Source organism: Schistocerca serialis, chromosome 5 (assembly GCF_023864345.2).
Source record: "Schistocerca serialis cubense isolate TAMUIC-IGC-003099 chromosome 5, iqSchSeri2.2, whole genome shotgun sequence".
Taxonomy (NCBI): Eukaryota; Metazoa; Arthropoda; class Insecta; order Orthoptera; family Acrididae; genus Schistocerca; species Schistocerca serialis.
This window is the reverse complement of record NC_064642.1, coordinates 515,203,767-515,492,124: the sequence shown is the minus strand read 5'-3', so window position 1 is coordinate 515,492,124 and position 288,358 is coordinate 515,203,767. Positions and strand designations below refer to the sequence as shown.

Here is a 288,358-nt window from a genome sequence, read left to right as displayed (position 1 = left end):
TGCATCCGGCAAATTTGAGCGTGGCCTTCAGCCGATCTGAAGTTAAAGGAGGTCGATTAATGTTTATAGTGTTTTGCATTCTTGTATATTATGATGTGTGGTCAAATGAAGTTTGTATGTTGAGTGCAACTGACAGCTATCTATTTTGGCCCTTTCCACAACCTAACCAGCTCTGGCCTGCTATACGAGGCATTTCAATAGTGTTCCCGCCACAAGGGCTGGCTACCGCACTAGCTATGTACCCTAACATCAGACAACGACATGGAGGGAAAGACGGAAGGAGCTATGAGGGCATACGCTGGAGACACTAGGTAAGGTGCTCTTCCCCAAATGGCTCACATTATGGAATAGAAATTTAGTAATGGAGTTCAAACCACAGAAAATGCCTATAGGATCAAGTAATTAACGAAACCAAATCGCAAAGCCAATGTAAGCAAGGACACCAAGAGAGGTAGAGGAGAGGGCAGAAAAGGAGGAGAAGGGAAAGGAAATGCAGGGGCTGCATGCTTGGCATGCACGTACTCTAAAGGACAGAGCCCCCTGGGGGGACGAATAGATGAGAATGTGGAAGCTCAAAGCAGTCTTGAGGGCGCAATTTCGTTTCCTGAAGGCAGAATACAAGGGGACACTGCGGTGCTAGAAGCAGCCTTAAATCCTAATTTTGGGACCGAAAGCTGCGAACGTTCCATTGGAGGACAGTCATGAGGAGGAAGAGATGGAGTATCAACTCTGGCCGCCAAGGGACAGCCAGAGAAGTGTCGCTACTAAATAGCACAGGAGCAGGAGAATCCTCCTCCATAGGGTCCACAGAAGCATCGGCGTGCTTGTGCAGTTGGTCGGTGGAAGCCAACGCTGAAAAACGGTTGGTAGTGTGACTGGCGAGACAGAGGCCGACCAGGCTAAGTGACCACGTGGCGACACCGTCTAGCAATATCTTCGAGTTGAAGGAGAAGACCATTTGTCTTTAGCAGACTACTTCGAGCCTTTCTGGTTAGAGAAGACAGGTGTTTGGCTGGAGGGACCAAGGAAGTCTTCTCTGTAGTACTACTACTGCCCTTTCCTGTCGTCTGCCAGATGTGTAGTGGGTAGCTTCGCTCCTTTAGGTGAGAGTTTGACAGTTTGTTGCACAGTGGGATTTGGGGGGGGGGGGGAGAGAGAGCGATGCTACCTTGACACTGGGCGACTTCACAACCTCAGAGCCTAATTTGAGGTCGCATGTCTGCATAGCAATGTCCTCCGTCGAGCAAGGGTTAATAAGAACTGAACTGTGCCAGATGGGAGAACACTGTTAGCGACTAGCCAGTAACTTGCGAATTACTAGGTAAGGCCCTATCTCCTTTACCAAAATCCCTCCAACAGCCTGCTCATCTAGATACAGGGGACAATCCTGGGAGGAGGCGGCGTGGCCTTCATTGCAGTTGATACAGTGGGGAGAAGCAGGCGGACATTTGCCCTCGTGTACATCCCTGTCACAGATTATGCATTTATCTGGGTGTCAACTAGACGTTCTAGCGTGATTGAACCCATGACACTGGTAGTAGTGCATCGGATTCAGAATGTACGACCTGACTGATGGTTTCGTGACCTGCTTTCATCTTTGACAGCAGCACCACCCTATCAAAGGTGAGGGAAAGAGTGCAGGTGGGCAGTAAGGAGGAGTCTACCCAGCCTGGTGTAAATTAGACCACGGGAAGAATCAAAGTTCTACGTGCCTCGTTATGAACAGGGTAACTGTGGAGAAGCGAGCCAGCAAGGAGTTGTTGTGCTTGAGAATCAGAATCCGTCTCCAAAAGCAAAGTGCCATTCCGTAAACGAGAGCAGGATTTCACAAGGCCAGCAGAGTCATCAACACCTTTCTGAATAATAAACGGATTTACTGTGGTGAAGGTGTGACTGTCTTCAGTACATGACACAAGGAACTGGCGCAGCAGGAAGGGTCTTCCAATCAATGGCCTCATTACGTTTACATTTCGGCGACGTCGATGGAGAAAAATTGTTGGTTCCTCATTGCGAGGAAATCCGCAATCACTGCGAGCATCTCTGATGGCCCACTCCATCCAACTGGGGGCCCCTTCACAAGGTGGCGCACCAACCATTTGTGATTGTTCACACCTCAGATCAGACCTCCTGAACATCTGATGGAGGGACCAATGGGCTATCTGGGAACTTTACAGCTCAGGCAATCACCCCTCCCTGGTCCTGGCCTGTACTATGGGGTACGTGCAACCCCTACCCATCGACCAGGGGCTGGGAATTACGCGTTACCCATTCACCTTTTACATGTCAGACGCGTGGGCCGGCCTTCAGGAGCACACAGGGAGAAAGAAGAAGGATTCTCAAATGCTGAAGTGGAGGAACGAGAGGAGAAGGGCAAACAAAGGCGGGGGGGGGGGGAAACAAAGGCGGGGGGGGGGGGGGAAACAAAGGCGGGGGGGGGGGGAAACAAAGGGGGGGAAAACAAAGGGGGGGGAAACAAAGGCGGGGGGGGGAAACAAAGGCGGGGGGGGGAAACAAAGGCGGGGGGGGGAAACAAAGGCGGGGGGGGGAAACAAAGGCGGGGGGGGGAAACAAAGGCGCGGGGGGGGGGGGGAAACAAAGGCGCGGGGGGGGGGGAAACAAAGGCGCGGGGGGGGGGGAAACAAAGGCGCGGGGGGGGGGAAACAAAGGCGCGGGGGGGGGGGGAAACAAAGGCGCGGGGGGGGGGGGGAAACAAAGGCGCGGGGGGGGGGGGAAACAAAGGCGCGGGGGGGGGGGAAACAAAGGCGCGGGGGGGGGGGAAACAAAGGCGCGGGGGGGGGGGGAAACAAAGGCGCGGGGGGGGGGAAACAAAGGCGCGGGGGGGGGGGAAACAAAGGCGCGGGGGGGGGGAAACAAAGGCGCGGGGGGGGGGGGAAACAAAGGCGCGGGGGGGGGGAAACAAAGGCGCGGGGGGGGGGGAAACAAAGGCGCGGGGGGGGGGGAAACAAAGGCGCGGGGGGGGGGGGAAACAAAGGCGCGGGGGGGGGGGGAAACAAAGGCGCGGGGGGGGGGGAAACAAAGGCGCGGGGGGGGGGGGAAACAAAGGCGCGGGGGGGGGGAAACAAAGGCGCGGGGGGGGGAAACAAAGGGGGGGAAAACAAATGAATTTGTTGGCCTACAATAAGAACAAATTTGAACAGAAGGTGGCTGCTAGGGAGTCTGACAAACTACAGAGACTGCCGTGCTCTCACAAACAAATGGGATTAGCAGCCCTCTTAAAATGGATATTATGCTAGACGTGCCTCCAATACACCTGTGGCTTAAAATGGAGGCAGCGGCAGGGACATAAAGCCTAAAAATCGGAAATAACTGGATATAGTTAGAATATACGGAATCCCAAATCATTATTGCTATGGCTTGGGAAATGACTAAGTACACAATAGCTTATAGCTGTTTCAATAAATCTTGCCATGTAATAGTTGGAAGCAGGGAGCAGTGGAAGAACGAACCACGACACTGTGCAGGAGACATAATATAGTGGTTTACCGACAGGTCGAAAACAGATGAAAGTACTGGATCTGGTGTACTGCCTATAATCTCTTTAGGGATGATGGCCACAGTACTACACGATATCTTCTATCAGCATGTGCACGGAGGAGAATTGGAGTAGACCCTACAAAAATCGTAACATCTACTTTTATTCAGTCAGACAAGAAGCTCTGAAATATCTATCAGCCCCTGCAACTAGATCGAAGGTCGTTGCAGAATGCCATGAAGCATTTTCTTTCGGACATGTCCGAAAGAACAGACACCACACACACACACACACATATATATCCATATACAGGGTGTTTCAGGAGGAACAGTAGCAGGTGGTAGTGCAGACGAATTGCATAAAAAATTCCATATAAATGCGTCCACTTTTTATTGAGTAAGCCGGCCGCGGTGATCTCGCGGTTCTAGGCGCGCAGTCCGGAACCGTGCGACTGCTACGGTCGCAGGTTCGAATCCTGCCTCGGGCATGGATGTGTATGCTGTCCTTAGCTTAGTTAGGTTTAAGTAGTTTTAAGCTCTAGGGGACTAATACCACAGCAGTTGAGTCCCATAGTGCTCAGAGCCATTTGAACCATTTTTTTATTGAGTACAGAGATACAGCTGTTAGTACGTAACCCTAACAAACTCAAAGCAAAGGCAAATGAGGACGTTAAGAGTTGATTTTCAAAACTTCCCACACCAACTTCAATGCACATTTGAGTTCTCTTGATAACACCACGCGTAGCTCTTCTGAGGTCGTCTTTGCGTTCTTTTATGAGGGCTGCACTATTCATCATCCGTACGATGAAATCGGCTCTTGGGTTTACTTTTTCTGTGTAGACTTCGCCTTTAACCATCCCCACAAGCAAAAATCCAAAGAGATAAGATCCGGGGACCTTGAAGGCCAAGAAAAGTGCCCATATCTACTGATCCATCTTCCGGGAAATGTTAGGTTTGGATACTGTCACCTGACGACTAGAATGTGCAGGAGCCCCGTCATGCTGGAGGAACATACGCATCCTTGTAGCCAAATGAAACCCTTCCAATAACGCTGGAAGCTCATTTTCAAGGAAGTGTAGACAACAGGGTGCCGTAAGGACCAACATACGAAACGAAAATGCGTTGAACCCAGCTATATGTACGCAATAAAAATTGGTCACATGTTATAGGGCTTTTTTCTGCAGTTTGTCAAGACTACCACCTCCTGCAATATTTACTATTCCTCCTGAAACATCCTGTATGATTATTTGGGTCTCGACGGGTAATCTAAAGTTTTCAGTGCTAGACGCCCGTCATAGTCCGAACCATCGCGGGAATACAATGTATCCGCGAGCGAGTGGAGACTCGAACTCTGATTGTGGTTAAGGGCGAATCCCAAGCGCATGGTTACGAACAATTGGAAGTGCAAACCTAATGTCATCGGAACCTTGTTGAAGGACAACGACATGCGATCGTTAGACCGACTGCAGAAAGTTGAGTTTATAAATACATACCTACTTAGCAAAATATATCATGTCGCAGCAGTCTTACCGATACCGCAGGTCACTACTGCACATAAATTATTAGCTGTAGACTCTTGGTATGTGTGGAAACAAAATATCTTCAAAGCATCCTTCCACACGGCGACATTGCAGAGGCAATGACTTGCAGAGGCAGAGGACTTGGAATTGAAGATGTGCTTTTAAACTAATACATGCTACTAAGACAGGCGTCACGAAACTTCTGTTCCTCTCGTTAGATCCTGGGGATAGGAAAGCTCCTGTTAATGTAGCGTGCCAGCCTAGATTACGTCCGAAAGTACTATGGTGATTGGAGCTGTATAAGACTTCCGCCAGCACAAACCAACACTAGAACCGTCAATGATTATTATATTACCAGACATCGTCTTCACAAACTAATTACGGTAAATTAACCTACAAAAGACTGGAGGAACGTCAGGAAAAATATCAACAATAAAATTCTACCAACTAGAGTCAATGCCGTATGGTGCGACGTTGTAAAGTAAACCATACCCACAGCGGAACGATTATGGATAATCAAATTGAGACCATCTCCATACTGCCACAAATGTCAGCTGGTAGAAACTGTAGCGCACATCTTCTTGTGCAAAAATAGAATCAGAATTTGGAACTGGACTAGGAAGAAATTAGCACTATCAACAGAACCGCAGAATGTCATGCCGGTAACGGAAGCCTTACAACCCGACTAGAAATGTTAAGAATAGCAGTTATTCGTGGTATCTGGGATCGTTTAGGTTTTACGTCGTAACAAGCAAAACTTAGAAGAGTACATGTTTTATGTCGAAGAAGAACATTTTGAGCTGAAGAAGAATAGCAAATATAAGGAATGGTATCAAATTTTTTTATCTATTGCTTTATGTGGGCTACAAAAAGGGGGACAGTTTTTTTATTAGAAGCAGAATACTATTCTTTCACTTTTTTATTTCTGGAATATTCTTTTACGTTGGTTCTAAGATCAGAACTGTTCTAATTTGGCAAAATCTAACCGGCGCCGAAATTTATTTGTTGAAAATTATATGACTTCCTTACAGATCTCATATGCATCCAGTGCATAATAACCTAAATTGTGAATATATTGTTGAATGACACGTTTGTTACGTGTTTTTCCGTCACCCTTTTCACTGTGATAGTTATGTTCTACAAGGAACGCACGCCATTGGAGGCGGCAACTGTAATTTATTTTGCCTTAAGTGCTACTTCAATTTAAAGGAATATATGAGTGCAAACATGGAATACATGGGATTAATGCAGCTGCTCAGTGACAGGTACGGGGGAAGCATTGCGGCGAGGCCTCGGATCTGCGACACCTGCCTTCTTTGCCTCCGCCTACCTGTTGCTGAAAGTCTTAGGAGGTCCAGGTTCGAAGCCCAGTCGGTCACAAATTTTCATCTGCCATCGTTGCTGTATTTCAACGCGCTGTGACAGTGTGGACGTCGGTCCTTCGATATTTAAGATGCAATTGCTTTTTGAGGCAGCACAGGAGATTTGCGAACATTTGTCTTTTCTGTAACGGGACTTCAACGGCAACCAACCCTTAGTCATTACTTTGTGCCGGCGATAACCCATGTCATATATATGCGAATCAGATTGTAGTCAAATAACGGATGGTCAGCATACAAGTATGCCGGCCGGGGTGGCCGAGTGTTTATAGGCGCTACAGTCTGGAACCGCGTGACCGCTACGGTCGCAGGTTCGAATCCTGTCTCGGGCATGGGTGTGTCTGATGTCCTTAGGTTAGTTAGGTTTAAGTAGTTCTAAGTTCTAGAGGACTGACAACCTCAGAAGTTAAGTCCCATAGTGCTCAGAGCCATTTGAACCATTTTTTAAGTATATAGTAGTATTTACGAACAGTAGAAGCAGGATTGCAGCGAACTGGTCACTTAACCAAATGCAACAGAGTACCTGTGTAATGAGTCATTCCAGCTGCATAGCTGAGGGTAATATTTGCTAAGCAATTCATTGCAGAATTAATGTAATACCCGCACGATGACCTCTGTAGTCATACTGTATCATTAGCAGCTCGCGAATGGTGTAGTATGTTCGTAAAATTGTATTACTCAAGCTGAGGATAAATAAAGAGAAGCGACGACGCTACAACACTATCTTTACTTAAGTAGGTAGTCAGCGCTAAATTATGTGCGCCAACATTAACGTTACTGTAAGCAGTTTGACAGCATAACACCACCACAACTACTGACAACCTGAACCATTATCATCACGCAGTTGTAACTCGCAGTGATTACAAGTTGCTGACGTTTGTCAAGAATAGCGGAAAGCGCCTCTGAAGTTCCATTTGCATTACGACTAGGACACAGAGAACCCCAAATAACAGTAATAGGTCACCCAGCGAAGAAAAGAGTCTACGTATTGCCTCAAGTTCTTGCAGTTTGCTATTAATGCAGTTCCAGATTGTTTCACACTAACGGGTTCTTTTGGCTGTCGGGATACTCATATTGGAATTATGAAAGTGTAATTGCTAGAACGCTCAACTACCTTAATAACACCTCATTCTGGATTGAGTACGACTCGGAAAGCGACGTTAATTTGACGTTTCCATCCATCTCCTGACGGCTTACTGAATGGAGTCTGAAGCGCACGCACAGTTGTTGCCTGCCTCATGGTTTCTGTGAAGTGTTGTGGAAGCTGGCAGTCATTGCTGAATACAGACATGTGCAAATATCCTCACTGCTTTGTTGCATTTTTTTCCGTACCGTAATTAGCACAATAAGATAAGGCTTATTCTGCTGAAGAACTTTATGCCCACAAGTCCTCAAATAAGAATCTCCTAGCGAGAGTAAGGCATGAAAGGAAACAGCCTGTTGGACAAAAGGATGGACAGCTCCCTGTTTTTGCGTTTCCGATAGCGCCTACGATAAGAATCTGGTGTCATACTATGCTTCAGAGCCCTAAGCTATTTATTTTTTACTTCATACTAAAACAAACGTTGTGATATGAGAAGAGATAATGACATAAATACTTCTCAGGAACTTTAGTTTTTCGTGTTTATTTTCTCACTTCGTACTAAAACAAGGGCGTTAATATGAGAAGAGGAAATGAAATATACTCTTCCAAGACATGTTTCCTTGTGTGCTACTATTGCATACATGAAAACCCTGCAGTTAATTTTTGTATGTTGGATAAATTTTAATACCACCTCACATTCCTTTCTGATAAGGTTCCTGTTTTCGTGGGATTCAAATAGAGTGGACATTTCATCACTGGTTGATATTCTGATGACTAATGACATGATACCCGTTGCAATTGCTCCATGGCACCTGTGAGTAGAGTCTCACGTTGGTTACTATAAGAACACGCAGGCAGTGATATCCGCTCACTGCTGTCAGAGCCCAGGTGATTTCCTTGTGTTTATGGCGAAGCGTCTGCTGCAGTGTCCACCTCAGCCAGCATAAACAAAGCGCGGCGGCATTGGGCACTGCTAATCGCTGTACTTGTCGCGAGCCTCGACAACAAGAGCGCACTGTCTCTGCTAACGATACTGTGGAGTTAATACATCTTACTTAACGTAATACGCAGGACGTGGGTTGGGTAAAAACTCAGTTTCATCGCATTAAAATAATTCAGTCATATTTGATGCAATATTTATTGTTGGTTGTCTCTCTAATGTTAGTAGTATTGATTCAAATTGTGCGTGAACACGAAAACGAAAACACACACACACACACACACACACACACACACACACACTCATTGATTCCGGTGAGGGTGACAACTACTGTGTGTTGAACAACACATGCACCAGTCAATTCCTCAGTTGGCGTCGAGTGGATGAGATTTTTCAATTACCTTGCATTGCAAGAATTGTAAGGAGAAGACTGAAAGTAAATGGACTTTTATGCTAAAGAGCTGCGACAAAGCAAAGTTTGACCGATTATCAGAAAATTGTCCACATGGGTTTTGTGGACTATACTTTTAGTAACCAACCGACCAACGGCCATTACGTAAGATTTCTCGCAGGCGTAGGGGCATTGATTTCATTAAGTTGTCGACAGTGTAGCGTGATGGTTTACTTCCCACCATACGATTTCTATATTCGTCCAAAGGTCGCTTGCATTTGTAGGTCCACATGGCAGTGACCTTGTTACTTCTACCCACATATTCTCTATCTGGCTGATTTTCGGCGATCGTGCAACAAACGGCAAAACAGCTTTATCCTCTCTTGGCCCTGAAACCAATCTCGCACTGCTCTGCTATGATGGATGGGGCTCTGCTCCTGTAAATAAAATGTTATCTCGTTAGTTCGTGTATTTATATTTAAATAACGTGTTTTTAATAAGCACATTGGATTATTTTCCACAGTGTTTAAGAATTCAGACCCTGTCATAGGTAAGTGATCTAGATTCAACAGTCCGATTAAGAATGTGGTTTACCCAGCCTATCATATGATGAGGGTCGTAGTCGAATATCCACATTAAGAGTGACTGACTGAATCCGATTAGAACGATCTGGTATCGAAATGAAACTACAGAAATCGTATAATTTGAACGACTGTATTGCAACAATGCTGCGCACATAAATTCCTATGATGGAGTAACAGGTAGCAACTGTCTAAGATAAAGTGAGAAATATGTCTACTAGCAGCAATGTAACGTAATTATAACCCATATTTATGTGATGGAAATACTGAATCGAACAATACACATCTATTTCAGTGGTTCGAAGATACACCATATCGGATTTGCTGATTACATAATGACAATAATAATAATCCAGTGTGGCGGATAGGGGAAACCCTCCCCCATATGGGTGGTACCGAGGAAATCAAATACTTGGGGTGAACCAAATACTAACACAATCCTCAACGGCTACTCAATCCGTTGAACCCAAAATCTAGACACGTCTGAGTGAAAATCACCGCTACTCTGGTCACCGTCTGTCAGCTCAATGAGCTCAGCTGAAAATATTTCGTTGCAAAGGCTTCAACACCCTATGGTCCTGTCCGGTCCTGGAATCACCCAGGCCAAACCAGTGAGACACAAACAAACATGAACTATGCAAGCAAAGTCAACATTACCCCAGGTGGTACACAACCCGCCTGTCGACAGGCGGCAGTCGGATTTTCGGATTCTGGGGAGTCCAGGTTAGCACGGCAGAGAATATCGAAGATCTCTGGTAAATTTCCCTACCAGCAGAAAACATGCACGTGAAAACTAAACATCGATACATTGATCAAAACACGAAAACTAAATAATCTCACATAAGAAATCGACCGACAAAAAATTCTCACCCTTGCTCTTCAAGAACCACGACTCACAATGAATCCTTGCATTACGGAAACCATTGAATCTTCAAGAGCAAAATACAACAAAAGGTAGCGAAAGGCGTACCAATCTTTGGCATTGAACTTCTCGAACACAGATCTATCATCAACTCTGTCAAAGAAATCACACCCATCAACAATGAAATGCTTCAAATGGCTCTGAGCACTATGGGACTTAACAGTGGAGGTCATCAGTCCCCTAGAACTTAAACCTAACTACCCTAAGACATCACGCACATCCATGCCCGAAGCAGGATTCGAACCTGCGACCGTAGCAGTCGCGCGGTTCCGGACTGAAGCGTGTAGAACCGCTCGGCCACCGCGGCCTGCCCATCAACAACCGACTTACGACTATGCCCATTAAGAGCCCCAGTAAAAAATATAAACTCATCAATGCACATGTCCCCACCAACATCGAAAATAAGAAAAACACCGAAAATGTCGAAAAATTTAAGAACACACTCAAAATACTATGAGCAAAATTCACCAAGATGACGTGAAAATACTAATGGGAGACTTCAACTCTCTATTTGGGACAGAAAAAACCTGTAGAAAAATCATTGGTACAAATTCAACACACCGAAACGTTTAGACCAACGGCACATGTCTGACATTTGTCAACAATTGAACCTCAAAAGGATGTCTTCCCACTTTAGGAAAGAACCAGTTCTGAGGTAACATGCTTGGCTACCAGGTGCAAGCTGCTTTCGTTCGCCTTTCGAGACTCGCTGTAAGCCAGATTTTTAATTCTTTTGTAGCAGAGCTACAAGCAGGCAGATAAAAACGCAATAAGGGAATCTTAAGACAACGCTCGAGCAAAATTGGTCTTGCTACTTTCAGGAACCCTTACAAGGGGAGGCCGCCAATTGTGAAATTCAGATTCGATTCATATTGCACATAATAAAAGCTCATAGCCAGAGGTGTAATGTGGCAAAGCACCAAGATGGACTTCTCAGCCGTTGTCGAGAAAATCTACAGTTAAAAGAAACCGTTGAGGTGAAATACTCTCTACGATTTGTAACTTCCTACAGCGTCGTGGCGCAGCGGTAAGCGCTCGGGTTCGTAATCCGAAAGTCGCCCCATCGAATCTGGCGCCATGCAATTTTTTTTAGTATTTGTTGTCTGTAATTTTATATATATATATATATATATATATATATATATATATATATATTAATTACAAAAACAAATACTAAAAAAAATTGTATGGCGCGAGATTCGATCCGGCGACCTTTGACTTACTAACCCAAGCACTTACCGCTGCGCCACGACGCTATAGGAAGTTATACATCGTAGAGTGTCTTTCCCCGCAACGGTTTCTATTAACTGTCGATTTTCTCGACAACGGCTGAGAAGTTCATCTTGGTGCTTTGCCACATTACACCTCTGGCCATGAGCTTTTATTATGCGCAGTATGAATAGAGTCTGAATTTCACAATTGGCGGCCTCCCCTTGTTAGTGTCAGAACGAAAACCTTACGGTACTGCCAAATTCATAATGCCACTTTTGTTTTCTACCTACATATTTTTTGTTGTTGTGAATACATAATTTTATCTATGAAATGACACATTTTCATAATACTTGCGAATGATACACGAAATGAAGTAAATACAGATCTTTTCGATGTCAAAAGTCGGTAATATCCTACTAATTCGCGTTAAAATAGGATCAATCGTCTTATAGACACTTGATGTTTTATTAAGATAGACTGCCGTCGTGTTGTTACTGTAGCAAGCTGAATTTAATTTGTATTAGTACAGTGAACATTTTCATTAAATTTTCCATTAGTTTACTAAACGCATTAGTAACCGCCAAAGAGAAATTAATCAGGAGCACAATTTTCTTTCGCGATATCTAAAAGAATCTGACAATGCTAATGTTGTTTACAAACTCTACGCCCGTAGAAACCCACTAGTTCTAACGATGTCATTAAACCAGTGTAGTTTTAAGAGTATTTTCGTCTAGAAATGAATTGCCTTGACGGTTGATCGATCAAGAGCGGGAAAGGTAAATTTTTACGAATATATGACGAGAGGGACATGCGCTTGAGAGAGGACTTCCCTGTCGATACAAATGCCTGAGAGACGACTTTACCATCAATCACCTGGACAGTTTTGTTTCTCAAATCAACAGAGTGCGTCATCATGCAGTAGCACAGGTGATGTAGTTTTGTTGCTCGATTTCCTTACACTGCCACCAAAAGGTGTCTTAGTTGTTGGCAACAAATTCCAGCTGTGTTGCACACACCCCGTGGGGCAGAATTCGTAGCCCAAAACACACTTTTGGAGCCATCAGATGTAAAATATGTTCACACTACTCTTTGCTCGAGTTTACGTCTTTTGGTGGGGCTCAGCCTTTCATTTCTTCTTAGGAAGTTAACAATAAAGGCATCATAACACGTCACCAACAACAATACTGCATACGAATGCTCAATGAGCGACCTGATGACGTTCAATAATTTTCACTCCATGATTTTTGTTGTTTCGAATTAGAGCATGCAATACTCCTACGCCAGACTTCTGAACTTTGCCTGTTGATTGCAAATGTCGCATGATGGTGAAATGGTAATCTATCACATGTATCAGTAGTCGAGGCTTCCTTAATGTGGAAAAATCATTCATGCCAGAACGATCTTTGTTGAAACAAGAATAGCACTCGCTCCACACACAGTTCAAATCTTTCTAGTTGCCTCCTCTGCATTCACCCCTCTGTTATACCAAAAGTAAACGTTGTGTTGCAGATGTTACACCTTCAACTTGCGACTCAATTTTACAATGCTTAACCGTAGTTCATGATTTTCAAGTATGCAAAATGCAATGCTTAACTGCAAGATGATAACTAGAACTTCAAATTCGAAAATGACAGTTAAAACATATACTGACAGCGTCGCGCCGCGTTCATATGGGCGGCGCCGGATTTCAGGCGGCGGGTGGCGTCTGGCCGGTGGCCGGTAGCCGCTGCAGCGCGAGGAAACGCTCGAGCGTAAGCTGTTATGATCGCGACGCAGCCACGAGCTGTCCTGCGGAATTGTTTCTGGAATACTTGTTATTGCTGGTGGGTAGAATGTCAAGCGAATTATCTTCGATGTTCAATCAGCCTCATAACTTTATACGAGGGCCGAAATGTAGTAAAAAAAAAAAATATATACATATAGGTGGACGCGAACAGGCGACTATCAGTTTAGAATGCGCGACTATTACCGCTAGACCACGGGCTCACACATTGCGAGCTCACATCGGAAGTAGACAACACTTGCTCCTAACACTTCCGCATCTTACGGTGTTGCCAGATTGTGCAGATGGCCGGACTTAGAGTTGTCAGGGGCGGCCAGTTTTATTGGCCACCTTAAGTGAACGACTCGGACTTAGTCTCTGTGGCGGACAGCCGGCGGCCAGTTTTTATGTCTAAGACTGTACATCTTAACAGGGCATGGGCCTTTGGTCCCAGTGAAGCGTCCAATTAGTAATCAAAGCGTCCTTTGTCCTAGGTTCGAACTGCGCCACTGCTTATATTTTGAGTAAAAAAATCAGCAGCAATGGCAGCTTCAGCCTTAAGGAGTGACTCACTATGTAAACAGCTTTGTAAAATAAGGTGAAGGAGTGGACACAGGTTCAGGTATTCTTGTGGTTGGGACGAGAAACTGCACCTAGAAGGCAGAAGAATCAGCAATGATAAACGGCGTAAGGATGCAGAAGGCAATGTGAACTGCTGCAATATACAGACACCCGGAATGTAATTGAAGAAAATTTAATGGTCATCTCCGTGTTTCCCGAAGATAAGAGACTAGTTCCCATGCGAATCACTGGGTGTGGACTGACAAGGAAGTGGTGACCATGAGAAAAAGATTTAGTATCCACCGAAAGGATAACCGAAACGAGGAATCACAGATGTCTTAACGTGGTAGCGAAGATAGAAAATATGAAAAAGGAAATGCTAAGGTTCAATCTAGATACAGTTTGCGGCAGTAAATTGAAAAAAGTTTTTCTGGTCAGACTAGCGTAGTATCAACAGCAGCGGGACGTGGTGTAACAGTTGTAGGACTAGTTATGAATATGAATTTGATTTGGTTTTGTTTCATAAACTTCCAAGTCGGAACCTCAGAACACGAATCGATGGGCACAAAGGCTGAGGAACAAATACATACTCTTTTAGGAAGGTCCACAAAATACGTATTAGAGAACATATGTCCTGAACTAAAGACTACATATTTTTCGCTGTATTTCTACAACAGGTAAGAAGAAAAACGCGATCGACAGCCCGTGCGTCGTTCGCTAAAACGGCCGTTAACTGAAACGACTTCCATACTATAGAACTTAACTGGTTAAAGGAGGACATTCGGTCAGTAAAAGTTGAACCACCAAAGGTTGATGACAATGACCACCACTTAAAAATCGATGGCTGGAAAGAGTGACCAAACGCTGAAACGATGTCGCGGCGAGAGATCGTTAATTCCCTGAAGCTTGTTTCCGTGAAGAGAAGACCATTATTGATGTCAGAGTGATACCACCTGCCGACAGAACCTATCACCCGAAGGGATGGAAGAGCTTGCGGATGGAAGGAGGGCTACCTCAGCCTTGGCAGCAGCGCCAACAGCCTTATTTCCAGTCAGACTCACGTGACCAGGAACAACGTGATCACGGCGGCTCCTCAACAGCGAGCAAATGGAAGCTTTCTTGGGCCTGTTCAATCAAGGGATGGACTGTGTATAGCACACACAAGCTCGGAGAGGGCTCAGAGCCTGAGCAGATGACATTTGAAAAGCCTATGTCGCCTGATGTACTGCGTGGCCTGATACAGGGCGAAGAGCGCGGCTGTAAATACTGAGCAGTGTTCCGGAAGCCTATACCGAAAATCTTCGGTGTCAAATCACGGAGACATACCGAACACCAGTCAGTACAAGAGTCATCACTGTACACAAAGGTACTATCGCTAAGTTGCATGCAAAGCTCGAGAAACTTCCAGCGATAGACGGACTGTATAATTTCCTCGTGAAGTCCTAGGTGAACACGGGCCGCCGCACGAAACCTAGGTGGTGAAGGGTGTACACTCCTCAGGAAAGAGGCAAGCAGCTAGTTAATAGCCGAAAACTAACTCAGAGGTAGCAGGGAAGAGGAACACGTCCCATCCTGACAGTCAAAGGAGTCGTCAGAGGAGGTGGCACAGGATTAGTGGCCAGGCATGTCTGACGAACGGCATGCCTATCCACTGAGGAGAGCATCACGCCGTTATGACAGAGGTAGTTAGGCAGCTTCTGCATAGAGACTCAATTGGGCTAGCATAAAAGGTCTCAGTGGCCAACTGGATTTCACGATGGATTGTATTTAGGCTGCTCAAGATGGACAGATGTGCAGCCACATAAACGAAACATCCATAGTCTGGTTTGAACCATACGAGGGATCAGTACAAATGGAGGAAGGTTGTCCGATCCGATTTTCAGAAGTACCATTTAGGATGCGCAGGACACTGAGGGACGGGGTGCAGTGAGCAGTCAGGTAACATTTATCAAGCATGATCGCAGGAATTTCGTAGTTTCAGCGAAGGGAAGAGCAACAGGCCCAAGATGTTAAGATGGTGAAAGAAATCCATTGTCCCGGCAGAAATTGATGCATACTGTTTTGTCAGCGAAAAAACGAAAGGAATTGCCGAGACATCGACAAAGACGCCACTCAAGGAGGCAAGTTCGTGGAGAACTGCAATAGGTCGAAAGTCGCCAACGAAAAAGGAAGCCTAAAATATCTGGCTGCAGAAAGACCATAATGGAGTTAATGGCTATATCAAATAGGACAAAGCTCAGGACAGGGCCTTGAGGTACCCTATTTTCATGATTATAGGTGTCTGGCAAGCCAGAACCCACACAGGCCTTGAGAACAGTCTTAAAAATTCCTGAAGGAAACTGGGGAGACGGCCTCCAAAGCCCCATGTGTAGGTAGTCTGGAGGATACCAATCCTCTGGCAGTTGTCTTAGGCCTTCCTATCAAAAAACACGGCCAGTCTGGCATTTCCACAGAAAACCGTTCATGATGTGGGTTGGCGAAATGACAAGTCCGTAAACTGCAGAACGGCGCGCTCGGAACCCACGTTATGCAGTGGTTATTACATTGAGAGACTCGAGCCACCATAAGAGCCAGCCACGAATTGTATGTTCCATCACCTTGCAAACAAAGGTGGTGAGAGAAATTGGGCGGTAGCTATAATCCAGGTGTTTGTCCTTACTGGGCTTAGGTACAGGTATGACAGTGGCTTCATGACAGCTTCTAGGAAACGTGCCATCTGCCCAGTTATTCTATGCATGAAGGCGAAAGTGCCTGCCCGAAAGAGAAAGGTGCTGCAACATCTGAAAGTTAGTATCGTCCGACCCTCGGGCGCAAGATCGATATGAAGTGATAGCATGATCTAGCTCCCTCATAGTAAAGATGGCATTGTAACATTCAGGCTTCTGAGAGAAGGGTATCACCCAAACCACTTCCACCTCTTTCCGATGGATGGACAGTGGGTGGAGCTCGATGTCTCCACAAAGTGTCGGCCTAAGGTGTTGGAGAGACATGGGGTCCACATTAACATCTGCTACGGCCAGGCCGGAAATTTAGGAATGGACCTCGGTCCCAGAGAACCAGCTGAGATTGATACACACTATGGAAGAGGGAGTGGACAAGTCGAAAGAAGAAATAAATTGAATCCAGTTAGCTCTTTTGCTATCCCGAAGAATGCGACTGGACTACGCACGCAACTTTTTATAACCAGTACAGTTAGTCATCGTAATATAACAAAGACGCTGAGAGCACGTGCCCGCGCGCGAATCGCGTCATGGCACACCTTAGTCCAACAAGGGGCAACTAGACGGTGCAGTGAAGTCATGCAACGTATGGAACGTTCTGTGATGGCCAGGATAATGTCAGTAAGGTACTCTACCTTATCACATGGGGAAATGTCCGTAGGTCGCCAGTGAGGAGTAAAGCCTCTAGTTTGCCTTAGGAAGTTGTCAACTTTGTTTACATGTAGGTGGGTTAGGAGTCAGCAAGCTGATAGCACATGGTTAACAGTTGCTCGAGTTCATGTCACAATGGACCACTCAAGATGACGTGCAAGCTGGGCAGTGCAGAACGACAGGTCCAAATGTGAACAGGTCTGTGGAATCTGAAAGGAATGTGAGAGCTCCAGCGTTCAGTCAGATGTTGAGCTGAGAATGTTAGCCTAGAGGCCACCTTTCTGACAGGTTCTGGAACAGCCCTAAAGCGGATGGTGTGCAGTGAAGTCTCAGTACAGCAGAAGACTAGAAGAAGTCTGCCCTATTGGCAACGAATGACCACTGAAGGGTAGACGTTACAAAAAGAAAAGGGGAAGCGAGGAAGGAAAATGTGCACTGGAACAGCTTGCAGCCAGGTGTTCAAGGAGATGGTTTGACTATAAACGTCATGTCAGATTAGCAGCGTGATTCCATAAGATGGAATGCCATCCTTGTGGGAAAGGTCGAAGAGGACCGGAATACGGGAGATCGAAGCAGTTGCAAGAACGCAATTTTGTTTCCTGGAGGTAGGAAGCCAGGGGATGTGATTCCAAGAGCTGTCATAATTCCTCTTTGTTGGATAGAGTGGCACAAATTTCCATTGGAAGGAGGTCATGAAGGGAAAGGTGAGGAGGGGGGGAAGGAAGGTTTTTACCTCTGTGACTTGTGAGTGACAACCTTCGTAAAATCACTGGTAAGCGGCGCAGAGGCTGGAAATACCTGTTTCATGAGGTCTACAGAGGCGTCAGCATTCTTTCTGGGTCGGACTACAGATTCCAAGGTAGAAAAAGGTTGGCCGGTGAGCACCAGCGAAACGGAGGTCTATTGCGCGAGAGTCTGAGGTGGCGACACCATCGAAAATCGTCCGAGTCAGCGAAGATGAAGACCATTTGTCTGTCTTTGATTTCTTAGAGCCTTTATGGTGGTAGATGAATACTGATGTTTGTTAGCTGGCTGTTAACAGTCCTCATAGGGATATTGCTTCTGTCCTTTCCAGCCCGCCAGTTGTGAAGCAGGTGACTTCACCAACAGAGGCGAAGATTTGTTAACTTGTTGCAGAGCTGGAGGAGTCTGGGATGCTGCTATGACACTAGGCGATTTGAGAACTGCGGTACTGAATTTGAAGTCTCAATTCTGCATGGCCACGTCCTTCAAGAAGCGAGGCATAAAGAATGGTGCTGTAAGTGCCAGTAGGTAATAGACAAGGCTTTAGACTAGCGAACATTTGCAAGCAGTAGTGCAAGGCTCTTTTCCTTCACCTGGGTCTGCTGAAGATTGAGATAAAGTCGTCATTCTCGGGTTGAGGCTGCATGGTCGCAATGGGAATTGATACAACAGGGAGGAGGAGGAGGCGGGCATTCGGCCTTTTAAGCATCCCCACTGCAAGTAACTCATTTCGCCATGTTTCGACAGGACATTCGTTTGGGATTGTAATATTGACAGTGGCAACAGCAAACCAGCTTTTGAATGTACAGTGTGAACGTGATGACTTCACAGCTGGTTTTCATCTTTGCTGCAAGCAGTACTCTATCAAACATGGGGGAAAGTGTGTTAAGGCAGTATGGTTGCATCAGAATTTTTCATTACCAATTTACTGCAGTGACATTCCTGATCAGATAGCAAGTTTGGACTTCGCTCTGTCAGATAATCGAACAGCCTAGTGAAAATAACACCACACAAAGAATTCAGCATCCAATGGGCTTAGACACCAACAGGATAGCCGTGGAAGAGCGAAGCTGCGAGCAGTCTTTGCACTTTAAAATTTTAATTGGCCTCCAAAAGCAAAGTACCATTACGTAAACGAGATCAGGATTTCACAGGGCCTGCAATTGCATCAACACTTTGCCGAACAACAAAAGCATGAAGTGTAACAAAGGACCGACCTTCAGTATGTGATAGCAGAAGCAACTGGGAGATCCTTGGAATCTTTAGCCTCATTCCGTTTATGTTTAGTAGACGTTGTTAGAGGGTGATTGGCTCATTGTGAGAAAATCCCCACGATTACCAGTGTCCGATGGCGCGCTCCTTCCAACGGGGGCGCACCCGCCTTACGTGCGTGTTCATACATCAGATCACACCTCCCGAACACCTGACAGAGGGACCAATCAGCAGTTTGGATAGCTCAGGCAATCACCCCTCCGTGGGCCTGGCTTGCACCGGGAAATATATGTGAACCCTACCTGTCGACCTGGGGCTGGGACTTAAGCGTTACCTCAGCATATGTGAACCCTACCTGTCGACCTGGGGCTGGGACTTAAGCGTTACCTCAGCAGCTATGACGCGTCAGACGCATAGTCCAGCCTTCAGGAGTGCACAGGAAGGAGGAAGAACAGAGGAACCTCAAATGTCAAAGCGGAGGAAGGATTGGAGATGCAGAACGAAGAAAAAGAAAAGTGGAAGGGTGTTCTCGTGTCAGGCTACTGAAAATTCAGAACACTCCCAAAAATATCCCAGACGTTCTCCAAGGGGATGGAAAAAGAATAGGATGATAGACATGCACGGAAAGGGGAAGGTTGTAAGACTGGGGTCCCAAGGTAGTGAAGTATGAACTGACCAACGCGTGGTTAGCCCCCTGAGGGTATGAAGACGCTAGAACAGTTCAGTATTAGCCTTATCAGAATCGACACGAAACTAGCACTGGCAACAACAGTGCAGGTGTGCATTAGGTCGCAAGCAGGAGACGAAAAAGCTCTGTACGGATACTGAACGGGTAATTCAGTATGTAAAGGGAGATGGAAATCTAAGTCATGGAGGACTAATCTGGTAGTAGGTAAATGAGTAAAAAAGGATTACGGAAAAATACGGATTTGGTAGTAGGCACGAGAGAGGATAAAGGCTAATTGAGCTCTGCTATGATTATCAGTTACTAATAGTGAAAACTGGGTTTAAGACTTCAAGACGGGGTATATGTGAAAAAGAAAGATACGAGAAGTTCAGATTACATGTTACTCAGGGAGAAATACCATTAACAGATTATAGATAAGACGCACCCAGGGGGCAGATATAGACTCAAATCGCAGTTTGATAATGAGGAATATGCTGAAGTCCAGGGGAATAGTTACGAAGAATCAGTACAGATAGAAACGGGATACGAAAATAAGACATGAAGATACATGCTGCAAGTTCTCTGAGGCTATTGATATTGCTGTAAGGAACGCCTTATTAGGCAGCTCAATTGGTGAGGAATGGACATCTGGGTTATCACAGAAGTTTGATAGAAAAGTGTAGGTATAAGGAAGACAGCTGCGAAAGAACAGATGAAATACTACACGTGACCGACGATAGAAGTAGAAAAACATTCAGGGAAATCCAGGAACACAAAAATAGAAGTTACTTAGAAAAAAAGTAAAAGTGCAGCGTAGATAAGGCAAAATGGCTACATGAAAAATGAAAAAATCTGAGCAAAAATGATTGAAGGGCTGACCCAGCATATGGGAAAGTCAAAACAACCTTCTGTGAAATTGAAAGCATGGGCGGTAACGGTAAGAGTGCAATGAGAATTCTTCTGTTAAACGCAGAGGAAGAAGCCGATAGGTGGAAAAAAGTGCAGTGAGGGCATCTTTGAGGGGAAGGACGTCCCTGATGATGCAGGAAGAAGTAAGAGTATAGGGAAAATAGTATTAGAATCAGAATCTACAAGAGCTTTGGAAGACTAAATCAAATAAGGCATAAAGGATACATAACATTCCACCGAAATTTCTAGAATCATTGGGGGAAGTAGCAACAAAATTTAGAATTTGTGAGGTTGGCAGTATACTATCAGTCTTTCAGAGGAACTTCCACACTATTACTAAGGGTGCAAACGCCTCAAGTGTGGACTTTCGCACCATCAGTTTAACTCTTGCATTCAAGTTGCCGACAAGAGTATACAGAAGAACGGAGAGGAAAATTTGGCATCTGTTAGATGATCAGTTTGGCTTAAGGAAAGAAAGGAAGTTCTGACGCTGCAGTTGATAATGGAAGCAAGACGAAGAAAAATCACAGCACTTTCTTCGGCTTTGTCGACCTGGATAAAGCGTTAGACAACTTAAAAAGGTGCAAGATGTTCGAAAGAGAAAAATAGGGTAACCTATAGAGAAAAGCTGGTAATATAAGTACAACACATACAGTAACTAAATGAACGGACTGAAGAGTAAGACAGGGATATAGTCTTCCGACGCTGCTACTGTTCAGTCTATACATCAAATAATGAATGACAAAAATGAAAAAGGTTCGAAAGTGGGATTTAAATTCAAGGTGAAAATGTAAGTTATCAGATTTGCTGTGACATTTCTATCTTCAGCGGAAATGAAAATAGGTGTCGAATGGAATGAAAATCTAATGAGGACAGAATATGGATTGAGAGTAAATCGAAGAAAGCCTTCATTGGAAGCAGCAAAATTGGAAACAGCGACTAATTTTACTTGAGGATTGAGGATCACGAGTTTATTCGAGTTAGCGAACTGTGCTACCTCGGCAGAAAAATTTCCATGGACAGAGCAAGAAGGATATAAGAAGCAGTGTAGCACTGGCAGAAAGGGCACTCCTGACCGTGAGAAGTCTATTATCAAACATAAGACTTAATTTGAGAAAGTACGCTTGGAGCACACCACTATGTTAGTGAAACCGACTATCGGAAAACCGGAACAATTGAATCGAAGCATTTGAGATTTAGTGCTACAGAGAAATGTTGAAAATTAGGTGAACTGATAAGGAATGAGTAGGTTCTGCGATGAATCAGAGAGGAAAGGAATATGTGGAACACACTGACAAGAAGGGCCAGGATGATACTATGCACCACAGAGTAATTTCCATGGTACTAGAGAGAACCGTAGATGGTTAGATAGTAACAACTGTAGTGGTGGTCAGATTTATATACCTGGATTTTCTTTTTTCTTGAAGAAGAGACAAACGTGATCGTGTAGGATGGTGTTCCATGCAGTTGAGATTAGGTGATTGTTTGCAAGGGTTACGTCCCTGTAATCATCGTGCACACTTACCCAATTTTGGGTTTACCATGCAGTGGGATGACCTGCGATCGAAGCTGAAGCATCTGAAGGAACTCGTGGATGCAGCAGACAAAATGTACGCCTCACTGCTCAGGATTAACCTGTAGCTCCTAATCTGTCTGGCGGCTAAGGTCTTGATGGAAGATGATTCCTTGCACCGTTTTCAAAGTCTGGTATGAGGCAATGATCACCAGCATGTAGGGATTCACATGCCTGAAGAGCCATGGGATGTGCAGAAGAAGCGGCTTTAATCAATAGCGAGCCACTGCACATTTTTCCCGATGCCTCAACTTCTAGTTTACGTTCAATACATTCCACAGAAAATAATTGCTTTGTCGCAGTAGAAATATCGCAGTCAGCTTGAGTGCATACTGAGTGATAAATTGTTTTTCTCTTTTATGTCTAGCTTTTCCTTGTTCTCATAGCATTGCCAGGAAAGGAAAAGCAGTAGGGTAGTAACTATCCGCATTGAAATTTCTGTATGTCATGACAGTCATGCTACAACAGCCATTTTTTGTTGTGATTTGAAGCGTCTTATGTAAATGAAAATATTCCAAAAGAGGAAGGCAGAACCTAAGCAATAGCCGAGTCGACAAGCAAGGCTGCCACCGTGAGGGTGTCTGCAAGAGAAATGACAGACTGGGCATTTCGGCACAGGGCTGGTAGGATGTACTTAAGTAGCAGGGGTCTTGTGGTCGCCACATGCTCACTCATGAGATCTCAGAAGGTCATGTTGCCTGCAAATTGCAATGGCTTGTTCCACTTTCTAATAAGAAACTGGATCTGTTTTCGTGTACATTGGCGTGACATCTAATGAGAGTTCAACACGCAGCACAGAGAGGTAGAGAAGTTCTGCGCGAACACATTCTATACCAGCACAACAGAGTGAGCTAAAGCGCTTAACTAACGTTGCTATTCCCACTGGCCTCAGCAGTGGGTTCGTATCGCCTGCGTTTTAGACGCAGGCGGTAGCAGTCAATGAAACAGCTGGTGGATTAACGTCCACCTAGGAACTGTTTACGTTCAGTGATTAATTTCGAAGTGAGACTATGCAGTATGTGGAAGCTACACACACACACACACACACACACACACACACACACACACACACACACACACACACACACACCAGGATGCCTTGCTTCAATCCGTTTTGTGTTCAGATTGTGAGAATTTGGGTGTCTAAATGCTATAGGAAACACGCTGTAAATATTGAAAGCGCTGGAATATGCCCTCATTTCGAAGAAAGTACTACATACTTGTCCAGCACTGCTGAAATTTCGTTTCTTCAAACTCCTAGGAAATTCGAATTAATTTTTGGCTATATAAACTGACGTGCGAAACGTATACACGAGGTAAAGTAACAATTACTCGGCGGACTTTAAAGAAAATGGGGGAGAACATTGTCAGCGGTCTCCCAGTTGTGCACAGAGTGTTGGCGTCATATGACGTGTGAGCAGCGTGACTAGCACCAGGAGACATTAGAACGAACAGTAGGGGGGGAGTGCGTGAATTAGCTATCAGTTATGGTGCACTTGTGGCAGTACGTTACAACACGCCCCGGATTCAACACAGTACTACTTAAGACTGGGAAGTTTTATCGAGATACTTTGACAAATGTAGCCCAGGGATTTGTTATTGTTGCTTAAGGGCACTGCTGCCTGAAGCAGAGGTGGTGGTCGCCCACTCAACTACAGCAGCAACGACCGCTACATCGTGCAACAGCCAAGAAGGAACCCAGATCAAACAGTGGGTATAGTTGCAGTAATATATAACAGCACTGCAAGGTGCACAATCTCTCTCGCGGATCAGTGCGTTCTGCTCCGTTGACGCCCGCACATCGGCGGTACTATTTGCGACGCTGCTACGGGAGCAGAGACTGAAGTAAGGAGGAATTGGGTCCCCGAGCTCTTCCCAGCTGAGAGCGTATTCAGTCTAAGTAGTGATTCCGGATTCATCCTCTCATCGCCAGACGTGGGGACACGCAATGCAACGAGTTTTGTTGGTCCATGTGTTGCGGAGGCGTAACGTTGCCTGGGTGTACCGACCAAATCTTCGGAAACGGTACACTCACCAGCCAATGTTATTACAATACTGTACTCCTACCCCATATCCGTCTTTGCATGATTTCGTTCGGTCCTAGTTTCATTGTTGTGGATTACGATGCGTGACCGCATCAGAAGTTAACTGATGAAGGCAAAAAAAGAAAAAGAAAAAAGACAACGGTAGCTACCTATAGCATAGCAAGGAAATGGGATTTATCATCGTTTTAGTACAATGACGTCTGAACTTGACGACTTAAGCGTAACTGAGTGTAGCAATAATTGAAGTCTAACAGACTTCCAATATTGATGGTGCAATGGTTTGATTCTTTTCGACACAACATCCGAGCTTTGCTGAACGGAAAACGTAAGTCGTTTATGTTTCCTATAAATCGCATTTAGATCGTCGATAAGTTCATATGGCTGGATTTCACTAACTTTAGTCAAAATTCTCTTCTCATTTCGATAAAAAATTAGGACAACGGCGTGAAGAACTAAGTTTGTGAGGCAGTTAGATCAGGTAACTGCAATACTTTCTGGAATTAACTGAACTGCATTCTGTGGTGTCAGAGCTCAGCTATCGGTTAAAGTTTTTTGAAATTTTGTATAAAACGAAAATCGTGCTTTGTTCTCCCATTAAAACTATTCTCAGGATTAATTCAGAAAACTGTTTAACATTAACAGAGGAACTTTGCTTTCTTAGGTTTTTTGTTCCTATGTGAAAGTCGCTGAAGTTATTTTGAAGTTACCAATGTGTGTAAAAGTTGTGAAAATTCCAAAACGCAGCATTAACGTTCTTGCTGTTTCACAATAGCAATTTACGTTCCATAATGTCATTAGAAACACATTCCATAAATACATCCTGTGTCTGTGCGACCATTATGTTCTAGCGCTGTTCGCGAGGTTGAGGCTGTTCCCAGTGACGTCACGCCAACCGAAAAAGAAGAACATTTGCCTCCCAACCCAATTTTTTCTACGGATATTGTGTCAGTAGACGTTGGCGAGCTGTGGTAGTTAGTGGTGGTACGGACCTAACGCGAGACAAAAATTATTCATCTGCAGATATCGTTTCCCGAGAAAGTAGCTGGTCGTGCGGAATGGTTCACAGTTTAATATTACTGTGCTGATCAGAACGTTTGGTTTGAGACAGTGGCTAACTGATGTCTAGACCATAAGCCTAACAAGAACAGTAGATGGTTTTCAATCTTAACCTTCCTTAAGAGGTTTAATTTCCTCAGTGACACCGCATCCCGCTTTAGGATAAGACGAAGATACCTACGTGGTTGTGATCAATGAGAGCATAATAGCTGTTATGTTAATATATCATTCAAATCCCGCGGACTTTTTTCTGATATTCAGTAAATTTCCCGCACACCTGTAAGTATAAGGAAACAACTAATTCCTCTCCCACAACCACCCAAATTTTCCTTGTTCGGCACTAGCTTGTGCTTTCACGCTAACTTCGTTTTCACTTGTGTGTTGAAGCTAATAAAATTCCAACTATCTCCATGGAGTGCCTATTGAAAGGAATGAACTATATTTCCATCCGACAAACACAGACGTCCACGACCTTACCGAACTTCGTAAAATTCTGCAGTAAAGTGACGTATCCTAAATCTCTCTCATAATTCGGCGATCGTCTACCATACAACCCCAGTGCCGACCAAAAAAAATTTTAACAGACTTCCGAACAGTTTTCTGCCTGTCAAGTGCAATAGCACAGAACTCTCAATATCCGGACGTGTAACTACACGTACTTCTGCTAGCAACGTTTGAGTTACTGTGTCCACTGCTATTAAGCGACATCTCAGTTCACCCCAGGCTTTTTGAAGAGGAGACGGACTGAGTTTTTCACAAATTATTTATATAAATAAGGAAATCTGGTAGAAGCCGACCTCGGGGAATATAAGACGAGATCCCGGAGAAGCGTAAGAACACCCGAAACAATAACTGGCCTCGTGACTTACCTTAGAAGACAGGTTTAGGAAAGGCAAACATGTCCACAGCTTTCGTAGATTTGGAGCAACCTTTGGACAACAGACTCCAAAATTATGACGGTAGTGGGGATGAAATACAGGGAGCAAAATTATATTTACAAGTTGTCCAGAAACCAGACAGTATTCTTAGGTGTCTAGAGGCGCAGAACTGAAGCAGTGGCTGAGAAGGGAATGAGATTATATATATGCTATCCACAATGTTATTCAGTGTGTACATTGAACAAGTAGTAAAACAAACCGAAGAGAAGTTTGGGAAAGGAATTAAAGTTCACAGGAAAGAATTAAGGTTGCGGTTTGCTTACGACTTTATTTTTTCAGACACACCAAAGGCCTTGAAAAAAAACTGTTTAAAGAAATGAACAGCGTTTTTAAAGAAATGTATAAGCTGGACGTTAACAAAAGCAGAACTAGTGCAATTGAATACAGTGGAACTGAATCAGGCGGTGCTGAAAAAATTAGATTAGGAATAGGTACATTAGAAGCAGGTGAGTTTTGCTATTTGGGCATTATAGTAACTTATGGTGGCAGAAGTAGAAAGGATACAATAAATATATTGGCAACGAAGAGTAAACCTATACTGAAGATTTGTTAACATCGAATATACACTGAAGGGCCAAAAAACATATAGGCATGGGTATTCAAATACAGAGATCAGGCAGAATACGGCGCTGCGGTCGGCAACGCCTGCTATGTATGACAAGTGTCTGGCGCAGTTGTTAGACCGGTTACTGCTGCTACAATGGCAGCTTATCAAGATTTAAGTGAGTTTGAACGCGATGTTATGGTCGGTGCACGAGCGCTGGGACACAGCATCTCCGAGGTAGCGATGAAGTGGAAATTTTACCCTACCACCATTTCACGAGTACCTTGAAAATCAGGAATCCGGTAAAACATCGAATCTCCGACATTGCTGCGGCTGGAGATAGATTCTGCAAGAAAGGGACCAACGACGATCGAAGAGAATCGTGTTCAACCCTTCCACAAATGGCTAGAGATTTCAATGCTGGACCATCAAGTGTCAGCGTGCGAACCATTGAACGAAACAACATCGATGTGGGCTTTCGGAGCCGAAGGCCGACTCGTGTACCCTTGACTGCAAGAAAAAGCTTTACGCCTCGTCTGGGCCCGTCAATACCGACGTTGGACTTAACTGGAAACCTGATGCCTGGTCGGACGAGTCTCGTTTCAAATTGTATCGAGCGGATGGACGTGTACGGGTATGGAGCAACCTCATGAATCCATGGACCCCGCACGTCAGTAGGGGCTGTTCATTCTGGTGTAGGCTCTATGATGATGTGCGTCTGCAGTGAGTGGTATGGGACCCTAATACTTTTAGATATGACCGACAAGTGACACGTATGTAACCATCCTGTCTGATCACCTGCATCCATTCAGGTTCATTTTGTGTTTCGACAGACTTGGGAAATTCCAGCAGAACAATGCGACACGCCACATTTGCAGAATTGCTACAGAGTGGCTCCAGGAACACTCAGAAGAGTTAACACTTCCCCAGCCACCTCTGTGTGCTAGGGGGCTACACGATATTAAATGTGTCTGTTTCTTTGACTCTTCAGTGTAGATTTAAGTATTAGGAAGGCTTTTCTGATGGTTTTTATCTTTAGTGCAGCCTTGTATGGAAATTAAAGGTGGACAGCAAGCAGGTGAGACGAAAAGACAATAGAAGGTATTTGAATGTGATGCTACAGAAAAATGCTGAAGATCAGTCTATCACCTAACTAATGATGATTACTGAGTTGACTTGGGGTGAAAAAATTTTAGCACAAACTTACAGAAAGGATCGATGGTCAAAGTCTGAGACAAAGGTATCACCAATTTAGTACTGGAGGGAAGTGTGCGCATGGAAGTTTTTAGGAGAGGACCAAGAGCTGAAGACAGAGGGTTCCGCAGAACTTACGTTGCAGTAGTTATTCAGATAAGAGTAGGCTTTTACAGTATAGCACGGGAAGTTGCGTCAGACAATTCTGACTTAATATCAAGAATCGAAGTTATGCCATGGTCCAAAGCATATTTTTCTGCCTGATGTTTCATCTCCTAATGCTGAAGACGTCAAGGGCTACAAAACACACAAATTTTCTAGTTTTAACCAGCCCAGGAAGCCGTATTGTTTATACGTACTCTAATGTCGCATCGTGACATCAGACCACAGCTTGAGACAACTGATTGGGGCCGGCCGTTGTAGCCGAGCGGTTCTAGGCGCTTCTGTCTGGAACCGCGTGACTGCTACGGTCGCAGGTTCGAATCCTGCCTCGGGCATGGATGTGTGTTATGTCCTTAGGTTAGTGAGGTTTAAGTAGTTCTAAGTTCTAGGGGACTTATGACCTCGGATGTTAAGTACCATAGTGCTCAATGCCATTTTTGAGCTGATTCGGGCAAACAGGTCTACGGAGACTGAAGGGGATCAGCAGCTATATTTTATCTAGCATTACGACCAACAACACACAGCTTTAGTCTTACTCTCCTAATGATGTTTTTATATTCCGACGTGATTGTAAGGTGACCAAAATATAAGTTAAATGTTTGACACTTCACTAGTGAAGCCAGTCAATACATAATTATTTTTAAAAAATGGGTTTCACTATGTAAAATTATGTGCTGTGTTCCATATGGAAGCTTGCTGTCTTTTAAGGAAATATTTTTTGTATTGTGGCTATGGCTTCACTATTTTAGTGTCAAATGAACATTAGGCTGTTTTTTCACTTTTGAATTTGTATGACCTCTGTACGTGGAAGTATAGAAATGATTGGATCTTGCTAAATGACTAATATTTCAAATGACTTTGGTGGTTCCTTGATCACAGAGCTCGATCTGATATTACATATTTAGCTGTGGTTTTATCAAGACCCCAATCATTGCTATGCAATGATGTACAGATTACGCGGTTTCAAATGAAAAATGGAAATGTGATGAGGTGGTGTGGCCCTCTACTACGTACCCTCCAACTCAACGTTTAAATATTAAAAGTTTTGACTGGTTTCGTTGTCTAGGAGCTGGGATACGTAGTTGCCGCATTACAAGCCAAATACTGCTGAGTCTACAGTATACGATAATAATACACACATGAATCGAGTAGTCGAAGGTTTCTATCACTCGGCAGTTGCGAATTATGAATGAAACAAATTTTATAAATGAAAGATTGCAATTAAAATCTGCAGGTTCTATATTAACGACTTTAAACGATGAGTACGATAGTAGAAGTACTTTTGAGAATGCGGTATACTTCTGCAAAACACTTATTGGTGTCTATGGTCCAGCAATTAAATAAAATACAAGTTGAATAACAGGGAAACAATAGATTCTTACTTCGTGTAATTAGGCCTAGTTATGAACAACATAGCTCGCGCGATGTTCACTTCCGAACGTGTAGTACGTCTTCACTGCAGAAGCCACGGAAATTCCACAAGTACGCAAGTCCACAAGTCGGCACTACGAAATATTTCCATCTCTCGCGGCCACGCGCAAATTGCTCCATTCTAAGTCTTTCCCGCCACTGTGCGTCCGCCGCGCCGTCCAGCACCTGCCGTATCCTGTGCGACTGTCCAGCACTACCCTGTTCCGAACTGCTACGTGTCCTCTCCGGACACGGTGCTCCTCCCCAACCTCCATGCGTATCTCCAAGTAATGAGAGCGCTGTGATTGGCTAGAGCGCTCCCTCCATGTCTTCAAGCCAACATGCACTCACAAACAAATTTAAACACATACCGAAGACTGGATTTACGTTTAAATAACTTGAAATTAAATAAATATTCCTACAGCTGGACCATAAACATGTTCCAACACATTAGATACATAAACATATCAAAGGAATAGAACGAAATGTAGGCCAGCAGCCCAGTCTCTGTGCTTTCTAAAACACAGCAAATATTTAACCAATTTCTTCATGAGTAGTATATATCGGATATAAACAAAGACATAGATGAATAAATGTCTTCATAAGCATGCTGCTATCGTTTTTTTCGTGTAACTGGAGTACTTGTGGCCTGACGCGATCGATAGCAATCTGCCACTTTGACCTCCAATAACTTACTATTCAAGTTACATGCCTGTAATTCGTACCAATTTAGGTTCGCACTAATAGCTTTCTAAAGACACGTCGATCGACGAAATGGGATAAAGCATTTAAATTTTGAAAACTCGTTTCTAGGTGTTACTTGTATAATCTACTGTCAGATACTAAATTTTAAACTAGTAAAGATATTGAAAATCTGATTACACCATCAGAATCGTCGTGACAATAGTGGTAACGTACATGTTTCTTTTTGAGTTACCATCATTTATCTGGCTACTAGTAATTTCTGTACGAACAGAGGAGTTAGAAAACGACTACAGGTCAGTCCCAATTGACGTAAAAGTAGCTAAAAATGCACGTGCAAAAGGGATAAAAAGACCATACAGAGGTCCAAAACTAAAAATTAAATGGTCTTCGCCATATTGCTTTGGTGAATAAGAAGTAAAACTCAGTCGACAGCCCGTGCGTCATTTGCTAAAAATGGCCGATAAATGAGACGGCAAACCCAAGCGGGAACGTAAACAGTTAAAAATGGGCATTCCATCGGGTAGTGGCGGACAGTTAAAACCTGGGCGCAATGTGTACAAAGAGGTGGGAGGTCTGCTGTGAACACACTGCATGATCGCGACAATAAATGAAGCCAGTAGGAGATGAAATATAACCCGCCTTGTCGATTGTTTTAGAACCGTGTAAAAGATGGTGGCACCCTGGAACTCTGCAAGGTGGCACACAGAAGACGCTGGAAAACCATAGCAGTGACAGACTTTAGGACGCTGGAATAGATCGGTCCCAATCTGTGATCTAGGCACCATCAGAAGGGGGTGGGGGGGGGGGGGGGTATGGGAGGAAAGACATGCTGTGCATACCAGTGAGTGGAGATGGAGATTCGGACAGAGGGAAGAGACATGCCAACTGGCAATCCCACCTGTTGGCAGGCGTTTTGAGGGAGACACCACTTATTGGCAAGGAGCACAGATGGTCAGGGAATTTGCGAATGGCGATTGCATAAGAAACAACAAGTTTACTCTGTCGGATGTGTAGAGCGGGAATCCCTACTTCTGTGAAGAGACTATCAGCAAGACTACTGCGAAAGGCACCAATAGCCAGATGCACTCAACAATGATGGACTGGGTCAAGGTGTTTTAAAGTGGCAGAAGCTGCTGAGCCACACATGACTACCATAATCTAGTCTGGACAAGACCAGAGCACAGTGAAGGTAAGTGGAACGGTCTGCACCTCAAGATGTGTGGGCCAGGAGGCAGAGAGCATTAAGCTTCCACATACATGTGGTCTTCAGGTGGCGAATGTGAGGCAGCCATGGCAACTTTGTCGTAAGCAAGGCTCAAGAAACGGGACCGTGTTACAACAGAGGAGCTGGTGGCCTGAAAGTTCTGGATCTGGGTGTACAGTTGGTAAACGACAAAAATGCGTAACCCGCGTTTTGGAGGGAGAGAACTGGAAGCCATGAGCTGTGGATCACGCAGAGGCCCGTCGGATGGCGCCTTGAGCTGGCGCTCAGCAGATTTTACTGAGTGGGACCTGCAGCAGATGCAAACACCGTCTATGTACAATGCTGGGGTAACCAGAAGCCCAACAGGGGTCACAAGCCCATTGATGGCAATGAGGAAGTGTGGGACACTTAGCACAGAACCCTGTGGGATACCATTCTCCTGAACATGAGGGGCGCTGAGTGAAGTGCCAACTAAACCAATAAGAGCCAGTAAGGTAAAAACTCGCCGATAAACATCTGAAGGGCACCACAGAAGCCACAGTCATGGAGGGTAACTAAAATGTTATGACGCCAAACCATGTAATACGCCGTATGTCAGACGACCGCGACAAGGTGCTGGCAGTGAGAAAGCCTGTCGGTTGGCTGATTCCAATCGGAGTAAACGATCAGTTGGAGATCGTCCTACCTGGGAGCGACACTGATACAGGACAGAAGGACCCAAGATTCGAGTACCCAACATAGTGTGAAGCTGACCATCCTTTCGAGCGGTTCACAAAGTACATTCGTCAGGCTCATTTGGCAGTAGCTGTCGAGAGACGTTGGTTTTTTCCGGGCTTAAGGACGGGGATAACTATACTGTCTTGCCATTGTGACGGAAAAGCACCCATGCGCCAAATGTGGTTGAAGACCTCTAACTGCTGTTGCCACTGGGTAACGTCGAACTGCTGGATCACGTGGTTGTGCCAAAATTCTTATTATCAAACCAAGTTGTCTTAAAGTAGAAAGAGCAACAAACTTCTTCAAATCACATTCAAAATTATCAACTAATCCTGGCCTAGGGCTGTCTCTCGTGAGGAGCTAAGAGCCTGCACCAATTCCCATTCAGTGAAGGGTGCATTACAGGGCAGGATGAATTAGAAGGGGGTCTGTTCAACTGTTTCTGCTGGAGAAAGGTAGTAGGGTAGGAAGAGGACGACGATGCCATCGCAATGTGTCACGAGGTGTTCTGCGAGGACCAGTCGATCAGTGCACAGACCCTGGGCAGTTGACTGTCGCTGGCGGCCCAGAAGGCTACAGAGCCTAGACCAAATCTACAATGAAGATGTATACGTCCCCAGGGAGGAAACAGCGCTCACAGCATTCCTTGTTACTCTACTCAATAAGATAACGAGCTGTAGCACGGAGACAACAGTGAGGAGATTGGTCTGAAGGATTCGCTTAAATTGCTGCAGCATCCGTCAGTGGTCCTGGACAGCGACTACAACATCCTTGGTCCATCACAGTGCCGGTCGACGACTAGGGGTACCTGTGGATATGGCGACAGCAGTGCCAGCAGCATGAAGAATGGCGGCAGAGTTGGCTTGCACAACTACAACGGAATTCAAGCGGGAGGTGTCAAACTGCACAGCAGACATATAAAGGCCACCTGGCCCTGCATAGTGCCCAATGTAGGGGCCTGTCTGCCTGGCGGCAGCAGGGGGACGATAGAACCACCAGAAAGTTATCAGTCACAAAAGTCGTCATGGGATGACCAATGTATGGAAGCCACGAGGGCAGGGTAGGAGATTGTGAGATTGTAAGAGAAGGTGCCATGACTGGCACTGAAGTGGGTTGGGGAACCATCATTTAGGAGAGACAAATCGAGGTCCATGAGAAGTTGTTCAATTAGGACACCCCTACCCATTGAAGTGACACTCCCCACAGTGGATGGTGGGCGCTGAAGTCCCCAACGGGGACAGGGAGTTGCTGCATCAAGGCAGACTGTGCAAAGTAAGGAAGTGGCCTACCTGGATGGAGGTGGACATTGCTAATGGTGATTGCTTGAGTCGTTTGCATTCTAACCACTATCGTTTCTAAGTTGGTATGTAGGGGGATATAGTCACTGATGACATTGGAGTGAACTGAAGAGCAGGCCTTATCAGATGCTACCATGCTACCCCAGGCCCAGAATGGTTCCGACAATGCCTGATGACCACTCTCCAAAATTTAGTGGTTATCACTGAAATGCGTTTCTTGAAGAACAAGACAGACTGCAGAATAGGGAACAAGACGTTGCATTTCCCGTAGATTACGATAGTAATCCGTTGCATTTCCATTGGATGACCGTGTGGCGAGAGTACCAAATAGTCAATTAAGCCAAGGAGGTCAGGTCACTGTCAGCAGTCTTCAACTAGGATGGCGTGACGTCCATAAGAAAGATGTCAGACTCAGGTTGTGGGGGCACCTTGTCTTGCGATTTATGTTCTCCTCCTCCTCGTATTTCTGAGGTGGAGGAGAGCAGGACACAGGTGGAGTACAGGCTACTGTAAGATCTGGAACCGGAAGACAGGTGTCCTTGAGGCACACACATGGTGCACCTCTCGGCCGAGTGGTTGTGAGTCATCTGGCCTGAGAGATGCTGGGGAGATGGGTCCCAGGAGGGAATCTGATCGCCAGCAGATGCTGAAGAAGGGGGGGGGGGGCACTTCTTCGGACAGGGATGGGAGTTGCTACCTGACAGGAGGTTGTGTAAACTGCAGGGGAGGGGGAGTCGAGGGACAGGGCTGGGGTAAGGACAAGGGAGGACTAGTAATTGAAGTAACAGAGGCAAAGGATATACTGGAGGGAGTGTGTCAATTTTGGCGAGCCTCAGCATAATACAGGCTATCATTTGCGTTTTATTCTTTGATCTTTTCTCTTTTGTAAAGCCGAGCAATCCGGCGAGGGCGGGGAGTGGCGGTCAGCACAATTGACACACATATGGCTCCACACAGTGGGCTCCCCTGGCCAGTCACCACACAAAGGGTCGACCGAACAGCTTGAAGACGTATGCCCAAATCCCAAGCACCGCATAGGTGGAGGGACATACGGCTTCACATCACATCACATCTGTAGCACATAAACTTTACATTCTCTGGGAGGGTATCTCCCTCGAAAGCCTGAAGCGAGCCGCCAGTATTGGTGCAGTTGTCTTTGCGACCCTTCTGCACACGTCTAACAAAATGAACGTCACGCTGCTCCAGATTAGCCTGGAGTTTGCAACATGAGATCCCTATGAAATATTACTCCCTCATCAATATTCAGAGATTGGTGAAGACTGATAGACACCAGGACATTGCCAAGACAATCAGAGGCAAAAGAAGCTATGATCGACAGGGAGCCCGACCACATCTTACTAACAAGGGAACCTCCCCATCGCACACCCCTCAGATTTAGTTATAAGTTGGCACAGTGGATAGGCATTAAACTGAACACAAATCAATCGAGAAAACAGGAAGAAGTTATGTGGAACTATGAAAAAAATAAGCAAAATATACAAAGTTCATGTGTGATGTAGGTAACATTAAGGAGAGCGTAAGCTGAGGAGCTCCGTGGTCCCGTGGTCAGCATGAGCAGCTGCGAAATGAGAGGTCCTTGGTTCAAATCTTCCCTCGAGTGAAAAATTTATTTTCTTTATTTTCGCAAAGTTATGATGTGTCCATTCGTTCATTGACGTCTCTGTTCACTGTAATAAGTTTAGTGTGTGTTTTGCGACCGCACTGCAAAACTGTGCAATTAGTAGACGAAAGGACGTGCCTCTCTAATGGGAACCGAAAACATTTGATCGCAAGGTCACAGGTCAACCGATTCCTCCACAGGAAAACACGTCTGATATATTCTATACGACACTAGTGACAATTGTCTGAAAATAAAAAATTAAACTCGAGGGAAGACTTGAACCCAGGACCTCTTGTTCCACAGCTACTCACACTAACCACGGGACCACGGCGTTCCTGAGCTCGCACTTCCCTTTATGTTGCATATCTTGCACATGAACTACTCAGCTTGTATATTTTGCTTATTTTTTCATAGTTCCACACAACTTCTTCCTGTTTTCTCGATAGATCTGTGTTTAGTTTTTCAAGGCCTATCCACTGTGCCAACTTATAACTAAATCTGATGGGGGTGCGATGGGGAGGTTCCCTTGTAAGAGACTCCACTTCATCCAACCTTTTCCTCGGTATTTTCCACGGAAAACAACGGCTTTGTGGCGGTGAATGTTTCCCCATCCGTCCTAGTGCAGAGAAAGTAATGGGGAAAGGGTTTCATCCGAAGATGGCGAGCCTGGCCCTCTCCCAATGGTGTAGACAGGTCATACAAAGCAGCATTCAAGGATCTTTCACCATTCGAAGAGACGGTCGTTTGAGAATGGCCAGATTTTTGCTGCTTGATACGCTTCATGCACCAAGCATCCGCCTTGATACCACCCACTGACCAGGGCTCTCCCCATGGGCACCACCCAGCCACAGCAAGGGCCATCTGGCACAGCTGCCATTGCTGGGAGTTCCAATGCTCCAAGAAGATGAACAACCACTCGCTGGCATACATGGGGAGAGAACAGCTCAGGTATCAGTGTGATCCTGTCTTGTCAGAGGGCTCAGCAATATGTGTATCTAACAGCCTCACCACAGCGACTGGGTACATGTGCTGGTGACTTAGCAGGGTCAAGGTGGCTACAATGTGGAAGGAAGAGGACGGTAGGAGAGGAATCCACACTGTAGATGCTAGGAAGGGAGTTCTTTCCCATATGACACACTAAAAACAGGAAATTTTGAAATGGAGGTCAAACCAAAAGTGGGGACCTGAACGCCAAAAAGGATGAAAGAACAGGCAAAAGGAAGAGAATTGCAACCAATACAGGAAACCAGGTGGATAGCCAGGTCGACATAAATCAGAATACGGGAGATGATGAGGTGGCACCGGGGAAGAAGCGAAGTTAAGGAGGGAAGGGGCAGGGTAAAAGAAATGCAGCCAGGGAAATAAGAATTGGCTGCAATAGCTCTGGGCTCAGTGTGCGCCATGCACGAACTCACGAAATAACCGTGGGCCCCGGGGAGGGGAGGGGGGAAAACGACGACTTTGCTGACCTTGTTTGAGTTCGAAACTGCTTTCCGATCGTTTATAGCCTCTGTTTATGTCTCCAGCATTAAGAGACTAAACGTTAGGCAGAGAAATATACCTTGTATCACGACCCGACGTCCACAGAACGAAAGACCGCCAGGGGCGCAAATATTGGATAAGTAAGCCTTAACTTTGTTTTTTGTCTTATCTCTTTAGTTGGTGCAGTTGTTTGGTTTGTCGTGGAGCATTTCGTTGTCCGTATTGAGAAGAAGGCTGGACAACGCAGAACGGATAAGCGCTGCAGGTCTATGGATCACCATTTTGGAAAGTGCCGAAGCAGAACGCAACCCCTGTTCATTCCGGCGATGCTTCATTACGCGCATTAGCGACATTTGATGCAAATTCCGTGCTTCTTAACTTTTCACTTCGGACGTTGTTGTGAGTAGAGCTCGTTCAAGTTCTGTTTGCAGATGGGGTACTTCACCCTCTGCAGCAGCCACTTCGCACCTTACACACTGCGCATACTTCGTGTTCCGCACGCAGCTTTGACAGTTTACGGTGATGGCGCTGCAGGGGTAGACTCCATCAGACTTCTGGGTAAGACCTTGTCCGAGGGCGGCGGGCCCACACAGCCGAACTTCGTGAGCCACCCGCAGCCAGCGCATTCACACTCAAACTGAGGTACACTCCGCAATGAATTTAATAACCGTCAATATTTTCACCATTTCGAGTCTGTCTGGCCACTACGAACGCCACAGTTGAATTTGATTCGAGGTATGAACGCAATCACTTATCGAGTTGCGGTTTTGAGTCAGTTAAAATTTGAAGGCTTATAGAGCTCTACCTCCCCCCATGAACCATGGACCTTGCCGTTGGTGGGGAGATTGCGTGCCTCAGCGATACAGATGGCCGTACCGTAGGTGCAACCACAACGGAGGGGTATCTGTTGAGAGGCCAGACAAACATATGGTTCCTGAAGAGGGGCAGCAGCCTTTTCAGTAGTTGCAGGGGCAACAGTCTGGATGATTGACTGATCTGGCCTTGTAACATTAACCAAAACGGCCTTGCTGTGCTGGTACTGCGAACGGCTGAAAGCAAGGGGAAACTTCAGCCGTAATTTTTTCCGAGTGCATGCAGCTTTACTGTATGGTTAGATGATGGCGTCCTCTTGGGTAAAATATTCCGGAGGTAAAATAGTCCCCCATTCGGATCTCCGGGCGGGGACTACTCAAGAGGACGTCGTTATCAGGAGAAAGAAAACTGGCATTCTACTGATCGGAGCGTGGAATGTCAGATCCCTTAATCGGGCAGGTAGGTTAGAAAATTCAAAAAGGGAAATGGATAGGTTAAAGTTAGATATAGTGGGAATTAGTGAAGTTCGGTGGCAGGAGGAACAAGACTTTTGGTCAGGTGATTACAGGGTTATAAATACAAAATCAAATAGGGGTAATGCAGGAGTAGGTTTAATAATGAATAAAAAAATAGGAGTGCCGGTTAGCTACTACGAACAGCATAGTGAACGCACTGTTGTGGCCAAGATAGACACAAAGCCCATGCCTACTACAGTAGTACAAGTTTATATGCCAACTAGCTCTGCAGATGAAGAAATAGATGAAATGTATGACGAGATAAAAGAAATTATTCAGGTAGTGAAGGGAGACGAAAATTTAATAGTCGTGGGTGACTGGAATTAGAGAGTAGGAAAAGGGAGAGAAGGAAACATAGCAGGTGAATATGGACTGGGGGTAAGAAATGAAAGAGGAAGCCGCCTGGTAGAATTTTGCACAGAGCATAACTTAATCATAGCTAACACTTGGTTCAAGAATCATGAAAGAAGGTTGTATACCTGGAAGAATCCTGGAGATACTAAAAGGTATCAGATTATATAATGGTAAGAGATTTAAGAACCAGGTTTTAAATTTTAAGACATTTCCAGGGGCAGATGTGGATTCTGATCACAATCTATTGGTTATTAACTGTAGATTGAAACTGCAGAAAGTGCAAAAAGGCGGGAATTTAAGGAAATGGGACCTAGATAAACTGAAAGAACCAGAGGTTGTAGAGAGTTTCAGGGAGAGCATAAGGGAACAATTGACAGGAATGGGGAAAGAAATACAGTAGAAGAAGAATGGGTAGCTCTGAGGGATGAAGTAGTGAAGGCAGCAGAGGATGAAGTAGGTAAAAAGACGAGGGCTAATAGAAATCCTTGGGTAACAGAAGAAATATTGAATTTAATTGATGAAAGGAGAAAATATAAAAATGCAGTAAATGAAGCAGGCAAAACGGAATACAAACGTCTCAAAAATGAGATCGACAGGAAGTGCAAAATGGCTAAGCAGGGATGGCTAGAGGACAAATGTAAGGATGTAAAGGCTTATGTCACTAGGGGTAAGATAGATACTGCCTACAGGAAAATTAAAGAGACCTTTGGAGAGAAGAGAACCACTTGTATGAATATCAAGAGCTCAGATGGCAACCCAGTTCTAAGCAAAGAAGGGAAGGCAGAAAGATGGAAGCAGTATATAGAGGGTTTATACAAGGGCGATGCACTTGAGGACAATATTTTGGAAATGGAAGAGGATGTAGATGAAGATGAAATGGGAGATAAGATACTGCGTGAAGAGTTTGACGGAGCACTGAAAGACCTGAGTCGAAACAAGGCCCAGGGAGTAGACAACATTCCATTAGAACTACTGATGGCCTTGGGAGAGCCAGTCATGACAAAACTCTACCATCTGGTGAGCAAGATGTACGAGACAGGCGAAATACCCACAGACTTCAAGAAGAATATAATAATTCCAGTCCCAAAGAAAGCAGGTGTTGACAGATGTGAAAATTACCGAACTATCAGTTTAATAAGTCACAGATGCAAAATACTAACGCGAATTCTTTACAGACGAATGGAGAAACTGGTAGAAGCGGACCTCGGGGAAGATCAGTTTGGATTCCGTAGGAATGTTTGAACACGTGAGGCAATACTAATCTTACGACTTACCTTAGAATGAAAATTAAGAAAAGGCAAACCTACGTTTCTAGCATTTGTAGACTTAGAGAAAGATTTTGACAATGATAACTGGAATACTCTTTCGAATTCTGAAGGTGGCAGGGGTAAAGTACAGGGAGCGAAAGGCTATTTACAATTTGTACAGAAACCAGATGGCAGTTATAAGAGTCGAGGTGCATGAAAGGGAAGCAGTGGTTGGGAAAGGAGTGAGACAGGGTTGTAGCCTCTCCACGATGTTATTCAATCTGTATATTGAGCAAGCAGTAAAGGAAACAAAAGAAAAATTCGGAGTAGGTATTAAAATCCATGGAGAAGAAATAAAAACTTTGAGGTTCGCCGATGACATTGTAATTCTGTCTGAGACAGCAAAGGACTTGGAAGAGCAGTTGAACAGAATGGACAGTGTCTTGAAAGGAGGATATACGATGAACATCAACAAAAGCAAAACGAGGATAATGGAATGTAGTCAAATTAAATCGGGTGATGCTGAGGGGATTAGATTAGGGAATGAGACACTTAAAGTAGTAAAGGAGTTTTGCTATTTAGGGAGTAAAATAACTGATGATGGTCGAAGTAGAGAGGATATAAAATGTAGACTGGCAATGGCAAGGAAATCGTTTCTGAAGAAGAGAAATTTGTTAACATCTAGTATAGATTTAAGTGTCGGGAAGTCGTTTCTGCAAGTATTTGTATGGAGTGTAGCCATGTATGGAAGTGAAACATGGACGACAAATAGTTTGGACAAGAAGAGAATAGAAGCTTTCGAAATGTGGTGCTACAGAAGAATGCTGAAGATAAGGTGGGTTGATCACGTAACTAATGAGGAGGTATTGAATAGGATTGGGGAGAAGAGAAGTTTGTGGCACAACTTGACTAGAAGAAGGGATCGGTTGGTAGGACATGTTTTGAGGCATCAAGGGATCACAAATTTAGCATTGGAGGGCAGCGTGGAGGGTAAAAATCGTAGAGGGAGACCAAGAGATCAATACACTAAGCAGATTCAGAAGGATGTAGGTTTCAGTAGGTACTGGGAGATGAAGAAGCTTGCACAGGATAGAGTAGCATGGAGAGCTGCATCAAACCAGTCTCAGGACTGAAGACCACAACCACAACAACAACAACAACAACAACAACAACAACAACAACAACATAGAGCTCTACTTACATCACCTGCTTCCCGTTCCTGAACTTTTGTCAGCCGTAAGTCACTTCAGATTTTTCTTGCCTTATGTTTTTGTTGTTGTATATGGAATAACTTTTACTAAATTACTTGGCAACTTGTGAACGGAATCCACTTGCGCTAACAAACTCAGGAATTTATCGTACCTTCGAAATCCCTTTCATAGCCAGTCATATCCGTGTACAAGAACGAAGGAAACAGTGATTACCCCTGCCAACTGCTGGGTCGAAAATTAGCGTTCATTAACTCCGCTGCGCACAGTTGAATTAGTACAGTTCACTGGGAGGAGATAACCAGCGTCATTCTCACTGATAGCGAGAAAGATTATTCGAAACCTAACGATAAGGTTTCACAGTCCGTTACGGTGAGTCACTAACACAGTGAACAGTCATCCTCACTCGGCATCCATCCGTTTGGCTTCTGTCCATCTGTCTATTGGAAGAAGCGTATCCAGATGGAACAAGACCTAAGAAAGATACTGAACTCTTGAGTGAACAGGCTACAACAGGAGTTTAGTGGAATACGTTGGCAGCGTAATAGGACCATCCACTTTACATGAAATTCATTCCACGGAACTAGCAGCATATGGCTACCGTAAACCGCTGGATAGTGTGCCCGTGGTGATTACAAACGAACATTCCGGGATGAAGGATTCATCTGAAATTGGAGGTAGGGAACCCTTGGGTCTGGAAATGGTCATTCTCAAAAATACAAGTGATAATTATCAAATTTTGCGTTCGTCTGGTATCGGTAATGAAAGCCAAACAGCCTTTTCTCAAATTTGTTCAGTTCCACATCTTGCTCGAGGTGCCAGATTTACGATTGTTTAAAATGGTGTCGTATCAACTTGTATGCAGGTACATGTCGCACAAAGTTCTGTACTCGTGTAAACGTATTTCACAGGCAGAGAGGATTTTTCACTATCACGAGAATAAGAAAGTGGGGGTTAAATATCAGTCCACGAAACATCGCCTCCCACGCTTTGTCGGGTTACCGTATAGTAGAATTTCAGCAGCTGCGTACATAAATTTATCGCAGTTTGCGACGAATTATTCGGAGGTTTTCGAATTCCAGTAGAACAGATATGCATCATCAATCTGCCTCCGTAAATTTCACTCTGTGTGTCCTGGATTTGGGCACTTCAGTAACACTATTTCCTTATGCTTACAAGCTACTGCAGACACCACGCACGTAACCCTTTTTTCCCGCTGCAGAGCAGGGTAGGCCTACACTTCGACACTGTCTCAGTGTAGGTGCAACTACGATCTCAGTGCTTGGAAGCGATTGCTCTGAGGGGTGCTTACTTCTGATCCCGTACCGACTGCAAGTAGAAGAAGCTGAAGATCTTCGTGTACGGTACCAGGTTCCATGCCTGAGTCGCTTGGATGTCAGGAGCACCAAAGTCCACGGTAATGTAGCCCACGTTATGGAAAGGAAATCTTGCTACGCACTCAGCAACCATCTCGGGTCGCCCGTCGCCTGCGACGGTGAAAACATCTTGCGGCAGTCGCGGCAACAGGTCGAGACACATGGTCTCTCCAGTGGCACAACCAATAACCAGCACGTTCCTGGACTGCGCGGTCCAGCTCAGACGCGGCCACACCTCATCCAGCAGCGTCTGAACTAGCTGCCTCTCCAGAATGCTGGACTGCTGATGCTGGAGACCTTCCATGACTATCTGAAAAAACATCATTTATGGCAATAATTCGAACATTTCATTTATATATCTTATGCTCTAGAACCTATATTAATGAGTAATCCTGTGTTGTGAGACACTACGTTTGGTTGGTTTAAAAGAGGGGCGAGGGACCAAACTGCTAGGTCATCGGTCTCTCGTTCCGATTAAAAAACTCCACAAGGGTGGAGTAGAATAGTCGAGACACACAAAACATGTGGAAGAAAGGAGGAAACCACTAAAATATACCAAATCTGACAAGAAAACCACACAGACACGTGAGAAACATGTAGAAGAGATCAAAACAAGGGGGCAGATTACCATGGCTGGCTGACAAGAATAAAAAGGATAAAAATAAGACAGCCACTCTGCAACACATTAATCCTCCACCCTAAAGCACTAGGGCGGAGGACACGGAGGAACCAAGGAAGTGTGATAAAGATCAAACGATAAAACCCAACCTCACGAATGAAAGGCACAACTAACGGTGTTCTTGAGGCATTGTCGCCCATCGTCGAAGGTAGGGTGCTGGGAAAGTTGAAAGTCTGCCTCAGAGTGGCTGAAAGTGGTCAGTCCAGCAAGAGGTTGACGACCATCATTGGTGAGCCACATCGAAACTGAGGTGGGCCCTCTGACTGGAGGAGGTAACTATGTATTAGCCACGGAGGGCCAACGCAGAGCTGGCAGAGTACAACCGATTCCCTGCGAGAGGACGACATAGAAGACTTCCTCACATCCCTAGTCTTCTTAATCACAGTTTGTTGTGCGCACTGTTATGCCATTCCGTCTCCCAAAGTCTAAAATCCCTGGAGCGCAAGACAGAACACAGGTCAGTTTCGGAGATGCCCATCTCCAGAAGCGGTTTCCGAGTAGCCTGTTTGGCCAGCCTGTCATCAAGTTCGTTGCCTGGGATTCAGACATGACCTGGGGTGCAGAAAAACACCACTGAACGACGGGACCGTTCCAGGGCATAGATGGACTCTTGGATGGACGCCACCAAGGGAAGACGAAGGGGAGCCCTGGTCGATAGCTTGTAGGCTGATCAAGGAGTCAGCACACACAAGAAACGACTCCCAGGGCATGAACGGATGTGTTCAAAAGCACGATATATGGCCGCCAGCTCTGCAATGAAAACACTGCAGCCATCTAGCAAGGAATGCTGTTCAGTATGTCCTCCATGAATATATGCAAAGCCTACGTGACCATTAGCCATCGAGAGGCTGTAAACCCCTTCATGGCCCCAGTTCAGTACATATCGAGAATGGAGAGACGCAGGGTTAACTGAGTCCATAGGGCCATGCGAAAGGTCCAGAAAAATATGCAGCCATCGAGGTGTACGTGAATGAACTTCGAGGAGAGGTAACAGGAAGGACTCCAGACAGAAGAGACCAGACGCTAACCGCAATCTTAAGCGTAAGCCCTGACCTGGGCCGCCGATGCGGGTGATGAACAGCCGTAGTTGGGGAAAGGAGACGGTAGTTCGGATGCACAGGAGAACAACGTAACTGGTGAGCAGTTGTGCACGCATAACCTGCAATGGAGAGACTCCGGCCTCCACCAGGACACTGTCACCAGACTCGTTCTGAAAGCTCCCGTTGCTAGGCGAACGCCACAGTGGTGCACTGGGTCGAGTGAACAACGCTGAGGGAGCCACCTAAACGGAAACAAGTCTCCCGAAGTCAAGGCGGCATTGAACTAGGGCTCTGTAGAGCTGCAGCAGCTTAGAGCTATCTGCACCATAGTTGGTGTTGCTCATGCAGTGGAGGGCGTGCAGGTGCTGCCAGCACTTCCGCTTAAGCTGATGAAGGTGAGGTAGCGAAGTGAATTGGGTGCCTAAAATCTGTCCCAAGAATCGATATGTCTCCACTACAGTGAGTAGATCATTAAGGTAAAGTTCTGGATGGACGGAGCGACGCCGACTGAAATGCACGACACGTCTTCGCGACTGAAAACTTTAAGCTGTGGGCTAGAGCCGATGACTGCGCCTTGTGAATGGCTCCTTGTAGGCGCCTCTCAGCAACTCCAGAACTGGAGGAGCAGTACGAAATGCACGTGTCATCCACATACAGATAAGGTCAGACCGACGGCCCTACAGCTGCTGCTAGACCGGCAGTAGCGACTAAAAACAGACACAAACTCAATATGCCGTTTTCTAAATACAGGGGGAGCTACGGCAGGCAAAGACTGACACGGAAAGTACAGAGTTACAAAGTTGTGGATAAAAATCGGAACGGGTCCAGAGACCCCACTCATACAATGTGGCAAGGATACAATGTCACCACATCGTGTCGTATGCTTTACAGAAGTCAAAAGGATAGCAACCAAGTGTTGGCGTCTGGAAAAGGCCGTTCGGATGGCAGACTGGAGGAAAACTAGATTATCAGTAGTAGAGCGGCCCTGGCGGAAGCCGCCCTGACTGAGCCAGTGGGCTACGTGACTCTAGGACCCATCCGAACCGCCGACACACCATACGTTCCAGCAGCTCAAAGGAAGATGGTGAGGCTCATGGGCCGATAGCTATCCACATCAGCCGGGTTTTTACCGGGTTTGAGATCCGGAATGATGGTATTCTCCCACCATTGTAATGGAAAGACACCATCACATCAGAACTGTTTGAAGATGACGAGGAGATATCGCTTGCAATCAGACGAGATATGTTTGACCATCTGGTCCAAACTGGCCCATGCGCTGTGTCGGGGCAAAGTGCATGGGCGCTAAGGAGCTTCCGCTACGTAAATGGGGCGTTATAGGATTCACTGTGGCGTGTAGTGAACGAGAGGACTTCCACTCCACCGTCTGAGGGTGTGAAAGGCTGGGGCGGGGGGGGGGGGGGGGTAGTTCAACGCAGATGCTCGAACATAGTGCTCAGCAAAGCGCTCGGCAGTCACGTTTGCGTCGGTAGATAACACGCCATTGATGTCAATGCCAGGGACACCTGTTGGGGTCTGGTACCCAAAAAGACGTCTGATCTTCATCCGACTTGGAAGGTGACGTATGGAACCCAATGGTCAAGACTTCTCTCCAAACACTGTTTCCGTCGTTTTAGAAGGTGGCGAACGCGGGCACGGAGCTGCTTGAAGACTATTAGGTGCTCTAGGGAAGGTTTCCGCTTATGCCACTGTAGAACCCGCCAACGCTCTTTACTTGCCTCAGCGACTTCTGGCACCCACTGGGGGCACCCTGAAGGACGAGCGTTCGCATTTTCCGCTGCAGGAACGATCGTTTTAGTGACCTGCTCAACGACAACATCGATGACGCAATGTGAAGGAGAATCAGCGGTGACAGGTGAAGGTTTCCCAGTCTGCCTTGTTTAAGGCACATCTGGGTAAGTGTTCGTGGGCGTAATGCCGGGGTAGTGACAGGAAGATGGGGAAGTGGTCACTACCCCACAGGTCGTCATGTGCTCTCCAGTGGATAGATGGTAGAAGGCCAGGACTGCAATCTGAGGGATCAATGACCGAATATGTGCCCTGTCAAACACTGATATGCGTGGAGTACTTGTATTTAAGAAGTAGAGATCGAGTTAGTAAACTTTCGACCTCCCTACCTCGGCTAATAAGCATGGCGTCACCCTACAGGTGGTTATGAGCGTTAAAATCTCCCAAATGTAGGAAGCGCTTAGAGACTTGATCGAACAGTGCAGCCAACACGTTCAGGGGTACTGCACTATCTGGAGGAAGATATACACTGCAGACATTTCCTGTGTCGTCTTTATCCTGACGGCCACTGCTTCAAGAGGGGTTTGGAGGGCCATATACTGAGTTCAGGACATGTAAACTCCACCTGGCACTATTATTTTGGCTACAGTTCCAGTAATATCCCTTACAGCCACAGAGGGTAGAGGTCCGCATTGTGAGGAACCAGATTTCCTGGAGGGCAATGCAGAAAGCAGGTGTGAAGTGTGACAGTTGCTGTAGCTCATCTAGGTGTTGGGAAAATCCGCTGCAATTCCACTGGAGGATTACACGCTGGTTAGCCTGGGAAGGCATGAAACGATGAGCAGTCTACACCTCAGTCACCTGCTGCCACCAGATGAATAACTGTGCTATCGACATCCATTATGAGAGCGCCCAGCGATATCTAGTTCCTCAGTGGACGCCATCATCTCCACCTCATCCTCAGACAGCTTTTATATGGTTGTGGTATGGGTGCCACGGCAGTGCATTGGTTCTTGTGTTTTTTTCTTTTCATGTTTCTCTCGCTGCTCCTTAGATTTGTCCAGCTGGGAGGGCTTCACTGATTCAGTCTCAGTAACTGAGGACCATGAAGTCCTACGACCAGCCACCAGTGGTTGCTTCAGCCCCTGGTGGGTGTAAGCTTTGCCACTGGTAGGAACCTGGGAAGGGAGTGACCCAAGGGATCCCTTCCTGGTGAGAATAGCTAAAGAAAACTTACCCTTCTCCAGCTGAGATGTGGGGACTGACATCCCTGATATGGTTGATGGCGGGGGGGGGGGGGGTGCTCCTGAAGTAGGTTGTGTAGGAGCAACAGAGAAGTGCCCCCCCCCCCCCCCTCACCATCAGGGGGGCAGGTGGATTTTTTTTTTTTTTTTTGTGGTTTTAGGGCGCAAAACTTCTATGGTCATTAGCGCCCAGCCCGTGACTTAGGAAACAGTAAAAAACCGGAATTTAAAACCAGCAGCAATGGGAACAAAGTCATAAAATTTGAGAAACTAAAAGCAGAAGGAATGCTTAAAAATCCACTACAGAAAGGGGTTGGTTGCCCCCAAAAAAGCTTCAAATGACTGACGTCATTTCACTGTCACTAATAAACTGGAGAACGCGGTCGGCTGAGCGCGTGTCATCTGCTAAAATCGACGATAGATCAGGCGATAGCTGTAGACGGGAGCGTAACGGATTAAAATAGGGGCATTCAATTAAAAGGTGTCTGATCGTCCACAGCTGAGAGCAATGGGGACAGAGTGGGGAGGATCGCCGCTTAAAAGATGTCGATGGCTAAAAAGACAGTGCCCTATCCGGAGTCTAGCTATAATTACCTCCTCCCGACGACGCGTTCGGGAGGAAGAGGTCCAAGCGCAAGGAAGGGCTTTCACTTCCCGCAATTTATTATGGGGAAGTGTTGACCAATGCGCATGCCATAAATGAACAACACAACGACATAAAACGCTCCGTAGATCGCCGAAAGGAATCGATGGAATAGCTGGCCGAAGAAGAGAGACTGCAGCCTTGGCTGCAATATCGGCCGCCTCATTCCCACAGATACCAGCGTGTCCCGGGAGCCAGAGGAACGCCACCGAGACGCCCCCAGGTGGAGCAAGCGCAGACAGTCCTGAATCCGGTGGACCAGAGGGTGCACAGGGTAAAGAGCTTTGAGACTGAGGAGAGAGCTGAGAGAATCTGAGCAGATTACGTACTGTATCCGCTGATGGTGGCGGATGTAGTGGACAGCCTGGAGAACAGCGTAAAGCTCCGCAGTATAAACCGAACACTGGTCGGGAAGCCGAAAGTGATTTGGGGTGTCGCCAACAATATAGGCACTCCCTTAACCTAACGATGTTTTCGAGCCGTCGGTGTAAATAAATGTGGCGTCCGTCATTTGTGCACAGAGCAGCAAATGCCCGACGATAAAGAAGTGTAGGCGTACCATCCTCGGGAAATCGACAAAGGTCACAGAGCAGGCAGATCTGGGGACGGAACCAAGGCGGTACTGTACCCCAAGTTGTCAAGAAGGTTTTAGGAAAGCGGAAGGAAAGAGAACGGAGCAGTTGACGGAAGCGGACTCCCGGGGGTAGTAGGGAGGAGGAGCGGCCTGCATACCCTACATCAAAGGAGGCGTCGAAAAAAGGTCATGGGCTGGATCAGCAGGCATGGAAGACAGATGGCTAGCATAACGACTCAGAAGGACTGCTCGCCGATTGGACAGCGGAGGTTCAGCAGTCTCAGCATAAAGGCTTTCCACAGGGCTAGTGTAAAAAGCTCCAGACACTAAACGTAATCCGCGGTGGTGGATAGAGTCGAGCCGCCGAAGAATAGACGGCCGAGCAGAGGAGTAGACTATGCTTCCATAATCCAATTTTGAGCGCACTAAGGCGCGATAGATGTAGAGAAGGACCACTCGGTCTGCTCCTCAAGAGGTACCATTCAGGACACAGAGGGTGTTAAGGGATCGTAGACAGCGAGCCGAAAGATAGGAAACGTGGGAGGACCAGCACAGTTTTCTGTCAAACATAAGATCCAAGAATTTAGCGACGTCTGAAAACGGAAGGTTGACAGGACCTAGATGTAAGGAGGGCGGAAGAAACTCCTTACGTCGCCTAAAATTAACACAAACGGTCTTACTGGGAGAGAAACGGAAGCCGGTTTCGATGCTCCAAGAGTGGAGGCGATCGAGACATCCTTGAAGACGTCGTTCAAGAAGGCTGGTCCGTTGAGAGCTGTAGTAGATCGCAAAATCGTCCACAAAGAGGGAGCCCGAGACATCAGCAAGGAGACAATCCTTAATTGGATTGATGGCAATGGCAAACAGTACAACACTCAGCACGGAGCCCTGGGGTACCCCGTTTTCTTGGGAGAAAGTACGGGAGAGAGTAGCGTTCACCCGCACCCTAAATGTGCGCTCTGCCATAAATTCGCGAAGAGAAAGGGGTAGCCGACCTCGAAAGCCCCAAGAGAACAGTGTGCGGAGGTTGCCTGTCCTCCAACAGGTATCGTATGCTCTCTCCAGAAAAAAAAATATTGCTACTGTTTGGCGTTTCCGGAGAAAATTGTTCATGATATAACTGGAGAGAGCAACAAGATGGTCAACGGCAGAACGATGCTTTCGGAATCCGCATTGGGCAGGTGTTAAAAGACTGCGGGATTCCAGCCACCACGCTACACGGTAATTCACCATAAGCTCCAAAACCTAACAGACACTATTCGTGAGAGAAATGGGGCGATAGCTAGAGGGGACATGTTTGTCCCCTCCAGGTTTCGGAACGGGAACGACGATAGCTTCCCGCCATCGTCTGGGAAGAGTACCGTCGGTCCAAATTCGATTATAAAGGCGAAGGAGGTAATGCAGACTATGGGTTGATAAATGCAGCAACATTTGGACGTGGATACCATCCGGTCATGTGGCGGAGGAGCGAGAAGAAGAGAGTGCATGTTGTAGTTCCCGCATGGAGAAAACAGTACTGCAGCTTTCGCGATTTTGAGAGGAGAAAAGAAAACAAGATGTCGCACTCCCGCTGCGCGTTTCTTCGGGAGAAACGCTGGCGGGAAATTTGAAGAGCTCGAAATCTCAGCAAAGTGCTGACCCAACGAGTTAGAAATTGCGACGGGGTCCACTAATGTATCATGCGCGACAGTGAGCCCAGAGACCGGGGAGAAACTAGGCGCGCCAGATAACCGTCGAATCCGACTCCAAACTTCCGAGGAGGGAGTGAAGGTGTTAAATGAACTAATGAAGAATTTCCAGCTTGCCTTCTTGCTATCGCGGATGACGCGACGGCATCGCGCACGGAACTGCTTATAGCGGATACAGTTGGCCAAAGTAGGATGGTGGCGGAAAACGCGGAGAGCACGTCGCCGCTCACGTACTGCATCACGGCATGCCTTGTTCCACCAAGGAACTGGGGGGCGCCGGAGCAATTCGGAGCTGCGTGGTATTGAATGTTCCGCAGCTGTAAGAATAACGTCGGTAATATGTGTGACCTCATCGTCGACGCTGGGAAAGCGACGGTCATCGAATGTCGCAAGAGACGAAAAAAGTGTCCAATCAGCTTGGGCAAACTTCCAGCGTCGCGGGCGCTTGTATGGCAGTTGAGGCTGCAGTCTAAGGACACATGGAAAGTGGTCACTCGAGTGTGTATCATCAAGGGCGAACCATTCGAAGCGCCGAGCTAGCGGAACAGTACCGACCGGAAGGTCCAAATGAGATATTTGTCGTGGAGACAGATAATAATGTAGGGACCCCAGTGTTAAGGCAAACTAGATCCGCTTGGTGGAAGACGTCTACCAATAGTGAGCCACGTGGACAAGGATGTGGAGATCCCCAAAGCGGGTGGTGGGCATTGAAGTCCCCAACCAGCAAATAGGGGGGTGGAAGCTGACCAAGAAGATGAAGGAGATCAGCTCGTGGCATTGGTGTGGACCATGGAATGTATACAGTACAAAGAGAGAACGTGTATCCGGAAATGGAAAGACGGACGGCGACTGCTTGGAAGGAAGTGTTTGAATGGATTGGGTAATAATGGAGAGTTTCATGGAGAAGAATCGTGAGTCCCCCATGTGCTGGAGTGCCTTCAACAGATGGGAGATCATATCGGACATACCGAAAATGAGGGAGAACAAAGTGGTCACAGGGACGCAGCTTTGTTTCCTGAAGACAGAAGATGACCGGCGAGTAGGATCGTAAGAGGATCGACAATTCATCCCTATTGGCTCGAATGCCGCGGATATTCCAGTGGATAATGGACATAGGGTGCACAGAAAATGGAGGAATGTGACCAAAGTTGCTGTCAACTCATAGACTGCTCGGAGCTAGCGACCGACAGCATGGAATGGCATTCAGCTGAAGGCAGAAGATCCTGATCCATAGGTTGGTCAGGAGCAGCTCCTGCCACCAGCGATCGGCCGGTTGACCGGCCACCAGCAGTGCGCCTTGGCGACACAGAAGACAGCCGAGGGAGATTTCCGCTAGGTGGTGCTGTAGATGGGACACGCCTTGGCGGAGAAGGAGAGGAACTGGGTTTCTTTGTAGCCTTCTTGGAAGTATGATGTTTAGATGAAGGAGGAACCAATGGCTGTGAAGTTGCGGTACGTAAAAACTCTTCACGAGTATGCTCTTTTTTGGAGGTCTTGGTGTCTGACTTTTGGGCTTGAGATTTAGCAGAACCCGACGAAGGGTGAGCCATAGAGTGGGCAGGCAAAAGTGGTGAGGTTGAACGGGCGATCTTTGCACTGGATGATCGGACGACCGTGGCACTGAAGTTGAGGTCGCAAGTCTGCGTGGCCGCCTCCTTTGTTGGCCGAGGAGAAGCAAGGACAGTGCTGTATTTTCCTGTCTGAGGCACGGTGGGCTGTCGACTGGCGACTAATTTTCGAGCAGCAAAGGTCGACACCTTTTCCTTCACTCTGATTTCCTTGATGAGCTTTTCGTCCTTAAAAATGGGGCAATCTCGAGAGGAAGCAGCGTGGTCACCCATACAGTTGATGCAGCGAGGGGATGGAGGTGGACAAGCACCCTCATGGGCATCCTTGCCACACAACACATTTGGCCGGATTGGAACAGGACTGGCTGATGTGATTGAACCGCTGACATCGATAGCAACGCGTAGGGTTTGGGACGTAAGGGCGAACGGAAATTATCTCATAGCCTGCTTTGATTTTCGATGGGAGTTGAACTTTGTCAAATGTCAAGAAGACGGTGCAGGTTGGAATGATGTTCGTGTCAACCCTTTTCGTAACTCGATGAACAGCCGTTACGCCCTCGTCAGACAGGTAGTGCTGAATTTCTTCGTTAGACAATCCATCGAGGGAGCGTGTATAAACGACTCCACGCGAGGAATTTCAGGTACAGTGCGGTTCCACCCGGACAGGGAATGTGTGGAGCAGAGAAGTACGCAGCAATTTTTGTGCCTGGAAAGCACTGACTGTTTCTAACAACAGGGTGCCATTCCGTAATCTGGAACAAGACTTTACAGGACCTGCAATTGCGTCGACACCTTTCTGAATAATGAAAGGGTTGACCATGGAGAAATCGTGACAGTCGTCAGACCGAGAAACAACAAGGAACTGTGGCAACGATGGAAGAACTGTCTGTGGCTGAGACTCAGTGAACTTACGTTTGTGAGCAGACATAGCGGAAGGTGAGGAAACCATTGCGGAAGAATCCTCCATGATTACCGGCGTCTCCGATGGCGCGCTCCGCCCTTGGGGGGGCCCTCACTGAGGGCACTCCCGCCTTAGGTGATTGTTCACACCTAAGGTCACACCTCCCGACAAACGGACGGAGGGACCAATCGGCACTTTCGGAAGGCATCAGCTCGGGTAATCACCCCTCCCTGGGCCTGGCCGTTACCAGGGGGTACGTACGTGTCTTACCTGTCTACCCGGGGCGGGGAATTACGCGTTACCCCGTCACCGGCTACGCATGGAAGTGCGTGTGTCTGTCTTCAGACACGCACAGGGAGGAAAAAAGAGAAAGGGAAAGGAAAGAAGAAGGGTCTCAAACGCCGCAGCGGAGAAAAGGGCAAAGAGAAGAGGGAAGGAAAAGAGAAGGACAGAGGAAGGACGAAGACTTGCAAGTGTAGAAAGCAAGGAATTTTAACAGTTTCGAGCGTCCGTCTCCGGACGTAGGCACAAACCATATTCCCAGAGGTGGAGAAAAGGAAGGAAAGAGCCAGAGGTGAGGGGAGGGGGCGAAGATGGGGGACGGGAAAGGATGAGGGAAGGGAAGGTATGCAGCCCGGAAAGGAAGGAGGGCCACATTAGCTCGGGATCCCGTGCTCGCTATGCACGTGTCCAGAAAAGAGTTGTGGACCCCCTGGGGGGGACTAACCAATTCTAAAAAGTGAAAAAACGGATGAGAAGGGAAAGAAGAGGCTCTTGGCCAGAAAGGGGATTGGGAATCTCCAAACACAGCTTACAGTGGAAGACAACCCCACCATCACCGCCCTGCCAACACCAGAGTGAGTTTAAGAACCTTAAAACTGAGAATAAAACCCACTTTCACAGAGGAAACAGAACCAGTTCGACTATCTCGGAATCGTCGGACAACATTAAAGGTAAAGTGCAGGGAAGTCTGTACTTAGAATGCAGAGGCAAAAGGGGGCATTCCACAAAAATTTGGGTTACTGACTGGAAGGCTCCACAACCATAAAGTGTGGGCGTCTCATTACGCAAAACAAAACCATGGGTGAGCCTCGTATGGCCAATGCGGAGACGACACAGGGTGGTTGAGGCCTTTCGGGAGAGGTGGAAGGAGGAACGCCATGAGACTGGTGTCACCTTAATACCACAAAATTTATTAGATAGGGAGGTAGCCTCCTAAGAGTTGGCCCATGATTTTGTGTAGTGGGATTTTATGTGAAGTCATAAATCCACTGCAGGAGGGGTTACAGAGAAGTAGGGTTTAAGTGATTGCTCCCCCATTCAAACTACCAGCAAGCTCACTACCGGGGATAACCACATGGCCAGTGACCCAAAGGAAATCAACGGAACAAGCAGCATGGTGAAGATCAGCGAGATGGTCATGGATGGCAGAGACCAAGGGATGGCGCGTAAAACACCGGTCAATAGCCAGAAGGCCACTTATCGAGTCCATACATAACAAAACTCGGTTGCGTTGCGACTGTTTAATAAAGGGAAGAGCCTGGGAAATTGCCAACAATTCCACAGTAAACACCCCACATGTAGGTGGCAGCAGATGATTTTCCGTTCCAACAGAGGACGTGAAGGCATATCCCACATGATCAGCAGATTTAGAGCCATCAGTGTAAAAAACAGCATCCTGAAACTCTTATAAAATCCGGCGGAAAAAGGAATGGAACACCATTTGGGGGGGATGGAATCTTTCGGACCTCAACGGAGATCTATTCCAATTCGAGTTTTTTTTTTTGTGGTTTTAGGGCGCACAACTTCAATGGTCATTAGCGCCCTCACTACGTTAAGAATGCACCGCGAGGCACAAGTTTAAAACAACTAAAAGGGAAAACACGATAAAAGACAGACTGACAGGCATAGGATTAAAAAGCAGCATCATCAAATGTCCTTAGAGAGGTTTGTCAAATTGATAAAAAGAAGAACGCGAGCAGCTGCTCGTGGGTCATCCGCTAAAATGGCATCTAGAGTACATGGCAGGTTAAGATCTAGACGCAGTGTGTTAAAATCCGGACAGGACATTAAAATGTGGCGGACCGTCAGCAATTGCCCACATGGGCAGAACGGCGCCGGCGCAGCCGTCAGCAGATGGAGAAGGCTGAACCGGCAGTGTCCAAAGCGTAACCGGGCCAAAACGACCTCCACCCGCCGAGAAGGGCGGGAGGAGGACGTCCAAGCCGCGGGAAGAGGTTTCAAGGCCCGAAACTTGTTGTCTGCAAGTGCAGCCCAATCGGCATGCCACAGCGATAAAAATGGGCCGACAAATTACCCTGCTACAATCCGACGAACGGACACAACAAGCTGTCCGAGGCTGGAGGACCGTAGCCTTGGCCGCGGCATCTGCAGCTGCGTTCCCAGGGATACCGACATGGCCAGGGACCCACATAAAGCTAACCGGAGAACCGACGTCCACCAGCTGCTGAAGAGAGCGTTGGATCCGGTGCACGAAAGGATGAACCGGATATAGATCACTGAGGCTCTGGATGGCGCTCAGGGAATCGGAGCAGATGACATAAGCAGAATGTCGGTGGCGGCAGATGTAAAGAACAGCCTGGTAGAGGGCAAAGAGCTCAGCTGTGAAGACCGAACAATGGCCATGGAGGCGGTATTTGAAACTTTGTGCCCCAACAATAAAAGAACACCCGACCCCATCATTGGTCTTTGAGCCATCTGTATTAATGAAGGTCATATTGATGAACTTCGAACGAAGTTCTACAAAACGGGAGTGGTAGACCGAACCGGGGGTAACCTCTTTTGGGAGCGAGCTGAGGTCAAGGTGAACGCGGACCTGAGCCTGGAGCCAAGGTGGCGTGTGGCTCTCGCCCACTCGAAAGATTGCAGGGAATGAAAAATTAAGGTGTTGAAGGAGGCGACGAAAGCGAACTCCAGGGGGTTGCAGGGCAGAGACATACAACCCGTATTGACGGTCGAGAGAGTCGTCAAAAAAAGAACGATAAGACAAGTGGTTGGGCATTGACAGTAGCCGACAGGCATACCGACAAAGCAGTATATCGCGCCGGTAGGTGAGTGGCAATTCGCCAGCGTCAGCATGAAGACTCTCTACGGGACTGGTATAAAATGCTCCGATCGGAAGTCGTAAACCCCGATGTTGTATGGAGTTGAGCCGGCGTAAGATGGATGGCCGTGCAGAGGAGTATACGAAGCTCCCATAATCCAGCTTGGAGCGGACGATCGACCGATATAGACGAAGCAGGACGGTTCGATCCGCTCCCCACGACAGACCACTGAGAACACGGAGGGCATTTAAAGAACGGGTACAACGGGCAGCCAAATATGACATGTGGAGACCAGCTAAGTTTCCTGTCAAATGTAAGACCTAAAAATTTTGTTATCTCCACGACTGGGAGAGCAACGGGACCGAGTCGTAAGGACGATGGGAGAAACTCTTTGTAGCGCCAGAAGTTAATACAGACCGTCTTCTCGGCAGAAAAAGGGAAGCCATTGGCGACACTCCAGGAGTAAAGACGGTCAAGAGAAGGCTGAAGACAGCGCTCCAGGACACGTGTACACTGCGTGCTGCAATAGATGGTAAAATCGTCCACGAAAAGGGAGCCTGATACATCAGCTGGGAGGCAAACCATTATTGGATTGATCGCGATGGCGAAGAGAGCGACGCTCAAAACTGAGCCCTGTGGCACCCCATTCTCCTGGCGAGAGGTGTCGGACAGGACAGAACTCACACGTACCCTGAACTGTCGATCCATTAAAAAGGAACGAATAAAAAGAGGGAGGCGACCGCGAAGGCCCCATGTATGCATGGTGCGGAGAATGCCCGCCTTCCAACAGGTGTCGTAAGCCTTCTCCAAATCAAAGAACACAGCCGCGGTCGGGCGCTTCCGCAAGAAGTTATTCATAATGAAGGTCGACAAGGTAACCAGATGGTCAACAGCAGAGCGGCGCCTACGAAATCCACATTGTACATTGGTAAGTAGGCGTCGAGACTCGAGCAGCCAAACCAATCGAGAGTTAACCATTCGCTCCATCACTGTACAGACACAGCTGCTAAGCGAGATGGGTCGATAACTGGAAGGCAAGTGCTTGTCCTTCCCCGGCTTAGGAATCGGGACAACAATAGACTCGCGCCAGCATGCGGGAACATGTCCCTCAATCCAGATGCGATTGTAAGTACAAAGAAGAAAACCTTTACCCGCAGGAGAAAGGTTCTTCAGCATCTGAATATGAATAGAATCAGGCCCTGGAGCGGAGGACCGTGATCGGCCTAGTGCGTTTTCGAGTTCCCACATGGTGAATGGGGCATTATAACTTTCACGATTCGAGGAGCGGAAGTTAGGTGGCCTAGCCTCCTCTGCCTGTTTGCGGGGGAGGAAGGCAGGGTGGTAATGAGCGGAGCTCGAAACCTCGGCGAAAAAGCGGCCGAAGGAATTGGAGACATCCTCAGGGGCCACAAGGACGTCATTCGCGACCGTCAAGCCAGAAACTGGTGAGTGGACCTTAGTGCCAGATAACCGGCGCAGGCTACCCCAGACAACAGAAGAAGGAGTTAAACTGTTGAAGGTGCTTGTGAAAGCAGCCCAGCTGGCTTTCTTGCTTTCTTTAATAATATGACGACACTGTGCACGTAATCGTTTATAATTGATACAATTCGCCACTGTAGGGTGGCGTTTAAAGGTGCGTAAAGCACGTCGACGAGCACGTAAAGCGTCTCTACATGCTGCTGGCCACCAGGGGACCGGTACGCGACGTGGAGAAGAAGTAGGGTGAGGGATGGAATATTCAGCAGCAGCGAGAATGACTTCCGTGAGGTGTGCGACCTGACGATCGCAGCTTGTGAAGGTTTGATTCTGAAAGGTCGCCCTGGAAGAGAAGAGCCCCTAGTCTGCTTTGGAGATGGTCCAACTAGATGAGCACGGAGAGGGGTATGCTGCAGGAGATGGATAACACACGGGAAGTGGTCGCTCGAATATGTATCAGAAAGTGCATACCACTCAAACCGGCGTGCAAGTTGGGGAGTACATATAGAGAGGTCTAAATGGGAATAGGTGTGAGATGTGTCCAAAAGAAAAGTAGGGGCGCCAGTATTGAGGCAGACAAGATTGAGCTGGTTGAAAAGGTCTGCTAACAGGGAGCCCCTCGGGCAGGATGCTGGAGAGCCCCAAAGGGGATGGTGGGCATTGAAGTCGCCAGTTAACAAAAATGGTGCACGTAGCTGAGCAATAAGTTGCATCATGTCTGCCCTGGTAACGGCAGATGATGGCGTGTAAACGGTACAAATGTAAAATGTAAAAGTGGGGACAGTAATGCGGATGGCAACTGCCTGCAGGCCGGTGTGCAACGTGATGGGATCGTAGTAAATATCATCCCGGACCAGCAACATAACCCCTCCATGAGCCGGGATACCTACCACAGGGGGTAGGTCAAAACGCACAGAGGTGTAGTGTGCCAAGGCAATTTGATCACATGGGCGTAGCTTCGTTTCCTGGAGGGTTACGACGAGTGGACGGTGCAAGCGGAGCAGCAACTTCAAGTCCTCTTGGTTGTAGCGAATGCTGCAAATATTCCAGTGAGTAGCTGAACACTATGGAAGGTCAAGAGAAGTGTCCGGGTCGGTACAAGGTGATTGTTGACCTTTTTCATGACCCTATGGACAGCCGTCACGCCCTGCTCAGCGAGGAAAGATTGAATCTCCTCGTCAGTCAATCCGTCGAGGGAGCTAGTATAGACTACACCACGAGACGAATTCAAAGTTCGGTGAGCCTGCACCCGGACAGGGAACGTGTACAAGAGTGTGGCCCGAAGCAGTCTTTTTGCCTGAAAGGCGCTCTCAGTTTCTAGTAATAAGGTACCGTTACGCAACCTGGTACAAGATTTGACAGATCCGGCTATGGCATCTACGCCCTTCTGGATAACGAAAGGGTTGACAGAGGAAAAATCCTTTCCGTCCTCAGATCGAGAAACGACGAGGAACTGTGCGGCAGGCGGTAGTACTTTTGTCACTGATGGCTGGTCATGTTTCCCTTTTTGGGCAGAAGTCGAGAGAGATGGAGTGAAATCCATTGCGGAGGAATCCCCCATGATTGCCAGCGTCTCCGATGGCGCGCTCCTTCCTTATGGGGACCCTCTCAGAGGGCACTCCCGCCTTAGGTGAATGTTTACACCTCAGGTCACACCTCCCGAGAAACAGACGGAGGGACCAATTGGCATGGTCAGAAGGTATCAGCTCAGGCAATCCCCCCTCCCCGGGCCTGGCCTTTACCAGGGGGTACATGTCTGCCTTACATGTCTACCCAGGGCGAGGAATTACGCGTTACCCCATCACCGGCTATGCGTGCTAACGCGTGAGTCGGCCTTCAGGCACGCACAGGGAGGAAGGAAGGAGAGGAAAAAGAAGAGAGGGAGAGAGAGGACAGACTGTCTCAAACGCTGAGGCGGAGACCAGAAAAGGCAGGGAGAAGAAGGCAATGAGAAGGCAAGGAGAAGGCAAGGGAAAGAGTAAGGAAGACAGTGAGGTGGAGAAGAGCAAAGATAGGAACCAACCAAAGGAAGGAAGAAACGAGAAGTGAAAAAGCAAAATGACCGCAAATAGAGGTCGTGGAACCGTCCGTCTCCGGACGCAGGCGCTAATGACCCCCCTTGAGGGGGTGGGACTCCTTTTAGTCGCCTCTTACGACAGGCAGGAATACCTCGGGCCTATTCTAATCCCCGGACCCGCAGGGGGGAATTCGAGGCTGAGGAACTAACCAAGGGAGGGGGAGGGGGGTGGCGGGGAAGGAGGGAGCGAGAAAGACAGGACAATGAAGGAAGCTGAAAATCACGGCAAAGATACGCTAGGCGGAGCCCAACCGGTAAACCCACACAAGGGTTGGAATCAAGTGAGCGACGTCCATGGCCTTTGAACAGGATAGAATAGGAAGAATGAGTGGGAGACGAATGAAGAGCGAGTGCATAAGACACCAGAAGCTGGGACAGCTTCAATTCAGGAGACTATGAACAGGGCTAGTTGGTTGGTTGGTTGGTTGTTTGAGGTTAAAGGGACCAAACAGCAAGGTCATCAGTCCCTTGTTTCAAATAGACTCCATTCTACTAACGGGACATCTCAGTATAGTCAGAAAAATAAAACGGATAAAGGGGAAACGTAAAAGGGCAGTCACGTTGTCATTAGTAAAAACAAAGGAGGGAAGTTGGCAAGAGAACGAACCCAACACTATGCTGAAACAGCATAGGCAAGACCACCTGTGACTTAAAAGGTACAACTGCTATACTGCAGAAAGTACGTATGGGAATAGAAAAACTAACCAAGCCTTAAAAAGAAGGGGTAAAAACAGAGTAAAAGGGAAAGAAAAGAGGATTCCGGTCAGGGAGGTGAATCGGGAATCTCTGAACACTGCCTACAGTGGGAGACACCCAAACACTCACCGCCCTGCCCCAACACCAGAGGGAGATTAAAAACTTTAAAACTGAGAATAAAAACCACTCTCCCGGAGGAAACCTAGAACCAGAGAGACCATCCGGGAATCGTCAGCCAACATCAAAGGTAAAGTGTGGGGGAGTCTGTACTTAGCACGCAGAGCCAAAAGAAGGGGGCATTCAACCAAAATGTGGGCCACTGACTGGAAGGCTCCACAACCACATAGCGGGGGTGGCTCATCACGCAAAAGGAAACCATGGGTCAGCCTGGTATGGCCAATGCGGATACGACACAGTGTGGTCGAGTCCTTGTGGGAGAGGCTAAAGGAAGAACGCCATGGGCCTGTATTCACCTTAATGGCACGAAGTTTATTAGACAGTGGAGTAGCCTCCCAAGAATTGGCCCATGACTGTGCAAAGTGGGATTTGATGTGAAGCCGTAAATCCGCTGCAGGATGGGTTACAGAAAACGGGGGGTAAGTAACTGCTCCCCCAGCCAAACGATCAGCGAGCTCATTACCCGGGATACCCACATGGCCCGGGACCCATAGGAAGTCAATGGAACAAGCAGCACGGTGAAGATCAGCGAGACGGTCATGGATGGCAGAGACCAAGGGATGGCGCGAAAAACACCGGTCAATAGCAAGAAGGCCACTCATCGAGTCCGTACATAACAAAACGCGGTTGTGTTGGGATTGTTTAATAAAGGTAAGGGCCCGGGAAATTGCCATCAATTCCGCAGTAAACACCCCACATGAGGGTGGCAGTAGATGATTTTCCGTTCCAACAAAGGACGTGAAGGCATACCCAACATGATCAGCAGATTTAGAGCCATCAGTGTAAAAAACAACAGCATCCCGAAACTCCCATAAAATTTGGCGGAAAAAGGAACGGAACACCACCGGGGGGATGGAATCTTTCGGACCGCGGCGGAGATCCATCCGAATTCGAGGCCGAGGAACTAATCAAGGAGGGGTGGAGGGGAGGGAGCGAGGAAGACAGGACAAAGAAGGAAGCCGAAAATCACGGGTAAGAGACGCAAGGCGCAGCCCAACCGGTAAACCCGCCCGAGGGCGGGAGTCAGGCGGGCGACGTCCATGGTCTGGGAATAGGATAGAATAGGAAGGATGAGCGGGAGAAGAACGGATAGTAAGGGCATAAGACACCAGAAGCTGGGACCGCCGAACAGAAAGGGGGGGGGATCCCAGCTTCAACCAGGAGACTATCAACAGGGCTAGTAGGGAAGGCACCGGTGGCCAAACGGATACCACGATTGTGGACTGGATCCAGCACGTGCAGCGTGGAAGGAGCAGCTGAACCATAAACTTGACAACCATAGTCCAAACGTGACAGAACTAGAGCACGATAAAGACGGAGGAGGAGGGAACGGTCCGCACCCCAGGAGGAGTGGGCAAGGAAGCGAAGGACATTGAGTTTACGGAAACATCCTACCTTCAGGAGTCTGATATGGGGCAGCCAAGTGAGCTTGTTGTCGAAAAGAAGACCTAGGAAACGAAACTGTGGAACCACAGGCAATCTTTGTGCAGCGAGATAGAGCTCTGGATCAGGGTGGACCGTAGTACGGCGACAGAAGTGGACCACCCGCGATTTTAAAGGAGAGAATTGAAACCCGTGGGAGAGGGTCCATGCAGAGGCACGCCGTATAGCCACCTGGAGCTGCCGTTCTGCAGATGGCATCGAGGAGGAACTAACCCAAATGCAGAAATCATCCACATACAGGGCAGGGGCGACCAAGGGACCGACAGAGGCCACAAGTCCATCGATAGCAATGAGGAAAAGAAGGACACTCAAGACAGAACCCTGTGGGATGCCCGTCTCCTGGGTCCGTGGAGAACTAAAAGCAGTACCAACTCGAACTCTGAATGACCGATGGATCAGGAACTGGCGGATAAAAATCGGGAGTGGGCCCCGAAGACCCCACTGATGAAGGGTTAGTAAGATGTGATGGCGCCAGGCCGTGTCATAGGCCTTGCGAAGGTCAAAAAACACTGCAACCAAATGGCGGCGCTGGGAAAAAGCCTGCCGAACGGCGGATTCCAAGCGAAGCAAATGATCGATTGGAGATCGTCCCTCTCGAAAGCCACACTGGTAAGGGGACAATAGATCCCGAGATTCGAGGACCCAAGTGAGCCGACGGGCTACCAGCCGTTCAAGTAACTTACAACCAACATTGACCAAACTAATTGGCCGATAGCTGTCAACAGATAGGGGGTTCTGACCAGGCTTAAGGACAGGAACCACAATGCTATCCCTTCACTGAGAAGGGAAGTCACCCTGGAGCCAGATACGGTTAAACACCCGAAGAAGATGGTGCCGTTGTGGAGCACTGAGATGTTGAAGCAGCTGGTTATGAATGGAATCTGGGCCAGGAGCCGTATCATGAGAAGCAGATAGAGCAGAAAGAAATTCCCATTCAGTGAAAGGTTCGTTGCAAGATTCTGACTCACAAGTGGTGAAACATAAGGTGACAGCTTCAGCCTGCTGTTTTTGATGAAGGAAAGCAGCTGGATAGGAGGCCGACGCTGATGCCACTGCAAAATGGGTCGCAAGATGTTCTGCGAGAACTAATGGGTCCGTACAAATGCCATCTGGGAGGTGAAGGCCTGGGAGGGTGGACTGCCGATGGCAACCTTGGAGAGAGCGAAGTGTAGCCCATACCCGTGACAGAGGGACAGTGGAACCAAGGGAAGAAACGAATCGTTCCCAACATATCCGCTTGCTCTGTTTGATTAAATAACGGGCTTTAGCGCGAAGGCGCTTAAAGGTAGAAAGGCTGGCTACAGATGGGTGCCTCTTAAAGTGTTGCAAAGCTCGACGGCGATCACGGATGGCAATGGCAATGGCCGTACTCCACCACGGGACTTGCCGACGACGAAATTGTCCAGATGAGCGCGGGACAGCAAGGTTAGCAGCGCGAACAATCGCGTCAGACACGTCACGTAGGACGTCATCAATACAACCCGACAAAGAGGGAGAAAACTCGACCTGTGCAGTATATAGAGGCCAATCGGCGCGGTGGAAAGACCAACGAGGTAACCTCTCCATCAGGGAGCGGGAAGGGAGCGTGATAAGCAACGGGAAATGGTCACTATCACAAAGGTCGTCGTGTGGCGACCAGTGTAATGAAGGGAGGAGAGAGGGAGAAGAAAGAGAAAGATCAATGGCAGAAAAGGTACCATGACCAGCACTGAAATGAGTAGGGGAGCCATCATTAAGAAGGCACAGGTCGTGGTCTGCAATAAATTGGTCGATAAGAAGACCTCGTCTAGATGGAAAGGCACTGCCCCACAAAGGATGATGAGCATTAAAATCCCCAAGGAGGAGGAAGGGAGGAGGAAGTTGCTGAAGAAGGGTGGTTAAGGCAGCAGGTGTAAGAGTCCTGTCAGGTCAGGAGGGAGATAAAGATTGCATACTGTGACTGCAGAGTCTAAGTGGACCCTAACAGCAACTGCTTCCAATGTAGTTTGGAGAGGAATCCACGTGCTAGCAATGTCTGTACGGACCAACGTACAAACGCCACCAGAAGCCCGCAAGGGTCCGACCCGATTTCGACAGAAAACACGGAACCCACGGAGGGTCGGTGAGTGAGCATCAGTAAAATGAGATTCCTGGAGAACCACACAAGCTGCTGAGTAGGACGAAAGAAGGGATTTCAATTCCGGAAGGTGACGATAGTAGCCATTACAATTCCATTGGAGAACCACAGAACGATGGTTTAAATGAGGGCTGAACACGCTAAATCCAGTCATACCGCCGGGTCCCCACCCGTCACCGACAAGGAGGGGGCGACATCCATAAACGACAGGTCAGAATCCGGTTGTGAAGCCGGGGAAGGGACCTCCGGTGACACCAGAGGCTCTTTGTCCCGGGACTTATGTTTCTTCTTCTTTTCAGGCTGAGATCGAGGAGGGCTGTGTGGCATAATGGAGCCAGCTGCAGCAAGATCAGGAACAGAAAGAGACCGGGCGACCTGGGGGCCGATAGACCGCGGCTCTCGCGGTCGCCGCGCTGCAGCAGACCTTTGACCTGGAAGGTGCCGGGAAGGGGCATCCCGGGAGAGGCGCCCTTGACCGGCAGACGCCGAAGGAGTGGGACACTTCTCCGGCTGGGGAGGGGGAGCGGCGCCCAGAGGAGAAGGTGTGGGAGCCGCAGGGGAGGGGGGAAGGAGAGGGGTCCGGGACGGGGGTAAGGAAGGGGGAGGAAGGGATGAAGATGTAACCAAGGCGTAACTAGATGTCATGGACACAGGGTGCAATCGTGCATATTTCTTACGGGCCTCTGTGTAGCTTAAACGATCAAGAGACTTATACTCCTGTATCTTTTTTTCTTTCTTATAGACTGGGCAATCTGCTGAACGTGGAGAATGACTACCATGACAATTTACACATACAGGAGGGGGAACACAGGGACTCCCCTCATGGAGTGGACGTCCACAGTCACCACAGAGAGGGTCCTGGGTACAGCGAGAAGACATGTGGCCAAAACGCAAGCACTTAAAACACCGCATAGGAGGTGGGATGTACGGCTTCACATCACAGCGATAGACCATAATCTTAACTTTCTCAGGAAGGGTATCCCCTTCAAAGGCCAGGATAAAGGCACCAGTATCAATACGATTATCTTTAGGACCCTTCTGAACACGCCGAACAAAGTGAACACCCCGCCGTCCGAGATTGTCCCGAAGTTCCTCATCAGTTTGAAGGATGAGGTCTCTGTGAAAAATCACACCTTGTACCATATTTAGAGACTGGTGAGGGGTAATGGACACGGGAATTGTGCCAAGATGGGTACAGGCACGAAGGGCCGCAGATTGGGCAGCCGAAGCAGTTTTTATCAGTAATGAACCCGACCGCATCTTGCTCAGGGAGTCCACTTCGCCGAACTTGTCTTCAATGTGTTCCACAAAGAATAAAGGTTTGACACTGGTGAAAGTATCTCCATCAGTCCTGGTGCAAACTAGATAACGGGGGAAAGGTTTTGCCCCTAGACGACGGGCCTGACCCTCCTCCCAGGGGGTAGCCACGGAAGGGAAGGCCGAAGGGGCAAGAGAAGCAGCACTTGAGGAATCAGTACCACGCAGAGAGATGGCCGCAGAAGAGCGGCCAGAGGTTTGGACCCTTATGCGTTTCATCTGCATAGCGTCCGCCCTGATACCACCCACTCCGATCAGGGGCTCTCCTCACGGGCGCCACCCAGCCACAGCAAGGGCCGTCTGGCACGGCGGCCATTGCCGGGAGTTCCGATGCTCCAGGATGACGAGCAACCACTCCAAGGCATGCATGAGGAGGTCACAGCTCAGGTATCAGAAGTGTGATCCCTGTGTGTTCAGGGGGCTCAACCAAAAGGGTACATAGCGACCCCACCACACGGGCTGGCTACCGTGCTGGCTATGCACCCTAGCATCAGACAACGACGTAGAAGAAAAGGTGGAATATACTAGGAGGGCACACGTCGGAGACACTAGGTAAGGTGCTCTTCCCCAAATGGCTCACACTACGGAAGAGGAATTTTGGAATGGAGGTCAAACCCCAGAGGGGGACCAAGGAATGCCAAAAGGAGGAGATGATTACGCAACAAAGCCAGAGTGTAAAACCAACAGAACCAGGAGGATAGCGGGGGCCAACATAATCAAGGACACCAATAGAGGGAGAGGAGAGGGCGAGGGGAAAGGGGTATGGAGGGGAAAGGAGGGGAAGGGAAAGGAAATGCAGCCCGGGAGAGAAAGAAGGCTGCAATGGCTCGGGGCCCCGTGCTCGCCACGCACGTATCCACGAAAGAGTTGTGGACCCCCTGGGGGGAACAGGGCTGGTAGGGAAGGCCCCAGTGGCCAAACAAATACCACGATGGTTGACTGGATCCAGCACGTTCAGTGTGGAAGGAGCAGCTGAACCATAAACTTGACATCCATAGTCCAAGCGAGACAGAACTAAAGCACGATAAAGACGGAGAATGAGGGAGCAGTCCGCAACCCAAGAGGAATGGGCAAGGAAGCAAAGGACTGAGCTTACGGAAACATCCTACCTTCAGAAGCCTGATATGGGACAGCCAAGTGAGCTTCTTGTCGAAAAGAAAACCCAGGAAACAAAACCGTGGGACCACAGCCAGTCGTCGTGCATCGAGATACAGCTCTGGATTAGGGTGGATCTTAGTACAGCTACAGGAGTGGACCACCCACGATTTCAGAGGAGAGAAGTGAAACCAGTGTGAGAGGGTCCATGCAGAGGCACGCCATATAGCTCCCTGGAGCTGCCACTCTGCAGAGGCCATCGAAGAGGAACTAACCCAAATGCAGAAATCATACAAGGCATGGGCGATCAAAGGACCGACAGAGGCCACAAGTCCATCGGTAGGACACTCAAGACAGAACCCTGTGGAATGCCCGTCTCCTGGGTCCGTGTAGAACTGAAGACAGTACTCAGTACTAACCCGAACCCTGAATGACTGATAGAACATGAACTGGCGGATAAAAATCCGGAGTGAACCCCGAAGGCTCCACTGATGAAGTAAGATGTGATGGTGCCATGCCGTGTCATAGGCCTTGTGTAGGCAAAAAAAATACTGCAACCAAATGACGGCACTGGGAAAAAGCCTGCCGAGCTGCAGATTGCAAGCGAAGTAAATGATCGATTGGAGACCAACCCTCTCGGAAGCCACACTGGTAAGGGGACAATAATTGTGCCGACGGGCTACCATCCGTTCAAGTAACTTACAATGAACATGGGTCAGACTAACTGGCCTATAGCTGTCAACAAATAGTGGGTTCTTACCAGCCTTAAGGACAGGAACCACGATGCTATCACTCCACTGAGAAGGGAAGTCAACCTGGAGCCAGATACGGTTAAACACCCGAAGAAGATGTTGCCGTTGTGGAGCACGGAGATTTTGAAGCAGTTGGTTATGAATGGAGTCTGGGGCGTGGGATATATCATGAGAACAAGAAAGTACAGAAGGAAATTCCCATTCAGTAAAAGGTTCGTTGAAAGATTCCGACTGATAAGGGGTAAAACGTAAGGTGGAAGCTTTGGCCCGCTGTTTCCAGTCAAGGAAAGCAGCCGGATAGGAGGCTGATGCCATTGCAAAATGGGTCGTAAGATGTTCCGCAAGAACCAACGAGTCCATACAAAGGCTATCTGGGAGGAGAAGGCCTGGGAGGGTGGACTGCCGATGGCAACCTTGCAGAGAGCGAAGTGTAGCCCATACCTGTGACAGGGGGACAGTAGAACCGAGGGAAGAAATATCGTTCCCAAAATATCCGCTTGCTCCGTTTGATTAAATAACGGGCTTTAGCGCGAAGGCGTTTAAAGGTAACAAGGCTGGCAATGGATGAGTGCCTCTTAAGGTGTTGCAAAGCTCGACGGCGATCACGGATGGCAATGGCAGTGTCCGTACTCCACCACGGGACCTGCCGGCGAAGAAATGGTCCAGATGAGCGCGGGACAGCAAGGCTAGCAGCGCGAACAATCGCGTCAGACACATCACATAGGACGTCATCAATACAACGACAAAGAGGGAGAAAACACGACCTGTGCAGTGTATAGAGGCCAATCGGCGCGGTGGAACGACCAACGAGGTAACATGTCCATCAGGGAGCGGGAAGGTGGAGAGAGAATCTACAGGAAATGGTCACTATCACGAAGGTCGTCGTGTGGCGACCAGTGTAATGAAGGGAGGAGAGAGGGAGCAGAAAGATCAATGGCAGAAAAGGTACCATTACGGGCTCTGAAACGAGTAGGGGAGCCATCATTAAGAAGGCACAAGTCGTGCTCTGCAATAAACTGGTCTATGAGAAGACCTCGTCTATATGGAAATGCACTGCCCCTGGAAGGGATGATGAGCATTAAAATCAGGGAGGGAGGGAGGGAGGGAGGGAGGGAGGGAGGGAGGGAGGGAGGGAGGAAGGGAGGGAGGAAGGGAGGAAGGGAGGAAGGGAGGAAGGGAGGAAGGGAGGAAGGGAGGAAGGGAGGAAGGGAGGAAGGGAGGAAGGGAGGAAGGGAGGAAGGGAGGAAGGGAGGAAGGGAGGGAGGAAGGGAGGGAGGAAGGGAGGGAGGAAGGGAGGGAGGAAGGGAGGGAGGAAGGGAGGGAGGAAGGGAGGGAGGGAGGAAGAAGTTGCTGAAGAAGGGCAGTTAAGGCAGCATGTGTAAGAGTCCTGTCAGGAGGGAGATAAAGATTGCAAACCATGACCTCAGAGTACAGTTGGACCGAAACAGCAACCGCTTCCAATGTAGTTTGTAGAGTAATCCATGTGCTAGCAATGTCTGTACAGAACAACGTACAAACGCCACCAGAAGCCCACAGGGGTCCAACCCGATTTCGACAGAAAATACGGAACCCACGGAGGGTCGGTGAGTGAGCGTCAGTAAAATGAGATTCCTGTAGAACCACACAAGCTGCAGAGTAAAACGAAATAAGGGATTTGAATTCCGGAAAGTGACGATAGTATCCATAACAATTTAATTGGATAACCGCAGAACGATGATTTAAATGGGGGCTGAACACGTAAAGCCTGTCATACCGCCAGGTCCCCACTCGTCACTGACAAGGAGGGGGCGACATCCATTAACGACACGTCAGAATCCGGCTGTGAAGCCGGGAATGGGACCTCTGGTGACACCAGAGGCTCTTTGTGCCGGGACTTACGTTTCTTCTTATCAGGCGGAGGTCGAGGAGGGCTGTGTGGTATAAAGGAGCCAGCTGCAGCAAGATCGGGAATAGTAAGAGACCAGGCGAACTGAGGGCCGACAGACCGCGGCTCTCGCGGTCGTCGCGTGGCAGCAGACCTTTGGCCTGGAAGGTGCCAGGAAGGGGCATCCCGGGAGAGGCGCCCTTGACCGGCAGACGCCGAAGGAGTGAGACACTTCTCCGGCTGGGGAGGGGGAGTAGCGCCAATAGGAGAAGGTGTGGGAGCCGCTGGGGAGGGGGGGGGGGGTGAGGAGAGGGGTCCAGGATTGGGGTAATGTCATGGACACAGGGTGAAGACGTGTATACTTATTACAGGCCTCTGTGTAGGTTTGATGATCGACTTATACTCCTGTATCTTTATTCATTCTTATATACTGGGCAATCTGGTGAACATGGAGAATGATTGCCATGACAACACACAGGAGGAGGAACACAGGGACTCCCCTCATGGAGTGGACGTCCAGTCACCACAGAGAGGGGCCTGTGAACAGTGGGAAGACACGTGTTCAAAACGCAAGCACTTAGAACAGCTCATAGGAGGTGGGATGTACGGCTTCACATCACATCGATAAACCATATTCTTTACTTTATCAGGGAGGGTATCCCCTTCGAAGGCCAGGATAAAGGCACCAGTGTCAATGCAGTTGTCCTTAGGACACTTCTGAACATGCCGAACAAAGAACACCCCACCGTCCGAGACGGTCCCGAAATTCCTAATCAGTTTGAAGGATGAGGTCCCTGTGAAAATCACACCTTGAACCATATTTAGAGACTGGTGGAGGGGTAATGGACACAGGAATTGTGCCAAGATGGGTACAGGTACGAAGGGCTGCAGATTGGGCAGCTGAAGCAGTTTTGATCAGCAACGAACCTGACCGCATCTTGCTCAGGCAGTCCACTTCGCCAAACTTGTCTTCATTGTGTTCCACAAAAAATAAAGGTTTGGTATTGGTTAAAGTATCCCCATCAGTCCTGGTGCATACCAGATAATGGGGAAAGGTTTTGTTCATAGCCGACGGGCCTGACCCTCTTCCCATGGGCTAGTCACGGAAGGGAAGGCCGAAGGGGGCAATAGAAGCAGCACTGTAAGAAGCAGTTCCACGTAGAGAGACGGCCGCAGAAGTACGGCCAGAGTTCTGGACCCGTATGCAATTCATTTGCATAGCGTCCGCCCTGATACCACCCATTCCGATCAGGAGCTCTCCTCACAGGCGCCACCCAACCACAGGAAGGGCCGTCTGGCACGGCAGCCATTGCCGGGAGTTCCGGTGCTCCAGGATGACGAGCAGCCACTCCAAGGCTTGCATGAGGTCACAGCTTAGGTATCAGAAGTGTGATCCCTGTGTGTTCAGGGGGCTCAACCAAAAGGGTACATAGCGACCCCACCACAAGGGCTGGCTACCATGCTGGCTATGCACCCTAGCATGAGACAACAACATGAAAGAAAAGGTGGAATGTACTAGGAGGGCACACATCGCAGACACTAGGTAAGGTGCTCTTCCCCAAATGGCTCACACCAAGGAATAGATATTTAGTAACGGAGGTCAAACCCCAGAAGGGGACCAGGGAGAGCCAAAAGGATGAGGTGATTATGCAACAAAACCAAATATCAAAGCCAACAGAACCAGGAGGATAGCAGGGCCAACTTAAGCAACGGCAGGGGAAGGCAGGGGAAGGCAGGGGAAGGCAGGGGAAGGCAGGGGAAGGCAGGGGAAGGCAGGGGAAGGCAGGGGAAGGCAGGGGAAGGCAGGGGAAGGCAGGGGAAGGCAGGGGAAGGCAGGGGAAGGCAGGGGAAGGCAGGGGAAGGCAGGGGAAGGCAGGGGAAGGCAGGGGAAGGCAGGGGAAGGCAGGGGAAGGCAGGGGAAGGCAGGGGAAGGCAGGGGAAGGCAGGGGAAGGCAGGGGAAGGCAGGGGAAGGCAGGGGAAGGCAGGGGAAGGCAGGGGAAGGCAGGGGAAGGCAGGGGAAGGCAGGGGAAGGCAGGGGAAGGCAGGGGAAGGCAGGGGAAGGCAGGGGAAGGCAGGGGAAGGCAGGGGAAGGCAGGGGAAGGCAGGGGAAGGCAGGGGAAGGCAGGGGAAGGCAGGGGAAGGCAGGGGAAGGCAGGGGAAGGCAGGGGAAGGCAGGGGAAGGCAGGGGAAGGCAGGGGAAGGCAGGGGAAGGCAGGGGAAGGCAGGGGAAGGCAGGGGAAGGCAGGGGAAGGCAGCGGAAGGCAGCGGAAGGCAGCGGAAGGCAGGGGAAGGCAGGGGAAGGCAGGGGAAGGCAGGGGAAGGCAGGGGAAGGCAGGGGAAGGCAGGGGAAGGCAGGGGAAGGCAGGGGAAGGCAGGGGAAGGCAGCCCTGGAATGAACGAAGGCTGCAATAGCTCGGGGCACCGTGCTCACCACGCACGTACTCACGAAGGAACAATAGGGAGGTACATACTGGCAGTACTAAGGAGAAGCATCTTTCGTAAGGAGAAACGTAATTATGACTAAAATTAGAAGGATGTACAGCAAAGCTATTCCATTGTAGATAAACCAAGGAAACTCCTTGCTACATTCTTTTGGGTCGTGGCCTGACGAAAATTGAAGGTGCCACCACACAATAGGTAGGCTGCGGATACTATGATCGACGCCATGGCTATGGAGGAATACATGGCGAGGTCTAACGTCGCAATTGGAAGCAACGTGAGCTCTAATCAGCACTGATGAACAAACCAGAATCGCTGACTTACCAGAAGGCAAACTAACAGCTTTGGCTATCAAATAACTTCCTGTAATTCAGCCAGGTAACACTTTCGACAACCGCTGATATTTCGGCGAGAGAACACCAGCAATTTTCAAGGCAAACTGCAACGGACAGGGGAAGTATATGCAAATTTAAAACCTGGGTTCTTTGACTGAAGCGGGAAATAACACACACTGAACACTAGTGCCACCAAAGATGACCAAAGTCAGCTATCGATAGCGAGACTTCCAATTCGCAGGTGAGGTAGCATTGACTTGCTATTACAGGAGACAACGGACTACCCACCGCAACTCAATCTGTCTTCTCGTAATACTGGTCATTGAATAAAAAGTGGATGTCAACACATGCCGATAGAGATTACCTAATTTAGCACCAAACCTGGTCTCAATTAACCGCAACTAACCAGAGGAACACGAGTGAAGGGACCACGTCATCCCTTGAGTCCACAAGTAGGTCGGTGTAAACGTCATATAAGGAACTCAGCTGATTTTTACGTCGTTTGGAGGGACTGCAGTTGAGTGACATTTCAGTGAGTTTCAACGTGGTCTCTCTTCACTCGTGTTCTGTCTGATTCGTTGCGGTTAATTGGTGCTCAATTAGCTAATCTATTTCTACATGTGTTGACATCCACTGACTTATTACGATCAGACAGATTGAGTTGCGATGGATAGTCCGTTCTCTCCCGTGATAGCAAATTTGTTTATGGGAGACTTCGAGGAACGTGCATTGGAGTCGGCGCCTTTGAAACCCGCCTGTTTCTTTAGATATGTTTACGATACCTTTGTTGTTTGGCGTCATGGTAGGGAGAATTTGAATGTCTTTCTAGAGCATCTGAACTCGATCCACCCGAACATTCGTTTTACGATGGAGGTGGAAGACAATGGTTGCCTTCCCTTTCTTGACGTGTTGGTTAGGAGGGATGATGATGCATCATTGGGACATGCAGTCTACAGGAAACGTACTCACACCGACTTGTACTTACAGGCTAATAGTTGTCACTATCTGGCTCGGCGTGAAGGGTACTTCGTACCTTGGTACACATGGCCCATGTCGTTTCTGACGCTGAGACTTTGCCAGCTGAGCTGTCCCATGTTGAAATTACATTTCGTCAAAATGGTTATAGTGATAGATTGAACGTGTGTTGCACTATGGACCAACTGTACATCGGGTGATTGATGAAAATTCTGAGTCAACACTTAAGTCTACTGCCTTTTTGCCTTACGTAGGAAACACTAACAAGATCGGTCTTATTTTACGGAAATACTGTGTGAAATGTGTTTTCTGCCCTCCATCCAAAATTAAAGCGCTTTTGAGTTCTATCACGGATGACCTTGGTCTGCGTAAGGTGGGTGTATATCTTATTCCTTGTAGCTGCGGCATGGCCTATATTGGTCAAACTCTATTCAATACCTCATTAATTATGTCGTTTATCCATCTAATCTTCACCATTATTCTGTAGCACCACATTTCGAAAGCTATTCTCTTCTTGTCTAAACTATTTATCGTCCATGTTTCACTTCCATGCATGGCTACACTATACAAATACTTGCAGAAACGACTTCCTGACACTTAAATCTATACTCTCTGTTAACAGATTTCTCTTCAGAAACGCTTTCCTTGGAACGGCCAATCTACATTTCATTACACACTACTTGGACCGTCATCAGTTATTTTGCTCCCCAAATAGCAAAACTCCTTTACTACTGTAAGTGTCATTTCCTAATCTAATTCCTCAACATCACCCGATTTAATTCGACTACATTCCATTATCCTCGTTTTGCTTTTGTTGATGTTCATCTTATACCCTCCTTTCAAGACACTGTCCATTCCGTTCACCTGCTCTTCCAAGTCGTTTGCTGTCTGACAGAATTACAATGACATTGGCGAACCCCAAAAATGTTTTTATTTCTTCTCCATGGATTTTAATACCTTCTCCGAACTTTTTCTTTTGTTTCCTTTACTGCTTGCTCAATATGGAGATTGAATAGCATCGGGGAGAGGATATAACCCTATCTCACTCCCTAACCACTGCTTCCCTTTCATGCCCCTCGACTGAACTGCCATCTGCTTTCTGTACAAATAGTGACTAGCCTTTCGCTCCCTGTATTTTACCCCTGCCACCTTCAGAATTTGAAAGAGTATTCCAGCCAACACTGTCAAAAGCTTTCTCTATGTCTACAGATGCTAGAAACGTAGGTTTGCCTTTGCTTAATCTTTCTTTTAAGATAAGTCGTAGGGTCAGTATTGCCTCATGTGTTCCAACATTTCTACGGAATCCGAACTTATCTTCCCCGAGGTAGGGTTCTACCAGTTTTTCTATTCGTCTGTAAAGAATTCGCGTTAGTATTTTGCAGCTGTGACTTCTTGAACTGATAGTTCGCTAATTTTCACGACCGTCAACGCCTGCTTTCTCTGGGGTTGGAATTATTTTCTTCTTTAAGTCAGAATTTCTCCTGTTTCATACATCTTGCTGACCAGATGGTGAAGTTTTGTCAGGACTGACTCTCCCAAGGCTGACAGTAGTTCTAATGGAATGTTGTCTACTCCCGAGGCCTTGTTTCGACTCAGGTCTTTCAGTGCTCCGTCAAACTCTTCACGCAGTATCGTATCTCCCATTTCATCTTCATCTACATCCTCTTCCATTTCCATAATATTGTCCTCAAGTACATCGCACTTGTACAGACCCTCTATATACTCCTTCCACCTTTCTGCTTTCCTTTCTTTGCTTAGGACTGGGTTTCCATCTGAGCTCTTGATATTCATACAAGTGGTTCTCTTTTCTCCGAAGGTCTCGAATTTTCCTCTTGGCAGTATCTATCTTACCCCTAGTGAGATAAGCCTCTACCCACTGTTCTACTGTATTTCTTTCCCTCATTCTTGTCAATTGTTCCCTTATGCTCTCTGAAACTCTGTACAACCTCTGGTTCTTTCAGTTTAGTCCAGGTTATCAAGGTCCCATCTCCTTAAATTCTCACCTTTTTGCAGTTTCTTCAGTTTTAATCTGCAGTTCATAACCAATAGATTGAGGTCCGAGTCCACATCTGCCCCTGGAAACGTCTTACAATTTAAAATCTGGTTCCTAAATCTGTCTTACCATTATATAATCTATCTGAAACCTTCCAGTATCTCCAATCTTTTTCGTATGAGCCTGAAACGCTGTCAGTTTCTCTGCTTCCGAGCTAGATGTAAGACGAAAAGGAGCACCGATCGAATGTTTACCATTCCTTACCGTGTGGCAGTCTTGTCATTCGTGACATCTGGAGCTACGTCTGGGTCATACGCGCAAGGGAAGTTAGGGTCCATCACACACACATCCACATAGGTCCCTTTGACACGCCTGCACGATCTGTGTGCATGCAGTTCGATAGCTGATCAGGAGGACTGGAAAAGAAGCTTCGAGCCAGGGCAGCATATTTTGCTCTAGAGTTTGATGTCAGGATCAACACGCAGCCAATAACACCTTGCAAACGCACCAGTCTCCATGGACGATGTCGGTAACGCACGCTTGTGCGGTGGCGCTCGACCTGGGGTAAACCAGTTCAAATCCTTGCGGTGGAAAAAATTATCACTGCCGGAACTTGGTCGGCAAATGGAGGGGAGGTGGTGACGTAGAGTTCCTGTTCACCGGACTTAGTGCCAATGTCCTGGTTTAAATATCAAACCTCTCCGCAGAGTGTCATTAAGTGAGGACGTGAGGACATGTGACACTAGAATGTGATCCGTCCGCCGGATGGGGGCGTTAAGCTTGGCGGCCCCTTCGTGCTATTCGCGAGGATTGGGATACGTGCCGGCATTGGGTTTCACCCTCTCGCGTATTTCCAGATCTATAAATAGGTCCATTGTGCAGATGCTCCAGTCAACCATTAAGCACCTAAGTTCTTTTCACAGTTCCTGCTGTTCGAGTGCCTTCTGGGCCACGGAGTATTTCTCCAATGTGTCCTTAATATTTTCGTTGAGATGGAAGCCAAGTTCCCTGATGCCAATTGCAGAAGATCTATCGCCAGGACAACCTTTTCCTGGCGTAAGGTTGACAATATAAGGAGAATATTTACAACACATTTTTAGCTTAAAGAATGCCGCCAGTTTAAGATATGGACTACTGACATGTAACGATTGTTTTCAAAGCTGACAAATGTTATGTGTGTATAGAATTCTGTTTTAACGTGCTGTAGTGATTCACCTTGTCCGAGAACGACTGGACGTCATTTAATCCTTGTGAACAAGGAGATAATCACTTCTACGTGGGCTGACGCAGACCCGGAACTGTCTTTCCTCTACATGACGCCAAAGTTTGCATGCATGATTAGGGAGTTGTACACTGAGTTCACCTCAGATTTCGCTGACAGTGGTTTTAAATGAGGAGAAGGTGCTCTAGATGAGGTGTAGTGACTGTCAGATACATATTTCGCAGTTTATTGTACTACTGTTTAAGCAGGTGCAAGAACTTACGAAATGTGGACGCTGTGGTAACACGAAAATTTATGATACAATCCAAGAGGCCTACCCAGTACCACAAAACGGTTCAAGTGGCTGAGCACTATGGGACTTAACATCTGAGGTCATCAGTCCCCTAGAACTTAGAACTACTTAAACCTAACTAACCGAAGGACATCACACACATCCGTGCCCGAGGTAGGATTCGAACCTACGATCGTAGCGGTCGCGCGGTTCCAGACTGAAGGGCCTAGAAGCGCTCAGCCACATCGGCCGTCCCGGAGTATCACAAAACGCTTTAATTACAACTGCAAGTAAGCACCTGACAATATATCGCGTAGGTCAGATCGTAGTATGAGACGAAAATGACAGGTTGAGCGTTGACATGCTTTCTGACACCAGAAATTTCTATACTGTGTCACAATCAGTTTTGGTTACAACCAAGAGCTGCTCTCATTATGTGATATTTGGGTCAACGATCTACATCTACATGATTACTCTGCTATTCATGCGGATCCCACACCGCACAGCAGTACTCCAGAATGGGGCGGACAAGCGTGGATTAAGCAGTCTCTCTAGCAGACCTGCTGCACCTTCTAAGCGTTCTGCCAATGAATCGCAGTCTGGTTTGCTCTACCCTCAATGTTATCTATGTGATCGTTCCGATTTAAGCTATCTGTAATTGTAATCCTGAAGTATTTACTTGAATTTACAGCTTTCAGATTTGTGTGACCGAGTAATCGAAATTTAGCTGATTTCTGTTAGTACTCATGTGAATAACTTCACTTTTTTCTTTATTCAGGGTCGATTGCCACTTTTCGCACCATACCGATATCTTATCTCAATCATTTTGTAAGTCGTTTTGATTATCTGATGACTGTACTAGAGTGCTGCAACGCTTGATGTTTGACCGGTCACTGCTCGCCTGTTGACGGGGGGACCGAGCCGCTTATGTCCGGCCCCATACAACTCGGCTCGGTCACGTACTCGCCCCACGTCTGTTGTCCGGATTCCGGACACGCGGATAACCGAGCATGACCGGTCACCGCTGACGTCTCACTTCGCCTCGCCCCTGCTCGCTGCACTGTACTGTACTAATCCAACGCCTCTCTCTCTCTCTCTCTCTCTCTCTCTCTCTCTCTCTCTCTCTCTCTCTCTCTCTCTATCTATAAAGGTAACGTTGCCAAGAGCAGGTACGGGACACAGCTAAATTCATAAAGCACTTGGAAAGTAAAATGATATTTCAATACAATCGCTGATAGATGAGTCATTTCCGAACATAAGATATATTTTTCCTTTCATTGATAGGCATTATACTGTTCCGTATTGCATCAGCTTGTTCTTTGACATGTGCTTTTAGTAGAGGGACGTGGCATGACATCTGCCAACTTAACTTCTCCATAATGCGCACCTAGATGAATTAATTTTTTGGCCTAGTTCTCTGAAACCTTAACCGGAAACAGCATAAAAAGTCTCATATCTTTAGCATACATTGCAACACTTCTGTAATACTACTTTTTATTATTGCTGGTATCTCTGAAGGAGCTGTATCTTTGTGAGGTTTCTTGCAACTGTGTTTCTTTAAATGAGTGGTTCCCGGCTGGAAGCACAATAATGTGGAGCAGGTTATGCACGATACGTACCCAGAAGACGCACGGTTTTCGTCTACAACTAACAGAAATGTTCTCCTTACTTGGCTTTTTGGACCTTCCCGTTCCTTCAATGTGTAAACATTGGTTTCAGCCTTACGTCTTACTGCACTGGCTTCGTTGCGCTGCATGATTACAGAGAGAGACACACCACAAATGAGAAGCCCGTACTGGCTATAGACTCACATGGATAATGACACGTGTAAAATGTTTGAAGTTTCGTGCTACGTATTCGGTCACAGCTTCTACGCTCGGTCACTAGAACTAGTGCGGGCAGCCTATCCAGTTAGGGTATGCTCGCCCCGTCTCGTATTTTGTGCTCGCTTATTCGGCCATGCAGGACTCTAGACTGTACATGACGGTAAATGACATCTGCAAACAATCTAAGACGGCTACTCAGATTGTCTCCTATGTCGTTAATATAGATCATGGAACAATAGAGGGCCTGTAACACTTCCTTAGGGAACGCCGGATTTACGTCACTAAACGATTACAATCTAGGGATGGCGGCTATCGTTGAAACAACCGTTTTCTGTTTCATCAGTTTTTTCAGCGTCAGTTTAACATTACGGCTAAAAACGCTAAAAATAACTAGTTTCCGAAATTACCGATTTCCCGTTTTTTTATTCCTGTTATTTCCTGTAATAAGCAAAGAAAAACACACTGAAAAATTCGGATACTCCGTTTCATGATACATAGAATCAATATATTCACTGGGCAAACAAAGAAAACTCAGTTCGTCCATCGTACGCTACCGTTCACCAGGAGTGATACGTGATTGAATACCACACGAAAGCAGCAGTATTCTACTCATTTATTGAAACTGCTGTAAAATGTTGTGAACTGTCATAACACTATTGGGAATGCTGAAAGGTGAAAACTGAGGTTGAACCGTTTTCGTGTAAATTTGACCGTTTTAAAGGGTTAAAAGCACCTGAAGGCATGGTTCAAACGGCTCTGAGCACTATGGGACTCAATTGCTGTGGTTATCAGTCCCCTAGAACTTAGAACTACTTAAACCTAACTAACCTAAGGACATCACACGCATCCATGCCCGAGGCAGGATTCGAACCTGCGACCGTAGCAGTCGCACGGTTCCGGACTGCGCGCCTAGAACCGCGAGACCACCGCGGCCATCTGAAGGCATATTTTGTATCTTAGAAGCTAGATTAAGGAAAGGCAAACCTACGTTTCTAGCATTTATAGACTTAGAGAAAGCTTTTGGCAATGTTGACTGGAATACTCTTTCAAATTCTGAAGGTGGCAGGGGTAAAATGTAGGGAGCGATAGGCTATTTACAATTTGTATAGAAAACAAATGGCAGAGTTGAAGGGCAAGAAAGGAAAGCAGTGAGGCAGGGTTGTAGCCTCTCCCCAATGCTATTCTATCTGTATATTGACCAAGCAGTGAAGGAAACAAAAGAAAAATTCGGAGTAGGTATTAAAATCCATGGAGAAGAAATAAAAACTTTCAGGATCGCCGATGACATTATAATTCTGTCAGATACAGCAAACGACTTGGAAGAGCAGTGGAATGGATAGTGTCTTGAAAGGAGGATATAAGATGAACATCAACAAAAGCAAAACGAGGATAATGGAATGTATTCGAATTAAGTCGGGTGAAGCTGAGGGAAGTAGATTCGGAAATGAGACACTTAAAGTAGTAAAGGAGTTTTGCTATTTGGAGAGCAAAATAACTGATGATGGTCAAAGTAGAGAGGTATAAAATGTAGACTGGCAGTGGCAAGGAAAGCATTTCTGAAGAGAAATTTGTTAACATCGAGTATAGATTTTAAGTGTCAGGAAGTCGTTTCTGAAAGTATTTGTATGGAGTGTAGCCATGTATGGAAGTGAAACGTGGACGATTAATAGTTTAGACAAGAAGAGAATAGAAGCTTTCGAAATGCTACAGAAGAATGCTGAAGATTAGATGAGTAGATCACATAACTAATGAGGAGTCATTGAATAGAATTGGGGAGAAGAGGAGTTTGTGGCACAACTTTACAAGAAAGGACCGGTTGGTAGGACATGTTCTGAGGCATCAAGGGATCACCAATTTAGTATTGGAGGGCAGTGTGGAGGTTAAAAATAGTAGAGGGAGACCAAGAGATGAGTACACCAAGCAGATTCAGAAGGAGTTAGGTTGCAGTAGGTACTGGGAGATGATTAAGCTTGCACAGGATAGGGTAGCATGGAGAGATTCATCAAACCAGTCTCAGGACTGAAGACAACAACAACAACAACATTTTGTACACATGGCCAGATTATCAGTTACTTTATTTGTAATGTACACTATGAATTGTTACGTTTTAATTGATTACCATTACGTTGATTTCCTTCCTGATTATTTCATAGAAATGACAATCCTCTAAGCAAATGATGCGTTTTACTTCACTGCTAATTCACGTCGTAAAAGTATTTCCAGACTAGGGTTGGTGCCATTGTGCAACGGAAAGGATGTCCACCGACGACAGCGAGGACCACCGTGCAGACCAAGTGAGAGCGCGTCTAGCGCACTGCACGGACGCTCCTACCTTAAGCCACGACACACGGCACAAGGAACATTGTCTTAGCGATGTTGTACGAATTCGTATACCACGTGTTCTTTTCTATCGGTATTGTTGAAATCGCACTGATCGCTTTTCCATTTTCTATAATATTGTACTATTTCGAACCAAAACGAGTTTTACAAATAAGTTTGAGTTTTTAACAAAGGTCCCTTAAAAAATTTTGTCACTTCTATGGCTAATTGATATTCTGTCTTCTCTTATTAGTAAACAATGAACACCTGTTTTAACATACCAACCAAGTACCGAAAAATACCAGTCACTCTGAAGTAAAATACCGGTATATGTTTTAACCGGTCTTTTTCCAATTCTGCTACGATGCCGTGTAACTCAGAGAAACAGGTGCTTAGCCAGGAAAAACAATGAACAGGAGTACGATTTGAAGTTTAGTGTAAATTAGTTTTCCATAACTAATTGTCATCACTAAATGGAGAATTTAGGTATTGTTATACATGTGATGAATGTGCTTTCAGACATGTCGGAAAGAACAGGGGCACTTACATCAGTAGTTTAGGTCTGACAGGAGGCGTGCTAGGGTAGTTCGTGCAGTTTCGGTGGTAAGTGTCCGGATGGCGCAGTAGTCAGTTCATCTTACTAGTAAGTAGGAGACAAGGGTTCACATACTGGTCCAAGACTACCTACTTCGAATTGATTTAAATCAGTGTGCTTTAGCTCCTAACGTCAGTAATTTCGTTATGTCTTGTGTTCAGATATTTTGTTGTTTCATGTCTGAAGAAATGTTTAAGGTATTTCTGTAAGCTAATTATCCTGGGAAAGCCTGTTGATCCCTACGTAATTCCTGGAACCTACATCCACTTGGACCTACTTGCTGATTTCAGTAGTTTTTCTCTCTCCAGATTTTAGCCCCTACAGTTTCCCTAGACAGCCAAAACGACCATTCCTTCATGTCTCAGGATGTATCCTATCAACCTATCTTTTCGTTCAGTTTTGCTAGAAATTCCTTTTTCCCCTGTTCGATTCAGTACTAACTCATTAGATATTCTATCTAACCATTTAACATTAAACATTCTTCTGAAGCATCGGACGTCTTAAGCTCAGATTCTCATCCCGTCCGAGCCGCCTGGACCACGCTTTACTTTTTGTTTGATATTACGTTAACTATTGTATTTGAACGAAGGTGTGAAACTTGCCTAGACGAAAAATATTCGCCTTCACTGGTGAAGAACTACAAAGAAGTGTTCTTGGGCTGTATGCATGTTTATACGGAACTAGTGACCTACCCAGCACGGAAGTATCTACGGATGGACGACTTCGGTGGCGTAGCGGTAAGTTTGTTTATGGAGCACAGTGCAGAGTTACTACAAAAATATACGAAGATGTTAGATAGCTAATATCACTTTCATATAAATAAACTTTGTAACTATTAGTAACCACATTTTCCGTAACGCATTATCAGGGTTTGTGGGGGGTTTATGTATTACGCCAACTCTAAAAAGTATGAATGATTTGTTTCATTGTGCGGCTGATCCCGGTGGAGGTTCGAGTCCTCCCTCGGTCACGAGTGTGTTCGTGCTTCGGATAATTTAGGTTACGTTGTGTTTAAGCTTAGGGACTGCTGACCTTAGCAGTTAAGTCCCATAAGATTTCACACACATTTGAACATTTTTGATTTGTTTCATTGAATTTAATTCGCAACATAATTTTAAAGACGTACCGATTCCAGAACCTGGAAGTATCCTAACACATGACCAGCAATATAAACGCACTTTCGATAACATGTACTACAGAGGCATTGGGGGACGGTACTTTGAGTTTACTCTCGACATGATTTTTAAAGCAATCTTTAAAGGTATATACACAAGGTAAATTAATTCAAGTTTTCTAAGAAAATACTATATTGAGCCAGAGATGGTCAAATACAGTATCGATTAAGTAGTAGCGTCGTTGATTCAAGGTGTTACGAGTAACGTGTCAGCGTAAATTTAGATCGAGACATGTATGGAGGACTAGTGTAAAGACGTGTTTTATCTGATTTGTGCTGGATATATACTTACTCGCTACAGGCAATAATAATTTTTTTTTATTTTGAAGATAGTATGATGTTTCCTAACTGTAGAAGGAATCTCAACAGAAGTTTTAAATAATTAAGGAAAATAAAGTTTTGTTACTAATGCAATGCGCGTATTCACAAGTGATGATTGAGACAACGTATAGTACTCATATCGAATGATTCTGTAAACCCAATTGTTAACGTATAATCAGTTTATTAAGTTAATAGTGAGCATTAATTTTCAAAGAGTCAAAATATGAGTTTTAAAGTCAGTGCCATACTGTTACACCAAGAGAATACCAGTTCCCAGAGTCCTGTCTTTGATTAACCATTTTTCTCAAGAAGTTACCCTCTCCGCCATATTTAATTAAAATGTATGCTAAGCAAGAGCCTTGCACAATAGCACTCTTATTGTGCCTATCTGCAACTCAATCTCCGTTATATGGTGAGTAGCAACTTTCTTCTCGTAACATTGTTTGGTAACTATACAATTTAAAGTACCAACAGGACAGTGCGAAGGACATTACCATTGCTCGGATAAAGATAAAATTTATTATTTCAGGGAAGCATCATTAAGCGCAGGTACCATTATTTTCGAACTGATCAAGTTTCATTACCAGGGCCCCATTTCCAATCAATAGTATTGCATCAGACAGTTTCTTGGTTACGTAAATTCCTGCAGTTTTGGTTTGCCTTACAGTAAAGTTTACATTCTCCCAGTCAGAAAAGCTCAGTACAGGGCAAAGCGCATAAGCGACGAGATAAAATACACGTTCACATGCCATTCCAGTTATAACAGTTGGGTTGCGAACTACTGTCAGTTACGTGATTTCAATCATACTCCAAGCGTACATGTTCAAACATCCATGTTTCAATATAAGTAAGGCCTTCGGTACAGTATCGAGCTCATTGGAAAAAAATCGCGGGACATTTGACCTGCGCGGCCCAAGTACAAGGGATACAGAAACTATGACATACTGTTTGTTGTTGCTTTAGGGCGCAAAACAGCTTAGGTCATAAGAACGCACGTCTGAACTTAAAATGGTCATTTACCGAATGAATGTCCGCCCCCGGTAGCTGAGTGGTCAGCGCGACAGACAATACTAAGGGCCCGGGTTCGATTCCCGGCTGCGTCGGAGATTTTCTCCGCTCAGGAACTGGGTGTTGTGTTCTAATCATCATTTCATCCCCATCGACGAGCAAGTCTCCGAATTGGCGTCAAATAGAAAGACTCGCGCTCGGCAAACTGTCTACCCGACGTTAGACCCTGGTCACACGATATTATTATTATACCGAATGAATTTGACGTCAGTGTTCAATTCCTAATCGACTCGAATACAGATAGCTAAAAACGGTCACCTTCTCTTTGAGTATATTGCTCAACTGGTCGAAAATTAAATTTCATTCGCCGTATTACGGCGAATAAAAAGTAAAATGCGATCTACCGCTCGTGCTGTATCTGCTAAAATATCTGATGATTCAGATGGCAAACATACATTAAAACGTAAGCGGTTATGAAATCGGCATTGGGTCGGAAAATGGAACACAGTGTTCAGTTGCAGTAAGCACAGAGTGATGCCGGGTATTCACTTAAATGACCGTGACAAACGACAGTGCCCAATGCGCTGGTAGTGTGTCCACGCGACGAGTGGGGGCGAGATGAAGTCGACCGAGCAGCTGGGAGGTGTTTCATTTCACAAAGTTTTTTCCCATATAGCGAAGATGTGTGTTCACGCCCGACAATGTTCCTACGTGCGGCAACACAGTTCATCCGAAGGGGCAAAGCAGCTGAAAGGCCTAGGTAGTCCAACCGCAGCTTTGGCAGCAATATCGGCACCTTCATTCCGCGACACTCCGGCGTGATCAGTGACCCACATGAACATCACATTGGCTCCATCAGCGAGCGAGTGGAAGCATTCTTGGATTCGTTGCTCTAAGGGTTGGTACGTGTGTACCACACAGACGCTCGCATTGAGCGAAACTGAATACACAACTGAGAAGCCTGTGTCGTATGTACAGGGTGGCCTGATAGAGGGTGGAAAGCTCTGGAGTAAAAATCGAGCACTGTTCTAGAAGCCAGTATCTGAAATGTCTTGCCAATGATAAAGGCACATCCGAGGCAACGGTCTTACAGTGACCGGCGTAGACAAAGGTGCTGCATCTAAGTTGCACGCAAGGCTCGAGAAACAGCGATAGCAGCGTCCTTGAGACGAGAGCTTAGTCCAAGATGAAAGCGGGCCTGTGCACAAATCCAAGGTGGCGAAGGGGCACCACCCATCGGGAACGTGGCATGTAATTTAGGGTTAAGCCTCTGAATCAGTATACGAGGTAACGAAGGTGCGCTTGTCCAATATTGTCGGTCCAGAGCGTCATCAAGAAAAAACGCACAGGATCGATGGTTGGTCAGAGGACAGACAGCACGCGCATCTGCTGATAACATCAGGCCGGTGTGGCAGCGGTAGTTCGGCAGCATTCGCCTAGACACTTAACTGGGCTAGTGCAAAAAGCTCCGGTGGTCAACGTATCTCTCGAGGGCGAATTGTGTTGAGACGGCCTAAAGTAGACGTCGTGCAGGTGGATAAGCGGGATACCCAGTCTACTTCGATCCGACAGGGTATAAGCTGAGAATGTACCGATTCACTCACAGCCAAATACCGCTTTAAAACGATAGCATATTTACTACGGGTACAGCGTGCTGCGAGATATGTGGGAGGACTGAAGAATCATCTTATCGAGCACAGCCTTCAAGAATCTCGCGATCGCGACAAACGGAGAAAGCAACACAACCGAGGTACACTACTACATGATAAAAAGTGACCGGATTCCTCGAAAAACGCAGGTCTTTCATATTAGGTGCATTGTGGTGTCACCTACTGCCAGGCACTCGGTATCAGCGACCGCAATAGCCATTAGACATCGTGAGAGCAGAACGGGGCGCTCCGCGGATCTCTCAGACTTCGAATGTGGTCAGGTGATTGGGAGTCACCTGCGTCATACGTCTGTACGTGAGATTTCCACACTCAAACATCTTTAGGTCCACTGTTTCCGATGCGATAGTGAAGTGGAAAGGTATCGGGACACGTACAGCACCAAAGCGTACACGCCGACCTAGTCTGACTGACAGATACCGCCGACAGTTTAAGAGGTTCGTAGTATGTAACAGGCAAACGTCTATCCCGACCATCACACAGGAATTCCAGACTGCATCAGGATCCACTGCCAGTACTATGACACTTAGGCGGGAGGTGAGAAAACTTGATTTCATGTTCGAGCGCCTGCCTATAAGCCACACATCACGCTAGTAAAAGCAATAAGACGCCTCGCTTGGTGTAAGGAGCGTTAACATTGGACGACTGAAAAGTGGAAAAACGCTGTGTGGAGTGACTAATCACGGTACACAATGTGGCGATCCGAAGGTAGGGTGTGGGTACGACGAATGCCCGGTGAACATCTGCCAGCGTATGTAGTGCCAACAGTAAAATTCGGAGGTTGTGTTTTTTATGGAGGGGGGCTTGCACCCCTTTGTATTGCGTGACACTCACAGCACAGGCCTACATTGATGTTTTAAGCACCTTCTTGCTTTTTACAGTTTAAGAGCAATTCGGGGATGGCGATTGCCTCTCAACACGATAGAGAACCTGTTCATAATGCACGGCCTGTGGCGGAGCAATTGCATGCGAGTAGCATCCCTGTAATGGACTGGCCTGCACTGAGTCGTGATATAAATTCTATAGAAAACCTTTGGGATATTTTGGAACGCCAACTTGGTGCCAGGCCTCACCGACCGACATCGATACCTCTCCTCAGTACAGCACCCCGTGAAGAATTGGCTGCCATTCCCTGAGAAACATTCCAGCACCTGATTGGACGTATGCCTGCGAGAGTAGTTGTCATCAAGGCTAAGGGTGGACCAACACCATACTGCATTCCAACATTCCCGTTGGAGGCCGCCACGATCTTTTAAGTCCTTTTCAGCCTGGTGTCCGGATACTTTTGATCACATGGTGTACAAGAACCGTGGTAGAAATTCCCTACGCCGCCAGAAGTCCGGGCAGTTTTTTTTTTTGTCAGTGTAACAGTGGAAGCCGTTGTCTACAGTTCATGAGTAAAGATGGTCGACACTTTGTAGTCGACCAAGTGAACAGGTCCGTTGCATTGGATCGTGGTATCATCTACGAAAAGAAAGCCTGCGATAGTCTGGAGCGAGATAATCGATGGTAGGGCCAGTTACTATGGAAAATAGAGCTACGCTCACTAGAGCCCTGAGGCATCCCGGTCTGAATAAAAGTGTTCGATAAAGCCGAACCCACATGTGCCTTCAAAACCCTGTCTTAAAAAACCTCACGAATAAAATGGGGCAGGCGGCCTCGGAAGCCTGCACTGTGCATCGTACGGAGGATGTTCGTCCGTCAGCAGGTATCTCTGAATCGAACACAGGTACAGTACGGTATTTCCACAGAAAGTTTTTCATAATATTGGTTGACAGGGCGACGAGATTATCAGCTGCAGAGCGATGCTTACGAACTCTGTATTGTGCCTTTGTTAGCAAATTTCGAGACTGAAGCTACCGCACCAGCCAACCACTGATCATGCGTTCCTTCATCTTGCTGACTGTTGGTGCGGGAAATTGGGCGGTAGTTTGAAGATGTTTGTCCTTACTAGGCTGGGGCGTGTGTATTACACTGACAACGCCAACGTCTGGAAAACGCGCCTTCCGTTCAGATGCAATTGTACGTACGAAGGAGAAAGTGCTTGCCGTCAAGAGATGGGAGCTGCAAAATCTAAATGAAGATAATATCCGGTCCTGAAGTGAAACATCGTGTCGAGGGTCGAGGTGAGAGCATGTTCTAGATTCCTAGTAATAGAAGCTGTGTATTGTAGCAGTCGCGATTCCGAGAAGGGAAATATCTCCCAAGCCGCCTTCACTCGTTTCCGTAGTAGGAAGTAGAGATGGTAATGCGCGGGGCTCGAGGTCTCTGCTAACTACTGACCCAACCTGTTGGAAATTTCGATTAGAGTAACATCTGTCACTAGTCAAGCTATGAATCGGTACATTTACCTTATTTTCCAATATGCGACGTAGGTAACCCCAAACAGAAGAGGGAGTAAACAGGTGAAAGAATTAGAGATCCATCTACCTTTTTGCTATCTCAGAATGGGACGACGCTTTGCGCATAGCCGTTTATAATAAATACCGGTGTTCTTTGTGGGATGGCGTTCAAAGGCATGGAGAGCACGACTCCGTGAGAGCAGCGCATCGCAGCATCCGTCAGCACAACAGGGGCCATGACACTTCGCGGTAGGGCAGACGTTCGGGGATGGAACATTTTGCGGCATTTTCGTCAAAGATGGCCAGTAAAGAGTACAGCCTCCAGTAAGCTTTAGAAAGCTGCCTCTGTCTCCTGCACAGAATCTATGAAATAGGCAACAAACCGAAACAAGCTATAGCTCGCTTAAAATGGAAAAAATTGAGAAATAGCATTGCACAAACTCTTTTCTTTGAAAAATTTACTAGTTCTCATACAACACTGGTGTGTGTGGATATACACTGAAGAGCCAAAGAAACAGGTACACCTGCCTAATACAGCGCAGGGCCCCCACGAGCACGCAGTAGTGCCTCAACACGACGTGGCAGGCACTCGACTAGTGTCTGAAGTAGAGCTGGAGGGAACTGACATCAGAAATCCTGCAGGGCTATCCATAAATCCGAGGGGTGGAGATCTCTTCTGAACAGCACAGTGCAACGCATCCCAGTTGTGCTCAATAATGCTCATGTCTGGGGAGTTTGGTGGCCGGCGGAAGTATTCAAACTCAGTTTTCCTGGAGCCACTGAGTTAATTCCGGACGTGTGAGGTGTCTCATTGTCCTACTGGATACACCGAGTCCGGCGAAATGCGCAATGGACCTGAATGGGTGCAGGTGATAAGACAGGATGCTTACTTACGTGTCACCTGTCAGAGTCGTATCTAGTCTTATCAGGGGTCCCATCTCATCTCACCAACTGCACACACTAGATTATAGAGCCTCTACCAGCTTGAACTGTCTTCTGCTGACATGCAGGGTCCATGGATTCGTCAGATTGTCTCCATACCCGTACATCCGCTCGATGTAATTTGAAACGAGACTCATCCGACCAGGCAACATGTTTCCAGTCCAATGTTTGTATTGACGCGCCCAGGCGAGGCGTAAAGCTTTTTGTTCTGGAGTCATCAAGCATACAATAGTGGGCATTCGGCTCTGAAAGCCCACATCGATTTTTCGTTGAATGGTTCGCACGCTGAACCTTTGATTGCCCAACATTGAAATCTGCAGCAATTTGCTGATGGGTTGCACTTTATCATTTTTAACGATTCTATTCAGTCGTCGTTGGTCCTATTCGTGCAAGTTCGTTTTCCGGTCGTAGCGATGTCTGAGATTTGATGTTTTACCGGATTCCTGACATTCACGGTACATTCGTGCAATGGTGGTACGGGAAAATCCCAACTCATCGGTATATCAGATGCTGTGTCCCATCGCCCGTGTGCCAATTCTAACACCACGTTCAAACACTCTGAAATCTTTATGACCTGCCATTGTAGCAGCAGTAAGCGATCTCAACTGCGCGACACTTAGATAGGCGTTGCCGACCGCAGCGCACGCCTATACCAGTTTCTTTGTCGCTTCAGTGTATTTCTCTAAATACGACGTCTCAGCTGGCCACAGCCATCTCCCATTGCGTAAGTCTACATGTATTAAAGTCTGGTGCCGCACCAAGCAAGCAGTTTTGCGTAGTTTCAACCGCAGTAAAATTTCGATCGTACCATACATCGAACCAGCGGTTCTACTTTTTTTGTCGGAGGTACCAGTACAATCTGCCTTTGTGTACAGTCCCAAATCGTTAAGGTTAGCGCCTGCTGCTACGCTCACGTACGTAAGAATGATCTTTTCCTTATGACCTGACGATTCTGGTAGCTGGGGTCCAAGGTTTCTGTTAATCATGCCTTGTGCGCTCTTGTGGTAATATCTACATAGAAACTTTAATCCTCTAAGACATTTCTTTATTCGCAGCCGGGAAGTGGAAACCCAGTCTTCATAGATGTAGCTTGAAAGGTGGTAGGACGTCAAACGTGCCGACTTTGAGAAGGAGAGGCACCACAGGACATTTTAATTTCCATTGTCTATACTTTCACATGTAAATTCATAAAACTATCAGCAAGACCATGAAGGATTCAGGATTCACACTCTTAGCAGCGGAAGTTCAAAGACGTAACAAAATAATTTTTTTTTACATGTGAAATTTCATCTTTTTCACTTACTATTGGCTGCATTTGTTGCTATAGGTACACTTTTCTTCATAAGTAAGAGAGACTGTTCTATTAATTTTGCACAGCCAACATTAAAGGTAAAGTGCGGGGAAGTCCGTACTTGGTACGCAGAGCCAAAAGAAGGGGGCATTCCACCAAAATGTGGGCTACTGACTGGAAGGCTCCACAACCACAAAGTGGGGGTGGCTCATCACGCAAAAGAAAACCATGGGTCAGCCTGGTATGGCCGACGTGGAGACGACACAGGGTGGTTGAGGCCTTTCGGGAGAGGCGGAAGGAAGAACGCCATGGAACAGGTGTCACCTTAATTTCACGACGTTTATTAGACAAGCAGGTAGCCTCCCAAGAGTTGGCCCATGATTGTGCGAAGTGGGGTTTGATGTGAAGCCGTAAATACGCTGCAGGAGGGGTTACAGAGAAGGGAGTTTAAGTGACTGCTCCCCCAGCCAAACTATCAGCAATCTCATTACCTGGAATTCCCACATGGCCAGGGACCCAAAGGAAGTTAACGGAACAAGCAGCACGGTGAAGATCAGCGAGGTGGTCATGGATGGCCGAGACCAAGGGATAGCGGGAAAACACCAGTCAGTAGCCAGAAGTCCACTCATTGAGTCCTTAAATAACAAAACGCGATGGAGTCGAGACTTTAATAAAGTTCAGGGCCTGCGAGATTGCCATCAATTCTGCAGTGAACACCCCACATGTAGGTAGCAGATGATTTTCCGTGCCAACAGGTGGACGTGAAGGCATATCCCACACGATCAGCAGATTTAGAGCCATCGGTGTAAAAAACAGCAGCATCCCGAAACTCCCATTAAAATTCGGCGGAAAAAACAGAACACCGTCGGGATAATGGAATCTTTTCGACCTCGGCGGAGATCCATCCGAATTCGGGGCCGAGGTATTAACCAAGGGGGGTGTTGGGGGAGGCAACGTGGGAGACAGGACAGAAGGAAGCTCAAAATCACGGCGAAGATACACAAGGCGGATCCCAACCGGTAAACTCGCCCGAGGGCGGGAATCAGGTGGGTGACATCCCACAAGGTTCTGCATTCAAATAACAGTTTGTGGTGGTCTTGCTATGTGGGACAAATCTTTGATGTTAGATGCCTGGGGTGACACATGCTTTAAGCTGAGTCACTACAAACCAGTAGTTCTTTTGTTGCGAGAGTTTCAATCTAGTGTTGCACATGCGATGTAAGGGCTAAGTCTGCCGTGTACACACTGCATATACTTCTCGTGCCCCTTTATGGGCATGCAGAAGCATAACCTGCTTTGTCAAGCCATCGCTGAAGATGGATGTAGAATATGGGTAGTCATGGAGAACAAAATGGAACAGGCGTTTGACAGTGACAAGATAAGCTTTTCTTAGAGCCACAGATGAGGTCCATCTGAAACATAGGAGTAGGGAGACAGTGGGGGAAGGAGGGGGTTGCAGGGAGGGAACTGTGTTGACACAATGAGGCAGTTTTACGTTTTTGCATTGAGCTTCCATTCTTATCCCAACTGGTCTATCCATTTTTGGGCAGTTCGTGAACAGTCTGAACTATTGGTTGTGGAAGAGTCCAGTAACATGAGTGTGTTGGCATCAGATTGTGACTGCAAAGTTCGCCAAGAGCTGCTGGTGTCTGACACTGATGGGATATCAGTGCAGGAGGACGTGCATAGGGCTTGTCCATTATAATTATCCGGGCTGTTACGCCGTGGTCGGTTGATGAATTCTCTATCTATTCCCAACGTTTCGTCTCCGACTGCGGGAGACATCTTCAAGGGGGGTAGCTCAATGGAAGATCCAACACCCACTGGCTCGCTACTGACTCGCAGTCAGTGGGTTTCCCGGGAGGCGTGCCAGAGATAAATCTTGCAGTCGCGCTATCCTCTATGTCCTCGGTGGCTCAGACGCCGGCACGGTAGCTCAGCGTGTTCGGCCAGACAGCCGGTTGGCGTCTAATAAAAAACTGAGTGGATCAACTACCGAACTTTAACAGAATGTCTTGCGACGACCGCAACGGCCAAACAATGATTAGTAAAAAAAGGATAGAGCGTCTGCCATGTAAGCAGGAGATCCCGGGTTCGAGCCCCGGTTGGGGCATACATTTTCATCTGTCCCCTTTGATGTATGTCAACGCCTGTAAGCAGCTAAGGGTGTTCATTTCATTGTAAATTGTTAATTTTTGTAGGAGGGGAGGGGGAGGGGCGAAAAATACATGCCGTAACTTCACTTTTAACGAAGGATGGAAATAGCTGTGACGTTTATTTGTCTAGTGAAAGGAAATTAATGTATTCTTTGGAACAATAGTGAGTTATTAACACTTCTCAATTTCCAGAAGTATTTCAGTTTCATATCTGCACCTTGAGGAGAACTGTTGCATAGGGACAATTTTTTTTATTTTTTTTTTTTTTTCAGACAGTGTAGGGTTCTAAGTAAATCCATACGTAGATAATTCCATATTTTCAAATAGAATAATAAGTACCTGACGAGCAATGCTCAACAGCATTAAAAGCATGAAGCCGCACAGAACAATGACAGGTTGTCACAACTTGGTAACTTTCGGCTGTATACGGCCTAACTCATCAGTATCTGACTAAATTCTTACTGAAGACAGGACGGGAGTAGTGAACCTAAGGTTATCACTTCTACAGTGCCCCATTACGTCATCAAAATAACTCAAACTACGCATTGAAATCCAGTATATGGAAAACACGCCATTAGAAGCAGTTTTTCTCACGGTAATCTCATTCTTTGAGCGCACAAACTCAACCGAACTGTCACCTTCAAACCTAACCTTGATCATGATCACGCTGCAGACTTGTCAGCACAATCTACATTCCACGAATATAGAAGCAGAACACGTAACTATTGTTTGTAATCACACGTGGTTAGACACTAACAATTGTCTCAAGCTCTACGTACTTAGATATACGTTGAATCTACTCAACTCAGCCTAACCACGTTTTATCTGTCAACCTCAGGTATCAACTAGTATTACTAAATTTGACTGATTACCCAATGAAATGATTTGAGTCCGCTACATAGTAGCTCCTGAATTGGTCAGGCGTTACCCACTCTCGGTCCTGAGACACACACACACACACACACACACACACACACACACACACACACACACACACACACACTGCTAGACCTATTTCGGGGGAGCTCACACGTCTCACCCTGCTGCGCTCAGCGATTACAGCGTCGCCCTGTTTGTATTAAATTCATCGTTCTACGAGATGCCGCTTGGTTTTACACAGAAAAAATGGTGTTTGCCTTGACTGTTTTAGAGGAAACAAGGCCAGAAGAGGACGATAGAAAGCTGTGAGCAAAGAAGTTCCTAATGCAAGGAAATTACCCACGTTCTGTTAGCTAAGCAGCTGGAAGCCGAAGGTTTTTATAATTACCTAAGAAACAGGCATTTCTGAGCTGTTAAACATCAAACAATTCTTAAAGGAAAATATTCATGGGAGAGGATGTGAGCGGCAAGGAGAGGCTGTTAGCTACATTTCGATTTCTATCCACTTGAAAGTACCTAAGCTTTAGTGCTGTAGTGTCCCCACAGTTACTAGCCGAGATGATTACTGAAACCTGCAATATGAATTATAGTTGATTGAGAAAATACAGTATGACAAATCAAAATAAAATTGGAGATGTTCATGTAAATTTACATAAGTAGCAAAAAGATGACAGTTTCACAAACTTTTAACAAACTCGAAACAGACTACATACACACGGCTATGCGCGCACGTAGTCTAATAAACGTAACATAAGATAGGTATCATTTACAAACGGTTGTAACTGTAGAAAAGTTTTACACTTTGCCCATAGCAAAGGGCTTAGATATAGGCTGGACACAACAATGAAATAAGTACGTTATGAATTAACTTCCACTGAATGTCGGTAATTTGATTTTTACATTTCTTTTCTAGGAAGTACCTGACAAACCTACACGCAAAAATATACAAGGTCGACGGACTTTTTCTCTCCATGTGCCACACTAAACCATTACGTATTCGTTAAAAAAATGAGTCATTTCTTGTATCTGTATTGCTGTATTTCTCGCACGACATGTCCCAACGACAACTGCAGTATCAACTTCTCCAGAAACTGTCAAAGTTTCGTCCACCTCCCGTGCTTATGTATATTAGAATAGCATTAAGACCGCGCTCGGCAACTAAAGTTAACTTTTTGCCAGGAAATTGGCACGACAGCGCTACATAGGCAATTTGTTGGGTGGAGTGGGGGAGGTAGGGAAGGTCGACTGATCGTACCCGTTAGACAGCCTGACAGGGAAAATTGGTCGGTCGGTTTAAACACGCTCACGTCCAATTTCATTCGGTGAATGCGTTATGTAATCTTAAATCTGCAAAAACAGCGATCGATGAACTATTTTATATTCAGGGCAGCCGCATCTGTTGAAAGGCAAATGTTGGGAAAACTACGCTCACAGCTGGTAAAATTTATTAAAATACGACCGGTTTCGCGGCTTTAAGCCGCATCATTAGGTGAACAACGTTGAAAGATCGGATGCATAACAATCGCTCCTAGTCAAAAGTTACTATTCAGAGAACTTCGTCAATATTATGGCGAGTGGAAGGCAAGAAGTGCCCCACTTTAAAATTTGCCTGCATCGGTATGACAGCAGGGCAGCTTAGCGCAGAGCAAGGCCAGACAAAAGCGGCCCGCAGGAACGACGAAGAGACTTATGTTTTAATAACCATTTTACCAACTGTGAGCGGAGTTCTTCCTAACATCAAGCGATGGATAAGTTAAAAAGTGGAGAATCCTGAAATATTACTTTCTTTTCAAAGACTATGTGCACTGGACCCTAGCTGAAAGTCTCCAGTAGGTTTCTTCCATTTTTCTGTATCCTTTCGTCCTGATTTGAGCAGCTGTATGGATATGGACGAGAATGAAGATGTGGGAAACGCAGAAATTAAAACTCAGTTAAGTTCATTGCGGTGTATGGTTCAAATGGCTCTGAGCACTATGGGACTCAACAGCTGAGGTCATTAGTCCCCTAGAACTTAGGACTAGTTAAACCTAACTAACCTAAGGACATCACAAACATCCATGTCAGAGGCAGGATTCGAACCTGCGACCGTAGCGGTCTTGCGGTTCCAGACTGCAGCGCCTTTAACCGCACGGCCACTTCGGCCGGCATTGCGGTGTATTTTTTCCTACAAATGACCACTTTTTCTCCAAAAATTCAGTTCGTTCGTACTCATGCTCTCGCTACGTTAATCCTGCAGTAGCCACGTGAATTTGTTTTCGATCTTTAACAACGACGAGAGAAAATAGGTTACACTTAATTACTGGACTACTTGAATGTGCAATGTGTCACAACATCCACACAAACTTAATGAAAAGGAGAAGCTTATACTGCGGCGAATGTGAATAACTGCAATTTGTTAACCGAACACTGCAGTACCTGTATATGAACGTCACTACTAAAACCGTTAAACCAATATAAAATTAGTTTCGGAGCCATATATTATGTCAGTCAGCAGTGTCCAAGCAACTAAACTTCAAATGAATAGGGCACGTCCACTTAACACGCGTAACATTACCTCCTGGTTTATATGTCCCGTGCTCCACCGCACTTAAAATCTTCCTCTTTGCCTCCCTTTCCCCTTGCATCCTGTTTACAGTCTCCTCCTGATATTTGATTACATACCAGCGGTTCTTGACATCCCTCTATATAGGCCTTCAGTTCCCATGCAATATTGATTAGGAAAGCAGTACTCTTCAGTGTTTTATCATCATTTCTATTTAATTAAACAAGGATGTAAGTAACTTCTCTATCGAAATAAAAACAAATGGTAACATCAATGGTCGTGTGAGTGACCGTTCTCAACCAGAGCACACAGTTTGGACGAACTTTTGAACTCCGTAACTACAGCCACGTTCAAAAAATGGTGAAATATTGACCTTTAAAGATGAACTATGCTACGCGACTTCACGTCTGGACAACTAGTGTGGGTGACGATATGGCAAAAGCAAATGAAGATACTTTGTGGGGCACCCCGTTATCAGCCCCAGTACAAATTCCCAGTCTTTTCATTGACCAGTCTCTCCACTTTTCCGAATGACATGATCAGAACAACACTCAGTTATCGGGCGGAGAAAAACCCCGACACGGTCGGGAATCGAACCGGTGAGCCCCGATTCACAGGCAGCAGCTCTAGTCACTAGACAATGAGCTCGGACAACATAGAAAATCTCTGGGTGACATGTCTCCGGCGCGACTACTCTAGGATTAAGGTGGCCGCTAGGTTACCGTGATCTAAACGAAAACAAGTCAAGTCACGCGCTGTAGGAATCAATTGTTCCGTCGTAACTTCCCTTGAGCGCTCGCGGCGGTTGTAACCAAAACCAGTTTCGAACGTGGATGACCAGCCGTTCGGCTTTACCTAGTGCATTGGGCAACAAGATCAATAGAATTGTCATAAATGGAAAGCCTACCTTCGTGTGCAGTGTATTTTTTTAAAAACTGAAGCATTCGGATGATAAGCATTTAGACCTATGAACTGGTAAGTATGAAGCCCCGCAACTAGGAATCTGCATAAAAGATGAACAAAATTAGGTGTCTGTTAGTGACCACAATTTGACGTTTCTAACAGCACAGTTTCAATCTGATCGACAACGGAAACATACCGATGTTAAAAGTTTTAAGTTCCTGAATGTTCCTTAATAAATGAATAACTGAACATCAGTTTATCATTTTCTTTTGTTTATGTTAGCGCTCTAATTCTCCATTGAACTCCACAATAGTAAGTTTTTGTGAATTAATATGTATCACGTTCAAATTAGCTGATATTTTCTAGACATTTTGAAGAGAATGAAAAGTGTCGAACTATGGAAGTGTCAGTAGGCTATTTCACGACACTATTGATATTTGTGTGTGTTTCATAGTTATTCAACACTGCACAGTCAAAGTCACTGTCTCTCTGCATTACGATTATTCACGCTTACAGAAGATAGTCTGCCTGAATAATTTTTAGACAGATTGTCAGTAAAGTCTTCCGGAAAAAAAATCCGCTTGCGATGTTTTGTGATCGCATTTTTTAACGACGTACGGAAACTGGCAATCACCTTCCCATATTTCGTACATAGTTTCACTGTAGCATCTCTTGTCCCATACCTTTTCCTCGAATGAAACGATAAAATAGTTAAGTGAACGATATACTGTTCCACCATACATTAAGCTTTCACTGTGAATGTATGAATAGTTTTACAATAACAGAAGTGGCAGTTCGTTATATGCACATATTAATGTTAATGCTAAACGAAGGAAAAAATGTCTGATGCTTTCTTGATCGACAGAGGGAATGCGTAACAGAGATAGTGGAACTATACCCACCTGTGTGTGCAAAGCTTCGTGGGTGATTGGATTAATGACCGCTCTAGCTCGGTCGCTTCTTCCGTAATAGGTGTTGCTTGTTCCTACACGAGTGTCCCACTATTCTGTTTCCCCGTTGGTTCACGCCAACTTCGGCGAATAGCGCTGACTCGACAGATATCGGTACTACCAGAATAAATCGATCCATCGGTGCCTCCGATTACTATTACTAGCTAGGAAGGGAGGCCATCGGTCTATCACATATCGCGCATTTAAAATCTGGAGGAGACGATAGAACCGTAGTCTGGGCACTAAACGATTTCAGACTTCACTGCCGACGCGAGTTAGAGTGCACATTCCACAGGACCGCAATAGATGTACATGTGTTAAATGAAAGTGCGTCTGGGACGAATTAATATACCTGGAAGCTAAAGAAAAGCTGAGAGTTTAAGGTCCTTTCGAGAAGAATTCACTTAAACATTAATTCAGGCTGACAAAAACGGGAGATGTTCCCTTCTTGAAAGAACCGGTCCACAGATTTCGTGTCAGCTAAATGGCAAAAAGCATTTTAATAATGTTGTTACCTCACTATAGTCACCATAATCGTCGCAAAAATTGTGCTGATATTTAAAAACAAATTTATATCGTTTATTTTCCGTCTTAGTTCCATATTTTTACGGTGTGACTACTTCTGGTGGCACTCTATCATCTTTAGATCTGAAGAAAAGTAAAAAAAAAACCTAAGATGTATTTTCTGTTGTTCTACAACAAATAGAAAAATATTGTAGATAACTGTTGAATTTACCTATGTGGTAGGCAGTGTCAACAGTTATGCGTAGTAATTTTCTACTTACTGTAAAATAATAGAATGCGCGTATTTGGGTTTTTACTACACATCAGCCATAGCTACCCACCTGCATGAAACAAAACATCATGTTAACAACACAAGTATTAGCATCCTACACATCCAACGAAAAGGCAGAAAACTACACATCCTCGAAACACTCCAAATATACAAACACCAAACGAAACAACCGGAATACATCTTAAATGACAAAAATGACAATATTTACAATAGTATCGTATCTGTTTTCAGCAACTGCCTACATTCTTAAACATCATTTACAGATAATTCATCAGCTTGAAACTGTATGTACATCAACTACTGGTACAAATTGTATATCTGTCTGCATATTTTATAGTATTTACCAATGTATTACCCCAACATTTAGACAGCTAATATATGTAACATGTAATCTTAAGACCTCTTGCCATGTAAATGTATGCCATCATATGATCACTCTTTCCACCCTCTCGCTCTCTCTCTCTCTCTCTCTCTCTCTCTCTCTCTCTTCCTCTCTCTGTCTCTCTCTCTCTCACTTTCTCTCTCTCTTCCTCTCCTTCTGCCTCCAGCCTCTCACATCTGTCTATTAATCCCAGTCAAATAATGTCATCTACGTATGATTTTGCTGCTGCAGCCAGTATGATTGTTGTGCTTCGGGTCTCTAATATGTCACCTGATTGTTATTAACAAGTATGAGTTTTAAGCCATTTTGACATTTCGCCTGATTGTATAAACGAGTACGATTGTTGAGCTGTTTTAACTTGTCAAAGTTGGATTTGTATGCCACCTGAGGTACACACACGTATATTCGACGCCCCAAAACAAACAGCTCAAAATGCTTTAAACAATTATTCTGTAATAATGTTGTTACGATGTATATTCTTTGCACTTTCCGATTATGTCTTCTCTTCTGCTATACGAACCTTGCACCCAGCAGATTCCAGACGCCATATTTGTTTACAAATGTCACAGTATACTTGTGATGTGTTACGACAGCGAAAGGAACCTGTGACCACTGGAGGTACTCTAGTTTACTTATTTACGTTTATTATTAGATATCAGTTTAATTTTTTGTCAGAAGAAATCCAAAATCATGTTCTGACATAGCGTCATGTTTCTCCACTAGGCAGTGCCACAAGTTCCTCCAAAAAATCGTAACACAACACACACACAAATGTAATACTAGCTAATGTAAATCCACCCGATGATGGACTTTTAAACCTTTGAAACGCGTCGTGGAAATAAATAAAACGGTGACTGGTAACAGTAAACTTGTTTGTTTCATTTAAGATCTGAAGATAATCGAGTGTAATCCAAACCTAGTCATTTTGTAAAAAAAAGAAAAAAAAGTGCAAGTGAGGCGGAAAAATAAACGATATATTTTTGTGTAATATTGTCACTTATACTGCCACCGTACCCTACGCCTCTGTACCACTCGAGATGTGTTCGCCAGTTTTTTTTAATTTCTGAAACAGAATCTTCACCGCGTTATGTGCAGATATATTTCATTTGGCATGTTACATGGGAAATAAATCTCTCCACTATTACAAGTATTTCAGCACTAATGACACAACCGTTTCGCAGGAGTTAGTCAACAGACTTTGCTGGAATGTTCTTCAAAAATCCCTGCCCGTAGATGTCATATCCACCTGCTTGAATGCATTATGTAGCAACAAGAGGTGTTACACAACATCAGTCTAAGACCATATCCTCTCTGTGGAAAGTGTCAATTACAGGATGCACTCGCACATGCATGCATTTTTTTCTGGCCAAAGTGCAACGTGTCCATGGATAAGGTTCAAATTGGCCTTACAGAGCTAGTCCAACCACCATACACGTAAATGTCATTCTCCAGCTGGACTGACACATTGCTCATAATGCTTGGTACATGGCTCATTCCACTCACCACTCGATAACCACAGCCAACCTGGACATAGTGAATTTTCAGTCTTACCTGCAACAGCAACACTGGAGTTAGTGACAGAAGTACGTCAGAAAACCTTATGAGAGATTCCAAAAGATTTCAATTATCTTTCTTGCTTTGCCTTAACGAGCTAAACAATATACAATTCAACGAGGACAAGCGATGCTGTTGGAGTTTTAATTGTCTTCACCGGGCCAGAAAGAAGAAGGGAGTACCTTTTTCTTATCTTTTAAGCGTGAAGAATTATAGTTTCAGAAATAAAGATACAACGTTTAGGAAAGAAATAGAAGAGAAATCAAAAAATTAAAAAAGTGGCCGATGACCCTAATGCACTGTCGTGCAGTGGCCTTTAACTTGTAGACAACCAGCTCTATTCGTTTAGGTGCAGTAAATTTCAATCACCAATATGTCTCCGACAAGGGCGCGAACCCAAAATAACGCATGCTACCTGATTATAAGATTTTACTACTACAGTCTGGGTTAAATTTCAGACCTTTGCACAGTGTCCCATGAAGTGTTGGCAGTGACAGAATAGTGACAATACTCGCACAGCCTACGTTATTGTGGAAACTCCACCCCGTCCCCCACACCCTCCCCCTCCCAATCCCCCCTTCCCACCACAACCCCCACCACCAGCCCCCTTTCCATCCCTTCTAGGCCAGTTACCATATGTATCATACTGCGGACTGTTCTTCTATTGGTGTATCAATATGAGTGCAGCCTGCATGGTTGCCAAGTTTCTGGGACCAACATCAAATACTTTATTATCCTTGATACTATAATTTATTACCCAATTAACTTACCATATAGTACTTAATGCTGTGATTGTGACTCAATTACTGCCATAATCAAAACATACCTATCACTGTGACATCATAGTGGACATATCAAATACTTTATCATCCTTGTTACTATTATTTATTACCCAATTAGCTCACCATGTAGTCCTTAATGCTGTGATTGTGACCCAATTACTTCCATAATCAAAACATACCTGTCACTATGACATCATAGTGTTAAAATGGTGGGAAGTTAAAAAAAACCAAGTGAAATAGATTTCATACTGCATGGCCTATTTATTTAGGATCGTTTCTGTGTCCCTCCAGACCTGTGTGTAGCAGATTATGTTAAGCCACGCTGCAAGTGGCGCACAAGGCTTTGGCAGCAATATGCTACGTATAAAATTGCATGAAATTTAAAAGAAAAGTGTGAAACAGTTTACTTGTTAGAAACAATTACTCCTATCTTTTAACATTGTCAATGAACACGAATCAAGAACTTGTTATTTACAGTTACATACTTTAAACTGTATACACCCTTACTACGTAGCAATTACATTGGGAGCGAGGGGGGGCGTTGGGGTTCATTTAGTGGAGGTTTCAGGATTTATTTTTTAAACAAAATACACTATTGCTATGTCACATTTACGCGTTGGACATGCAGGCTTCTTTTCTATAAACAGTTTACGACTATGTACCATGGTTTCATGTTTAACAATTACCACAGGTGTTTATTTACACACATCAAAAAAGTTTTGCAGTACCTCGGTTCCGAGAGTTCCGGAACCTGTACAAAAAATTGGAATAGAGGTCAACATAAACATCGTTTCTGCCCTCTTTTTTGCTCATGAGCACCACACATTGTATTTTGTACTACCATACAGAGGGAGACCTTCAGAGGTGGTGGTCTAGATAGCTGCACACACCGGTACCTCTAATACTCAGTAGCACGTCCTCTTGCATTGATTCATGCCTGTATTCGTCGTGGCATACTATCCATGAAGGTACTGTTGGTCCAGATTGTCCCACTCGTCAATGGCGATTTGTCTTAGATTCCTCAGAGCGGTTAGAGGGTCACTTCGTCCATAAACAGCTCTTCTCACTCCACCCTAGGCATATTCGATAGGGTTCATGTCCGGAGAACATGCTGGCCACTGTAGTCAAGCGATGTCGTTATCCTGAACAAAGTGATTCGCAAGAGGTGCACGGTGGGGGCGCGAATTGTCGTCCATGAAGACGAATATGCTGCCGATATGGCTGCACTATCGGTCGGAGGATGGCATTCAAGTATCGTACAGCCGTTACAGCACCTTCCATGACCACCAGCGGAGTATGTCAACCCCATTTAATGCCACCCCAAAACAGCAGGGAACCACCACCTTGCTGGACTCGCCGGACAGTGTGTCAATGGCGTTCAGCCTGACCGGGTTGCCTCCAAACACGGCTCCGACAATTGTCTGGTTAAAGGCATATGCGACACTCATCGGTGAAGGGAACGTGATGCCAAATCTGGACGGTCCATTCGGCATATTGTTGGGCCCACCTGTACCATGCTACATGGTGTCGTGGTTGCAAAAATGGACCTCGCCATGGACGTCGGGAGTGAAGTTGCACATCATGCAGGCTACTGCACGCACTTTGAGTCGTAACACGACGTCCTATGGCTGCACGAAGAGCATTATTCAACATGGTGGCGTTACTGTCAGGGTTCCTCCGAGCCATAATCCGTAGGTAGCGGTTACCCACTGCAGTAGTAGTCCTTGGACGGCCTGATTATGTCATCGACGGTTCCCGTCTCTCTGTATCTCTTCCATGTTCTAACAACATCGCTTTGGTTCACTCCTAGACGCCTGGCCTCTTTCCTTGCTGAGAGCCCTTTCTGGCACACAGTAACAATGCGGACGCGATCGAATCGCGGTATTGACCGTCTAGGCATGGTTGAACTACAGACAACACGAGCCTTGTACCACTTTCCTGGTGGAATGACGGGAACTGATCGGCTGTCTGACCCCCTCCGTCTAATAGGCGCTGCTCGTGCACGGTTGTTTACATCTTTGGGCGGGTTTAGTGACATCTATGAACAGACAAAGGGACTGTGTCTGTGATACAATATCTACAGTCAACGTCTGTCTTCAGGAGATCTAGGAACCGGGGTGATGCAAAACTTTTTTTGATGTATGTATTTGGTCACCCAGTATTACCGAGTGTAATAGGTAGAAATTCAACAATTACAATGTCTTTATTACAAAGATATACAGTGAGCAGCTAACGCTGCGCGCCAGTGGCACCACCAGGACGTGTGCCGTATGCCCATATGCCAAGAGATAAAACTATGCTACGCAATCATGATGAGCAGCCACTGCAGCCGAGAGTGCACTGGCTGGACACACATCCGAAGTGCATCACATGAGTCAGGCTACTGCTGGCGGTGCACATGAGCAAACACATTAAACGCCCAACCCCGCACCAGGAACAAATTAGCATCTTTGAGGAATCACGCCACCAGCCTGGTGCAGCGTCTCACTTGATAACTGTGTAGTGGGAACAACCACCAGTCTTACTCTTAAACGTGCTCTAATTTTATAACTTAAAAGTTTATGGCCACTGGGTACGACATGTTATTAACATTGCAGCACCCAACATACTATCCCTAGCAAAGAGCTCCTGTACAAAGCATACTTTGGTAACAGACTCTAAGAGTTTGAAACTGATGCAGGGCAAACACGCAGGGGATGCAATGACCACATCCTTTTTTGATATATGATATTTCCCTGTACTACATAGATTACACATATGTGGTGCCATCTCCCTCTTATATCTAGTGTTTACATTAAAGACCCAGAACTTCTGTTCCAGATTTCGATTACTTCTTCTGTATACTGCTTTTTCTAAGTGTATCACTAAATAAATGTAACATTACTTCAGTGGGAGTTGTAAAGGAATCTGATCGATTTATGCAGTATATACGTTACAACGATCCTAGAATGTTTCGTCAGTCTTCTATTAAAGTACAGATATGTGCTGTTACCTCTATATTGTAGTAGTAGAATCTTATTTGACAGCATATGCTTGTAGCGTTTATTCGACCCATGCACAATGCAATTTGATGTATAATGCATCTACTATTGCTATCTAGTAGGGGAATCCAGGGTAGAACGGGGTACCGGAGCAGAATGAAGATCTACATATTTTCGTGTCAGGGAGGTACTGCCAACGATCGGCAGTAAGTAGAATTAGTTCAGACAGTTACTGCTCAACCTTGGCAGCCATGTTTGTTTGGTTTTCGTAAGCATTGGATCGTGAAGTTTTCGTTGTGCTAATTTTTGCTCCTGCCTTGTGACTTCTGGCGAATTGGAAGCAAGAAAAGGTTGTTGTTGTTGTGGTCTTCAGTTCTGAGACTGGCTTGATGCAGCTCTCTGTCCTACTCTATCCCGTGCAAGCTTCTTCATCTCCCAGTAACTACTGCAACCTACATCCTTCTCAATCTGCTTAGTGTATTCATCTCTTGGTCTCCCTCTACGATTTTTACCCTCCACGCTGCGCCCCCCCAATACTAAATTGATGATCCCTTGATGCCTCAGAACATGTCCTACCAACCGATCCCTACTTCTAGTCAAGTTGTGCCACAAATTTCTCTTCTCCCCAATCCTATTCCATACCTCCTCATTAGTTATGTGATCTACCCATCTAATCTTCAGCATTCTTCTGCAGCACCACATTTCAAAAGCTTCTATTCTCTTCTTGTCCAAACTATTTATCGTCCACGTTTCACTTCCATACATGGCTACACTCCATACAAATACTTTCAGAAACGACTTCCTGACACTTAAATCTATACTCGATGTTAACAAATTTCTCGTCTTCAGAAACGCTTTCCTTGCCATTGCCAGTATACATTTTATATCCTCTCTACTTCGACCATCATCAGTTATTTTACTCCCCAAATAGCAAAACTCCTTTACTACTTTAAGTGTCTCATTTCCTAATCTAATTCCCTCAGCATCACCCGACTTAATTCGACTACATTCCATTATCCTCGTTTTGCTTTTGTTGATGTTCATCTTATATTCTCCTTCCAAGACACTATCCATTCCGTTCAACTGCTCGAGAAGTACACCATTCTGCCCCGCGGCCTTTTTATCAAAGAGATCGCTTTTATTGGGTTCCTAATCTATTTTGCTTTCGATTTCAGATCGTACGAGTATGTAAGAGAATAACAAATAGGCAGTCATGGTCTACTGAGGCCATCAACAATGCTGTGGAGGCAGTTAATTCTGGCCATTGTGGGTATTTGAAGGCTTGAAACCAATTTGACGTTCCCCAGACTACTCTGGAAAGATATGTTAAAAAAAGAATGGAAAAACCTGACTACAAAATTAATAAAATGGCTGGAAAGTTTAAAAACGTACTTACAGAAGAACAGGAACTTGAGCTCATTAAGTACTTAAAAAGTATAGAGGCTAGGTTATTCGGCTTAACAATCAAAGACTTGCGTAACTTAGCTTATCAGTTTGCTGTAAGAAATGGCATTATTCATAGATCTAAAAATGGAATTGCAGGCGAATACTGGGCCAACGGACTCCTTAAAAGACATCCTACTTTATCTGTTCGCAGACCCGAAGCAACATCTGGTGCAAGAGCCATGGGTTTCATAAAGCAGCTGTCGATATGTTTTTTTCGTTACTAACAAATGTAATTGACATACACAAACTAATGGCTTCTCAAATATCTAATTGTGATGAAACAGGCATTTAGGTTAATCGCAAAAACCAATCAAAGATCATAGCTTGCAAGGGGAAACGTTAAGTAGGATCGTTAACATCTGCAGAGAGGGGTGAAAGTGTAACCTTCCTCATTTTTATGTCAGCAAGCGGAGCTTACATGCCTCCAATGCTTATTTTTTCACGAAAGAAGAAGCAGAAGGAATCTGAGTTAGGACTGCCACCAGTAGTTTGGGCTGAGGTCCACAGCACTGGATGGATGACCACAGAGTCATTCTTTGTACGGTTTCGAAAATTTGTGGAATTTTCTAAGGCATCAAAAAACTTCCCAGTTCTTCTTATATTAGATGGCCACTCAACACATGCCAAGAACATTGACGTTATAGACTACGTGAGCGAGAGTGGCGTTTCGTTGCTATGTTTACCACCACATTGCTCTCAGAGGCTTCAGCAGCTTGATGTTTCTTTTATGAAGCCTTTAAGTCTTAATTATAGTGCTGAGCTTCGAAAATGGCTACGAAGCAACCCAGGGAAAGTCTTAACTCTCTTTCAAATTTCAACGGATTTTGGTTCAGCTTTCATCAAAAGTGCAACAATGAAAACCGCTATTAAAGATTTCGAAGCTACTGGAATATGGCTCACGGACCCATCCATATTCACCGATGCAGATTTCCTCCCGGCAGACACAACTGACATCGGACTTAATAGGCTGTCAGATAAAGAGGTTATTATATCTGGAGCTGAACAATTGGTATTGCCTTCACCTAGCACACCAGCTAAAAAAGACGACGCCAACGGGTTGGATGATCAAGCTGGCGAGGTTTCAGTGAATTGTAACAATGACAAAGTTATTGGGGATAATTGTTCTAGTCCTGGAATTCCGATGCTCTTGCCAAAAGTTAAGGAAAGCACGAAAAGGGCGAAACGGAAGAGGGGGAAGACCGTTGTTTTAACTGATTCGCCGTATAAAAAAGAGTTAGAAGCCATTAGTAAGGAAAAAGAGCAAAAGAACTTTACAAAGAAGAAAGAGCAAAGAAAAAACTATTTGCAAAAGAGAACAAAATTAAGAATTCAAAAAAGGAAGGAAAGGGCCTGAAGATAAATGGAAAAAGAAGGAGAGAGCATTCAGTACTAACGACAGTGATTATGAGGAAAGTTCTGACTGTGAATGTTTATATTGTGGTGAGTTTTATTCAAAATCACTTGTAGGTTGGGTCGCTTGTTCCATGTGCAAAATTCGGCAAACGATTCTAGTGCAGGGAGCGAAGATGATGAGTCTCTCCTCATGTGTTAATTTTGTAAATAGAAGGATACATTACTTGAAAACTGTAGTTTGACATTAACAATCACTTTAAACTAAATAAATACCGAGAAAGCCAATATTTCCTGCATTTTCGATAATTTTATACATTTTTATAATCACTTGTACTTACCACCCCAATCTGCCCCGTGCACAGGTCAGAATGGAGCAAATGACATACCTTTCTGTTTTTGAGTGAAAAAATATTGTTCTTTTATTTTATGGAAATGTTCTTGTATTTTTATGATTAATACACCATGATGTGTTCATATAAAAGTTAGTAACTCCCTTATTTAACACTTTTGTACTTTTAATAAATGTTTTCAGCTTTGTACTCTGTTCTACCCCGGGTTCCCCTACACATTTAAAACATGGAATAAAAGTCGTTTTATTAGCCTTCCACTGATTTCTCCACAAAGCAAAAGTGTGTTTCTCTCGTATTTTTTAAAAAGAATCATGCATCTGCCATTTTTATATAGTCAGTGCGCAAAACAACAAAATCATTACCGGCAGGAAAAAAAGTTACTTTGTCACCCTGTCACTGATCCCTCTGCAAAGAAAGGTGATGCTGACGTATTTTTTAAAAAGATTAAGCATCTGCCATTGATGTGTGGTCTGCATTTATCAAATGAAAATCGTGAACCACAGTGGAAAAAAGGTTAGTATGTAAACAAATCCATTAGTTACAGTTCATTCCATAGATGGCACATCTGCTACCTCTATCATTCTGCTGTCTCTGTCATTCCTGTCCCATTTGCGAATGGGAAGAACTGAAATCTCTATTATAGCTCTAATTTCTCCAATTTTCTCATTGTGATCTTCTCGATAGACATACATGGGAGAAAGTAATGTGTTGCTCAACTCTTTTTGGATAGTACTTCCCCGGAATGTTTTCAATAGTGAATCTCACCATGATGTACAACTCCTCTCCTGTATTACTACCACTAGAGTATGTTTCGCATGCCTGTAATGCTCTCGCACTGGATAAACGATCACATGCATACTGCTACTCATTTGACCTTGTCTACTTCTCTTAATGTAACCTGGTAAGGATCCAAGAGTGCTGAGCAGTATCCAACAATCAGTCGAACAAGTGTTTTGTAAAGCTACTTCTTTGGTGGGAGAATTACATTTCTTAAGATACCTCCATTGAATATAAGCCAAACATCTGCTTTGTTGTTACTTACTGTTTCCAATGATTTGTAGTCATTAGTGTAATTATACAGCACTGAATTTCTTGGTCTGTTTATGTGCACTACATTACATTTACTTGCCTCCAGGTTCAATACGTAGTCCCTGTTGCTATCTTCTGTCTTCTGCAGGTTTTCCTACAGATCGATAACAGTCTTTCGGCGCTTCTATCGTCTTCTAGACAACCGTATCATCTGCAACCAGACTCAACGAATTCTGGCGCGTTATGTGGCCCCTTAGGGAACTGGCTGCCAAGGAGGGGAAGAAATCTAATATGTGGATAACAGGTGGAGTCACTGCAGACGTGGAAAGGTCTTTCCGGATGCCATGAAGAGCACAGAGTGCAGCCAACAGGAGGTGGTGGCTCACGTCGGTACCAGTGATGTGCTCTCTGGCTTCAAGCGGCTAACAGAAGTGATAAGGGCTGAAAGTCTAGCTTGCGATTGAAATCAGAGATCGCCATTTGTAACATCTTTGATAGGACTGATTGCGGACCTTTGGTGCAGAGCCGGGTGGCGGGTCTGAAACAGGGGCGCAGACAGTTCTCCGACCGTGTAGGCTGCTGATTCCTCGACTTGAGCCATTAGGCTGGTGGGGTTCGCTGAATAGGTCAGGAGTTCACTACATGCGGGAGGCGGTTACAAGGGAGGAGGGACTATGTGGCGTGGACTGGGAGGTTTTTTAGCTTAGAGGGTTAAGGGGAAACAAAAAGGGCTTCAGTCTCAAAGGGTGCTGGTCGAACATAGGAAGAACGTAGATACAGGAACCATCGGTATAACAATTGTAAATTGTCGTAGCTGTGTTGGGAAGGTACCAGAGCTCAAATCACTAATAGAAATCACTGATGCTCACATTGTTACAGGCAGTGAAAGCTGGCTAAAGTCGGATATAAGTTCAGCCGAAGCTTTTGCGAAGAACCTAACGGTATTCCGAAAGGATAAGCTAAACACAGTTGGCGGTGGCGTGTTTGTTGCTGTTAGAACTAGTTTATCCTGTAGAGTAATTGAAGCAGACGGTTTCTGTGAGTTAATATGGGCAGTTGTCATACTTGGCAACGGGAACTGATCTTCCAACTCAGACGATACAACTGCTGAAAGGTTTAAAGAAAACTTGAGATAAATTTCAAACACCCGACTCATAAAATTATAGTTAGTGGTGACATTAATTTACCCTCGATATGTTGGCGAAAACACATATTTAAATCCGGAGGTATGCTTAAAACATCATCCGAAATCATGCTAAACGTATTCTCTGAAAATTATTTCGAGCAGTTACTTCATGATCCCGCACGAATAGTAAACGGTTGTGAAAACGCACTTGACCTCTTAGCAACAAATAATCCTGAGCTAATAATGAAAATCAAAACGGATATAGGAATTAGTGAACACAGGGTTGTCGTAACGAGAATGCATATTATAGCCTCGAAATCCACCCAAAATAAAGGAAAAATCTACCTATTCAAAAAAGCAGATAAAAACTCACTTGACGCCTTCTTGAGAGACAATCTCCACTCCTTCCAAGTTAACAATGTAAGTGTAAACCAGATGTGGCTTAAATGTAAGGAAACAGTATCGACAGAAATTGAGAGATTTGTACAAATAAATTAACAAACTACTGAGCTGATCCACCTTGGTACACAAATCGGGTCAGAACACTGTTGCAGAAATAACGAAAAAAGCATGCCAAATTTAAACAGACGCAAAATCCCCAAGATTGGCGATCTTTTACAGAAGCTCGCAGTTTAGCGTGGACATCAATTCGAAATGCTTACAATAGTGTCCACAACGAAACTTTATCTCGAAACGTGGCAGAAAATCCAGAGAGATTCTGGTCGTATGTAAAGTATGCTAGCGGCAAGACACAGACAATGACTACTCTGCCCGATAGCAACAGAAGTACCATCGACAACAGAGCTGCGAAAGCAGAGTTACTAGACACAGCCTTTCGAAATTCCTTCACCAAAGAAGACGAAGTAAATATTCCAGAATTCGAATCAAGAACAGCTGACAATATGGGAAACTTAGAAATAAATATCCTCGGGGTAGTTTAGCAACTTAAATCAGTTCATACAAGCAAGTCTTCTAGTCCATACTGTATACCAATTACGTTCCTTTCAGAGTACGCTGATGCAATAGCTCCATACTTAACAATCATATACAACCGCTCGCTCGACGAAAGATCAGTACGCAAAGACTGGTAAGCTACACAGGTCACACCAATGTTCTAGAAAGGTAGTAGGAGCAGTCCACTAAATTACAGGCCCATATCATTAACATCGATATGCAGCACGATTTTGGAATATAAATTGTGTTCGAAAATTATGAATTACTTCCCAGAGAACGGTCTATCGATGCACAGTCAACACGGATTTAGAAAACATCGTTCTTACGTAACACAACTAGCTCGTTACACACACGAAGTGATGAGTGATACTGACAAGGGATTTCAAATTGATTCCCTATCTGTAGATTTCCAAAAGACTTTTGACACTATACCATACAAGCGGCCCGTACTGAAATTGCGTGCTTATGAAATATCGTCTCATTTATGTGACTGGATTCGTTATTCCCGATTAGAGAGGTCACAGTTCGTAGTAATTGACGGAAAGTCATCGAGTAAAGCAGAAGAGACTGCTGGCGTCCCTCAAGGTAGTGTTATAGGCCCTCCGTTATTCCTCATGTGTATAAACGATTTAGGAGACAATCTGAACAGCCGTCTTAGGTTGTTTGCAGATGTTGCTGTCATTTATCGCCTATTAAGGTCATCAGAAGATCAATACAAATTGCAAAACGATTTAGAAAACATATCTGAATGGTGCAAAAATTGGCATTTGACCTTAAATAATGAACAGTGTGACGTTATCCATATGAATACTAATAGTAATCCGTTAAAATTCGGTTACACGATAAATCAGTCTAATCTACAGTCGTAAATTCGACTAAGTAGCTAGGAATTACAGTTAAGAACTATGTAAATTTAAAAAAAAAAACACTTAGAAAATATTATGGGGAAGGCAAACCAAAGGCTGCGTTTTACTGGCAGAGCACCTAAAAATGTAACAGATTTACCAAAGATACTGTCTACACTACGCTTGTCCGTCCAGTTCTGTAATATTGCTGTATGACATGGAATCCTTACCGATAGTATTAACGGAGTACATCGAGCAAGTTCAACGAAGAGCTGCAGGCCTTGTATTATCGCAAAATAGGGGAGAGAATGTCACGGACTTCATGTAGGATTTAAGATGGACACCATTAAAAGAAAAGCGTTTCTCGCTGGGACGGAATTTTCTCACGAAATGTCAGTCACCAACTTTCTCGTCCGAATGCGAAAATATTTTGCTGTCGCTGACCTACGTGGGGACAAACGATCATCATAATAAAATAAGGGAAATCAGAGCTCACCCGGGAAAAATATACACTCCTGGAAATTGCAATAAGAACACCGTGAATTCATTGTCCCAGGAAGGGGAAACTTTATTGACACATTCCTGGGGTCAGATACATCACATGATCACACTGACAGAACCACAGGCACATAGACACAGGCAACAGAGCATGCACAATGTCGGCACTAGTACAGTGTATATCCACCTTTCGCAGCAATGCAGGCTGCTATTCTCCCATGGAGACGATCGGAGAGATGCTGGATGTAGTCCTGTGGAACGCCTTGCTATGCCATTTCCACCTGGCGCCTCAGTTGGACCAGCGTTCGTGCTGGACGTGCAGACCGCGTGAGACGACGCTTCATCCAGTCCCAAACATGCTCAATGGGGGACAGATCCGGAGATCTTGCTGGCCAGGGTAGTTGACTTACACCTTCTAGAGCACGTTGGGTGGCACGGGATACATGCGGACGTGCATTGTCCTGTTGGAACAGCAAGTTCCCTTGCCGGTCTAGGAATGGTAGAACGATGGGTTCGATGACGGTTTGGATGTACCGTGCACTATTCAGTGTCCCCTCGACGATCACCAGTGGTGTACGGCCAGTGTAGGAGATCGCTCCCCACACCATGATGCCGGGTGTTGGCCCTGTGTGCCTCGGTCGTATGCAGTCCTGATTGTGGCGCTCACCTGCACGGCGCCAAACACGCATACGACCATCATTGGCACCAAGGCAGAAGCGACTCTCATCGCTGAAGACGACACGTCTCCATTCGTCCCTCCATTCACGCCTGTCGCGACACCACTGGAGGCGGGCTGCACGATGTTGGGGCATGAGCGGAAGACGGCCTAACGGTATGCGGGACCGTAGCCCAGCTTCATGGAGACGGTTGCGAATGGTCCTCGCCGATACCCCAGGAGCAACAGTGTCCCTAATTTGCTGGGAAGTGGCGGTGCGGTCCCCTACGGCATTGCGTAGGATCCTACGGTCTTGGCGTGCATCCGTGCGTCGCTGCGGTCCGGTCCCAGGTCGACGGCCACGTGCACCTTCCGCCGACCACTGGCGACAACATCGATGTACTGTGGAGACCTCACGCCCCACGTGTTGAGCAATTCGGCGGTACGTCCATCCGGCCTCCCGCATGCCCACTATACGCCCTCGCTCAAAGTCCGTCAACTGCACATACGGTTCACGTCCACGCCGTCGCGGCATGCTACCAGTGTTAAAGACTGCGATGGAGCTCCGTATGCCACGGCAAACTGGCTGACACTGACGGCGGCGGTGCACAAATGCTGCGCAGCTAGCGCCATTCGACGGCCAACACCGCGGTTCCTGGTGTGTCCGCTGTGCCGTGCGGGTGATCATTGCTTGTACAGCCCTCTCGCAGTGTCCGGAGCAAGTATGGTGGGTCTGACACACCGGTGTCGATGTGTTCTTTTTTCCATTTCCTGGAGTGTAGGTGTTCCATTTTTGCGCGCGCTGTTCGAGAGTGGAATAAAAGAGATTTATTTTAAGGTGGTTCGATGAACCCTCTGCCAGATTATCCATGTAATTGTAGATGTAGATGTATCTGCTGGATGGCCGGCCGCTGTGGCCGAGCGATTCTACGCGCTTCACTTCGGAGCTGCGCTGCTGCTACGGTCGCAGGTTGGAGTCCTGCCTCGGGCATGAATTTGCGTGGTGTCCTTAGGTTGGTTAGGTTTAAGTAGTTCTAAGTTCTAGGGGACTGGTGACCTCAGATGTTGTCCCATAGTGCTTAGAGCCACTTGAACCATTTCTACTGGATGATATATTCACTGTTTCACAGCACAGCGACAATGAGTTAATCATGTAATGTGAATTTAGAAGTAGTAATTTCAATTGAAACGTCCCCTTTGAACAATTATACATGACTGTGCTTAAACTGACACACAATATTTTTAGCGCAACGCAATCTGACTTTCAAAAATCCCTACAAAAGAATGGCCCTGACTAAAATTAACCTATACGTTTCACAAATCACTTACCTCACAAAAATCTTCGTTACTCCAACTACTGCAATACAGCGAGCGCCACTACTGCCAGCTAAATAAAAGATTCAAACTACTGAAGGCTCTAACTACTGATAGGCACAGTTAGCAAAAGAAAGATTTTGATAGAGAACAAACAATGTATTTACCTTAATATTGTTCAACAGTCATATTATACATATATCAGTAAATGACATCCAGTCTTACAAATTTACTCTTTCTTAATGAGACACGTCCAGATCGTCCGCTATCAAATTCCGCCATCTCTCTCCCCACATCCACCACTGCTGGCGGCTCACCTCCAACTACGCAACGCTACGCGCTGTTCACATGCAGCTGCCCAACACTACAATGGCAGACAACAATCCAAACTAGCCACAGACTGCACACAGCACAGCCAGTGATTTTCATACAGAGCGCTACGTGGCGTTACCAATAAGAAAACCTAAACAGCCTACTTACATAGCCCCCATACTCCCCACAAAAAATTTTACAAATTGTTTTGGGCACTGGTCAATACATATTTGTTAAAAATTTTTTCACAATTACAATAACAAAGAAATCAAATGCACACACTTATTGATACAATGTTGGTCAAAAGCTAAAATTTTCTCACAGTCCATAAAGACAGTCCTGATCGTTCATCACAGTAAAATAGCAGTGATTTTCTCAAAGTCTGAGCAGTAAAAGAAAATGCACACGGAAGTAGTGGATTTCCATGCAGTCTTGAAGAAGTAGTGTTGTCCTTCCAACGGAAAGACTGTTGACTCTTGACATGCAGACAGGTAATGGGCCACAACAGAGCAAACCCACAGCAGAGTCATTCGAAGTTTTGAAGAATATTGGTAGGTAGGTCATCACAGAGCAGACCCACTATAGTCTTGGTAGAGAGTATGATATTGGTGGGCCACCAGAGGTGCAGACCCACTTCAGTCCTTGTAGAGATGGCTAGCAGCCATCTGCTGTGACTGTGCAGGTGCACAATCACCATTGAAGAGTCTTGCGGAGAATATAGCAAGTCCATGAACCACCACTTGTGCACTCACAAAAAATTTTTTTGAAATGTCCTTAGAACCAGCAATGCTATTATCCAGTCCCTTGCTGAATTATTAACAAACGTGCAAACACCAACAGTCCGCTTTTTTTCACATATTGTGCATGTACTATGACCAACAGAAACGTGTGCAGTGAAGTGAATGCTTACAAGTTACTTCATTTGATAAACTGGTGTCAATTACAATTTTATAACATGAGAATACAATTACAGAGATACAGAAAACATCATTAAGAGCATGATAACATTTGTAGTAATACAGGCTTTACAAAAGAATAGGAATAAACATATACATCAGTGTTACAGGAATTATGACATAAGTAAATATGTAAGATAATGAGAATAGCTTTCGAAACATTAATTTCGCATATGAGCATTGAAACCGAACAGAATTAATAATGTCTAAACATCTTTACAAAGTAAATAACATATTATTAACGCAAACTATATTTGAGGATAACAGTATTCCTCATCATAGTGAATGTAGCTTGTTCACTATAACAATGCATTCGTAATTTCTGTTTAAATAAGTTTTCTTGGTTCTTGACTGGATATTTCTCTTCAAACATGGTTGCATGTTAACAGTTTCTCAAGTCTGACAAAGTATATACTAGAAATGTGAAGTGAAAAGTTTTATGGCAAAGACAAAGTTAAAAAGCGGATTATCTTTCAATAAACGGTTTTACGTGTGAAATGTGGTGTAAACCTTTACTCTTCCTAGTACGCAGAGTTTCAATTTCAACGCAATTATCATGTGGAATAAGGTACATTGGTAAAGAATGTTCAAATTTTTCTCAAGGTTAGCGTCTATGTTATTTTTCTCTGAGCCAGCCGGCGCACGTGGCTGTCTGCGGCGCGAGTCATTGTCTGCTATCTCTTTGTTGGCATGTGTCGTTATTGGGATTAGGAGACCTAACTTCTACAAATTCACCTTGTCAAGCGGGCCCTGCCCTGTTTGAATCCCACCAGTTCTGATGCAATTCAGGTTTATCATTACGATCATAACGTCTGTCGTCATGTCGGTAGATTCCATAGTTTCTTTCTTGTCGGTCACGTGGTGGAGAATTTCTCCCTGAATCGTAACTGCGCGCTGGACCGTTGCGTCTGTTCTGTCTCCCTTGATAATAATTATTTTGGTTCCTATATTGTCTGTTTCTCTGATTGTCTCTGTGATAGTCACTACCTCAGAGAGGTGATCTTTCCCTGTAATTATTACTACTCTGCCAACGGTTGTCATACGGGTGGTGTCTGTTTTGGTCACGATTGGTGTTGTGAGAATAGCCTTGTCGTGTCCAGTTATTATTTTTTCATCGCAGAATTGCGACGGATGTGACCTGTAATTGTTGTGTTCCTGTTTTCGCGTTCCGCGATTGTCAGTGTCAATTTCTAATTCTTGCAAGAGTCCCTGAAAAGCTTCAATGTCGTCTTTGCAACGTCCTGCCAAAATAATGTGTCGTAAATGTTCAGGCAATTTGATTAAGCAAATGCAGATGAGTTCTGAGGGGCTGTATGCGTTTGACAGGTACTGATTCTTGTGCAACATGTCTTCAAAATATTTCACAAGACTGGAAAATTCAGGTTGTTCGAAATGTTTCATCATTATTATGCTATGTTTTACTCGGTCTTGTGTAGCTTGAGACCAATATGCTGAGAGGAAGGCGTAATAAAATTCTCCTTCACTGTGACAATCGTGAATGACCGATCACATTCTTTCAGCTGGTTCATTCTCTAAGTAGCCACACATAAATTCTAATCTGCGCTCTAATGACCATTTGGGAGGAAAACAATGAGAGAATTGATGGAGCCACGCTTGTCGATGGATGTCGTTGCCAGAATTCTTAAATGTTTTGAATTTACGTGTAGTAATGAACAGCTTATAGTCAAAATCATCATGTCGGCGAGTAGCATATCGGTCATTGTTACGTCGTGTCGGCGGTTCCATCTCAAAATTCGGTGCACCTTGCCAATTTCTTTCATAATTTCCGAAATGCCCTGTGTTATTATTTTGTGGCTTTTCCGTATTTCTAAGTCCCTCTTCTGTGTTGGAGCGCGAGTGTCCTCTGAAATATGTAATTTTTGTATCACTTGTGCCAACCGATCTTGTACTTCCCGAATTTCTCTTTTGTGTTGCGTATTAATTTGATTCTGATTTTGTTTGAATTTCTTAATTTGTTCATACTCTTCTGTGTCAGTGATGGCTACAGGTCTTGTGTCATTCAGATCATCATCTACCTTTGTAGATTAGTTAGTGAACTGATCCGAAAAAAATGAAAAATTGCCTACTGCTGAAATTATTATTGTTAGCCAATCACAGTATCCGTTACTCAGCTTGAAATGAACATTCTTTCATGGCTTAGCCATGGACAACAGCCATTCCCATGGTCAAGTTCTGAGTGCTTCATCTGGCTTTCAGATCTCTCTCTCATCATAACGATTCCTTGTAGAATCTCACAGAATGCAGTTTTACGGCACACAGGCCCTCCTCCTACACACCTACCACATGGAGACGGGACGGAATTACATATCTGTCTGGTATCAGCTCGGTGGCTGCTTGCAGCGCCAAACAGTTTTATGATGATTTGGACACTCTAAATTAATTTTCCAGTCATGAGCCAGCTAAAAGAAGCCACCATAATAACAGAAAAGGAGAAGAAGAAGTAATTAGCTGTGCAATCGTTGGCAGCAGTGAATAATATTTGCAGGTCTCATGTAGCATTAAAGAATTGACTGTACTGACTATTGGGATGTGCATGTTACATTATCAATTAGGCAGCATGACAGTTTGGGCATAAACTGCAACATCACCTCTTCATAATTTCCAAAGTGGGTGTCGATGAAATTTGTGCTGAGATTAAGCTGTAGCATAAGTTCATCAGACACATTTTTTTAATGCTATGGGCATTACTTTTTATTGTTATGATCATTGACTGATGTTTCTCAGCTGGGTGAAAAGGCTAACCTGGTGTCAAGGTAACAACACTAAAGTACACAAACTCACCTCCTCACAATCACTCATGTGTACAAGGATACATTTATTTGGAATACATACAATAAAAGGAGAAACACCAGATAATACTAATTAATAATTAGTTTTATAGTGCCTTGATAATCTCATACACATGGATGCCTTGTGTTTGAAAACCCACACATACTCGAAATCAATTTAACAGTTTGTTTGTACACCTATTCTTACTATACCGCAATACCAAATGATTTATTCTGTGAAAAACATGTATCGCTACATTGTTTATCACAGTGACTAACAACATTCCTGGAAATACATTGAAATTAATGGAAGCATCTGTACCTGACAACCATACATGGCAAAAGCAAACTCACTTGTGTTGTCTTATGATTATGTGGAAGTACAAGTTTGTATGTTCTCAAGAAATATAATCATGACTCTATACCGAATGCGTAAATGCAAATAAAATATCATGAATATTTAAAACAACTGACAAACTCTCGTACATAAACACTTGTCATTGTATAATCAGATTGATGGAGATATTGGGAAACAGGTGTTGTAATTGTGACATTACGCATTGACAGTAACAAACACATTAGTAGCACAGTTATAGGAGAGGCCCCTAAGTAAAATATCTTAAGATTACAAATGCACACAAATCGAAGCACTATTGACCGACTTTGAGCAATAAGATAACATTAAGTTACAAATGCACACAATTTACAGCAACACTGATGGTGTATCTCCTCTATCTTGATTAATGGGATGGCTAGCATAAAAATACATGTCTGTAGCCTTCTCACGACAACTGGTTCCTTCTCACGCTACACGCAATGTCTATTACAAAGAAGTTTACGAATTTTCTGCCTTAAGTCTGACCAATCATTAAATAATTAGTGACAACAGTAAAAGGTTATGTCCTTGACACACACAAACAAATTGATGTTGTGGAGAGTGTCATAATAATGTTCACGCTCAAATGCAAGCAAAGAAGAAATATGGCGTTTTCTAAAACTACTACATAATGCATTTGTATTACATGACTGAAAGTATAAGGCAGTAACTAAGTAAGGTTTCACAGCAATTTTCAGATGAGTGTTGGTGATATGTTTAGCATGACCTTGTGGGTATCACAGTAATGATTGCATAGACAGTTCCTTGCACAGTACTCCCACACAGGTTCATTGATGAATCAGACAGAATTACGGCCTCCTTGATAATTAATGTCGGAGACGCGGACTTCAAGTTCTCTGCACGGCCGCTTCATGAACAGACCATCAGCTGACGCCATGGTTGTCTTAATGCAGTCAGCTGAGCGTAATATCCTGTGGGAGCGTCCTCAGTGAATGGTTTGGGTTGCCTGAGGTTAGCAACTGGTCGAGCCGGTGTACTGCACTAGCCTGGGGTTGCAGCGGGCACGAACCAGCAGGTAAGCCCCCGTAAACTGGAGTCGCTTAGCAGGGTGTGCGTCCTCGTCTTACCAGTGTAATGCAGTCAGCTGAGCGTAATATCCTGTGGGATCGTCCTCAGTGAATTGTTTGGGTTGCCTGAGGTTAGCAACTGGTCGAGCTGGTGTACTGCACTAGCCTGGGGTTGCAGCGGGCACGAACCAGCAGGTAAGCCCTCCCTAAACATGAGTCGCTTAGCAGGGTGTGCGTCCTCGTCTTACTAGTGTATCAAGGTCGCACGTTCTCCCCGGACAGCTGCCTTCACAGTCAGATGTACATCTTGCCATCTCATAAGGGTCGCATTCCTCGCGTCGATTTTATTGCCCTCAAACAGTTTTACATAGGAATATTAGACATTCAAAAATGAAATTTATGTAGTAACCATGACACCCAATATCCTCGCTTAATAAAACTACTAATAACAGAAATTTCATTAAACATTATGGCTCGATTGAGCTCAGTTAATACACGGCTAACAAAATATTGTGGCCCTTAAGCCTTCAAAAAGCTGCAAAATATTCATGCAATAAGCTCAGTTAGTTACAAATATATCTGGGCTCTATGGCCTCTAGAATGTGAAAAGACTAAACACAAGTTTCTGGGACTTTTAACAAATGCACAAACAAATTAATAATTAATGTTGAAATAGGACTTCACATGTGATGATTGGATATCAATTAAGCTTTTATAAAATTGTTCAAATGGCTCTGAGCACTATGGGACTTAACATCTGTGGTCATCAGTCCCCTAGAACTTAGAACAACTTAAACCTAACCAACCTAAGGACATCACACACATCCATGCCCGGGGCAGGATTCGAACCTGCGACCATAGCAGTCACGCGGTTCCGGACTGAGCGCCTGAACCGCTAGACCACCGCGGTCGGCAAGCTTTTAAAATTCCTGATATTTTATTTGTCACTGGAAGTCAACGACAAATTAGTACATGGCAATTGGTCAGTAGTTGGTGGACACGCAGTTAATATTTTAAGTGCGTCACATGCAATTGATGTCGAAGTTTTCTGAGGTACTCGCAGATTTTAAAGGCAAACCTCTGTACTTAACGGAGCATAAAGAATGCTTTAATTGTTGACACATCTTACAGCTAACTACTGCAGTGGTAGCATGTGTAAATATTCACTCCTGGAAATTGAAATAAGAACACCGTGAATTCATTGTCCCAGGAAGGGGAAACTTTATTGACACATTCCTGGGGTCAGATACATCACATGATCACACTGACAGAACCACAGGCACATAGACACAGGCAACAGAGCATGCACAATGTCGGCACTAGTACAGTGTATATCCACCTTTCGCAGCAATGCAGGCTGCTATTCTCCCATGGAGACGATCGGAGAGATGCTGGATGTAGTCCTGTGGAACGGCTTGCCATGCCATTTCCACCTGGCGCCTCAGTTGGACCAGCGTTCGTGCTGGACGTGCAGACCGCGTGAGACGACGCTTCATCCAGTCCCAAACATGCTCAATGGGGGACAGATCCGGAGATCTTGCTGGCCAGGGTAGTTGACTTACACCTTCTAGAGCACGTTGGGTGGCACGGGATACATGCGGACGTGCATTGTCCTGTTGGAACAGCAAGTTCCCTTGCCGGTCTAGGAATGGTAGAACGATGGGTTCGATGACGGTTTGGATGTACCGTGCACTATTCAGTGTCCCCTCGACGATCACCAGTGGTGTACGGCCAGTGTAGGAGATCGCTCCCCACACCATGATGCCGGGTGTTGGCCCTGTGTGCCTCGGTCGTATGCAGTCCTGATTGTGGCGCTCACCTGCACGGCGCCAAACACGCATACGACCATCATTGGCACCAAGGCAGAAGCGACTCTCATCGCTGAAGACGACACGTCTCCATTCGTCCCTCCATTCACGCCTGTCGCGACACCACTGGAGGCGGGCTGCACGATGTTGGGGCGTGAGCGGAAGACGGCCTAACAGTGTGCGGGACCGTAGCCCAGCTTCATGGAGACGGTTGCGAATGGTCCTCGCCGATACCCCAGGAGCAACAGTGTCCCTAATTTGCTGGGAAGTGGCGGTGCGGTCCCCTACGGCACTGCGTAGGATCCTATGGTCCTGGCGTGCATCCGTGCGTCGCTGCGGTCCGGTCCCAGGTCGACGGGCACGTGCACCTTCCGCCGACCACTGGCGACAACATCGATGTACTGTGGAGACCTCACGCCCCACGTGTTGAGCAATTCGGCGGTACGTTCACCCGGCCTCCCGCATGCCCACTATACGCCCTCGCTCAAAGTCAGTCAACTGCACATACGGTTCACGTCCACGCTGTCGCGGCATGCTACCAGTGTTAAAGACTGCGATGGAGCTCCGTATGCCTCGGCAAACTGGCTGACACTGACGGCGGCGGTGCACAAATGCTGCGCAGCTAGCGCCATTCGACGGCCAACACCGCGGTTCCTGGCGTGTCTGCTGTGCCGTGCGTGTGATCATTGCTTGTACAGCCCTCTCGCAGTGTCCGGAGCAAGTATGGTGGGTCTGACACACCGGTGTCAATGTGTTCTTTTTTCCATTTCCAGGAGTGTACTTCCCTGTTATCATGAAGGGTTTGCTGCTCTCTTACAGATCGTTCCTCTTCTTTACAATCCTCGAATCCTGAAAACAGTTGGTCATTCTACTTATTGAATAATTATTCTGAAACACATAGAGAAGACACACAAGCATAACGTATGGTAGACAGCATATGAAAACAAAAAAAACACTATATTATGGAACGCATTGCAATTGCAAAACATTTCCACAGCCTAGTTTCTGTACCCGAATTTTTGATATCACCTTACCTCAATTTTTTAAAAGTTAGAATATATTTCACCAAATTATCAGGTTCATGGGTAGTACTTTTCTTGCGGCAGGGTACTTAATATCACAATAACGGACTTCTTCAGGATAACAGTGAAAGGGTCCTGTAGCCACCTTTCATTAGTCCGGTGGCCCATTTTCACTAGTATTTCTCTTTCCTCCCTTGTTTCTTTTCTCATAATTATCATAGTGGTGTGATTGAATGAATGTGGTTGTGTGTCACGTTGCTAGACGGTGGCGTAGTCTGCTGCAGAAAGTCTGCGATAGTCGTACAGATTCAGCAGCAGTTGCGCAGAATAGCCAACTCTCGTAGTGGTCAAGTAGGCAAAGAGGTTTTCGCTACTTGTGAGAAATCCACCTGCGTTAGGTTGGTGGCGGAAATGGCATCTTTGGGTTATCCGGACCACGCGGAGCGTGGAAGAGGCTGGAGAAGAAGCGGGAGGCAGTCTGCCGCCGGTACGGGAATCGTCCACAGCTGTGCTCCAGTCGAAGAAGGGTGAGTTAGACTGATCGCGTGGCGCGTTGTTACTTGGCGAGGGGAGAGCTGTTAGATTTTGGTCTCGCTTTTCAACTCTGAAAGATTGGTTTGCCTTGTCGCAGCAAGGAATGCTAAACTTTGGCAGATTTTTCTTTTAGTAAATTTCTATAGCAGACTTGGATCCACCGGAAGAGCGCCACACAAAGGTGTCGATAAGAAGTGAGCAGTCACTTCTGTATGAATGTCTGTTTGCCTTCAGCTGTGCCTGTATGAGCTTTCATTTTTATAAATATTAATAGCTTTGCCTTCTCGTAAATTTTCCTTGCTTTATGTATCTTTCGTCCGTGGGGAGCCGACCATGTGGTTGAACAAAATGGTTCAAATGGCTCTGAGAACTATGCGACTTAACTTCTGAGGTCATCAGTCGCCCACAACTTAGAACTAATTAAACCTAACTAACATAAGGACATCACACACATCCATGCCAGAGGCAGGATTCGAACCTGGGACCGTAGCGGTCGCTCGGTTCCAGACTGCAGCGCCTAGAACCGCACGGCCACTCCGACCGGCCCGTGGTTGAACATTGTAGTGCCTCACATCCATATCTTAGGAATAAATGATTTTATACACAATTTTCTCTTGCATTCCGAGGTTACGTTTTTGCACCTAAGCCACTCACCTCGTAGCTTTCCTGTTAGCACATCCAACGCGTTTCCTTACGCACAGGTCCAGTGAGTAGTTTCCCCTTTTATTTTAAAACAAATGCTTTAGATTAAGTCTTATTTTTAGGTGTGTTGCTGGCAGCTGATCTTCTGCACAGTGTTCATGCATGTACTATTTTATGTTAAATGGTTGATTCTCGTGGACAGTGCACGGGAAATATTATTACTTACATTGCATCCCCTATGAGCGATATCATGACGTACGTATTTTCGTGAGTTTTGGTCTGCGATCAAATTAATTTATTTTCCGACTCGGCCAAACCTTTGATTAGTTGTAGTAGAGTCGGTGGCGACACTAATCTTCTCACGTTAATTTCACAACCAATAAGCATTTCCATTTCCACTCTTAACGTAATAAACCGTAGAAACAGGTTAGTTACAACAGTCGCATCCCCTACGAACAGTATACACGACATACAGAAGCAAATTCTGCACCTTGGGTTGGGAGGATTCGACTATCTGTACATGGTATGGCATCTTAGTAATCTGTCATTCCCTAGATCATCACTCAGTGCCTTATACTACTGGCTCACTGAAACAAAGTTTAAAAAAATCCTTATGGGCTCATTGCTCCATCATGTCTGGCAAAATATGAAGGGCTCATTGCTCCATCGCTACAGGCAGTTACCACACAGTGCTTTCTGGTACTGGCACTCAATATCAAAACTACAACACACAAATCATCCTTTTAGGGCAAATTTATTCGCTGTTTCGTTCGATTCTTTCACCACTGTCATCTTCCAACACAGTGTCATTGGTTTAAATCTTATCAAGAAGTCGTTCACATGCAATTCATAACAACGTCCTCAATATAATTTTTATTTATTCTTCCTTGTCCACTCACCTATAGTTGTGAGTCTGGTTCTTTGTTCTCTCAAATCTACATCTACATCTACATGATTACTCTGCAATCCACATTTAAGTGCTTGGCAGAGGGTTCATCGAACCACAATCATACTATCTCTCTACCCTTCCACTCCCGAACAGCGCGCGGGAAAAACCAACGCCTAAACCTTTCTGTTAGAGCTCTGATTTCTCTTATTTTATTTTGATGATCATTCCTACCTATGTAGGTTGGGCTCAACAAAATATTTTCTCATTCGGAAGAGAAAGTTGGTGACTGAAATTTCGTAAATACACTCCTGGAAATTGAAATAAGAACACCGTGAATTCATTGTCCCAGGAAGGGGAAACTTTATTGACACATTCCTGGGGTCAGATACATCACATGATCACACTGACAGAACCACAGGCACATAGACACAGGCAACAGAGCATGCACAATGTCGGCACTAGTACAGTGTATATCCACCTTTCGCAGCAATGCAGGCTGCTATTCTCCCATGGAGACGATCGGAGAGATGCTGGATGTAGTCCTGTGGAACTGCTTGCCATGCCATTTCCACCTGGCGCCTCAGTTGGACCAGCGTTCGTGCTGGACGTGCAGACCGCGTGAGACGACGCTTCATCCAGTCCCAAACATGCTCAATGGGGGACAGATCCGGAGATCTTGCTGGCCAGGGTAGTTGACTTACACCTTCTAGAGCACGTTGGGTGGCACGTGCGACGCAGCGGTCCGGTCCCAGGTCGACGGGCACGTGCACCTTCCGTCGACCACTGGCGACAACATCGATGTACTGTGGAGACCTCACGCCCCACGTGTTGAGCAATTCGGCGGTACGTCCACCCGGCCTCCCGCATGCCCACTATACGCCCTTGCTCAAAGTCCGTCAACTGCACATACGGTTCACGTCCACGCTGTCGCAGCATGCTACCAGTGTTAAAGACTGCGATGGAGCTCCGTATGCCACGGCAAACTGGCTGACACTGACGGCGGCGGTGCACAAATGCTGCGCAGCTAGCGCCATTCGACGGCCAACACCGCGGTTCCTGGTGTGTCCGCTGTGCCGTGCGTGTGATCATTGCTTGTACAGCCCTCTCGCAGTGTCCGGAGCAAGTATGGTGGGTCTGACACACCGGTGTCAATGTGTTCTTTTTTCCATTTCCAGGAGTGTAGATCTCGCCGCGACGAAAAACGTCTTTGCTTTAATGACTCCCATCCCAACTCACGTATCATATCTGCCACATTCTCCCCTATTACGTGATAATACAAAACGAGCTGCCCATTTTTGCACCTTTTCGATGTCCTCCGTCAATCCCACCTGGTAAGGATCCCACACTGCGCAGCACTATTCTAACAGAGGACGAAAAAGTGTAGTGTAAGCTGTCTCTTTAGTGGACTTGCATCTTCTAAGTGTCCTGCCAATGAAACGCAACCTTTGGCTCGCCTTCCCCACAATATTATCTATGTGGTCTTTCCAACTGAAGTTGTTCGTAATTTTAACACCCATGTACTTAGTTGAATTGACAGCCTTGAGAATTATACTATTTATCGAGTTATAGAATTCCAACGGATTTCTTTTGGAACTCATGTGGATCATCTCACACTTTTCGTTATTTAGCGTCAACTGCCACCTGCCACACCATACAGCAATCTTGTCTCAATCGCTTTGCAACTGATACTGATCTTCGTATGACCTTACTAGATAGTAAATTACAGCATCATCTGCGAATAGCCTAAGAGAACTGCTCAGATTGTCACCCGGGTCATTTATATACATCAGGAACAGCAGAGGTCCCAGGACGCTTCGCTGGGAAACACCTGACGTCACTTCAGTTTTACTCGATGATTTACCGTCTATTACTACGAACTGTGACCTTCCTGACAGGAAATCACGAATCCAGTCGCACAACTGAGACGATACCCCACAGGCACTGTGGGGCGGCGGGTGGAATAATAGAACAAATGTTTTGTATTTATGCTGTTTGACGTTCTCAACACTGGCTCTCTGACTACAATATTGGCAACCAGAAAGTGATTAGCAAAACGTGAAGCCCACTTCATCTGAGAAATACATTTATAGCTACAGCTCATAGCTCTGAAGAATTAGGAGATTGTCTGGGATTCATAATCAAAAACCATTCTCTCTAAAATTTCACTATATTCTGAAAGTCACAGACCAAAAAGAATCCACACAATCCAACTACCAGAGCAGTTCAGAGTCTAATGCGCTGATGCCACTATAACTGTTCAAATTAAATGTTTAAGTGAATGTTCGCCATAATTTGATGATAATGTTCATCAAACGCCATGCTAATAATGGTAGAATGTCTGTTCTGCGGTGGCATGTGAAAATACGACATACGCAAACCAAAGATAGGTCATTAAAGTCATCCCAGAATTAACACTTCACTCGAAAACGATTTCCTGGTTACGTGTATCCTGAGTAACTTATTACGGCATCCGCAGCTGTTTATAGCAATGATACCGACGCGACGTGACTCCCGGCACAGGTGGTGCGCTAATCACCGTCTGGAGAGAACTGGGGCCTCTCTTCTTCTCGCGCAGCATTCTTACATATAAAGCCGCTGTGCGGACGGCTAAGGGAACGCCTGATCAAATCTGCTATCCCGACTAGCCGCTGGTCTAGTAATGCACCACTTTAAGTTATCGAATAACTCATTGCTTCCTTTGCTGATGGCCGATGAAGCTTTCAATTTAATTGTGCAATCACCATAGCTCTGAACTTGCTCTTTGGAGATAGGCTATAGCTATAGTTTTGTAGTTATTCTGTTGAAACTTCTCACATTTTTATGATTATAGCGGATCTCCCTTCTACTTAAATTTAAACATCCTAGCTTTATTTATTCGCCTACTTAATCTATCTTGCATCCTTAATTTCTGAGGCAAACACCAGAAAATCATGAATTTCAACAAAAATTTTAATTTGTGAGATCCAAAATACTGTTTCTACTAAATTATTATGCAAAAGGAATCTAAATATAAATTTTTAAGTTTCTAGCTCTTTTCTGTTGCGCCAATGATTTTTACAGAAAAACATCCAAATTTCGAAAATGGTTAAAGTTATTGAACTGATATCCAACACATATTGATTTTGTATTACTCCTGACATGCTAGAAACGTTTCAGGTTATTTACTTCATTTTAAAGTAATGCGTAACATTTATGACATCAGAGCTAGTTACAGTGGACTGGCCGGCACACAATGGAAAGACTGATGCGAATTTTATAAGACGTGAGTAGGCTGCTTCCCTACATCACCCTCTACTTAATTTTTTTAATGTAAATGAAAAAAATTTAATTACAAAAAGGGAAGCAAGAGTACAGCTTAACTCCCTATGAAAATGAAAATTGAAATGTAAACATATAGAAATATTAAAAGAAAACTTATTACCTACTTCAATTATTTAAATTGGTGGCATGTGCACTGCCTCTTAAGCAACATTATCACTCAAAATTTAAGCAAAATCAATAAAACACTTTGGCATACATCTTGCCTTAGACAGACAAACACATTAAAATATGTAAAATTATGAGAATCTTAAATCCATTAAATTGCCTGTAAATATTTTTTACATACACAGATTCAAAGAAAATAACACAGTTATTCACGATACATAAACAGATAATTATATCTTAGCAGTCTTTTCTAAACCTGATAGAAAATTTCACAAATCATGACAATTTCATTTTTACACACGTGGTTGTAGCCGCTTTGGCTGGCGTTCTGCACTTCCATTCACAAGGGTAGAGGAGGGGAGGTTGCTATGGTGTGTGTCCTTCACGTTCACTCTAAATTACATGGGGAAAGGGGAGGGGTCACTGTGAGTTGTGTCCAAGTCACTCCACGCTTTCATGCAGCTACCAGGCTGCCATTATCTGGTTTGTCTTGTAGAACAAACAAAAAGAGTGCCTCAGACTCTGTTCAATTAATATCTAAGGGTGGGTCACAATGAAATGGGGATATACACATTTTATCTTCCAATATGTTACTAGAACAAAGTCAACAGAACTTTTTCAATTTTACTCTCGCGGTTACTTAACTGTCATAAAATCGGTAAACAAATGGCTCAAAACGCCGTTAGTCACGTACTAGAGAAAATTTATGCTAAAGGCATACAATCATAAATCCTATTTAATTTCAATTTATTATTTCTGGGCCGGAACACTGAACCAATGCTCGGTACATTCCTGACAAATCTGTATTTTATTTACTTAACTGACTCATCTTCGATTACCTTATTCTTAGAGATAGTATGAGTATATTTGATTAGCAGTTGTCTTCTCAGCCTCTTTGTACATGTGAGTAACTTGTGGTAATAGTACAGTTCTGAGTGTTCAAAACACACTACGTTTAGTTGATTACTAAATCCAGTTATTGGTCCTCTGCTGCTGTGTCAGTTCCACATCTGGAATTACGTACTTACTTCATCGAAGTGTATTTATGCTGAGCTAAAAAAAATGTTTCACGTCTGCCATTATGTTACTGAATTATGTTGCTAGTGTATGTACTTATTTAATACTCACTCTATTAACATTTTTTAACGCATAAGATAGCACATTTATTTCATATCTATAGTGTATTGCAGCTGATCAGTTTGCTCACGTTGCAATCCATTTCCACTTGATTGGATGCTGAAACCACAGGTAGTCTCTCTCGACCTACCAATAAAATGCATTAAGTAATTATGGCCGAGCATAATGCTAAATTCCTTAAGCCTATAGGACACCATGAGCTGCTCTGTCTCATCTAACAGAAGGGTACCTATGGTCGCATTCACGCCTCCAACTCATAACCTCAATACCTGTAGGTGTGTCCTGTCACACACTACACCAAACAACGGCCGGCTCCAACCTTATAAATATTTCAAGGACGTGTCCTTCACGTCTCAACCACAAACACTGTTCAATTCTATTACACTGCCATTCCTTGCTACACAAGGTGAGTTCATTCTTACAACTTATCTGCATATTTTTCATAACACTAAGCAATCTCTTTTACTATCAATTAGTTAGCTCTACAGCATACAATAGGTTTCACTGCCACTTCAGATCCTGCTTGTAAACGAATTTGTGTATCTTTTTAAATTACTGTTTGTGGACCATTTCCAATAAAACAACAACTTTGTACTTATAATTTTACCAGGGTTCTATACATACTTGTTACTCAAATACCTTTGTATCTTAATTACATCGTACTTCTCTGTTGTTTATGTCACTGTTAGGTTTGTCACATTAAGTATTTTCTTCACTAATCGGTGGATAGAATGGTTACAGAACTCATGGCTTGATAGCCATGACGGAAAATTTTTGTATTGCAAAGAAGGAGTCGAAACTTTGGTGGATAGGAAAGATGAAGATAGAGTTAGACCTGAAATGGGAAAGATCTCACCCAGTTGGGACTGCACAGCTGCCACACTATGTAGAATTCATTAGCTTAATGGTGGCTTGATGGTCATACCGGAAGATTTTAGTATTTGAGAGTAAGAGCCGAAATTTTGGTGGATAGGAAAAATGAAGAATGAGTGAGACCTGAAAAGGAAAGTTCTCACACAGCTGGGACTGCACAGCTGCCACACTGTGTAGAGGTTACAGAACATCCTCCTCCCTACAGAATTCATTCACTAACTATGAACTTCTTTAGGTCGATCACGTTCCTGAGACCGAATAGCTTTGTACTCTTAGGGTACTCTAGCCTATATGCATTGGCATGTGGTTTTCCTATGATCCTGAAAGGTCCTTGGTATACGAACATGAATTTCTTTGTTTCTGCAATTATTTTCTTTGATTTTTCCTTGGTTTTGACAAGGACTAACTGACCTATTTCAAAACTGGTGGGTACAGCTTTTGCGTCATGACGCTTCTTTCTTTGTAATGTTCTTTTCCTTATATTTGCCCTAGCCCTTAACTTCTTTTCGTCTGTGGATATTTGCGTTAGAATAGGGAATTCTACCATATCTGCAATCACATTGTGTGGTTCTTGTCCAAATATCAGTTCGCAAGGCGCAAAACCAGTTGCATCATGCTCTAAGTTGTTAATTACATTATCAAAATACTTCATGTGCTCTGCCCAACTTGAGTGTTTCCGAGCACAATAAGTCCTGCAAAGCCTATTCAATTCTCTCATAATACGTTCACTCATATTTCCTTGTGGGAAATACGCAGATATTTTCATATGTTTCACTCCGGCCTTATCCAGACATTCTTTAAATCTATTAGAAGTAAATTGAGGCCCATTGTCTGACAGCAAATTCTTCGGAACGCCAACGTTCATGACGAAATCTTTTTCCAACATTTTCTACCAACGTTTTTGCTTTTGCTCTTTTGATTGGGTATAGTTTAACATATTTACTAAATCCATCCATAACAACAAAGACATGGGTGCACCCACCTCTCGAAGCAGGAAGATGGCCAAACAAATCACAAGGCAGTAATTCTAGGGTTTCAGATGGCTCTACTGAATGCACATCCCCTTGTATTCTGGTGTTAGCAGCACGGACTTTCTGGCATACTACACAAGATGCTAGACGCTTGGCAACACGGCGGTATATGTTGTCAAACACAACCTTCTCTTTTAATTTGGCAATGCACTTCTTTGCACCATAGTGCCCATACCTCAGGTGTACATAGTCGATTAGTAAGTCTACATGTTGTGAGGGAAAGCACAGCTTCCACTCTGAAACTCCTACATTTTTCCTTCTAAACAGAATACCTTTATGCAGACAATAGTATTGCGAAACCCTATGATAGTTCGCATCTCCCAAATAGCTCTTTACTAATTTCAGCTGGTGATCTGCATTCTGCTCACGTCTCAAGTTCGTAATCACCCTCTTTCATGCACTTTCTTCCTTTACTTCGTGCAACGCAAACATTCGTACTTCACTTAGGTCTGTTGCTGTAATTCCCGCGTCATCACAGAGCTCCGCACTTCTAGATAACTCATCAGCTACCAGATTGTGTTTCCCTTGAATATATCTACCCTCAAGGTCACACTGCTGGAGATACAATGACCATCTTACCAAACGAGCATTCCTCAACTTACAGGTCTTTAAAAAGGTCAACGCCTTATGGTCACTGTAAACAATTATCTTGTGACCTAATAGATACTGCTAAAATTTCTGTACCCCAAATACAATTGCCAATGCTTCCAGTTCTGAGATGCCATAATTTCTCTCTGCTGCCTGTAAAGATCGACTTGCGAAAGCTGTAGTCTTGTGCACATCTTGTTCGTTTTCTATTTCTACTTGGAATACCTCCACAGCTATACCATAGCCACTAGCATCAACAGACATACAGAATGGTTTTTCAAAATCAGAATGATGTAAAATAGGACTATTAATGAAAGATTGTTTAAGCACCTCGAACGCCTGTTGACATTCTGCTGTCCAAACCCAAGGGGTATTCTTTTTCAGCAGGAGGTGAAGACAGGGCGCATTAAAAGCCTGATCACTAACAAAACACCTGTAGAAGCCGAAAAGACCGAACATCGATCTCAACTGCTTCTTGTTTCTGGGAGCCTCAAATTATTCAATGACTGCTAGCTTTCCTCGGTCACGTAGAATACCTTTTCCACTTACCATATATCCCAAAAAACCTATCTCATCTTTAACGCACTCTGTCTTTTCAATCTTTAGTTTCATGCCACCTCTCTCAATAGCCTCTAACACTTCCTCTAATAAAACTATGTGTTCTTCCCAGGTAGGAGTTGCTATTAACAGATCATCAACGTAGACTGTGATTTTATTAATTAAGGCTGGTCCTAAAACATGGCACATCACACGTACGAAGGCACAAACAGAGATATAAGTCCGAAAGGTACCACATGGTATTGGTAACAAACTCCTTCGTACAAGAAAGCTGTGTACTTCCTTGAACTTTCCGCCAGTGGCAAATTCCAATATCCACACGTGATGTCCATAAAGGTTAAGAATTTTACTCTCCGGAATTTTTGCAATAACTCGTCCATGTTCTGCGGTCTATCACTTTCCCTAACCACTATTTCATTCAACCAACGAGCGTCCAAGACCAATCTGACACTCCCGTCTCTTTTTGATACAACAACAAGAGGATTATTGTACTCACTGACCGTTTTTTCAATCACACCCCACCCTAGCATTCTCTGTATCTCCTTTCGAACCACCTCCTTCCTAGCTACATGTATTTGGTATGGCTTCCCGAAAAACACTTGGCCAGGTTTCACCTTTAATTGACACGCCAGGTCGATTTGAAAATACCTTATGATGCCTTTTTAAAACCTGTCCCAGTTCTTCCTTCTGATTAGCTGAAATTTTATCGATTTCCTGCAATTTAGCTTCTATTTTGTCCAAAATAATTGCAACTTCTTCTTCTGTGTTTAGCTTACTTTTACTAAGATTAACACCTTCGTCCCAATATCTCCTATTTTTCAGAACCCGTATAGGCAGCTCCCAAGTTTCATCATTAGTTACTACATGTTTATCAATAAAAGGTACCGTAATTACTGCGGTTATCGGCAAGACCAATTTTAACTGGCCTCTTTCAAAGTCAACAACACTCTGATATTTCGACAAGAAATCTATGCCAATTAAAATCTCGATACTGAGATTGCTTACAATTAAGCATGGATGATCAATTAAATTACCATTAATATCAAAGGGCAGTAAAGCTTCTAGCTTTACCGTTTTTGACACCTTGCCAGTAGCACCAATTACTCTTAGTCCTGATACCCTCATTACTGTAAGCTTGTCTTTACCAGGTAATGGATCAAAGAAGGACTGAGATATCGCACTCGCCTCACTTCCACTGTCTAAGAGACAACGTACATTGATACCCAACATATTCACTATTATTATAGGGTGGCTTATTCTAGGTTTTACAGGTGGTTCCTCAAACTCATCCAATAGTTCCTTTTGGATTTGTCCCCAACTAAAGTGATCGACATCTGTCTTCATTACATTTAGGTCAAAGTGTGTAGGGGTTTCCTGAACTACATTTTCAGCTGCCTTTTCCAGTCGGTCTATTAATTTCAAATCGAAACACCGCACGACTTCATTACATTTAGTTTCCTGAACATGACCCAAATTACTGTAGTCTGACCGATTCTTCGCCTCCAGAACGGGCGTAACACTAGTTACAGCTAAACCACTTTCACTATTATCGCCGGGTTCCTTCTCCAGTGACAACTGGTCACAGTTACTGGGTTCATCGACCACCAACAGGCTATCCTCTACATTCTCACTTACTTCCTGTCCTAAATCTATTAGTACAGTATCAACATCCTGCACAGGCACTTTAGATAAGAGCACATCATCCTCATCGTAAATATAAGCATGAATTTCTTCTGCTTCTTCACCTGACAATTCAGTATTTTGTAGCTCTCCCCTACCGTTACACTGCTGCGCCTTCTCTTTCTCTTCCCACTTAGAAAGCGTCTCTAACACGGTATCTATCAAATACTGTGAGTGGTTTAACATTTCTGCAGTATCCTTGGATGCTACCGACCCATCATCCGAATCCTCAGTTTGAGTATTCTGATCTGTCATACTAATTACTGTAATTACTGGCTTAGGAGAAGCAACCGCCTGGTGAGCGCCAGTATCTTCACCGACAGGAACTAGTTTTTCAGCCTCTGCCTACTACTGTTACCTTTATTTGCATTACAGTTAACTGGGACAGCATTGCTTTCAACACTGTTGTTTACTTGTACATTTTTGTTAGGAACAAAATTACTATCATTTGGATGCCATTGTTGGTTCTGGTAATTATTTCTCCAATTCCTACCTTTCTTAGGATGGCGAACACCTGCTGTTCTGATGTTTACATTGCCATTCTGCTCGTTCTTAAAATTACTACTAGTGTTATTAGCATTTCTGTTATTACATGCTTGCTCCTCATTGGCAGCCACACGCTCTACACGTTCCAAATATTCAATGAAACGATCCAGATTGTCTCTAGGGGCAGATATAATTCTAGTTTGCCAATACCATGGCAGTTTGGCTTCAAGACCTAGTATTATCATTTCAGGTTTTAGCTTTTCGGCCAAATGTGACAAACGTGAGATCCATGACCTGGCAAACTCTTTAATATATTCCTTGCCTGCATTGAAGCGTTTTCCACTCCAAAATTCTCTCAACACTTAATTTTGCTTATTGCCAGACCAATACTCATTAATGAAAGCTGTTTTAAATTCCGCTAATGTTTTACACTTCAACATAACATCAGCTGACCAACGCGTGGCGTCACCCGCTAAATGGCTTCTAATAAATGAGATTTTCTCTCGTTCAGACCAAGTTGGTGGAATCACATCTTCAAAACCGTTCCAGAAATCTAGCGGGTGGATATTTTTATCTGGATCGAACCGCAAGAACTGCCGATACCCGATAAAAGCGGCGTTTGCAGCTACAACTTGTTGCATACTACCATTACCAGAAGTTACTGAAGCTACTTTACTCTCAATGTTAGCAATGTTAGTACTAATATTTTCTACTCTCATTTCAACATTATCTACTCTTTGCACAATATGAGTAGTATCAGTTTTGATTGCGTCTACTTCTGCTTGACATATGTTTACTTTTATATTAACATCTTTAAACCTATCTGAACACAGTTCAGATTCCGCCTCGATCTTTTCTGTTAACTTGTGCTCCAGCTTCGCATCTCCCATTTGGAATTCTTTGCGAACCTCAGCAACTTCGGATTTTACTTTTTTTATACATCTCAGATAACTGTTGAGCAACCTTTTTCTTAATATCCTCATGGTTGTAATCAATTTTATAATTTAAACTGTCCAGATCCTCTTTCAACTTATTGCAGCCAGTCTTGAAGGAAGTTTCTAATTCAGCTTTATTGGATTCTAATTTATTATCCATTGCCTCAAACCGTTTATTAAAATTGGTTTGGCTGGCCAAAATCCTGTTATTTACCTCAATTATATCAGATTTTAAATCAGCTGTCATTCTAGCATTACTGGCAGCTATTGCTTGTAATACTACATTTAAATCAATAGCCCCAGTATCTTTGGGTTGCTCACTAGCTGGCTTTTTATTACACTCAGGTGACGAAAAACTAGCTCCAACACCAGAATCATCAAAACTAAATGAAACTTCTGATTGATCAGTCATATCTAACTTCTCCTTTTTAAACTCTACCATCTCTGATGACTGTTTCATTTTTAATTCATCAGAGAAACTATCATCCAATAACTTAACACTTTCTGATTTCTGGTTTACTATAGGGGTCTCTACTATTGAATCGTTGCCCTTTTTCACACTACTGTCAGGACACACTAGTTCGGATTTCACTTTAACATTACTATTTTCATGCATATTTACACTTGAACCGTTGTCTGGATTTACTGTTCCTTCAACAGACATAGGTCCTGAATTAGGTTTAACTTCTGTTTCCTTTTTGCGGTTCCAACGCCGACAGTCTTTTAGAGCAGGTTAGTAAAAGTTTTAACAGCTTTTCACTTAACTTAGTTCCTTCTGCACGACGTATGGCGTTACCGGCGCGGCGTACCATGATTACTGATGTGACGGCACCTCGACAACTGCTGTGTTGTGGGCGTAGCTCGCAACAGCAGACGCGGCTCCGGTCGCTCCGACGGATGACTGCGGTGCGGCGAGACTGACTTCTCGCGATGCCAGTATTGCAGCTAGACTCAGCGCCAGCCCCATCAATCCAGATACGTTGTTAATCCAATTGCGTCGTCCACATGCACAGGTAACACTGTCTATCACTGTTCCATTGCTCAGTTGCGTGTCACATCTCACTTCCAAATCCGAATATTTAAAAATCACTTTCACTTTTACTCAGTTTGTTTCCTGGTCGATTAGCAACATACGTGGGACAGCAGGTGGAATAATAGAATAAATGTTTTGTATTTATGCTGTTTGACATTCTCAACACTGACTCTCTAACTACAATATTGGCAACCAGAAAGTGATTAGCAAAACGTGAAGCCTGTAATTAGAATTCCTAGTGCCCACTTCATCTGAGAAATACATTTATAGCTACAGCTTATAGCTCTGAGGAATTAGGAGATTGTCTGGGATTCATAATCAAAAACCATTCTCTCTAAAATTTCACTATATTCTGAAAGTCACAGACCAAAAAGAATCCACACAATCCAACTACCAGAGCAGTTCAGAGTCTAATGCGCTGATGCCACTATAACTGTTCAAATTAAATGTTTAAGTGAATGTTCGCCATAATTTGATGATAATGTTCATCAAACGCCATGCTAATAATGGTAGAATGTCTGTTCTGCGGTGGCATGTGAAAATACGACATACGCAAACCAAAGATAGATAATTAAAGTCATCCCAGAATTAACACTTCACTCGAAAACGATTTCGTGGTTACGTGTATCCTGAGTAACTTATTACGGCATCCGCAGCTGCTTATAGCAATGATACCGACGTGACGTGACTCCCGGCACAGGTGGTGCGCTAATCAGCGTCTGGAAAGAACTGGGGCCTCTCTTCTTCTTGCGCAGCATTCTTACATATAAAGCCGTTGTGCGGACGGTTAAGGAAACGCCTGATCAAATCTGCTCTCCCGACTAGCCGCTGGGCTAGTAATGCACCACTTTAAGTTATCAAATAAATCATTGCTTCCTTTGCTGATGGCCGATGAAGCTTTCAATTTAATTGTGCAATCAGCACACAAGTAAGTAATCATAATAAAAGTCTGACGTGGCTAAGTCTGACGTGGCTAAGTCAAATATTTTGGGCGAGAGAATTAATTTAATTACACTACACGCAGTAGACGAGCTCTGAACTTGCTCTTTGGAGATAGGCTATAGCTATAGTTTTGTAGTTATTCTGTTGAAACTTCTCACATTTTTATGATTATAGTGGATCTCCCTTCTACTTAAATTTAAACATCCTAGCTTTATTTATTCGCCTACTTAATCTATCTTGCTTCCTTAATTTCTAAGACAAACACCAGAAAATCATGAATTTCAACAAAAATTTTTATTTGTGAGATCCAGAATACTGTTTCTACTAAATTATTGTGCAAAAGGAATCTAAATATAAATTTTTAAGTTTCTAGCTCTTTTCTGTTGCGCCAATGATTTTTACAGAAAAACATCCAAATTTCGAAAATGGTTGAAGTTATTGAACTGATATCCAACACATATTGATTTTGTATTATTCCTGACATGCTAGAAACGTTTCAGGTTATTTACTTCATTTTAAAGTATTGCGCAACATTTATGACATCAGAGCTAGTTACAGCGGACTGGCTGACACACAATGGAAAGGCTGATGTGAATTTTATACGGCGTGAGTAGGTTGCTTCCCTACAGCCCGCAGCTTGATTAGAAGTCGCTTGTGAGCAACGGTGCCATAAGCTTTCCGGAAATCTAGAAATACGGAATAAACTTGAGATCCACTGTCGATAGCGGCCATTACTTCGTGCGAATAAAGAGCTAGCTGCGTTGCACAAGAACGGTGTTTTCTGAGACCATGCTGATTACGTATCAATAGATCGTTCCCTTCGAGATGATTCATAATGTTTGAATACAGTATATGCTCCAAAACCCTACTGCAAACCGACGTCAATGACATAGGTATGTAGGTCGATGGATTACTCCTACTACCCTTCTTAAACACTGGTGCGACCTGCGCAATTTTCCAATCTGTGGGTACAGATCTATCGGTGAGCGAGCAGTTGTATATGATTGCTAAGTTGGGAGCTATTGTATCAGTGTAATCGGAAAGGAACCTAATCGGTATACAATCTGGACCTGAAGATTTGCCCGTATCAAGCAATTTGAGTTGCTTCGCAACCCCTAAGATATCTACTTCTAAGAAACTCATTCTAGCAGCTGTTCGTGTTTCAGATTCTGGAATATTCCATTCGTCTTCCCTGGTGAAGGAATTTCGGAAAACTGAGTTGAATAACTCCGCTTTAGCGGCACAGTCGTCGGTAACAGTACCATCGGCACTGCGCAGCGAAGGTATTGACTGCGTCTTGCCGCTTGTGTACTTTACATACGACCAGAATTTCTTCGGATTTTCTACCAAATTCCGAGACAATGTTTCGTTGTGGAACCTATTAAAGGCATCTCGCATTGATGTTCGTGCCAAAAATTCGCGCGTCTGTAAATTTTAGCCAATCTTCGGGATTTCGCGTTCTTCTGAACTTCGCATGCTTTTTCCGTTGCCTCTGCAACAGCGTTCGGACCTGTTTTGTGTACCATGAGGGATCAGTTCCATCTCGTACCAATTTATAAGGTATGAATCTCTCAATTGCTGTTGCTACTATATCTTTGAATTTGAGCCACATTGAATTTCTTGAAATGCGAGATACATCGTCGGCCTTCCGATTTTCGACTCCTGAGCGTCTCAGTCTGAACAGTGTTGTTATGAATTATTTTCCTCATTCTGTACAGACCAACACATATGTAAAAGATTTTATAGTTTAAACTTTCTTGTGTGATCTTTTCTGGTCATCAGCAACTCTCGATTGTCTGCTGCAAACCACATTTGCCTTATGGTGCCTTTCTGGTTTTCTTGGCGTTCCTTAGCCTTTTCTTTGGTTCGATCTAGAGCACACTTCTCTATCTCATGATGACGTTTGTGACGGACATCTGGGTAGTCCACTACCTCACTTCGTCTGTCGGTGGGCTGCTGATTCAGCAGTGTCAGTTTTAGTGCTCATCCTATCGCATCATGAGGCAAATTATTGACCTGGAAGTCAGTTAGTTGTTCATCCCAGAACCTGTGAAGGTTGTGGCAGTAGAGGCGCGGCCTAATTTTACAATTTCCCTCACAATCTTCTCACCTGTGTACGACTCCAGGTGACAGCGTGAGCCCTTGTTCGTCATGACACTTCTTCATGTTCGCGAGCGGAACTAGCATCCATCGCCGATCAAAATTCTTTTCGCTCATCCAACTAACAGAGAGTGCCTTTCGGTAGCTCTGTTTACTGTTCTCCCAGTGGCGCTTCTCAGTGGGGCGAGAGTCACAAACTTTGAAGTGAGCTCAACGGTAACTAAAATACACTGGCGTTCCCTACCTGAATTTTGGACAAAGCTGAAAAGATCCGAGGTGGTGATGACATGCAAACCCTTCTACACTGTGGGATACAAAGGTGCAATATGAGTAACAGTCATAGTTATCACCATTTGCTTAACACCTTCCTAATGCACATCTCCATTTGTTAAAATACATGGATTCTCGTTGTTTGTAAAATCATTTGCTTGGTCTGAAATGCGCATGACTCAGGCGAGTGCATCACACAGGCGTGTAACGAATTCCTCTTGCTCACACACCAAACAGTTGCTTTCGTCAAGGTTATTCTGCCTGAACAGTGCGTTACTTCCACCCAGATAGTATACTCTGATATTGGCAGCATCGCCATATCGCCATCTTAATTTGACATCTCAGAAGATGGGATCCGTGTCCTGTTCCCGGCCGATATCGACAACTGCAGTCCCTAAAACCGTTCAAAAGTTACGTCCTTCTTGTGTAGAATATCGAAACTTCTCTCCTTAAGTTCATTATCATTTTCTCTGGTTAACCATGTGGGTGCTCTGGACAAGGAACCTGCCACAACATTGTCCTTTTCCTCGTACATACTCGATGCGAAATATAAATTATTGGAAGTATACTGCCCCTTGAGAAAGCCGTTTCTATGTTAATTTTGCACTCACAAGAAATTCTAAAATTCTGTGGTTACTCCAGTCTTCGCTCATTGTTCCGATCAAAAGTTATCTAAGTTTGGTGAACCCCAACACTACTGCCAGTGCCTATAGTTCCGTCACTTAGTAGTTCCTCTGTGTTATTTAAAATATGACTCCCTAACGTTATTGTTTGTTTGTGTATTACACCACCTTCTTCTACCTCTTGGAAAAGCCGTACCCAGGGACAAGTATGAGACGCTTTCGTAGAATGCAAAATTATTTACTCAGATCAACATGGAACAGAAGTGGAGCCCTTGCTAACGCTTCTTTAACCAGGTCAAACCCTCGCTGCTCTACTTCTGTCCAGCTACATGCACTGCCTGTCAGTAGGCAGAAGTTGGTAATCGTGACTGTCTCTTTTATGAACATGTTATAGAAGTTAATTAGCCGCAGGAAGGGGCGTATTCGCGTCTTGGTTCTGGGCAACGCGTAGTTTTCTATGACCTCGAGTTTTGTTGCGTCCGACAGGATACCAACCGCGGAGATTACGTGCCGCAGGAATCCTACCTCTCGACCTCCGAATTCTGACTTCATTAGGTGAACCGTAATTCTGTGATCCTTGAAAACACTAAACAACTGATCCAGTACCACATTGTGTTCCTCAAACGTCTTCTCTTCGACGAGTATGTCACCGATATACAACGTCTCTGTGTCCCTTACAGTGAACCCCTTGTGTGCGAGGTTGCAAAAGGCCAATGATGTTCACGGCACCCGACGCTTCGCATAATGTCTACCATGCTACCACAATATTAGCTGTTAATGGCAACAGGGGACGGGACTGAGGGTATCCAAAAGTTGAGCACAGCTTGAGGCCACGGAGAGTAATTGAACTGCTCAGTCGACGAATAACTCGCAGCAGTGCTACTGTGCTGGTGGTGTTGATACAAATTAGAACAATGGCAATAATAAACAAAGCAAACATTGCATTATGTGTCCAATAATAATTGTCGAATTTGGCACTTCGTCAGAAAGGAAATCAAGGAATTTTGCAGAGTGAGAAAGAAGTGGCAGATGACATATTAGCGTTTCTACAAGATGTCAATGGAATACGTGGTGTTGTATACGCTCAACTATCCGGACAGTGTACCTTACGTGAGGGGTATAATGATGAGCCGGCCGGTGTGACCGAGCGGTTCTAGGCGCATCAGTCTGGAACCGCACGACCGCTGCGGTCGCAGGTTCGAATTCTGCCTCGGGCATGGATGTGTGTGATGTCCTTAGGTTAGTTAGGTTTAAGTAGTTCAAAGTTCTAGGGGGTTGATGACCTCAGATGTTAAGTCCCATAGTGCTCAGAGCCATTTTTATAATGGTGACGATAAATGCTTAACAAGTGGAAACGATACTGAAACGGGCGTCGAGCCATATAGTTAATCTTCCTTGTCGGACAGGAAGTCACAAATCCCGCCTCCAATGAAACTTAATAATGGACAATCGTTGTCCAAGGTGCTGGCACTAAACATAATTACGTACATGGAAGATCTGCAGCAAAATAAAAAAAAAAACGATTATGAACAGATTTCGAATAAGTCTGCAGCAACATGATCGTGTAGTGCAAAAGAAAAACTGCGGTATTTTCAAGGGAGGACAACACGCACTTGTTACAAAAATTTTTGTTTACACGTTTCCAAGATACTCGATACAATTTACAGGATGTGCACGATAATGAACTACTATGTTATGGGCATCAAATTGTATTCACATAGATTACAGTGATTTCGAAGCTTAAATAACTTCAAACAGTGCTACAGAACTGGAAGACGTAAGACGACGAAATTTCAAATAAAGTGTCAACTTGATGATACACTATAAACTGCGGAATTGGCTGGAAATTTTTAGATGAGATAAACAAACTTATCCCATTGTTCAGTAAGGAATTTGTTTTCAACTCTGATCAATCGGGACTAAATGCATATGAAAGACTAAATGCATATGAAAGACGCTATGGAAATTGGAGGTACGAAGAGAGTTGTGTCAACATCAAGTAACATCCTTGCCTTAACGCATTCGTATAAAGTTGTGCCGACTGTTAATCCAGGTGGAAAATTGGCTGGCAAGTTATTTATTGTGCTGCGAGAGGTTGGAGATGCTCTGCCTCCTATGATTCTTTCTCGTGTGCATGTTCTTGCAAGAGCGACAGAAAATTTTTCGTCATCGCAAGCAAGAGTGGAAAAATGCGCGTAAGAGAACTACAAGTATGGTATGAACTGTGTTTTTGCCAACAGCTGGTCAAAATTACTTGCTTTTGCTTGATTCCTGGTCTGCGTATGAACATTATTCTAATTTAGAGTAAACTATCCCTCCTGAAAAACATGTCATTGGAATTCATACCACCTGGAACCACGGGAAAAATTCAGACTCTGGATGTTTGTTTTTTCCATGTTTATAAAATATACTATCGCACTATCTACAGCTACGCCTTAAAGGACAGACGCGCCATTTTTCATTCTGTGTTCATGGTGCAAGTTATGATTTGTTCTGAACATTTCTTGACTGTCGACGATGTTCATTATGTGAAGTGTAATACATAGGCCCCATAGAAGGTTAATCTCTGCACCTCTCAGACATTTATTTTCTGTCGCCTTCGTGATGCAGATGGTGAGTCATTAGTAGCTAATATTTTTCCTGTCTCAGCACATTCAAATGAACCCAACTAAAGACTGAACTTGTGACCTCGCACTCAAAGGGTTCCTTGTTAGTGTTTCTGGGATCCTGGAACCCAGCGCCCTAATCAAGACAGGTGACTCCACCTTTACTCCCAACGGCAACGTTCTATGCATGTAGCACCATCCAAAACATAGAAATTCTGTGTACTGTCGGCACACAGGATGCAGTTCAGCCAGCCAGTAAGTAGTGCCCAAATGCACTGAAGCTAGTACATGCACACCGTGGGACCGTTGCAGCAACTCCTCTAATTTTTGTCACCTACCGATTTCTGTCTCAATGATCGTGTAGATGTGATGTAAATCCAACGCCAAACGAAGAGAACCGTAATTTTTAATAATACACAGTAGAGGGTCGATATACGAGCTGACTGCTTCTTCAAGAGAACCTTCTTGCTGCATGTCCCATATTTCCTTCTGCACCTTCTGCTTACCCAGCAGTGAAACTAAACAGAGATTGAAAAATTTTGGTATCCTTTCTTTTAAACTGATATTGGAACATTCGTATCGTCCCTGGTGCATCAGGAAAAGTACGTGAATCTTTGCACAGCACCCTCCCTAAACCATTCTTCGTACCTCGAGATTCAATATGCTGAAGTTTCTAGGTAATCTTATCCCCTATGTTTAGCGGTTCATCGCCACCTGGACCTACAATTCTCAGAGTTATGTTATTTGATCATCTATCCTTACTTGTGTAATCAGTAAGACACAAGCTCGCTTTTTGACATGTAACTCCAGCCATAACACTTCTACTAAATGCATAGCCTTGTCGTACTAGAGCGTAAAATCTAGGCCTAATATGGCTTCAACTGTTATCCCGAGGCTTATCTTGATGTTTGTACTGAATATGTGCCACTGACACCTGAAGTCAAGGTGGACTTTTTCTTTTATTTCGGCAGATTTGCCGTGAGCAGCACTATTAAACTTCACGTCTTTCGCTCTGAAAATCGGTCAAAGTCGTTCCCAGTCACAAACATGACAGGCACATCTATCCAAACTGATATCTGACTCCAAGTGTAAAATGCATTATAATTTCCTACATTTTATATTAAATATTGGGTAACTAATGCTAATTTCCTCTTCTTCTTCGCTTAATATTGTTTGTCGAAGCTTCTGGATATCAACATATCGCATCTTTGTTTCCCTTGCACTCAGGGTAGTGATTTCTGTAGCAGAGGATTCCAATCAGTCATGCCTCTCATTATTTCTTTCACCGTAATTCCTCTGGTTATGGCGTGAGTCCAGATTATATCTCAATTATTTTCACACCCTCTCTTCCCTGATCATAAAATCTTCCGTAATTTCGTCTCTCATCTGCCTGTACGCTGATGCCCACGAACCGCGAGTATCGTTCCTATCCCATCTATTTCCATCTTTGGCAATCGATGCATCTCTCGACAGTTCGAATTAGGTGGTCCTTCTTTTGGTGGCCCGAAGTGCATTTTCACAAATTGCACTGGTTCTTTGATGTCAACCTCATTATCATGACCAAACTCGTCAAGCAAATGCAAAAATGTTCCTTCATTATTGATTCCACGACAGGCCAACGTAACTTCTTTCTTTATCCTGTTAAGGAATTTTGTTTTGGCAGATCCATATTAGCATTCTCTGCTCAAACGAGGCACCTAGGATTTAGTTTATTTTGACCACTACTTTAAAGTATTGAGTTGGACTGTGAAACTGTGATCCGACATACAGCTCCATTATCAAAATGATGCGTTCCAGTTTCTCTTGCGCCCAAAATTCCTGTAGAAACACCTCTTTAAATATCTTGTAAGTCCTGCATTTTGCTGTACTCACTCGCATCGTGGCGGCTTACGATTTTCAAAGACATTCACAAATGCTATTGATTTTATAGCCGGCATATCATGACCTCAGAAGTCCATCCTGGAACTGTTAGATCCAAATTTTTGACGCACACGATTCCCACGATTCCATCTCTTCGGGAACAGCACAGAAACAATAGGTTTTCTGATTTCCTCCTCTTTGAGATCCTGATCACTCATCCCTACCAGCACAGCGGAGTGTACATACACAGGTGGCAATACATGGTCGCCGCGTGCAAGACTCTGTCTAACGGTTATTTGATGTAACTCCTCCTCTTCCTCCTATCCTCTTCTTCACTCATTAACGTCTCCCCAGTCCTCGTACTTTCGGCTGAACCAACATTACGCTGACTCTCATCAAACAATTCTGCCAACGCTTCAGACAGCGACGGCTGATGTCTGCCTGCATTTTTCTATATTGGGACAACACTCATATTTCATCCAGTTCTTTCAAGTTTTCAGGAACAGTCCTATCTGAACCCGTATCACTACGTAAAGACTAATGCTCTGTTAATTTCTTGACTTATGTTATCTGTGACTTCACCTTTCTACTCTTTAGTGACATCAGTATCCTTAAGCAACTCGCAAGTTGTGTCCTTCACCTCCTGATCTAATCTGCCTAATTTATTATCGTTACGTGCTGTTTGTTCCTCAACTAGGTGTTTCATTTTGTTTTCGGATTTCTTAATTTTTTCGCAGTTCTTTTTATCCATTGCGCCATCTTTTCTTCATACCCTTGTAACTGCAGTCCTAATCTCTTGAAATGTTCGCTATGTTCTTTGAATTGTTTGCCAGTCTTTGTAAATCATGCATCATTCTTATCATCTTGTTGTCTGTTAATTAGCTCAAGTGCTGCAAAATTCTCTTCTGTCTTTATGAAAAATTGTTCTGACATTCTGAAGCTCATCGGTAATTCTATGTCGTTCTCCGTCTTTTTATGACGCTTATCATTCTTTTGATATTGGCGCTTGTTTTCTAATATCATTTTGATTAAAAAGGACTGGTGATCAAAAGGTGGTGGTGAAGAAGGAGCAGGTGTGTGATTGGTGACACTTTGTGTCGCAACCTCTCATCCAGTGGCTATGGACATTTCAGTTGTTGGTGACACTGTCGCATTTTCCTCGCACACCAACTCAGCTCTACACTTTTCTCTGTTAATCTGCATGTTATTAAATTCAGTATTCATTTCTAACGATCCTTACAATTTACTTTCATGTCTTTCTCTAAACTCAGCACAATGCGAACGGTCTTGCACGAATTCCATATTAACTTCACTTTCAAAATTACAGATGACTCTTCTCTATCAGTTGTACTAGTCTTTTCTAATCAATATTCACGAGCGAAAGCTAACTTTGACATAACCAAACACTTATTCTCTAGTAACTAAATTCCAAACTTGGACGTGCCACAAAACATAATGAAAACATGCTGAGGAAGCTGCCTCTTTCAAAATAATGAATGGACTTTGTTTGATTATCAGCGTCGCTCGGGCAATCGTGATATAATTGTTTACTGCTGTTACTCCTACGTAAACAGGATCGATGTTCACCTTATGAGCAAAGTTCGTGCCGGGCCAACATTAAATGAAAGGCTAACCCCTAGTTTTGTGCGATCATACAATAGCACCCATTTCTCTACGATTCTTGTCTCATACTAAGAGGCAATATATTACTCGGATACTGTTACTATTTGAGAGATCCCTTGTGTAATGTAATTTCATAATCATTAAACACATATGGCAATATTAATTTGAGGGGGGAGCGACAAAAAAGAGCGACTCAACTAGGAATGAGTTCCAGCAACAGAACTTTCCTTTAGAGATAATTCCCTCTCCACAAAGGATTCATTACATCACGGAGAAACATTAGTTCACTAAGGTCCGTTGCACAATGCAATGTTTAACTAATTTATAAATGATCACAAAGGATTGTTGAATTTGACGCATGGGAAGTTAATAAACGAAATTGGGTCGATTCGTCCCTAATAATCCATCACGCACAGAGAGGGGAAATCTTAAGATCTTCTCACATTAGCAAAATCTGATTATTTCAGTAATATATGAAAAGGGGACGATAATCATGTACATAGGGATTCGTTACACTCAGTGTAAATAGTACCATACAATTAAAGAGGCAGCTTACTATTAGACAAGGGAAGGACAGAGCCACTCCGTGAAGTAAAACACATTACATCCAATAAAACTGGTTTACTGAGAATCGTAACTGAGTATATAGGGATTCTTTACAACCAGTGAGTTGTGCGCTTTCTAGTAGGAAGGATTTTTAACTGTAAAAAACATACTCGTAACACGTGGTGGACAGTACAACACAAAGGTTTGTTTCAGCCTACCAGATGTATAATATGTAAACAAGAAACCAAAAGGACCGCACTTCCATATAAGGAGATAAGTTTTCTGAAGGCAATTAAATGGAAGAATAATGAAAGGAAATTTGTACTTGAAGGGGACAGTACGGTGAACCATCACTCACCATGCAAACAAAAGAATTCTGCTACATCTGAACAAATTCATTCTCGTTGTATGTCATGACAAGTTAACACTCAGTGAAATCACTGGCATTCATATTGAAATATAAAATACCAAACTTAGTAACAACTTACATACTAAGCCTACGTGGTTGTTAATGGACTATGGACAGAACATATTTGCAACATTCCATGTAATATGTCGATTTTATTAGAATGAAAATGTGAGCCTCACTAATATATTAACAATTACTAGCTTCACATGAAAGCATTGACTTATATCTACCACATCCAAGCCTGACTTGGTCATGTTCCAGAGACACAGCAAACTCACACGAGAGCAATAACCACAAGAGTGACTCAAGAAACCAGTCCCCAGACGTCCGTTGTAGAACAAGCCTCGTTTTTGCAAGGACGGGGATGGTGATATTCGGCTATCCTATAAAAGGGAAGACTCCGATTTTGCAGGATGCTCTGTTACAGGACATGTACGGGATGGAAATATGTTATGGTTCGAACCAAGAACCAGGGAAACTTCTCTGACCTACCTTGCTATATTTGAAAAGAAAAAGAACCTTCACCCTAACATTAGTGTCATATAGACAGACATGCTAAACATGGAAGGGACAACGAAATGCGTCATCTCCAATTAAATAAAACAGAATAGTTTCTTTATATCCTTTTCCCAAATATCTGTACAACTTCCCCAAGACAGCAGGGGCAACAAAAATTTACGCTATTAGCAAGCCATGAAATCATAAATTGTGAAAGAGGCAGTAAGATACAACCCATTCATCATACTGGTACTTGGAAAAAATTATGCAGTAACTAACTATTTTTAGTCTATCATAAAGAATTAGTACAAAGAAATTTTTCATTGCTGACGTACTGTAAGTATATCAGAAATATGAAAGCGGAAAGAGAAATTATCACCCTGGATCGTTAGCGCTTTTATTACGTAAATAACAAAACATTAAATAATAGAGTGGATATCAAAAAATGCAAAATTTTTGTTAAATTACCTTTCTTTTATCAATGAAAATAAATATTTATTTCTGAAAAACGTAGGAAGTTCTAAATGCCACACATGTATTGGGAAAAAACTAGGTGAGTGCCAACGAAAGAAATCAACCACTTCTCAGTTTTTTAATAATAAGCAGATACATTTTTCAGATACTCTGTCCTATGATTAAATTAGTTTGAATCATTCTTTTAACTTTATAGAGCGCAAAGCAATTTTAATTGATTAACTGTTCGGAAAATGTTCTGCATTATCTGTTGCAGATCCTTTTTCTTTTCAGTTGACAAGTTGTTCTTACATCGTTGTGACTGTAAAACGAAGTTCTTTATTACTTATCGTCGATGCACCTCTAGCGACACGTTCGTGGTATGGCCACATGGGAGAGACCCCCTTAACCGCTCCGTATATCATTATTTAATTGCCTCCATCCCAGCATCAAGTTGATGATGGAAGTTGAAAGGGTCTTGATTTACAGAAAGGATGATGGGACACTAGGCTATAGTGTTTATCGAAAGCACACGTACACGGACCGTTACCTGCATGCATCGACCTGTCATCCATCGTTCCAAAATACGGCGGTTCTGCGGACTTTGGCAAGAACAGCTTATGCTGCTTCAGATGCAGAGAGCTTCACACAAAAGTTGGATCATCTTTAAGTTATGTTCAGAAGAATGTGTACACAGACAGATAGATCCGTTTTGCTTTCCATTTTGGACCTTCGCGGGAACCATTAGAAGATACATTAAAATCGGTGGTATTCCTATCGTTTGCTGGTAACTTATCTTGGAGTATCAGAAGAGTTTTAAAAAGGTATTACATCAAAAGTATTTCTCGTCCGCCAGCCAACATTAGAGCCCTCCTTGGCTCAGTGAAGGATGACTTGGGATCAAGTATGCCCGGTGTGTACAAAATCCCCCGTAATGGTGTGAAAGCTTATGGTACATCGGTCAAAAAATCCGTACCATTCTGTACCGATGCGTTGAGCGACAGTGCCAAGCACGTTTATTTCATCCTGAGAAATCTGCAATGGCAGAACACTGTCTTACCGAGGGACATAAAATGTTGTCTGAACAGACACAAATGGTTCCTCCTGCGTCTCGCTATTGGAACTTGTTTTTCTTTTTTTTTTTAAAAAAAAAAAAAGAGTCCATTGAAGTTCAGCTATCTGACAATCTTGTAAATAGAGACGTGGGTCATGTTTTAAGAAAGATTTGGAACCCCAATTTATCAGACATTAAAAACCAACGATCTTTGATTCAGCGATCCGAATAGTTTTTGACAGCGATTTATCGACTTCGCCAGCTTCTACCACTGGGGCGCTATTTGTTCGCTTGCGATAGAGGGCAGTTACGACTATTTCTTGCGCACGTGCTGTTGGCCATCCGCGGCGTATAATGACCCGTCGCTCGCTGTCTGAATTCAGTTCGGGCGACTTCGTGCTCCAGCATACTCACCTGAATATGGCGGCCAAGTGCATCACGGAAACATCGTGTCAGGATGACTTTATGATCCGGCTGCAGACCTGAGAAGAATATTATCAATACTTGACCATTATTAATCAAATTAGCAAACACATCAAAACAAGAAACTAAGGATGGCAGTCGCTTTTAATTCTAACAACTGAAATGGCTAACTAAGTGTTCATATGGTGTACCTACAAACATTAATCTTTTGTTACTGGAAGCTCACACAGAATACAACCTAAGAGAACACGTTGGCAAGATATAGTCTGTCGTTACAGATTACAAATACACACGCTCTCAGTTATGGATAGTATCTGCCCTGTGTATTTATCTGCCGCCTTGCTGAGAAACTAGAAGACGCAGGCCCACAATGGGGTGCGTGGGCCGCGGTGAGCGGGGATATAGGGCCTTGCAGCATTATGGAAAGGTGGAAGTCTTGTTTTACCTAGAACGTGCCGTTGCTCCATTGGGTCCAAAATAGCTGGAAGGCAGTGGCTTAGGCTGTGGAGTGTTATTAGCGCCTTCACGCCCGTTGGAGTGTAACCGTCAGCTATTCGACTACTCTAGGAAGCAAGCCTGCTCGGTAAACTGTTGCTTGTATGCATTGTGGATTTTTTGGTGAGCCTTTTTCTGTAACGGCTAGTAATTTTTTTCTGAACTCACGTCTGACCCAGTGAATCCTGCTTGCTTTTGGATCTAACTGATATTTGTGGCCATTTCTGCGATATTCTGCTGTAAGCGAAGGGACTCGTTTGTATTTTTCTACCAGGCTGTGTTTAGCCGATTTTTTCAACACGTCATCGCGATTTGTGGAGAAAATGAACTGTAATTTGGATTTTGAGCTCTACTTCTGTTCAGAAGCCTGCGCTGACTGTTAAAATTTTTCTGTAAACCACTAGTCTGGTGCATTATCCATTCACTGCTTGGTAGCCTTGTTTGGTTGGTATATTCTAGTGCAAAAGTGTTAAATTCTTCTTATGTGTGTGCTATCTTGTTTACTGAATTCAAGAGCGAACCCTGAAAGGGGCCTCACTATATACCTTACTTGGTCTTTTGGCTCTCATCACATCATTGTCGGTAATGCACCTATGGAAAAGGTACATATTGTTGTAAGTCATCTGCCCAGTTGATGCTAAAAAATGGCTCTGAGCAGTATGGGACTTAACATCTGAGGTCATCAGTCCCCTAGAACTTAGAACTACTTAAACCTAACTAACCTAAATACATCACACACATTAATGCCCGAGGTAGGATTCGAATCTGCGACCGTAGCGGTCGCGCGGTTCCAGACTGAAGCGCCTAGAGCCACTCGGCCACACCGACCGGCAGGTTGATGCTAGTAAATCCTCATTATTTGTTATTAGCTGCTTGCCGAGCTATCCATCTGACGGTTACGTCAAACGTTATCAAAAATTTTCACTGCTTAAGATCTAACAGCAGTAATTTACATGACAACCTGTGTACTGTATTACAGGACAGATTTCAGATCCTGTCGTATAAACTAACACGCATGTCATTGCTATAGAGCTACATAATATGCCACCGATGATGGGCTATAAAAGCGAAAACCGGATTTGGGAAATAAACATTTCTAGTACATCTCGTGGTGTACGGAAGATGTCCTTTAATAATTATTTGAAAACTGCGGAGCAAAAAGCATTCAAAATTATATTGTGATTAGTTTGTTTCCGCTTCTGTCCACCGGGCTTAGTTAATGCTATCTGTACATTCGATCGGCTACTTCCGTCGTTTGCTTGCCTGTAACCCTGTGATATCGAGCCCTTATTTTGGCGTTCTGTATTTCAGCTATATATGATACCGGCCTGGGAGCCGTTCTAATTAGTTTCCCTTGTGATTTACTACATCTGATTCTTTCTTATCCACGCTGAAGTAAACGTAAGCAACACCGTCTAGAGTTGGCTTTTAGCATAAATTTGTTTGGGACGGTTGCGGCACCCAGTAAGTTCCAGGCAACTTGCCGTAAAGGTCTGACGAACTTCCCACGTTGCACCAGGTGTTTTTGATCGGCCATTGCGGCGTAAATCTCACTGTGTTTATAAGCCTGATGGCGCCTCCCTGCAGAAGCATGTCTGGACCTAAGCTTACGTTCCCTTAAAGTAATTACTAATAGGCATCTCGTATTCTTAACTGAATTTCGTGCAAAATCCTAGAGCACCATCGCCCATTGTAAAACGTATTTGCATGGCCACGGGCTGTTGATTCTCTTAGAAATTCTTCCAATCCATATGTGGCATACAGAAAACCAGTGCTTAACAGTATTGGTTAAAGACGGTCTTGGTTGCAATTTTAGTTTTTTTAGTTTTCAACGACGCGTTTCACCTTATTTCGGCATCTTCAGGTTATCTTAATTTGGTGTTTCTTAGAAGAATCCTTTAGTCAGTATAGCCAAAGGGCATCGACGAATATATCAGGCCAAGATCTGCGTAACGCGTTCCCGTTCACAGGAGCGAGTAACAAAATAAGATGGGGGCTCACATTCCAATGCAGTCACTGTCACAAATGATGATTATGATGATGATACAACACAAACACCCCCTCCCCCCCCCCCCCCCCCCTTCCCCGGGCAAAGAAAATCCCGAACCCGGGACCTCGTGATCCAGAGGCAGCAACGCTAGCCACTAGACCATGATCTGCGGACTCTTATGGGGGAGGGCGAGCTGTTCTAAAGCTTTGACCAGGCCCTTTTCAGTCAACGTGTTACTTCATTTTGTTCGCATCTTTATTATCATTTATATGATACTGGAGAGTATCTTGTAACACCTAACAGAGCGTAAGAGATGTTTTTGGGAACGATTCTGGTGTTCACCTAACGACCAGGAAAAACCTCCTCAAATCTTGTCCAGAAATGGAGGAAGCAGTACAGGGCAAAAGTGAAGTGGCAAAACACGAATATAAATTATTGAGGACTCTGAGTGAAGAGATTGGCGTGGGAGAGAAATCCTGGCAGGCTCCACAAAATCAGTCAACTATTTATAACTACAAAAAGTTTAAAATTTATAGTATTCCGGCAGTCGAAAAGGTTTCAAGAATGTATGAATAAAAAAAATAGAGTAATGTTAAGATGATGGTTTTAATGCCTCGTGTGTTCTATTTACAAGGGGAGGCCGTGACGTTTGGAACGCGGATTTAGTGCAAACTTCGTACTCTTGTAGTACTCCATGAGGACAACCAAATGTGTAAGCTGTAGCGCGTACTTCTCAAGCATTATTGAGAAAATCGCAAGAAATTTTCGGCCGTCCAATGTATACCTGTGCGTGGCCGTTTTTACCTTGAAGCGGCGGCAGCCGAGTGGTTAGCGTTCAAGCCCCGTACTTGCTGGATTGCTCAATCGAGTCCCTTTGGTCAGTTTTTTTCCAACATAGCAATATTCTTTACTATTTGTATTACAATTGATATAATGGGAAGAATACGTGTAATCGTATGAACTTTACAATGTTATTTGGCAATCTACAAATTTTTATTATCACAAATAATATAATATTCGTAACTATCGATTAGCAAACGACCAAACACAAAATGATGCTTAAAATGTGTAGTTGTCCGTGATCTGAGAAATCCCTTATACTTGGAAGGGGCCCCAAACTACTTGTTGCCTGCAAGTTTTGACCGGCACAGACGGCTTTCGAAAGATGTACGATTAATCGTTGCTTTCTACAGGCAAGCTAAAAATTTGATTAAGCGTCTTCAGAATTGTTCTTATTTAATCGAAAGAGAACGAGAAACTACTTCTCATGAAGACGCTATTAAAATACACTCAATACTGCATGACCAATTATCAGCGCCGATATTTAAGATACTTCTGTGTTATGCATGGTTTGCTTCCAAATGATTGGCTGAAAGAGGGGTTTATGAAAATGTTAACGAGGTTTGTTTTTCCACGGAAAACCTCAAAAGACCTTGCGTATGCGGCAAATAGCTTCACAAGCTGCGATATCGTCGCGAAAAAACAGTGACCCGTATATGTAGTAAGTTTCCTTTAATTTAAATCTATGGTCACAAACTTTTTACTAACTGATTACCGGTTTCGGTCTTTAATGACCATCATCAGATCTACAGCAAAAATGGGAAAAACATAAATACATTCGCACACTGTATACAGCTTAAGAACAATACATGGACCATAATGAAAAGTAGTACTGACAAAATTTACATTTGTGCGCTTTAAATATGAGGAGGGGTACCTGTTTCATAAAAACAAAGTCCTAATGTAGTGCACCCATAGTGGCATCGTCAAATGTTAAATTCAGAATCAGCACCAGCATCGTCAAATACATATACACTCCTGGAAATTGAAATAAGAACACCGTGAATTCATTGTCCCAGGAAGGGGAAACTTTATTGACACATTCCTGGGGTCAGATACATCACATGATCACACTGACAGAACCACAGGCACATAGACACAGGCAACAGAGCATGCACAATGTCGGCACTAGTACAGTGTATATCCACCTTTCGCAGCAATGCTGGCTGCTATTCTCCCATGGAGACGATCGTAGAGATGCTGGATGTAGTCCTGTGGAACGGCTTGCCATGCCATTTCCACCTGGCGCCTCAGTTGGACCAGCGTTCGTGCTGGACGTGCAGACCGCGTGAGACGACGCTTCATCCAGTCCCAAACATGCTCAATGGGGGACAGATCCGGAGATCTTGCTGGCCAGGGTAGTTGACGTACACCTTCTAGAGCACGTTGGGTGGCACGGGATACATGCGGACGTGCATTGTCCTTTTGGAACAGCAAGTTCCCTTGCCGGTCTAGGAATGGTAGAACGATGGGTTCGATGACGGTTTGGATGTACCGTGCACTATTCAGTGTCCCCTCGACGCTCACCAGTGGTGTACGGCCAGTGTAGGAGATCGCTCCCCACACCATGATGCCGGGTGTTGGCCCTGTGTGCCTCGGTCGTATGCAGTCCTGATTGTGGCGCTCACCTGCACGGCGCCAAACACGCATACGACCATCATTGGCACCAAAGCAGAAGCGACTCTCATCGCTGAAGACGACACGTCTCCATTCGTCCCTCCATTCACGCCTGTCGCGACACCACTGGAGGCGGGCTGCACGACGTTGGGGCGTGAGCGGAAGACGGCCTAACGGTGTGCGGGACCGTAGCCCAGCTTCATGGAGACGGTTGCGAATGGTCTTCGCCGATACCCCAGGAGCAACAGTGTCCCTAATTTGCTGGGAAGTGGCGGTGCGGTCCCCTACGGCACTGCGTAGGATCCTACGGTCTTGGCGTGCACCCGTGCGTCGCTGCGGTCCGGTCCCAGGTCGACGGGCACGTGCACCTTCCGCCGACCACTGGCGACAACATCGATGTACTGTGGAGACCTCACGCCCCACGTGTTGAGCAATTCGGCGGTACGTTCACCCGGCCTCCCGCATGCCCACTATACGCCCTCGCTCAAAGTCCGTCAACTGCACATACGGTTCACGTCCACGCTGTCGCGGCATGCTACCAGTGTTAAAGACTGCGATGGAGCTCCGTATGCCACGGCAAACTGGCTGACACTGACGGCGGCGGTGCACAAATGCTGCGCAGCTAGCGCCATTCGACGGCCAACACCGCGGTTCCTGGTGTGTCCGCTGTGCCGTGCGTGTGATCATTGCTTGTACAGCCCTCTCGCAGTGTCCGGAGCAAGTATGGTGGGTCTGACACACCGGTGTCAATGTGTTCTTTTTTCCATTTCCAGGAGTGTAAATAACATCACATGCACGAGTCATGTTGTCAGTACTACTTCTGTTTAAAACAAGCTGCCGTACAGTAGCCACAAGATGTTTGTGTTGTAAGTTCACCAGATGTCGCTAATGTCGGCATACACTAGTGTATACAGTGTGCGCGTGTATTTATGTTTTTCCCATTTTTGCTGGAGATCTCATGATGGTCATTAAAGACCGAAACCGGTAATCTGCTAATAAAAAGTTTGTGACCATAGACGTAAATTAAAGGACACTTACGGAAAAATAGCATTTATTCAATGCAACTGGTGCCGTTTAACTTGATGTTTTCCATGTTTTTACGAAAAATACCATCGTGCAACTTGTACTCGTAATGTCGAAAGCGACGATTAATTGTACATCATTCGAAAGCCGTCTGTGCCGGTCAGAACTTGCAGGTAACAAGTAATTCCGGGCTTCTTCCAGGTATAATGGATTTCTCAACTTACTGACAAGCATACATTTTTAGTATCGCTTTATGTGTTTGGTCGTTTACTAGTCGATAGTTAGGAATATTATATTATTTGTGATAATAAAAATTTGTAGATTGCCAAATAACATTGTAAAGTTCATACGATTACACGTATTCTTCCCATTATATCAATTGTAATATAAATAGTAAAGAATATTGCTATGTTGAAAAAAAAAAACTGACCAAAGGGACTCGATTGAGCAATCCAGCAAGTACGGGGCTTGAACGCTAACCACTCGGCTGCCGCCGCTTCAAGGTAAAAATGGCCACGCACAGGTATACATTGGACGGCCGAAATTATCTTGCGATTTTCTCAATAATGCCTGAGAAGTACGCGCTACAGCTTACACATTTGGTTGTCCTCATGGAATACTACAAGAGTGCGAAGTTTGCACTAAATCCGCGTTCCAAACGTCGCGGCCTCCCCTTGTTAGTCTTCTCCCGCTGGGGTGCTACTGACAGAACGCTCATACAACAATGTGCAACTGTCAGAAAAATACTTCTTTGGGATGTTGTTCAACTCGCGCTCCACATTGCCTTGAATGTTGGTTGCGACGTCAGAGTGTTGACTACTGATCCGAATTTCAGCATTTTGTTGTTTTGTGATAGGTTCGCATAGATCACATCACGTCTCGTCACCAGAGACGATTTTAACCAAAAAAGAATCGAGTCGCGGCATGTGCTCATATTGATTGCTTCTGTTCAGGAATCAAGGCATGCAAACTTAGCACTCATTTTCCTGTTCTTCAGAAATTCTGAAGGATGTATTAAACTCGTGATTTAAAGATTTTGCTCCATTGCTGTCTGTGACAACAACTTGGGACACTATGGCCGCACGCCCACGCGTGCTTACGACTGACTTGCCAAATGAACATCCGTTGATTACAGTTTTTAGTTCAAGCTGCTACCATAGTTACAGTACTGATGTCACTTGTATGTCAGGAACAAAAGCAGTTTTAGAAACCTTTGGACCGGCGGTACATAGATTCACAGTAAAGAGCGCATACTCTCTATGGCCGCAGTTAACACACTGTAATGCCACGGCAATTAGCCTGAAGAGACTCAGTTCGAATCCTGGTTGCGAAACAGGTTTCCCCGGGAAACGAGAGAGTATATTTTCCTATCACGGACCACGTCAATGTGTCGGGAAGACCCGAAGCCTCTTACACTTCCAGGTACGAATGAGTGCAAGCGTCGTGGTTGTACTAAAAGTAGGCTTAGCAATTTTCAATCATTTGTAAATCACGCTTACAATGATATTCGACACGTCTAGGTATTACAATTCAACAACAATAAAAATAACGTAATTTTTGTATGTAGGCATTTACATACGTACAGGTCAAGTTTGACACGAACGGGGTAGGTAGTCGGCCATGGCCTTATAGTATGTACAATCCTGGCATATTGCTGACGTAATTTATAGAAGCCACGGGAAACCTGTATCACAATGGGCAGATGACGATTGGAATGAGGAGTCTGCGACCTACCGAATACACGGCCGACAACATCTTCCCATTCTATTCACCTCTAGTGCACAATACGTCTTTGTTATTTAATAATATAAAATCCTAGCGCTACATTATTCATTCATTTCTTCCTCCTAGTCACTGAACACATTACACACGACATGCACAAATTATTTCACAATGTAACACTACACGCACTATCAGTTGACTTCAAGACCATAATGATGATGTTTCGTTTCCATTCTGTGAACAGCTGCTTCTCATTTACTAGCCTAAAAACTGAGTCAGCATCCCTCTACAATAAGTGTGATGTTGAGCTCAGAAGAAGATAAGCTGTTAATGTTATACATTGCACAGTTTTGGGAGTAAAGTTTTTCAGGAAATAAACGTATGAGACAGTGTTATGTGAAATAATGGATTCATTATTGTTATTACGGTTATTATTATGTTCATACATTTTTTACTACACCCCTAATCTGTGTTATCTAAGTAATCCTCCGCCGTATACAATGTATTACGTAACATGTACTTTGTCTTTTTAAATAAGTTCGTTTCAGTGATCTTTTTAAACTCTGTGTAATTTACTGGATACTTTTATCCCTAGGTAGAAAATCCTATTTCTTCTTCATTCTTTCTTGGGAAATGTAAGTTTAGTCTAGACCTTGTTCCACGGTCATGGGCAGAGCAATCTGTGCAGTAATGTTACATTTGATGTACTCAGATTATCTAGTTCAAATCTGCAGTATTTTGAACAGACCTTAACTGTGTGTTCAAATATTTTCGGTTACCATTTTTGATAGCATTTCCCATAGATGAAAACCGTGTTCACATTTCGTGCATTTGTCTCCCAGTGCATATGAGCAGTATGTAACTGGAAGACACTGGCTGTTACACACTGATGAGGATACTCCCAGGGCACATCGTGCTGATGTAATTCAGTTTGCAATTATCTGAGTGTGTTTACACGACTTCAGCTGAGAATATGCATTCGTACAAATTTTGTATTTGTTACACTGTTTGTGGAAGTGCCATCTACATTTAACTTTAGTGTCATTTTCCCTCTTGAAACTGATATACGTAAGATTCGTTTTATTTAAGCTTAAAGTCACTTTGGTTGCATACCATCTGTAATCTTCCTTGAGAGTTTCATCCGCTTTCTTTCAAAGGACTTACCTTTTTTCGTAGTTATTTCAATATTGATGTTACCAGCAAAGCGAATACTCTTATTCCTAATGATTTTAGCTTACTTAGTAAAATATTATGGTCAGTAGCATCAAAAACTTTAGACACGTGACACACTCAACTTTGTCAAGACTGTCAAGTGTAACCTCTGTGATATTTTCTATGGCTGGTTCTTTACTTTTGCTACTCTGGAACCCAAACTATTATTCACTCAGAAGGTGAACTAAATAGTTACGCTGTTTTTCATAACTCGCTGTATTACTTTTGAGAATGATGGCAGCAGGCTTGCCCGTTTTAAATACTCTTTATGACAGATGCTCGTATGCTCTTTACGCATTGTTTCCGTACACACACTTATACTCAGTCTAAGCCTTTTATTTTTTAAGTTTTGTACAGTTTTGCTGGCGTCATGCTGTGGAGAAACATCATTGTATTTACTGCATAACTATTTGGAGGTGATACATTGGTTTTTGTGAATTTTAATTTCTCTGCAATTCTTGAAAAATAGTCATTCACATAGTTTACATCTTTTATTAGTATGTTGTTCTGATTTTGTTTGTCCCTATTTCTTTTTTAATGACCTCCGGCTTATTCGTCCATTGGATGGAGACGTTAGGCTTGGTAGAGGCTTTTACGGCCTTTAGGGGGTGTAAGGTAGCGAGTTCTCTCTCTCCTCCTCTTCTATCAACAAATCAAACACGACGCCACATTACATAAACACTCGTCACAGCCAAACATGCACACGGCTAAGACACATTCGTGGAATGCTGGACTGAGGAAATTCATATTTCACTGTCCTGCCGTCACTCGTGGAAATAGGTCGCAATGCTTGAGTTCGTCTAAAGTCCATGCAACAAGTGTAACTCACTGAGCTGATTGTGGCCGCTAAACATATGGTTTCTGAGCTGTGGAGAGATAACGTCAGATAACGTGTCAGCAAATCAACCACTGTGTAGGTTTTAGTAACGCCCACATTCCTGTATCGGTCAACACTGAGACCAGTCTCTGAACTTCTTGTTCGGAGTGTTACCCACAACAAAACAGTTAAGTCTGGTACAGAGTACACGTTTTGGTAACGTAAGCCAAATTTTCCTTCCCTAAAATAACACCTCCCCTTCGACTGGTTTGATGCTTTTTCCGACCCTATTTTGATATGTCTGATCCACCGACTTCTTTCTTCATCTTGTGTATCTACTAGTTCTGCCAAATGCACATTGCCCATCAGTTTCATTTTCAACAACCTTTTGTGCCAATTTGTGTTTTGTTTCTCCGACTATCATTGAATTTGTACAGATTATAGTTCGTCTTTGTTGCTGTTGGCAGTCTGTTGTCACATTCTGTCCCAAACCACTGAATTTTTTAAATTCACTTTTCAGTTTTACCTTCAGTCTGGCATATAGTTTCATGCTTCTTGTCTTGTACCAGTCGGGTCATTTATACATAAATGCAACATCGACATCCTCCAAAGCTATATTAGTCTGCTATGTTTTCTCAGTTGTTCCCCCCAGGGCGTGTGTGCCTCAGCAGATACACTGATCGATCAATAGCTTCTGCTGGCAAACGTTTTCTACATCGTTATTTCCTTGCCGATCGGTTTTAGTGGATCTTTATTTCATGCTTTATTTTTCAGTCTTACCTTCAACATCTCGTACCACCATGACGCACGTGCTGTGTTGATATGGTAAGAATTTTAATTCCCACAATCCATCTACAAATCGGCGCTATCTTCATGTCGCAGTCTGCGTTTGCTGGGTTTTTTGATTTTTAATTGTTGTCTGCGGTACTATGACACCGCTTATAAGTGTTACATTCATGTACTTCTGCTCATCAACTGTAAAAAACCGCCTTTCAGCGCCGGTAATGTAAAACTTTATTCTGCTACACGTCTCGCGTAACTGAATAAAATATGACAAAATTTCAAGGAGTGAGGTAGAGACGGTATTACTTACGCAGAAGCACCTAAATAAACTTTACTATGCTGTACCATTTTGTTTAGATAAACTTTTGAAAAATTAGTAGTTGTTCTTACCAGGTTCTTTTGAGCTTTTAATCAGACGATATGCCGAAGTTTTTTGTAAATCGGTACTTCCAAAGTGTAACATATAGTCACTGTAGAAAAGTTTAATCAACCTCTAAATATCCCTGCTGTAACTGTTTTTACGTAACAATATTTTTCTAAACAAAATAAAATGTATTACCCATCACTTCACTTTCATCTGTAGACGTGCTGTTAATATACGTGGGTCGTTCAATAAGAAATGCCTCAAATTTTGTTCTCAGAACGTATTTATTGTTAAGAGTCAGACAACGCATAACATGTCTTGTCCACGTCCTGTTTTTCTTCATAGTCTCCATCACGTTCTACAGCCATACGCCAACGTTGTGGAAGAGCAAGTATTCCCTGCTGGTAAAAGCTCTTGTCCTGCAAGCGTAGCCATGTTTTCACTGCATGACTGATAAGCTCGTTATCTTCAAAAAGGGGGTCCCCCTGGAGTGTTTTTAAGCGGCCCAAAGAGATGCAAGTCCGAGGGTGGCAGGTCTGGACTGTAGCGTCGATGAGGCAATAGGCAATGATGTCCAACCCAATTTCGCTATGTGTTTTGGGTTCTCAGACGTGCATGTGGGCGTTCATTATCGTGTTGGAGCAACATTTCCGCTGGATTCTTGTCTTCGATCGAACACGTCGGAAACGGTTTTTGAGTTTATTGAGAGTCTTCACGTATGCCTCTGAGCTGATGGTTAACCTCTTGGCATCACATCCACGAGAACGACGCCATCACAACCCCAGAAGACTGTCACCATGATTTTTGCGGCAGAGGGGGTTGTCTTGAATTCCTTCTTTTGTACTGGATGAGGATGATACCACTCCATGAACTGCGTTCTTGTTTCCGGCGCAAAGTGGTGCACCCAGCTTTCGTCCCCCGTAACGATCCGTGACAAAGTCCTCTCCGTCGGTCTCAAAACGCTGCAGATGAAATGACCTTCCTTTGAATCTTGTGGTCAGCTGTGAGCATTCGTGGAACCCATCGTAAGCACCTCTTAATATCCGAGAGTCTCCATCATTGTAGACGCACTTCCATTGTTGACCGACAACTGTAGAGCCAATTGTCGAGTTGTGATGCGCAGGTCTGGCATCCGCACAATTCAGCATATCTGGAGCACTGGCTGTGACGGGACATCCCGAGCATGGCTGATCATGGAGCTCTGTTTCTGAATTTCCAGAGGCTGTAACTTTCTCTACCCATCGCCTAACTGTGATATCAACTGCAGCATCTCCATTCACTGCACACAAACGTTTATTGATTTTCACCACGGTTTCTTTTCCTGAATGCAAGAATTAAATAACAGCACGTACGAAAAAATGTGTGTGAAATCTTATGGGACTTAACTGCTGAGGTCTTCAGTCCCTACGCTTACACACTACTTAACCTAAATTATCCTAAGGACAAACACACACACACACACACACACACACACACACACACACACACACACACACACACCCATGCCCGAGGGAGGACTCGAACCTCCGCCGGGACTAGCCGTACAGTGCATGACTGCAGCGCTTTACACCGCTCGGCTAGTCCCACGCGGCTACAGCACGCACGTAGAAGCTGTTTTGATGCTGTACTACGGCTCTGCCATCTGCCAGAACGGTTCGAAACTTCCCCGGAGAATAGAATAAACATCAAATGTAAAGTAAATCACCAACAAGGACGTTTGCCTATGTACATTAGTGGCTTTTAAAAAAAAAGGGGGGGGGCGTTACTTATTGAACGACCCTTGTAATTTAGGAAAAAGATTTCTACTGAAGTAGCTGATAGATTTTTTAAAGGTTACTTTGCAATAAACCAGTACTATATCGTCTGTGAAATGACTATCCTCATAAAAGTTCTTTACACAAAGATGTGCATAATTGAAGTGAAAAAATGTTATTTTGAAGGAAAAAAGACAGTTCAAAAGCAACTGAGCAGTTTTATTTCAGTTGCAATGTTCCGTATAATTTTTCGCTGCCGTAACGATTTACACCGATGACACAGTAGCCCAGCGCCGATGGGCGCCGTTGGGCGAGTGCAATCGCTGACTGGCGCCATGGCGCCACGCAGTCGGCTAATGGCCAGCTGTGTGATTTGAATGCAGGTTGCTCGAGTAGGACGTCGCTCGACTCACACGGTGGACCTGAAACATAATACAAAATACCGGAAATCAATTATTGCGCTAACCACACAAAAATAAACATTTCGTTTACTTATCGAGTGTAGCTGAAGCGGGAAAGAGTGTCAAACTTCAGGTTTTGGGACACGACATCACCACATTTATGTACACTAGAAATAGAATTTCAAGAATTTTGTCAATATTATTTACAAGCTGAGATCGTCTTTCAAGAAAATTTTGTCACTAATGCGAATGCACGTGAGAGAGCTTCATTACTTTGGGCGTCTTACTACAATCAAGCCTTCTGCAGTACAGAACTTTCTCATTTCGTCTTCTAGTCTGCCGTAGATAATTTCAATGTTTAGCAGTCTACTGTGTTTCCCTGTATTACCGTTCATAACACTCACCGCGGTCTCTGACATCAACAACAACGATCTGCCATTCTGGCCTGAGACAGGCATTGACGCTATAGTGCTACAACGATGAAAAATAATATTACGACGTCAAACCTTATTTTCATGATATAAAGGAGAACTGGCGATATTAAAAATGTGATCATAATTTTATTATTTTAGTTTTTGTGCTCAGTGAATCAAGGACTTTCAAGTGCACGAAATAAACTAGCAGTTTTTGTACTATGAAACTATATATGTTTGTTAAGTGAAAACTGATTCTACGTAAGACATTTTGTCTGGGCAGATTTTGTTCGCGTATTGCTCGGTAGAGAAAAAAAGTTTCCGAATCGATGTATGTAATGTGAATGTATGAAGGCTATAAAAGATTAGATATATATGTGTGCGGACAATCAAACGGCTCTGAGCACTATAGGGCTTAACATCTGACGTCATTAACCTCCTAGAACTTAGAACTAATTAAACCTAACTAACCTAAGGACATCACACACATCCATGTTCGAGGAAGGATTCGAACCTGCGACCGTAGCGATCGCGCGGTTCCGGACTGAAGCGCCTAGAACTCCGGCCGCCCTTGCGGACAATCACCCTATTGTATAAGAAAAGGTAAATATAAGTTATTCAAAACAGATATCTCTAAAGTATATCGTCTTGTGATCTCTATAAGACTGAAAATTGCGGTGTTTAAACTAAATCTATCCTGAATAACAGCGAAGAACATTTATGTCATCATATGTTTTCTTCGTTTGACCACGGCTGTGATTCACATGTTACCCTTTGTTACGCGACGTGTTGGGAATATTTTCATTATACGCCCAAAAGTGCACACAGCTTTAATCGAACCTGCATCTTTCGGAAACGATAACTATCAGTACAATTACGCGAATACCGTCTAAATCGCAACCGTGATCACAAAAGTGTTTTCTGGACCTGATTTTTATAAATGTGTAGACTTGAAAGCGAACAGCATTGCACTACCGCTGGCTCGCAACAATTGAAAGAAAACAAAAAAGGGACTGAACAATTTTAAATTTTAACGCCGTCAGCGTTACGAAATCTGAACGACATAAGTTAATTAAATATTAACAGGAAGAGAATTATTAAATTTTAAAGATTAAATCATAGCAAGAATTTAAAGCATTTTAGCATCATTACGTTTCTTTGCATTAGTACTTGAGTATCATAATCATATCTATTTAAAACATAGTGCGTAAATAAAGTTGCCAACTTGTTAATTATTATTATAGCAGCAACTCAAAGCCGACGGACAGCCTTGTTGTTTGGAAGTGACATGGTGGAGCATGGGGTCAGCACATCGCTCTCCAGGCGGACCTTTAAGCACCTGCTTCTCACGGCAGTGTCTCCTTAACTGGCATCACAATGCTGCTTGGACCTCGGTCCTGTTCTGTCGGCAAGAGGAAATGCCTGAAAATACTGGTGATAGAACCTGAGTCCTCTAGAAAGCAGTCAAACACGATGACCACTCAGCCATGGAGGCGTAAAGCATTGTACAACGTGTCCCAGGACAAATGTTCAGTATTCAGGGATACGACAGGAATGATAATTCGAAACAAAAAATCTCTAGCAAACATGGCATGCCTTAAGAGCTATGACCACTTCGTCTCCGGAACTGTGAAACTAGTTTCTTCTACTGCAAGCTCTTTGCTGTCCACATTTTGAGAGGTGTTGGTATCGATCAAATCAACAAAAAATATTCGTTGAACATGGACTCTACAGTGCATACAGTAAGAGCGAACGCAATGCGGTGGCCGTTCTGCCTATCTGAGTAATTGCTAGTAGTAACTTGCGTAGCCGCCGATAATGTGTGCGTATACGACGTTACACTGACCTCTGCCTGTCTTCTGGGCGCTTCACATTTTTGGTCAACATGCGTACTCCACACTTTTTTTCCATTTCGTCTATTAAGGAAACCTGGTAAGGTTAACTCCCTTTCGTAAATATTTCTTTGCCATGCTACTTCTTTGATGCTATGTCTGTTTCTAAATTTTTGATTTCTAAGCTGGAGCTGCTTGTTAATTACTTCTCCGGGAATACCTGAAGGTCTGTTTTGTTAACCTATTGCTAGTCGTTCTACGCAAATGTCAAGAAATCATTACCCTACTATTATTTGCAGGAGTCTGTGCCTTTTGGACGAGAAATTACCCGAATTCTTGTGTTCTATTACCTGTTTCTCTAATTTATAATTCAATGCTATGTATGCACTTCGATAGACGTATTCTGTCTACAATATTGTGTTATGCGATTTTTTCTTTTTCCCTCAGTGTTTTTACTGAAAATACAGTACTGACTATTAAAACTGCTACACCAAGAAGAAATGCAGATGATAAACGGGTACATCTACATCTACATCTATACTCCGCGAGCCACCTTACGGTGTGTGGCGGAGGGTACTTATTGTACCACTATCTGATCCCCCCTTCCCTGTTCCATTCACGAATTGTGCGTGGGAAGAACGACTGCTTGTAAGTCTCCGTATTTGCTCTAATTTCTCGGATCTTTTCGTTGTGATCATTACGCGAGATATATGTGGGCGGTAGTAATATGTTGCCCATCTCTTCCCGGAATGTGCTCTCTCGTAATTTCGATAATAAACCTCTCCGTATTGCGTAACGCCTTTCTTGAAGTGTCCGCCACTGGAGCTTGTTCAGCATCTCCGTAACGCTCTCGCGCTGACTAAATGTCCCCATGACGAATCGCGCTGCTTTTCGCTGGATCATGTCTATCTCTTCTATTAATCCAACCTGGTAAGGGTCCCATACTGATGAGCAATACTCAAGAATCGGACGAACAAGCGTTTTGTAAGCTACTTCTTTCGTCGATGAGTCACATTTTCTTAGAATTCTTCCTATGAATCTCAACCTGGCGCCTGCTTTTCCCACTATTTGTTTTATGTGATCATTCCACTTCAGATCGCTCCGGATAGTAACTCCTAAGTATTTTACGGTCGTTACCGCTTCCAATGATTTACCACCTATGGCATAATCGTACTGGAATGGATTTCTGCCCCTATGTATGCGCATTATATTACATTTATCTACGTTTAGGGAAAGCTGCCAGCTGTCGCACCATGCATTAATCCTCTGCAGGTCCTCCTGGAGTACGTACGAGTCTTCTGATGTTGTTACTTTCTTGTACACAACCGCGTCATCTGCAAATAGCCTCACGGAGCTACCGATGTTGTCAACTAAGTCATTTATGTATATTGTAAACAATAAAGGTCCTATCACGCTTCCCTGCGGTACTCCCGAAATTACCTCTACATCTGCAGATTTTGAACCGTTAAGAATGACATGTTGTGTTCTTTCTTCTAGGAAATCCTGAATCCAATCACAAACCTGGTCCGATATTCCGTAAGCTCGTATTTTTTTCACTAAACGTAAGTGCGGAACCGTATCAAATGCCTTCCTGAAGTCCAGGAATACGGCATCAATCTGCTCGCCAGTGTCTACGGCACTGTGAATTTCTTGGGCAAATAGGGCGAGCTGAGTTTCACATGATCTTTGTTTGCGGAATCCATGTTGGTTATGATGAAGGAGATTTGTATTATCTAAGAACGTCATAATACGAGAACACAAAACATGTTCCATTATTCTACAACAGATTGACGTAAGCGAAATAGGCCTATAATTATTCGCTTCTGATTTATGACCCTTCTTGAAAATGGGAACGACCTGCGCTTTCTTCCAGTCGCTAGGTACTTTACGTTCTTCCAGCGATCTACGATAAATTGCTGATAGAAAGGGGGCAAGTTCTTTAGCATAATCACTGTAGAATCTTAAGGGTATCTCGTCTGGTCCGGATGCTTTTCCGCTACTAAGTGATAGCAGTTGTTTTTCAATTCCGATATCGTTCATTTCAATATTTTCCATTTTGGCGTCCGTGCGACGGCTGAAGTCAGGGACCGTGTTACGATTTTCCGCAGTGAAACAGTTTCGGAACACTGAATTCAGTATTTCTGCCTTTCTTCGGTCGTCCTCTGTTTCGGTGCCATCGTGGTCAACGAGTGACTGAATAGGGGATTTAGATCCGCTTACCGATTTTACATATGACCAAAACTTTTTAGGGTTCTTGTTTAGATTGTTTGCCAATGTTTTATGTTCGAATTCGTTGAATGCTTCTCTCATTGCTCTCTTTACGCTCTTTTTCGCTTCGTTCAGCTTTTCCTTATCAGCTATGATTCGACTACTCTTAAACCTATGATGAAGCTTTCTTTGTTTCCGTAGTACCTTTCGTACATGATTGTTATACCACGGTGGATCTTTCCCCTCGCTTTGGACCTTAGTCGGTACGAACTTATCTAAGGCGTACTGGACGATGTTTCTGAATTTTTTCCATTTTTGTTCCACATCCTCTTCCTCAGAAATGAACGTTTGATGGTGGTCACTCAGATATTCTGCGATTTGTGCCCTATCACTCTTGTTAAGCAAATATATTTTCCTTCCTTTCTTGGCATTTCTTATTACACTTGTAGTCATTGATGCAACCACTGACTTATGATCACTGATACCCTCTTCTACATTCACGGAGTCGAAAAGTTCCGGTCTATTTGTTGCTATGTGGTCTAAAACGTTAGCTTCACGAGTTGGTTCTCTAACTATCTGCTCGAAGTAATTCTCGGACAAGGCAGTCAGGATAATGTCACAAGAGTCTCTGTCCCTGGCTCCAGTTCTGATTGTGTGACTATCCCATTCTATACCTGGTAGATTGAAGTCTCCCCCTATTACAATAGTATGATCACGAAACTTCTTCACGACGTTCTGCAGGTTCTCTCTGAGGCGCTCAACTACTACGGTTGCTGATGGAGGTGGTCTATAGAAGCATCCGACTATCATATCTGACCCACCTTTGATACTTAACTTAACCCAGATTATTTCACATTCGCATTCGCTAATAACTTCACTGGATATTATTGAATTCTTTACTGCTATAAATACTCCTCCACCATTGGCGTTTATCCTATCCTTGCGGTATATATTCCATTCTGTGTCTAGGATTTCGTTACTGTTCACTTCCGGTTTTAACCAACTTTCCGTTCCTAATACTATATGCGCACTATTTCCTTCAATAAGAGATACTAATTCAGGAACCTTGCCCTGGATACTCCTGCAGTTTACGAATATTACGTTAACTTTTCCTGTTTTTGGTCTCTGAGGACGGACGTTCTTTATCAACGATGATAATGTCCTCTCTGGTAAGCCGTCAGGTATTTTATCGTTTCGCCCAAGGTGGGGTCCCTCTAACCTAAAAAACCCCCGTGTGCACGCCACACGTACTCTGCTACCCTAGTAGCTGCTTCCGGTGTATTCATTGGACAAATATATTATACTAGAACTGACATGTGATTACATTTTCTCGCCATTTGGGTGCATAGATCCTGAGAAATCAGTACCCAGAACAACCACCTCTGGCCGTAATAACGACCTTGATACGCCTAGGCATTGAGTCAAACAGACCTTGGATGGCGCGTACAGGTACAGCTGCCCATGCAGCTTCAACACGATACCACAGTTCATCAAGAGTAGTCACTGGCGTATTGTGACGAGCCAGTTGCTCGGCCACCATTGACCAGACGTTTTCAATTGGTGAGAGATCCGGAGAATGCGCTGGCCGGGGCAGCAGTCGAACCGTTTCTGTATCCAGAAAGGCCCGTACAGGACCTGCAACATGCGGTCGTGCATTATCCTGCTGAAATGCAGAGCTTCGCAGGAATCGAATGAAGATTAGAGCGAGGGGTCGTAACATATCTGAAATGTAACGTCCACTGTTCAATGTGCCGTCAATGCGAACAAGAGGTGACCGAGACATGTAACCAATGCCACCCCGAGACGTTTAACCAATGGCACCCCATACCATCACGCCGCGTTATACGCCAGTATGGCGATGACGAATACACGCTTTAAATGTGGGTTCACCGCGATGTCGCCAAACACGGATGTGACCATCATGATGCTGTAAACAGAACCTGGGTTCATCCGAAAAAATGACGTTTTGCCATTCGTGCACCCAGGTTCGTCGTTGAGTACACCATCCCAGGCGCTCCTGTCTGTGATGCAGCGTCAAGGGTAACCGCAGCCATGGTCTCCGAGCAGATAGTCCATGCTGCTGCAAACGTCGTCGAACTGTTCGTGCAGATGGTTGTTGTCTGGCAAACGTCCCCATCTGTTGACTCAGGGATCGAGACGTGGTTTTACGATCCGTTACAGTCATGCGGATAAGATGCCTGTCATCTCGACTGCTAGTGATAGGAAGCCGTTGGGATCCAACACGGCGTTCCGTATTACCCTCTTGAACCCACCGATTCCATATTCTGCTAACAGTCATTGGATCTCGACCAACGCGAGCAGCAATGTCGCGATACGATAAACCGCAATCGCGATAGGCTACAATCCGACCTTTATCTAAATCGGAAATGTGATGGTACGCACTCCTCCTCCTTACACGAGGCATCACAACAACGTTTCTCTAGGCAACGCCGGTCAACTGCTGTTTGTGTATGAGAATTCGGTTGGAAACTTTCCTCATGTCAGCACGTTGTAAGGGTCGCCACCGGCGCCAACCTTGTGTGAATGCTCTGAAAAGCTAATCACTTGCATATCACAGCATCTTCTTCCTGTCGGTTAAATTTCGCGTCTGTAGCACGTCATCTTCGTGGTGTAGCAATTTTAATGGCCAGAAGTGTACTAGCTGACAAACACGGCATTGCGGGAGTATCCATTTTCCCAATTTTTGAACTAAATGATGCTGATGATGATTGGTTTGCGGGGCGCTCAACTGCGCAGTTATCAGCACCCGTACAGATTCCCCGTCTCTTCACTGTCCATTCTCGCCACTTCCCCAACAACACAAAGACCCAGTCCCCGGGTGGCGTTTTATATTAGAAACGTACAGTTGCTGTATGCTGGGTGCAGCTGCTTCACGTATCTACAGCGCTATTTCATAAGCGCCTGTGGCAACGCCTCTCCATCGCTCTGAACTCGAAAGTGCTGCCAGGTGTCAGGCATTTCTGTAGCTGAACTCGATTGTAGGGCTGTCTTAGCAGTAAAGAACAAATGAAAATTCCATACACGATGCAACATTTTTTCACGCTTCTGTTTTTATGACGCCATATCTCCTGAAGTATGATAGGTTGGTGGTTCTTACCCCATAGCGATTGTTGTCTGATAGTAATGGATAAGTGCAGCAACTTTAGTTGTAATCTGTGCCGTGGTTTTCGAGTAGATGAAAACCGACAAACAAACAAACGCGCGTGCGTTTATGTACAGCGTGATTCAAAAAGAATACCGCAATTTTAGGAATCTAAAACTCTGCAACGACAAAAGGCAGAGCTAAGCACTATCTGTCGGCGAATTAAGGGAGCTATAAAGTTTCATTTAGTTGTACATTTGTTCGCTTGAGGCGCTGTTGACTAGGCGTCAGCGTCAGTTGATGCTAAGATGGCGACCGCTCAACAGAAAGCTTTTTGTGTTATTGAGTACGGCAGAAGTGAATCGACGACAGTTGTTCAGCGTGCATTTCGAACGAAGTATGGTGTTAAACCTCCTGATAGGTGGTGTATTAAACGTTGGTATAAACAGTTTACAGAGAATGGGTGTTTGTGCAAAGGGAAAAGTTCTGGACGGCCGAGAACGAGTGATGAAAATGTAGCACGCATCCAGCAAGCATTTGTTCGCAGCCCAGGAAAATCGACTCGCAGAGCTAGCAGAGAGCTGCAAATTCCACAATCAACTGTATGGAGAGTCCTACGAAAAAGGTTAGTTATGAAACCTGAACGTCAACTACCCAAGGCAATGGATCGGCCGCCAGGCAGCCCGTGACAGAGCACTTCATCACTGGCCTCCAAGAAGCCCTGATCTTACCCCCTGCGATTTTTTCTTACGGGGGTATGTTAAGGATATGGTGTTTCGGCCACCTCTCCCAGCCACCATTGATGATTTGAAACGAGAAATAACAGCAGCTATCCAAACCGTTACGCCTGATATGCGACAGAGAGTGTGGAACGAGTTGGAGTATCGGGTTGATATTGCTCGAGTGTCTGGAGGGGGCCATATTGAACATCTCTGAACTTGTTTTTGAGTGAAAAAAACCTTTTTAAATACTCTTTGCAATGATGTATAACAGAAGGTTATATTATGTTTCTTTCATTAAATACACATTTTTAAAGGTGTGGTATTCTTTTTGAATCACCCTGTAGATTAGTTGTAATTTCAGACGCATATCCTATTTTTCGAATCTTCTCATGAATGGAAGATTTTTTCCGACACATTGTTTCGAATTATCTTTCCTCTAACTCTTTAAACTCTATTTCACCACCGTCTTTCATATAAATTTCGTTGCATTTCTTACGTCGAATAAAAATTTAGTTTTCATAGCAGAGGCTCTTAAACCTGCCCTATCGGATCTTTTTTCAAAACACAGACATATTTTTTTGAAATTTAAATTGCAGAGCGCGGCCCCTCCCGCCGGTGGTTAGAGTCCTCCTTGGTGTGTGTGTGTGTGTGTGTGTGTGTGTGTGTGTTTCTTAGCATAAGTTAGTTAAAGTAGTGTGTATGTCTAGGGACCGATGACCTCAGCAGTTTGGTCCCTTAGGAATTCACACACATTTAAATCGTGGAGTGGAAAGTTGATATAAAAATGGTACTATATGAGACTGGAGTGGTTCTTACAAATTAAAATAAAAAGTCCGTACAGAGTAAGAAAGCAGACCAAGGAAAGAAAACAACATTCATGCTACCAGTAACAGTTGATGGCAACTGAATGCGGTTAAGCATCAGCTGAGGAATCAAGGAAAAAGAACTGTGAACAGAAAATAACGCGTGCCCAAGTCCATCCTCTGTTTCTGTGGCAATTCTCGTAAACAACAAGCTTTTACTTCGTGTTCCGAACCAAGTATAAATTAACGAAGAGAGAGGGATGTGGCTAATGCGAGGCGTTGGTGCGGCTGGTGTGACTTTTCTTTTTTTAGTTTTAAACGTTAATTTCAAACAGACGTACTTTGAGAGCAATATGATTCAAATGTTCGAATGTGTGTGAAATCTTATGGGACTTAACAGATAAGGTCATCAGTCCCTAAGCTTACACACTACTTAACGTAAACTATCCTAAGGACAAATACACACACCCATGTCCGAGGGAGCACTCGAACCTCCGCCGGGACCAGCCGCACAGTCCGTGACTGTAACGCCTTAGACCGCTCGGCTAATCCCACGCAGCAACAATATGATTACTTTATTTCTAAGACAAAGTTACTCTTTCGCTTACTTGAGTGTGGGAATTAGGTCAGCATTAGAAAATTATTTCAGAAATCAGCTGAAGAGAAATTTATTGTATCCACTTCGCAGTTAATACAATAAATACATGCAATTAACAGGCTATTAAAATATTAGGTTAAAACAGTTTGAAAGACCAAGCTCTGAGACGTTTTCAGTAGCCTTAAGTTAAAAGTCATTATAAACAGTACACACGAAATAATGGATTGCCCGGTTGCATCATAGTTTACTGTTTCTAGTGATAAAAAAATCATTTTTAAATACTGCCTGTAATTAAAAGTTACCAATTATTAAAAGCTACCAATTTACGTTACAGGCTTTTTAACCAAGTTACTTTCATAACACCTATCCTTACGTAAACAATGTTTATTTCTTGTCTGTTACTCAGGAGCACTACCTTCCTACATTCGGCACACACACACCACCACCACCACCACCACCACCACCACCACCACCACCACCAAGATCCGACAAGGCAATGTTAAACCACTATTGACGATTGCTTCATGGCAGTGAAGAAATCCTGAGCGTTCGTCGTGAAAGTTGTTTCTGGAGTATATGCCGGAGGAATAGAATTTTGGGCCAATCCTCAACTCATATTTTCAATCATAGTATAATTCTGCTATTCTCTCATGTATACTAGTTTTTGTGAGAGACTGGCTTTTGAATAACGCTAGGCAAGTGTTGAAGTATTCTTGTCAAGAATGAGTTGAGATAGTATTCCATAAACACACATGAAGAACAGTGGTCGCGAAGTGGCATGGATTTAACGAGAACGTTGCGCACACAGACGATACGAGGAAAATAGAGTAAAATGCGAGCTTTGCGAATCATCGGAGATCACGACTGCAGAAGCCACCAAGCTCAGACCTTGACTGCGTGGGCGAACATGGCGCTGTACGGGAAGGAGTAGACGGTGCCGCCCGGCAGAGTGTCAGCGCGTATCGTGCCGTTACTGTAGGCCTCTGCCACGCAGTCCTGTAAGAAGGCCTCCCGCTGCTGCTGCGGGATCCTGCCGACGAACGGGTTTATCGCAGTTATCGTGTCTGCAACACACAAAGTAATGCGATCTACAGACAGGATCAAGTACAGCGTGAATAATGTGTAATTGTTCACCATGAATATACTTGCAAGTGTGGAAAATATAGAAATTGTCATTTAGAGAAGTAACATGTACATCTGCATCTAAATGGTCATTCCACGAATCACATTATGTGCCTGGCAGAGGGTTCATCGAACCACTTTCGCAATCATTCCACTCTCTTAACAGCGCGTGGAAAAAAACGAACACCTGTATCTTTCCGTGTGAATTATTATTTCCCTTGTTTTGTTATGATAATCGTTTCTCCACATTGAAGGTCGGCGTCAACGAAATACTTTCGAATTCGGAGGAGAATGTTAGTGATTCAAATCTCGTGAGAAGATTGCTCCGCAATTAAAAACGCTTTTGTTTTAATGTTGTCCACCCAAATCCTATGTTATGTCGCTGACACTCTCTTCCCTATTTCGCGAGAATACAAAACGTCCTGCTCTTTCTACTTCCTTGATGTATTCCCTTAACCTTTTCCTGTAAGGATCCCACACCGAGCAGCAGTACTCCAAAAGAGGATGGACAAGTGTAGTATAGGCAGTATCTTCAATAGATCTGTTGCGTGTGAGTGTCCTGTCAATTAAGACAAGTCTTTGGTTTGCCTACCCCACAACATTTTCTGTGTCTTCTTTCCAATTTCAGTTGTTCGTAATTGTAATTCCTAGGTATTTAGTTGAATTTGCAGCCTTTAGATTTAACTGATTTATCATGTAACTGAAGTTTAGCGGATTACTCGTATGGATGACCCCACACTTTCGTCCGCAGCTCGTGGTGTAATAACTAGCGTTGCCGCCCCTGGATCACGGGGTTGGTTGGTTTAAAGGGGGAGGGGGAAGAGACCAAACCAAGGTCATCGGTCCCTTGTTCCCAGTAGAACAATTACCTAAGGCAAAGAAGAAAACAAAGACGACGTACTGTACGATAACAGGAGAAAGGAAGAACCAGAAGAAAGAAGGACAACAAATACTACAGTGGTCAAAACATGACAAGAAAACCACACCATCAGCTATCGAGCCGTCGGTGTAAACCACTTCAGAGCCCCGGAACACTTCAAGAATCAAGACGAAGTGACAGCAGAAAGCCGAAGAGTTAACAGAGTCCTTAGGGCTTCGGCCTACGTCTACACGGACGTGTACGTGAATGGACCTCGAGGAAAGATGGTCAAGGGAAGGACTCCAGACAGAAGCGATCGCACGCGAACCGCAGATCTTAGCCCTGACCTGGGCCGCCTATGCAGGAGGTGAACCGCCGTGGTTGGGGAAAGAAGACGGTAATTATTATGTCCAGGAGCGCTATGAATGTGTGCAACGTAACTGGCGAGTAGTTGTGCACATCTGATCTTCAATGCAGGGACTCCAGCCTCCACCAGTACGCTTGTTACCGGACTCGTCCTATAAGCTCTTGTCGCAATGGGTCGAGCAGACGCAATGCTGAGAGCGCCGCCGAACCATAAATCACAATCCCATAGTCAAGGCGGGAATGAACAAGGGCTCTGCAGTGCTGCAGCAGCGTTGAGCGAGCTGCACGCCAGTTGGTGTTGCTCAAGCAGCGAAAGGCGTTGAGGTGCTGCCAACACTTCCGTTTAAGCTGACGAAGATGAGGAAGCCAAGTCAAACGAGCGTCGAAAATCAGACCTAAGAATCGATGTCTCCATTGCGGTGAGTGGATCCTAATTAAGGTAAAGTGCTGGTTCCGGATGAACGGTACGACGCTGACGGATATGCATGAGACACGTCTTCATGGCGGAAATCTGGAAGCCATGCTCTACAGCCCATGACTACTACTTGTGGATGGCCCCTGTAGGCGACGCTCAGCAACACCAGTAATGGGGCAGCAGTACGAAATGCAGAAGTTGTCTGCAAACATAAGGTGAGACGTAGGGCCCGACAGCTGCTGCTGCACTGTTAATGGCCACTAAAAATAGAGACCCTCAATACAGAGCCTCCTGGACATCGATGGAACTATGGGAGGCACCAACTTCGACCCGGAAAGTATGGAGCGACATGACGTTTGGGATAAAACCGGGGAGCATGGCCTCGGCGACTCCACTCATACAATATGGCAAGGATATCATGTTGCTAGGTCGTGTCGTATGCTTTACTTCAATAAAAAAAGACGGCAACCAGGTGTTGGCGTCTGGAAAACGCTGTTCGGATATCAGACTCGAGGGAGACAAGATTATCAGTGATCGAGCGACCGTGCCGAGGAACCACCCTAGCATGGAGCCAGTAGGCCACGTGACTCCAGGACCCAGCCCAACCGCCGACACACCATACGTTCCAGCAGCTTACAGAGAACGTTGGTGAAGCTGATGGGCCGATAGCTATCCACATCAAGCGGATTTTTACCGAGTTTTAGCACCAGGGTGATGGTCCTCTCCCGCCATTGTGATGGAAAGACCCCATCGCACCAGATCCAGTAGAAGATGACGAGGAGATATCGCGTGTTGTCAGACGAGAGATGTTTGATCATCTGGCTGTGGATCCGATCTGCCCCAGTAGCTGTGTCGGGGCAATGTGCAACGACGCTGAGGAGCTCCCCCTCTGTAAATGGAGTATTATAGGGTTCATTGTGACGTTCAGTGATCGAGAGTGCTTTCCTTTCCATCCGCTGTTTGAGTGTGCGAAATGCTGGAGGATAATTCTCTGAAGCGGAGGCTCGAGCGTAGTCCTCAGCAAAGAGCTCGGCAATTGTGTTTGCATCGGTTGATAACACGCCATTGATGTTAATGCCAGTAACACGTGTCGGGTTCTGGTACCCACAAACATGTCTGATCTTCGTCTGGACTTGAGAAGGTGACACATGGCACACAATGGTCGAGACGTACTTCTTCCAACACGCCTGTTTCCGTCTTTTTATACGCTGGCGAACGCGAGCACGGAGCCTCTTAAAGGTTATTAGGTGCTCTAGGGAAGGGTGCCGCTCTTAAATTGCCACAGCGACTTCCGGCGACCACCAAGGGCTGTCTTTCGCCGGGGGCACCCTAGACAGCGAGGGATCGCGTTTTCCGCCGCAGAAATTATCGCTGGTGTGACATGTTCAATCAACATCGATGGCACCACTTAGGGGAGATTCAACGGTGACAGTAGAGGTGAAGGCTATCATGTCTGCCTTGTTTAAAGCCCATCTGGGTAGGTGTCCGTGGGTATGACATTGGGGGAGTGACAGCACGATGGGGAAGTGGTCACTATCACACAGGTCGTCATGTGCTCTCCAGTGGATAGATGGGAGAAGTCCGGGGCTCCAAATTGATAAATCAATGGCCGAGTAACTAGCATGTGCCACACTGAAATGTGTGGCAGCCCCAGTATTTAAGAGGCAGAGGTCGAGTTGGGACAGTAAATTTTCGACGTCACTGCCATGGCCAGTAAGCATGGCACTACCCCACGTAGGGTTATGGGCTTTAAAATTGATTAATCATTTCAGCCAATACGTTCAGGGGTACCGCACCATCTGGAGATAGATATACGTCGCAGACCGTTATTTCCTGTGTCGTCCTTATCCTTACAGCCCCAGCTTCAAGGAAGTTGGGAGGCCGCACAGGTTCACTAAATACCGAGTTCAGGACAAATGCAAACTCCACCTGACACACTATTATATTCGCTACGGTTCTTGCAATATCCCCTGTAGCTTCAAGGAGGTGGGTTACACTTCAGGGTCGCCTGCTGCCACCGATCGAGTATTTTTATCCATTCCCATTGAGGATGAGGCATCAGTGAGATCCAGGTTCTCAGGGGACACTGAGATCTCCACCTCATCCACAAGTGCAGAATTGATAGGGAGTGATGGTGTTCGGACCATCAGAGGGTCCTTTTTCTTAGCAGACTTCTTTGCTTGCCCTCTTGCTTCTCTTTAGGGTCTTACTGGGAGGACTTCTCTGAAGTAGCTTCAGACACAGAGAAAGGCCATGAAGCAGCTTTTGGCTTCTTTAGCCACTAGCGAATGTTCGCTATCACATTGGGGGAGGGGGGGGGGTCACAAGGGACCCCTTCCACGTGACAGGAGCCAGAGGAGGCTGTTGCTTCTCGGGCTGGGGGAGGGGACAAATGTCCCATGCGTTTGGGGAGCCTTGCTCCCGAAGTAGGTACACTGGGAGCAATAGAAGATTTTCCCCCTACCAGCAAGGGGGCAGATGTATTCTGGAGACCTGGAGGACCCACAGTTCGTGGCACAGAGTGTTGTATGACTGGTACTTGTGATGACAATGGTGATGTAGCTGCAGCATATGTGGACATCAACCGAACAGGGTGTAACCATTCAAATTTACGTTTTGCCTATTGATAAGTCATCTGGTCCAGGGTCTTGTACTCTATTTTCCGCTCATTTTGGAGTAATGTGCAATCTGGCGAACAGGGGGAGTGCTGCTCTCCACAGTTGATACAATTGAGAGGCGCACATTCAGTATCTGGATGCAGTGGATGTCTGCAGTCTCGACATGTGGCGCTGGAAGTGCAGCAGGAAGACATGAGCCCAAATTTCCAGCCGTTAAAGCAGTGCATAGTGGGAGGGACGTATAGTTTAATGTCACAGCGGTAAACCATCACCTTGACCTTTCCGGGCAATGGATCACCCTCAAGGTCCAAGATGAAGGCACCAGTAGCAACCCTGTTGTCTTTGGGTTCCCTGTAAACGTGCAAGATGAAATGAGCACTCTGCCGTTCTAGATTGGCGCAGAACTCGTCAGAATGCAAGGAGAGGTCGCAATGGAAAATAATCCCCTGGACCATGTTGTGACTTTTGTGCAGAGTGACAGAAACGGAAAATCACCCAGCTGGTCACAAACGAGTAACGCTTAGGATTGGGCTGGGATGCTGTCTGAATCAAGAGTACACTGCTTCTCATCTTGGACAGCGCTGTCACTTCCCCAAACTTATCCTCCAGGTGTTCAACAAAAAACTGAGGCTTCATAGGTAGAATGGAGTCCCCATCCATTCTGCTACAGACTAAATACTGAAGCGAATATCACACTCTTTCTGTAGCCCTACGTTCCTCCCATGGTGTAGCGAGAGAGGGAAGCGATTTAGGGTCATATCTGTCAGCATTGTACTCGATCTTGCCCTCCTGGCGCAGTACGGTCACAACCAAGAAATGACAGTCCTCTTCATTGTGGGTCATCAGCCCTGATGCCACCCACTCCAATCAGGGGCTCTCCCAACAGGCATCACCCAGTCACAGCAAAGACTACCTGGTATGATGGCCGTTGCTTGGAGTTCTGATGCCCCAGGAAGACCGTCATCTACTGCTTGGTATACATGGGGAGTTTGCAGCTCAGGCATCAGCAGTGCGATCCCTGTGCTGTCAGGGGGCTACCACCAAATGGGTACATGAAGTCCCCACCGCAAGGGACTGGTACTGTGCTGGATATTGGGTGCAGATAAATCCAATACTGTCATGGAGGCGAAGAGGACAGGGGACAATAAAAGAAGATGACATACCCTGGAATGTGCTGGGTTGGGTTGTTTGGGAGAAGATACCAAACGGCGAGGTCATCAGTCTCATCGGATTAGGGAAGGATGGGGAAGGAAGTAGGCCGTGCCCTTTCAAAGGAACCATCCCAGCAGTTGCCTGGAGCGATTTAGGGAAATCACGGAAAACCTAAATCAGAATGGCCAGACGCAGGATTGAACCGTCGGCCTCCCTGGAATGTGTGCTCGCCCAAATAGTTGAATTGCAGGTGGAGATGCGAAGCCATGACACGAGGTTCAGGAGATCGAATCTAAGGGCACTATGGATAACACACACACACCACGTAAGGCGTCCTTCCCCATATGGCCTGCACTTCTGTAGAATTTGGAAAGTGGCAGGTCAAACCACAAAATGGGACCTGAACTTATACTGCCGAGAAGTGTGAGACACCTTTTAGTCGCCACTTACAACGGGCAGGGACACCTCATGCCTGTTCTAGCTCCTGGACCCACAGGGGGAGTAGCGTCTTTCAGCTTTCCCCACAGGCCAGTCACGCTACGGGTCCCCTGCTGAATCCATAGATTATGAAACAATTCGTGAATATATATTGTAGTATTTTGTGCACAAAGGGCTGGACAGCCATCGTTTTGGTACAACAGCTTCCTCCTAGTCTGGAGGGGAACGTCTTTTAGGGTCTGTGGAAGATTGTTAGGAGGCTGTAATACTAGTGCGCGTTCTGCTAACAAAGGGCCTATGAACTGATGGTTCACTATTCCACACCACATGTTTACACTCAATGGACTGACGTTCCATCCGACGATGCCAACGGGGATTCTCAGCAGACCAATAGTGCAATTTTCGGCGGTTCACCTGGCCATGGCTTCATCACTGAACGAGATACATGATTGTTCTGGAATATTCTGTCTTAATACACATGTACAGAAGTTAATACGATTCTCATAATCGTCTCCATGCAGCTCTTGATAGACAGGGAAGTGGCAGAGCTGGAATCGATGTCTATGGAGAATGCGTATGACACTTGCCTGACTTGTGCGATTGCGCGGGAGCTAACACGCGTATCAACTGCAACAGCAGCAAAGATGTAAATTTTACCCTCTTCTGTCATCACGTGTTTCCTTCTGTTTGGTTGTCTAGGTGTTACACTATCACTTTCACGTAATTGGTTGAAGAGGTAACTAAGTAACTGCCGAGATGGTTCACGTCTATTGGGATATCTTGACACATATACCGTACAAGGGCGAACTACATTTTTCCTGCGCTCTCCATACACGATGAAGATGGTGACCTTTTTGCACTGGTAAATCCCATCGTCTACTCATGACCTCCTGCTTGGACTGTCACACTCATTAACAAGTCGCAATGCATTCAAGGAACACACAAGCACACTAAGTTGCTGTTTGAACGGCGCAAACCAGTGTCGGTGCAGAAACTGTTCAAAATAGTGTAAGTAGGCTGTTTAGGTTTTTATGTTGGTAACGCCACGTAGCACTCTATATGAAAATCACTGACTGGGCTGTGTGAAGGCTGTTGCTGGTTTGCATTGTTGGAATTCACTATTGTAGTGTTGGGCAGTTGGCTGTTAATGGCGCGTAGCGTTGCGCAGTTGGAGGTGAGCCGCCAGTAGTGGTGGATGTGGGGAGAGGAATGGCGGAGTTTTGAGAGCGGATGATCTGGATGTGTGTCCATCAGAGACAGTAAATTTGTAAGACTGGATGCCATGAACTGCTATATGACTTTTGAACACTATTAAGGTAAATACATTGTTTGTTTTCTATCAAAATCTTTCATTTGCTAACTATGCCTATCAGTAGTTAGTGCCTTCAGTAGTTTGAATCTTTTATTTAGCTGGCAGTAGTGGCGCTCGCTGTATTGCAGTAGTTCGAGTAACGAAGATATTTGTGAGGTAAGTGATTCATGAAAGGTATAGGTTAATGTTAGTCAGGGCCATTCTTTTGTAGCGATCATTGAAAGTCAGATTGCGGTGCGCTAAAAATGTTGATCAGAATAGGTAAAGAGCGAAATGTCTGAGTACGTTCAGTTCTGCTCAGCTGTTTGAAAATCAAATAATGTGAGAGGTTTATCAGCACAGTAATTCATTGATTTTTCTAAGGGGACGTTTCAATAGGATACCTCGTAAACGATTTGCATTAGAATCCTGCAACAAGCACCACAGACGTTCTAATTTACACTACTTTTAGTTTTTATGTCAATATGCTGTTTCGATTTTGAAATCTTATGCATGCACAAAAATACACTTCATAACTATTACTACAATCTTTTGATTGGCTAACAATACGAGCCCATGATTACCAATACATTCTGTGAAAACTGCACATCAGTAGCACTCCCCATTTGCGCAATATCTGCAGTACAAGATTTAGGTGTGTGACCCTGTATAGCCGGCCGCGGTGGACGAGCGGTTCTAGGCGCTTCAGTCCGGAACCGTGCGACTGCTACGGTCGCAGGTTTGAATCCTGCCTCGAGCATGGATGTGTGTGATGTCCTTAGGTTGGTTAGGTTTAAGTAGTTTTAAGTTATAGGGTACTGATGACCTTAGATGTTAAGTCCCCTAGTGGTCAGAGCCATTTGAACCATCCCTGAATACCCCACACACTTCCAGTTATTGCACCGTGTAGTGCTACAACGATGAAAATTAATATTACGACGATATCAAACCTTATTTTCATGATTTAAAGAAGTATTCATGATATTAAAAAAGTAATTATAATTTTATTATTTTCATTTTTGTGCTCAGTGTATCAAAGACTTTCTAGTGCACGGAAGACATTAGCATTGTTTGTACTACGAAACTGTATATGATAGTTAAGGGTTAAGCATGTAATAATTCGATTTAAGACATTTTGTTGAGTCTGAATTTTGTTCTCGTACTGGTCGGTAGAGAAGGAAAAGTTCCTTAATCGATGTGAAGGTGTAAAGGCTGTAAAAAGGTTTGAGAGAGAGAGAGAAAAGGTAAATACAAGTTATTCAAAACAAAAATCTCCAAACTGCAACGTCTTGTGATTTCCTATAACTAAAACTTGCAAGGTCTAATCTGAGCCTGTCCTGAATAACAGCGAAGAACGTTTATATTATATATTTTCTTCGTTTGACCACGGTTGTGATTCCCGTGTTTCTTTTTGTTACGCGACGTGTTATGAATATTTTCATTTTACGCGCAAAAGTGTACACAGCTTTAATCGAACCTGCGTCTTTCGGAAACGATAACTTTTAATCAGTACAATTACGCGAATACCGTCTGAATCGCAACCGTGATCGCATCAGTGTTTCCTGGACCAAATAGTTCTTATAAAATGTGTAGTCTCCAAAGCGAGCAGCATTGCACTATCGCTGACTCGCAACAATCGAAAGAGAAAAAAGTGCTTAAATAAAATTGCCACCTTTTAATAATTATTATTTTCCCATTAAATAAATAAATAGCAATTCAGTGGCTATACAATCAATAAACAGAGGGAGCAATTCAGTGGCAACCTATTGACAGGACAAGCTTATATGTGTGTGCTAATGTGTGTTTTTTCTCTTTGTTTCATGCTGTAATGAGCGGAAATCTACGACGACGTCCTCTTAGGAAGCTATAAGAGTCAATTACATTTAAATAGCTGCGAGAAAGACCAGTAAAATACAGCATCAAGTGTTTTCAGTATAGGTTAACTGAACGAGATTGGAACTGAATTTTAATCAAACGAAAGTGAACATTTATAGTACTGATTCCAATCTGGTGCAGTGTAGTAATTATTTTATGTTTTGTGTGAGGGAATAATTGATGTGTTGCGTGTGACGTTTTCCCGATTAGACTTTCACCCAAACATTTGCAAACATGGTGAAAACAGTGCGACGTGTAAGAAAAGCTACACAGCAGGAAGGAATAACTAGTGATGTAGAAATTGCCAATATTTTTTTCAGATCAGACAGAGGATATAGAACAGGACACTAATATTAAAGTCAGTGATCCATCTGCTGTAGAACACTCAGGCAGAATACAGACGGTAGTTCAAGTGCATGCTGAAGCAGAAGCACAAGAAACACCAGTTACAGTCTATTTACCACCGGTAGAACCAACACAAACAGTAATGGATCCATTTTCTCTCTTAATGATGAAAATGGAACAAATGTTTAAAATACAGGAACAATCACAGATACAGCGTGAACAAGAAACTGCTAAACAGCTTGCAACTGAGATTAATAATATTAGCAGAGTAGATGAAGGGATTAGGACCTTGGATGAACGCATCAGTCAATTAGACGAGCGTACGCAGTTAAACTTTTCACAGTTCTCAAAAGAGATAGATCAAAAGCTTGAAAACCAGTTAAAAGAACACGATCGCCAGCTGCGACAGCAAATAGATGCCCAGTTGTCTGCTATACAGAACAACATTTCAAGTATGCAACGAACATACCGTGACTTATCACAGAATGTAAAGCAAGTAACCCAGGATGTGGACAAATTACAACAAACACACACTTCTTTGGAAGCAGAAATACGCAACATAAGTACACGTATAGAAAACCTTACAGTTGATAATCAAAACGTAATAGAACAAAAATGCAAAGAACAAGAAGAACGCGTTGTGACCACATTCAACACATGGCTAAATGACAAAGACAAACAAATTAGTACTGTTATGCAGAAGGAACTACCTATGATGTTACAACGAGCAGGAACACAACTGATACATGGAAACAACACAAAGATTCATGAGCTCCAGACTGAACTACAAAACGTGCAGAAAGTGCTTAATGAAACACGTATGCACACATCTCATAACAGTTCACCGGAGTGTGTTAGTATCACAGAAACACACCCTGATCATTATGAAACGCCTTTAACTGAAAGTAGAGGGCAGACGGGCAATAGTTTCAATCCAACACGTGGAGTAACATCCGTTTATCCAGACCATACACAATCACTGGTGACTCAGGATGCTTTAGTGAAGAATTCAGTTTCAGAAGTTTACCAATGATAAGAACGGACTCCATCCAATTTTGTTTATCAAAGGGATCCGCGGAATAATGCCAAACAGTTGGAACGAGGGGAAGAAAATTGTCTTTACCATTACCCATATTCAAGGTGAGCCAGCGTTGTTCACGACACAAAGCTGAACAATGCAGCTCCTTCGATGAATTTCAACAAGCTTTTCTAAACAAGTATTGGTCGCGTGGGGTGCAAGAACGATTGAGAAATGAAGTTTATAGTCCTGAGCCATTTAATAGAAAAGGCGGTACTTTACGAAAATATTTCGAAAAGTATCTGGACAAAGTGAAATATTTATCCACACCAATTCCTGAGTGTGATGTTTTAAAGATATTAAAGGAGAAGTTACCGCGTGATGTAAAGGAGAAATTGTTTCACATTCCCGAAGACAACGTGGAACATTTTATATCTGTACTGGACTCTTTAGATTTGGTTATCGAAGAGGACAGACACCATTATGGGAATAATTCGTCGAATAATGGTAATGGCAACGGGCGAAACCACAAGAACAATAGTAATAGAAACACCTACTACGTGAATCAAAATCATTGGAATAGTCCGAATTATTCAGGATGGCAGAACCACAATATGAACACAAATGGACAGTACGGTAATGCACCGAATCACAATTATCATCCACAGAACAATAGTGGACAAAACAATAACGGAAACTTTTCAAAGAAACGGAAACGAAAGCCAACGCCAATTACAATAACGGTAATTTTTCAAATAATCAGCAAAACATGCAACCACCACATAACTGGTCAACACAGAATTGTGCACAACAGCAATGGCAGCAGCCTAGGCCACCGCAATATCACAACAACAATCATGTATAACCCCCGTACAACACAAATATGTCAAATAACATGCAGCAGCATATGAATGCGCAGCCATGGCAACCACCGACTCAAATTATCAAGATCATTGAGGTAAGTGAACCGCAACCATCAACTAGTACCAGTCAGTCAAACTAGATGCGACGACATTCTGCTCCCGTGTGTCAGTCGCAGGGTGTCTAGGGGGCCACTTGCTTGAATGATGATAGGAACAACGTACAACCAAACGTGCAGACAACCAGCTGTAGTAACAATGAGAATGTGTGTCGCATAGAATCAGCAGCGATCGGGTCTAACAACGCGAAAAATGCAGTGTGTAGGAATAATTCTGTTGATGTTGCTCAGCAACGTAGTTCAACTATGCAGATGTTAAGATATAATGACGGAGTCGATATACGAGAGGAATTATGTCAAGATTTTCGGAAGAAGTGTAATTTATTTGAACGGGAAATTGTACAAGCAGCTATAGTTTGTGATTTTAGATACTGGAGCATCTGTTTCTGTGCTGAATGAATCTTTCTTTCTTAACTTAAAGAAGATTAGAAAGATTCCGGTTTCTCCAGTCACTAATTGTCGAGTTACAGGAGCCATTAGTCAGAAAGCCCAACTAGTTCGAGAACAGACACGGATTTGTAGCACCTTGCTTATTGTAAAGAATTTAGCCGTGAACTGTCTCCTCGGATTAGATATTTTGCGAGAGACGGAAACTATAATCGATCTCGCAAAGAGTGAATGCAGCATGTGTTTCAGTGACACGAGAGTCAGAAATGGTTCAAATGGCTCTGAGCACTATGGGACTTAACATCTTAGGTCATCAGTCCCCTAGAACTTAGAACTACTTAAACCTAACTAACCTAAGGACATCACACAACACCCAGCCATCACGAGGCAGAGAAAATCCCTGACCCCGCCGGGAATCGACACGAGAGTCAGGTTAGACTTGGTAAAGACCAAAGAATTGCATGGCAAATATTGTTAAATTTTTAAGATAGAACCGATTCGCGCACATTTATGGTGGCTTCAACATAGTTTCAATTCCACCTCTCTGAAGTAGTAGAAAAAGTACAACAATCCTCTGGTCTTGACAGTCTGCAGCAAAAGCAATTATTAGACACACTTACTAATTATCGTAAAGTATTTTTGAAAAAACCTGGACTAATTAAAGGTTGTGTGTACGACATGCAAGTGTTTCCCCATGAAATTTACTGTCATCAAACGTACTCAATACCCAGCGCGAAAAGGGAAGCAGTAACAAGACTCTCAGAATACCAATTAGTTGTAAGAAAATTTCAGCTCCAGTTCGACGGAGAAGACGACGCCGAGCTGCAGCAAGGAGTAGAAGAATTGCTTCAAGATTATTCCACCCTAAGACACTTAATCAAACACAATACAAACTAGTTGAGATTTAGTAAACTTTCAGGAACTTATGCGTGTGAAACTACGAACAGTGAACATAACTGCATATTTCACACAACAGTAGGATATAGTGACTTCAGAAAATAAACGTTTCATTTTGTTGATTGTTAACTATTTTGAACTCACTAGGGTGAGCAGGTTATGTTTTTTTTTTCTTTCAGACTGAACAGGATACACTTACAACATGTAAAGTTTACGCGAGTTACGTACAAGTTTAACAAATTTTCCCCCGTAAGTTAGTGCTCGGACTTGCATGAGCTATAAACCAGGGCGAAAAAGATGTTGTCCATGACTGAACAGATCATTACACAGATAAACATATGCAAACTTCTGTTTATCACTGCACAATTCTTTGTAAGTCCAGGAGCACCTTTTCGAGAAAATATACGACTTAGGATTTGCTTTTATATTGTAAATGACTACAATTATGTACTTCATTGATATGTACACTCATTCAGTTATTTATCATTATATAACTAGACTGTGTGAAGACATTCTTATGGGTAGCACAAGGACTTTACCTTGTCAGACTTGATAACTGTGATCAAGTGGCTACGTGGTGGAGTGAACATTTCACAGATGACCTATGAACAAAGACTTCCTGTGAACATTATCCTCTACGCGTACGTTCTTTATTTCACTAGCGAAAGAGTGGAATTTAACACAAAAGTGGACGCTCAATGAGTGCGTTGTGTTACCATGATTTCGTTTTCAAATTTTGTGCTACGATTGTTTAGTAATGCCAAATATTCAGAGTGTTATTGGGACCACACGCGTGGGCGTAACATTCCAGGCGAACTCAAACTCAAGAGCAGGTGTTTTTATCGATCAGTCAGCAACAGTGGTGAGTCGTAACAGTGTTGCGAACTGCTACTGACTATATCATTAAACCAGTTGCAGAACTGTATCAATGTTGGAACGGAATTACATGAACCTTTAATTGCAGATAGTTACGTCGGAAGGACGAATGGACTTGCATCATGATAAAGAAACTCACAAACAGTCGAACACCTCACAAAAAAAAACCACATTCTTCTTGTTGAGTGAAAGAGTGCGTGAAATATGATGTAATTTAGATGTTAATTTAAGGAACTGATACTGCTGTTTGAATTTCATGTGACTGTATGCTGGGATACTGAGCACACGTGTCGGTGAGGGCAGCATACTGCAGCGACATCATCCGTCATCCCTTGCCGCACCCTGCCACGTCATCGCAGACTTACCTGATGGGGCGAGACATCGGTGTCGCAGTACACCAAGCCGCCAGCCGTCGTCACCAACAGCACTATCACGAGATTGAACCATTATTAAATGTCATACGACGTGAATATTCAAATGTTGAAAATAAAAAAAGAGGGTAGGGAAGATGTGCTCGCTCCGCTGTGGTTTTTTTCCGGAGTTTTTCCCATTAGCCTTTGCCCGAATGGGGGAGCGTTACTCAAAATCCCTGAGACTTAAAAGTAAACAAAGCACATGCCTCCAAGTGAAAGAACACAGTGAACTTTAAACAGAACAGACAAGGACGATAAGCCTGCTTGGATGTCCAGTCAAACAAGTGTGACCGTACATCCAAAGGGGGCAATGTAGTGCTACAACGATGAAAATTAATATTACGACGATGTCAAACCTTATTTTCATGATTTAAAGAAGTATTCATGATATTAAAAAAGTAATTATAATTTTATTATTTTCATTTTTGTGCTCAGTGTATCAAAGACTTTCTAGTGCACGGAAGACATTAGCATTGTTTGTACTACGAAACTATATATGATTCTTAAGGGTTAAGCATGTAATAATTCGATTTAAGACAGTTTGTTGAGTCTGAATTTTGTTCTCGTACTGGTCGGTAGAAAAGGAAAAGTTCCTTAATCGATGTGAAGGTATAAAGGCCGTAAAAAGGAGAGAGAGAGAGAGAGAGAGAGAGAGAGAGAGAGATAGAAGGTAAATACAAGTTATTCAAAACAAATATCTCCTAACTGCAACGTCTTGTGATTTCCTGTAACTAAAACTTGCAAGGTCTAATCTGAGCCTGTCCTGAGTAACAGCGAAGAACGTTTATGTTATCATATATTTTCTTCGTTTGACCACGGTTGTGATTCCCATGTTTCTTTTTGTTACGCGACGTGTTATGAATATTTTCATTTTACGTGCAGAAGTGCACACAGCTTTAATCGAACCTGCATCTTTCGGGACGATAACTTTTAATCAGTACAATTACGCGAATACCGTCTAAATTGCAACCGTGATCGCATCAGTGTTTCCTGGACCAAATAATTCTTATAAAATGTGTATTCACCAAAGCGAGCAGCATTGCACTATCGCTGACTCGCAACAATCGAAAGAGAAAAATATGCTTAAATAAAACTGCCACCCTTTAATAATTATTATTATCATCCCATTAAATAAAGAGCAATTCAGTGGCTATACAATCAATAAACAGAGGGGGCAATTCAACCCCTGGGATCCCACACATTGGTCCAGGCTTCGTCACTGCCTACTGTGACTTCACTCTGGCCACCCAAATTGGGACGTTACCACGCCATCCTGATAGAACCACAGCAGGCCGTTTGAAATGCAATGGTAAGCAAGGCCGTTCACTACGGGGATGCCTCTTTAAGTAGCGCTTACAGTGGAGCATCCACACTGGCTCGCCCGGCTGCAGAGTTCAACGTCCGTTGCCGTTGTCTACCTATTACGTTCACGCTGGTGTGTACCAAAAAAATGTCTCTGAGTACTGTGGGACTCAACTACTGTCGTCATCAGTCCCCTAGAACTTAGAACTACTTAAACCTAACTAACCTAAGGACATTACACACACCAATGCCCGAGGCAGGATTCGAACCTGCGACCGTAGCAGCAGCGCAGCTCCGGACTGGAGCGCCTAGAACCGCACGGCCACCGTGCCCAGCCTGGTGTGTTTTTTTTTTATGTGGTTTTAGGACGCACAACTTCAACGGTCATTAGCGCCCAGACTACGTTAGGAATGCACCGCGAGTCACAAGTTTAAAACAGCAACGATACCGAAAACACGATAAAAGACAGACTGACAGGCATAGGATTTAAAAAACAGCATAATCAAATGTCCTTAGAAAGGGTTGTCAAGTTGATAAAATGAAGAACACGAGGAGCTGCTCGTGGGTCATCCGCTAAAATGGCATCTAGAGTACATGGCAGGCCAAGATCAAGACACAGTGTGTTAAAATCCGGACAGGACGTTAAAATGTGGTGGACCGTCAGCAATTGCCCACATGGGCAGAACAGCGCCGGCGCAGCCGTCAGCAGATGGCGATGGCTGAACCGGCAGTGTCCAATTCGTAACCGGGCCAAAACTACCTCCTCCCGCCGAGAAGGGCGAGAGGAGGACGTCCAAGCCGCAGGAAGAGGTTTCAAGACCCGAAGCTTGTTGTCTGTAAGTGCAGCCCAATCGGCATGCCACAGCGATAAAATGCGCCGACAAATGACCCTGCTACAATCTGACGAAGGGACACACCAAGAAGCTATCCGAGGCTGGAGGACCGCAGCCTTGGCCGCGGCATCTGCAGCTTCATTCCCAGGGATACCGACATGGCCAGGAACCCACATAAAGCTAACTGGAGAACCGACGTCCACCAGCTACTGAAGAGAGCGTTGGATCCGGTGCACGAAAGGGTGAACCGGGTACGGATCACTGAGGCTCTGGATGGCGCTCAGGGAATCGGAGCAGATGACATAAGCAGAATGTCGGTGGCGGCAGATGTAAAGAACAGCCTGGTAGAGGGCAAAGAGCTCAGCTGTGAAGACCGAACAATGGCCATGGAGCCGGTATTTGAAACTTTGGGCCCCGACAATAAAAGAACACCCGACCCCGTCATTGGTCTTAGAGCCATCTGTATAAATGAAGGTCATATTAATGAACTTCGAACGAAGTTCGACAAAACGGGAGTGGTAGACCGAACCGGGGGTAACCTCCTTTGGGAGCGAGCTGAGGTCAAGTTGAACGCGAACCTGAGCCTGGAGCCAAGGTGGCGTGTGGCTCTCGCCCACTCGAAAGGTTGGAGGGAGTTAAAAATTAAGGTGTTGAAGGAGGCGACGAAAGCGAACTCCAGGGGGTAGCAGGGCAGAGACATATAACCCATATTGACGGTCGAGAGAGTCGTCAAAAAAGGAACGATAAGACGGGTGGTCGGGCATTGCCAGTAGCCGACAGCCATACCGACAAAGCAGTATATCGCGCCGGTAGGTGAGTGGCAATTCACCAGCGTCAGCATGAAGTCTCTCGACGGGACTAGTATAAAACGCTCCGATCGCAAGTCGTAAACCCCGATGTTGTATGGAGTTGAGGCAGCGTAAGATGGATGGCCGTGCAGAGGAGTATACGAAGCTCCCATAATCCAGCTTGGAACGAACGATCGACCAATATAGGAGAAGTAGGACGGATCGATCCGCTCCCCACGACATACCACTGAGAACACGGAGGACATTTAGAGAATGGGTACAACGGGCAGCCAAATATGACATGTGGAGACCAGCTAAGTTTCCTGTCAAATGTAAGACCTAAAAATTTTGTTGTCTCCACGAATGGGAGAGCAACGGGACCGAGTCGTAAGGACGGTGGGAGAAACTCTTTATAGCGCCAGAAGTTAATACAGACCGTCTTCTCGGCAGAAAAACGGAAGCCATTGGCGACACTCCAGGAGTAAAGATGGTCAAGAGAACGCTGAAGACAGCGCTCCAGGAAACATGTACGCTGCCCACTGCAATAGATGGTAAAATCGTCCACGAAAAGGGAGCCTGATACATCAGCTGGGAGGCAATCCATTATTGGATTGATCGCTATGGCGAAGAGAGCGACGCTCAAAACTGAGCCCTGTGGCACCCCATTCTCCTGGCGAAAGGTGTCTGACAGGACAGAACCCACACGTACCCTGAACTGTCGATCCATTAAAAAGGAACGAATAAAAAGAGGGAGACGACCGCGAAGGCCCCATGTATGCATGGTGTGGAGGATTCCCGCCCTCCAACAGGTGTCGTAAGCCTTCTCCAAATCAAAGAACACAGCCGCGGTCGGGCGCTTCCGCAAGAAGTTATTCATAATGAAGGTCGACAAGGTAACCAGATGGTCAACAGCAGAGCGGCGCCTACGAAATCCACACTGTACATTGGTAAGTAGGCGTCGAGACTCGAGCAGCCAAACCAAACCAGAGTTAGCCATTCGCTCCATCACTTTACAGACATAGCTGGTAAGCGAGATGGGTCGATAACTGAAAGGCAAGTGCTTGTCCTTCCCCAGCTTAGGGATCGGGACAACAATAGACTCGCGCCAGCATGCGGGAACATGTCCCTCAATCCAGATGCGATTATAAGTACGAAGAAGAAAACCTTTACCCGCAGGAGAAAGGTTCTTCAGCATCTGAATATGAATAGAATCAGGCCCTGGAGTGGAGGACCGTGACCGACCAAGTGCTTTTTCGAGTTCCCACTTGGTGAATGGGGCATTATAACTTTCACGATTCGAGGAGCGGAAGTTAGGTGGCCTAGCCTCCTCTGCCTGTTTTCGGGGGAGGAAGGCAGGGTGGTAATGAGTGGAGCTCGAAACCTCTGCGAAAAGCGGCCGAAGGCATTGGAGACAGCCTCAGGGTCCACAAGGACGTCATTCGCGACCGTCAAGCCAGAAACTGGTGAGTGGACCTTAGTGCCAGATAGCCAGCGCAGGCTACCCCAGACAACAGAAGAAGGAGTAAAACTGTTGAAGGTGCTTGCGAAAGCAGCCCAGCTGGCTTTCTTGCTTTCTTTAATAATACGACGAGACTGTGCACGTAATCGTTTATAATTGATACAATTCGCCACTGTATGGTGGCGTTGAAAGGTGCGTAAAGCACGTCGACGAGCACGTAAAGCGTCTCTACATGCTGCGGTCCACCAGGGGACCGGTACGCGACGTGGAGAAGAAGTAGGGTGAGGGATGGAATATTCAGCAGCAGCGGGAACGACTTCCGTGAGGTGTGCGACCTGCCGATCGCAGCTTGTGAAGGTTTGATCCTGAGAGGTCGCCCTGGAAGAGAAGAGCCCCCAGTCTGCTTTGGAGATGGTCCAACTAGATGAGCACGGAGAGGGGGTATGCTGCAGGAGATGGATAACACAAGGGAAGTGGTCGCTCGAATATGTATCAGAAAGTGCATACCACTCAAACCGGCGTGCAAGTTGGGTAGTACATATAGAGAGGTCTGAATGGGAATAGGTGTGAGATGTGTCCGAAAGAAAGGTAGGGTCGCCAGTGTTGAGGCAGACAAGATTGAGCTGGTTGAAAAGGTCTGCTAACAGGGAGCCCCTCGGGCAGGATGCCGGAGAGCCCCAAAGGGGATGGTGGGCATTGAAGTCTCCAGTTAACAAAAATGGTGAAGGTAGCTGAGCAATAATTTGCATCATGTCTGCCCTGGTAACGGGTGACGACGATGGAGTGTAAACGGTACAAATGGAAAATGTAAAAGTGGGGAGAGTAATTCGGATGGCAACTGCCTGCAGGCCAGTGTGCAACGTGATGAGATCGTAGTAAATATCATCCCGGACCAGCAACATAACCCCTCCATGAGCCGGGATACCTACCACAGGGGGTAGGTCAAAACGCACAGAGGTGTAGTGTGCCAAGGCAATTTGATCGCATGGACGTAGCTTCGTTTCCTGGAGGGCTACGACGAGCGGACGGTGCAAGCGGAGCAGCAACTTCAAGTCCTCTCGGTTGGAGCGAATGCTGCGAATATTCCAGTGAATAAGTGCCATCGTAAGAAGAAATGGAAGATGAAAGAAGGGGTCACCTTGAAGGCCGCTGATGGCCTGGCTTCGAGCGAGCACTGCCGCCGCTATCAGTAGGCGGACAGTCATCGTCCATTGGTTCTATAGGTTCATCGGCCATCTTGGTAAGATGGCCAGGAGGGGGAGCATCCTCCGCCGGTGAACGGCCAGATGTTCGGCTACCAGCGGTGCGGCCAGGCGAAACTGAGGACGGCCTGGGGCGGCAGCCGCTGGGTGGCGCAGGAGAAGAAATGCGCCGTGGCGTAGAAGGAGAACTGTGCTTCCTATGAGCCTTCTTGGAAGGTCGTTTGGTGGAAATACCGGTCGATGGCTGGGAGGTCGAGGTACGTAGGAAGTCTGCACAGGACGGTTCCTTCTTGAAGGCGCGTGCATCTGACTTCTGGGTCTACGCCTTAGCAGAAGTTGATGAAGGGGCTGGTGTCTCTGGGGTGATCTGAGGAAAAGAAGACGATCTTAGCACTGGCCGAACGGACGACCGTGGTGCTGAAGGTCAGATCGCATGTCTGGGTTGCCACCTGCCTGGTAGTCCGAGGAGAGGCGAGGACAGTACTGTATTTCCCTGCTGGGAACAGCGTGGGCTTCCTACTAGCCAATAGCTTGCGAGCAGCCGAGGTGGACACTTTCTCTTTGACCCGAATTTCTTGGATACAGCGTTCTTCCTTATAGACGGGACAGTCGCGGGAGGATGCTGCATGGTCACCCTGACAGTTCACACAATGAGGAGACGGAGGTGGACAGTCACCCTCATGGGCATCCCTGCCACAAGTGACACATTTAGCCGCATTGGAACAAGACTGTCGAGTGTGATTGAAACGCTGACACTGGTAGCAGCGCGTAGGTGTCGGGACATAGGGGCGAACAGAAATAACCTCATAGCCCGCCTTGATGCGCGATGGCAGCTTAACACTATCGAAGGTCAAGAAAAGTGTCCGGGTCGGTACAAGGTCATTGTTGACCTTTTTCATGACCCTATGGACAGCCGTCACGCCCTGCTCAGTGAGGAAAGATTGAATCTCCTCGTCAGTCAATCCGTCGAGGGATCTAGTATAGACCACACCACAAGATGAATTCAAAGTTCGGTGAGCCTCCACCCGGACAGGGAACGTGTACAGGAGTGTGGCTCGAAGCAGTTTCTGTGCCTGAAATGCGCTCTCAGTTTGTAGTAACAACGTACCATTACGCAACCTCGTACAAGACTTAAGAGTACCGGCTATGGCATCTACGCCCTTCTGGATAACGAGAGGGTTGACAGAGGAAAAATCCTTCCAGATCGAGAAATGACGAGGAACTGTGGGGTAGGCGGTAGTACTTTTGTCACTGGGGGCTGGTCATGTTTCTGTTTGTGGGCAGAAGTCGAGAGGGAAGAAGAGAAATCCATTGCCGAGGAATCCCCCATGATTGCCAGCGTCTCCGATGGCGCGCTCCTTCCTTATGGGGACCCTCTCAGGGGGCACTCCCGCCTTAGGTGAATGTTTACACCTCAGGTCACACCTCCTGACAAACAGACGGAGGGACCAATCCGCATGGTCAGAAGGTATCAGCTCAGGCAATCACCCCTCCCTGGGCCTGGCCTTTACCAGGGGGTACGTTCGTGCCTTACTTGTCTACCCAGGGCGAGGAATTACGCGTTACCCCGTCACCAGCTACGCGTGCGAATGCGTGGGTCGGTCTTCAGGCGCGCACAGAGAGGAAGCAAGAAGAGGAAAAGGAAGAGAGAGGACAGACTGACTCAAACGTCGAAGCGGAGACCAGAGAAGGCAAAGGGGAAACGGAGGCAAAGGGGAAACGGAGGCAAAGGGGAAACGGAGGCAAAGGGGAAACGGAGGCAAAGGGGAAACGGAGGCAAAGGGGAAACGGAGGCAAAGGGGAAACGGAGGCAACGGGGAGAAGAGGGCAAAGGGGAGAAGAGGGCAAAGGGGAGAAGAGGGCAAAGGGGAGAAGAGGGCAAAGGGGAGAAGAGGGCAAAGGGGAGAAGAGGGCAAAGGGGAGAAGAGGGCAAAGGGGAGAAGAGGGCAAAGGGGAGAAGAGGGCAAAGGGGAGAAGAGGGCAAAGGGGAGAAGAGGGCAAAGGGGAGAAGAGGGCAAAGGGGAGAAGAGGGCAAAGGGGAGAAGAGGGCAAAGGGGAGAAGAGGGCAAAGGGGAGAAGAGGGCAAAGGGGAGAAGAGGGCAAAGGGGAGAAGAGGGCAAAGGGGAGAAGAGGGCAAAGGGGAGAAGAGGGCAAAGGGGAGAAGAGGGCAAAGGGGAGAAGAGGGCAAAGGGGAGAAGAGGGCAAAGGGGAGAAGAGGGCAAAGGGGAGAAGAGGGCAAAGGGGAGAAGAGGGCAAAGGGGAGAAGAGGGCAAAGGGGAGAAGAGGGCAAAGGGGAGAAGAGGGCAAAGGGGAGAAGAGGGCAAAGGGGAGAAGAGGGCAAAGGGGAGAAGAGGGCAAAGGGGAGAAGAGGGCAAAGGGGAGAAGAGGGCAAAGGGGAGAAGAGGGCAAAGGGGAGAAGAGGGCAAAGGGGAGAAGAGGGCAAAGGGGAGAAGAGGGCAAAGGGGAGAAGAGGGCAAGGAGAAGAAGGCAAGGGAAAGAGTAAGGAAGACAGTGAGATGGAGAAAAACAAAGAAAAGAACCAAACAAAGAAGGAAGAAACGAGAAGTGAAAAACCAAAAAGACCACAAATATAGGTCGTGGGACCGTCCGTCTCCGGACGCAGGCGCTAACTACCCTCTTGAGGGGGATGGACTCCTTTTAGTCGCCTCTTACGACAGGCAGTAAGACCTCGGGCCTATTCTAACCCCCGGACCCGCAGGGGGGAGCCGGGTGTGTACCATTGGTGGCTCACATAGGATGCTGATCCTCCCACTGGGCGGCGTGTACCGCCGGAGGATCATACTCGATTCCACCAAATATGTGAACAATACACTAACGTATGTCGCATTACCTGTCACTCGGGCGCAACGGACCGCTGTGAATACAAATGTGTGCCCCATTTTCAAAACAAGGACTAGAGCATTTGAATACGACCGCCGCTCCGCGGCGATAAACAGGAAAGCAGCGCCTCCAGATGAAAGACAGCATGAGTGAGCGCCGCCACGAAACAGCAAAAACTACTCTCAAAACCAGTGGGAAAGTGCTAATGCATGCATGCTGCACTATCTCTCTCTGATTAACAGTAAATGACTTCGACAACATTTGGCTGCTTCATCTTCTAGGCTTTCACTTCCATTACACAAAAACTCACCTACTCCACTCTCCGGAACTCCATTTACACTTGGTGTCAGGAACTCTGTTGGAGATTGAAGTGGTTGAGCAATGGAGGGCTTCGACGGTGGTTCTAAGTGTGTGACAACAACAAATGCACGTAGCAGTAAGAGCCTATCTTATATGACTAAGTGTCCTTGTATTCTTGCCTTTATCCTCTTCTTGTCGTTTTGTTCCAGTTACGTCAGGGATAGACAGTTATGGTGCCTGAGGGAGGGAGGGGGAGGGGGTTCAGAGGAAGAAACCTGCGACACCGGTTGTGTGTACCAAATGTAATCTACCTGGGAACGCAGCACCGTGCGCCGAATCGAACGGTATAGCATAGTGGGTACACCGACACTGAAGACATTAACGCCAGACAGTAAACGAAAACTCATGGCTAAATCAAGAAAATTTAGGTCATCGTAAACAACAGGCAAATACAAGCATGGGTAGATGTACAGGCTACTACATTCCAACATCTCTGATTACAAGTGCATATGACAGGTCTATATAAAGTAGAGTGAATGCTGTTGACAACGTTTCGCCTAAGAAATATAACAATCGGTAAGAGACAAAGAACCTATAATGTTGTAGTATGGTGACCACTGGGCCAATATGTGGTGAACACTGTTAGTTCTAATGACGTAGATGTAAACAATGGCAATGCTGACAAGGAAGAACAATGACCAAGTGTCGCAACAGTATCGTGCAGTTATAGTTTCCTGGCTTTGAATCATGCAACACTGAGGAAGCAGCAAGACACAGACGTCACAGGTGCAATATCAGTTACTGGGCGTGATGTCAAACCGTTCCAGGGTCCTCGAGATACAATGATCATGATAGCAAAAAATCCACTGAGGTACCTGTCCAAGCTAAAAATATGACTTATGTGAGAAACGCATCACGGATTCAAGAAAATATTAGACGTATCTAACATCTATCTTTGGTGAAGAGGGCAGCTGAAAAGTTACTGTGGCCGAGGATGTAAGTCAGCTATATCAGAGAGCTCATGTTGCATGATACGCTTGTCTAGTCACTCGGGCTCAGAGGTCTGAGAGAACTGAGATTATTATAGTAAAGTGAGTCACAGAACAATGGATTTTTCGTAGTAATGTCTGAGAATGTGACCACAGCAGTGTTAGAAAGGTTCATTTTATAAAAAATTATTCTTATTTGTTCTGACAGCGATGAGGTCGCAAGACCTCTAGCTAAGGCACTTGACGATATTCAGTGCCCCTCATATGCAAGTCAAGCAAATTAAAAATACGATTAAAATGTAAGCGCACAAACGCACACACACTTAACATAAAATAGAAAACTCGTTGTTGCAGCCCAGTCCTCCGCCCTCCGCACTTAAAGACGAAACTGAAAAGTCGCTGTTACAACACTGGAGGAGGAACAGTAAAACAGCAAAAATCATCCACCAATAAGGAGCACTGTTCAGTACTCCTTACCGTAGACGTGATACTGTTTATGACCATGGCAAAGAGGGTGACACTTAAAACACTGCCCTCGGGAACACCACTCTGCTGCTCAAAACAATCCGACACCACGTCACCAACTCGAAACCTAACAAAGCTCTTAGACAGAGAGGATTGTGTGAACATGGGTAAATGGCTACGAAAGCCCCATTGACAGAGTTGCACGAGAAAATTCTATCTCCAAGTAGCAGGAGCAGCAGAGTCAGTTCTGGATTTCTTACAAGACTCTGCCTTTGGAGGTACTGAGAGCACGGCATCAGTGGCAACAGTCGCTTTCTTTGATGGTCTTTAAGGATGGGGGGAGGCGGCTATGGGGCCCTGAGACAATTGCAGTACACAGACAAACGCAGGAACGCAGGTACTCGTGCTAACACTAGCGAACCCCATTTTCAACTTCTTAATGGCCGAAGCAAAATATGTATTGGGTGTGGGAGGCTGCAGGCTTTTTAAATCGTCTTGGCTTCACCATACGAGATGTGCTTCAATTTTTTAATTTCCTGTATCTTTCTTTCTTCAAGGAAGACCCTGCAATTGCTACTCCAGACAGGGTGATCCGCAGAGCAGTTTACACACTTCGGAGGCGAGGAGCTATCAACTCCTCCGTGGGCGGCAGTACCAGATTTGCCACAACTGGCTTTACCCTTACTTCAGAAGGCGGTGTGCTCAAAGCGCTGTCATTTAAAACAACACATTGGGGTGGGGACATAGAGCTACACAATTAGACGAAGGAAACATGACTTGAGATGCTCTGGGAGTTTCATGCTATCGAAGACAATGATGAACGAGTCAGATTTTATTAAATCCCTATCTGCCCCTTCCAATATACTTTTCACATCAACGATCCCTCCTTGAACCCTCTCCGTTCCTCCTTGGGGGTCTACCAGATCCCTACACGACAACACGGTTGCTGCATGTCAATGGGTTGTGGGGTTCCGGTTCTATGGCACCTTCTCCAAGGCATTTAGTTTTCCAGAGATTGTTGCTTATTGAGAACTAGCAGTTTCAACGAACAGTGTGCCGTTACACAATTGATGGATTTCAGCGTACCTGTGAAGACCTCCAAACGTTTATGAATAGAAAAAGGCGAAACCTCAAAACTGCCCTCATTCCGTTTAACAATCAAAAACACATTCTTACCCGCAGCAGTTGTTTTATTACTATTCATGGAAAAATTCTGTGAAACCTCCGAGTCTGGAGGACTAGTTACGTGAGTCCTCTTATTTTATCGGGCGCTTGTCTACCAGCGACCCATCCTTTCAGGTGGGCGGAGAAGGAGAAAACTTTGAAGGTATCATTTCGGTATCACAAGCAGTTAGAGAAATAAAACTGAGCCCCGTGTGCCAGAGTAAGCTGTATAAACTGAGATGCGCCAAGTTCCCCACCAATGATTGTTCCACCGCATCAGCGATGCATCGTATTGGTTCGCTGCATACCTCGAGATTGAGGGCCTTTTTGTATTTACCATCCCCACAACCCGGGCAGTCAAGTGAAAATCTATTCCTTGTCACACACAAAATTCCAATGACATGTCCAGAGATTACGGTGACAGTGGCTGGTGGCGCTTACCATTCCCCATCTCAGAAATCCCGGGGTCGCGAAGCCGGGGCTCGGCGAACGAATACTTAGCCGCTGAGGGCCAGAAACATCAATGAGGACTGTTATCCAGACAACGACCAGCTTTCAGAAAGTATCGATGGCAATGAAAAATGCGGCAGTGCTTATCTTTCGCATTGGCCGTATCTTTAACCTTGCCCCAGCAAAGCAGCTAAGGAAGTAAGAGATTGAAAATACCGCTTCAGTTGTAAATTTCTCTTATTATTACACGACCGGTTTCGGGCTCTTATAAGCCCATCTTCAGGTGTCTTAACTGTGCTCTGGCCCCCGAGCACCGCCGTGGACGTGTGCTAGGCGCGGTGTGTTACCTAAAAGCGCAGAACAGGGAGTTGCGGATGTACTTCCAATAGGATTGATTGTAGGGAAATAAGATTGAGTCATCACGGATTCCTCACTCTGCCACTGACTCCACAAGACCGCGAGACGATTCTCGTGCCACCTCATAGGCCAAGGTATGAACTGATGTCCTCCCAATGCTGTACTGCTGGGATCCGACACTGCTAGAGGAATTGACCAAGCCATCAGTCCAGCGCTACCACTATCTCACCAGGGTGACCACCAACCTGCTTTGCTCTGGACACCTGAGTGGGACACTGCCATGCCATCTTTATTCAGCAACAGCACTGGTCTTTGATATCCTGGATAATGACACTGGAACTGTGCGTACTTCTGAAATGGTCCCAAGCATCTACATATATAATCCGCTATCCACCAAGCGGTGTGTGTCGGAGGGCACAATTCGCTCCAAAGTCACGTTTCCCCCTCTGTTCCATTCGCGGATCGCGCGAGGGAAAAAACGACTGTTTGAACGCCTCAGTACGAGCTTTAATTGCCCTTATCTTTGAATGGTGATCATTGCGCGATTTGAAAGTCGATGGTAATAATATATGCTCTACATCCCCTGTGAAGATCGGATTTTGGAATTTAGTGAGCAACCCCTTCCGTTTAGCGCGTCGTCTATCTGCAAGTGTGTCCCACTTCAAACTTCCTATGAGATTTGTAACGCTCTCGCGGTGGCTAAATGTACGTCACGAATCTTGCCGCTCTTCTTTGGACCTTCTCAATTTCTTGAATCAGACCCAACCGGTAAGGGTCCCATACAGACGAACAATACTGTGAGACTTGAATTAACGTATTGTAAGCAATTTCCTTTGTTGATGGACTGCATCGCTTCAGGATTCTACCAATAACCCGCAATCTACAGTTCGCCTAGCCCGTTACTTCTGTAATCTGATCATTCCATTTGAGATCATTTCGAATAGTCACACCCAGATACTTGACGGATGTTACCGCTTCCATCTATTTTGCACTCTTACATTAATGGGGATTTTCGCCTTGTTATACGCAGTAAGTTACACTTACTAATATTGAGAGATAACTGCCAATCATTACAGCACGCATTTGTTTTCTGCAAATCCTCACTGATTTATTCACAACTTACGTGTGATAATACATTCTTGTAGACTACAGCATCATCGGCAAACAGTCTAATGCCGCTGTCAATACCATCAACCAGATCTTTTATGTAAATTGTAAATGTTCTGTTGTCTAGAAATCTGGGTATTTTGCCAGCCACAGTATTACGTCAACACTATGCAGACAATAGAGACTTGTCATTTGTAGAGAAGCATCGTCCGGTTGAAAAATTACGCCACACTTTTAGCACGAGAAGGCACACCATATCTGTAATGATGTGTCATCAGAGTTCCTTCAGTCACTACGCCAGCCGTGATTTGATTTCTGCGCAGGTTTCTGCCATACTTGCCGATGACAACCTTCTATTGTAGTGTGGAGCCGCGTCTATCACTTAACCCAATTCGACATCATTCATCAACAGTCCAGGCTTCTCTGTAATGGCAGCACTCCAAACAGATAAGCTCTACATGGGGCGGTAACTCCCATCCAGGAGCTTTTAGTCTGTGAGCAACGGTGTGGGATGACACAGAATGTTGCAGGGAATCCTTTACTCGTGCTCCGATGGCGGGCGCAGGTATGAAAGTGTTACGGAGTGACTGGTGCACAATACGACCAGCTTACCTTGCGGTGGCCGCAGGTGGTCGACCAAAACCTTGACAGCAGTATGCCCATACAGTACAGCAACAGGCTACTGTAACATCCGAATGCCACACAAATCTGGATACTGCACGACTCGAAAAGCGAACCAAAAGGAGACGCAAGACGAGGCGCCGGCCCGTGTGGTCGAGCGGTTCTAGCCTCTTCAGTCTGGAACCGCGTGACAGCTACGGTCGCAGGTTCGAATCCTGCCTCGGGCATGGATTTGTGTGATGTCCTTAGGTTAGTTAGGTTTAAGTAGTTCTAAGTTCTAGGGGACTTTAAGTCCGGTAGTGTTCAGAGTAATTTGAACCAAGACGAGGCCCATTTCAAACTGTCAGGTCGTGATAAAGCTGACACACCCTAGTATGCGAAATCTCAATGTCAATTACAAAGATCACTCAGCGTCTTGTGTGTGCTTCACTGTATCAGTCAGTGAACTCTAACCTGCTTGCTCCAGTCAAGTTTGCCCCCTTCGACAATTTGTTTTACCCCCACACTTACTCTCACTACCTAAGTAACAATCCCTTGATGTATCAAAGTGGGCCCTATCAACATATTTCTCCTTTAATCTATTCTTGAATACATCTACATCCATACTCCGCAAGTGGAGGGTACCTTGAGTACCGCTATCGGTTCCCTTCTATTCCAGTCTCGTATTGTTCGAGGAAAAAAGACTGTCGGTATACCTCTGTGTGGGCTCTAATCTCTCTGATTTTATCCTCATGGTCTCTTCCCGAGATATACGTAGGAGGGAGCAATATACTGCTCGATTCCTCGGTGAAAGTATATTGTGGTTTTCGCTGAGACACTAGACACTGTACGCTTTATTCCACTGATATGCCAGAAACGGAGACGTACAAAGACTTACAATTATGTTTACGCACAGTTAAGACGCAAGACTCAACGGATTGGTTATTGCAGCTATGACATTAGGTCAAGCTAGAAGAGGTATTGTAAAATCCAGAGAATAAGGAACAGATTAAGAATGTGAAGACCAAATCTTTTATCTAGTCGCTTAGCTGAGAGTAATCGCGAGGAACAGGGTCGAACAACCAAATATTACTCAGACATCTTGCGCGAAACTTCGTGGCTCGTCAGTCGGAAGTTTCCAGAGTTTGTTAAGTGTTGAAATGTATCACAGCACCAGAGGTTTAGAACGCTATTGCAGTGGCTGTGTTGCTCAGAATTACGCTGCATTGTGTCTGCGGACTCTACGGGAATGTACATAATCGATGTAGGAGTGCAGGCTGTACACACATGGTTGACGAAGTTTGGATCTAGCCGTGAAAAGTACTCTGATAGCCTAATGGTAAGGCGACCACGGGCAATAACCGAGGAATCGGGTTCGAGTCCCGGTCCGGCACAAATATTCAATGTCATTCCATACATAGCAGATGGTTGTCCGTATTTGCAACTGAATACTTTTAGGGATTTATTGATGGCTAGACATTTTTGTTTAAGAGGTTTTTTTAGTTCCATTCAGGGTAGTGAAAGTTGTTGTATGGTGTCACATTTGTTCTATTAACTTAAATGAATATCCAACGTTATCGCCGAATGTATTTTTGTTTTCGGACACTGTAAGGAGTTACCATGAAACACTATAAGAGAAAATATTTCATTGAAATATTCTCCGATGAGCATTCAGCACGATACAAGGATAACCTCTGACTTCTTTTTGGGAAAAAGTTGTGTGTCCCTTTTAATACTGAGCAGAAGTCGGTACACCTGCCTGAGCCGCTCGGCCTAAGACTGCGGTAACAATGGTACCGATCTCGGCAGATTTTGCCGATTACCGACATCTACCGAAGAAGACCGATCTTAAATCAGTACGCCATTACGTGTACTATAAAACAGAGCGTAAAAAGCTGATACGTTTAGGCAAAGAAATAATATGATTATCAGTATGTAGTTCGAAATCTACGAACTGAAATCATAGAAGTAGGCAAAATCTTTATTAGAATTTCGTGTCTAAATTATAACACCATAAAATAATTTGTTTAAATAGGAATTGAGGCGTAGGGTAAGTTTAAAATTTCTGTAGTGAATCTTTCTTGCGTTGTGGAAAGTGGAAATTAGCTGTCATTATTATTTCTTTCCTTTCTCAGACGTTATGTCTGGTTAAAAATGGATAGTGACGCCGACCTTGATCAAGCGTGACCTCCTTATAACTGTACGGTATATGTTACATTACATTTAGGAACTTTTGGGTAATTGAACATGTATCAATAATTGCAGATTTCTGTAGTTGTCTATATAAGTTTGGATGTAGCTGTCTTGCGTTGATATACTGGTGGATATTGTGTGGTATGACTCCTGTAGTTGATAGTATAATTGGTATAATGCCAACTTCATCCTGATGCCACATGTCCTTGACTTCCTCAGCCAGTTGGATGTATTTTTCAACTTTTTCTCCTGTTTTCTTCTGTATATTTTTGTATTGGTTATGGATATTTCGATTAGTTGTGTTAATTTCTTCTTTTTATTAGTGAGTACGATGTCAGGTTTGTTATGTGGTGTTGTTTTAGCTGTTATAATGGTTCTGTTCCAGTGTAATTTGTATTCATCATTCTCCAGTGCATTTTGTGGTGCATACTTGTATGTGGGTACCTGTTTTATTAGTTTATGTTGTATGGCAAGTTGTTGATGTATTATTTTTCCTACATTGTCATGTCTTCTGGTGTATCCTATATTTGCTAGTATTGTACATCCGCTTGTGATGTGATCTACTGTTTCTATTTGTTGTTTGCAAAGTCTGCATTTATCTGTTGTAGTATTGGGATCTTCAATAATATGCTTGCTGTAATATCTGGTGTTTATTGTTTGATCCTGTTGTGGGGCGGCTGGTGGATTTATTGCTATTATATAATGTTTGGTTTGTAATGTAATGTAGATACATTTCCCGGCCAATTAACCATTGTGGGGCAGCTGGTGGAATTAATTGTTATATAAATGTTCCTATTATTTATGCTGTCTTTTGCCGTTCTCAACACTGGCTCTCTAACTACAATATTGGCAACCAGAAAGTGATTAGCAAAACGTGAAGCCTGTAATTAGAATTCCTAGTGCCCACTTCATCTGAGAAATACACTTATAGCTACAGCTTATAGCTCTGAGTAATTGGGAGATTGTCTGGGATTCATAATCAAAAAACGATCCGGTAAAAACGTTCGCTATATTCTGAAAGTCACAGGTGGGAAAAAAAAAAAAGGAATCCACACAATCCAACTACCAGAGCAGTTCAGAGTCTAATGCGCTGATGCCACTATAACTGTCCAAATTAAATGTTTAAGTGAATGCTCACCATAATTTGATGATAATGTTCATCAAACGCCACGCTAAATAATGGTAGAATGTCTGTCCCGCGACGGCACGTGAAAATACGACATACGCAAACTGAAGGTAGATCATTAAAGTCATCCCAGAATTAACACTTCACTCGAAAACGATTTCATGGCTACGCGTATCCCGAGTAACTTAATACGGCATCCGAGGCTGTTTATAGCAATGATAGCGACGCGACGCGACTCCCAACACAGATGGTGTCCTATTCAGCGTCTGGAGAGAACTGGGGCCTTGCTTCCTCGCGCAGCGTTCTTATATATAAAGCCGCGGTGCGGACAGCTAAGGGAACGCCTGATCAAATCGGCTCTCCCGACTAGCCGCTGGGCTAGTAATGCACCACTTTAAGTTATCGAATAAATCATTGCTTCCTTTGCTGATGGCCGACGAAGCTCTCAATTTAAATGTGCATTCAGCACACAGGTAAGTGATCATAATAAAAGTCTGACATGGCTAAGTAAAATATTTTGGGCGAGAGAATTAATTTAATTACACTACACACAGTAAACGAGCCCTGAACTTGTCCTTTGGAGATACGCTATCGCTATAGTTTTATAGTTATTCAATTGAAACTTCTCACATCTTTATGATTATAGCGGATCTCCCTTCTACTTAAATTTAAACATCCAAGCCTTATTTATTCACCTACTTAATCTATCTTGCTTCCTTAATTTTTAAGACAAAAACACAGAAAATCATGAATTTCAACTAAAATCTTAATTTGTGAGATCCAGAAGACTGTTTCTACTAAATTATTATGAAAAAGGAATCTAAATATAAATTTTTAAGTCTCTGGCTCTTTTCTGTTGCGCCAATGATTTTTACAGAAAAACGTCCAAATTTCGAAAATGGTTAAAGTTATTGAACTGATATTCAACACACATTGCTTTAGTATTACTCCTGACATGCTAGAAACGTTTCAGGGTATTTACTTGATTTTTAAAGTATTACGCAACATTTATGACGTCAGAGCTAGTTACAGCGGACTAGGCTGGCACACAATGGAAAGACTGATGAGAATTTTATAAGGCGTGAGTAGGCTGCTTCCCTACACTGCATTGTAATCATGAATCCTTCCGTCTCACTACATATATTGCCTTTTCTTAGCCATGTGTTGGATGCGTCTTGATCGATGTGTGGCTGTGTTAGATGATCCCGCTGCTTGCCTTGTAGTGTTTTCTTTTTCCAATTTGCTTTCTTCGTATATGTTAATGTTATGTGATATAAAGAGTTGTAGAAGTGGTTATGAAATTGCAGTAGTGTAGCCGATGTATTTATATGAGTGATTGCTTTGTGCATTTTGCTAGTTTCTGCTCGTTCTATTAAGAATTTCCTTAAATTGTCTACCTGTCCATAGTGTAGATTTTTTATGTCGATAAATCCCCTTCCTCCTTCCTTTCTGCTTAATGTGAATCATTCAGTTGCTGAATGTATGTGATGTACTCTATATTTGTGGCATTGTGATCGTGTACATGTATTGAGTGCTTCTAGATCTGTGTTACTCCATTTCACTACTCCAAATGAGTAGGTAATATTGATATAGCATAAGTATTTATAGCTTTTGTCTTGTTTCTTGCTGTCAATTCTGTTTTCAGTATTTTTGTTAGTCTTTGTCTATATTTTTCTTTTAGTTTCTCTTTAATATTTGTATTATCTATTCCTATTTTTTGTCTGTATCCTAGATATTTGTAGGCATCTGTTTTTTCAATCGCTTGTATGCACTCACTGTGGTTAACCAATATGTAATCTTGTTTAGTGTGTTTTCCCTTGACTATGCTATTTTTCTTACATTTGTCTGTTCCAAAATCCATATTTATATCATTGCTGACTACTTCTGTTGTCTTTAGTAATTGGTTGAGTTGTTGATTTGTTGCTGCCCATAGTATTAGATCATCCATGTACAGCAAATGTGTGATTCTGTGTTGGTATGTTCCAGTAATATTATATCCATAAATTGTATTATTTTTCATGTTGGATTGTGGGTTCAGAGCAAGGCAGAACCAGAAAGGACTTAATGAGTCTCCTTGGTATATTCCACACTTAATCTGTATTGGCTGTAATGCGATATTATTTGTATTTATTTGAATATTAAGTGTGGTTTTCCAATTTTTAATTACTATGTTTAAGAACTGAATCAATTTAGGATCTACTTTGTATATTTCCAATATTTGTAGTAACCATGAGTGGTGTACACTATCAAAAGCTTTTTGGTAATTAATGTATGCATAGTGTAGCGACCTTTGTTTTGTTTTAGCTTGATATGTCACCACTGCATCTATTATCAGTTTCTCTTTACATCCTCCTGCTCCTATGCAGCAGCCTTTTTGTTCTGTGTTGTATGTCTCCTTAATTTCTGTATAATGACTGAAGTTAAAATTTTTTTATATTGTTGGTAGGCATGTTATGGGGCGATATTTCTTTTTTTTTTTTGTTTGTTTTGGTTTTAGGGCGCAAAACTGCTATGGTAATTAGCGCCCGGTCCGTGACTTAGGAAACAGTAAAAAACCGGAATTGAAAACCAGCAGCAATGGGTACGAAAGTCATAAAATTAGAGAAACTAAAAGCAGAAGGAAGGCTTAAAAATCCACTACAGAAAGGGGTTCGTTGTCCACAAAAAAAGCTTCAAATGACTGACATCATTTCACTGGCACTAATAAACTTGAGAGCGCGGTCGGCTGAGCGCGTGTCATCTGCTAAAATCGACGATATATCAGGCGAAAGCTGTACACGGGAGCGTAATGGATTAAAATAGGGGCACTCAATTAAAAGGTGTCTTACCGTCCACGGCTCAGAGCAGTGGAGACAGAGTGGGGGAGGATCGCTGCTTAAAAGATGTCTATGGCTAAAAAGACAGTGCCCTATCCGGAGTCTAGTTAAAATTACCTCCTCCCGACAACGCGTTAGGGAGGAAGAGGTCCAAGCACAAGGAAGAGCTTTCACGTCCCGCAATTTATTATGGGTGAGTGTCGACCAATGCGTGTGCCATAAATGAACAAGACGACGACATAAAACGCTCCGTAGATCGGTGAAAGGAATCGATTGAATAGCTGGCCGAAGAAGTGAGACTGCAGCCTTGGCTGCAATATCGGCCGCCTCATTTCCACAGATACCAACGTGTCCCGGGAGCCAGAGGAACGCCACCGAGACGCCCCCCAGGTGGAGCAAGCGCAGACAGTCCTGAATCCGGTGGACCAGAGGGTGCACAGGATACAGAGCTTGGAGACTGAGGAGAGAGCTGAGAGAATCTGAGCAGATAATGTACTGTATACGCTGATGGCGGGGGATGCAGTGGACAGCCCGGAGAACAGCGTAAAGCTCCGCAGTATAAACCGAACACTGGTCGGGAAGCCGAAAGTGATTTGGGGTGTCGCCAACAATATAGGCACTCCCTACACCTAACGATGTTTTCGAGCCGTCGGTGTAAATAAATGTAGCGTCCGTCATTTGTGCTCATAGAGCAGCAAATGCCCGACGATAAACAAATGAAGGGGTACCATCCTTGGGAAATCGACAAAAGTCACGGAGCAGGCAGATCCGGGGACGGAGCCAAGGCGGTGCTGTACCCCAAGTTCTCAAGAAGGTTTTAGGAAAACGGAAGGAAAGAGAATGGAGCAGTTGACGGAAGCGGACTCCTGGTGGTAGTAGGGAGGAGGGGCGGGCTGCATACCCTACATCAAAGGAGGTGTCGAAAATAAGGTCATGGGCTGGATTAGCAGGCATGGAAGACAGATGGCTAGCATAACGACTCAGAAGGACTGCTCGCCGATTGGACAGCGGAGGTTCAGCAGTCTCAGCATAAAGGCTTTCCACAGGGCTGGTGTAAAAAGCTCCAGACACTAAACGTAATCTACGGTGCTGGATAGAGTCGAGACGCCGAAGAGTAGACGGCCGAGCAGAGGAGTAGACTATGCTTCCATACTCCAATTTCGAGCGCACTAAGGCGCGATAGAGGCGGAGAAGGACCACTCGGTCCGCTCCCCAGGAGGTACCATTCAGGACACGGAGGGTGCTGAGGGATCGCAGACAGCGAGCCACAAGATAGGAAACGTGGGAGGACCAGCACAGTTTTCTGTCAAACATAAGACCCAAGAATTTAGCGACGTTTGAAAACGGAAGGTTGATAGGACCTAGATGTAAGGAGGGCGGAAGGAACTCCTTACGTCGGCTAAAATTAACACAAACGGTCTTACTGGGAGAAAAACGGAAGCCAGTGTCGATGCTCCAAGAGTGGAGGCGATCGAGACATCCTTGAAGGCGTCGCTCAAGAAGGCTGGTCCGTTGAGAGCTGTAGTAGATCGCAAAATCGTCCACAAAGAGGGAGCCCGAGACATCAGGAAGGAGACAATCCATAAATGGATTTATGGCAATGGCAAACAGTACAACACTCAGCACGGAGCCCTGGGGTACCCCGTTTTCTTGGGAGAAAGTACGGGAGAGAGTAGCATTCACTCGCACCCTAAATGTGCGCTCTGCCATAAATTCGCGAAGAAAAAGGGGCAGCCGACCTCGAAAGCCCCAAGAGAACAGTGTGCGGAGGATGCCTGTCCTCCAACAGGTATCGTATGCTCTCTCCAGATCAAAAAATATTGCTACTCTTTGGCGCTTCCGGAGAATATTGTTCATGATATAAGTGGAGTGTGCAACAAGATGATCAACTGCAGAACGATGCTTTCGGAATCCGCACTGGGCAGGTGTTAAAAGACTGCGGGATTCCAGCCACCACGCTAAACGGTAATTCACCATACGCTCCAAAACCTTACAGATGCTACTCGTGAGAGAAATGGGGCGATAGGTAGAGGGGAGATGTTTGTCCTTTCCAGGTTTCGGAACAGAAACGACGATAGCTTCCCGCCACCGCCTGGGAAAAGTACTGTCGGTCCAAATTCGATTATAAAGGCGAAGGAGGTAACGCAGACTATGGGTTGATAAATGCAGCGACATTTGGACGTGGATACCATCCGGTCCTGGGGTGGAGGAGCGAGAAGAGAAGAGCGCATGTTGGAGTTTCCGCATGGAGAAAACAGTATTGTAGCTTTCGCGATATTGAGAGGAGAAAGCAAGAGGTCGCACTTCCGCTGCACGTTTCTTCGGGAGAAGCGATGGCGGGTAATTTGAAGAGCTCGAAATCGCAGCAAAGTGCTGACCCAACGAGTTAGAAATTGCGACGGGGTCCAGTAATGTATCATGCGCGACAGTGAGCCCAGAGACCGGGGAGAATCTAGGCGCGCCTGAGAACCGTCGAAGCCGACCCCAAACGTCCGAGGAGGGAGTGAAGGTGTTAAATGAGCTAATAAAGAATTTCCAGCTTGCCTTCTTGCTATCGCGGATGACACGACGGCATCGCGCTCGGAACTGCTTATAGCGGATACAGTTGGCCAAAGTAGGATGGTCGCGGAAAACGCGGAGAGCACGTCGCCGCTCACGTATTGCATCACGGCATGCCTCGTTCCACCAAGGAACTGGGGGGCGCCGGGGCTGTAAGAATAACGTCGGTAATATGTGTGACCTCATCGTCGACGCTGGGAAAGTGACGGTCATCGAATGTCGCTAGAGACGAAAAAACTGTCCAAACGGCTTGGGCAAACTTCCAGCGTCGCGGGCGCATGTATGGCAGTTGAGGCTGCAGCCTAAGGACACATGAAAAGTGGTCACTCGAGTGTGTATCATCAAGGGCGAACCATTTGAAGCGCCGAGGTAGCGGAACAGTACCGACCGCAAGGTCCAAATGAGATATATTTGTCGTGGAGGCAGATAATAATGTAGGGACCCCAGTGTTAAGGCAAACTAGATCCGCTTGGTGGAAGACGTCTAGCAATAGTGAGCCACGTGGACAAGGATGTGGAGATCCCCAAACCGGGTGGTGGGCATAGAAGTCCCCAACCAGCAAATATGGGGGTGGAAGCTGACCAAGAAGATGAAGGAGATCAGCTCGTGCCATTGGTGTGGACGATGGAATGTATACAGTACAAAGAGAGAACGTGTATCCGGAAAGGGAAAGACGGACGGCGACAGCTTGGAAGGAAGTGTTTAAGTGGATTGGGTGATAATGGAGAGTATCATGAAGAGTATCGTGGAGAAGAATCATGAGTCCTCCATGTGCTGGAGTGCCTTCAACAGAGGGGAGATTATATCGGACAGACTGAAAATGAGGGAGAACAAAGCGGTCATGGGGACGCAGCTTTGTTTCCTCAAGACAGAAGATGACCGGCGAGTAGGATCGTAAGAGGATCGACAATTCATCCCGATTGGCTCTAATACCGCGGATATTCCAGTGGATAATGGACATAGGGTGAACAGAAAATGGAGGAATGTGACCAAGGTCGCTGTCAACTCAACGACTGCTCAGAGCTTGCGACCGACAGCATGGAATGGCATTCAGCCGAAGGCAGAAGATCCTGATCCATAGGTTGTTCAGGAGCAGCTCCTGCCACCAGCGATCGGCCGGTTGATCGGCCACCAGCAGTGCGCCTCGGCGACACACAAGACGGCCGAGGGCGATTTCCGCCAGGTGGTGCTGTAGATGGGACACGCCATGGCGGAGAAGGGGAGGAACTGGGTTTCTTTGTAGCCTTCTTGGAAGTATGATGTTTAGAGGAAGGAGAAACCGATGGTTGGGAAGTTGCGGTACATAAAAACTCTTCACGAGTATGCTCTTTTTTCGAAGTCTTGGTGTCTGACTTTTGGGCTCGAGATTTAGCAGAACCCGACGAAGGGTGAGCCAGAGAGTGGGCAGGCGAAAGTGGTGAGGTTGAACGGGCGATCTTTGCGCTGGCCGATCTGGCGACCGTGCCACTAAAGGTGAGGTCGCAAGTCTGCGTGGCCGCCTCCTTTGTTGGCCGAGGAGAAGCAAGGACAGTGCTGTATTTTCCTGTCTGAGGCACGGTGGGCTGTCGACTGTCGAATAATTTTCGAGCAGCAAAGGTCGACACCTTTTCCTTCACTCTGATTTCCTGGATGAGCTTTTCGTGCTTAAAAACGGGGCAATCTCGAGAGGAAGCAGCGTGGTCACCCATACAGTTGATGCAGCGAGGGGATGGAAGTGGACAAGCACCCTCATGGGCATCCTTGCCACACGTAACAAATTTGGCCCGATTGGAACAGGACTGGCTGGTGTGATTGAACCGCTGACACCGTTAGCAACGCGTAGGGTTTGGGATGTAAGGGCGAACGGAAATTATCTCATAGCCTGCTTTGATTTTCGATGGGAGTTGAACTTTGTCAAATGTCAAGAAGACAGTGCAGGTTGGAATGATGTTCGTGTCAACCCTTTTCATAACCCTATGAACAGCCGTTACGCCCTGGTCAGACAGGTAGTGCTGAATTTATTCATCAGGCAATCCATCGAGGGAGCGTGTATAAACGACTCCACGCAAGGAATTTAAAGTACGGTGCGGTTCCACCCGGACAGGAAAGGTGTGTAGTAGTGAGGTACGCAGCAATTTTTGTGCCTGGAGGGCACTGACTGTTTCTAACAACAGGGTGCCATTCTGTAACCTGGAACAAGACTTTACAGGACCCGCAATTGCGTCGACACCTTTCTGAATAATGAAAGGGTTGACCGTGGAGAAGTCGTGACCTTCGTCAGACCAAGAAACAACAAGGAACTGTGGCAACGATGGAAGAACTGTCTGTGGCTGAGACTCAGTGAACTTACGCTTGTGAGCAGACATAGATGAAGGTGAGGAAACCATTGCGGAAGAATCCCCCATGATTACCGGCGTCTCCGATGGCGCGCTCCTCCCTTGTGGGGGCCCTCTCTGAGGGCACTCCCGCCTTAGGTGATTTCTCACACCTCAGGTCACACCTCCCAACAAAGGGACGGAGGGACCAATCGGCACTTTCTGAAGGTATCAGCTCGGGTAATCACCCCTCCCTGGGCCTGGCCATTACCAGGGGACACGTACGTGTCCTATCTGTCTACCCGGGGTGGGCAATTACGCGTTACCCCGTCACCGGCTACGCATGGAAGTGCGTGGGTCGGCCTTCAGACACGCACAGGGAGGAAAAAAGAGAAAGGTAAAGGAAAGAAGAGGGGGTCTCAAACGCCGCAGCAGAGAAAAGGGCAAAGAGAAGAGGGAAGGAAAAGAGAAGGACAGAGGAAGGACGAAGACTTGCAAGTGTAGAAAGCAAGGAATTTGTAACAGATTCGAGCGTCCGTCTCCGGATGTAGGCACAAACCATACTCCCAGAGGGTGAGAAAGGGAAGGAAAGAGCCAGGGGTGGGGGGGGGCGAAGATGGGGGATGGGGAAGGATGCGGAAAGGGAGGGTATGCAGCCCGGAAAGGAAGGAGGGCCACATTAGCTCGGGATCCCGTGCTCGCTACGCATGTGTCCACAAAAGAGTTGTGGACCCCCCCAGGGGGGGGGGGGGGCGATATTTTGCTAGATTTGCTGTGTCTGCTTGATCTTTAGGTTTCAAATAAGTTATTCTTTGTTTAAGTGTATCAGGGACTGTGTGTGGGTCTGCAATGTAACTCTTAAATAATTTAGTTAGATGTAAATGTGTCGAGGTGAACTACTTTAGCCAGAAATCTGGTATTTTATCTTTTCCACGGGCTTTCCAATTGTGAGTAGAATTAATTGCTCGGGTGACTTCATGTTGCAAAATTATCATTTCAGGCATTTGTGGTATCATCTGGTATGTGTGTGTTTCTGCTTGTATCTACCGTGCATGTCTTATGTTATACCGGGTTTGACCATATGTTGCTCCAGAAGTGCTCCATGTCTGTTGTTTGGTGGATTGCCTGTTTTAATGTGTGTGTTATCTATTGTCTGGTAAAATTGCTTTTGGTTTGTGTTGAATGTTTGGTTTTGTTTCCTTCTATTTTCACTCTTTTTGTATCTTCGAAGTCGTTTAGCCAATGCTTGTAATTTCTGCTTCTTTTCATCTAATTGCTCTATCGCTTCTTGTGAGATTTTACCTAACCTTTTTCGTTTTTTGTCTGATATTTCATTTCTTATAAATTGTGTTAGCTGTCCGATGTCTTTCCTCAGTTTTTCTGTTCGGATCTGTAGCCTGTGTTGCCTTGCTGGTTTTGTGGGTTTCTTCTGTGTGTTGGTTGGTTCTGATCTCTGCCTCGTGTGTATATCTAGTGTAGTGAGTGCTGCTATATATACCAGTAGTTGTAACTCTTCCATAGTTGTGTTTCCATTTATTTTGTTGTGTATGATTGTGTTGATAGTTTTTATTGTTGTTTCGACTTGTGGGTTATTTGGTGGTCTATGCAAGAATGGTCTAATGGCTTAATTTGTGTCTTTGTATTCTATATATGTTAGCTGAAATTTTTCTTCTATATCTAATATCTGTGTCACTTTGTGTTCTATTTGTGCTTGTTCTGGTGGCTGCCTTAAGATTTCGTTTTCCTCTGATTGTTTAATTGGTGCGTGTTGTTCTTTGCTTGTTTGCTCTGGGATGTTTGAGTCCATTACTGTATTTTCTTCTTCTTCTGATTGCACATTATTTTGTTCCAGTATCTGTTGTACTCGTTGTTTGATGTTTTCCAATTCTGAGAGGGGTATTCTGTTATTTTTGATTATTACATGGATCTAATCAGCTAGTCGTAGTTCTGTTAAAAATTTTAATTCTCGGTATCTGGTTATAAATGTTGTGTATACTTATGATCTGCATCCAGTTGTGTTGGTTCCTGAGTTTGTTGGTTGGTAATAACAGAGCATGAGGTGTCGATTAACTTCATCTGACCATCTCATCCTCTGTCCCTGTTTTCCTTCTGGAGTGGTTGCAGGAAGCATATCCTGCAAAACACCTCTATTTTGATTTAAATCATTTTCCGTGTGCCTAGCAATGTTTAGCGGTTAACGTATTTTGTTATAAGCTTTATGCTTGTCTTTCACACGTATGCTTAACGACCGTAATTCAAGGCTACTATTGAATTACGTCTGCACAACTTCAAATAAATTTAGCAAAACAGAGCATTTGCAGTCTTGGTTTTAAGGGCCATCGCAATTCATTTCGAGTAAGTAAGGCCGAAGAAAGATTTTCACTTAACGAAAGCTGATTTCCAGTACTTGTAGAAGTGTGGTTCGAACTACATTTAAAAAAATCGAATAATCATTATTATATACTTTTGGCTGAAGTGAAGCTAGAAATTACACTACGATATTTGACATCAGGAGGTTACATCTTTGCAATATTTAGGCCTATGTCACGCTCTGGAAACAAGGATTTCAAAGTTTGTGTGTAGTATGAAGGATCCTATTTATGATGTAATAATCATCGATTTTAATCCTAACATTTTCACTCTTGCACCTCAAACACTATGACATATGATACTCATTCTGTACCGAATTTTGGGAGCTATGCCTCTTGAAAGTCTACTCTAAGACACTAAAATAGTGATTTCCCTTACTAAAAGCTGCACATAATGTGAAATAGCGCTGCCACTAATACCTTCTTACTTTCTTTCTCAAATCCACTGGGCAAGTCTTTAAAGAGTATTTAAGATTCCAGTACTACACTGATTATGTGAATATATGCCAGCATTTCATTAATTTTCGCCATTATTAGAAAAAAGTGAGCTGCTGTGAGACTACAAATTTACCTTTTACTGATTCAACAATACTTGCTTAATCACACACGAATTTTATCCATGCATCATGTAATGGAAATATCATGTACTTTCACCACGTAAGTTCACCATTATAAGCTCATACCCTCACTGGCAGACACTTTGTATACCGTAGTAGCACATCCTACCACTTTAGCGAAATAAAACATGCTCGAAACATCGCGTTTTGGAGAGATCTTTAATCCGGTGGATAATTTTTGCTACTTGGCAGAAAAGTAACTAATGATCGCCGAAATGGAGAGGATATTAAATGTAGACCGGCAGTGACAAGGCAAGCGTCTCTGAAGAAGAGAAATTTGTTAACATCGGGTATTTCTATGGAGTGTAGCTTTTCTTTTTGTCACCAGTCTTCTGATTGGTTTGATGCGGCTCGCTCAGGAAATCCTCTCTTGTGCCAACCTCCATCTCAGAGAGCATTAGAAACGTACGTCCTCAATTATTTGCTGGATGTATTCCAATCCATGTCTTCCTCTACAGTTTTTTGCTCTCTATAGCTCCCTCTAGTACCATGGAAGTCATTCCTTCATGTAGTCACATATGGAAGTGGAACATGGACGATCAACAGTTTAGATAAGAAGAGAACGGAAGCATTTGAAATGTAGTGCTACAGAAGAATACTGAAGATTCAATCTTGTAATAAGAGGTATTTAATAGAATTGGGGAGCAAAGAACTTTGTGGCAGAACCTAAGTAGAAGAAGGGATCATTTGGTAGGACACGTTCTGAGACTCCAAGGTTCAAATGGCTCTGAGCACTATGGGACTTAACATCTGAGGTCATCAGTCCCCTAGAACTTAGAGCTACTTAAACCTAACTAACCTAAGGGCATAACACACATCCATGCCCGAGGCAGGATTCGAACCTGCGACCGTAGTGGTCACGCGGTTCCAGACTGAAGCGCCTAGAACCGCTCTGCCACCTCGGCCGGCTAGACCCCAAGGGATCAGCAATATAGTGCAGGAGGGAAGTGGGGGGGGGGGGGGTTTAAAGTCGTAGAGGGAGACAACGAAATGTATACAGTAAGCAGATTTAGAAGGATTTAGGTTGCAGTAGTTACTCGGAGGTGGACACACACTCACAGGAGAGAGTTGCATGGAGAGCTGCATCAAACCAGTTTTCGGACTGAAGACCACAACAAAACATCACCGAAACTCCGCATTTCCGTACGAACGCGTAAAAATGAAAACATCAATGCATCATTTTAGCTTCATAGGTAGCAGACCTTCTGGTGCTAATCGGTGGTGGGAGAAGGAAAGTGGCATCACAAAGTTAAAGCGTTTTTAACTTCTATGGCATGGCGTTTCCGCCTTCACCTCATACAATCTTAACACTTATCTGGTTATTCCAGTAACTGAAGACAGAGCGTACAGCACTCACCACTTTCTTTTCGAGACAGAGATAGCTCCTTTACACGCATTCGGCAGCCTTTTAATAGCAAACGCCTCATGGCAGCTCTGGTCTCCAGGCACAGAGACCTTACGGTATCCACACCACACAGGGAGGTTGAACTCTAACCTACTTCATACATGAAACAGATACTAACCTAACATAACCTCCTTGCCCCAGCAAAGACTGACGGGAGAGATCGGATGCACCGTGACCAAGCTGTCAGTGTATCCTGCCGGGCGACCTCTGGCGATGGCGTCAGACGTCCGTTGCCGATGGCACTGTGAGCGCAGCGTAACGGACAGCGTCTGTGCCACCGAAAAATAATCACGAAATCCACACCATTGACTTCTAGGTAATTCCCACATAAAGGAAAGGGAAGAAAACTTCCAAAACGTATGAGCATTATCTAGGAAGTAGCTTCCATAAGGCTATAAATAAAGTCATTAAATAGTCCTTTGTTGTTACGTTGCTGTTCAGGTTTTCTGTAGACGTAGACAATGTACGAGTTTTCAAAAGGAGCATCGTAGTTACCAGTTCCACTTTTGAGCAACAATAGTATTTTTTGAGTAAGAGTGCAAGGTGAAACTTTCATGATAGACAAAGTCCTCAGCTAGTAGAAGAGTACAGAAAGCTGGTGATAGAATTGGTAAAACTGTCAATACACGATATTTGAACTGACACACCGGTTTCTGCATCTTTTAAAGAACGTTCTGCATCAGATCGTCAGTAAACAATTAATGCCTCGCACTTTCTCTGTTCGTTTGGCGTCGAAAACTCCTGTCTGAGAACCGCAGATGGTTTTTTGGAACTTTGCTTTTGCGACGCGATCCGGAGCAAGAAGTCTTACATTATACGGTATTGCCAATTGACAGCTGTCTGTAGTATGAAGACAATTCCAATATAAACTAAACGAAACTGTTTAATAAAGTTTATGGCCACTGCTTTTGGTACACTGATGGAATTTTATTTTTAGATTTTATGGAAGCAGGAACAAAATTTTGGAAGATAGTGTGAACCATCATGAGAACTGAGGCAAGCCATCCTCAGCAATGTCAGTGCCGTGGCTCTGCAGTTGTTAAATACGAACTGTCACTGCAGTTAAAAAAGAACGTTTTTAAACACCAACCTTGTAGGCTGAATTGCCTCCAAGTACACATATTCTCTTTAGACAAGAAAAACATAGCACAGCATCATGGACTGAGTGATATCGGGAAGTTTGCACAAGGGCTTGTCAGAGTAAGAAAAGGTCGGTCGCGAAATGAAAAGCACAGCAGATTTACTTTTTTATATTTTTTTGCAGCAGTTAGCTACGTCCTCCAGCTACTTCTCTACATTGTCGCTGATCCGACAGACATCTGTGGTAACGCTGTACTAACTTTCCAATGAAGGGTCTCTGCATGAGCCTCTTCATGATTTTGCCATACCACACAGCTTCATTTGTTTTCCTCTGGCACTTCAGTTTTTGCTGCAAGTCGTCTCTTACCCTAGATGTAAAGAAGAAAAGCGAAAACAGTGAGCAGCTGAGTATTTGTGGTGGGCACAGTATACTATCCACACTTTTTAACATTTCACTAGGTTATTGGTACATGTCGGAGCCCCCACACGCATGTTTGATACATTTAAGTGCCATATTTCAATGTATCTGTTCTTTCCACTTCTTGTCCGACCAGTTGAATGTACTCAAGGATTTCATTGTGTAGATCCGTGGGAGTATAACAGTGTGCCACTGTGAGAACAGCCAACTGTAGGAAACACCTACCAGGTAGCATCGAGGTTTCTGTTTGCCTTTGACGAACCCTTTGTATAGGTTGGTACCACAATAGGGGTTCCTCTGGCCACTTCCGTAGGTACGGGGAGCGATTGTGGTTCGAGAGCTAATGCTCGTGGAAGTGTTCCGTACGATGCGAAACGGGTGAGAGACACTGACGGTCAGTGTGCCATGTTGGTGAGAAGTTCATGTGTTTTACATACGTTTTTGAAAGCTAGTCAACGTAAATGATTCCTTTCATCGTTCATAGTTTATTAACGTGTGTGACGAATTTTACTTGCTAATTCGCGAATTTTAAGTGCTTTAAAATCCAGGGACGGTGTAGGCTATGTACAGTTGAACTGTTAAACACGTGCAGCCGTGTTGAGTTTATTGGTATTCAGTTCACTTTGTTTAGTATCCCCTTCGCGAGAGCATATATATTTCGTATGATTTCCGTGATTTTATTACAATTTTGCGCAATTCGTCTCACTTGATAACTTTCTTTTTGCACGCTTTTGTTTGTGAGGACCACGTGGTCGTGATCTAATGAGAAAGTCTGCAGTGTCAAGGCCAAAGTGATCTTACGCTGTAGAATATCTGAATTGTGATTCTTATTTATACTTCATTTTAATAGCAATTAACTTTAATAGAAATTTCACTCATCCCGCATGTTAAAATCAAGGAAACAACCCCTCTTGCTACCCACGTGTGCTGTGGTCAAGGTTTTTAGTTCTTTTTCTTCCCGTTAGTCTCTCCAGTGCGTGTGAATGTATGTGTTTATGATTAAACCATCCTTTGATCATTCCTCTTCCATAGTTCGTAGACCTTGAAGGGGACTCTGAAGTAAAGTTCTAGGTTTAATTAACATGCGACGAAGTAGATTGCAGGCAACAGCAACCATCATCATATTACTCACTGTATATATACACTCCTGGAAATTGAAATAAGAACACCGTGAATTCATTGTCCCAGGAAGGGGAAACTTTATTGACACATTCCTGGGGTCAGATACATCACATGATCACACTGACAGAACCACAGGCACATAGACACAGGCAACAGAGCATGCACAATGTCGGCACTAGTACAGTGTATATCCACCTTTCGCAGCAATGCAGGCTGCTATTCTCCCATGGAGACGATCGTAGAGATGCTGGATGTAGTCCTGTGGAGCGGCTTGCCATGCCATTTCCACCTGGCGCCTCAGTTGGACCAGCGTTCGTGCTGGACGTGCAGACCGCGTGAGACGACGCTTCATCCAGTCCCAAACATGCTCAATGGGGGACAGATCCGGAGATCTTGCTGGCCAGGGTAGTTGACTTACACCTTCTAGAGCACGTTGGGTGGCACGGGATACATGCGGACGTGCATTGTCCTGTTGGAACAGCAAGTTCCCTTGCCGGTCTAGGAATGGTAGAACGATGGGTTCGATGACGGTTTGGATGTACCGTGCACTATTCAGTGTCCCCTCGACGATCACCAGTGGTGTACGGCCAGTGTAGGAGATCGCTCCCCACACCATGATGCCGGGTGTTGGCCCTGTGTGCCTTGGTCGTATGCAGTCCTGATTGTGGCGCTCACCTGCATGGCGCCAAAAACGCATACGACCATCATTGGCACCAAGGCAGAAGCGACTCTCATCGCTGAAGACGACACGTCTCCATTCGTCCCTCCATTCACGCCTGTCGCGACACCACTGGAGGCGGGCTGCACGATGTTGGGGCGTGAGCGGAAGACGGGCTAACGGTGTGCGGGACCGTAGCCCAGCTTCATGGAGACGGTTGCGAATGGTCCTCGCTGATACCCCAGGAGCAACAGTGTCCCTAATTTGCTGGGAAGTGGCGGTGCGGTCCCCTACGGCACTGCGTAGGATCCTACGGTCTTGGCGTGCATCCGTGCGTCGCTGCGGTCCGGTCCCAGGTCGACGGGCACGTGCACCTTCCGCCGACCACTGGCGACAACATCGATGTACTGTGGAGACCTCACGCCCCACGTGTTGAGCAATTCGGCGGTACGTCCACCCGGCCTCCCGCATGCCCACTATACGCCTTCGCTCAAAGTCCGTCAACTGCACATACGGTTCACGTCCACACTGTCGCGGCATGCTACCCGTGTTAAAGACTGCGCTGGATCTCCGTATGCCACGGCAAACTGGCTGACACTGACGGCGGCGGTGCACAAATGCTGCGCAGCTAGCGCCATTCGACGGCCAACACCGCGGTTCCTGGTGTGTCCGCTGTGCCGTGCGTGTGATCATTGCTTGTACAGCCCTCTCACAGCGTCCGGACCAAGTATGGTCGGTCTGACACACCGGTGTCAATGTGTTCTTTTTTCCATTTCCAGGAGTGTATATTCATGCATACAATTACATTTACCGATCTAATAAATGTTCTTTTGCGACAATTTCTGTTTATGCTCTCACTGCAAAAATTCCACTTCATGTTTCATCCAGCTCTAATGTACGGCAGATCCTTCTGCATTCCGTTTTCGCGAAAGTTTTATTGAGGCCATACTTTACCCCCAATATTCAGATGAACTGTAAACATACCTTTCACCAATACCTTCGTCCAAGAAAGCAGCCTTATGCTTCTTCAAATAGTTTTCTACACTGGACTGCAGCCCGCTCTCTGGGCAAAATGTTGTCTTCATAGCCAGCGGTTTCTCGTGACCAGAGGTGAAAATCAGAGGGAGCCAAGTCTGGGCTGTGTGGTGTGTGTGATCAAACAGCTCTGTGGGTGGGTCGTCATTGCCCCTGAAGTGTGCCACCATGAAGACAGAAATGCGTGACAATTACGTTATGTAGTGCTGCATGAGATTAGACGAAATCTCTCGGAAGACACTCATACTTGGCGGGGTGCACTGTTTTCCAGGCTGCTTCTTGCGCTCAATGTACGCTCGTAACTGAGAAGAGTGACGTGACGCTATCTATAGGCATAGTCGATACACTGGCTCATCTGTGCTGAACTTCAGATTTTCACTGTGGTTTCCATGTCGCGACCGATCGTTTCGTACTTTCCGAATAACCCACGTTATTTATGCAGAGGGTATTCGTCAACCAGTTAATTTTAGTCCTTACATAGCATGATCAGCCATTGTGACCACCTACCTAATCGACGGATGTCCTCTTTTGACACACAACAGCGGCGACGCGTCCGTGTCGAGGCATGGAAGTAGTGAGGTCTTGGAAAGTCGTTGGAGGAAGTGTACACCGCATCCAAACACACGCACACACGCAAAACACACACACACACACACACACACACACACACACACACACACACACACACACACGCACACACACACACGCACACACACGCAAAAAACACACACGCAAAAAACACACACGCAAAAAACACACACACACACACACACACACACACACACACACACACACACACACACACACACACACACACAAAAAAAACACACGCAAAAAACACACACGCAAAACACACACACGCAAAACACACACACGCAAAACACACACACGCAAAACACACACACGCAAAACACACACACACACACACACACACACACACACACACACACACACACACACTAGTTACCTAATTCAAATAAATTCCGAGAAGGAAGGCCACATCCTAGCTATGTTCGATTGGGTTCAGATCTTGTTAATTGGAAGGCTGACGTATCAATTGGAGCTCGCCACTGTGTTCCCAGAAATACTCAACCACACTCCTAGCCCTGCGATATGTCCCATTACCTTTTTGAAAAATGGCACTACCGTCAGAAGACAAGATCGTCATGAAGGGGTGTCCGTCGTCTGCAACCAGTGTACGAAACTCCTCGGGCGTCGTGGCGCCTTGCACGAGCTCCATTCGATACATGAATACCCATGTGAGCGTTCACCAGAGCATTGTACAGCAGCCGCCAGTTTGTCTCCGTCCCGCAGTACAGGTGTCAAGAAACTGTTGCCTTGGAAGACGACGGATTCGTGCCCTCTCATCGGCATGATGAAGTTATCAAGATTCATTGCATCATGTAACGCTCTATCACTGCGTCAACGTCCAATGCCGATGGGTATGTACCCATTTCAGTCGAATCTGCCAATGTCGTGGTCCTAAAATTGGCACATGCGTGGGTCATCGGCTGCAGAGGCCCATCATTTGGAGTGTTCGGTGCGTTGTGTGTTCAGACACGCTTGTACTCCACCCAGCATTAATGTCTGATATTAGTTCGGCCATAGTTCGCCGCCTTTACTGGTTTAGCAGTCTGTTCAGCCTGCGACGTGCGACATCTGTCATAGGTGGCCGCCCAACCCAACGACGTCTAGACGTGCTTTCACATTAGTTTCGCTACCTGTTGAAGACACCACAGCACTCCTTCAACACCCGGCAAGTCGTGCAGTTTCCGAAATGCACGTGCCGAGCCTCTGGGCCATCGTTATTTATCCTCAGTCAAACTGACAGATCGCACGCCTTTCCCATTCCACACACGGACAGCGCGCTCGCTGATACTACATGCACCGTCCATGTGTCTGACTTGCAGTCGTTCCTCACCAGGTGACGCTGATGTCGCATGGACGAATATATCTAGATACGAGGTCGGTCGTCATAATGTTCTGGCTGATTAGTGTACGCTACATACAAATTTTATTTTTTCCTAACTCAGGGAATAAATTAAATTCGCCGCGCTTGACTGACGCAATTCTTTCCATCAGTTCTTTCAGTGCATTAGTTTTAGTTTCTGCTTGTTCATATCAGATGGCATCATCTCCTTAAAGAAAGCTCAATGTCGGCGTGTCTTCGAGAAATAAAGTTAATTTCAGTTTGCGCTCAGTAATTTCGGATTAGAATTTGTTTAGAATTGCTGTAATATGTTAACGTACCACAAAATATCGAGTAAGTGATCATTTCATCACATTAATACAATGACTCATACCGATGAAGCCTTGGACTACATTTGGCAACGACCTGTACTTTCATAATTTTTAGATGTTTTCTGCGTATTGCACGTATTTCTGTTATTTTCAGTTAACTATTATTCACTATTAACAAGTTCTAAAATTTAATTTACTATTCCCGTTTTGTCCCAGAACAAAGTGCTGACCACCAATACAAACTTTTCGTTCATAGAAACTAATCTCTGGACTGAGGAGTTTAAGTGGTACAATAACGGTTGTAATGGTACTTTGACTTCCGCAACGTTATAATTTACGATCGCGCACGCAGAAGAGCGCTGCGCCAGCGACCGATTTTATAAATAATTTTGTTCTTTTTTTACTTTTGCGTAGTTTTTTTGTTTTTAAGAACTGTTGGATGTCTCTCTCTCTTGTCTTGATACGAAAGACGTGTATTTTTCCGTGATGTGTTGAATGTGCTTTTGGTGAAAATTAAAATTACATAACAAAGCGATGTTGTTTCAATAGCTAATGAGGAGAAGATAATAAAAGGTAACACTACAATTGGCGTCCTGGTGACAGGACTTGCAATCTTCGGATTTGATACAAGTGCAGTTTGGATTTGATACAAGCGCAGTTTGGATTTGATACAAGTGCAGTTATTAAAAAATTTGGACATTTTATCTAATGTTAACCACTTAATAGCATCAGAAAATGAATTTGGACTAAGTCTCATTCATTTCAATTGTAATGTTACGTGCATGAAATTTACAACAATATTGTTTTCATTGTTATTAATTTGTGTTAATTTTCACTTTCATGCTGAGTAAATTAATTTGGTAAAAAAAGGGAAAAGGATAACGTTCCATAAAATAATTTGCACGGACGCGGAAGAAAAATTTTGGATTGAAAACTGTATATTTGACGCTTCATTTGCAACATAAGACTGAAAAAAATTGGTGAGTACAGAAATTTACCTTTTTTTCCGGTTTCAAACAGCGATCTGTACTTCCTTTATTCCGATCCATTTATTTCGAAATTATTTTTTCAAATTGTAGTTAAAATTGATTTACTACTATTATTGGAAATGGTAAGTGAAGAGCATATTCACAGTCATTTATTTGTGAGAGGGAAATTTCAGTACCAGTTTAATAATTCAATTTCTAATTAGAAATCATATAGAAATATCCGTTTCCATAAGAGAAATTTCAGATTTCAACATATCGTATTTAAAAAAAACTTTTTACCATTGGAAAATTTTATTTGCAATTAATTATGAAAATCGCAAGATGGACGCTAGACGCGTAGAAATTGTTTCCGTGGACGAGCTTAGTGAAAGTGACACATTGCAAAACATGTCCGAGAGTCAAATGAATATTGAACTTAGTAGGGAGGATGTTCAAGACATAATTTTACCGGATCGATTAAGACAACAACCCCTATATTTAAACAGATATACAGGCGAATGGAGAGTGAGTACTACGCGACAAAACGTGACATTGACAACGTCAACTTCAGAACCAGACATCAATCAAACACGAAAAAATGACGAAACTAAGACACAGGACTCTGACATGCTCAACCAGATTCTGAAGTTACTTGGCGACCAAAACAGAAAATTTGACAAAAGATTTGACGCTTTAGACGAGAAAAATGAAAATTTAAAACGTGACATTGGGAAATTTGACACTAAATTCGATGAACTGACACGGGACATAAAACAAAATTTTGAAAAACAATCGAGACAAATTGCCCACTTGACAGAAACCACCAGTAGTCTTGGAAGGAAATTTACTGACTTATCAGACAAGGTTACGAGACAAGAAAAGGTATTTGTGGAATTCAGTGACGAGACAAAAACTGACTTACAACGATGTGATGAGAAATTGTTAACAGTAGTTTTTGAACAACAGAAAACCAGTACCCAAGTTGACGAATTACGACAGTCACACAATTCCGTAAAAACAAACCAAGAACACTTAGACCTGACGATTACAGACCTTTCAGACAGATTAAATGATGTAACATTGGAGCAGAAATCCTTACAGGAAAAGTTAGAAAAGCTTGAAGACAGAGCAGATGTAGCATCTTTAAAGAATGACACAACTCTAGCAGAAAAACTTGTACATGAATGCAAATTATGTGATGATTATTTAGATGAGAAGTTTGAGACAATGACACAGATCATTTTAGGTAAGACAAAGGAACAAGTAAAGGGAGAAACAGATAATATTCAGAAAGAGGTACGTAAACTTAAAGAGAATGTAATACCAAGTTCGTCAGTGATACCAAAACCCATAACAGACAACCAAAACATAAATGAGAATCATAATAATGCTAGACCCAGCACACAGCCGAAAATAGAATTACCAATGAGTGACACAAATCCCAATGAACCATTTTCAATGCTACCACAAGATCAAAATTACTATCAGACATCACCACATACTATGCACAGTTTGATACAAAATACAGGACCCATAATACCATCGGGAGTAGCTGATGAAACATTAGTACGACATGGATACTTTCAGACATTTTCATGTGATGAGAAAGACAAAGTGCATCCGATTGTTTTCATCCGCTCTTTTGATGGTATTTTCCCGAGACATTGGTTAGAAGCCGATAAAATTCGATATGTTACAAATTTGTTACGTGGAAGAGCAGCTAAGTGGGGAGCAGCAATTAAAAGACGATGTTTAACGTTTGAACAGTTTGAACAAGCATTTCTTGAGGAATTCTGGTCGATCACAGAACAGCAAAGTTTAAAACGAGAAGTATACAATCCAGAAATTTACAACCCGAAGAAAGAGACTTTATGACAATGCTTTGAACGCTACCTAGACAAAACATTATATTGGACAAAACCAGCAGATTTACCAGATGTAATTAGAACACTTAAAAGCCACTTACCATTTCCTTACCGTGATGAATTAATAGGAGTGTCCGACGACAACATAAAGAATTTTTTCAGTTATGTTGATGAGATAGATGTTGTTTACAGAGATGAGATCAGGAATTTCAATCAATTGTATCCAATCCATCCAAGCAATTCGCGTATGCACAACAGAAATGACAGGGGCTATTGGAATCCGCCTCCGACACCGCAACAAAACACCCAAAGAAACAATTCACACTACAGTGGGACAAATCCATTCAATATTAGGAGAAACAACTCGCAGCATTGGCAAGGAAACAGTAATTATTACTATAATGGTTATCCGAACAGTAATTACAATCAGAACAATAACAGTTATATTCAAAACAACAACAGAAGAAGGAACCGAAATAATAGAGATCAAAGAAGAGAGGATAACAGGTACCATCCAGGATATTTTCAGAGAAACAACATCCAAACATATATTGCAGGAATAACAGTAATGACAATACCAGTTACAGTCATGGGCGAAATAATGTATGGGGAAATCACAATGGACAACCGCCACGACACATGCAATACAGCACCCTCAATTTGTACCTAATGAAACTCCCGATGCGACGCGGGGTAATGCCAACAACCAAACAGCTGATACTTGGGTGACGCACGACAGAAATGTAAATATTATTGAGTTGGGCAATTAACCCAACCCGCAGCAACAACCTAATTTGCCAGAAATCGAACGACGACCTAGCTAAGCGCTCGATTTACGGTCAATAGGGAGCAGAGCGCAACGGAACCAACGATTTGTTTTCTCCGATATGATGACAGTAAGAAAATAGAAAAAGAATTATATCAGGATGTAGATTTTAATAGTACCAGTAAAACAAAGAAGATTATTCAGGCTATGACACGAGTTATGATTGGTAGTTATGAAGTGGAAGTAATGTTAGATACAGGAGCAGCAGCAAGTGTCATTTCAATGTCCTTATATAATGAACTCAAACAAATAATGAACATACAAACATTGCCAGTACAGAATTGTCACATTATAAGTGCCACCGGTAACAAATCAAAGAATGTGAAATTTCAAGTGCTAATTTACTTCACATTTTCAAATATACCACTCAATTACAGTTTTCTGGTAGTAAACAAATTAGTTATGCATTGCATATTAGGAATTGACTTTTTGAATGAATATCAAGCAATCATAGATTTAGGAAAAGGGAAATGTCATTTAACTGTAAACCATCAACAACTGACAATAGAGTTAACACAGGGTAAAAACTTAACAGTAAACAAGGTAAATTTGAACAGTTACATTTTGTGTATCCACCAGCAATAAACATATGTGATTTAACTTTTAATGAAGCTGTATCTCGGGGAATTAAACCTAATGATTTATATGAGAAATGCACAGAATCTGAATATCTGACGAAGGAACAACAACTTGAATTACTTGAAGTTTTGCAGCAATTTGCTGAGGTATTTGTGGAAAAACCTGGAATTATTAGAGGCTATACTTATGAGATGGATGTTAAACCACACAAAACATACTGTAGAACATATTATAATATTCCTTGGTCAAAGAAACCCGCAGTTTTGAAAGAGATTGAAAAAATGCAAGCTTGGGGTATCATTGAAAGGTCACATTCACCATATTGCAGTCCGATACTAGCAGTTAATAAAGAGGATGGTAGTGTAAGGTTAGTGCTGGACGCACGAGAAATTAAGAGTTATAATTCCAATCAACACACGACCTATTGATTTGGAAGAACAACTTTTAAAATTTCATAATGTACAGTATTTAACCAATATCGACCTCCGCTCATCATTTTGGCAGGTGAACCTCCATAAAAACAGTCGTAAATACACTGCATTTCTATGTGAGGGACGTAGTTATCAATTTTGTGTTCTACCCTTCAGTCTACGAGTGAGTGCTGGAGTATTTATTGAAGCCTTAGATGCTGTTCTTGGACCACAATTGTTATCGCAAATCACAGTTTATGTTGACGACATTGTCATTGCAACCACTACTTAAGAAGAACATGTAAATCTTTTGAAGCAACTTCTGACTAAATTTTGTGACGCAGGTGTCACTATCAATTTATCAAAGACAAAATTAGGGAGGAGAGAAATCAAATTCCTTGGTCACATCATATCAACTGAAGGCATTTATCCAGACTCAAGAAAAATTGATGCAATAAAGAATTTTCCATCCCCACAGAATCGTAAACAACTCAAAGCCTTTCTTGGTCTATCTTCATTCTTCAGGAAATCTGTACCCTACCACCTTCTTAACAGTCCACATCTTCTATCTTTACTCAAAAGAAATAATATTTGGAAATGGACAGAGTTCTGTCAGACAGATTTTGAAGCGATTAAGAATGCTTTAGTTAATGCACCGTTGTTATGTCATCCTGACATGACGTCAGACTTTTGCCTAGTAACAGATGCAAGTTCCTATGGGCTCGGAGAATTTTTATTCCAAATTCATGTAGAAGATGAACAAACAGTCATCAAACCTATAAGTTTTGCTAGCCGCACGCTCACTGAATGCGAAAAGTCATATTCAGTGACCGAGCGCGAAACACTTGCCATAGTATGGGCGTTTCGCAAGTTTCGCTACTTTCTATGGGGAAAACGTACTAAGCTTTATACTGATCATCAAGCTCTTTCTTTCCTGCTATCATGCAAGTTATTACATCCACGTCTTGCACGCTGGTGTGCATCACTACAAGAATATGATTTTGATATTATATATATAAAAGGAGAATCCAACATTATAGCCGATGCTCTATCACGTTTACCACAAGGCCTACAAGAATTTTCAGATGTGACAGAACAAACATCAGATTTTAAAATTTTACTCATGTATGACGGTACATTTGCACCTTACTACAAAAACATGTACAGGAAGTTAGCCATATTGCAGGACAATGATCACAGGTGGATCCAAATAAAGAATAAATTACGTGCAGGAACAGACCCACATCTTGAAAAATATTACACGTTACACAAAGAAGTATTATTTCACCGACGAAACCCTGAATCACAGCATTGGTGTGTTTGCTTACCTGAAGCTCATGTTGATGATTTTATTTTATTTACACACAGAACTTGGGGACACTATGGTGTAACCAAATGTACAGATAAGATTATACAATATTGCTATTTTCAAATTTAAGGCGAAGAGTATTGAGTAATATTAGGAAATGCATCATATGTCAGAAAGCCAAATATTCTAATCGCACAAGCATGAATGAATTGCACCCAATCATACCTAAGAGGCCATTACAGCTAATTTCTTTAGATATTGCAGGACCCTATCCACAAGCACGTGGAGGAATGAAATACATCCTTGCTGTGTTAGATGTTTTCACAAAGTATTTAAAATTATATGCTTTACGTTCAATTTCTGCCACTGCTATTACCAGACGTCTATTAACAGATTATTTTGTAAGAATAGGGAAACCTGAAGTTATGATCACGGATAATGCAGCATATTTTACCAGTTTAAAATGGAAGACATTTATTGAAGAACAGAATGTTAAACATTTTTTAATTTCAAGATTTCACGCAGCAGGAAACCCAGTAGAAAGAACATTTCGAGAATTTGGACAGTTTATGAGAACACACACACCAGAGAAGCGCACAAAATGGGTAGAATACCTAGCACCATTTGAACAAATAGTGAACAATTTAACTCACATTTCTACTGGATACACACCAACTGAATTAATTATGGATAAAACAGAAAGAAATGAATGGACAGACCCTCTACCTAAATTTACAGCAACAACTAATCATGTTAGGTTAGAAGAAAAGGTAAGACAAGCTTACACAACATTATGTGACAAAGCTAAGGAAAGAAAGCAGAAATACGACAGAGGTGTCAGGAAAGCCCAAACATTTCAAGTTGATGAGTTAGTTTTACTAAGAACACATCCTAAACCCACAAAACTGAAACATTTAAACAGGAAATGGCAGATCTTATACTCTGGACCATACCGAATTGCAAATATTCCACACCCTGGCTGTTATTCATTAGAATATCCATTAACACATAAACCCAGAGGTCTACATCCACACAGGCATTTGAAAAAATACATACAGTAAAATGTTAGCTACTGAGGAGAAGATAATTAATATGATATACAGTTATGATGAGCCTACATTTAAGTTATACAGATACTTACAATCTAATGAATGCAAGTAAGTCTAGAAAGCAATGTGAACCATCCAATAGCTAATAAGATATTTGGTTATAAGAGGAGTTGCTATTGAGGCATATACACATTAGAGGAGGCAGAGAACTAAACAGAATTATTTTCTTTAGGAGGCGTGTGTTAATAGTAATGTTGATATGAGTGATGTGAGTGACTGAATGAGATGAGTGAATGTAATTTTAGTTTAATAAGAGGACAAATAGTAATACGGAGAGAGGTAAATGGTATATAAGATGAGAAAATGGTATTATTATTATTATTATTATTATTATTATTGTTGTTGTTGTTGTTGTAGTAAGATGTAAGTGGTGATGAATAAGAGGAAAATATATATATAATGCTGAGGAATAAGTATATGTTATTTTGTGAAGAATGAATAATGGATAGGTGAGAATGTTATGAGTAACTGAGAATATGTTGAGAGGAGAGAAACTAGATTTGAACGCTATATCACATGTACTCATGGAATACAGAATGAAAGTAGTGGAAAGAATATTATTTATTGAAAGAATGGTATGCCTGAGATAATAACTTATGTGGTGTCTTATATATTCTTATAACTAAAGGTGAAAGTATAGATTTATGTGGAAAGAATTATTTACAGCAGCCACTGTTGGAAATATACCAGAAGATTTAAATCTATAACACTTTAACACTAATCTAATGGGAACTTACAATGAAATTTTTGGAGTTATGTAGGCTTGACACTTCAGATTGGAAGAATTATTTAAGAGAACATATTTAGCAGTCGTCTAATGACATAATTAAAGCTCATCTACTGTACTGAACTAATGCGCCATTTAATAGAAAGGAGGGGTCAACAGAAACATCCGATCTCACGCGTCGGCTTTGACCCGTGACGTAAGGGTGTTGTGGTGTGTGACATCATTACGGCGCGGAGTTTGGTTTGTGAGTGTGGCGTGTTTTTAGATGTCGTGTTGTTGTTTGTTGTGCCCTCTGGTGGTATGTTCATGGTTTTCGTTTGTTTGGTGTGTTGGGCTCAGTTTGCTGTTGCTCAGTGGTGAGTGCCGTGTGCGTCTTTTTGAAGCGGAATTTGTATCAGTGAGTTAACGGTTTTGTGTGATGGTTAATGTAATGATGATTGCTGTACGTCGGGTGGGTTTGTTATTAAGTGTATTCGGTTGTGGTTTTTTGTTCAGGAATGGATATGAAAGACCAGATTAATAGTTCTCTGTTGAGGGCTATGATGGGGGACACAGCTTTAGAGCTGATTAAATTCCTTCAGCTATTTGGCTTAATTGCCGAGGTCGTGAAGTGCGGTGTGTGCCGTGAACCAATGAAATTGGTTAAAGTTCCGGCCTCTCGGACCAGGGACGGTTACATGTGGCGCTGGCGCAAAGATGACATATGGCGTTCCATACGGCGCGGTACCTGGTTCGAGAAGTCTAGGTTGGGCATGCGTGAGATTGTGCTTGTTACATATTATTTTTGTTATAGATCCCCACAGAGTTTTTGCACGTATGAGACTGGTGTGAGTGAGAGGACTGTTTTGGATTGGTATTCCTTTTGTCGTGAAGTGTGTTCGGAATTTATTAAGTACAGGGGTAAGTTGGGGGGGGCATGGGGTGGTTGTGGAGGTGGACGAGTCACAGTTTGGGAAAAGGAAGTATGGGAGGGGCAAGTCTGTGGCTAGTCTTTGGGTGTGGGGGGCTGTTGTTCCGGGGGTTCCGAATGTGTTTTTAGGGTTGTGGAAGAGAGGTCGAAAGCTGAATTAGTGGGTTTAATTGAGGAATATATAGAGCTGCAGTCCACAATAGTTTCTGATGCTTTTTCTTCTTATAGGGGGTTGGGTGAGAGGGGATTTAATCATTTAGTAGTGAACCATAGTTTAGAGTTTAAGAATTATGAGACAGGGGCTTGTACTAATACAATAGAGGGGATGTGGGGGGGGCGGTTAAGTCAGTTCTTGGGAGGGGGAAGAGGCGCTCTTCCAACCTTGAGTCTCATTTAGATTAGTACTGTTGACGGAAGAGTGTCCCAGAGGGCTATTGTATTGTTCGGGTTTACTTAAGGGCTGTGGGTAAAATGTATAGGCCGAAAGTGGTTAGTTAGGGTGGGCTGGGTAGGTGGGTGGGTGGCTGTGGTTCACGGTGGGGTGGGTGGTTTATTTTGTTGTATAGTGTTTGTTAAGGTGGGGGGAGGGAGGGGGAGTGTGTGTTTTTTGTTTTAGTTGTGGAGGATCTATTTTGTTGAAGTTTTTGTTGAGTTGTAGTGTGTGATTGAGATGTTTTTTATGTTGCATTTGTTTTTGTGGGTTTTTTATTTTGGGGTTGGGGGAGGGGGTTGAGGTGTGGGTGGGTTGGGTTTTTCTTTTGGTACAGTATTTTTACGTTGGCTTTCGTGTGTGTGTGTGTGTGTGTGTGTGTGTGTGTGTGTGTGTGTGTGTGTGTGTGTGTGTGTGTGTGTGTGATTGTGGTGGCCAATCTAGTTTGTGGGGCTGGAACTTTCTTGTGGTAAGTTCTCATTTTTTTGTTTTTGGCGTACGTGTTGTGTATTGGGGTATAGGGAAGTGTTTCATTGAAATTTGTGGCTGTGAAGGTTGGTGTTGGTATTTGTATTGGGAGATGTTTTTGAGTTACATAGGTGAAGGGTAGTGGTCGATCCTAAGTTATGGGATTGGGAGCTGCTGTTGAGCTCTATAGTTGGAGGGAAGTGTTCAGTCTCAATGTTTGGTGGAGTATGTTGATTTTTGTAATGGGAGATGGGATCGGGAGCTGCTGTTGAACTATATAGGTCGAGGGAAGTGTTCGATCCCAATTTATGGGATTGGGAGCTGTTGTAGATATATTTAGGTCAAGGGAAGTGTTTGTTCGTAATGTTTTGCGGTGTATTTTGATTTTTGTATTGGTAGATGGGATCGGGAGTTGCTGTTGAGCTATATAGGTCAAGGGAAGTGTTCGATCCCAATTTATGGGATCGGGAGCTACTGTAGATCTATATAGGTCAAGGGAAGTGTCCGATTCCAGATAATGTATTTTGTGGTATTTGGTGAGTTTTGTGATGTCGATTTTTTTCGTCATCTTGCGTGGTTTTGTAAGGTCGTGGGTGGGTAAATTTGTTTATATTTAGTTTCTCCCCACCCAAAAACCCACAATTTCCCACGCTTGTCCCGTTAGAGTCATTAGGCTTTTTGTGAAACCAGTGTGTGTGTTGTATTTCTATGTATTTTCGTCTTTATGATACGTATGCAACGATTTTATATCCGCCATATTGGAATTGTCGTTTATGGTCGTTTCCGCCATATTTGTCACGTCAAGGGTCAAAGCCGACGGGTGGGATCGGACGCTTCCGTATTTCCGTATATCCATTCTGTATTTACCTTGTGGTACCTGTAAAATTCTATTCATAAATAAATATGTGTGTATGTCTCTCCATACTGTCAGATAATCACGAATTATATAACGTCAAATATTTCATCAACATGTATAAATTTTTCTAAGGAAGTGATGAGAGTATGAACCGCAACAGAGGACTGACGTTTTGTTTTCTCCTTATTCTCCTTTCGAAAATACGGAAGCATCCGATCCCACCCAACCCCCTATAAGAAGAAAAAGCATCAGAAACTATTGTTGACCGCGGCTCTATATATTCCTCAATTAAACCTACTAATTCAGCTTTCGACCTCTCTTCCACAACCCTAAAAACACATTCGGAACCCCCACCCCCCGGAACAACAGCCCCCCACACCCAAAGACTAGCCACAGACTTCCCCCTCCCATACTTCCTTTTCCCAAACTGTGACTCGTCCACCTCCACAACCACCCCATGCCCCCCCCAACTTACCCCTGTACTTAATAAATTCCGAACACACTTCACGACAAAAGGAATACCAATCCAAAACAGTCCTCTCACTCACACCAGTCTCATACGTGCAAAAACTCTGTGGGGATCTATAACAAAAATAATATGTAACAAGCACAATCTCACGCATGCCCAATCTAGACTTCTCCAACCAGGTACCGCGCCGTATGGAACGCCATATGTCATCTTTGCGCCAGCGCCACATGTAACCGTCCCTGGTCCGAGAGGCCGGAACTTTAACCAATTTCATTGGTTCACGGCACACACCGCACTTCACGACCTCAGCAATTAAGCCAAATAGCTGAAGGAATTTAATCAGCTCTAAAGCTGTGTCCCCCATCATAGCCCTCAACAGAGAACTATTAATCTGGTCTTTCATATCCATTCCTGAACAAAAAACCACAACCGAATACACTTAATAACAAACCCACCCGACGTACAGCAATCATCATTACATTAACCATCACACAAAACCGTTAACTCACTGATACAAATTCCGCTTCAAAAAGACGCACGCAGCACTCACCACTGAAGAACAGCAAACTGAGCCCAACACACCAAACAAACGAAAACCATGAACATACCACCAGAGGGCACAACAAACAACAACACGACATCTAAAAACACGCCACACTCACAAACCAAACTCCGCGTCGTAATGACGTCACACACCACAACACCCTTACGTCACGGGTCAAAGCCGACGCGTGAGATCGGATGTTTCTGTTGACCCGGATATACAGCATGGAACGCAGCAGCAATTATCTAACAAGATTTATTTGTTTATTTATTTATTAAGTAAAACATTTATTTATATTGCTTGATACTCATGAAAGGAAGGAGATGAACTATACAAACTTTATTGGAACATGATTGACTTGAACTATATACTTACCACACTGATGTACATACTTGTAGGATCATAAGATATTTAGAGGGGCACCACTCTTAGAAACGGTAATAGAGGGGTACCACTCTTAGAAACAGCAATAGTGGGGACACCACACTTAGAAACGGTATTAGGTATAGGAACTTTTACGTTATATTAAGTTAACATGTATTTTATTTATCATATTTTATTTTGTGTAGTCCACTGTAGGGGATGACTTTACTAGTATTTATGAAGTAGTTAGCAACCATCCCATGAACCTATCCTCCTACAGAGGGCTGTCTTGAAGCTTGAAATATGTGTAAATTTTATTCCAGGGTGCAAGATGAATTTTAAGTTGAATATTCTAGCGAGTTGCCGCAATTATCTTCAAATGTTGCAAGTGTAACGGGGAAATAAAAAAAATAAAAAAATAAAAAAATAAAAAAAGAGAGCGAGCTAACAAATAAAATAAATAAAATGTATATTTCAATCTGAATGTAATGTAATTCAAATGTCAGCACAATGATATTGAATGTAACGTAAAAAAATTTACTATATTTTTCATTTAATTCTGTAACTATCTCATGTAATGATTAATTGTAAATATTTGTATATTTATGTACTTACTGTATCAAGAAATGTGTTTTAAGGAGATGTTAACGAACTGCAAAGGACTTGTGCATGTAGCACATGATTCATATAAATGGAACTGAAAATGCAAAGAAGAAACCAACGTGATGGAACACTGGTCAAGCAATATTTACGTAGTGTCAATATGCTTTGAAGTGTATGGTGTTGTGGTAGCCGGCAGGTCTTCAGGTTGGTGTAAAAGACAAGCTCATCACCTGTCGTAGGCAGTGAGGTGTTTCCTGTGCCCTCATTGACCATTTATACCCCGGTAGACGCCACCAAAATTCGACTGCTGGAGATCACAATTTCGTGTTTTCACATTGAACAAACTTTGGATTTTCTTCAAGTCACACGCCCGAGATCCAGGCAGTACACACACACACTCAGAATCCGATACTACGTTTAAAGACATTGGAGCAATATAATAGAAACATTTATTGTTCGAATTAATTCCATTGTAAACACGAATCATGTGAACTGAATTCAAACGCTGTGCTAAGCAACGATAATACGCTGCAATTCAAAGACATTAATGTTACGACTCTTAAAGAAGATACACACCAAAAAGACTGTATACAAAGACTGATATGCAAAGAGCATTATGCTCAGAAATATTTTTTGTAATATGTAAATTTCTGATTTTCTGATATATGTGTGTATCTATGTAAATTTTCTATACTGCCAGGCTCGCTTGCGGAGCGTGTCAGTAGAGGAGGCATTGTAATGGTACTTTGACTTCCGCAAAGTTATAATTTACGATCGCGCACGCAGAAGAGCGCTGAACCAGCGACCGATTTTATAAATAATTTTGTTCTTTTTTTACTTTTGCGTAGTTTTTTGTTTTTAAGAACTATTGGATGTCTCTCTCTCTTGTCTTGATACGAAAGACGTGTATTTTTCCGTGATGTGTTGAATGTGCTTTTGGTGAAAATTAAAATTACATAACAAAGCGATGTTGTTTCAATAGCTAATGAGGAGAAGATAATAAAAGGTAACACTACACGGTATCAGTCTAGATGGCTGTCGTACGGAATCTTAATCCCAAAGAAAAAATTTTATAAATGTTCTGTAATTACTCCCACATTTAATTTATATTCAAGCGGACCTCACATTCCTCGTACCCCACGTGAAACAATAATTTTGTGGATGATTTGTAACCCAATGTAATTCACGGACGTACCTCCTAATTCACTAAGCGTGTCATTAAATTATGTATTTCAGTGTAGCTTACTACTGTTATATTAAGTTACCTGTTGGTAATACTTTGTCGTAGCATTTACTGCTCCAAAAGAATGAATTTATGTACTAGAATCACCTGAATCTTTAAAGAACGACTCCACTATACTCTTACTATTCTCATTCCGTATGTGTCGTGTGTTCCGTGAACTGTAGTTCACTCACTTTTAACTTTTTGCTCATCCGTGGAAGAATAGCTGCTGTCCTCATTGCGGCATGTTTTTACGGAGAAACCAGCTTCATGCAGGTATTTCGTCAGAACGGCCACTGGATCTTCCGTTCGTACGTAAGGTGGCTCGAACTGACGGTAATCCTGGAACAGACCAAAGTTATTCTCTCTTTTATCCGGCCAGCACAAACACACAGTTAAGCTCTATTGCAAGCTGGCAGTGTCAGAGTTTTTTCTTTGGTGCGACTGACTGCATTAGGCAGCCGTTAAGTTCTATGGCTCTACAGTCCATTAGACCTAAGTATTAAAAATCATCGTGACTTCTCCACCCACTAAAACATTAATTGCAGCTTACCATCATGTAGGCACTCCAGCGAGAGGACTTGGACAGTGTTTCGAACATCATATAGATGGGACTGCCGGTCACGATGATCAGAACTGTTTCGCCTCCGGGAGACAGAAGCTTACCGATGTTCTGAAGGGCGAGTCTGCAACGAAGAGTTTCATATCTGAATGACCATGTTTGTTAAATAATTGAATTTTTACAGAGTGCATAAAATAACTAAAAGTCACATGCAATACTTAACAAAAACAATCCAAAAAGATTTATGTTAAATAATTTCATAGATGTGGACGTGGGAGGCTATTCTGTGCGAGGAGCACGAACCAAGTTCCTCAAAGCTCAAGAGCCAGTTTCTGACCTCGGTTATTAAAAAATCTATGCTGAAAATCTGTACCAACATTTGGAAGGAACTATTAAATATTATTTACAGCGTATCAGTGACAAAATACAACAATCATTTCTTCTTGTTGGACTAGAAAAATCAGTGCTAATCCAGAACTCTTGAAAAATCAGTAAGTGTTAAGCAAGAGAGATTTTCAGTCAGTGAGAAATGAACAGTACAATATGTACCCGCTACACGTTGTCATAAATAGTGTCTCTTACAGTAAAAACAAGCAAATCAAGCAAATTTCATCAACGACCCCATTATACCAAATATTGGTTAGACATATTAATGAATGTACTGCGGGCGTTCACAAAGTCGTGCAACATTTTTTCTCGGCAAATTTCAATTTACAAATGTGTGACCCCACGGAATATTTCCGCTTCAGGCCTTATCGTTTCATGATGTTCCGATACATGTAAGCGCTACACGTAGCCTTCAAAAGAGGTGGGGGGAGGGGGGGGGGGGGTCTGTAACGGAAGTGCGTTCCTAGTAATAGACCTGTCATTATGTTTCTTTTCCAGAAATCTAGATCATCGCACATATTCAAAGGCACTTTAAGAATATCTACTGAGACCTGGCAGTGAACAAAAGCAGATGAGCCGTTGGGCGTGGCGTATCGCAACACGGTCGGGCAAACCTGTCCAATCTCCCGCATGCCGACCGGTCGCACAAAGCTGTAACTCCCGGAATGCTGGCACGTGCAGAGGAGACACACATCCGAGGTGATCGACGTATCTGGAACTCTGAAGGTGTTTAATGTCCTCCCTCATGGTGCTACCACCAGGGAACTAAAGAAACGACTTAATCGAGTTCGTCGGCACATAAATGCAAACTGACTACCGCTTTTCCATGATAACACAATACCTCATACAATTCTGCGCACACGAGAATGAATGGATATTATATTGAAAAATAGGGTATTGTAGTCAAATGAAGGAATAATTTAGTGTACTGGAATCCCGAATAAAACCAACCTGCTTTCAGAAAAACCATGTTCCATTACTTTCTGAACGCCCTTCGTAATACGTTTGTAAGACAATGGCCTCACAGTTCTCTGCAGAGGCTATTCATATAGTTACTTGGTGCCACTAATTAGGGACGTAACCTCAAACGGACAAAACTGGACAATTTTTTTTACAAATACGGTGATGTGTGTACACTACTCAACATCATTTATCTGTAAAACTCTGCATTCGTGTACAATCTTTACTTGTAGCTCAACTATTCTAAAGGCTACAGCTGAAGGAACAACACCCTGAAGCAGACAGTTATGACCAGCAGACTCACGAGAGTCATGGATGGTGTATTGTTAAAACATGCAGACTTACTGAGTCATTTCTCGAATTAGAAGCTGCTATGTATGTTCTTCCCTTATGCAGACATGGCGCTAAAATTAATTAATTGAAACAACAGAATGGAACACTGCAAGAAACACACGGAGATGCTGCTTCATTTTTTGTGTATCCACGGAACACGAGTTCAGTATCAAGTGCCACTGATCACACTGCCTTTATTTTAGCCACGAACCTATCCATTCCACTACGCCTTAATCATTAAATTGCAGTTGAATTCGCCTTCTCACTATTACAATTTGGGCAGCGTAAGTGTTCTGTAAGCCACTTCTTTTGGGCGAAGAGCAGTTTCGCAGTATTTTAACAATAGAAGGTTTTATAGCGTTTGCATTATCAGCAACTGAGGCTACGCGATTATTCTGTTTCATATATTTTCGCAGTGTTGCTTCCATATATTTATTGAAGCTGTCATATGAATTCTTGATGCGCCTCAATGTTGTAATAAACATGTACCACAATTTTACGTTTCGTGATGTTCGCGACTTTCGGTTTTCTGCATTAAGATCTAGTTGCCAGTATTGGCAGCAGGTCGTTAGTTTGTCGACATTTGAAGCGACGTTACAGCAATTTTTACTGGACTGAGCTCAATCATATACCTAACTGCATCATTTTCTTAAAACGTAGCAGCTGTAGCTAATTTTATTCATGAATATTATCATATACCATGAACAATAAACTTCCTATTACACTCATTCGGGGATACCAATGTCAGCAGATTACGTTTCATTGGTGACAACGTGCTGCGTCGTTTCTTTCACGAACACTGGAGCTTGCATAATAAACTAATTAAAAAGTTGGTTAAGACCTGAAATAACTTTTTTCTTTGAGTCATCAGGCTCCTGAATGGCTAAATGTGGCCCACCATGGATTCCTCTCGTTTGCCAACCTACTTTCATCCCTTACCTTATCAAATGGTTCAAATGGCTCTGAGCACCATGGGACTTAACATCTGAGGTCATCAGTCCCCTAGAACTTAGAACTACTTAAACCTAACTATCCTAAGGACATCACACATGTCCATGCCCGAGGCAGGATTCGAACCTGCGACCGTAGCAGTCGCGCGGTTCCGGACTGTAGCGCCTAGAACCGCTCGGCCACTGCGGCCGGCTTATCAGCCCACCTAATTTCCAACATTGTGCTGTATTACCACATAATAAATACTCTATTCTTTCCTGTTTCGGTTTTCCCACAGTCTATGTTTCACTACTGTACAATACCGTGCTCCAAACGTACATTTTCAGAAATTTCTTCTCCAAATTAAGGCCTGTGTTTTATACCAGCAGACTTCTCTTGGCCAGGATGCCCCTTTTTGTCAGTGCTGATCTGCTTTCTATGTCGTCTTTGCTCCGTCCGTCATGGGTTATTTTGCTGTCTCTCCCTTGACTTCATCTGCTTCGTGATCACCTTTATGAAGTTATGTGTCTCGCTGTTCTCATTTTATTGTCATTACTTTCGTCTTTATTCGATTTACTCTCTTTCGCTACTCGGTAGTTAGTAGACTGTTCATTCCATTAAATAGATCCTGTATTTCTTCACTTTCACTGAGGATAGGAATGTCATCGGCGAATCCTAACTGATATCCTTCGACCTTGAATTTTAATCCCACTCTTTAAAATTCTTTTAATTTTCGTCATTTGTTCTTCAGCGTATGGACTGAACGACAGTGGTGAAAGACTTCATCCCTGATTCAAACTGATAGCAGTGACATATTTGGCGAAATCTAGATCGACTAATGGAAAATGGATGGGGTGGTGTTTGTCGCAGTATACAAGAAGTTGAAATGTACCTAGGTAGTAATTTAAACGGAATGCAACGTAGTCTTGGGAAGGCAGTACCGATGTTGGGTAAAAACTGGTAACTGAATCCTGTGGATCGCCAGACTAACTCGCAGATGTAGCCGATAACTTTTGAGATAGTTTAAATTCACTAGTACGTAAGATCTCTAATCATCGTGTCCTATAAGGTCACTTGTCAGCCAACCGACAATAGGGAAAATTGTTTTCTTAAGAGGCATGTGTGACAGGCCGTCCTGCGAGAGATTACTAATTGCCTTTCCTGAGTGCTACCTAAAACAGAGTGTTCTCAAACCTACTAATGATGGAATATTGATTCGACCGAACAGCAAGAAAGCAAGAAATAGACCCGTTCTCGTTAACGACGTCCGCATTGAAAGTGTAAGACGTGTATATTTCTACTGTCTATTGTCAAACCACAATTTATGAAAGATGTTATACCTTATTAACAGGATTAAGTAGGAATAATTAATATTTGTCATGTTGGAAATAATTGTTGTAGCGGGGAATGTCTGCACCAAAGTATTGTTGGCAAGAGAGACCGCACATCGATATAATTTTACAAAGGGCGGGAGACACAGAGTATGGATACATTTTAAGAAAAGTGCGGGAAAGACCGCACATTGATACATTTTGTAATGTTAGCAGGGATCGTCTGTACCAGAAAGCATTGTTGGCAGGAGAGACCGCACTCTAGCGTTCGTAGGAAGTCAGTAGTAAGCGAGATGTGAAGCGAGTCGGTCGCAAGTCTGTAGAGAGAGGTTGAGAGGAGCGGTGTGCCTGTCAGCCACCTGCTATGATATACAAGAGATTATAAACGGATGTACAGAGACATCAGCTAACTATTATCATAAGAGGAACTAATATTATTGAATTTATTTATTTATTTATTTATTTTTTTTTTTTTTTGAGAAACTCATGACTACTGAAGGTATGTTTGCGCAACGCTAGTTGTAAGATTATTGTAAAAAGTAAGTCCTATTTGAACGTTTGTAAAATCATTTCATTCAGAATATAATTAATTTTTGCCAGCAATATTGCATTACTGATTATAATCCATTTCAAAAACCATCAACGTAAAACTTGGCAATATTTTATTGTTGTCAAGAAAAAGTTTAACTATGAATTACGTAACTTCAGTCAAATTAAAGAATAACATCGGCTTTGGTAATAAATACAGACACTTATTATGAAAGCCCACCAGCAGCTAATAGAATATAGTAAAACAGAGGAAGTATATTCATGTCGCAGTTCGATGTAGCAGTCAGATGGCGATCCAGTAACAGTAAAAAGGTAAGGAACAGTTTTGGGTTATTACAGGTAACGACTGAGGGCCACGTCGACGCATTCTATGATTCGTCGAAATAATCAGAAAATAACTTAATAAGCAGCATTTAAATTTGTATGCTAAGATTGAGAAAGAGAATTAATTTCAAAGGGAAGATTTCATTTGTTATTATTAAGCAAGAGGTAGAAATCCTAAGGGAAGGTTTCATAGGTTATTGTAAAAGGGAAGGTTACGTAAAACAAAAGAGATATAGAGGAGACGGGAAGGTTCCTAAAGCAGTATTAGTGACCATGCGAAAGTTTTAACAATAGTGACTGCCAAAGAGCAAAGGGCTACTAGAACACTTACAAAGATTTATATATTCAGCATACTAGATAAAAAGCGGTAGTGCCGTATCTCGCCAATGGATTTTGAGCATTGCTCTCTGGAGAAGAGCCTGGAGATTAACTGTAACCCAGCTTTATTTAAAGCAAAATATATGGCTGTTGAGAGAGAGACACTGGATGAAAAGCGGTTGGCTGTGATGAAGACAATGTGTGAAACCTTCAGTGACTACCGTAGCAGGACATTATGGAAGGATGTCTTGCAAAACACAAAGAAATATTGGTCCTATGTAAATGCTCTTAGTGGAGCCAAAATTAATGTTCAGACACTCATTGACAAAACGGAAACTAAAGTTGAGGGTTGTTAAATGCTGAATTGTTTTCAAATGTTCTTTCACAAAGGAAGAACACTATATAACAAAAAGTGAAGCACCCGGAAGACATGGCCTGGTGTCTGTAACTTCAACACTGACACCCGTCAGCTAGTGTGAAAATGATTACAGTTTTATTTCTCTGCGATAGGATAATAGGCCACGAGAATTCATTAGTGTTTTCTATGTTTAGTGTTGTTGCCGGTGCTCGCAGGGGATTCGTAAGGGGTATGAACATAGTCTGATGATTGAATACTGTGAAGGACACAGAGATGCCGCCTACACTTTAAGGATAGCATTATCACAAGTTAACAGCTTGTAAAGGATCTCATCGTGGGTCTGCATTGCGCCGTCCGGTAGAATCGCTCCATGTCTACATTTGTGAGGAATTGATATGCGACAGTGGCCCGATTTTAGACTGCATGGGATTGTAAGGGCAGGCACAATCATTGCCGAGGTTTCGGTCGACACCTTCTGACTACAACAAGGGAGGATTCCCGTATCGTCCACCCAACACTACGTAAACCCTTTACGTCAGAACCTGCCATCCGTGAACAAGTGATGGACTCCCTCCAGCATTCTGAGTCATCCAGCAGCAGCTCGTGAAGAATTACTATCCCGTGTGAAGGCTGCCGTTAACACCACTACAACAAAAAGACTCGATCTGGAGTCGTACTATGACCGCGGAACATGGAATGCTGATGAATGGCTTCGCATTGTGTTCAGTGATTAATCGCGCTTCTGCGCTACCTAGGAAGAGTGTGGTGGTTACCTGGGAAGAGGTTCCATTCTTCTTTGGAGTGGTACACCGCTGTTACTCCTGACATCTTAGTGTGAGGATCCGTCGATTTTGACTCGAATTTACAGCCTGTAGTTGCTGGAAGAACTCTAGAGTGCAACTGTACGTCACGGATATTCTGCGTCCTCATTTGTTATCTTTCAACTGACAGTCTCGTGGTGCCATTTTTCAACGGGACGCTCTCGTCCACACATGGCACGAATTTATGAACTGCCTGCCTGATGATGTATTCCCGTGGTCGGCAAGATCCCAAGATCTGTCCCCGATAGAACATATTTGCGACCAGCTCGGATGTCAACTCCATCACAGAGCCAGTGTCCAGGGTCTCAAGCACCACTGATAATGTTTGTGGACTAGCTTACCTCTGGAGGCGGTACAACGCCTTCATGACACCATTCCCAACCGAACCAGTGCCTGCATTCAGGCTAGTTAGGGTGTAAATTTTAGGATGTAAATTCATACTGACAAGTGGGCTCATACTGCTAAATACTTCGTGAATTTAACTATTTTTTAAGGGGAGGGTTACTACCTACTGGTTCAAAAAATCGATTTTTTTAAATTGCATTTTTGGATCCGCAAAAGTGTTTAGCATCCGCCCCTGCAACGGTTTTTCCGAATACGGAGTGGAAATGTTTGTTATTCGCGGTTGAATAAAAAATGCCTTTCTCTCGCACCAGTTTTTTTTTCTTCTTTCGGAGGACGAGTTATTGTACCGGTGCTTGAGAGGAAACACACAAAATTCAAAAAATTCAAATGGAAGTTTGAACGCGTGTGTTTGGAAGTTAGCCCCAAAGCATTTGTATTCTGGTGCGAAGACTATGGAGATTGCGACTTCCCAGGCAGTCAGCAGCTTCAACCGAGGGTATTCAGCAATTCTGAAGACCATGACAACGATAATGTCACCTTGGGACTCTACTCGACGCAGTTCGTCAAGCATTCGGACGACCACCGGATTCAAGCGGCCGAAAACCGCTTGTCACCGGCCGTACGAGCGGCTCTGGAGCAGCGCAGGACGGCCCAGATCGAGCAGAGCGCCCTCTATGAGGAAGGACTGGTTTATGGACCCGGAATAGCAAATTGAACGTAAGTTGCATAATATTGCATTTATATGTAGTCATAACTTCAAATGCGCGTATCTCGAAATGACTATCACGCGGTATGATAACTTCAAATCTACTGAACCGATTGGCATGATTCTTTGTTTCCGACGAAGCTAACTAAATTGTCTAGGAGTTTTACCACTTATTCCGATCCATCAACTATAAATATTTTTACTTGGCCGACGAAGTCGGCGGATCTATGAAAAACCCTATTTTTTCAAATGGCCGCCATTTTGTTTCTTATGGTCCAAATAACTTAAGCTAGGAACTGATAAAGACTCTTATGTACTTCACTAACGACGACTTAATGTTTATTTCAGACGAGCTGGCTGACCTGTGATATACCGCGCGTGGAGGTCTACATCGAAATTTTGTTTCGTTCCGATGGCACTTCCGCCTTTGCTATTCGACATTTCCGGACGAAAAACTTCCAGTTTGTAGAGAAATTATCAAACATTTTGAGCAAATTTGATATTGGTATCCATAACATCCCGAGAAAATAATTCTCAATGAACATGCTTTTTTCGGGCCAAAGATAGTAAGCCTCTCCTTAAGAACTGAAATACCATTACAAACCCTCTCATCCTGTGAAGTATCCTTTCGTTTGTTCTTCCCAACATTTTTAGGCAGTGTAGATCTTAGTATGTGTATTGTCAAAAGCAACAAATCTGAGGTCTAACAGGGCGCCAGAGCCCGATGTAGTCCGTATCAGATTGTTTACCAAATTTCTGACTGAGTTAACCCCTCTTTCAACAATGATGTACCGTAGATCGTCTAACGAACAGTTGTGCCCGTTCCTGTGAGAGACCCACCTGCAGGAAGGGTAGCAGGAGTGATCTGCGTAGCTGTAGTTGAATATCCTTGACATCTTTTTGTTATAGAATCCTCTCATCTTAAACGTAATGATGTATCTCTAACAGTAACTTCCGAACACCAACCTGCAAGGTTATAAAAAATATTGATGTGAATCCCAACTGGCATCTTGTCACATAGCATCCTGAAAGCCATGGATCAAGACTGTCAGCGAGCTGCAATATTTCTCAATTTACGAAAAGTCACCGACCAGTACCACACGTACGCTTATTGTCGAAAGTAGGATCGTACGGGACATCAACTCTTCGACAGATCTAGAACCAACTCTCTAACAAAATTTTGTCATCATAGTACATACTTACACAGTTCATTAAACAATGTAAATGGCAAACGATTTGATAATCAACACAGTTCACTGCGGCTGGATGTCACTGGGAAGCAGACACTGTAGAGGGATACGTCGATTGTCCAGCTGTTGCTGGACAACCCACCGGGTTTGTCGTTAAACAGTTTGTTGACCGGCCTAGTTGCCGACGTTCTCAACAATTTTTTTGAAGGCTGCATTAGATGATTAGAGAAACCATAAAAACTCATATTTTGGACCTTTACTTGTCTTCTCGTGTTCGTCACACGGATAAGTTAGAAATTGTAATTTCTCGCTGTGTCGCAAGGGACACGCTGTTTGGGCAACTATCTGTGTGGTGGTGGTAGATCTCTTGCAGGCAGGGAATGGTTGAGAGTTGTGCCGTGGTTGTTCTTGCAGCGAAACGCTTTGGTGCAGTTCTGTTTATCAGGCTATTGGTTTACTAGTTTTCCAAACATCTGCAATAGTCCGTCACAGAATCCTATGCTCCATAGTGTGTGGTTCACTGCGTGAGTCGAAGGTGTGCGTCAGATTAGGTGTATGTCTCCTAGTTTTTTTTTTTTTTTTTTTTTTTTTTTTTTTTTTTTTTTTAATGAGTCGGTATGGTCCTGTTAACAAAGTTGGGACACGTGCTGTGGACTTTGTAAGAAGACAACCGCCCCTTACGTATTGAAAAGAATAAATCTTTGCCTCACGCAGGTCGTAGTAGGTGCTATCGATAGTCGAGCGTCCAGTGCGCCAGAGGGTAGTCCGTGTTGTGACTCCGAGTAAGTAAGTTGTTGGCTGCTAAGCGAGCTCGACCGATTTCGGCAGGACGACCGACGGCGTTTTTAATTGTTTAACGGCTGTTCGTGTCACCCAAAGCCGTTTGCCTGACCTCCAGCAAAAACATAAATGGCGTTAATTGACTGATTTGTTTGACGTTTTGAAGAGTTCATTTGTGCCCCGTGATTACGCGACAACCGCGCCGGACACCCACGATTTGGATTGCAGTGAGGATTGCGTATTTAGTGCCACGTGTAGAATACTGGCGTGTGAGGACATTAACATGCAACGTGTGATGAGTTAATAGTTTTTACTTTGTCAGATGAAGGGAGTAACTGCTTAATTCGTGCTGTTTAGACAAATGATATAGAACATTAACAAAGAGCTAAGCACCGATTATTGCTACCAGACATCCTAATTAGCTTTGTTGGATTTGATACGTAACAACTCCCGTGCAAATATTAACCGATCAGCCTTTATCAGTTGCATACGGTCAAACCATTTAAAGCGGTTTGGCTATAATTCACTAGTCAATAACGGTGGGTTGAACATGGAGTGCTTCACCTTCTGGTGATAAAAAAACGCAGCGAGGCGTTTTGCGATACGATATTCAAACAGGTATTGTGTGTGAATTTTGACTCAATGCCATTTGTGTGTGAACTGCCTCTGATTGGATGAAAAAATGCATATATTTTCAGTCCGATGTGATAAGATTCAATGGTGGTGCAAAAACTGGTAACGTGATTTAAATTTACCGCAATGTAGGAGGGTGGTTCACTTAGATATGCAACAGTTTTGCTGAAAGCAGGTTGGTTTTATTAAGCACTACAATGCACAATATTATTCCCCAGTGTTTTGGCTGCAAAATCCTATGTCAACACAGTCTCAGTTCAATCCGACGGCCTTATACCACCTTACTGGGAGAGCCTCTATGTCAGCATAGTACCACTTCTGGTCGACGTCTGAGCCAACGTGTATTGCTGCAACTCATCGACGGACTGCTACCGCCGAGTCCATCCTTCACGGAGCTAAAGTCGGAAGGTGCAAAATCCGGGCCGAAGGGAGGTTGAAAAAGAACAGTCCAATGAAGTTTTTTTTTTGGACTCCTCTCGGGTGTGCAGACTTGTATGAGGCCCTGTGTTACCATGGAGAAAGGGAAGTACGTTTACATTTTTGTAACGGCAAATACGAAGTCGTTTCTTCTGTTTCCTGAGGGTGTGCGCTGCCGACCAGTGGTGATGGCAGACGCCTTGCCCAACGATTCGCCGTGCTTTTATTTACTACAATGTCTCCGTAGACATTCTGCAGGTGTTTATCGATATCTGCTATGCTCTGGTTATCCGCCAAAAGAATCTATGACAGCTTTCTGCATGGATCGTATGTCTGTTACAGACGCCAATCCGTAGGCTACGTGTAGCGCCCCAACTATACGAACTTCATAAAACTATAACAACTGAAGAAAAGAATATTCCACGGGATCCCAAAACGAATTTTTCAGTTTTTCAATTAAATTGACTGATAAATGTGTTACATTACTTACTGAACGCCCCTCGCACATATGTACATGTAAGCCATCGTACGGTGCGTGGCGGAAGGTGCACTGTACCACCACTAGTCATTTCCTTTCCTGTTCAACTCGCAAAAAGAGTGAGGGAAAAACGACTGTCTATATGCCTCCGTATGGGCCCTGCCTTCTCGCATCTTATCTTCGTGCTCCTTACACACAGTGTATATTGGCGGCAGTAGAATCGTTCGGCAGTCAGCTTCAAATACTGATTCTCTAAATTTTCTCAACAGTGTTCCTCGAAGAGAGCGCCGTCTTCCCTCCAGGCATTCCCATTTGAGTTCCCGAAGCATCTCCAGAACACTTACGTGTTGCTCGAACTTACCGATAATGAATCTGGCAGCCCGCCTCTGAATTGCTTCGATGGCTTCTTTCAATTCTGATTACCTGTTCCGGGTCTCAAACACTCGGGCAGTAGTCAAGAAAAGGGCTACCTGTATGCGGTCTCCTTTACAGGTGAACCACTCATTCCTAAAATTCTCCCAATAAACCGAAATTGACAATCCGCCTTCCTACCACACCTCTCACATGCTCGTTCCATTTCTCATCGTTTTGCAACGTGACGCCCAGATATTCAAACGACGTGACCGTGAGAAGCTTGACACTAGTAATACCGTATGTGAACATTACAATTGATTGACGACTCCATAGAGTGCTGTGCGCACAACGACCATATACGTGAAATCAGAAGGAAAGTCAGCGTTGGCCGTATTATTGATGGTTTATCGACCGCAAAATCCATTTTCAATCACATACTTATCTTCTTCAGTGCTGTGTTGTACAAATTAAACTCATAGGCACTGGTGTCAAGTTAGTATCAGTAATCGAAGCTCCAATCGATTTTGCTGTCAATAAACCGTCAATATTACGGCCAACGCTGACCTTCCTTCTAATTGAAATTTAGAAGTTTGATCTTCCTGCTCACCCCCCAACAACTTACATTTTTCTACAATTATGGCTAGCTGCCAACTAACAACAATTGGAAATTTTATCTAAGTCGTCTTTTATCTCCCTACGATCACTAATGTTAGACACCTTACAGTACGCCGGGCATCATCAGCAAACAATCGCCGATTGCCGCCCATCCTGTCAGCAAAATCATTTAAGTATATAGACAACAGTGGTCCTATCACACTTCCCTGGGGCACTCTTTACGATACCCTTTTCTCCGAGGAACATTGGCCGTGGAGGACAACATACTGCGTTCTAAAAACTGCTTTCACGAAGCGAAGAAAATGCAGTAACATATGACTAACATCAACAATTTACAATTAGAATATGTCGACTCACTGATACCTATATGTAGCGGTCTATACGGATACGAAATGGGGTGGTCACATACGCCCAAGTTGTGGGTGGCAGACTTCGGTTTACTGATGGTACGCTGGGGTAATGCTAGTCCGTCTTTAAAGGAGATTGCTTACTCATCACTCGTGTTACCCATCCTAAAATCTTGCTCAAGTGTCACGAATATAATAGATTTTGAGGTTATCTGACTCTGCGACGGTACTTCGTTTTTCTTTGAGAAAACGCAGCCCATATCGCAATAAATTTTCAGTTTTAATTCTGATTACTGGTTTCAGTTTCTGAGGCCATTCTCAGACTGACACTTAACGAGATGTGAGCAGACAGTGCGTGGAGCCATTATGTAGGGACGACTGCTATCTGCTATGAACTTGAGTGCGTAACAGGTACCAGTCAGAACCATACAGCACCTCCGGGCACAGGCTCTCCATACGTGGAGCATTGGTCTGACAAGGGATCCTCCCCATCGCACCCCCCCCCCCTCAGATTTAGTTATAAGTTGGCACAGTGGATAGGCCTTGAAAAACTGAACACAGATCAATTGAGAAAACAGGAAGAAGTTGTGTGGAACTGTGAAAAAATAAGCAAAATATACAAACAGTAGTTCAAGGGAAGATAGGCAACATTAAGGACGAGGGAAACGCAGGAACGCCGTGGTCTCGTGGTAACGTGAGCAGCTGCGGAACGAAAGGTTGCCGGCACGGTAGCTCAGCGTGTTCGGTCAGAGCTGGTTCGCCTCTGTAATAAAAAAGCTGAGTGAAAGGATCAACAACGAACTTAAATGGATGTCATCTGATGTCCGCAACGACCAAACAACGTTAAAAAAAATGTCCTTGGTTCAAATCTTCCATCGAGTGAAAAGTTTAATTTTTTATTTTCAGTTTATGAGACAAACTCATATGTTTTCATCACTTTTTTGGGAGTGATTATCACATCCACAAGAAAACCTAAATCGGGCAAGGTAGAAGAATCTTTTTACCCATTTGCCAAGTGTACGAGTTAGGTGGGTCGACAACATATTCCTGTCATGTGACGCACATGCCGTCACCAGTGTCGTATAGAATATATCACAAGTGTTTTCCTGTGAAGGAATCGGTTGACCTATGACCTTGCGATCAAATGTTCTAGCACGGTTTTGCGTTGCGGTAGCAAAACACAGACACTAAACTTATTACAGTGAACAGAGATGTCAATGAACGAACGGACAGATAATAACTATGCAAAAATAAAGTAAAATTTTCAGCCGAGGGAAGATTTGATCCAAGGACTTCTCGTTCCGCAGCTGCTCACGCTACCACGGGACCACGGCGCTCCTAAGCACACATAGTCCATTATGTTGCATATATGGCCCATGGACTACTCAGTTTGTATATTTTGCTTATTTTTCACAGTTCCACACAACTTCTTCCTGTTTTCTGAATTGATCTGTGTTCAGTTTATCAAGGCCTATCCACTGTGCCAACTTATAACTAAATCTGAGGGGGGTGCGATGGGAAGGTTCCCTTGTGAGGATGGTTTAAAAAAACCAAAACCAGTAATCAGAATTTAAACTAAAAATCTACTGCTATCTGAGCTGCAACTTCCAATTAAATGTCGCGGAGGTGCTGAAGAAACTGAACTGGTATACACCTGAAGATAAACTATGCTGAGAAAACTTATCTACAAGTTTCGATAATGAACTTTAAATCCTGGATCTAGGAATATGCTACAAAGCCCTTCGTATTGCTTCCGTAGCGATCGCGAGGACAAAGTATTAACACAGCCCGCAGAAGCGTTTCAGCAGTCATTCTTCCCGTGCTCCATACATGGATCTAACTAAGGCGGCCTAATAACTGGTACTATGAAAAGTACCTTCTGCCATGCACTTCATTTGTTCACAGAATACGGATGTAGACGTAGAAGCAGCTCTCGATGCAGTCACAAACATGGTTAGATATGCTACACGAACTTTGTTTCCTTAGAAGGCGTCCATGGAGTACTGAATAAAAGCTTTTCGAAAGCTGTTTGGTTCGACGTAGAGTAATATTTTTGCTCTAGGATTCTGCTTCGAATACATAGGGAAGTCGTCCTTCCCCTTTTGTGGATAGGTCTGGTCTGTGCTTTTTCCAGTATCTTTTCGAGGAAACTACGGTAAACTATGGTCAAGAATGGCGTTAACTGATTCTATACTAACTTAGCTGTGTGTGTGTGTGGGGGGGGGGGGGCTGTTATCAGCGCCTTTAAACATATTAAAAGAAACGAAATGGATAAAATGGCTAAACGACTAACTAGAGAAGAGCTAAAATAAAAGCATAGGGAAATATGATTTGCTGACCACTTACAAAAAACCATAGGTGAGCCAGTCACCCTGTCATTACATTAAGACTATTTTTCTAAAACTTTTGGAAACAAGTTAGTCATGCCACAAAACCATAAAACTAACTACGTTCGTTTCAGTGTCACTTGAAACAGAGGACTGATCCACCCGCTAGAGACAGTTTTATCTCAACAGCCATTCACCTCATCAGCACGTAGCACACTTTCAGGTTGAGGGTCTTTTATAGAAATGTTAACCTTCCTCGCGGTCCAGGCGATAAAGCCAAGATGCCCGTTCTCCGAAACACACAACATTCCACCGCTGCACCGGTCGGTGGTCGCTTAAGTATGCCCAGAGCTTATGGTGACAGGTTTGGTGGCGCTTACCAATCCCCGCGTCAGGAACCACGGAGTCGCCAAGCCCATACTCAGCAAACGAATCTGAGCCCCTGAGGGTGTGATTTCTGGTACTGCCATAGCTCCCAGGTTGGTACGAAGGTGATCCAGTCACTAATGACATCCGTGTTAACCAAAGACCATACCCCTTCAGACGCTATCCCAGGTCCGGCACAGTTCTGATGGAACATATAACCACACAACATTGGAGAGTGGTCGTAACATAGCAAGACAGAATAAAATAAGAGGAAAGAAGTTGTATTTCCGCTAGGTTACAGTAATATCTGTTGCAATTCCAATGCATTATCCTGAGGTTGACGTTGGATATGAAGAGCCCAAGGGGAGGTTGTCACAGAGACAAGGCTGACGTGACAACTACAAATGGCTTGTCAGACGCAGGTTGCGATGCGATGGGGAGATGGCACCTCCAGGGATACTACGCAGTGGGAGGGGGGGGGGGGTGGCGGCCTTGTACTGGGACTTACGTTTCCTCCTCCTCTTTCAGAGGTTGAGGAGGGCATGGCACAGAGGAAGTGCAGGATTCAGCACAATCCAGGACTGAAAGAGAGAGAGAGTGCGACATTGGGGTTCACAGATGGTGTGTCCAATTTCTGAATAGTGGTAGCAGGACTGTGACCTCAGATATGCTGCGAGAGGAGCACCTGGCGGGGAGGGTGTGGGAACTTCAGGGAAGGAGGAGATGGGAGTGCGAAAGAGCTGCATAAGGAAGTGGAAATGCGGACAGGTGGAAGGCTGTAACAGAGCCAAAAGGAGAGGATATCGATACTGGTTGTAGTTGTCATATTTATGGCGAACCTCAGCATAAGATAGACGATCCAGGGACTTTTACTTAGCGACCTTTTCTTTCTTGTAAACTGGGTTATCTGGTGAGGATGGAGAGTGGCGGTCATGACAGTTTACACATACAGATGGCATAACAAAGGGGCTTTCCTCACGGAGTGGGTGGCCACTGTCACCACACAGAGTCTCCCGTGCAGCAGGAAGCCATATGCCCAAAATGCAAGCACCAAAACCACCTCATGGAGAGCTCCAGTGTGACAAGCATACATATACATGGAGGAAGGGGGAGGGGGGGCGGAGAACAGTTCAGATATCAGTAGTGTGACCGCTGTGTTATCAGGGTAACAGCCCCACCACACAGACTGGCTGCATGAACTGGTAACCCAGTGGGGTGGAGGGGGCATACAGCAGTGAAGGAAGAGGGGATGAAAGGAGGGGAGATGAATCCACACCGTAGATGCTAGGGAGGGAGCTCTTCCTCAGTGGCTCACACTAAAGACTGAAAATTTAGAAGAGGTGGTCAAACTCCAAGAGGAAACAAAAACGTCAGAAAGGATTAAAGACCAGGCAAGAGGAGAAAATCTTAGGGAATACAGAGAACGAGATGGGTAGCCAGGTCGACGTAAATAAAAACACGGAGAGAGGGGGAAGGAGGGGGGGAGCGAGGAAGGAGGCAGAATGGGGAACGAGAGGCACGATGAAGGAAATGCAGCTTGGGAAGGAAGGTTGGGCTGTAAGAAGTTGGGGATCCAAGCGCGCCATGCGCGAGCTTACGAAAGAACTGCTAGCCCCGGGAGAACGGAAGAGGGGTGAGATTCAGATTTCAGATTGATTTTTAAAAGTCGTTCGCAACACATCATTGCTGTCCCTTCGTGGGGAAAAAGCAGGAAAGAGAAGGATAGTGTCGCGAATTGAGAGAAGAGGTTCTCAGATGTTGTGATATGTTTAAGAAAGTCGTGATATCAGAAAAATCATAGCCAGATGCAAGAAGACCTGCAGACAATCGACGCTTGGAGCAAATGATGTTGGCTGACTGACAGATTTAACATATTCCGCACACACAGGCAGCAAGACCCATTGACATATCGTTACATTAATTCCACTTAGTCGCTGGATCCAGCCACCAGCATTAAATAGCTAGATTTATGTATTCACAATGGTTTAAAATGACTTACCACATTGAACAAAATACAAAAGCTTTATTGAGATTCTCAGGAAGCGCCCCAAAGAAAAATCGTTCGTCAGCAAAAAGAAATAGCTCAAAAATCTCTGAACATTTTCATCTCGTCAGCGTGGAACTTACTAAGTAGGACCGACAGAAGATCCAAAATAGAGTGCCTTCTTTGGACAAATCCAGCAATTTCAGGCGAGACATTTGTCTTTTGCGACTAACAATTTATCTAGTGTAGTGCGTGATGAGGCTGCTTACCTCTGATCCTGGACCCAGTGCAGACAGAAGAAGGAGAACACCTTTGGGAACGGTCCCAGCCTCCAGACGTCGGTTTCTCCAATACGCGGCGTGCCAATGTCCAGCTGACGGAAGCACAGACGTGGCCCGGAGAACCTGTCTGCCGCCTTGGCTATCATGGCGGGGCTGATGTCTACAGCGAGGACGCTGACTCCTGGTGGCAGCCGCGGCAGCAGCTCGTATGTCGTGACGTCACCAGCGCCGCAGCCAACGTCCAGCACAGTGCCTTGCTCGCACTGCCAGTCCAGCGCCGGCCACAGTTCCTGCAGCACCTTGTTCACGAACTGCTGCTGAAGGCTGCTCGATTTGGCGTACAGCTCTGCGTCGTCCATTTTACCTGTAAGTTTACTCTCATTATTGTTGCCATTATGAGTGAGTCTTTTACGTATAGTGAAAAATCAAGTTCCTTGGGTCCTTACAAATTTTTTTCTGCTTACTGTCGTTGGTATTATAGTTTTTGAGATGTTCGTTTATTTAACCTTTACCCTTTAATTTTAATCCCACATCTGAACTTTCCCGTTATTTGGATCACTGCTACTTCCATTTACAAATTGAATAGTAGAGGCGACAGGCTACAAAGGGTGTAATAACACCCTTTATAGTCCAAGCACTTCGTTCTTGGCCATCCACTCTTACTTGGTTCTTGTACATATCGTGTATTACGTTTCTGTCCCTGTAGCTTTCCCCTATTTTTCTCAAAATCCGGAACATTTTGCACAATTTTAAATTATCGAACGGCTTTTCCAGGTTGACAACTCTCATGAATGTGTCTTCATTTTTCTATAGTCTTCCTTCTATTGTCAGCCGCAACGCCGGAACTGCCTCGCTGGCGCCTCTACCTTTCCTGAAGCCAAAAATCCTCATCTGATACATGCTCAATTTTCTCTTCCATTCTTTTGTATGTTATTCTTTTTTTTGTTTTGGTTTTAGGGCGCAAAACTGCTATGGTCATTAGCGCCCGGTCCGTGACTTAGGAAACAGTAAAAAACCGAAATTGAAAACCAGCAGCAATGGGAAAATTGGAGAAACTAAAAGCAGAAGGAAGGCTTAAAAATCCACTACAGAAAGGGGTTGGTTGTCCCCAAAAAAAGCTTCAAATGACTGACGTCATTTCGCTGGCACTAATAAACTCGAGAACGCGATCGGCTGAGCGCGTGTCATCTGCTAAAATCGACGATATATCAGGCGATAGCTATAGACGGGTGCGTAACGGATTAAAAGAGGGACACTCAATTAAATGGTGTCTTACCGTCCACAGCTGAGAGCAGTGGGGACAGAGTGGGGGAGGATCGCCGCTTAAAAGATGTCGATGGCTAAAAAGACAGTGCCCTATCCGGAGTCTAGTTAAAATTACCTTCTCCCGATGACGCGTTCGGGAGGAAGAGGTCCAAGCACAAGGAAGAGCTTTCACGTCCCGCAATTTACTATGGGAAAGTGTCGACCAATGTGCGTGCCATAAAAGAGCAACACGACGACGTAAAACTGCCCGTAGATCGACGAAGGGAATCATGCGAATAGCTGGCTGAAGAAGAGACTGCAGCCTTGGCCGCTATATCGGCCGCCTCATTGCCACAGATACCAACGTGTCCTGGGATCCAGAGGAACGCCACAGAGACACCCCCAAGTGGAGCAAGTGTAGACAGTCCTGAATCCGGTGGACCAGAGGGTGGACAGGGCAGAGAGCTTGAAGACTGAGGAAAGAGCTGAGAGAATCTGAACGGATAAAATACTGTATCCACTGATGGCGACGGGTGTATTGGACAGCCTGGAGAACAGCGTAAAGCTCCGCAGTATAAACCGAACACTGGTAGGGAAGCCGAAATCGATTTGGGGTGTCGCCAACAATATAGGCACTCCCTACACCAACCGATGTTTTTGAGCCATCAGTGTAAATAAATGTGGCTTCCTTCATTTGTGCTCATAGAGCAGCAAATGCCCGGCGATAAACAAGTGAAGGGGTACCATCCTTGGGAAACTGACAAAGGTCACGGAGCAGGCAGGTCCGGGGATGGAGCCAATGCGGTGCTGTACCCCAAGTTTTCAAGAAAGTTTTAGGAAAGTGGAAGGAAAGAGAATGAAGCAGTTGACGTAAGCAGACTCCCGGTGGTAGTAGGGAGGAGGGGCGGCCTGCATACTCTACATCCAAGGAGGCGTCGAAAAAACTGTCATGGGCCGGATTTGCAGGCATGGAAGACAGATGGCTAGCATAACGACTCAGAAGGACTGCTCGCCGATTGGACAGCAGAGGTTCAGCAGTCTCAGCATAAAGGCTTTCCACAGGGCTGGTGTAAAAAGCTCCAGACACTAAACGTAATCCACGGTGGTGGATAGAGTCCAAACGACGAAGAATAGACGGCCGAGCAGAGGAATAAACTAGGCTTCCACAGTCCAATTTCGAGCGCATTAAAGCGCGATAGAGGCGGAGAAGGACCACTCGGTCCGCTCCCCAGGAGGTACCATTCAGGACACGGAGGGTGTTGAGGGATCGCAGACAGCGAGCCGAAAGGTAGGAACAGTGGGAGAACAGTTTTCTATCAAGACCCAAGAATTTAGCGACGTCCGAAAACGGAAGGTTGACAGGTCCTAGACTTAAGGAAGGTGGAAGAAACTCCGTACGATGCCAAAAATTAACACAAACGGTCTTACTGGGAGAAAAGCGGAAGCCTGTTTCGATGCTCCAAGAGTGGAGGCGATCGAGACATCCTTGAAGACGTCGTTCAAGAAGGCTGGTCCGATGAGAGCTGTAGTAGATCGCAAAATCGTCTACAAAGAGGGAGCCCGAGACATCAGGAAGGAGACAATTCATAATTGGATTTATGGTAATGGCTAACAGTACAACACGTAGCACGGAGCCCTGGGGTACCCCGTTTTCTTGGGAGAAAGTACGGGAGACAGTAGTGTTCACCCGCACTCGAAATGTGCGCTCTGCCATAAATTCGCGAAGAAAAAGGGGCAGCCGACCTCGAAAGCCCCAAGAAAACAGTGTGCGGAGGATGCCTGTCCTCCAACAGGTATCGTATGATCTCTCCAGATCAAAAAATATTGCTACTATTTGGCGTTTCCAGAGAAAATTGTTCATGATATAAGTGGAGAGAGCAACAAGATGGTCAACTGCAAAACGATGCTTTCGGAAACCGCATTGGGCAGGTGTTAAAAGACTGCGGGACTCCAGCCACCAAGCTAAACGGTAATTCACCATACGCTCCAAAACCTTACAGACATTACTCATGAGAGAAATGGGGCGATAGCTACAGGGGAGATGTTTGTCCTTTCCAGGTTTCGGAACAGGAACGACGATAGCTTCCCGCCATCGTCTGGGAAAAGTACTGTCGGTCCAAATTCGATTATAAAGGCGAAGGAGGTAACGCAGACTATGGTATGATAAATGTAGCAACATTTGGATGTGGATACCATCCGGTCCTGGGGCGGAGGAGCGAGAAGAAGAGAGTGCATGTTGGAGTTCCTGCATGGAGAAAACAGTATTGTAGCTTTCGCGATTTTGAGACGAGAAAGCAAGAGGTCGCACTTCCGCTGCACGTTTCTTCGGGAGAAACGCTAGCGGGTAATTTGAAGAGCTCGAAATCTCAGCAAAGTGCTGACCCAATGAGTTAGAAATTGCGACGGGGTCCACTAAAGTATCATGCGCGACAGTGAGCCCAGAGACCGGGGAGAAACTAGGCACGCCAGATAATCGTCTAATCCGACTCCAAACTTCCGAGGAGGAAGTGAAGGTATTAAAGGAGATAGTAAAGAAGTCCCAGCTTGCCTTCCTGCTATCGCGGATGACATGACGCGACGGCATCGCCAAGGAGCTGCTTATAGCGGATACTGTTGGCCAAAGTAGGATGGTGTCTGAAAACGCGAAGAGCACGTCGCCGCTCACGTATTGCGTCACGGCATGCCTCGTTCCATCAAGGAACTCGGGGGCGCCGGGGCAATTCGGAGGTGCGAGGTATTGAACGTTCCGCTGCTGTAAGAATAACTTCCGTAATATGAGTGACCTCATCGTCGACGCTAGGAAAGTTATGGTCATCGAATGTCGCTAGTGACGAAGAAAGTCCAATCGGCTTGGGCAAACTTCGAGTGTCACATGCGCATATATAGCAGTTGTGGCTGCAATCTAAGGACACATGGAAAGTGGTCACTCGAGTGTGTATCAGCAAGAGTGAACTATTCGAAGCGCTCAGCTAGCGGAACAGTACCGACCGAAAGGTCCTAATGAGAGAAATTTGTCGTGGAGGCAGACAAAAATGTAGGGTCCCCAGTATTTAGGGAAACAAGATCCGCTTGGTGGAAGACGTCTATCAATAGTGAGACATGCGGACGAGGATGTGGAGATCCCCAAAGCGGGTGGTGGGCATTGAAGTGCCCAACCAGCAAATAGAGCGAGTGGAAGCTGACCAAGAAGATGAATAAGGTCAGCTCGTTCCATTGGTGTGGGTGTTGGAATGTATACAGTACGAAGAGAGAAGGTGTATCCAGAAAGGTAAAGACGGACAGTGACTGCTTGGAAGGAACTGTTTAAGGGGATTGGGTGATAATGGAGAGTATCATGGAGAGGAATCATGAGTCCTCCATGTGCTGGAGTGCCTTCAACTGAGGGGAGATCAAATCGGACAGACTCCAAAGTGGGGAGAACAAAGCGGTCATGGGGACGCAGCTTTGTTTCCTGAATACAGAAGATGACCGGTGAGTAGGATCGTAAGATGATCGACAATTCATCCGGATTGGCTCGAATGCCGCGGATATTCCAATGGGTAATGGACATAGGGTGGACAAAAAAAAAAAAATGGAAGAATGTGACCAAGGTTGCTGTCAACTCAACGACTGTTCAGAGCTTGCGACCGACAGCGTGGAATGGCATTCAGCCGAAGGCAGAAGATCCTGATCCATAGGTTGTTCAGGAGCAGCTCCTGCCACCAGCGATCGGCCGGTTGATCGGCCGCCAGTAGTGCGCCTCGGCGACACAGAAGACGGCCGAGGGCAGAACCCAACGAAGGGTGAGCCGTAGAGTGGGCAGGCGAAAGTGGGGAGGTTGAACGGGCGATCTTGGCGCTGGCCGATCTGACGACCATGGTACTGAAGGTGGGATCACAAATCTGCGTGGCCGCCTCCTTTGTTGGCCGAGGAGAGGCAAGGACAGTGCTGTATTTTCCTGTCTGAGGCATGGTGGGCTGTCGACTGGCAAATAATTTTCGAGCAGCAAAAGTCGACACTTTTTCCTTCACTCTGATTTCCTGAATGAGCTTTTCGTCTTTAAAAATGGGGCAATCTCGAGAGGAAGCAGCGTGGTCACCCATACAGTTGATGCAACGAGGGGATGGAGGTGGACAAGCACCCTCATGGTCATCCTTGCCACACAACACATTTGGCCGGATTGGAACAGGACTGACTGGTGTGGTAGAACCGCTGACACCGATAGCAACGCGTAGGGTTTGGGATGTAAGGGCGAACGGAAATTATCTCATAGGCTGCTTTGATTTTCGATGGGAGTTGAACTATGTCAAGAATGCAGTACGGGTTGGAATGATGTTCGTGTCAACCCTTTTCATGACTATGAACTGCCGTTACGCTCTGGTCAGACAGGTAGTGTTGAATTTCCTCGTCGGACAATCCGTCGAGGGAGCGAGTATAAACGACCCCACGTGATGAATTTAAAGTACAGTGCGGTTCCACCCGGACAGGGAAGGTGTGTAGCAGTGAAGTACGCAGCAATTTTTGTGCCTGGAAGGCACTGACTGTTTCTAACAACAAGGTGTCATTTCATTTCATAATCTGGAACAAGACTTTACAGGACCTGCTATTGTGTCGACACCTTTCTGAATAATGAAAGGGTTGACCGAGGAGAAGTCGTGACCTTCGTCAGACCGAGAAACAACAAGGAACTGTGGCAACGATGGAAGGACTGTCTGTGGCTGAGACTCATTGAACTTACGCTTGTGAGTTGACATAGTAGAAGATGAGGAAACCATTGCGAAAGTATCCCTCATGATTACCGGCGTCTCCGATGGCGCGCTCCTTCCTCGTGGGGGCCCTCTCTGAGGGCACTCCCGCCGTAGGTGATTGTTCACACCTCAGGTCACACCTCCCGAGAAACGGACAGAGGGACCAATCGGCACTTTCGGAAGGTATCAGCTCGGGTAATCACCCCACCCTGGGCCTGGCCCTTACCAGGGGGTACGTACGTGTCCTACCTGTCTACCCAGGGCAGGGAATTACGCTTTACCCCGTCACCGGCTACGCATGGAAACGTATGGGTCGGCCTTCAGACACGCACAGGGTGAAAAAAAGAGAAAGGGAAACGAAAGAAGAGGTCTCAAACGCCGCAGCGGAGAAAAGGACAAAGAAGAGGTAAGGAAAAGAGAAGGACAGAGGAAGGACGAAGACTTGCAAGCGGAGAAAGCAAAGAATTTGTTACAGTTTCGAGCGTCCGTCTCCAGACGTAGGCACAAACCATACTCACAGAGGGGGAGAAATGGAAGGAAAGAGCCAGGGTGAGGGGGGGGGCGAAGATGGGGGATGGGGAAGGATGCGGAAAGGGAAGGTATGCAGTGCGGAAAGTAAGGAAGGCCACATTAGCTCGGGATCCCGTGCTCGCTACGCACGTATCCATGAAAGAGTTGTGGACCCCCTGGGGGGTGGGGCCACCTGTTGGGGCCTAGTGCCCGAAAAGACATTTGATCTGTCCCCAGATTTGGAAGGTGACGTATGGCACCCAGTGGTCGAGACTTATCTCTCCCAACACTCCTGCTTCCGTCGTTTGGTAAGTTGGCGAATGTGGGCATGGAGCTGTTTAAAGGCTATGAGGTGCTCCAGGGAAGGGTGCTGCTTATGCCACTGTACAGCTCGCCGACGCTCCTTAATTGCTTCAGCGACTTCTAGTGAAGACCAAGGGACTGCCCTACGCCTTGGGCACCCTACAGAGCGAGGGATCACGTTTTCTGCCGCAGAAATAATTGTTGTAGTCACCTGCTCAACCATCACATCGATGATCATCATGTTACCGTGTGGTGGAGATTCAACAGTGACAGCAGAGGTGAAAGTTTGCCAGTCCACCTTGTTTAAAGCCCATCTGGGCAGTGGTCAGTGGTCCTGACGTTGGGACAGTGACAGGAAGATGGAAGTGGTCACTACCACACAGGTCATCATGTGCTCTCCAGTGGATAGATGGGAGAAGTCCTTGGCTGCAAATTGATAGATCAATGGCCGAGTAACTACCATGAGCCACACTGAAATGTGTGGCAGCCCCAGTGTTTAAGAGGGATAGGTTGAACCGAGACCATATAGTTTAGACGTTTCTGCCTTGGCCAGGAAGCATGGTACCACCCCCCAAGGGCTTATGGGCATTAAAATCTTCCGAAGATAGGAAGGGTTTAAGGAGTTGATCAATCAGTGAAGCATCCACAGGTACTGCACCATATGGAGGAAGATATACATTGCAGATAATTATTTCCTGCGTCAACTGTATTCTGACAGCCACAGCTTCAAGAGAGGGTTGAAGGGGCACAGATTCATTACAGACTGAGTTTAGGACATAAACTCAAACTCCACCTCACACTCGATTATAGTCGCTACATTTCCTGTAATATCCCTTTTAGCCGCTGAGGGCAGAGGTCCGCATTGCCAGGAACCAGGTTTCCTGGAGGGAAATGCAGATAGCAGGTGCAAAGCCTAACAGCTGCCATAGCTCAGCCAGGCAGTGGGAAAAACCGCCGCAATTCCACTGGAGGATGACATCGTGAGACTGGGAAGGCATGGAACATTCAATGAGGCAGTTTACGCCTCAGTCACCTGTTATCACTGACTTCTTGCCTGGGCAGTGTATATCCATTGTGTCTGGAGGTCTGGCGAGATCTAGGTCAATGGCGAATGCCAGAATCTCCACCCCACCCTCAGATGCAGAGCTTGTAGGTAGCAGTGGTGTGGGTACCACCATAATTTCCTTTGTCTTAGAGGTTTTCTTTCTAGATTTCTCTCGCTGCTTCTTGGGTTTCCTGGCTGGGAGGACTCCACTGGCTCAGTTTCCGGGATGGAGGACGAGTGTGAAGCCCTAAGACCAGCTGCTTTTGGGCTCTTCAGCCACTGGCGGATGTTGTCTTTCCCAATAGCAGAAACCTGGGAAGGGAGTGGCCCATGAGACCCCCTTCCTAGCGAGAGAAGCCAAATAAGACTTATGCTTCTCTGGTTTAGAAGTGGGGATGGACGTCCCCAATAGTTTTGGGTGTTGCTCCCGAAGTATGTGGTGCAGGGACAACAGAGAGGGAAATGGCCCCCACCATCAAGGGGGCAGGTATAGTCTTCCAGCTCAGAGTTAACTTGGGTTGGCCATTGAAGTGGCATTGTAAGACGATGTCATAGGCACAGGATGCAGGCGTTCAAATTTTCTCTTAGCCTCACTTTATGTCAGTCAGTCCAGGATATTGCACTCCATAATTTTCCTTTCTTTCTGGAGAAACTTGCAGTCTGGCGAGCAAGGCAAATGATGCCCTCTGCAGTTGACACAGATGGGAGGCTGGGCACATGAAGTATTGGGATGTGATGGGCTTCCGCAATCTCGGCATTTGACTCTGGAAGTACAGCGGGAAGACATATGGCTGAACTTCCAACACTTAAAGCACCTCGTCGGGGGAGGGTTATAGGGTTTTACATCAGAGTGGTACACCCTTGGGCAATGTATCACCCTCAGAGGCCAAGATGAAGGCACTGGTTGCAACCTGATTATCTCTCTGACTCCAGTGGACACACTGAACAAAATGCACACCCTGCCACTCTGAATTGGAGCACAGCTCGTCGTCAGACTTCAAAAGAAGGTCCCTGTGAAATATGATACCCTGGATCATATTTTAGATCTTATTGGGCGTGATGGTTACAGAACATCCCCCATCTTGTCACAAGCGAGTAACGTCTATGACTCAGCAGAGGCTGCTGTTTTGATCAAGACTGACCCAGATCTCATTTTGGACAAGCCCTCCACCTCCCCAAACTTGTCCTCTGAATGCTCAACAAAAAAAGAGGCTTGATTGTCTTTAAAGATTCCCAATGAGCTCTTGAACATGCAAAGTACCAGGCTGAATAAGATCCGCTTCCATCCTCCTTTGGTGTGGCCAGGGAGGGGAACGATTCGAGGTCATATTTCTGTGCATTGAATTAAGCTCATGAATGCTTAGAGACTGCTTGTGTTTCACCAGTAGCAAGGTATGATGGACTACGCTTCATCATGTGTAATCTGCCCTGATGCCACCCACTCTGACCAGGGGCCCTGCCCATGGGCATTACCCAGCCACAGCAAAGGTCGCCTGGCAGGATGGCCATTGCCGGAAGTCCTGATGCCCCAGGGGGATGGGCATCTTCCCCTTAGCATAGATGGGGCGTTAATGGCGCAGGCATTAGCAGAGCGATCCCTGTGTGGTCAGTGGGCTACAACCAACAGGGTACTTGGCGGCCCCACCACAACGTACTGGCTATCGTGCTGGATATGAGGTGCTAAGAAGTCCATGGTCATCGTCAGTGCAGAAAGTGACACTGCATAGTGCATGGTGGAAAACACACCCAGGAAGGTGTCCTCGCCCAAGAGATGGAGAATAGGCAGGACTGCAAAACGATGACGAGAAAGTTGGCTAAAGATCTCAATACATGATGGACACTATGCACCATGTAAGGCACCCTTCCCCCGATTGGCTCGCTCTTCGGAAAATTTTGAAGAATGGAGGTCAAACCCTATAGGGGACCATCACATGAAGGCCGGAACGTGTGAAACTCCTTTTAGTCGCCTCTTGTGACAGGCAGGAATACCTCGGGCCTATTCTAACCCCTGGACCCGCATGAGTCAGCACCCTTGTTCATAGCTCTCCATCCCTTCATCCACACTACATGCTCCCTAAGCTCCCATCCTGGTGCAACAGCAATACAGAATCTTATACAACAACATCTGATCCCTACCAACAAACAAGCCCCTTTCCATGCACACTCTCTCCCAAGATGTTGATACCTTCATCCTTAATGAATTAGTCCTCCACCCGTATCACCCCATCCCAGTTCCTCCCTGTATCCTCCAATGTACAGATAATCCCCTCCCCTGGCCAGATGTGGAGTTTAATTGGACACCATGAGAACATCTGTTCGGCCACAACTCTATCAATAATCCCACAAAACACCTTATCCTTAGCCTCTTCATATATATATATATATATATATATATATATATATATATATATGACCTAATCGTTACATCTCCTACGATTTCCTCACCCACACCTTTTCCTCTTATGTTGTTGTTGATCTTAACATCTATAGTAGATCCCCTGCAACACTCTGGTGATGCCCATTATAATTATCCGGGCTGTTATGCCGTGGTCGGTTGATGAATTCTGAGGTGATTCCCAACGTTTCGTCTCCGACTGCGGGAGACATCTTCAAGGGGGTCCGTAGCTTGATGGAAGGTCCAACACACACACTGGCTCGCTACTGACTGCCGCTAAATTGCGTGTCCGCGCGCCCCCGCGCCGCCGCGTGACGTCACGTGTTCTGAAAACGTCAGTGCAATTGGGCGCTGTCCGTCGCCGTCGATCGCCGTTGCCATCACCCAGTAGTGGACGAGTGGTACACATCTTCTTTAACACCGGCATCCATATACCGTTTAATTTGACGCCCTCCTCCTTTCGGTTGAAATTATTTGGGTGTTTAGCGATTTCGATTGCCTCCCTGTAGAGCCTTTCGTAGTATCCGCTCGTGGCCGCTAGTACTTGCGTCTCCTCGAAACGAATATTGTGGTTCCCTGGCTGGAAAGCATGCTCCGCAACAGCTGATCGTTCCGTTTCTCCTCTTCTACAATTTCCCTTGTGCTCTTCCAAACGTTTAGAAACAGTTCTTTTGGTGGTACCCACATAAACATCACCACAGCTGCATGGGATCCTATACACTCTGGTGGTGCCGTCAGTTTACAGAACTCCAATGTGACGTTGTCCCCATCCCACAGAACTCTTGTCCTGAAAGCAACACCACCCTAGATGCCATTCTCACATTTGCTAACCTCCCGCAGAAGTCCTCGCCCTAGCTGGAAGTGACCACCTACCTGTCCTCACCGTATGTTAGACACTGACTCGTCCTCATGCGGCGCGCCACATCCCCACCTCCTTCCGAAAATGGTCCACAACTACTACTGTGCAGCTGTAATGCCTACAGGGAACCTGTAGATGGGAAGCAACTCCCTAACCTTCCAGCAACATAATGATATCCCCATGCCACAGCTTTTCTGCATCAGACCTTGTCAGATGCTGTATCTGCCCACATCCCTACTAAGGCCATATGTTCCTATCGCCCCACTATATTATCACAAGCTGCGCCCCTCTTCGTGAGTCCTGTCGCTTATATCGCTCCTTCCTCTGGACTCGTGACTGGAACACACTAAAATGCTACCATCAACTGCAACAACAATTAGATATTTACTCCATGCTCTAAAACGCTGGTACTGGCGCCAGACATGTACCAGACTCAATGCTACACTCCCAGTTAACTCTTCCAAGTACTGGAAAGCATTCCATCGACTTACTGGCATCCATCCCATCCCGTATTACCTGATCCTTCACAACAACCTTCCCTTACCTAATGACCTGAGCGAAGCCAAATACTTTGCATCCTATCTAATGCATTCTCCACCTCTGATAACCCTCACTTTGACTAGTCCCAGTTCCCTACTGTTCATAAACGCACAGATACCGTAAACCACCTGTGGATCCCAGCTTCTGATACTTGACCAAAATACCAGACATAGAATTAAACACGCCAATCACATGAAACAAGTCTTTCACAGGAAACAACGCATTACCTGGGCACGTCTGTAGTACCTGTCACCACTTCAAAGAATGCTGTATCTTCTTTTTCATCGCCCTTGAAACCCTGTTTAACACTAACCTTTCCACATGCTACTATTCAAACCTGTGAAAAACCGCCAGAGACCCTCTTTTCTCAAACCAAACAAACGCCTACCAATACCTTCTTGGACTGCTCCTTCTGCCTCACCACAGTGTTTACGAAGTTCTTTGAATGGATCCTCTCCCAACGCATCCACCACCATCTGCACCAACACCATCTGCATCCTGTTACCCAGTGTGGCTTCCATCTCTCCCTCCTATGCTGCTGATCAGCTTCTGAACCTCACTCCTCTCCCAATAACCGTAAACCAGCAGACCAGGAACTGCACCATTGAGATGGTATAGGACACACACGCACTGAAGTGAGGCAGTGCACCATGTTGTATCCACATCCTCTCAAAAACAGCCAAGTTTACGTTCTCCATGAACTCTGAACTCTTTCCACGAACCTCTAGTACAAGTGGCCATTCAGATGGACACGTAGAAGATATGGTCAAATGAGGTTGTCATCCACATTGCAAGCCAGGGTATTCACTGCTAAACGTACTTGATGGTGTGAGTACTACAGCGTGGAGGTTTACCCCCTCCCTCACATGCCTATTCCTGCTTTTGGAAATACCATCACAATCAAATGAGGCCTCGTCAGTAAACAGCCTGATTTGGAGGGACTCAGGTCGATAAATCCATTGTTAGAGCAACCACTGACACAATGCTACCCTTAGCGAAAAATCATTCACACGTATTGCATGGATTCGTTTTGGGTGATAAGGGTGTAACTGTTGTTAGTGGAGTGCTCGCCACAGGCTAATATGTGCAGCGCCCCTTTCACATGAAATACGACGAGTACTTATAGTGGGACCGCTGTAACACGTTCCAGCACCACCTCTTCAAAATAGGGTGTGCGAGTGGTCCTCATTTTGCCGGCTCCTCGTTCCGTATTTCCAATGAACCAGTCTGCCGCATTCGTCGATCGAGAGAAACACTCGTCGGGACGGATGATGCCTGTTGAGAAATCGTTCCATGTAGGGGACTTTCGGCAGCGAGAGCATTATAACGTACCTGCCCGTACACAAGATGCATGTCAGTGCGGAACTGTACCGGCACTGCTCCATCGTGTTATACTGTATGTCTCTGAACAGCAGTGGGTGATGAACGGGTGTGTCGATACATAACTCGAGCGTTTGGGATCCCTATCAGTTCGGATTAAAGGAGGACGCAGAACCAATTCAGAGGCGGGCTGCTAGATTTGTTACTGGTAGGTTTGATCATCACGCGAGTTACGGAAATGCTTCAGGAACTCGGGTGGGAGTCTCTAGAGGAAAGGAGGCACTCTTTTCGTGAATCACTACTGAGGAAATTTAGAGAACCGGCGTTGTACTGCCGCCTACTTTAATTTCGCGAAAGACCACAAAGATAACATAAGAGAGATTAGGGCTCGTACAGAGGCATATAGGCAGTCATTTTTCCCTCGTTCTGTTTGGGAGTGGAACAGGGAGAGAAGATGCTAGTTGTGGTACGAGGTACCCTCCGCCACACACCGTATGGTGGATTGCGGAGTATGTATGTAGATGTAGCACATTCTGTCATGGGACAATGTAAATACGATACAACAGAGCAATCTTATGGACTAGTAAACAGAACCTGCATCATGACTTCCTAGTAATCAGGCGCGTCGTCCTTTTTTCCTTGCTTGAAACAAAGAATCTTAACAACACAGTACGTGTTAAGTTGCAGGCATGTTACTTGTAAATAATCTGGAAAACAGTAATGCTAGACAACGCAGTTGAAAATTTTCTTCCGTATCTCCTTAACCTGGCTTCACTGACCCCAGGTTCCCTACCTCAATTGTTCACTGGAATACTCTGTATCGCCTGTTACATTTCTGCACGCACTTACGGAAACACCCTGTGTAATCTGTTCATATGCGTTCCTTGCGTTAGTAGTGACTCTGTTTTCTATGTAGTGTAGCAGCGCTTTGTGAAAACCACCCCGCCCGCATCTCGTGGTCGTGCGGTAGCGTTCTCGCTTCCCACGCCCGGGTTCCCGGGTTCGATTCCCGGCGGGGTCAGGGATTTTCTCTGCCTCGTGATGGCTGGGTGTTGTGTGCTGTCCTTAGGTTAGTTAGGTTTAAGTAGTTCTAAGTTCTAGGGGACTTATGACCACAGCAGTTAAGTCCCATAGTGCTCAGAGCCATTTGAACCATTTGAAAACCACCCCCTGCGTGTATCCAAACTGCACCACAAGTTATTCGTAAGGTGAGCTGCAGAAGGGTGTAACATTGTAAATCACTGTTATTACAGCTTGTAACACATTGGGATAGAGATGGTTGGTTTGAGGATTAAAGGGACCAAACTGCATAGGTCATCGGTCCCTTGTTTCATGAACACACAGAGCACAGGGAAACCATCCATTAGTCATGCAAAACACAAGAAAAATTCCAGGGGAAGAAAATCCCCAAGGTCAATAATAAAGAAATATGGAAAACGGAGCACAGCAACAAAAACAAAGAAGAGAAGAAAGGCAGAAAGAATTTAAACTTTTCAGCAGAGGATCGTGGCTGGCTGATCACGAAAATAAGAGGATGAGCCAGCCACTCTCCAACACGTTAAAACCTCCAGCCTAAAAGATTAGGATGGAGTCGATTTACAACACAAAACTAATTAAAAGATACAGCTCAAAAGAGGGTGATGTTAAAAAAAATTAAATGGACCTATAAAAGCCGCTTGCACGAATAAAACTTAAAACCCGATCTGCCATAGAGACATTGTCACTTAAAAGAGATGATAAATCACCCTGGAGATTAAAAGCACGCCTGAGAGCGGTTAAAAGAGGACATTCCAACAACAGATGGGCCACCGTCATGGTTGCACCACAGCGACAATGAGGGGGGTCCACTCGACGCAGCAGATGACCATGCATCAGCCAAGAGTGACCAATGCGGAGCCTACAGAGAATAACAGAATCCCTGCGAGAGGCCCGCATGGAGCAACCCCACACGGTCGTGGTCTCCTTTACACGCCGCAGCTTGTTGGGTACAGACAGAGTGCGCCATTCGTCTGCCCACATCCCAAAGACCTGACGGCGTAACACCGATCGGAGATCAGTGGCCGGGACGCCGATCTCCAACGGCAGTTTGCGGGTGGCTTCTTTAGCTAACTTGTCGGCGTGTTCGTTTCCCGCTATCCCAACGTGTCCTGGGGTCCATATGAACACCACTGAACGTCCACGCTGATCAAGAGCATGAACGGACTCCTGGATGGCAACAACAATGGGATGGCGTGGGTAGCACTGGTCAAGAGCCTGCAGACTACTGAGAGAGTCACTGCAAATGACAAAAGACTCTCCAGTGCTGGTACAAATACGCTCAAGGGCACGAAAAATGGCTGTTAGCTCTGCGGTGTAAACACTGCAGCCGTCCGGCAAGGAGCGCTGGTCTACGTAGTCCGCATGAGCATAAGCGTACCCCACACGGCCATCAACCATCGAGCCATCTGTATAGATAGCCTCCGAGTCGCAGGATGCGTCGAGGAGAGCAAGAAATTGGCGGCGCAAGACTGCAGGAGGAACTGAATCCTTTTGCCATTGTGAGAGGTCCAGCGGCCGACGAATACACCAAGGGGGCGTATGTGGGTGGACCTGAAAAGCAGATGGAAGAGGCAAAGACTCGAGGTCACTAAGGAGTGACCTAACACGGATCCCAATGGTATGGCCCGATTGAGGCCGGCGGTGTGGGGTATGGACTGCCGCATTAGCGAAAAGGAGATGGTAGTTAGGGTCATGAGGCGAACAACGAACGTGGGCAGCATAGTTGGCTAAGAGTTGTAGACGCCGAATGTGGAGCGGAGGAACCCCAGCCTCAGCAAGTAGGCTATTAACAGGACTGGTGCGGAATGCTCCTGTCGCCTGTCGAACCCCACAGTGGTGAATGGGGTCCAGCAGTTGCAACGCTGAGGGCGACGCTGAGACATACGCCACACTCCCATAATCCAGTCGGGACAGCACAAGGCCTTTGTAGAGCTGCAGCAGCGCGTTACCATCTGCACCCCAAGTTGTGTTGCTGAGGCAGCGGAGGGCACTCAGATGCTGCCAGCACTGACGCTTGAGCTGACAAATATGTGGAAGCCAAGTAAGCCGGGCATCGAACAGCAATCCTAGAAAACGGTAAGTGTCAACAACCCTGAGCATAGCATCCTCAAGATAGAGCTCAGGGTGGGGATGGACAGTTCGACGCCGACAAAAGTGCATAACACAAGTCTTCGCAGGAGAAACCTGAAACCCATGGGCTAAGGCCCACGCCTGCGCCTTGCGTATGGCTCCCTGCAACCTACGTTCTGCAACACTAATGGTGGAGGAGCTGAAAAAGATGCAGAAATCGTCAGCATAAAATGTGGGTGAGACAGACGACCCTACTGCTGTTGCAAGGCCATTAATGGCCACAAGGAAAAGGGGCACGCTCAATACAGAGCCCTGTGGAACGCCGTTCTCCTGGTTATGAAGTGAACTATGGGATGTGCCAATTAAAACGCGGAATGTCCGAACAGATAAAAATTCTGAATAAAAATGGGGAGAGAGGCCCGGAGACCCCACCCGTGCAACGTGGCGAGATTATGGTGCCGCCACGTCGTGTCATATGCTCTGGAGAGGTCGAAAAAGACGGAGACGAGGTGTTGGCGCCTGGAAAAAGCAGTGCGGATTGCAGACTCAAGGAAGACCAAAGTATCGGCGGTGGAACGGCCCTGACGGAAGCCACTCTGGCACTGAGCCAGAAGACCCCGAGACTGGAGCAGCCAACACAGCCGTCGACTCACCATACGTTCCAGTAGCTTGCACAGAGTATTTGTCAAGCTGATGGGCCGATAGCTATCCACATTATGCGGGTCCTTAACAGGCTTCAGCACCGGAACGATGGCACTTTCTCGCCACTGCGACGGAAAGACACCATCGCCCCATATGCGGTTGAAGATGGCAAGAACACATCGCTGACCGTCCGGGGATAGGTGTTTGAGCATCTGATTGTGGACGCCATCTGGCCCAGAGGCTGTATCGGGGCACTGTGCCAGGGCGCTTTGGAGTTCCCACAAACTAAATGGGGCGTTATACGTCTCAGGGTGGCGAGAAGCAAAAGAAAGCCGTTTGCCTTCCTCCCGGCGTTTGAGCGCGCGAAACGCAGGCGGGTAATTCCCCGACGCAGAGGCCCGAACATAGTGCTGTGCGAAATGCTCGGCGATTGCATCGGCATCGGTGGATACCGCCCCATTGATGGTAAGCCCTGGGACACCTGTAGAGTGCTGCAATCCAAAGATGAGCCGAATCTTCATCCACACCTGGGAGGGTGAAGTATGGGAACCAATGGTGGAAACGTACCTCTCCCAGCACTCCTGTTTCCGCCTCTTGATGAGCCGCCGTGCCTGAGCACGGAGACGTTTGAAGAAAATGAGGTTCTCCAAAGACGGGTGCCGCTTATGTCGCTGAAGAGCCCGCCGACGTTCTTTAATGGCTTCAGCTACCTCCGGAGACCACCAAGGCACTGACTTTTGCCGGGGGCACCCTAACGAACGAGGAATGGTACGTTCTGCAGCGGAAACAATCGCTGCAGTCAGTGTCTCAACCGCCACATCGATGGTACCGTGGGGGAGAGATTCAACAGTGGCAGCAGAGGAGAACGTTTCCCAGTTTGCCTTGCTAAATGCCCATCTAGGCAGGGGTTCATGGGATCGACAATGGGGTGGTGAAAGGAAGATGGGAAAATGGTCACTACCACACAAGTCGTTATGAACTCTCCAGTGGACCGATGGCACAAGCCCTGGGCTGCACAACGACACATCTATGGCCGAGAACGTGCCATGCGCCACACTGAAATACGTGGCAGCGCCAGTGTTTAAGAGGCAGAGGTCGAGTTGGGAGATGATATTCTCGACATCTCTGCCTCGGCCAGTAATCTTCGATCCACCCCACAGGGGATTGTGGGCGTTAAAATCCCCAAGGAGAAGAAAAGGCGTGGGAAGTTGGGCGACAAGTGCAGCCAATTCGGTCAGGGAGACTGTACCACCTGGAGGGAGAGACACTGCAGACGGTTATGTCCTGGGTAGTCCTTACGCAGACAGCCACAGCTTTCAATGATGTTTGAAGGGGCAGAGGAGCACTATATACAGAGGTAAGAACATACACGCAGGCTCCACCTGACACACTATTGTATGTGCTATGGTAGCAGTAATAACCCCTTTATCCACAGAGGACAGGGGTCCGCATTGCCGGGAACCAGGTTTCCTGGAGGGCAATGCATAAAGCAGGTGTCATGCTTATAAGCTTATGTAGCTCAGGTAGATGGCTAAAATAACCGCCACAATTCCACTGGAGGATTGTACAAAGCGTGTCCTGTAGGGGCATTCAGGCACTGAAAAGGCAAATTACTTCGCAGGGTCACATGCTGCCACCGACTGAGTGACGGACGTCGCTACAGCCATCGTTTCTGAGGAGACGGCGAGATCCAGGTCATCAGGGGACGCAAAGAGCTCGACCTCATCCTCAGAGGCTAAGCTGACAGGAAGCGTTGGTGCGGGAACCACTGGGTCCTTATCCTTCTTGGAGAGCTTCCTCTTCTCTCTCTTGTCTTTGGGAGAAGGGTTGGCATGCTGGGAGGGCTTTCCTGACGCATTATCGGGAACAGAGGAAGAGCGTGAAGCCCTTCGACCAGCAGCTGGTGGCTTCTTCAGCCACTGGCTAGTGTCTCACAAGACACTGGGGAAGTCCGTGGAAGGAACTCCCCCAGGGGATCCCTTCTGAACAAGTGAGGCCGGAGGAGGCTGTTGCGTCTCTGGCTGAGCAGCCGGAGAGGGCTGTCGCTTCCCCGGCTGAGGAGCCGGAGAGGGCTGTCGCCGCTCTGGCTGAGAGGTGGGGACTGACGTCCCCGGTTGCTTGGGGCGCACTGCTCCCAAACTGGGTGTTTTGGAAGCAGTGGAAGAGAGAGTGGCCTGTCCCAGCGGTGGGGCAGACGCTACTTGATTTCTCTGTGGGCCAACGGAGAAGAGAGTCTGTGCAGGAGCTGGTGGCGGCAATGTGACGGTAGCATAACTCCTCAACATAGGTGTGGGGTTGAGTCTTTCTAGCTTCTTTTTTGCCTCTTGGTAAGTTAAACGGTCCAAGGTCTTAATTTCTTGTATCTTCCGCTCTCGTTTATAGACTGCACAGTCTGGTGAGCAGGGAGAATGATGCTCCCCACAGTTAACGCAGGTGGGAGGCGGAGCACATGGAGCATTAGGTTGCGGAAGTCGTCCACAATCATGACACGTGGGGCTGGCAGTGCACCTGGAGGACATGTGTCCGAATTTCCAGCACTGGAAGCATCGCATAGGGGGCGGGATATAGGGATTGATATCGCACCGGTAGATCATGACCTTGACTTTCTCAGGCAAGCAGTCGCCCTCAAAGGCCAGGGTGAAAGCACCGGTAGTGACCCTATTATCCTTCGGCCCCCTAAAGACACGACGGACAAAGTGTACACCTCGTCGTGCCAGGTTCTCACGTAGCTCGTCATCAGACTGTAGCAGAAGATCTTTATGAAAAATAATCTCCTGGACCAAATTTAAGGACTTATGGGGAGTGACAGTAACGGGGATGTCACCGAGCTTCTCGCAGGCGAGTAATGCCTGGGACTGTGCAGATGAAGCTGCTTGTATCAGAATGGCCCCGCTCCTCAGTCTGGAAAGAGACGCCACTTCCCCAAACTTATCTTTGAGATTGTGCACAAAGAAAAGAGGCTTAGTCCCCAAAAACGAATCCCCATCAGTTCTGCTGCATAGAAGGTATCATGGCGAATATGGCTCCTGTCTGTCTGCAGCCCTACGTTCCGCCCATGGTGTGGCTAGGGAAGGGAACGATTTCGGGTTATATGTCACAGCGTTAAATTCCACCTTACCACGCTTAGAGACATTGGCGGTCGGGCGACCACCAGATTGAGATTTCACCCCCTTCATTGCGGGGCATCCACCCCAATGCCACCCACTCCGACCAGGGGCTCTCCCCACGGGCGCCACCCAGCCACAGCAAAGGCCACCTGGCAGGATGGCCGTTGCCGGGAGTCCCGATGCCCCAGAGAGACGGGCATCTACTCCTTGGCTTACGTGGGGAGGTGTCAGCTCAGGCATCGGCAGTACGATCCCTGTGTTGTCAGGGGACTACAATCTAGAGGGTACATGACGACCCCACCACAACGGGCTGGCTACCGTGTTGGATTTTGGGTGCCATGGGTAGTCCATAGTGATCGTGGGTGCAGATGGTGACGCACTAAGGGCGTTACTTACACAATCCATCAGGTGTGTATGCCCAAAATCTGGGATGGAGGGTGCAGTTACGACGCCAAGACGATCAAGAGTGCCAAGGCCATAGGGCACAGAGGACTGATGGTGCACCACGTAAGGTGTCCTTCCCCAAAAGGCTCGTACTTCTGTGGAATTTGGAAAAATGGAGGTCAAACCCTAATGGGGACCATCACATTAAGGCCGAAACGTTTGAGACTCCTTTTAGTCGCCTCTTACGACAGGCAGGAATACCGCGGGCCTATTCTAACCCCCGAACCCGCAGGGGGTTGGGATAGAGATAGCTGGGACTCGGCAGCTCGCTTAAGTACCTTCCCCATCACCCATCTATCTTGCTCCACTTATTCCCCTCAGGCACATCACAACTTCACAACAATTCGTAACTTAACACGCTTCTGCTGTGCTGAAAACAACTCTTGTGAGAATTTTATACTTGTAAAACACTATTTTTAATAATAGGCGATTTTTCCATCCCCCGATACACGTCAGCGACTAGTCCTACAGAGAAAATAAACAGAACTTTTTTAGAGAAAATTTTGTACAGCTGGAGAAATCGACCGTGTAGGAGCATTCACCAACTTATAGACGACATCACAAAATTCGCCGACGCGAAAGTTCTTTTCGTGGACGTCTACATGTATTCTCTGCAATTCACACTTAACTGCCTGGCAGAGGGTTCATCGAACCATTTTCATACTGCTACTCTACCATTCCACGATCGAATGGCGCATCGGGAAAAAGGAACACCTAAATCTTCTCGATCGAGCTCTGATTTCTCTTATTATGATGATCATTTCTCCCTACGTAGGTGAGTGTCAACAAAATATTGATAAGTTGGTGATCGCCTTTGTTTCAGTGACTGCCACCCCAACTCGTGTATCCTATCAGTGACACACTCACCCCTATTGCGTGCTAACACGAAGCAAGCTGCCCTTCTTTGCACTTTTTTGATGTCCTCCATCAATCCAACCTAGTAAGGATCCCACACCGCACAGAAATATTCCAGCAGAGGTCGGACAAGTGTAAGGTAGGGTGCCTCTTTAGTGGGTGTGTCGCAACCTCTAAGTGTTCTGCCAACAAAGCACAGTCTTTGTTTCGCCTTCCCCACAATATTATCTATGGGTTCTTTCCAATTTAAGTTGCTCGTAACTGAAATTCCCAGGCATATATAGTCGAATTGACAGCCTTTAGATTTGTGCGATATATGGTATACCCGAAATTCATCGGATTTCTTTTAGAATCTATGTGCATGACCTCAGACTTTTCTTTGTTTGGTGCCAATTGCCACTTTTTGCACCATACAGAAATTCACTCTAGATCATTTTGTAATTGGAATTGATTGACTGATGAATTTACTAGACGGTAAATTACAGCGTCATCTACAAACAATCTAAGGGAGCTGCTCGGATTATCACGTAGATCATTTATGTAAATCAGGAACAGCAGAGGGATTATGTCACTACCTTGCGGAACGCCAGATATCACTTCTATTCTACTCTATGATTTACCGTCTATCACTACGAACTGTGACCTTTCTCAGAGGAAATCACGAATCCAGTCAGTCGACTGAGACGATACTCTATATGCACGCAATTTGATTAATCGTCGCTTGTGAGGAACGGTATCCGAAGCCTTCTGGAAATCTAGGAATATGAAATCGATCTGAGATCCCTTGTCGACAGCACTCACTACTTCATGGGAATATTGAACTAGCTGCGTTGCATAAGAGCGATATTTTCTTAATCCATGCTGTTTATTTATCAATAAGTCATTTTCTTCAAGGTGATTCATAATGTTCTAGTACAGTATATGCTCCAAAATCCTACTGCAAAATGAGGTCAGTGATATGGGTCTGTAATTCAATGGGTTACTCCTATTTCCTTTCTTCAATATTGATGTGGCCTGCGCTACTTTCATCTATAGGAACAAACCTTTCGTCAAGTGAGCGGTTGTATATGATTGCTAAGAAAGGCGCTATTGTGTCTGCATACTCTGAAAGGAACCTGATTGGTATACCATCTGGACCGGAAGACTTGCCTTTCTTAAGTGATTTGAGTTGTTTCCCAACACCTAAGATATCTACTTTTATGTTACTCATGCTAACAGCTGTTCTGGTCTCGAATTCTGGAATATTTACTTCGTCTTCTTTCGTGAAGGAATTACCGAAAACTGTTCAGTAACTCCGCTTTAGTGGCACCAACATCGGTAACATTTCCATCACTAACGAGCAGTGATGGTATGGACTGTTTTTTGCCAGTAGTGTACTTTACATACGACCAGAATCTCTTTGGGTTTTCTACCATATTTTGAGACAATGTTTCATTGTGGAAACCATTAAAAGCATCTGTCATTGACGTCCGTCCAAATTTTCGAGCTTCCGTGAAATTTAGCCAGTCTTGGGTATTTTGCGTTCTTCTGAAATTGGCATGGTTTTTTCGTTGCTTCTGCAACAGTGTTCTGTGTACCATGCTGGATCAGTCCCGTCTCTTATTAACTTGTGCGGTATGAATCTATCTATCGCTTTATCTTTGAATTTGAGCCATATCTGATCTACACTTACATAATTAGCTTGGAAGGAATGGAGACACTTTATTAGGAAGGCATCAAGCGAATTTTTATCCTCTGTTTTAAATAGATATATTTTGCGTTTATTTTTAGTGGTTTTGGTTGATATGGTTTTGAGCCTCGCTACAGTGACCGTTTGTTCACTAATCCCTGCATCCGTCATGACGCTCTCAATTAGATCAGCATTATTTGTGGCTAAGAGGTCAAGTGTGTTTTCACAACCATTTACAGTTCGTGTGGGCTCATGAACTGATTGTTCAAATAAATTCTCACAGAAAACGTTTAGTACATTTTCGGAAGATGTTCACTGTCTGCCACCGGCTTTGAACATGTATTTTCGCCGACAAATCGAGGGTAGATTGAAGTCTCCACAAATTGTAACTGTATGAGATGGGTACTTATTTGTAAAGGGATTCCAGTTTTCTTTGAACCGTTCAGCTACTGTATGATCTGAGTCGGGGGGTCGGTAGAAGGAGCCAATTATTTTGGTACGGCTGTTGATTATAACCTGTACCCACAGCAATTTGCAGGAACTATCTATTTCAACTTCACTACAAGATGAATTACTACCAACACACACACACACACACACACACACACACACACACACACACACACACACACACACCTACTTCATTTAATCTATCCTTTCAGAACACGGTTTGCGCATCTGTAAAAATTTCGGCAGAATTTATCTCCAGCTTTAGCCAGCTTTCTGTTCCTGTAACAATTTCAGCTTCAGTGCTTTCTATCAGCGCCTTAAGCTCTGGTACTTTTCCCACACAGCTACGAGTAGAGGTACCACATACACTTGTTTGCGGAAGCTATACACAAACACAAAGAGGAAATTAGCTTTAAGCTCAAGGTGAACGGATCCTGTGCTGCACCGAACGACCATTGCGTGTAGCAAGGGGAAAACCGGACCAGTGATGTCCACAGTAAGGCCCTCCGAGCCAGGGACGAATCCGCCTACAGGAGGGGGAGGAGAGGGGGCGTGGGAGGGGTGGAGATTAGTATCGAGGTCCGGTGTGCCAGACAGCTTGTGGATTCTTTTTTAAGGCAGTTTTCCATATCCTTCGGCGAAAGCGAGCTGGTTGCCTTCATTCCGCCTCAGTTACACTATGTCGGCGATTGCTGTGCAAACACTATCTCCATGTACGCGTACACCATAATTACCCTACGACGCAGACATTTGGGTTTACACTCGTCTGGTATGAGACATTCCCGGGGGTCCACTGCGGGCCGAACCGCACAATAACCCTGGGTTCAGTATGGGGCGGCGGTGGGGTGGGTGGACTGCTGCAACCTGTTGGGTTCTGAACCACTGAGGGCTACAGCAGGGACGACGCCTCTCCGTTGTTTCTATGTCCCTGGTTCAATACATACACAATACAAGGCCCTTCGATGTTGGTGAGCCAGGTGCATATAATCTGTAACTGTGAGCTCGACTCCAGTCCACCACTAGCAGTCGAGGGTGAAGCTTTGACAATGTTGGTCACTCGTGCTGGCGAACATCAGAACCCTAGATAGAAGCCAACAGGCAGTTGGTCAGTAAGTGGCCACTAAAGCCTCAACAATTTAGCAATTTTCATGTAGTTCACTTTAAATTAATTATAAAACAGTTTAGATCGCAAGGCACGTTTATTAAAAGTTGGCCGGTTTTGATCATTAAATCATCATCCTCAGACGTTTGAGTGTAATAACAGATGATATCAAAGAGGATTACGTAGAAAGAACTTAAAATTATCTATAAAATTAGAACTCTGCTGTACCCATATTGATGAATAACGCCTGTGCCAGGAGTAGGAACACAGATTCCATCTCCAGTCATAGTTCAGTTTGAGTAACCTATGTTTTTTAATTTTATAGCTAATATTAAGTACTTCTTACGTATGCCTCTAATTTATATCCTGTATTATATTACAGTTTAACGTCTTAGGATGATAATATAATGATCGATGTCAGTCACCTTTTAATAAAGGTGCCTTGTGATCTAAAAAGTTTTATAATTAATTTCAAATGTTATTTTGTAATGTCACTAGGGGTACGATAGATACATCCTACAGGAAAATTAGCGACCTTTGGAGAAAAAAGCCACTTGCATGAATATCAAGATCTCAGATGGAAACAGAGTTCTATGCCAAGAAGGGAAAGCAGAAAGGTGGAAGGAGTATATAGAGGTTCTGTACAGGGGCGATGTTCTTGAGGACAATATTATGGAAATGGAAGAGGATGTAGATGAAGATGAAATGGGAGATAGGATACTGCGTGAAGAGTTTGACAGAGCACTGAAAGACCTAAATCGAAACAAGGCACCGGGAATAGACAACATTCCATTGGAATTACTGACGACCTTGGGAGAGCCAGTCCTGACAAAACTTTACCATCTGGTGAGCAAGATGTATGAGACAGGAGAAATTCTCTCAGACTTCAAGAAGAAAATAATAATTCCAATCCCAAAGAAAGCAGGCGTTTACGGTCGTGAAAATTACCGAACTATCAGTTCAAGAAGTCACAGCTGCAAAATGCTAAAGCGAATTCTTTATAGACGAATGGAAAAACTGGTAGAATCAGACCTCGGGAAGATCAGTTTGGATTGCGCAGAGATGTTGGAACACGTGAGGCAATACTAACCCTACGACTTATCTTAGAAAATGGATTAAGGAAAGGCACACCTACGTTTCTAGCATTTGTAGACTTAGAGAAAGCTTTCCACAATGTTGACTGGAATATTCTCTTTCAAATTCTAAAGATGGCAGGGGTAAAATACGAGGAGTGAAAGGCTATTTACAATTTGTACAGAAACCAGATGGCAGTTATAAGAATCGAGGGGGCACGAAAGGGAAGCAGTGGTTGGGAAGGGAGTGAGACAGGGTTGTAGCCTGTCCCCGATGTTATTCATTCTGTATATTGAGCAAACATTAAAGGAAACAAAAGAAACATTCAGAGTAGGTATTAAAATCCATGGAGAAGAAATAATGTTGAGGTTCGCCGATGACATTGTAATTCTGTCAGAGACAGCAATGGACTTGGAAGAGCAGTTGAACGGAATGGACAGTGTCTTGAAAGGAGGATGTAAGATGAACATCAATAGAAGCAAAACGAGGATAATGGAATGTAGTCGAATTAAGTCGGGTGATGCTGAGGGAATTAGATTAGGAAATGAGACACTTCAAGTAGTAAAGGAGTTTTGCTATTTGGGGAGCAAAATAACTGACGACGGTCGAAGTAGACAGTAATAAAATTTAGATTGGCCATTCGAAGGAAAGCGTTTCTCAAGAGAAATCTGTTAACATCGAGTATAGATTTAAGTGTCAGGCAGTCGTTTCTGAGAGTATTTGTATGGAGTGTAGCCATGTATGGAAGTGAAATATGGACGATAAATAGTTTGGACAAGAAGAGAATAGAAGCTTTTGAAATGTAGTGCTACAGAAGAATGCTGAAGATTAGATGGGTAGCTCACGTAACTAATGAGGAAGTATTGAATAGAATTGGGGACAAGAGGAGTTTGTGGCACAACTTGACAAGAAGAAGGGACCGGTTGGTATGACATGTTCTGAGGCATCAAGGGATCACAAATTTAGCATTGGAGGGCAGCTTGACGGGTAAAAATCGTAGACCGGTCTCAGGACTGACGACGACAACAACATGCAACAACATGCAACAACATGCAACAACATGCAACAACATGCAACAACATGCAACAACATGCAACAACATGCAACAACATGCAACAACATGCAACAACATGCAACAACATGCAACAACATGCAACAACATGCAACAACATGCAACAACATGCAACAACATGCAACAACATGCAACAACATGCAACAACATGCAACAACATGCAACAACATGCAACAACATGCAACAACATGCAACAACAAAGATGTGACCTTAAATGGCGTCCCGCTCCCCCCTTTCCCCCCCCTCAACACTCTTAGCCCACGGTTCAGGAGATTTAGTATGCTGTTCATGGCCACTCGCCCGTATCACTGTACTTTTTTTGTCTTCACTGACGACTACATGTCAGTGTCGCAAGCCCTTGACCAGGCTACACAGGCTTTTCGACCGTGACGTTATGTATCCGATTGTAGGCGCCACAGGTACCTCGACACTTCCGACCAACCGGTTTTCCACTGTGATAATATAACACTATAATGAGAGTTTAATGCTTCCTATTTAAATTAACCACTGTATAAAGGCATTTTTTCTCACAGAAGGAGTGCCAAGTGCAACACTATTACAGTAGACAAGGGAATGAATGTTCCAAATTTCGTCTGCTGCAAGGGAACGCGCAAAGATGCTATGTGTGATTTATATATGTAAGTCCACTGCATCCACTCCTCCCTTCCTCTAACTGAATTGTAGGCAATTTGCTTACCTCGCGTCTTGTAGACTTTGCCCCCAACTGGTTCCTTCGAATTGGTTTCCTCTCGCTCGGTTGAGAGCTCTGACACTTGGGCCGTTCACAGTGCATAATAATGTGGCAAGGGGGTAGGTTTAAAAATGGACCACCCAGGTTAGCCGAGAGCGCTAATGCGCTGCTTCCTGGGTAGGCGCGCCGGCCCCGGATCGAATCCGCCTGGCGGCTTAACGACGGAGGTCGGTGTGTCGGCCAGCCTGGATGTGGTTTTTAGGCGGTTTTCCACATCCCACTAGTTAAGTACCGTATTCGTCCCCGCGACCCGCCTCTGTTACACGGCTCACAGACATCTGAACACATTCGCACTATTCCATGGATTGCACTAGACACCGACAGTTGGGGTACACTAATTCCGTCCCGGGGGATATGGGGTGGCGGCAGGAAGGGCATGTGGACATCCCTTAAATTAACCTTTCCAAATTCGATTAACCATGCCGACCCTGCCTCATTGCGGGAAAACGGCACAAGCAAAAGAAAGGGGTGGGTTTAAAATACTTAAGCATAATAGCAAAGTTTTAGGATACCAACTAACTGTTTCATTTCACCAGTCTCAAAATTAGTAGAACTATTTCTACAGGTAGTCTATACTTAATATTCATAAAGAGATTCCTGGTCATTAATCATTAGTTCCCGAGTACCGCAAAAGCCTCAACAATACTTTGAACGATCTCAGAATCAAAATGACATCGCACAATACGTTTTCCGTGGCAACTTTAAGAATTCCTCTCTATGCGTGTTGCCACCTCAAAAACCGATCGTAAACTGCCTTGGATTAACACGAGGCAATTTTTCAACAAACTGTTCCATCTTTACACGGGATCACGTTTCGTACATGGCTTCACGTGTTACTTCCTCAGAAACCTTTCGTAGACTAGTAGTGAGCGATCTTAACAGTTTTGCGCCTGCTCTCTCAGGGAGCGCTGGCAATTGGTCCATCCTTTCCATCAGTAAGCACCGACAGTGCCTAAAATTTGTAATCAGCATTTCCTAACCAACTGTGTGAAGTAGAAATTATTAGTAACAAGTTCCCAGTACAAGTAATGTTATCAGCACGGTTGGAGCTTTATACTAATGCCTGAACATTAAATGCAAATAAGAAAAGATTCGCTTCTTGGCGCCCAGTGTGTTTGCTGAATTCCCACTGTGTCTCTGCTCAAATGTAATCAACGTGGAGAGGGATGTGGCATAAACGCCACAGTATTTCGGACCAGACCTATCTACACAGTTGATTTTCCCCAGTCGTTCACCAACAGCGGATGTGTTGTTGCCTTGGATGTGAAGTGTTCTGTTCCTTAACGAATTGTTCAGTATTTCAGTAGCGTGATCAGTACCAACGTATAAGTGGTACTTTGTTCTTAGAACTGCAAAATCAAGTCAGCTAACATTACGCTTTTGCTAGCCGGCAGCATAGTGGCGTTTGGACTGTGTGCAGTGTTTCGTATGCGAATTTGACGTATTTGGGAAATTAATAAAAAATAATACGAATGATGATTACTACTGATCTGTATTAATGTTAGTATTCGTGTATCATTTCAATCTTATATAATTCTTTCTTTATGGGCAACAATTTCAGTATGTACGAGGGTAATCCCAAAAGTAAGGTCTATTTTTTTTATAAGTACAGAACGATGTTTGTGTGGCAGTTGGTCACACTGTTACGAAGAGTGCTTCACGCGCTGTGTGTATGTGTACGCCGCGCTGAGGCGCTCAGTCTTGGCTTGGCAGCCGTTGAGAATGGAGTTCCCGTTGGATGTTACCGCCAAGTGCGAATTGCGCGCAGTTATTCGGTTTTTGAAGGCAAAGGACACTGCGCCGATTGAAATACATCGCCAGTTGACGGAAGTGTATGGTGAGTCGTGCATGGATGCCAAAAATATTCGAAAGTGGTGTAGAGAGTTTGCAGCTGGTCTGACCGAAATTCACGACGAACAAAGGAGAGGGAGAGCGTTAATTTTTGAGGAGACAGTGTTTAAGGTTGAGCAAAGCGTGCGTGAAGATCGGTGGATCACCCTGGATTATCTCTCTACGTTGGTTCCTGACGTTTCCCGAAGCACCGCTCACAGAATTTTAACGGAAACATTGAACTACCGGAAGGTGTGCGCAAGATGGGTGCCACGCATGCTGACTGAGGACCACATGCGGCAACGAGTTGATGCTTGCCTCGCATTTCTTCACCGCCTTGCAGCCGAGCAGGGTAACTTTCTGGATTCAATTGTCAAGGGTGACAAAACCTGGGCATACCACTTCACACCTGAGGCAAGCAACAATCATGCCATCGGCGGCATCCTCCTTCGCCAAAGCCGCGGAAATCCAAACAAACACAGTCTGCCGGTAAAGTCATGACAACCTTTTTTTTTTGGATCGGAAAGGGGTATTGTTGGTCGACTTTATGCCCACCAGGGCCACAATTAACGATGACAGGTACTATGAGACTCTGAAAAAACTCAAACGGGCAATTCAGAACCCGAGAAGAGGAATGTTGAGCAAGGACGTACACATTCTCCATGACAACGCTCGCCCACACATCGCTCGGCAAACCGTTGCTCTCCTGCAACAATTTCAGTGGAACATTATCACTCACCCACCCTATAGTCCTGACTTGGCGCCCAGTAACTATCGCCTGTTCCCTAGGTTAAAAGAACATTTGGCCGGAAAGCGATTCATCTCCGACGACGAGGTGAAAGAAGAGGTTCGTAACTTTCTGAACGGCATGGCGGCGAACTTTTATGACATGGGCATACAAAAACTGCCACAGCGTCTACAAAAATGCATCGACACAAATTGTGATTATGTCGAAAAATAGCTAAATGTTCAAGCTGTAAACTGATGTAAACCACTGTAAAAATAAACAGGTCTTTGTACTTCTAAGAAAAATAGGAGACCTTAGTTTTGGGCTTACCCTCATAACCAACCTTCTGTACAACCTACTGTGATACATTAGTATTATTTTGATTGTTCCAGAAATACTGGAAAGAATATTAGCTATGTACTTAAAATATGGATTCTTCACCTAGAAACGCTAAGCATCTTCATGGTTCTTGTGCTTTTACATCTACATGATTACTGCGCAATTCACCATTAAGTGCCTAGCAAAGGGTTCATCGAAACACGATAAACCATTTCTCTACCGTTCCACTCTCTAATGGCACACGGAAAAAAATGAACTTAAACCTTTCTGTGCGACCTCACATTTCTCTTCATTTATTATGATGACCGTTTCTCCTTATGTACGAGGGCGCAAACAAAATATGTTCACATCCTGAGGAGAAAGTAACATCGAAATTTCATGTGAAGGTCCTACCGCCGTGAACAACGCATTTGTTTTAAAGACTGCCACCGTAATTCGTGTGTCGTCTGTGGCACACACTTCCGCACTTCGCGATAATACAGAACGATTTGTCCTCTTCTGAACTTTTTCGAAATCCTTCCTCAACCCTACGCCATGAGGATCCCAACCGCACAGCAGTACTCCAGAAGGAGATGGACACACAGTGTAAGAAATCTCTTTCGTAGACCTAATACATTTTCTGAGTTCTGCCAATAAATCGCAGTCTTTGGTTTGCTCTCCCCACAATATTATCAGTGAGATCGTTCCATTTTAGCTTATTTGTAGCTTTCATCCTTAAGTATTTAGTAGAATTTAGAGCCTTTAGGTGTGTGAGATTTATCGTGTAAACGAAATTTAGCGGATTCCTTTTAGTGTTAATGTCAAGGACATCTTATTTTTCATTATTTTGAGTCAAATGCCACTTTTTTCATGGCACAGAAATCTTGTCTAAATCATTTTGCAATTTATTTTGATCAGCTGGTGACTTTACAAGACGGTGAACGACAGCATCGTCTGAAAACCAAGATGGCTGCTCAGATTGTCTCCTAAATCGTTTATTTAGACCACTATCAACAGAGGGTCTATAACACTTTCTTGGGGAACGCCAGATATTACTTCTGTTTTATTCGACTTTCTGTGAAGAACTATATGACCTTTCTGACAAGCTCACTAATCCAGCCTCTCGACTGAAGGTTTGATTAGAAGTCGCTTGTGAGGAACGTTGTCAAGTCTTCTGGGGATCTAAAAAATATGGAATCAATGTAACATCCTATGTCGATAGCACTCATTACTTGGAAAAAATAAAGAGCTAGCTGTGTTTCACAAGAACGGTATTTTCTGAATCATTGTCGGTTGTCAACCGTTTTCTTCGAGGTAATTCGTAACTTTCGAACACTGTAGACATTCCAAAATCGACGTTAATGATACGGGAGGATAAAAAAGGGAACTACCCCGACATGATTTTCCAAGTTGGATTAGTTAAGTAGACGGCGAACACCAGGTCAGATGTACGGTTTGTTCATCTTTAGTGTGAAGAATGATGGGGTGAAAGCTCTTATTCAACACAGTAATGGTAAGAAACGTATTTTACCGTTACTACTAAAAATGATTCAGACAGCATCAGAAAATTTCTTGTTCCACCTTCTGAAGATTTTAAAGAGAAAATAGGTGAAGTTCAACTCATTAAAATCTGTCACTCGCTAAGACATGAATACAGTTACGTTTCCTGACTGGCAAAAAATTTAGATTCAATATTATAAATGGCGGAATTGCTTTCAAAGGTGTAGTTAGATAGAACAAAAATGGAGACTCACGAGTAAAGTTTTGGCGCAATATTATATAGGAACTGTCGTAAGAAAACAAAGATCTTAATATTCCATTTTAGTACATATTGACACTACCAACAAAAGTAAAAGAAAAAAATTGTTCCCATTTGTAGTTATTTTCTTTGATGAAGGAATAGTAAATTATCTATTTAGATTGTTATAAAGTACCGGATGTGGATCAGAGTCTACCAGGAAAACGATTATCAAAGCATTGCAAAAACTTTGTCTGGAGCTTACTAATGTTAGACATAGTGCTGACAATGCTTCGGTCAATTGTAGGTCAGGTGATTAATGTTTAACGTGCCGTCGATGATGAGGTCATTAGAGATGGAGCATAAGCACGGAATAGGGAGGGACGGTGAACGGAACCGGCCGTGCATTTTCAAAGGGACTATCCCGGCATTTAACTGAAGCAATTTAGGGAAATTACGAAAAACCTAACTCGACATTGCTGGACGCCAGTTTGAACTGGCGTCGTTCCGAGTCCAATGTGCTAACTCTGTCAATTGTAGTCACACTTGCTTGGTGTTTCAGAAGCTGCAAAATCTCATCCTAAATATCGTTAAAGCTCATTACTGTTATCCTGCAAAACACTACATGAAATTGCCTTAATACTGTAAGTCTCGTTGGAATGTTTTTGGTGAATTTTCTGTCAGTGCTAAAAGAGTGGAAGTGCTTAAGGCTTTGCCTTTGTTAAGATAGTCGTGCCGTATTTCGCCATGCAATAGTTAGATGAGCAACTTTAGAGCCAGCTGTGGAAAGGCTTTTGCTTGATTGGAAAGCAGTCAAAGGGTATTTCCTGCCAGAGTGCAGGAAGCTTATCTGATCTTTTGTTGCTAGTGAACGAACTGGACTGCTACTTTTACTTTGTACGTAGTTAACTAAATTCGTAAACGTATTAAATTTCTGGAACCCATCTACATACATTTTGTAGAATTATATCTTATGGTCACATTGAAAGAGATTAGATCACGTAAAAAAATTGTTTCTTCGCAGTAGAAGTTAAGGGAGGAATGTGAAAACCAAATGGGGCTGAGCAAAATAAATTCAAAAATGAAGCTCTCATAGCTGAACATATACACTGGTTTGACTACGAAAACCCACCTTTTCAAATTTTCTGTTAGTCGATGTGGGAATAACGATCATATATGAAAGGCGGTGAGTGTATAAACCAGAGTGTGTTTATACGAAGATCTGTACACCAAATCAAACTTTGGTGGATGTAAAAGCTTGACTTTGTAATTGTTCTAAAGTCAAGTATTTAGTCCAACTCCTTTTCATGGTAAATGCTTTTAACGGAGAAGAAACGCCTGACATACAAATTACCGAAAGGATAATGGTGGTTCCATGCAACAATGCGTATAAAAGTCTTCTGTCGCATGACATACTTATGGTCTGACGCTAGAAACAAATTAAGTATCGATGTAGTTAAAGAATTATCTATTCCTTGTAATTTGAAGTTTGCAGCCTGCAACGACTTTCACCAAAAATTTAAAGGTAACAAAAATTTGCTGAAAGCCTTCGCTAGCAATAATAAATTTAATTTTTAGTTGTCACCAAGAGTGTTATCGTGTTCACCTTCAGCTCAGAAAACTATTTCGCCAAGCAATGTTCAGGTCAATTTAATGTGGCAGCAGTGCTCTCGACGACAGCCTTCGTTTCCGTGCAGTTTCGTAAGCTACTTGAGTGCTACTGGTTTGTAGTAATGTAAAGAAGTAACAACGAAACTCTGTTGAAGGACAGTCATCGCACATGGACTGTGGTGACTATGTATGCGAACTGGTTGTGTGGGATTTCCGTACGGAATAAATGCAGAAGGCCTTTCAAAAATTTCAAATAGCGGAATCGTAGCTGAACAGCAATCTTCCTTGTCCACCTGACGAAAAAGATGCGCACATTGAAAAACGAATGTATAACTTTAGGAAGAGAATACACGCAAAGAAACTGCAGGTTTTCAATTTTTTAAAAAAGAATTTCAAGTCGCAAATGTGCCAAATCTTGAGAATTCCAAGACCACTGTTTAGAGGAACTGTTGGTACAACCTAGAAACCTGGCTATAGTTCGGAGGTTCAACTGAGTGAAAAGATTTTGAAATTAAGTGAAGATAATAGATTTTTTAAAGCTAGCGATGGGTCCATGCTTATGGCCGGAACATTTGACAGCTGTTCGAAACAGTTCAAACTGTAGACAATACAAGTCGACATCGATAATTCCTTGATGAGGTAAAATTCTTCCCATACGCAGGGGTTCACACGATATTATTAGAATACTTTCGACCGGGAACTGGTACCACTCTTGACCTAGAACAGCAATTGGAATCTCAACAGCTCAGAAACAGCGCGTAAAGTTACTGCAGAATGTCGCTGGATATGACTGCTACTCGCAATCAACGACGCTGGAATGAATTTCTCACACTTTAAGCATCACGTGAAGATAACACACAAAAATGGTTCAAATGGCTCTGAGCAGTATGGGACTTAACATCTGAGGTCATCAGTCCCCTAGAACTTAGAACTACTTAAACCTAACTAACCTAAGGACATCACACACATCCATGCCCGAGGCAGGATTCGAACCTGCGACCGTAGCAGCAGCGTGGTTCCGGACTGAAGCGCCTAGAACCGCTCGGCCACCGTGGCGGACGATAACACATAAAGGACAGGTTTTTCCGTTATTGACCTACAACTACTACACTATCAGTTAACCACTATGCACACCGCGCAATAAAACAGATTCGCATATAAGATCAGTTTAAGGAGTTGAAAGCTAGCCATAACGGATACTGATAGGACGTTGTCATGGTTGAGACTGAATAAAACTCAAACTACGTCATTTATCACCCAAGATTTTTAAGTGAAATACATCTGAATCGAGACGTAAAACAGTTCCTATAACTTTCCTGAAAGAGAATGCGTCAATTTCCTTCCGGGATTTAGAAATACCCGCTCTGATACTTTTTGTTACTAACTAGTGGGAATTTTCAGCAGAAAAGTCGTACGTACTCACAGCCCAGGGGCTCAGACGACTGTGTACCGCTCCGTGTACTGCAATAATCTGCTGGCGCGCATAAACCTACTCAAGGTTGGGTCAATTTATCGGCCGGGTCACCCAGTTTCCTCTTCACGGGTCACGACCAACTCCACTAAGCGATTGCAGCGCCGCCCTGTCGTTGTGAGTTGTTTGCAAGGTCATTGAGTTTATGTGCTACGAGATCCTGTTTCTTTTTACAAAGAAACAAAAGCTGGGTTTGCATTGGCTGTAACAAGGCCAAAAATGCCGAGAGAAAGCTGTGAGCAGAGAAGGGGCTAAAGCACTGGAAGAAATTCACACACGTTCTATTACTTATGCGGCTTGGAGCTGACGATTTTTCGTAATTATCTAAGAATTGATGAATAATGCATTTCGGAGTTGCTGAACATCATCAAACGAATGTTAACTAAAACGATTACACCCTCTCTCGTGGCTGTAAGCTGCGAGGAAAGTCTGTTGACTACATTACCGCTTCTAGCCT

General features: G+C 44.7%; 2 protein-coding genes across 2 annotated transcripts; both read right to left on the bottom strand.

Annotated features, from left to right (window-relative positions):
* Window positions 1-42,141: 42,141 nt before the first annotated feature.
* LOC126482049 (uncharacterized) lies at window positions 42,142-42,513 on the bottom strand. Its single transcript, XM_050106024.1, has one exon. It carries the CDS (start codon window positions 42,511-42,513, stop codon window positions 42,142-42,144), a length of 372 nt encoding a protein of 123 aa, XP_049961981.1.
* A 118,398-nt stretch (window positions 42,514-160,911) lies between these two features.
* On the bottom strand, window positions 160,912-287,914 carry LOC126481656 (juvenile hormone acid O-methyltransferase-like). Its single transcript, XM_050105574.1, has 6 exons — window positions 287,854-287,914; window positions 252,977-253,352; window positions 235,846-235,978; window positions 235,487-235,634; window positions 171,682-171,857; window positions 160,912-161,135 (listed from the first exon to the last, which is right to left on the bottom strand). The coding sequence occupies exons 2-6, from the start codon at window positions 253,345-253,347 to the stop codon at window positions 161,067-161,069; spliced, it is 897 nt and encodes a 298-aa protein (XP_049961531.1). The 5' UTR covers window positions 253,348-253,352; window positions 287,854-287,914; the 3' UTR covers window positions 160,912-161,066.
* Between the last annotated feature and the right edge of the window lie 444 nt (window positions 287,915-288,358).

Bases quoted from the DNA above. Each gene is read 5' to 3' on its own strand.
- LOC126481656 (XM_050105574.1), bottom strand. From the start codon at position 253,347: ATGGACGACGCAGAGCTGTACGCCAAATCGAGCAGCCTTCAGCAGCAG. The intron at 235,635-235,845 runs GTAAGCTGCAAT...GGTCTGTTCCAG, and splicing joins GCTGGAGTGCCTACATGATG to GATTACCGTCAGTTCGAGCC. The intron at 171,858-235,486 runs GTGAGTGAACTA...TGTGTGTTGCAG, and splicing joins GGATGAGCAAAAAGTTAAAA to ACACGATAACTGCGATAAAC.
- LOC126482049 (XM_050106024.1), bottom strand. From the start codon at position 42,513: ATGGAAGGTCTCCAGCATCAGCAGTCCAGCATTCTGGAGAGGCAGCTA.